General features: G+C 28.9%; 3 protein-coding genes across 7 annotated transcripts; 2 read left to right on the plus strand and 1 right to left on the minus strand.

Moving 5' to 3' along the window:
- Nucleotides 1-428: 428 nt before the first annotated feature.
- LOC103573984 (protein bric-a-brac 1) lies at nt 429-212,669 on the plus strand. 4 transcript variants are annotated; one of them, XM_014442315.2, is made up of 9 exons: nt 429-555; nt 970-1,007; nt 50,746-50,855; nt 66,387-67,571; nt 201,595-201,652; nt 206,838-207,018; nt 209,215-209,300; nt 210,275-210,502; nt 211,701-212,669. In XM_014442315.2, the coding sequence occupies exons 4-9, from the start codon at nt 66,537-66,539 to the stop codon at nt 212,198-212,200; spliced, it is 2,088 nt and encodes a 695-aa protein (XP_014297801.1). In that variant the 5' UTR covers nt 429-555; nt 970-1,007; nt 50,746-50,855; nt 66,387-66,536; the 3' UTR covers nt 212,201-212,669. The 4 variants fall into 4 exon arrangements, with proteins under 4 accessions (XP_014297801.1, XP_014297798.1, XP_053595792.1 ...); XM_014442312.2 differs by having other exon boundaries at nt 66,404-67,571; XM_053739817.1 differs by having other exon boundaries at nt 66,404-67,571; nt 206,841-207,018.
- A 9,388-nt stretch (nt 212,670-222,057) lies between these two features.
- LOC103573993 (nucleobindin-2) lies at nt 222,058-228,266 on the minus strand. 2 transcript variants are annotated; one of them, XM_053739819.1, is made up of 10 exons: nt 228,034-228,266; nt 227,284-227,445; nt 225,336-225,440; nt 225,028-225,237; nt 224,808-224,904; nt 224,635-224,711; nt 224,272-224,555; nt 223,772-223,922; nt 223,439-223,474; nt 222,058-222,722 (listed from the first exon to the last, which is right to left on the minus strand). In XM_053739819.1, exons 2-10 carry the CDS (start codon nt 227,437-227,439, stop codon nt 222,204-222,206), a joined length of 1,635 nt encoding a protein of 544 aa, XP_053595794.1. In that variant the 5' UTR covers nt 227,440-227,445; nt 228,034-228,266; the 3' UTR covers nt 222,058-222,203. The 2 variants fall into 2 exon arrangements, with proteins under 2 accessions (XP_053595794.1, XP_053595793.1); XM_053739818.1 differs by having other exon boundaries at nt 224,805-224,904.
- A 1,617-nt stretch (nt 228,267-229,883) lies between these two features.
- LOC103574187 (UDP-glycosyltransferase UGT5-like) lies at nt 229,884-232,911 on the plus strand. Its single transcript, XM_008553589.3, has 6 exons — nt 229,884-230,347; nt 230,711-231,133; nt 231,426-231,657; nt 232,009-232,234; nt 232,324-232,601; nt 232,775-232,911. Exons 1-6 carry the CDS (start codon nt 229,943-229,945, stop codon nt 232,909-232,911), a joined length of 1,701 nt encoding a protein of 566 aa, XP_008551811.3. The 5' UTR covers nt 229,884-229,942.
- The last annotated feature ends 55,447 nt before the right edge of the window (nt 232,912-288,358 follow it).

A 288,358-nucleotide genomic window follows, 5' to 3' on the forward strand; every position in this document is an offset into this window, starting at 1 on the left:
TTTGATAGCTAGACTTTCATGTCAGAAAGTTGACAGCAACATACTGCCGCCACCTGTCACCAACTTTTCGAAAAATTTAAAAACAGCTCCGCCAACTTATGGATGTCAATTTGACAGAGAATGTTTCCATCAACTTTTTACTCGCCAACAATTGCTTTCAACTTGTCATCAATTGTTTCGCACGCCAATAAATTGCAGCAAAGTTGACCTCAAGAAGTTTCTCCTGCAAATTAACATCAAGTTGCGGACAAAATCGATATTCCGACCCTAGGATATTTGATCGACTTTTGCTTACCGTAAGTACCAACTATTATGATAAGAACCGACTTTACTGACAGTAAGTCACATAAATTTTCTACTTTCAAACCAATTGTCATTTTAGTACAAAAATTTAGCGCTGCTGTCGTTCCAATGTGTACATGCCGTTGTCTAAACGAAACAATTTCCTAAAGAAACGTCGAGTATTTATTTTCAATCTCAAATAACTCAATAATATCTGTGATAAAAATATATAAGTAGTGATTAATTATCATCTGACTTTCTTCGTCTCTACTCGTAAGTCACTCAGGTCAATTAATTCAAATAATTTTAAAAATAAAATAAATTGTCATGGCGTTAACAATAACTCCTTTAATAACCCAAATATTTTTTTGCAAAAAATAATAACATCTATCACAACTCAATAACAATCATCAAGCAATTCCACATATAATAAAAAATTGATCAGTAATTACTAAAAATTTTTAATTAATTATTATTTGTACGTCTATTATAAATATCGCTGATAACTTTTGAAATTATAGATGTTTTGAACTGACAATCCACAAGTGGTTGTTCCTCCTACATGACTAGACGTCCGACGCGTCGCGACGCCTACATAAATTAATCAGTTTAATTTTATTGGCATCTATTTGTAACCATAAGCTTAAATTCGTTTCATGTAAAAAAACTTTTTTTTATTTATTACAGATTTTATCAAAAAATATTTGAAGAGGAAAATTTTCTTGGTGAGTTTTTAATTATTATTAATTTTAAATTGCATGAAAAAATGTTATGATATTTTAATTTATTAACTAAAAGTGTGATGATAATTTTAAAAAAAATTGAATGATCATTATTTATTAGGATACGGAAAAAAAAAAAGAAAACATGAAAATAAATGATCGCTTATTAGGAAGTGAGTTTTTGGCTCCAATTCATTAGTTCGTTGCTTCGACGCTAGATGTCAGTGTGCATTACATTTTTGATCGCTTGTACATCTGCCATACCGACAGTTTTTAATTAGTAAAAAAAAGTATAAATATGAAAATGTCATATTTTATATTTTATAATTGTGTAATAAAGTATAGGTATGAATTTATATGGAAATAACTTTTTACAAATGAAAGCAGTAATGGGTAAAGTTTAGAAGATTTTATTATAAATGTAAAAAATTACAACAATAAATTTTAAAATAAGAGGGAAATTTTTTTTTTTTAAATATGATTTACGATTTGAAATACTTAATTTTATTGTAGTAATACTTTTTTGGCAGACTTTGTAAAATGTTAAGGAAGCTTTTTACCGATTTTTGCAATAATAATATTTCGCGGTATTTTATAATAGGTAGTGGAGAAATGTAATACAAAATTGCGGTAGATTTGTTTGAGGGTGGACTTGCGAGTCGAGTGTTTTAGTAGATTTCATTATTGGTTCTTACTTCTTTCGTAGCCAATATGTCGCAGTTGTAAATTTTAAACTTTCTGATTTTGTAAATGTTAAGCATGGCAACATTATACTGCGTTAATAATTCCAAAAGGACTAAATATTAATATTATATGCCTTTTTGGCTTTAGTCACTAAGGGGCCGTTCATAAAATACGTTCGCACTTATGGGGTAGGAGGGGGTGTCGCTTACTGTGACAGGGGAAAGGGGGTCCAAAAAAACGTGACATTCACAGCTCATCGAACAATTTTGAAAACTTTTCTCTCGGTTTTCCAAATTTTCCTTTTTTGTTACTATAGAATATCATTCGTTTAATATTTGTATATATTTCCGACATAACAAGGGAGGGGGTCTATCATTTGTGACGCAATATTGATAAGGGAATCGCAGAAAATGTTACATAGGGACAAAGGGAGGGAGGGAGTCTTAAAAAGTGAAATTTTGCGTTACGTATTTGACGAATGACCCCTAAGTTTAAAGTCAAAAGAGCGTATAATTTTTTTTCATTGCTAATCATATGGTAGACTTATTTTGTGGTTAAAAATTAAAAAGAAAATTTCTGAAGCCAAACGCTTTCACTATCGCATTGTGTTTCTAATTATATTTCCTAAATTTAGATGATGTTTTTCCATTCTAAGGTAACTATTTAAGTATTCTATTTTTTCTGAAAATGAAAAACAATTTTCGCAATGAAAATTGACACTTTTTTTTTTTTAGAATATAAACGAAAAGTAAAAGATTTAATATATCAAAATCTGACATGTTTATCCAAAAATGTTTCTTTTAATTGTCAAAACTAGTTAAAATCATATTTAGCTTGGAAATAATTGTGTTGACAATCAAAATGTCATTGATGTCAGTAAAAATCAATCGTTGCAAAAATAAATTTGGATACTTAGATATATATGTAAATATATATACATATAAGAGTTTTATTTTTACATTTTTGAATTAAATATTAATACCGGTAGTATAAAGTAGAAGCATAAATTAAAATTATTTTATGATTAAAGGCAAAGTAGAGTGTATGAAAAAAGATGGTAGGCGCGTCATATACCTTAGCGTATGTACATTATTCATCGACATCAGTGAAAAGGGCGCCGGTGGTTTTACGTATGCTGCGGGTTATTATGTCTTCTAAATGTTTAATGTGTTTGCCTTCCTTCGCCGTCCATCGCAGCTTTATGTTTTACTAAGTAAATTACTGTTTTTTTTTTTATTATTCCTCAACGTTAATGTTAGCACAATCGATTTGTGCTCTCTTGCCCCACCCTACCGCGCTTACCTCGTCTCAATTCTCTCTTCTATTAATAATATATATATATATATATATATATCCTCAACTCCCCTTTCTCTATTCGCTGCGAATTTTTGTACGTCGTCCATCAAATATTTAAACGGTATATCTTGACTACTCCAACAATATAGAACTGCCACTTCGAGTTTCGTGTGTTAAAATTTTTAGATGTAGGATATAAAAAAAAAAACATAATAATAATAATAATAATAATAATAAAAAGAAAAAACAATTATCCTAAAACTGTCTTCTAATTTTGACATATGTGTAAATTTTATCGCTGGAAACTAAAAAAATATAAATTTATATTCACCATCGATCAAATGTTTTTTTTTTTTTTTTTTTTTTTATCGTACACGTCATTTCGTGTAAAATTGAAAAATAATTAAGTTTACACTTGAATTAAAATTTTGTTCAGCTCTGATGGTAATAAATTTTTGTTTTTTTTAATTCATGTAATCAAGAGAGAATTGTCGATTAAACGCAAATATTTAACTGAATATATTTATTGTTATTGAATATTTATAAATGTTAATATGTAGGTGACTCTAGTAATAATAATAATAATTAAAAATATTTATAAATTCTTTAAATAGTTTAATAATGTATTAACTAAATGTTAGTTTTATATTGAAAGCTAATCAGAGACAATGCTCAGAATTCTTTAGTCATGTAAACAAATAATTAATGATTCGTTAATAAAAAAAAGAAAGAAAGAAAATGATTGTGTTACTCGATAAGTTTATTAAATAAAAGAACTTGAGCTTAGTATAATATAATTTTATTACACATACGATAAGAGATATTTTGCTAATACTTTCGTATGTACGTATTATAAATCCGCGGAGAGAGCGTAGTAAATATGTTTCAACAATCGATTGAGTTCTCCCATATTGTAATTACGACTTGGAAGCAAAAACATCCGCAGTAATCGATACTTAAACCTTAATATCATTCAAGATAATGGAAATATTCATAATTAATTCTGTTTAAATATTTGCCTTTTGTAAAAGCAAAAAAAGTTATAGGTCATGATGAAACATCGTTATAATTTTACCAGTTACAGAATAATAAATGTGTTGTTTTTATATATTTGGTATTATGACTTTTAAAATCATTTTAAATAAGCAGAGAGTTGGACTATTGAAGACTTTAGCGAGTAATTAATTCTTGTGGCATTTGAACTATTTTACCATGGAAAATACTCAAAAAACCATGAGGTTCAAAAATATTTTACTCAAAAGCAACGTTTATTTTTATTCTTCATATTTTTCACTATAAATGCCTTGAAAATGTGAATTTCTGCTCTGTTTAGAAGGAAAAAAGTCTGCCTTTTATGAGAAAACGAAAGATCAAAATTAGCATGCACCATTTTTTCCAAAATTAGAGAAAAAATGATACTTTTAGAAACAAGTCTGGTAAAAAATAGTATATACACCCCGAAAAAGGTACATAGAAAAATTATTCTTGTTTGAAATGCTATAGTGTCTTAAAGCCGGACACTTTGGTCAATTTTTGCAAATGGTTATTTCAATTTTGGCAGGTGGCCAACATGGTCCGAATTTACTATAATACTATAGCATTTCAAAGGAGAATAATTTCTTCGTGTAGGAGGTGCCTTTAGTGGCTGGCGCCCTCGCCTTTAGCTTGTGGTCTGGAATGACTTACTTTCCTTCCTTGGTGTGTAATATACTATAATATTATTTTTCCTGCTATCAGTATCGAAACTTCCCGTGTCTGTACAACTATTCGAAATAAGCTAATTTCAGCCCAATGCCGCGAACAAATATTAGCGAATGCCTTAATTGCCTTTACTCTGCTGGCAGAATGGAATTTCTTTCGTTCCTGGAAAGAACCAAATGATTTTTCTGCCCGCTGAAAGACAGTTTCACTCTTGACTCCAGCTCTGATACTTAATATTTATTGAAGACTGACTTCATATTCAAAAATCTTTTGTTAGCAATTTTAGGTGACCCGAATCGTCTTCTAATGTCTGTACTGCCCGTGCGATCAAAAAAAAAATTCTGGGAACCTATTTTACCTCATAATTTTTTTCAACTCAACAATAATCAAAGAAACTAATTCAGTAATTGTTTAAAAATTTTTTTTTTTTTATCAAATAATTCTCATCACATTTTAACCGGTTTTTTACCCCACCTATTTCGATCATAATTTCTATAATTTATATCGAGTAAATTGATGGACTTAAAAATTTTTCGGGCATAAATTTAAAAATTAAAATTGAAAAAATAATAAAAATAAAACGCAAAATAAAACTTGATATTACACATTGGTTTGTGAGAAAAACAGTGTAACTCGTTCGTAAAATTGATGCAACAAAACGAAAGCTATCAGAGGTGACAATCCACAGGCGACAAATCAGCGTGTATATTTAATGCCCACAGAGCGTAGTTGGTCCACCCCCTTTTCGACCACTAGCACACGGTACATCGAGCTTTCATTCCCTCTCGACTCCTCTCACGTCTATACTCTCATCACACCCCTCGATCGTCGACGTGTCATCGCGTTGCTCCGGACATGTCCCGGGTGTTGGAGCATTATTCGCAGCAGTGTTATTGGCCGAGTGCATACCTCGTGTTCGTATATTTGTATACGATCCAGCGCAATCAACGCTATTATATTAATATTTATACGTTAGTCAGGAAAATAAAAGCTCTATATATAGACACCGTATCCCAGTATGCACATTTCGTGCATTTTATTTTTTTCCAATTTTTTTTTAAAATTTTACTTCTCAAATTTGAGTAGATTTTTTTTGTCCGCAATGAAATAAATTTTTTATACAAAATCACCTTTTAAAATTTAAAAACATCGTTACTCTCTACTTTATGTTTTAAAAAATCATTGGGATTAAACATTTTTTTATTACCAATGGTTTTTTTTTTACCCGAACATGAAAATAAAAATTTTTTACTTTAAAAATGATGATAAAAATTACGCAATAAAAATATGAATGCATTACATTTACTTATAGATGATCACATAAATAATTTTATAGGAATTCTACAAAAAAAAAATTTCCCTTGTGAAAAAAAAAAAAAAAAAAAAAAAAAACATAATAAAATTTAAAATAAAAGTCAAAACATAACTTTTAGTCCCAGCACGGGACTATAGTTCTGGCATTGGAACAAATCGTTCCTGTATTGGATGAAATTGATCCGTATTAGTAAAAGTTTTTCCCATATTAAGACAACTTCTTAAAGATAACTTTTAAAGTAAATATACGATATAAAATTCCGAAACTTTTTTAAAAATCTTTTACTCAATTGATGCAAAACTACTCTTGTTTACATTTATACAATCGATGGACGTCAATTTGACTCAAAAAGCTGACAAAGTTGCGTAATTGACTCACGTATTAATAAACGTTTCAAAAATATTTTTTTTTGTTTTGGAAATCAAGTAATCAGATCAACTTACCCCCAGCCCACCCTAGTTTTTTAAATAAATTTTTACAAATACAAAAATTTAAGTCGAGTATTCATCTACTAGATTTTTAAAAATTTCAAAGAGAAGAAATAATTTTTTCATAAAAACGTCTAAATTTTGAAAAAAAAAAAAAAAAAAAAAAAAAAATGTTTCATTTTTATTGTCATTATTAAAACATTAATTTTTGTTCATTTATTTGGCGTTCATATTATGGTGAAAATTACCCTACCTCTGAATGCATGAATTATCTTAAAAAAAAAAATAAAAAAAATTTTATCTTGGGCAAATTAAAAGGTTGACATTTTATTCCCCGTGAATGAATAGTGGTATCTCGAGCCCTAACTCCAAAGTCATTGGTTTACAGCCGATTAGATTTTTTTATAGGGATAATAAATGTGCTAACCGAACTGATAAATCGAAAATACCATCACTAAATGACTGAATAATATATTTCAATTTACCGTTATGTATGATACTTGAACAAGTGACAATCATCACACTAATTGAGTTTCCTCATATAGAAGTGACGTAATTGATGTCATTTCATCATATGAGAATATAAAGAAACAATACGAAATATAATTTTAGTATTATTTCATTATTAATCTCTATCTATACCATGCTGAAAAATTATTTTTACTTTCATATCCATTAATAATTTAAAACGTACACTTTTAAACACGTTTTATTTTACCTCTAGCCGTAATAATTGACTATGATATTTTAACAAGTAATTATATTAACAGTTGTCAATTTCTTTGTCATTTATTACGTTTCAATTCACACTTACCATAAAAAAAGTTAAAAAAAAAATTAACGTTTTATCACATCAAAGAGATTTGCCTTAATTAGTGACTACACAATCCACTAGACATTTCATTATTCTAGTATCCTTTTTTTGACCTAATTCTTTTTTAAACATGAATTTCAATTTTTCTGAAATGGTTAAAAAAAAAAAACAAGGAAAATTAGTTGAAGTTATTAACTGAAGCCCAAGTAAAGGGTCATCTTATGGATGATTAGTTTTAGTTACAAGAGGGTCCTCTAATCATTAATTTGTTCCAGCTCATAACTTGTAACCTAGTTTTATTCCGCTGGTGAACATGAAATGTAACACCTCCCTTTTCTAAATTCAATTTATAGTATACGAATTTAATTAAATAAATATAACATAACATTATTTGAATCAAAGCTCCTCAATCTATATATATGTATATGTATATGTATATATTATACTACACGTTTAAAATTGACAGATGTGAGTACTCAATTCAATTGCCCTGTTAATTCAAGTTGTTTCTTCCTCCCTCTAGTTATACTCTATATTTTTATATTATATTATTTATTTATTATTGTTTTTTTTTCTACGACCACTTCTCTACGCCCTGGTTTATAAAATTGTCGATGGATATTGTAATCATGCTCTTAACTCAGTAACAGCCCTTCGATCCACGGGGGGATTTCGTCACTCAACGGGTGGTATCTAAGCTACCTCCTGCTGAGTGTCACGTGTGATAGTAAAACATCATGTTTTTTATTTTTTATTTTTTATATAAACGTTTTTATTTATTCCGCTGTCATAAGATATCTTTTTTTTTTAAAACTTTAATCCTCAAGAAAATTGAGCACGATTATCGTGACTCATTGTTCTCTTGATTCAGGTTGTGGATATTTTTCCAGTCATGCCTCTCAATAAAAATACATCTCGATTGTACTTGACTAATAATTATTCAAGTATGTTTAGAAGTCATTGACACAATTGGATGACAGCCTACTGAGAGGTACTCGATAATATTCGAAAATAGTCAAGTTTTGGTTTTTTTATCGAATTATGTACATTCTAAAAGTTTATTTATTTAATAAAACTATGAATTTTTTAATTTTGTCAGTTTGAGTGGCATCAGTCCAATTGAGGTAATTTGGGCATTTTTGTCTTAAAATATAATCAGACTATCTTTGGATTACTAAATTGGAAATCTTTGAATTCTAAACCATCTGAAGAGAAATCGTTTAAAATATCAGATGAGAAAATACTAAATGATAAGATTCTACCAAATCCTTACAAAAAATCCTGAGAAACCGTCGATATTTGTCACGGATTTTTGTTTGGGATATTTTCGTCCTAGACTTTTATGTGAAAACGTCTGTGAAAAATTATTTAGGACATACCTTAATATAGTTAACATAAATATTAACGTTTTTTCATTTACGGGTTATTTTTAACTGTCGGTAATAGATAATGTTATTTCAGATAGTCTTTTTGATTAGAGACTTTTTAGGGAAGAATTTGAAGCCGAGGAAGTTGTTCTGGGTAGAGAGATGTTTCGGAGTAAAAGTTCGATAGTTTTATTTTGCGATAGACATTTATTAGGTGAAGAATTGTTATGAAGTCTGTGAAAAGAGAGCTTCTGCGAAATCATAATGTCATGCACGAAAAATCATGTTGCTGCACCAGCACTAGGTACTGTAGCATAATTTTATAGCTTCAACACGAAAGATTTAGCAGCTATAAGACCAATCCTATTACTGTAAGGCTAGCTTTGTAGTATTTAAGGACTCATTCCGTTGCAGCTAAAGGACAGTCCTGTTGTGTATACAGGATCATTTCCTGTTGCAGAATTATTCATATCGAATCGATTTGAATAATTCGAAATTTCGAGTTTTTCTAATAATTTTGAAATTCCGCATTACAATTGAATAAAATCCAATATCAATTAAATAATTGCAATTCCGATTTTTTAATAAAGTTCTCTAAATATGTTTTTCTGTATTGTATTATTATTTTATCATTGAAATTTTAAAAACTATAGAAGCAATAAAAATTTTTATTGGGTATGTTTAATTTGATATACTTTTTTTGTATCTCTCATTTTCATTTACTATTTTACTCCCCTAGTGAGATTTTCCAATAGTTAATTGGTGCCGACTGTGAATTGCAGGTTAGATTTGTCTGTACCGTGACGAGGCTCTCTTGTCAATCAAAATTTCATTTCCGATCGTACGAATTGGGCGCTCCAACTAAACTCCTCTAGATCCCCGCAACCACCTCGATCCCTCTGTCACTGAATTTTCACCCTCTTCCTCTCCCACCACCCTTTTTACCCTCTCCCCCTATTTGATGCTCTATATTCATACGGGACACGACTCTCTAATCCATTACGTGCCAATTATCTTGCCACGTGGTAGCCAATGATTGTTCTTCTCTCTCATCATACACATCCATATAACATATAAATATATACCTACATATATATACCACACGAATTCTAGTTGTACTCATTTCTGATTTCATCCCTCCATCTCATCCCCTCACATTGCCCAGGCTGTTTACGAAATTTATTCGTTCATCCTACATACAGTGATGCATTGCATGTACGGCCGATGTTTATGCGCTCTCTTGCAGCTTGTCTACTATATGTGATATCATATCAGAAAGTTGGACGATTTATTTTTGCACTCTGTGATAATTTAATATTGGAAAATTGTTCGTAGTAACGTTGAATTTAAAAAAAGAAAAATATTTTTTTTTCTCTGCTGTTTTTTATTCCAAAATATATTACTGTTCGCTAATTATTTTATCAATTTTTCATACATGAATTTTAAATAAGTTTGCGTTATGAAATTTTTATTTAATTATGTTCGGAACTTTTTTTTACATTTTATTGAAATTTAAAAAAATGAGTTTTTGGTAAATTATATCATAGTTTTATAAAAAAGTAAACAAAAAAAATCACAGTGAATTGTAAGATCGTGCTTTTTTGAACAAAAAAAATTAAGGTTGTCCATATTGTAATTTTTCAAGGTTTTTTTGGAAATTAGTCTAAACTGAAAATTTTATATTCGTTTGATAAGTTTATTTTTACTATTCACATTGCAACTGTTGAAATTTTCTTTTTCTAAAAGAGTGTTCCATTCTTGTTTCAATTCCTTTGTATTGTGATTTTTCGTTTGTATACATATATTGAAATTTCATTAGCCTGTAATCAAGGTCTGCAATGATCATAGACTAATGTATTGTATTCTCTATTTACAATTAAATTTTGCCGTATTAATTACTGCTTAATATGATTAGATTATTACATCCATATTCTGATAATTTGCGTAGTATTCTCATCAGTGTAATGCAAATAATATAGATTTCAAAATTATATTATTGTGATTACAAATTAGTCATTTATTTAATTATATTGAATAAAACACTTTTGAACAGAATATTGATACGAATGGAGAACAACCATCTGTAAATTTGAGCGCAATATATTTTTTCACGAAATTCTAAGATCATTTAATAGTAAAATTTATAAGGTATTTTAAAAAATCAAAATCATTTGTTCATAAGTTTTCCCAACATACATATATGCATTCATACATATACACAAAAATATCTTTTGAAATCTACTTAAAAATAGTTTGAAATTTTGAACTAAAACCTATTACTTGTTTTTTTTTTTTTTTGAAAATTTAAAATTTTTACAACTGCAAGTTAAAAATATTTTTCTCAAAATTCCAAAATTTAAAAATAACTTTTTTTAAGTCAAAGTCTTATATACTTATAATAATATGAAGCATGCGTACTATTTTTATGATTGTATGTTTATTACCATTTCTCGGTCCTCATATATATGTACATATATATTTCTATTGTGTCTCTGGAGAGCTAATATGGTTTCATAAGCTAAATAATTATAGCTAGTAAATATTGTTGACAGAGATATATTACACGGCTGCGGAAGCTAAACAAAAACATTCTCGCCATGTTATTGCTGACCCATTTCAATTGCTAGCTTATAATTTTACTATTATATATATTAATAATATTTTGACGTATGTACTGTGACATGAAGATAAACACCTTTATTACATAATCTAAATATATATTATTATCTATCGATTAGAAAGATATAAGAAATTTCCCGACATTCATATTTATATGATAATGTAGAGTTTCTTTCTTTTCATGTACAAATTTTGAATTTCTATCACAAGATCGCGCCTTTTTTTTTTACTCACAACGGCCATAGGGGGTCTACAGGACCCCAGAGCCTGATCAGTTGTAAAAATTGAATTAATTAATATTTTCACAAGAAATTTCATAATGATGCTTCTCTAAAAGATAGCATCGGTTTTTAATAAAAATTTTTATTTTGAATTTTAGAAAAAAATTCAAATTATCAAAAAAAAATATAATTTGTTTTTTGCAAATATCTCTGCAAGTATTGAGTTTTTTGAAAAATTGCAGGATACCTTTTTTGTAGCGCTTTAAATTTTCTACAAAAAACATATCTTTCACTTTTTCCAAAAACTCAATAGCTATTGTGATATTCGAGATTGAAAATTCCAAAAATTAAATATCGAAATTTTGAGTTTTAAATTGTCTAGTCCTGACCCCATGTGACTATTAAGTATTAATATATATATCACATCATTCATACGTATCCTCACTAAAAATTCAATGTAGTAAATATACACCAAATATTTTTTTTAAATAAATAAAACTATTCACTAAAAAAAAAGAAAACACAGAAATAAGTAGGATTTTATAAAATATTCATTAAAAACAAAATATAAAAGAAATTATTTAAAAAAGTAATTTTATATATAATTTCTAAAATAAGTATATGTTTTCATGATTTTCACACGAGTTCCTAAGGTCATTATGTATCTACCAGCTATAGAATAACCGTGTGCTAAGCAGCATGATCTCCATCAGTTTGATCCGGTATCTATATAACCCAGCCCGATGATTTCGCGATTACCGATGATTCCGTCAATTGCACACAAATTCCGTTCTTCTCTCTCAATCTATCATCTCTATCATCCACCCTCTTTATTCTCTCAATCATAACAAGCTGATCGTGACTATCTGCTTTGTACGGTAGCTTATTCGCGACTTGTAAACCTGTGTGTTTCATATATATATATATATATAAACCTTTGCCTTACTATTGGCTAGTATCTTTCAACGCTACCACTTCATTTGTCGGCACTTGTACATAACATAACATAGTATATATATATATATCAATATCTAGATATATATATATATATATATATATAGATATTATAGTATTTAATTTTATCTTCTCAAATAGTACGATAGAAACCAACAACTAAAATTACCTAAGCATATTTTACAATTTCAACAGAATAACAATCTCCTTTCACATTTTACATACCGTAATTTAAACTTTTCTTATTATTATTTATTTAGTTTTAGTCCGAGGAGCTATAAAATATAAACTCATGTTTGGTGAAATTCTTTGCGACTTTTGAGTCTGTATAACGCGCTATAGGCAGTCTGGTGTCTTAAAGAACGAAAAAATAATAGAGAAATGGTGAGAATTGAAATAAAAAAAAAAAAAAAAAAAATTAAAATAATAATAATAATAAAATTGATGGCAAACGGTAGCATTTCTCAGGCCTCGATCGACCTGACGATCGATTCGCGAGCTTTCTCGTGAATAATAAATTATTTCTCATAGTGGCGCTCCTGGGTGATGATACGTTATGATAAATCGGGATCGCATGTCTACCACGAATCCTTCCGCCATGTTGCCCCGCGGTTTTTCTTTATCTTACTCTCGTCCACCTTCACTTTATGTTTCTTTTTATTTTCGAATTTTTATTTTTTTGTCGATCCTTTTACTTGTTGGCTTTTACCGTAAAAGATAAAAAGAGAAAGAGATGTAGAGAGAGAAAGAGAGGGAAGCGACGAAAAGTAGCAAGTCTGCGATTACATTCCCTTTATAAATATGCAAATATTTCGATGTAAGAAAGGGAAGAGGGAAAACAAGGGAAGCGAAACCGCAAAAATAGAGAGTATCACGTTAATAATTATTGATTAGATATTCGTGACCAACTCGTCGATTTTCAACAATGGTTATATAGAGTAAGCTATTCTATGAGAATAAATGAAACTATTAAAATTTACGATGGTTTAGAAATAAAATTACTCACTGACAGATTTGGCGAGTCTGAGTTTTCATTGGCGACATTAATTTGTAAAATCTTCATTCTCCAATTCATATTAATATTTAAGAAAGTACCGTCCGGGTTTCAAAGATTCAATGGAGAGAATTGTTTTATTGGATTTAAATTTAACCGTCACATGATATAACTACTGAATTTTTTAAAGAACAATCGTATGCTGCATTAATTTATTACCACCTGAGATTTTAATTTAATTAATAAATTCATTGGTAATGAAATTTGTTTGAGTTAATTGAAAATCAATAGCTTACGTTAAATAATATTTTGTATAGAGACCGGGGCATGATAGTCTAGCTGAGTGAACTATTTGTGGTTTTTGACTAGACGATTCAAATTATTTGTCTATATAGTACAAATTTAACATTATTGCACAGCTGGAACGCGAAGCGGAGTAGTGCTCTACTGTCTTTTTTGATTAAAATAATTTTTCTGAAAAATGAAACGAGATTTCAGGCCAAAGCGAGGTTGGCTGTATCGTCTGTAAGGGAGGACTGAAATTGTGTTTCGTTTTGTGTCACATAGGAAAATTTTTCATGATGACATGCGTTCTCTCTTAAAATGAATCAGTGGAAAAACTTACAAATCAGTGAATATTCACTGCGAATCAGTCCCAAGTATATCACTGATTCAATTAGTGATATTCTTGAGACTTTTTGTGCAGTGAATTTTCACTGATTGTAGTACTTTTCACTGATTCATTTTAAGAGAGTTGGAACTTTAAGTTTCAGTAACAGCATTCAGTCAGAAGAAAAATAATATTTGAGATCAATTGTGTGATCAACTATTGGTGTAAGCGTAAATTGTGATTTCCAATTTAAGATTAAGCAGAAAAAATGAAAATACTATCTGTCATTTACACTAATTTTTATGAAACAATTACAGTCAGAACTAAAAAATAAATGTCAAGTATCAGACCTGAAATAACGAGTGAAACTATCTTTGAACGGGCAGAAACATTGTGTTTTTTTCAGGAGATGAAATAAATTCGTTTCTAACCGCTGATTGAAGACATTCGCAATTTACGCATTCGTTTATATTTTTCCGGAGCATTGGGTCGAAATTAGGTTATTTTGACTGGTTGTATAAACGCTGATACTTGAAGTTTATTCTCTTCAATTTAAGATAGTGAAAATAGTGACTATTCTCTGTTTACTAGTGAACAGTATCCCTGCTTAAAAAATCCGATAGATTCTTATGGCTGCATATATAAGGCCCTATATTTAACTATAGCGCTTCTCATAGAAACCATTCTTACAAATTTTCTACGGCAATTTATGAGAATCTATTGGATTAGTAACTAACTAATTTAAATATGGTACACTTTTTATTGATATAAGTGATTATTCACTGCCAAATAGTGATTGTCACATGATTTTCAATGTTTCGTTTTCAGAGAGTAGATGCTGGTATTCTGTAATGTTATAGACCATTACTATACACAGAAAAAAAATATTCTTGCTACCATCATAATACAGTTTTCCGACTATTGGGACACTCGTTAACTATATTTTCTATTACATGACTTTTTAACTTACAAAATATATTCAGTGAGGTGGTCGACAAAAAAAACAAATAATCACTTATATAATGTTTTACAAAAAAAAAAAAAAAAATAATAAATAGATAAAAAAAAAAGGTCTTGATGAATTTTTGAATCTATAGATCAATTTATTGCATCCAACCGCACTGAGCAAAGAGTCATTTTAATTTATATTGTCGCATGAAATTTTTATGAATTTTTTTATTTTATCGTGTAAATAAACTTTTATACAAAATGAACATTTTTGTTTTTGTTTTTATATTTCATTTACTATACGAAGAAATGTTTATTTTAATCAATTACTTATCGTACCTGCTATATATATAGACATATAAAATTGCAGTTATTGGGAATGTTTGGATTGCCCATTTGCAAATAATTATTTTACTCTTCTTGTATTGTCAATATATTAGCAGTTCTAGTCAATGTCATTAAGCACATGTTTTATTCATACGACAATGTAAAAAAAATTTGCATACTTTCAATTAAATATTTTTTATGATACATTTGAAATGAATAAATTTATTATAAATAAATTATTAATTTTTTTTTATGCCTCTTTTGAATGTGTTTAATTATTTTGTTATTATTTCGCAACGAGCATTACGTTCGACGTGAATGAGTAATAAAAGTAAATTATTATTATTTCTAGTAATGATGTAATCTAAAAAAAGTATTGAGAACAAATCGATTAAAATGGCACTACTAGGCTTCATAAAAAAATATTCAAAATAAATTTTCTGGATTATTTTACTTGATCTCATAAAATTTAAAGAGTTTACGCCTAATTTTGTTTCAATCTCTCCCTTTCTGTTTTTTTTTCTTCGTCATGATAATTGAGCCGAGCAAAATTAGGGTAAAAATATTTCAATAATAAATCCATTGAAAATATTCACAGCATTTCTGTTAAAAAATTCCTTGATAATTTTAATTTTTTGAAATCCTAAAAACGAATGAGAATTTTATTGGGAGAAAAGGAATTATTTAATATAAGAATTACTTAATGGTAGGGATAATAAAAGTTAAACTCAGGAATATCAGTAGAATAATGTGGTGTTTGAGAGACTCGTTGGTAATTCTGATAATTCCGGGTTTTGTCTGAGCCCTCAAGTAAAGGGAAAGAGTAGCAAGTTATCCTGTTCTTTTTCGTCTGTTATACTTATTCGATCGACTACTAGTCTTTACCGATGTTTTATTATTCCTCCCAGCAAGAGATTCCAAGATCAGCCCGATCAATTTTATTATCGACCAATCGATCCATCATTTATAATTTTTACATTCTTTCTATCCTATCAATAAAAATTATTCGACAAAACTCACGTTTTATTTAGCGAAGAGCCTTATTTTTTTACACCCGACTATATTTTACAAAAATATATACACAGAATTCATTTTTAAATTATATCTATACATATATATATCTTTGTAATATGCTACTGTATGTAGATACAGTACTATATATAAATATATAGAATCATATAGTAGTCAGACGATGTATGTATCGATGCACGTGGAGCAGCTACACATTATCATTCACCAAACCCCTGCCCATTATCTTTTCCCCTTTCGACGTCCTGCAGCCCGCTATACCTTCATCCCCAAACCCTTCCCAAGCATCCCCTACATACATTCGACGAGATGGAAATTCAGCGGAATCATTCGCGATTTACGACTTTGGGTAAACTCATGAGAAACTGTATCGTGTAGTTTATTGTTTATGTATTATTGTATTTATATGCATATATATACATATGTATATATATATGTAGCTGGATCGATTTTTTTTATATTAACATTTCACGTCACAAACCTTTAAAACAGAAGAAGAAATACAGCATTTCATACAAGACTATTAATTTTAAAATTTAAATTTAGATGTCGTTTGTTTTTCTAGTTGATTTTTCTTTATATAATCAGAAAAAAGATAACATTTAGAATTATTATAATTTAACAAAATAACTTATTTTTAAAAAAATATTTCAACATAAATTTTTTTATGGCAAATAGAGTTGTTTAGAAAAAACTGTTTTAATATTTGAATTTCTCAGATCAAATAAACTTTTTAAATTTATAGTTGATCGAAGTTAACTTTACATCGAATAACTTTTAAAAACTCATTAAAACACTATTTCATAAAATCTCAACATCTTTTTTGGAGACAAAATTACTAAAATAATTTGTTGATAATTTTTTTCCGTCGCTTTAACAAATCGACGGTACCGATAATTATGTAGTTTCATTTTTAAAATAATATATAACCGTTTTATATTTTTTTATGTTATCTCTTTTACATGATAAAGATTAAAGTTTGTTCTACGCCGTCTTGGATAACAAAAATTTATTATCATATACCCTTATATTGCTGTTATAACTACATAGAAAGTTTATTTTAATATATTTTTTAAACTACTACTATATATTATTGCTAACTTTGTTGAAATATGAGATTATCAATCATATTTATTTAAACTTTGTTTATTATTATTAATATTATTATTATTATTATTATTATTATTATTATTATTATTATTATTATTATTATTATTATTATTATTATTATTATTATTATTATTATTATTATTATTATTATTATTATTTTACGTGACGTGGTTCTCGAGTAGAATAACATATGGAAACTGTTCCCAAAACAATTTATGCATGAATATTATTACTAGGCATTAAATAAACATTTGTATAATAAATTGAAGTTGTTCAAGAATTTATTTTAAATTATATAAATATTTTATTAATAAAATACAATTAAAAAAAACACACAACAATAATAATAATAATAAATATTTTTTTGTTGTTTCATTTCACACAAAATTTTTTATTTATTTTCCAAATAAATTTTCTCGGTTCCGTTCTATCATAACATTAAATTTACTCAAAAAAGTGTATTTATTAATAGAGTTATTATTAATTTGTCTTATAAATATATTGGGTAATTTTCCAATGTAATAAAAATAAGATACTAAAATTTAATGAATAGAAGGTCATTTTTGCTTAAAATATAAACAACAATATAACCATACGCAATGCAAATAATAATAATAATAATAATAATAATAATAATAAACATAAGATAATCATAAGATAAACAAGGTTCGAATAATAACAAAAAAAAAAATATAATGTTTGTAATTTAAGTAATTTTATTACTTCCAAGTCATACCTAAAGCTAACACAAACACGACAGTAAATCATCCAGTATCACCGTCGTCTCAGTGAATTTAATTTACGCCTGTATTTGTATGTGACTTTATATTTCCCATTAGCTGGATAAACTGACCTAATTTTCAGTACATCAACCAGGATGTTGATTCACCTCGCGTTTTGCCATGCTTTTTTTTAAGTTCATTTTTCTTTAAAATTAATAACAAATATACTATTATATATCTCCGTAATTTCAAAGTTTATGGATTATTTATTAATCCTTTTTAGTGAAAATTCTAAAACTTTTTATGCGAATGCACATTAGTAATAAAATTGTAATTATTAAAAATGGCTGTTTAATTAAAAAAATTGAAATATTAAATTCTCATAGGTGGTGGCTTTGCTATTGATGCAAATACATGTATTTCAACTTTCAATCAGGCTTAGTACTTCTTGGAATATATATCTGCCTATCAATCAGGAAGGTTATAAATTTCTCAATGAATTATGCAGAGCCCAACACATTTATATATACATTCATCGTATATTTACTGCAATGCACTTTTCCTATTGCATTTTTTATTATTATCATATTCGAAAAGCTTTCAATGCCATTTATATATTTATAGTACTGTCTATATATTTTAAACCATAACAAATTTTTTGTTTTTTTCAATATCAATTCTTTATATGCAATACCATAAATATAATACTCTTCTCATTTTTTAAATTTATCACTTCCATCCTAAATTATCTTTACTATGATCGAAATGAAGCATCGGATAATTTTTAGAAGTCGTTTAGAATTTTCGGTATTTCAAAAACTATAAAAATAACAATTTTCATTCCTACATATATATCATTACTACTTATATTATACAAAACGTGAATAATTAAGTAGTAATTTTTGAGTTTTCAAAATTGAGTTAAAAAAAATTTCTTCTTTAGAGCGAAAAACCAGTGTATATTTTCCGGCGAAGGTAACTATAAATTTTCAAGGGTAAGAGCAAAAAAGTCGGAATTTTTCTTATCATCCGCAGAAAAAATATCAAATGATAATTCAAATGATCAACACGTGATTAAATTATTATTTACAATTTTCATTGATCAAAAAGTCATTATTAATGAACTCAAAGAAAAATTTATGAGACGGAATATAGAAATTTACTTGAACAAAAAAAATTTAAGCTTTAAATTACATTATTTTTATTGTTTCAAATAAAATTTTTTATAGTTGAAGTTAAGTCAAATTTTGAATTTGATATAAAGTTCAATTTTCTAGATAGTGTATTTATTACTATAAAAGTTTTAATAATTGTAGTATAGGCTATAGCTTTTCCACATTCAGGTTCAAAATGATATATTTACTAATAAAATTGTAATTTTTTAAGTTTTCTTTTTGCGAGTAGCTACTTCATGATTTCTGAACATTCAAAGATTTAAAGTGACGTTTAAAAAAATTTTGATTGCGGTAAACTTTTTGAAGGCTCTACATTTTCATGGAATTTGAGCCATTGATAAAAAACCAATAAATAAAATAATAATCAGGGTAATCTTTATATGAACAATTAATGTTTATTTATTTTATTTGAAAATAATAAATTAAAGCATGGAATAATGAAAAAAAAAAAAAAAAAAAACGGAAAAATAGATCTGGCCTCAAGGAGAGTATACTTCTCTTTCTCTTGACGACTTTCCCATGGCATAAACAAAACGCAACCGCCAATTCCGAAGATGAAATATTATAAGTAATAACATATATCTATAGATGGGTAGAAGGTTGCTCCGGTTCGAGCGTCGAGCGGGATAATAACATAGTACTAAACTACGTCCGATACACCACGTACCAATATATAATTGTATAATTATTATTAATGATATCGAAGCCCTTACGTTTAAGCGTGTAAGCCGACATTTTTACTTTATTCTAACGTCATCTTTTGCGTACTGATATGTACCAATATCTTCTAATTGATGTATGTCTCACAGCATGTCTCGTTGACTACATGGTTGAATTTTTCATGATATTTTAAATAAATAATTTTTCTCTGCTATTGAGTCAAACATTCTCATCACTATAAATAATTTAAATTATATACACTGCAAAAAAAGACCGCGCAAGTCCATCGTATCTCAGTGTTAAATCTAACCCTGAAAACGGTGTTAAAATTTTTCCCGATGTTAAAAAAAAGGTAGTTTTCTTTTTCAAGTATCAGAAGTCAAATTGTATTTCAAATACAATGAAAAATTTTTACTGTTTCAAAAATTAATGATATGACAGATTTACCAATTTATGAAAAAATTCAAAGATTCATTTTTTAATCAGTTATTATCTCATGAAAACCATCAGAGTTCTGATAAAAAAAAATCAGTATATTGTTCCTAAATATTTAATTTGACAAGTAATAAAAAATTAATGCAATTTGTTCAGTTTAAGAAAAGTGACATTTTTTATCATAAGTAATAAAAGTGTTTTTACCTCAATTAATGATAATTTCGTAATTTTAACGAAACATTATTATTATTTTTTTTTCTGTTTCGTAGATCTTAAAACACTCATACATGGATTGGAGTTAATTTACTCCTTATGTACACCGTTTTAACACCGGGTGGATAACATTACTATAAGTAGCATCGCTACACCGGTGTGTTTATTTTAACACAACTTTTTTTACAGTGTATAGAAATATATAAGTATACTAACAATACTAAAACGGATGTACCTGAAGATCGTAACGTTTTTCGTGCAACGAAAATGGGAAAATTTATGTAATTTGACAGCTAAAGGATGACAAAGGGTAACTGGGGGTGGTCTGCAATTTTCGGCTGACATACTAGCACTTATACGAAACATTTCAGAAATCTAGATCCAGTAGATTTTTTATTTTTCATTTTGATTTTTTTATTTTCGTTCTGCAAAAAAATATTCCGATCTTGAGGTACGTTAAAACGGAGGATTAACAATCTCAAATTAAAAAACTGACCTTCAAAAAATGGTTTAACTCTAGTAAAAATGAACAAGGGTCGCCCTTGGTTTAAACTAAGAGCGAGCTAGCGAAAGGGCAGTACTGAAAATTTTCGAAAAATCTAGCTTCCATTCTGGCTGGCAGATGGCATTTTTTTACAGTGTAATATAGTAATTTATAATATTACATTGTAATAAATATATTAAAGTACATATATACATATTAGGATTAAAAATAAAAATAATTTATTGGTGAATTAATTGACTGCTATTAATACACAATTAATTTAATTGTTCTCTCATTATCGAATTGTCAATGAAAAATGAGAGAAAAAGATTCACGGGTGCGTAATGTCGCGGGTTGATGTGCCAGGCGCTTGTCACCGAACTGTTTAGGAATATTAATAGCTTATTATCATAAGAGGACAGTGGCAAAACGTGTCCGCGTAGTTCGTGACGATGTTATTGATTGCGTGTCTCAACAATATGTATAAATAGTATAAAAGTATTTATGGTGTATATGAAAAATTAACAATGAGAATAGAAAATGAATAAAGAGAACAAGATAAAGAAGACAAATAATAAAAAAAATAATGACAATAACAAACAACAACAACAACATTATCAACAAGAAGCATAAGAAAGTGTTGTACATTAAGACTGAAAAATATAATGCAAAAGAAAGGATGCCAGAATGAAGAGAAGGAAAGAATGTAGAAAGACACGACTCCATTGTGAAACTTCTTTTGTGTATTAACTGTACCTACATTCCGATCTGATGAATAATAAAACGATTTATGCTTCGTGATTTGCATTGCGCAAAAAAAAATGATGAATATAAATATCAAATAATGAAGAATAACTAAAATAAAGTGACTGATTAAAGATTGAGGTGAACATTATTATCATTGATAGCCACCTTTACTACAGAAAAAAGGATTTCTTGGCGCAAGAAATATTTTGCACTATGAATTGAAGACAAATTTTCTTATCCGGATCGGAAAATTTGATCTGTTTTAAATCAATTAAAAATTTTAAGTTACTTCTACTCTCTAAACATGAATTAGTAAATATAAGCGAATACTCACATTCTCAAAACGACTTAGTGAAAATCAAGTGACAATCACTATTTGGCAGTGAATAGTCACTTATTACTAGTGAAAAATATACCACTATTTGAATTAGTGACATATTTTTCACTAGTTAACAGTGAATAGTCACTATTTTCACTATTTCGATTTTTTATTTTTAATTTCTGACGCAAAAAATTTCATGAAACCAATAAAAATTTTCTTGAAGCGAGTAAAAATATTTTGCGTCAAGATATCTTTTTTTTCTGAATAGCAAATAAAATATTAATTGTCATAAAATTGTTGAAGATTGACACACAATGGGCGTGTATAATAAAAGCCAGGTAATATCAATGAGTACGTTGAAGGGTGTAAAATTTTCCGGCGGTGATTGCCTCACGTCTGGCATTATATAAAGATCGACCACGCGCGAAATAATTGAGGATGATTCCTTGTAAGACAGAAGGAGAAGAGAAGAACGTCTGTGTCTGCGCTTGCGTCTTTGATTATTCTGACTCTGTTTCATATATGTATATCTACATATATTACTTATATAGAGATATATATACTGTTGGCTGTCGAGCGCCATCATATGATCGTTCGCAATTACATGCTGAATCTTTAATAACGCTTGAAACCTGGAATTAGTTGAATGCCATTCAGTACAGAGCTATCACTCTCTGAATGTAATGCCAAATCGCGTTTAAAGTGTACATATATGTATGTTTATATACTCGCTCAATGCAGGAAAACATTTGCCTTTCATTTCCTCTCTCGTATGTGATATTTTTCTTCCAGTTTTTTTTTTTCCGTCGATCGTCATATGACGTATGAGTCAATAAGAATATAAACCTGAAGAAAAATCTTTGACCTTTATTGAACATTTAAATTTCTATTTTGACGTCGTTCCTCAACGTGTATTCGATTCAATGAAATATTCTTTTAAAAATTTTTATACAGAACCGATTTACTGTTTTATTGAGATTTTTTTTTTTCGTCGGCGGTAAAGATCAGAATTGAGTTTAAAGTTTAAAAGATTTTTATTTATTTAAATTGTAAGGGTTTATATATTTATGACGATGCAGTATTTTTAGCATTTGGGTATAATTCTTAATCTATAAATCACGATATTTAAGTGGGCGCCCCGCGAAATGGCATAAACATACGTTTGAGAATTATTCTTAGTAAGGGTATAAGCAATAAGCTTTATTTTTCCATGCGAGCATTATAAGTGAGACTTGCTCAGACGCGATTATGATTAACGATATTGTATATAAAGCTCCTCTTGTAACAAGTACAATGAACCTTTTAATTTATTTTGCTTCACAAGATGAGAAAATAAAAATTTCAAACAAATTTTTAATGCATGAAAAAGATTCTGACGAATGTTGATTTTTTTATGGGCTCGAGAACTGAAAATAGTTTATTTTATGACTCTAAAGCTAAAATTACAGTGAATTTTGAGAATAGTACTCGGGAATTGACTTTAAATTGATAATTAGACGACATGTTGATCATTATAGCTTGGGGTAAACTCGTAAAGTTGATTATAGCTTTAAAATCAACTTGGTGACTGACTTTTTTTAAATTCGAAACTTTTTAAGTATAGTTTTCATTTTGTTTGATATATATTTCAAGGTTAATCGCGGTTTCAAATTTGTCCACGTTAAGTTATAAATCGACCATATTTTTACGATCAAGTCTTAAAAGTCGGGAAAAATTTTTGCATGAAATTCTAAGCTGTCTCAAATTTCGAATTTCTATACGTCAAACTTTTTCGGGATCTGACAAATATATTTTTTTAATTCAATGTTCTGTAAACATGAATAAGTGAAATAGGTGAATATTCACTAATTTTGTGCCAATCCAACTACTTTTTAAAATAAGTGGTTCGGTTTGCACTTAAAATTAGTTAATATTCATCGATTTCACTTATTCATGTTTACAGAGTGAATTGTCCAAAATGTAAATAATTTACTTGTATTCGAGAATACTCTTCCGTAGAATAGACTTTTACTTGTTTCGATTCGACAAATAACCATTTGATATCAATATGACCCATTCATTAGAAAAACAAATTTTTTTTTAATGTAAAATAAAATGGGCATCTTGTGAAAGTAGTAAAATTTGAAAGAAAATCTTGTTATTCAATGCTTTCAATTCATATTCAGCTAAAAGCTGAAAATGAATTTATTCGGTTTTAAAATTGAATTATCTACACTCTAAAACTGGATCAGTGAAATTAACTGCGAATTAGCGAATATGAACTAAGAAAAAGGTATAAGTACTCCACTGAAAAAAATTAGTGGTATACTTATAGTTGTAGAAATAATGACTATCCATTGATTCGCAGTAGATTTCACTAGTTCATTTTCCGAGCACAAAAAAAAGATTTCTCGGTGCTAGAAATATTTTGCATTATGAAATAAAATAAAAAATTTTCTTAGGACTAAAAAAAATTTTCCTAGCACTAGTAGCCTCAAGAGATCCTTTTTTCTGTGTATGGTTAATTACAATGTTGTTTCTTTATACAAGAGTTACACTCTATAGCTGATAGTTTTGCCTATGGCAGATGTACGCTATTTTCTTATTTTCTCCGTGTAAAACTCCTATTACTTTAATTAAATTTCATACTTTAATTAACAATTTTTAATCCGGATTTACACAGTAAGAGATGTAATGTTATAATTAAATAGAAAAATATTGCAATGGAAAGTTGGTTCTCTTACTTTCAATTTTTTAATATCCATTGATTATTTTTAGTAAACAATATAATATGAGCAGTTGAGTGTACACTTAGGGATTTCCTATACTTTTTTTATATATATTTTATCTATAAGAGCATGCTATAGTTATAATAAAAAAGTGTTTCTCAAAAGTTTTCCAACCCTCCATTAAGAATTTCAATCTATCATGCGAAATGAAAAACTGAGTCACTGACTCATGTGTGACAGCTACGATCAGCTTTATACTTTACAGCAAAAATAACTGACCTATTTTTTGGGCAGAATACATGTATTCCAAATCCCTGATTACTATTATCCAAAAAAAGTTTACTTCAGAATTCCCATCTAAATATTCCTTCTCTATAATTTCAAATAAATTTTAAATGAGAGAATCAAACTATTGGCATCAATTATTCATAAAAAAAAAAGTACCTTCATACAATGTTGTCGTATCCTATACTTATAGTGAAAAGCATAATTGTTAGTTTCACTAAAAAGTTGCGCAGGAAATTTTTTCATAATAAATAACGATATTGGATCCTTGGGATATTGGAAATATGACAAAGTCTTAAATTTTGTAATATTTATAATGCAGTTTTGTATTCATATATATATAAATATGTTACTATTGGCCGCAGGTGAGAGACCGATGATTATATCGATCGAGTTTTTAAGCCTGTGAAAAAGGGGTAATTTTTGATATTGGACGTTATTTTGGGTACACGGTAGCATGATCGCTTACGCTTTAACCCTCACTTTCGTTTGAGTAGAATATATAAAGAGAGTAAAAATTAGTAAGAAAAGAAGTAGGTATATATTCATCATATATTGCCTGCAGGCACTAGTATTACCTTACCACCTTGATCACAGCCATCGAAAAATCCACGGGCCACATTTTCATTCGACATTTTTTGCGTCTAGCCGGTAGTAAATGCCGGGTGTGTCCATAATAAAAAAAAACCGTCAGATAATAAAAAACACTGCATTCTCATCTAAAATTTTTACTTACAAAGTCACAAGAGGAGCTGCATTATAAAACAAAAGCCTCAAAAACAAAAAAAATAAAAAAAAAAAATTTTTTTGATGAACAAAAAAAAAGGAATCGTGGAAATTGCAAGGCATCCATGCAAATGAGTGAATTCGATCGATCTTTCGTGCCGATTAGAATCATACAATTAAGTTTTTTTTTATTCATTTTTATTATTATTATTTTTCTTTGTTTTATTTTTATATCGCGTGAGAATTTTTAAGTTAATTCAGGTAAAGGTAGCAAACTACTGAATTTTTTTAAAGCATTTAATAATAAGCAAATCCAGCATTTTGATTATCACTAATTTGTCCGTAGTAAAATAATACCTTTGAAAGTTATACCCTTAGTCAGTGAGTGCAAAATCCAGTTGAAAGTCACGTGCTAACCGACGTGAATATAATATCCCCCAGGTGTGTGTTGCCGAGTTTCAATGTACTACAAAATATCTATATGCAAACACACACACACCCAATGACAACACATATATTTATATAAATATAAATATATATGTATACTACATATTCAACAAATCGAAAAGAGAAGAGTATGAGAATGCTGTAGGGTAAACGCAACAAGTGGTGGTTTTCACAGGTTTTCCCAGAGATGAAACGTGTGCCGAGGTCGGTGATGGTTCATCCCATCCCACCCCTTCTCTCCCTCTCCCTCTCTTTCTCTCATAGCTGTGTGTTATAGATATATATTACTGTTGAAACGTTGGCACGCTGGTGAAGCCGTTCCTCGTGGTTTTACCTCTACTCTCTTTACTTGTGATAGTGTTGGCACCCCCAGTTCACTCTCTCGATTCACTCTTATTTTCCCCGTCGTAACAAGATGACTATAAAAAAAAACTAAGGGATAATAGTCATAGTTTGAATTTAAGGGTATAAAGAAGCTTAAGAAGTACATCGTGTTTTTTCCTCCCTTTATCATCCGCCAGGACGACTATTTTTATATACTTATTACATCATATAATATTGTGCCTTCTATACAAAAAAAATAAAGCTTAGAATTTTTTTTGAAATTTTTTAAATAATGAACTGATTGAAAATTTTGTCTTACGAAAAAAATAAATGATTTAGAAGCAAAAATTTCTGATAATGAAAAAATTAAAACAAACTTTAAAAAAAAATTATAAATTATTTTAGAATTTTTTGTATGCAAAAAATTCAAATATTTTATAAAATATCTGTTCTGGAAAATGAGACTAAAATTATCATGAAAAATAAATGTTTCATAGAAATGGAAATACTCATATTTATGGACATTCTCAGACAGTATTCCCTACATTTTAAAAGTATATTAAAAATATGATTATTTTTATAAGTATAATTGATTAAAAAAAAAATGAAGCATTCATGGAAAAAAGGATAATGTAGGAGTAATTTCGCCAAGATATTGAATTTGAAAAAATTACTTACAGTTGTCATCAATTAAGAATTAAACGAAATTTGTTGAATAAATTTCAGCCTACAAAATTTTCAAATTCGAATTATAAAGTGGACATGATTTTACTGAAATTTATTTTTCAAATTTCGTTTAACTCCAAACTGATGTTAATTGTAAATAATTTTTAAAAATTCTATATCTCGGCGAAATTACTTCTACGTTGTCCTTTTTTCAATTATCGCTTTAATTTTTTTTTTTAATTAATTAATAAAATTTTGATACGCTTACAATTAAAAGTCATTGAAAATTCAAAAAAGCGGGGGGCACTGTCTGAGATTGGCCTTAAAATTGATAAGCTCGATTGACGAATTATAAATATTATTGATTAATTTTTACTATCGCCAATAAAACGTAACGTCAAGAAAAAAAAATTAAAAAAATTCAGATAAAATAAAGGAGGACGATTATTGTAAAAGCGGGCGGCGATTGGCGGAGGCGTGGGCAAGTCGAACGGTCTGCATGATTAAGATCATCCAATGATTCCTTCTCTATAATGATAGGCTGCGGCTTAACGTTTCTGTGGAGATTGTAGTGTGGTTAAGAAAGTACCAGAGTGGGAGTACACGGTGATCTGATACATTTTATGTGTATGCAGAATACTCACTCTAATACACCCGAAAGAAAAAATTTAAAAAAAAACAACAATATTATGCTAATGAAAATATTTCCCCCCTCTGTCGCGAGTGTCCAGTTTTGTTTCTTTACTTTTTAATTCGCCGTGATGAAGTTTAGTCCAGTGTGATTATAAGGAAAAAGAAGGAATAAACAAAATGAAATTTCAATTGAAGAAACATTAACTGTTCATATATATATAATACATATATATATATTTGAAGATAAGGTAGACATTAGACGATGCGCATGTGCGGTCGCTGAGACCGCACTCACTGCTCGGATAAATTCCTTCTTATTATTCTCATTACGGTGGTTGTAATGAAATATTAGCGGTGGGATGTGTATACTCTTCTACTCTACTCTACTCTTTCTTATATATATATATATATATAAATACATATATATAGATATATATATGTAGTGATGCTGTGTGGACTCGCATGGGACCTCCGGCCAATCAGCCACTCTCGGGCGACCTGGACGGATTGAAAAAACCATTTAGCAACTGGCCATTATAATAATACGTGATTCGTTTATCTTCGTACAGTCACTATAAAAATTACATAAATAAATGAAACTATTATTTGATAATTAATATTTTTTTTATTATTTAATTTTATTATTTTACATTTTTTTTATTTTTTATAATAAATATATTAACATGTGGGATTTAATAAAATATTGTGGTAATGCTATTTATATAATAGTTACAATGTTTATCTAGAGGTAGTTATATTTGCGACTGTACTCGATGTGAATATATATACTGAGATATTACAATATGAACTTGGTCCGCGTCGGTCACGTTCGCTCGATGTGTGTGTGGTCCACCTCTGGTCTTTTCTTTTGCTTCTTATATACTCTGAGACTTTATTTCATATGCGTGTATATATGTATATATATATACAATAGGATCTTGCCATTTATTTTATTATATTATTATTTTATGTCATTTAAATGTTCACATTTATCTGGCAGACGGAAACTCATTATTTGGATAATAATTATTGGTGGTAATGTTGGATGGAAAATTGATAATTAAATTTAAATTAAATAATTACTGTAGGAAATTTTTTAATTCGATGTACATAGGGGGAAAGGGGGAGGAGACACATTTTTTGAGTGTAGTAATTATTTTTAATTAAAGTAATACTTATTTTAAAAATTAATTATTAATTAAAAAATATGGAATTATTAAAATTGACGTTTAAATTTTTTTACGAAAATATGATAATTTTTAATTTTTGATGAAGTTTTAATTTTAAAAAATGTGACATCTAGTTAAGAAGTCCGCGGTCACTTGTCTGTCGGGGTAATTTTATTTCTCGCATGTTGATGATTTATTGATCTCAAACTATTATCATATCAAAAGCTCGATTTACACTTTAGAGCACGGCTGAGTTGATCGTAATTGTTCAGGAGATAGGGAAACATTTTCTCATACATTTATATTTATATACATGTATACCGATGCAAGTATAAGATAAAACGGGACATGAGCTACTGAAACAAGTAATTAATTTTTTTTTTATTTTTTGACTTCACGTAATTTTTTATAAATTATTTTAAACAAATCTATCATCATTTTTTGAAGATTTTATTTTAAAAAATTTTTTTCAAAACATGACTAAGTACTCAAAAAAATTTCCAGAGCAAGGGACGATTACAAAAAAATTTTATACCCGCCCATTTTATCCCGAAAATTTTGTTTTGCTACAAAATTAATAATAAACTCAAAATATGCACCGAGATTAATAATATAAGAAATTTTGTAACTTCAAATATTCTGAGCCTCACTATTTCCTAAAAAAAAAAAAACTTTGGATGTAACTCAAAAAATTCTAAATATACAACATCCTATAAATTATAATTATAATAAATTTTTTGAAAATTTTCCCGCCAAATAAGTTTGATTAAATAAACGAGACGACTCCAATAAGAAAAATTTTTATTTGTGCTTCAAAAATTTTTTTCATTTGAAAAATTTTTATGTTTTAATTTACCTCAATCTCAATTTTCAACATTAAAAAGTTTTTTTTTATATAAATTAGTGTAATTAGTAAATGGAATTATAATAAATGTCACGATGCGATAATTATGAAAAAAAAAAAAAATTGAAAATTATATGAATTGAGAATAAACAGTTTTAAAGATTACGATAGTATTTATAATATATTTGAAACAGTGTATGTTATTGTAAATAATTGTGCAGGAAGAGGAAACAAAGTTAAACAAAATAAAGTTGTGTTAGTTCGTACATTAGACAGGCATAAATTTTTCTACAATCCTGCCTTGAAATTTACATAAGCCAAAGCTTGAGTTTATGTACTGTATTATTTGTGTCTGTGACGTTATTTAATGCATTGCTATCACACTTAATTACCGTATAATTTAATGATATTTGCGTTAGTATTATTAAATTAATATCAAAGACATATATAAATATTAATATATATATACCAAGAATAATTCAAATTTTTGAAAATTTAAAATTATTTACTATTATTTATTTTTATTTTATTTTCAATGCTCATTTAAAATTTATTTTAAAATAACGTATTGCGGGCATATTTTACTTTCACTCGTTACATTTTATTCCATGAATCGTAAACGGTATTTATAGTAAGAAAGTGACACGCGAGACAAGGGCGGATCCTTAATACAAAATCACTGGTTCGTTACCTCCATTCAAAGACATAAATCAACCCTCAATTTTTTGTAACAGAAAAAAAGTGTTTAAGTAAAAGATGACTTATAAATTTACTGGATGAATCACTGAAAATTATATCGGGCAGTCAAAATGCAAGAGGCAAATGTTGAAAAATTAATTGGATAATTGAGAAATTAAAACTTTTCAAAAAAGTAGTTTTGATTGATCGAAGTTGGGAAAATTTGAATTTTTGAAATTTTCGATAGCTATGGAGTGAATAACGAATTTGTTTTCCAGCGGAGTCATTTCGAATGTAGATTTTATTTCAATCTGCATTTACGCTGATTTGAAATTGTAAAGTAATTACTTTTGTAATATAACAGAAATTTTCATAGTTAAAATTACCAACAAAGGGAGATTAACGGATTTCCGGTCATAGTATTGTACGACATGAAAATCCAGGACGAAAATATCCCAAACAAAATAGTCCGTGACAAATATTGATGTTTTTAAGGAATTTTTGGATTCTCCACAAAAATCTGTGACAATTATCGCCAATTTATTGTTTTACAATTTTTTCGGGGTATTTTTCAAGGGGTTAAACTGGCAGGATTTTATTGCTTAGTGTTTTCGTGTTTCAGACATTATGACTTTAATTGGGTATATGATTTTCCGTTGGAAAAAGTTATTTAAGAAAGATTATGAAAATTACTTCTCACTAGTAAATAGTAAATAGTCACTATTCCAAATTTAAGAGAGTACTATTTCTGAACCACTCGATCGATGTCGCTCATTTTCGAACGAACACAATGCGTAGTATCAGATAAATACATGTATATATGAATATATATATATAATTTGGAACAATATTTTTTGAACTTGATCACTTGGAATACATTATGGCGAAATTTTGACAATGTTGGACTATGACTTTTTGAAAGCTACCTCTACCCTATTGCTCAAAAAATTTTTCTAAGACGAGAATATATATTCTTGTCTAAAGAATTTATAAACATGTAGAAACAATATTTATTTTATTTGAATTGAAACATTTTTGAATTTATCTAAAGATGTGGAATTAATTAATTTTCTTTTTCAAAATTCCTTCTTATGTAAAATAGATAATTCATTTAAAAAATTATCTAAATAAAAATTTTGGATCAAATAAATTTTTTCTAATAATAGAACTTATTTCCCTCAGTGTTGATTTATATGAAATCTACATAAAAGTGTTTCAATATTTATATAGTTATAAATTTGTTGATGATAACGCAAATGTTATATTTACACAAAAAAGTGAGTGTTAAGGTTCAACTATATTAATTATTAAATAATTAATTTATGAATACAAATATTATAATCAATAGCATATTAAATATTAAATAGATTAGTTAATATAAAATGTCAAATAGATTATGTGCGTATAATAAGGCCATGAACTCGTGAGAAAGTTCAACTATTATTTAAAAAAAATATCCATTACATTAAAATTGCTGAGCAATTTCCTATCATAAATAATATCATTATTTTAGTTTTTGAATTTACCTATCGAGAATTATAAACAGTTTGTTTATTTATTTAACAATCCATATTCAATAATTTGGTTTTTTAAAATTTTAATTACAAAAAAATAGAAGAAATTCATGCTAAATAATCATACGATATATACACAGAGCAAGGGTGGGTGAAATGGTAACGGATGGGCAAAATGGATCACCCAAAAAATTTGGTAAATAATTTTTTTATCTAAAGATGTTTTTAACCAGCATTTACGACTTATTATAATTTTCGAACAATTTTTAGTAACCCAAATTTTTTTTTTAGAAATTTTTCAGTGGATTGTTGGCCAAAAAAAAAAACTTCATACAGTGTCTTCTTCGCTATATTTAAATATAGAAATTATTTTTGTATTTTAGGCATATTTATTTATTTCTTTTATTCATAACATGAAAGACAAAAATTTTTTTTTGAGTAGGTCCATTTTGCCCGCACAGAGAGAGAAATTTTTTTCAATGGCAACTAGAAATTTGGTTTAATTCAAATGGAAGTCAAAAAAATGATTCACTATATTCAAATGTTCAAAAATCTATTATTTCCTTCTCGTTCTCATTTTGCAGGGATTAATATATATATATATATATATATATATATATATATATATATATATATACATTAAGCATTTAATAATAATATTATAACTCAATAATTTTGACAGCGATTTCCGTGCGTCATTTCTTATAGTACTAACGGACGGACATATTACAGACGTGACAAGTGCGATGAGGACTTGACGTGCGAAACGAGTTATCGATCACCCTGGTGACAGTCGAAAAGCGAGGGATGTCACGAAGATTCATGATGTAAACGTGATCGATATATGCGGCCACGAAAATCTAATCGACTAATGACTGCCAATCCTACTGCCGCGAAATTGGAATTGGTCATGCACTTTCCGCGTTCACCAAAACCTTCACCCTTATATTACTGTGTGTACGTCTCGTGTTGTTAACTCTTTCAAACATTTCTCATATATATGATGATATGTTTTTTTTAGTCATTTTTCTATCTACTAAAATTAAAAGTCAAGTTGAAAAATATTTTTACGATACTTTTGATTTATAGCGAATCTTTTTGTTTTATGTTGTTCAACAATTTAAGATATCAATTTCGTGTTATTAATTTATTTTCTTCGCTATAATTATATAATTTATAATAAAATACATGGGCAGAATTATATGCACATTAATGTATATAAATTATTAATGAGGATAATGATTGTACTACATATGGATCATTAAAGTTAATTTATAAATATAAAGTGAATGAAAGTATGCGAAATATTGAATACGAAATTTGATTATCTGTTTGTCATAAAATTATTTCATTATATTTTTTTCCTATATCACGGACTTTTTTAATTAATGAGCCAGTTAAGATTTTAAATTACATTTACGGTCAACCCGGATAGTTTTCGCTTGTCACGGTAATTTTACGAAACGTCACAAAATGAAAAAAAATTATATGAAACAAAAAACAAAAAAATTACGGTTTCAAATAAAAATTTCAGGATTTTCGTAAAAGTTTTGTTAAAAATAAATCTTAAACAGCAAAACACTACTCTCTGCTTTGTAGTCTAAGTGTGCGAAATCTTACGGACTACTCTATCGGCTTATTTTGGAATTAAAACCCATATTATACATTGACACTTTTAACTTATAAATGAAATAGCTATTTTGAATTTTGACTTTTATCTGTTGTATACTTTGTATACGCAAGATTTTTAACGAATCACTTCTTTGCGATACTGAGATATATACATATATATATAAATATATATATATATATATCACGTTACTAATACCAAAAGGACATATTTTTTTGTGCTCTTTTAACTTTAGGGAGCTTCCTATAGCCAAAAAAGCGTACGATTATTTGGCAGACTTATTTTAGCGCTGAAAATTTAAAAAAAAAATTTGAAAGCTTAAAAGGCGTATGTCTTGAATTATATCCCCTGCCTTTTAAAAATTTTTTTTTTAATTTTCAGCTTCAAAATAAATTTCCAAAAACAATTCGTAATAAAAATAAAATTATACGCCATTTTGGTTCTAGAAAGCCCCATAAAGTCAAGAAAGCGAATAAAAATGTCATTTTGAAATTAGTAATGCTATATATATATATATATATATATATATATATATATATATATATATATATATATATTGATTTATAAATAATTAATAAAATATTGAGAAAATAAAATATACTTAGCATATACTGTGTTTTATGTCATGTATACTATTACAATAAGAAATACATATAATTTTTTTAATGTCTCAATAGCATTCATGACATTAGACAATAGTGAGCATTCATGTTGTGCATTCTATTTACTATTAACCCCAACTTGATAAATTTTATATGATATGATGCACATGCGCTTTTGCTCGTAAATGAACAGTATATACAAAACTATTATGTAAATATTTTACACACATGTCCTTTAGTAATAATGATTTAATTTCATATATCTAAAAGCGATATATAAATATTGATTCCTATCATTATTTATTTTTTAAAATTTAATTAATATAATACTCTAGCAATCATTAAAAAACAATGTCATGAGTTTATTCTAATAGTTGTATATATATTGTGGCAATTATTGCACGCTAGTTTATTATGATTATAATAATATATAATATATTGTATTTCCTATGTATAAATGAAATCAATATTAATGAAAATAATTAAATTTCGGAGAGAACAATGAAACCTGCTTTAAATAGTATTATTATTATACAGTATAATTATAATAATTATTTGAATTTGTCGTTGTGATAATTGATACCACGAAATAACGGCAAATAGTATCAGGTACCCTATTCTCCCTCTCCTTTATCCTCTTCGATCGCTAATCACTCCGCATAGCAAATACATGCAGATATGTATCTATGGATAAACTGAGCGCCGACTGCGATGTTCAATGCCGATGTTTGTTTAGTCCGAGGTTCAATATTATCTACGATAGTAATTAATATCGATCCATTGGCATCGTATACTTATAATGCAATATAATTATATGTATTTATATAACTTCATTTATTCATGTAGGGGAGGGTGGGGCAAAGTGGGCCCTCTAAAATTTTGAATTCCCCGAATGATTTGGGAGTAAAATGGATCCCCAAACGCTTAGGGGCTCATTTTGCCCCACCCTCTCCTGTATTAAAAAAACAATTTAATATTTCGAATAAGTGCAATACTGTAGAATATAGATGTATATACAAAATCATTTTTTGTTTTAAAATTTTGTATCTGTTATTGTTTGTAAAAAACGCGGGGCAAATTGATCGGTCTAAAAATTACGGGAAATTTAAAATTTTTATGAAAAATAATTTTTTCCAGTGTTTTTCATTTGAATTATTTAATTAATAATTGGAAAAGCTGTCTGAGTTAAAATGGACCACCAGTAAATTTCCTGTTTCAGTAATGTCATTAAGAAAATTACTTTTGTCAAATATGAAACAAAAAATTTGAATGTTTTTTATTTTTGACAGTGGTTCGTTTTACCCCAGATCTGGTTTTTTAAAATTCTTAATTAAATAATTTAAATTACAATCGCTTGAAAAAAAATGTGTATTTCACTGAAAAAAAAACACTAATTCATAGAAAAAGAAGATTAGGACATCTTGATCTGAATTTAGATTTTTTCGATTGAGAAATTGATTTTGAATGAAATCTTCAAAATTTTACACTAAAAATATACTAGTTTGAAAATTTTCAATAGCATAATTTCTAGTAAGAAGAAAATACAATAGTTTTAAAGGTTATATTTTCCTCAAAGTGTTCGCCCGAAAAATGGTATTTTTCCCCCCAATCTCTCTCTATCTCCTTCGTTGTATGTATATATATATATATATATATATACTATTTACAAGGTATAGCAAGTTTTTAAATTCTTAAGATAAAACTTAACAAATTTATTATTAAATATTAATATTTCCATTTTCATAAGTAAAGTATCAAAACTATGAGAATAATTCTCAGACACGGATAAAAAAAATACCTTTACTAGCGTATGCAGTAGTGACTCAGGTGTAGAATATGCGAGAGTATACCGAGAATTTCCTACTAAATAATTTGTGATATAATACGGTTAAAAATTACCAAGTTTAATATTAAATAATTCATTTTAATACTAGCGTCGGTAGCGGCGGTGGTGGTGATGGTGGCGGTAGCGGGAATGTAGACGAAGCTTGGGCGCAATGCGAGAGGGTGGTAGCAGTGGGTAGAGAGAGGTACCCAGAAGCAGGTGCCTATAAATTTGTAAACTTAATAAATACATAATGGCCGCCGTTGCTTTCTAGCTAGAATTTCTATGCTTCGCGTAGGTTTTCAACGAGATTCTACCGGCTCGTTTTCACGCGCTCCATACTTCTTTTATATTGTCTTATAAATTTATTGTATAAATTATTTTATAATTTTTAAAATAAATTTTTTCCTCACCCTGAGCTATACTTATTATTTTTTATATTTTATTACTATTCTTATTATTAATAGTTTTTATTCATTTTATTATTTTAATTTTTACTTTTTTTCATCCAATCAAATTGAGAAAATGCCTCAGGTGCTGTCGATAATTCATAATAAAACTCAATTGCGTAATAAATAAATAATATTTTCATGAGTTAGTAGTAGTCGTTGCTGTAGAAAAAAGAATAATATTCAGGGTGTATCTGACTCACCTGCGCTAAAAGCATATATGTCTGGCAATATATAACACAAATATAAATATATGTCTCAACCACGTGGGAGGTTGAGAATTATATACATATATATATGTAGTAACTTTAAAAACGAAAAAAAAAAAAAAAACATTTTATTTATATGTCAGTATATATATTTAAATATGTATAAATATATAGTAATATATGTAAGCCCCCACGCGTGGCTGAAAGTCATGGGAGCGTAAACCAAACGAAGAGTGTAACCAAGAGTGCAGCAGTCATATATATATATGTTCACATATAAATATATATATGACTAAAAAATGAAATAAATAAAATAGGATAAAAATAATATTTAAATTACCATATCAAACGGTATGTTCGAATTCCTGGAAAGAGTGCATACAGAGATGCATAGAGCAAGTTGTGGTATTATATATTATTTTAGCTTACCTCGGCCAGCTAGTGTATGTGATAGTACTTCGACCCAGGATCTCCATTGTTATTGTCTCACTGATGGTAATATAAACAATTGGCCTTGTCCATCTCCACTGCTTCCGCCCGTCACTCAGTACTCTCGACATTTTTATGGATCGTAGCGCACTTACTGCAACAATATTATATATATATAGATATAGATACATATATATAATTAGTAAATTTAATTTAATTAATAAAAAAAACATTTTTTTCTTCAACTGGTTCATTCATAAAATCTTTTTGCCTCGGACGTTGGTCTGAAGGCAAAAAATGTTTGTTAAATTTAATCAAAAAATTTTATACTGTAGAAACAATTAGCCGGCATCAATTTTGAAAATTCAACTGTTTTTAATTTTTTTTTCTTTTTTTTTTTTTTTGAAATATCATTAGTCACTTGTTAGACATTTTTTAATAATACTGAAATTAGCCGAGATCTGATAATTTTTGGATTTTTGTATGAATGATAAATTTGAAAATAAAAATATTTAGAAAAATTGCACCAATAGCTTTTGAAATTTTCTACATGTGCATATTTTTAGTTTTTAAATTCGATTGTTGAAAAACAATTCGAAAATTGTTAATTGTCTCATGACCTTAAGATCATCATTTTTTAAGGGTTTAATTTTTCAATGAGTTGATATGGAGGTTTTGGAATGTGTAAAGACGTATAAAGGACTATCAATCGAGGTCCGATGAATGATTCAAGACCTCGAGGATATCAGTCAAGTCTCATGGGAAAACGCTAGTACATAGAAGCGAATGAAAAAAATTTCTTCTCTTCTAGCTCAAAAATCTGTTAGACATGACAGAACATACATTTTACTGGAAAAAATCATTTTTTCCAACGATATCTTTGAATTCAATTGATATCAAGAATGCTCGAATCAATTGATTCGTTTCAAAGATTTCGTCGGACAAAAAAAGGTTTACACACTCGCACACAGCCGGATGTTCATCCGGAAATAGTCGGAATAGCTTCCTAGGACCTCAAAACGTCGAGATCTGATGAAAAGTCGATTTTCTAAAATCAAACCGAAATCAATGACTTTCCTTTTTTCGAAAATTTTCAATTTTCATAGCGGGCAGTTAGAAATTTATTTGTCTGAAATGCAAAATATTTTCATACCATACTCAAAATAGGCAAAAAATTTTTTATCATAACTTTAAAAAATATTTCATGTTAGCCCATTTATATCTAATTAAAAATTAATGACAAATCGATTATCTCTTGTGTAGTAATTTAATAAACTTTAGTACATACCTAAAGACTAATGTTAGGTTTTTACTCGATAAAATATTTAATAAGATATTAAGTCAAATTCATCGAGTATTCTCTCGATCGAATATATAATATAATACATGTGTACATACTCCATATATCAAAATGAAGTAACTTCCGCAATTGGTCGATGATATTTGCTCTGCAAAGCCACGGTTATATATTCGTTATGCTTTATACTCTTAATATTCTAGTGGAACGATGAGTATCATATTTATATATATATACATTTTTTTCACTTTTTTCTATTAAATAAATTCACTTATTTTAATTATTTTGAGTAGATCCTGATATGCTATACCGTTATTTATATTTGTACAGTTTTATGTAACTCTTTCATTGCACATTGTCCTATTTATATATAACATGAATTTTAATACAGATTAAATTTTTGGCTAGTTTATTATTTTCGTATATAACTAAACAGTTATTTTAAAAAACGACATTCTAATTAGCAAATAGTCTAACTTAATTTATTTTATAAGGTGATTCTGTGCAATTTTCAGATACTACACTGTGAAAAATTTCCATTAAATTTTACTACGGGTGCATTGTAATCTCAGACCATAAGAAAACTGGTACAAAATTTACAAGTGTCCCATATATGGGACTATACTATAGTAAACGAATGCGCATAGGTCCCAATCGTGTCGTCTGCGCATACCGTTTACTATGGGACACTTGTAAGTTTTGTACCAGTTTTCTTATGGTCTGGTGTTACAATGCACCCATAGTAAAATTTGTTGGAAATTTTTCACAGTGTAATAGTCAGAAAAAATATTATTTGAGTAGCTTAGATAAAAATATTAGACATATACTAGATATGGAATAGATTTTAAGATGAAAAAAAATTTTTTTAATTACTTTTTTTTTCGCATAAATGGAAGATTTTCTGAAATGGGGTTTGACAATTTGCTAATTAAAATGTTAAAATATTAAAATTTTGAATTCCCCGCTGAAAAAAAAAAAATGAAAATTTTCACTATTCAATCAACTAGAAAAGTTATAGTTTTCAGTCTGACTTTCAAAAATCGAGTTTTCATCAGATATCAGTTTTAAGGTCTTAGGACAATATTCTGAGGATATTCCAAATAGACTTAGAATATTACATGTATGTACATATACGTGAATATAACATAACTTTTGAATGGATATAAGCTGATTGAAATCGGATTTGCATATAGGGTTTATTGAATTCAAATTTCATGAAACTTTGATTCGAATTGATTCAATAGATTTTGAAATGATAAGAAATAAAGTTTTTGAAAAAAATTCCTATAGAACCTTCGAATCCGATAAAAATCATCACAATCGGTTGATTGGGTTAAAAAGTACTTTGTTATGGTCTGTAGGAATAGATCGCGCGAGCTGATTAGCACGGAAAAAGCAGACATTATATTCTTCTATATAAATCGTGATATAAGACAGCGAAATTGTCAAACAATTAACGTCCATTAACCATCAGAAAGTTAACAACCAGTTCATCTTTTAAATTCGATGACCGTTGCCGCGATATCTTGAAATTGACCAGGAAGTTATTTTACACAAATAAACCAAAAAATTGATCAAAAAAATGTTATTCGAAAAGTTCAAAAACGTTCACACAATAATACTGTTATTCTAATATTTACCAATTAAATTAAATTAATAATTTAATTTAGTAGATGATAAATTAAATACTCAATAAAATTTAAAGTCATTTTAATTATCACACAATAATAATTAACTATTAAATTAATTATAAATATTTTTACAAATAATAAATATATAATTATCAGTTTCATTATCGAGAATTATTAATTTTAGTCATTGATGATCCTAATAATCACAATAATAATAATAATAATAGTAATAATTTTATCAGCATAGAATGCAATTAAATAATATTAATAATTCAATTAATAGTTTTTAAAAATTAAACTCAATCAGCTAAATGAATGATAAATATTAATATCTATGAATAGAGATAATAATAGATGAATAATATATTAGTGATAACAAAATTAAAATATTAAAATAATTTTTAGTTTAAAATTGAACGATCGGCAGTCAATCATGCTGTGTATTATACAAATAAGAGAACCTCAGTGAAGCACCATCAAATATATTGGAGACTACTAGCATAAAGCACCAGCTACCAGCAGCATACATTAATCACCAATGCTAATGGTATCATAGCTAGCGTAGTTATAGTTTCTCCTCTTCCCCCTCTTTCTATAACACCATCTCTATCTCGCGAGCTATATACATTAAAGTTATGTAGAGAGGGATGAATAAAGATAAAGCAAGACTGAGAAATCGAGAGATTGATATATATGTATGCAGAATATATGTAATGTAAACGTTATTGTGTCCCTTGGGAGAGAGAAAGAGAGGGAGAGACAGTGTTTAATGCAAATGAACGATGATATGACTGGTTTAAAGAAGCAACTCTTTACAGAACCCATGTACTTTTGCACCATGGAAAACAATGAGAATCCTTGAACGGTTGAGTTATTTTTATTGACTACATGAGCTGCCATTTTAAACCTGCTAATTATCCGGCTTTTATTAATGCCGTTATATCTACAAAGAACTTTTCATATGCATTCATGCATTTTATTTAAAAATTTGAATAAAAAAATATTTAAATATATATGACTATAAATATACGGCAATCGATAATAAAAATGATTATACTTTGCACCGGTTTTTAAAATCAAGTATGTAAAAAATTTCTGAATAAGAAGAAGAAGAAGAAGTAAAGGCTGAAGCCAAAGAAAGGTCATTATGGAATCGAGGAGGTGAACTGAGAGAAATAGAGAATCACGAGGGCGCAATAGATATACATTTATGGGGTGGAACAGTTTCTCTGTATGCAGGTTCGCGGAGAGACGAGAATTACCTGGATGCATTATCTGCGGGTTAGTGTGGAGACTGAGAGAGAAAGAGTTATAGGCATATATATGGGTACTTATATATAGATATATTGGTAGAGATGAAGGTGAAAGAGGAAGAGAAAGAGGACAGAATATTTGGACGGCAGAGGGAACAAGTGGAGGGTCGCGGAGGTTCGTCCTATCAATCACGGTATTATTATCGAGTCCGTGATTAGCAAGGCATGCTAACGATATCTCTGGCCGGAGGCAGAAGCCGGCGTTAGCTTTGTGTGAGTAGAAATCCATGTTGTATGACCGAGTGCACCTACGCAAGTTTATTGCGCACATGTTGGGCATCCTACGATATATAGATATAATATATATGTCTACTGATGTCTTTATCCATTGATTTGGTCTCTCTTGTTCTTGTGGTTGGCTTGAATTCAGACTATTTACTGATATGCTGTATGTGCAAATGTGTGTATGTATGTGTGTGTGTGTGTGTGTCGTATGCTAAAGAGTATAGAATAGAATAGAGGAATAGTTGTTAAGAAGGGGCGGCTTTTGAAGGAGTATATGGGTATCGGAAGTGGACGGGTATAGATGAATGTCTAAATTGGTATTAGTAATCAGTGAGTTGTCCAATGTCTTGATACTTGATTCTGGGTTTGAATTACATACTGTTGTTGAAGATGTATTAGCCATTCTGAATTGAGTTGCCATGATCATGATGACGATGATGCTTCTATACTCCTCTGGGTTTATTGAGTGTGAGCTCGTGTCAATGATGTGATGGTAATTTTGGTATGCACAAAGAGAGTGAGAGTTGGTGAGAGATGGTGATTCTAGAGAGAAAATGACGATCACGATGACGACGATGATGATGATGATGGAAATGGAGATGCAATGCTGATGATAGTGGTAGTGATGATGTGATGCTGGTAGTACTAGCTTGGATGCAGGAGAACTTTATTGGGATATATATAGTTGTATATGTATATATATATGGATGGTGGGGTTACCGTTTACTATAGTTCGATGCGCATGCATTGATTTAAGCCGAGCCTTACCGCAGACTGTGGTGCAGGACTGGTCGGCGGTATTAACGCCCGCGGGTATCCGAAAACTGCGATTAGGAAATTTGCTGGAGAAATATACCTTGTAAAGTTTGTCAAAGCGGAACCTGTTGAGGAAATTTATTCATTAATGGGGAATACTTGACCAATCAACATCGAATTCCTGAAATTTTTTTACCAAATTTATTTTTGAAAAATTAACTTTTTCGAAATTTTGTACTGCAAATTATTTTTCTAAAGTAAGTTAATACGTCAATCATCATGTTTGTCAAATTTGGTAAAAGTACGTCATTTTTCGATTCACAGACATATCTCTGTTGTCTTCTGAAAATCGAGTTTGTTGAAATTGGATCGAATGTAAAATTTTTTTTTTAAATCTGATCAGAACGAAACTTTTTCTGGGCACAAATTTTTTAATACATAGAAAACAAGAATTTTTAGGCGCAAAAAATTTTTACTCGCCTCAAGAAAATTTTTCTAGTTCGAAGAAAATTCTTGTCTTCAATTTGTAGTGAAAAATATTTCTGGCGCCAAGAAATTCTTTTTCTATGAATCAGATATTACTTTAATGAAATGTATCTTATTCTTATTGGAAAACTTAAAAATTACCAATTTTCTGAATAAGTATGAAAATATATTCTTGTACATAAGCGATCAAAATTGTAAAATTGAGTATATCAGTTGCACAATACAACAGATCGTGTGATAATTGTTTTATAAAATTAATGAATAAAAGTCTAACTTGATAAAAATGATAATCCCAATGAGACACGAAAAAAATATAAATAAAATAACATTGAATGTTTGTTTTACGTTTTGAATGTGGACTGAAGTGAATTCCCGATGTGCATATCCATAGTATTGATGAATCCTCAGCAATCGTACAAAATTATTGATACATTTTATTGGAGTTATACGGATCGTTCGCAACGCGATTCCAAAGCTAAACTCGTTATCTCCAACGTAATTCAGCATCCAGTCCGTCTCTGTATCATCCAGTCCCGGTTTAGTCATATTCCACCGACCAAATAAATATATATACACATAAACCTTCCCCACTACTTTCGTTTGTGCGTCGATGCGTCGTGACATGCATCTACTCATCCTCTGTTTCTATATATGGCATATCCCCGACTACCCCTTGGGGCTTTCATGCCCGCCTAGCCACCAGATATAATGATATTTTCCGCTCATTATGAAATATTCGAAATAATTTGCTGGGATTGTGCATTTTGATTTGACGTTTATTATCAACTCGATTTTGCATTGGCTCACTATTCCCAACGAACCAATTCCAAATTTAGCTTCTCTAATTACATAAATATAAATATCTATTTATGTATACACTATATATCAAGTTTTCCTTTAATTCATTTATATATATATATATATATATATATACATATATACTCATTATACAAATACATATATATATTTTCTCATATTCGTTTCTACAACGGCCTCATGCCAATTTACCCGAATTCTCTGCAACCCAAATATTCCTCAATGCTGCATATACGTTCTGCTAGAATTCGTTCATTCAAACCAGAGAATTCAATATATACTGCCACTATTAATAAATATATATATATATATATATGTACTTTGACATATATATATATATATTAGTGTATAATCGAGCATTAAATTGGAATTCGAATCATTACACGCATTCCGATGATGTAATGATATATATGATAAAACTATAAAAGATTAAATATAGCGGGAAATAATTTAAACATTGAAAATATATGTATATATATGTATGCATCTATAAGAGTAGATGGAAACGATAAAATGTATATAGGATGGGATAGGTTGGTTTAAATTCTCTTCTGTCACCACAAACATGCATAATGCAGCCACGCAGCTCGTGTAAACGTGTAAACATCGGCCGAGTGAGTGCACACATTGAAACAGTAGGGGTTGGATTGGTATAGTTCTGACTGTGCCAACCGCTAAATACAAAAATCCCCAACCACCTGTGCCACACCATCTACCCACGGTGGCCCACGAATATATACCTCACAACTCTCTACTCGAGCTTACTCTCTGTCTCTCTCTTACTCATCTGTTTTAAAGTTAATTACAACATAATTGCGGTCGACATTTTGTTGTTCATTCTACTACTCTCTTTTACCATACCATTTTTACATATCCACTTTTGCTCTGTAGCTATACCACGACATCACGTTTTCGTTGCTCGGTAATTACATTTTTGTAATTTTATATTATCGTTTATAATGTTCATACACACTTTACATCAAAAATTTTATTCATTTAATTATCACCACGTATATGGATTTATATGGGGATATTGAAATTTTAATTTACGAAAACAAACGATTATTAAATTTTCAAGATTTTTCATTTTAATTGGTTACAATGTACATGCTTTATATTTATATATATATATATATATATATATATATATATATATATAATAATGAATGTGTTTAACTATAATATTATTTTTTAGCCAGTAGTATTTATTACTTAATAATTCAAATATTTTTTAATTAGGGGAAGAAGGCCTAAAAATTGAACCCGGGTAAAAAAGTTTTAAATCAAAATAATGATAAAAATTTTTCTCGGTCAAAAAGTGACCGAAAAATGATTGATTAGGCCTAAAAAAACCGATAGTAGGCAGACTTGATTTTTGGCCAAATGTAGGCCTCTTTTCATAAAATTCTATAGTTTCGGCCAAATATTTTTAACCGAAAAAGTAAGAAAAATTAAAAAATAAAAATCTTTTCATTCCAAAAACATTGATTACAGTACGCTAAATTTATTGCAGTTTAATAGTGCATTCAAAAAATTTCCGTACGTCTTCAAAATATAAAACAAATTACGAACTTGTTACGAATGCTCGCTTTGCCCAAAGGGGTGGCTTGAGGCGAGCACAGCTTCTTGATCAAACGGGAATGTGGAGGTTCAAGTAATATAAATATGTATATAAGCAAATTGAAATAGACACAGAACAATAATGTCATTTTGAATCATCACATTACACACTCACAAATGAATAAAACTCAATGCGCAGATTTTGAGCTTCTTGTAAAAAAATCGGATTCAGTTTTTTTCTCACACGAGTCGTGGGGTCAATCACGGAAATTCAGAACAAGAGCCTGATAAATTTATATATAATATATTTGAATAAGAATATCCTCAACATTCTATAGTCATATATTGGAAGTAAATCTTGAATTTGAAACTGAATATACTGCATAATCAAGACTTTGGGATACATCATGAGTGAGTAGTATAGAATAAGAGAAGAGAAACTATAACACAGGATAGGTTTAAAACGGGGGTTGGTTCGAATATACTCATGCACCAACACTTGGTGGCTCTCTACGCTTCATATTGAACACAATTAAGTAAATGAGCACGCGGGTTGCCGTTAGCTATAGATATGCTCTATTATGTGTATTGATCTTTAGTATGGACTTTAATACTTATACGCAAAATATATATATATATATATATATATATATATATATATATATATATATATATATATATATATTTATAAATATGCAGAATAATTATAATAATTAATCCTCAATTATTATTATTGTTTTTCGTAATATTTGAATACATAAATATGTGAACAATAGTTTTTTTTTATCATATTTGCAATCTAGCTTATATTGTAATTATATTTTAAATTTATGAAAATAAGGTCATGAACTCTTGTTATTGTATATATTTTACAAGATTCACTCGGATTATGCCTCAGTATTAAAATATCAGAATTATTGGTCGTATGTCAAACGATACGTAACTTCTTTTAATTCCAAAGTCTATATGTTATTTAAATTATAGAAAACAATTCATCATTTTTTTTTTTAGTTAAGTAAGAACAAAAAAACAGATTTGAATAATATACATTTGAATCTATTACGTTACGAGAGCTAAATGTTACTTGCGTAATATTTTTAAATAATACTTAGTAGATAACAGAACGTAAAATTTATATATATATATTGAATAATGAGTTATATTTAAATCAACGTGACGGATAAAGATAAAAAAATTAACTGAAGAAACAGAATATAAAGAATAGATTATTATCTTATACTCGTTTCCTGCTACATAACTATTTAGTTTTAAGTCAAGTATATTCACATGAGATATTTTATACTTGTATGTAACAATATTATAATGAATCAATCTGATTTTTTATCCTTAATTGATGATATTTTTGCCTAATTTGGTCTTTTGTCAGCATTATTAATTTATAGTTATACACTCCATGTGTAAATTATGTTTGAAGAGGGCCTATAGTCATTTTTGTCAAAGTTTTTTCTTATACATAACCTCTAATCCTTCTACTTATCTACTTATCCTCTATCTTTTTATTTTTAAAAAACGTTTATTTGTTTAAAAGAAAAAAGTGGACAAAGTTTCCATTTCCTGGAAAAGTGAAACAAGGATAGTACCGTTCGTCGACTTGAGTGTCATAAAGAAAAAAGTTCAGATCCCTCTTAAGGTAGTTGTATCATAGGTCTCATCGGTAGAATTTCATGAAAATGAAGATAAATGCTCTGAATATAATTTTGAAAAATCAGAATTTTTGACCGATTGTGAAGTGAGATATAGATAATCAAATTGCGAGTAATGCACATGTAGAAGGTCGAATTAAACTAAAAAAAGTCGTATTTTCTGATATATTTCAAACAGCTATTGGTATTAAAATTTTTTAAAAAACTAATAGATAATAGAATAAAATAGTGAGAAAAACATTACTTTCTATAAATAAATAAATTAGTTAAATTCACTGCGAATTAGTGAATATGCTCCGGGAACCAGTAATAAGTAAACGACTGGTTAAATTAGTCATTTCGAATTACTAAATTTATAACCATTAGATTCAAAGCTTCTTTTTTAGACAACGCTGGTAAATGAGCTTTTAGAACAATTTAAAGTGACAGATCTGAACTCTTGGTCTTTTACAGTTCGACTTTTTCTTTAAATTCTTCAATTTATTCAATTAATTAATCAGTTGTTAGCTTTGTGCAGCTATCATTTAAAGCTGGCGCATCAGCCACTTTGTAAGAGTTTAAAATTTTCCTAATGTAGCTATTATTCTTTCATTAGACTGTAATTAACCTTTTTATAAATTTTCTTTTTTCCAACAAATCTTAATCGGAATTGAAATAAATCAAGTTAATTTTTGATGTATATTGAATTCATTTTTCCCAGGTGCGAAATTTGACCAGTGAACCCAAGACTTTATCGAAATAAATAGTAAATTTTATTTTATTTCTTTACTTACAAACAAAAGATTTTTTTCTCAGGAGTTGTGAACTTTGAGTTAAAATCGGGTCATTGCCACAATTGTCACGATAACTTTCAACGAAACATTCTCTCTATGTTGTGAAATAAAGTTTCAAACAATAAAGATAATCTTTTCATTATTTTCCAAGACAATACATAAGTTCGATTCTATATAATTGAGAAAATTATCGGGATTATTTGAATGTTCAATTTTTGAATTGAAAAAACAAAAATAAAAAATAAGAATACCCGTAATATATTTGCAGTTATTTGGAATTTAGTAAAAAATCAGAAAAATTAATTTTTATCCAACGATTTTTAATTAAATATTTTAATTATTTTAGAAAAAAAAATTCATAGTAAAATCTTTTTAATTTTTCAAATTTTCGATACATTTTTTTTCAAATTCATAAATTAATTTCGTTAAAAAAAATTTATCTCGAAATAAAAAACAATTAGCCAACGCATTAAGAGCCGTCGACACTTTTATAATCTTTGATTATTGATAAAAATTGAGGAGCTATTGTTTACAAACAATGGAATTAGTATTTGATAAAATTTATTGATTTGACACTGAGCTTTTAAAGGAAGAAAATAATGAATAAAAATTAATTTAAAAAAAAAAATGAAAATTAATGATGTGTATCGATGAGTTCGCGTTTAATTGAAGGAAGAACATCAATAGTGTAGTATAGAGTAAAGGGGTTTCCATAGGTGGAAAAAATGTTAAAAATGTTAGACCGGAAGCCGCACCGAGGCATCGGCGTAACGTTATATTTCGATCTTCCATTCACGGGGCCGCTCCGTTTAGTTTCGATTTGCCGCTTCGTTACGAGCTAGAGATTTACACGATGAGATAGGATTGTTACGCGAACGTCCAGACGTTTTCTCTCTCCTTTCCCTCCCTACTGCCTTCTTCCCATCCTTTACTATCTTCATCTCTTTGTCTCTTGCTTTCTCCCCTCATGCTTTCCTAACTTGTATCCTTTTCCTATCATTTTTTTTATCTTTATAACTTATTCTTACATACCACATTACACTGTACAGTAGCGTTAAGTCTGCAGTCGACACTTCTTCCCTTACACTGATATTTAAAACGTCTTTCGTCACACAAATAAAACTCCGTTTTTCAGAAAAAGTATTTTATGAATGTCTCTTATTTTCAACTTCTCGTTAAGAAAACAGAAAATTTTCCAAAAATAGAAAAATCATTATCTTCCATCGAATTTCGAAAATAGAGTTTTTGTCAATTCTCATTTTTTTAAGACCCTAGGAAGTTATTTTGAATATTTTCCAGTCTAAAAATGATCAGAATTCATGAAAATTCAAGCGCAATAAGACTAGCAAATTTTGAAGTATTCAATAAATGAAATTTTTGGTAAAAATCTTTTTTTCGAATAACTGAAATTTTTCTACAGGTCGATTCCAAGTTCTTAATCACTTGAAAACCCTTTCAAATTCAATACGATTCAAATCGAGAGGTTCCATTGTCAAACAGTACGAAACTTAACAATTTTCTTCACTTCTCTAGAATAACTTGCAGTATACACATTTTGATTTTCCAAAAATCATAATGTTATCTTTGTATCCTCTTTTGACCACCGCGAAATTTATTTTAAGTGATTCGCTAGTTTAAGACGTCATCAATAAAACATTTTGAAAACTGCTCTTTTTTAAGTTTCAGCGGCAAATTTGAAAATTCTATAGTTAGATCTGGCTCAAAACCCATTTAACTCTTCATCTTCCGGATTTTTTTTATATAAAATAATTCAATACTTGATAATTTCCTCTTGAAAATCGTAACAAGTGTTTATAAGAAAAAAGTCGAATGGTAAATTTTCAATAAATGAAATTTATTTTTATTGTTCGTACTCTCTTGCTTTTATACTTTAGCTCGAGTAATAAGTTAGCAATAATATTTTCACAATATCTCTCTTCCATGAATTGGATGTTATTTCATTATATTTTATTGCTTCTTATATCAGTAGAGCTACGCTTTACTCATGAATCTACGGTTAAAGTGGTCTATAAGGATGAGAGTCGCAACCCTCGTTTTATCATCTTGCGACTTCCGTCGAGGAAATTTACTTGAAGAACTCATTATTGAATGGTTTATTCTACTTTAACCGCTTGTTAATTTAACTCACCTGTTACTAACTTAAACCGTGAGTTTTTTTTTTTTTTTTTCAAACTTAGGATTTAATAAATATAAGAAAAATTAATTGCAATAATAATTCATTATGATTTCTAATTATACTTTTTTTTTTTATTAGAAAAACTTGAAAATAATTATTGAAAATTTTTCAAAATATTAAATTTCATTTGCGACCATGCCCATTATAAAAAAAAAAATTTTTTTAATTTTATTCTTTAAAAGAGACCTAATTTTTCTCTAAAAATTTAATATTAAATATTTATATGAATTATGTATAGAAATTGAAATAAAAAAAAAATTTAATTTAAAACAAATAAAAGTGAAAAAACTTTTCATTTTATAAAGTAATCACAGATTTACTGTGGGGTGATATGGATAAAAAAGTAATATTACAATAAAAAATACTTTTCCGTATATATTTCTTGAAATAGTAGGCAGTTAATTCGAGTCAATAGTTGACGCTTTGGAGTCGTTGTTATACGAGCTAAAATGAAAGATTCATTTGGTCGGAAATGTATCCTCAGTAAAGGATTACGAGCCACTTATTTTTCCACTCGTTTTCCGGCGAGCGTTTAGAGTCGCGCAAATGAGACGGTTGTAAAGGATATTTTTTTATTCGATTTTCAGCTCGCTTGTGATCTTTATTCACTGATATTTTTTTTTATTTTATACTACCGGATATATATAAAAAAATAACTACATTTTTTATGATTATTTATTTTTAGTTTGTTCTTTTTTATTTTTTTGCAGAAGCTTAAGTACCAATGGATATTCTTCGAGTGTTTGGGGTATTCAAGGTGAAAGTTAAGACCGAGTTAACATTATAAAGCAGAGATTAAACAATGGATTATAATGAATAAGTGAGTATTTAGTATTGAAAAATTGAAAAAATTAATCTATAAAACTTTTATTGAAGTAGTAGCTTATAAAAGTTTATTTATTGATTCAATAAATAATTTATCTTTTAATTATTAACTTTACAGGGGAGGCCGGGGTCCGACGGACCTCCCAAAAAATTAAAAAAAAATTTCTTCTATTTCATTTATGAGTTTGATGTAATTTTCAAATTTCCTATTCAGTAAAAAGGAAATTTTTCAAAAATTTTTTGTAACCGATTATAAACACAATAGAGTATTTTGGGTAAACTTTTAAAAAATATTTTTTTTATTTAACTCATCAATAAAATGTATTATCTAGATTGGGTTCATGTATCGTGCCTTGACCTCCCCTACGTGTGTGTGCACTGTAAAAATTTTGCGGAGTAAATCTGAATGAAATGCGGAGTGAATGCGATGATTTTTTATTTGTTTATAATTTCCTCAGAGTAAAATTCACTCCAGAGGAATTTATTTCAACATGAAAACTTTGAACTTGAATGAATACTCATAGGGCGCGCAGCACGAAATTTAAAAATACCCAAAATCAGGAAGACATTACTATATATTCTATATATATATATTACAAAACTCCATACGTAATTTCATAATTTTTTTTATGCTTTCGCACACAATAAACTATTGATCTTTTATAAAGTAAACTTTCGTAAAATGATTAAATTACAAACTATAGTTGATCCCTAAGTTTGTTAAGAGGGTGCAAAAAAGTTTCGCATAATCACAAGGAAAAAACTTATATTAAAAAAAAACAGCAAAGAGAAGGAAAAATAAAAATTGTAATTTATAAAATCGTAAAAATTTTCTACGTTTAAAAACTATTTATTATTTACTGAACTTAGTCAAACACGCATGATCAATTTTAGTTTTCTCCAAGATGTAGTTGCATTTACGACAAAACTTTATCATACGAATAAAATTATTATATATGTTGTATTTTTATATTACTTTGAGGGGAATATAATTCTTTATTCTCAAAATAAATTAATATATATTTCTTTTCATAAATAATAATGTACAAGAATTTATGTTAATAAAAAAATCAAATAAAAAAGTCATATATATATATATATATATATATATATATATATATATATATATATATATATATATATACATAAGATGTTTATGACTATCTCGCGACAATTTAAATGGTTATGACCTACTCGAGCACGACAAGAACGACGAAATGATTTCGTCACGCGTTAAGTCGCGCGAATTAAATTTGCCTCGGTCGCTTTCGCGAATTAACTTCAGTCGCCCACGAAATGCGCGCGTCCATATAGGCTTTATAGTTAACTCTCGAACATTTTACTCTTCCGCGATGCAATGAGGGGAAACTAAGACATACATATGTATACATACATTTATGCAGACATATACATACCCATTGGAATAAAGCTTCACTTAATTGTTATATGTACAAGCACGATGAGGGTGGAATGAACCACTCTATCCTCATACAAATCGATAACCGTGTAGAACTCAAGTATTTTACTTCCGTTTTTCATCCATAATTCTTTTCAAATTCTCTAATTTACATACCGAAATAATTGTCGAAAAAATTATAAAAATGAAATGAAAAGTAGTGTAATATTACACGGATAAAAATGGGGCTAAAAAGTTAACGTTTGTAATAGTAGACTATCTGAAATATAAAATTGTTACTAGAAAAATTCGTATGTTTAGTACAATATTGTTTTTCCGTAATCACCCATACGAAAAAATATATTTCGAAGAACATATGCCGGCGAAATAGCATACATACAATAGTAAAGATCTAAGTCAGATATATACTATTTTGCGGAGATATATATTTTTTCGTGCGGGCAATTATTTCAATTGCAAATTTCCTAGGCAAGAATTTCTACTTGGGTAGAGTCGGCCCATCTTGGGCGGTTGGTCATTTCTTAGACCTTGACAGCTGAGCATTAGCCCACGTCCGGCTTTTTTTTTATTTTATCACCGATTTTCTTTCACTCGAACGTCCAATAATTTTCGTTAATTTTTTTTTACAAATAAATAAAAAATATAATAATCGGTCAATTTTTTCCTCTAAAAATTCCTCTATCTAGTAAAAGATAAGAGTAAAAATAAAGATACCAGAAAATTTTGAATTGACCGTTCTGGATATTTTGCCCAGAAATATTTTATTCCAGGATATTTTCGTTAGAATATTTTTATTCGCGAAGTTTTCACCCTAATAAATTGGCCTAAAACGAAAAAATCATTCACTGATAGTAAACATTATTATTTTTATTAAAAATAAAAAATAATGTGAATATATTTAATAGAGTTAATTAAAATCTACGGCGAATCCTGTTAAATCTTTTAGTACATGACTAATACAATATACATATATCCACGAAGTAGCGTACTATACGCATTATAGGGTTTCAGATCAGCAGACTGCACTAACTATAATCAGTGCTGGGCGTTGTAGCGTGTTTCTCGGATATAGGTTTGCTTCAGGTTCCCCTGGAGGCTTGGGGCTGGTCGTGGAAGGGTACTTGAGTCTTCAATATACACATACACACGCACATATATTTATCTATATATATATATACGTAGACATTTGAGTGTATATTTATTCGAGAGAGTGAGAAAGATAGTTTGAGGGCGACAAACCATGAGAGAGTTCGTCCGTTAGCCATATATGTGGTTCTCGAGAATTTCCTAGCGGTCTCTGGATCGTTCCAACAACTAGGTACTACGTGTGTGGTCGTTGTTTCGCCCTCTCGGTGTCTCCTCGTGTGCTACCACAACCCTCATCGTCGTACTCGTCCAGTGCGGACGTTAATCCTCTTAAGCGTTAAGTGGCGCGCCTAAATATCAATCACGGCACACGTATCGAATCTCTGGTTGAGTAGAATTCAAATGAGACGAAAAAATATTAAGCTAAACAAAAATTGTAAAAAAAAAAATAGCCATTTGGTATTCGGTATGGAAGTAGATCTCTAATTATTTATTAATTTTGAAGTATTAAGATAACATTAAATTTCAAAATCTACTTTTTTTGTCGACGTATTTCATGAATTTTCAGTTTGAAAACTTGAAAAAAATGGAATTATTAAATTTTGGACATAGCAGTTGACCGATTTGGCTAATCTCCGAACTTAACCGAGTTAATCATTAATAGAATAAGTGTGCGAACTTCTATTAAGATTTTCTTATCGTTATAGTCGCTGTCGTCGCACCAAGGCGCGTTATATTACATATATACACTGAGAAAAAAGGATTTCTTGAGTCAATGAAATATTTTAGAAGACAAACGTCTTCGGGAACCAAGTCAAGATTTTCTTGAGCTAAAAGAACTCTTCTTGGTTAAAGAAAATTTATTTTGGTCAGAGGAGATTTATACTTTATCAGAAAAAATTGAGATTTTCAGAAAAAATTTCTTGAATCGAGAATATTTATTTTCAATCGACAATTTTTTTTGCGGTCTAAAAATTTTTTTTATCAAGAAATCCTTTTTTTCTGTGTATATCCATAAACTTTTGAACCAATGGTACTTTTGAAACCTACTCGACGAATTATGATCGACTATGGTGAAATTCTTTGAAAATTCCATCATAAGAACAAATGCAATAGATAAATTTATATTAAATCTATTAAAAAATATATTTATATGAATATATATATATATATATATATATATATATATATATATATATATATATATATATATATATATATATAGAAAATAGTTTATATATATTTAAATAAAACTGCCCTAAATTCATAGCTACCACAAAATTAATTTTCCCAGAGCATCAAAAAGTAATATGATCATGATAAAATGATATTATTATTTTGATTACTATGACTCACGATATATAGAACTCGCGTTAATTGTTTATGATAGTTAGTTATGATAGCGTATGTTTCCAGATGTAAAACAAAGGTCTCTCCCTCTGCAGTGGGGTGAAGATATAGTAGAAACCAGCGTATATATAATAGTTAAGGATGATGGTATTGGTATTGCATTGAAACTAAACTGTCGTTTAGTATTACAGTGTATAAGTGGGAGGTTGTGAGTTTGTCGAGGTGACATAGAGTAAGGAGTCAAGAGACTAGGTGAGGTTGTCTCCGTTTCTACGTTGCATTAGCTGATATCGACAAGGGCACCCTTTCGGCATCACTAGAATGGTACACAGAACCGACTAGACTCTCTCTCTCGCTTGCTCTCGTGTTTAGTTGGTTGGTAGGTTGGTTATAGAGCAGTCGTAGAACAAGAGTACAGTACAAGCGCGGGAGAGCTGGCTACGAACCGGGTACGTATTGTCGTCGGTTACAAATCAAATACCCGATATCATTGTTCACTATGGCCTGCCAGTAGTTCACCCTTACTCCTACCGCACTCCTCCTACTCACCCTTATTCACCACCAATACTACCAACACGAGTTACGTTAACCCGACCTCCACCCGAGGGCTTCAACTCGAGCTAATAACTACTACCACATACCGCAAAACCTTCTCTATTCATATGTTTCTATGTTTCTTCCTCACTATATTCATCTATTAATATGTATCTATCTATACAATTGGAAATTTTGTGTTAAATTTAACACAAATCGTCTCTTTCGAATGGCTTACACTAATTTTTGTGTTAATTCTACATATTTCGTTTGGGTTGATCGCGGACACAAATCTTATGTTGGATAATTGAACGCATAGAATCTGTTGACTTGACATTTTTTTGTGTAAATTTATGAGATTTTTAATGTTAAAAACAACTAATAAATATAAGCATATACGGTAAGAAAAAATAGTGCAAGTCCACGTTATTGCGGTGTTAAAATTTTTCCCGGTGTTAAAAAAAAAGTAGTGTTATTATTGAAGTATCAGAAGTCGAATTGTATTTCAAATAAAAAAAAAAAAAAATTGTTGTTTCAAAAATTGATGATACGACAGTTTGTAGTACTGTAAGGACATCTAACCAGTAACTAAATTTTTACAATGTTGTTAGTAGAAATTGCACTTCATTTACATGCTACCGAGTAATATATTTTATAATGTGCATGGGAGAAATTTAGATATTTACTACGTTTCCTCACAGTATTAAACTTTTTGGGTAATCTTTACTAAAAATTTATCTGCGCGAAGTCACTTTGCAAACTAAATCAGCGAAATGAATAAAATAAAATTATCAATGATCTTTAAATCAGTTAGTGTCTTATGAAAAACATCAACGTTATAATAAAAATAATTATAATACTGTTCCTAAATATTTAATTTGACAAGTGATCAAAAATTAATGCAATTTATACAGTTTACTAAAAGTGACATTTTTTATTCTATAGATAATAAAATTGTTTTTATTTCAATTGACGATAATTTTTTAATTTTAACGAAATATATTATTATTTTTCTGTTTTGTAGATCTTAAACACATACTCGCACCTTCATACTCGGATCGGAATGAATTAACTCGTTATGTACACCATTTTAACACCGGTTGCATAACACCATTACACTTTTGTGAGTTCATTTTAAACGCATGGTGTTAAAATAACTCAATTTTAACACCTCTTTTTTTACGGCACAAATACACGAACTTTCTAACTGCTTATGGACGGATGGACATTTTAATGAATCAGAAAAAATTTTGTCGTTCGTTATTTATTTAATTTTAATAAATGAAAAAAAAATTGATGTCACAATTTATCATTACAACTTCAGTTGTATAGAAGAAGATAATTGATGATAAGGAATACGTATGGACACATTGTGCTGATATGAGGACGATGATAGAAAAGAATGAATGTATTATATATAGGGGTTTGTATTTGTTTTTAGAAATATTAAACAGTCAAGGACATAAATGTTTAAATACAAAAAATCGATGAACTAAATTGACAAACTTATGTGTGTGAATATGAGTATAGAATTCAACGAGAAGAGTGTACCAGTCATTAGATGTAGTGTGAGAAGGACAGATAGATTGAGAAAGAGAGAGGGAGAAAATGTGGTGGGTATATAATAAAAGTAGTAGAGAGAAGAAGAATAAGCAAAGAGTGAGGGAGAAGGGGGTAGTTGATGTGGAAAGAGAAAGAAGGGAGAGATGAGAGAATGAGTATAGAGAATGGATAGAAATGGTAAGAGAGAGTAAAGTGAGAGAGTGAAATAGAGTGAGGGTTTTAGGTAGAGCTGGGGTGGGTTATACGCTTAATATTTCAACATCGCGAAATTCTGCTTCTGAATCATTAACCGTCTCGTCCTCGTTCTCTTCTACGGCCTCTTCATTCTCTTCAACTACCCCCTCGTGTTTGCCGTCGTTACTATATAGTCTAGACATGATATTTTTAAATAGATTTTTTTGTTATTGTTATTCTAAAGTTATTTATTATCTTCTATTATTTACAAACAGTTCATGTTTTTTATCATGTCGTTTTTTTAAAATTAATTTCATTTCTTATTTTTTCGAAAGAGGGTGGAACCTATTGGGTACCCAGGGCACGGCGGATTGTCTTAAAAAATTTGGTGGGAAAAATTTAATTTTTAAACTTTTGAAATTTTTATTTTATACCCAGGACATAATGAGACATCTAGAAAATTTTGTAAAAAAAAAAAAAATTTATCAATTTCCGTTTATTTTGAGTTTTCAGAGGAATCGCGTTATCAGTTTACGGGAGGAGCTTGAGAGAAATTTTTTAGTGTCTCTACTCTTAATATAGTTTTTGTGTGTCTATCAATCATGTGCATGTTTATTCATTGCCGTCAAGTGTACGTTACATGTTTTGAAAATATACTAAAAAAAATCGGGAGTAAATTTGAATTTTATTTCAATCCGCATCCACTTTAGTCCAGAGTTTTTAATGTCAAAATTAATATTTTTCTTGTAGTGAATTTTTCTCTAAGAGGATCAAATAAATAGAAAATCATCAGCTCCGCATTAACTTCGGATTTAATCCGCGTTCACTCTGCAAATGTTTTACAGGGTAACGTGACAATTAGATACAAAACTAAATATATTATACGAAAGTAAGGGAACTTGTAATCCGAATTAAATCGTAATTAGGGAAATTTTACCTTTAAAGCAACTCTAAAAAAAAAAAAATTCATGTTTATAGAAAATTTACTTGCTTCAAGTATTAATACAGTATTATGATTTTGGACTGAAACAAAATATTTGTGGTCAAATACGATCACTTTCAAAAGAACATTGAAAAAAAAAAAGCTTATGATATTTCATCTTAATTTTGAAAAAAAAATTTTTTTTAAATATGAGATTAATTATAAATCAGTTCACTAGCATAAGTGAAGTTATTTCGTACTTAAAATTAACCAAAAAAGTTTTTGTGCAGTATCCGGAAAAAAGGAATTTTCGAAATTGAAATAATTAAAAAGTAGTAACGGATTTATCAAAAATAAATTTTAAATGATACTTAAAATCCACGAAAAATAATTACTTGCCTAAGTACCCAGTCATGTCATTTTTTTTATTTTAATAAAGGCAATATTGAAACAAAAAAAAATGAAAAGTCAAATGTAGATTTATACTATAAAAAATAAGCTAAAAATGACTTCTAAATATAATTTTATTGTAGAGCTGAGTAGTTAAACTTTACATAAATTTCCAAATCTATATTTGGCATTTATCAAATTTAATACTTTCATTAAAGTAATATTCTTGAATGTAAATGTGTTGAATAATAAGTTTGATTCAATAGCAATGTAATTGAATAATTAATTAATATAAAGTGATATATATATATATATATATATATATATATATATATATATATATATATATATATATATATATATATATATATATGTAAGTAAAATATATAATGAAAATATAATTTTTTAATTTTCACTAATTAACCGTCGCGACAAGTTAATAAATTCATATATGACTAGACTTTTTAAAAATATTCAAATTATCTTTATCATATTTTATTACTCTTCAATTTGTCATAGGACTCAAATAGTTATTTAAAATTAATCCTGTTAAATAAATTAATTGTCTAGGATGTCAGTTTTGTGAAAAAGACAAATAAATTGTAAAATTTACTTGAGAATTGTAAGAAATAATACAAGAATGTATAGAATATCTTGACGCGAATCATTAAAATTTAACTCATCACACGTACAAGCATAAGAATAGAATGTCTCTTATTTAAATTTAGAATTTTCTTACTGAGATTTTGCGACAATAATATCTTATCAATTCAATTACCTTTACAATTTCTCATTCTAAAATGTCTAGAGCGATAATTAATAATACATATTCTTATTTATTTCTGATGTCATTTAAATCTAGAGCGCTCTGAAGTTGAATCGAATCAAAGTTTTATAGTTTTGATGATATCAAGTATTAGTGGAAGTCAAAGTTGTCCATTGACATATTCGTAGATAACACAAAAATAGATTAACGCGGGTTAATATTCTAGTGAAATTGACTATAGATTTTGTAGAAAACTAAATTTTAATAAAGTCGATAGTTGATATTTTTCTTTTATTATTTATCTCTGACTTATATTTCATTCATAAGTAAATGAAAGGTGATTAATTTTTGAAAAAAGAAAAATATATACATATTTAATTATTAGTTTACTAAATTAATACACAGGAAAAAAAGATACCATGGGTTCAAAATTATTTTCTTGGCCCAAGAATATTTTTTGCGATCGAACTTCCGTTCAAAAAATTTTTTTCACACAAGAAATTTCTTTCTTGAGAATTTGAGGCATGCACTGTTGGACTTTCCAAACATTTATTAAAAGTTCACTCACCGGTTGCTGTTTTTTTCTGGTAAATCTGCAGCGGTGATGACATCGAAATTCCCTCAGGTGATCAATTAAGGGTCTTGGGACACGTCAACTTTTTTGAATATTTTTTAAAACATATTTTCACGTTTTTTGAGCTTAAGTCCGCTTGATATTTTTAAATTTAATAAACAATGGATTTTTTTTATTTGTATTTAAAATGAGTTTTATTTTTACTATTGATTGATTTATACCATTAATATATATTAAAAATATAAAAAATAAAAAAAACCATTTGTTTATAAATTTGAAAATACCGACTAGACTCGACAACTTCCCGCGTTTTTTTACGCGTAAAGAATAAGTCCTACATTTTTATCAATTTTATAAGAATTTAATTTAAAAAGTCATTCACTACACTCACTCACGCTTTTTTATTTTTATTGATAATACTGAGAAATAAAAAACTAAAATAATAAAACGAACTGAGAATTTACACTGACACCAACACTCATTTCACCACTTTTTTTATGCTACTGAAGTTGGCTGACGTCTAACAATTTTTTAATTTTCTTAAAAACGATAAATTTAAAAAAAAATATTTCAAAAAAATGCACCCATAATTTTTTTAAATTTTTTTCATGTGCATATTTTTTTTTTTTTTTTAATCAAATTGTTGAAAAAAAAATTCAAAAATTATCAATTGTCTGCTAACTTCAGAATCATTTTTTTTTTAACTTTTCATGTTCACTTACTTTACTGATTCACAAAAAAAAATTAACTCACTTCACTATTGTCAGATAAACTGTTTACACTTGATAATTTAATTTATATAAACGTTTTATTTTATTTATAGTGAATTTTTAAAATTATCACTAACCGAACTTGAAACGATGTCACTGAGCTTGATCTCCGACTACAATTAACTTCTCCTTAATTTCAGCTTCACCCAGAAGACACTAGAGTCCGTTTAAAATTTTTGTCCAATCAGCTGACACTATTTAATTCAAATTTGCAATAAAAATCATAACTCTAGCCAACTTCATATTATTGTCCATTAGTGCTAAATCATCGCCATTTTTTTTTGTCTTTCAAATTTTAAAAAAATATTTGTTTTAATCACTTCAATTATTAAATTTACTACTTATTGTCACCTATCGATTTATTTACGATCCACTAAAGAATAAAACACGACATAACTAAAACGAAGAACAAACCGTGACTTAATACCGACAAAGACGCTCACTACCATTGTTAAAAAATTTTTCACTTCTCAAATTCACTTACTTACTCGCGCACTAAAAATAATTCACTTACTTTACGATTATCACTAACACATTTTTTACTGAATAATTAAATTAAATATCTTAATTATTGTGATGACAATGAATTTAAATAAATTGACAATGACTGATCTCCAAATGTTTACGCTAGATAGTGAAGTGTGCGACTAACTCCCCCTTGATTTCAAGGTACCCACAAGACACTAGGGTCCGTTCAAAATTAAATAAATTTTATTGGCTTACAGAACATCAGTCGATTTAGTTATTAATTATTTGATTTGCTAATTTTTTTAAATTTCGACCAATCAGAGGCCGTGTTTAAAATGAAATTTATAACAATAGTATTAGTTGTGATGCTGTCTTTATACTTCCTATCAGTGCTACTGTTCATATTTCTAGAATTTTCCTCAGTCTATATTAAATAATAATTTTGATATTTAAAGTAAATTAGATATTTTTATAGACTCTACTGATTTTTTCACAATTAAAATTTATCTCTAACACTCAACTCAAAGGGAAATAAAATAAACCAAGAATTTTTACACTGACGCCAACTCTCACGATTTTCTGTTTTTTTTTTTTTTTTTTTTTTTTTTTTTTTTTTTTTTTTTTCATTTTTCATAATCACACACTTCACTTATGTACTAAAAATAATTAATTCACTTCACTATTATCACAAATAAATACTTTTCACTTGATAATTTAATTTATTTTAATTAAAAAAAATTAACAATAACCGCATTCGAGACTTTGACACCGAACACCAAGTCTGAGTCCTCACCAGAAAGTTAACTGCGTCCTCATTGAAAATTCACCCAAAAAACACTAGCCTGTTTAAAATTTTTGAAATTTCATTGGCTTACAGAAGATCATCTGATTTAGTTATAAATTATTTGATTTGGTAATTTTGAAAAATTTAAACCAATGGGAGGTCGTGAAAATTTTGAAGCTCTAGCCAAGTTCATACCGATGCTCATTAGTGCTTCGTCATTGCCACTGTCCACTTCTCCGGTAGTTTTGCGCGATCTAATATTTAATAAATAATTAATTAAATTAGTTTATTAATTAATTTGTTGGCAGTGATTTAAAAATAATGACAGTGATATAATTTATTAGTTAGTTGTAGTGAAAAAAAGTGCGGGCAACAACAATAACTCGGTCATTGTGTAGAAAAAAAAAAAAACGGAATAAAAAGATGAGTGTGAATGTAACTGATAAGTGACAATTTTTTTAAATTTTTGAATAAATAAATAAATAAAATATAAGTAAATTAGAAAAATAAAAATGCGTATTTAAATCAATAAAAATTTAATACGCGTATTTTTTTTAATTTCATTATTTTCATTTATTTATTTATTTAAAATTTTTGAAATGTCTGTCTGATAAATTCACACTCATATAAAAAAAGATACGGGACTAAATAAATGTGTTAGTGATTTAGTGTTTAGTGAAAGTGAATAAAAGTGAAAGATTTTTTTTTTCTTTTACGCGTAAATAAAGTCAAAATTCGATCGATAGTTTCGTGGAAAAATGACGGGCGCGAGATCGTGAAAATGATGAAGCTGCAGCCAACTTCATACCGATGCTCATTAGTACTTCATCATTCCCACTGTTCACTTCTCCGGTAGTTTTGCGCGATCTTATTTTAAATAAATAAATAAATAATTAAATTAGTTTATTAATTAATATATTGAAATTGATTTAAAAACAAAGACAGATATATAATTTATTAATTAGTTGTAGTGAAGTTTGAGTGTTTGATTAAAAGTGCGGGTAACAATGACTCGGTCATTGTATAAAAAAAAAAAAAAAAAAAAAAAAGAAAGATAAAAAAAGATATGTGAGTAAATAAGTGTGTTAGTGATTTAGTGTTTAGTGAAAGTGAAAGATGCGTTTGATTTTATTGTACCGACCAAATGAAGTCAAGAGTAGATCGATAATTTCGTGGAAAAATGACGGGCTGGAGCTCATGGAATTTCTTTGTCTCAAGGTTTCTATTGTATTTTTATTTACTTTACTATTATATTTAAATATGTTTTAGCCTTAACTCAATTTATTTTGGGTTATTTTAAAGATCTATTTAAATAATTAATTAATTTTTTTTCAATTAAAAATTATATATATTTTTTTTTGCTGTTTTAAATTTGTCGTCATTATAGAATATTCTGCCATTTTTTTGCTTTACGTTCTATAAAAAAAATCAGATAATTTTTATTTTATTTTTATTCGAATTTAAATAAAAAATTTTTAGTTAAAGTGAGCAAATAATTTGAATCTAAAAATAGTTTATAAAAAAAATTTTTATAATTTATTACAAATTGCATATAAATTTTATGTTAAAACATCGGAACAAATAAAAAAAACAAAATTTGTGAATAATTTGAAAACTGATGAATTTTTAGAAATTTTACAAATAATTTTAATTTTTTTTAATTTTATAAGAATTTTGAAATTCTGATAAATTAATTAAACTACCAGTAGAAATAAATAAATTTGTTGCCATTTTACTTTATAAAAATAATAATCAAAAGATTTTTCCAAAATTCAAATTTACAAAATTAAAATTTTTTTCCAGAGTTCAATAACAATAAAATTCATTTAGCAATGAAATTTTTTTACTGACACAAACGCATATTCAATGTTACTCATATTTTTTTTATTACTTCGCCGTTGCGGAAAATCTAATATCTTTTTTAATTTTTTTTACCCAACTATAAACTATAAATATAAAATTTATATTAATATACCTGCGTATTACTTAACATAAAAAACTAATATATATCCGCCACAATAAAAAATGACCTAATTACTTTAATATCACAAAACATCTTATATTTTATTTAAAAAATAAATATATAATAATTTTAAAAATATTAATTTTTCCTCAGCATAAAAATCCACCCCGACATCTAAATTTTTCCCTTCACGTGCTCTCTCAGTGAGGGTGTTAGTATACTGTTTGCAGTTAAACAATATTACGTAGTAAAATTTATGACCACCACCTTGCTCTACCCCGTACATATATACACCATACATATATTTATATATTCTATATCTATACTCCGGTATATCCCCTATTGCAAAGAAGGATGCAGGGGTAAATACGGGGAAAAAAAATATTAACGAACGTTTCCGCGAGATATGAAAAATATGCCCGTTATAGCTGGGTCTTGTGCGAAACTGCCTCTGTTGATTTTACTTTTTTTTATTATTATTATTATTTGTATTTTTTTAATACATTTATAGTCACAGATGGATCCCACGACTCTGTACTCGGGTGAAACTTTTTACGTTGGCTTGAATTCAGTTTCAATATTGGCGCGAACGTATCACTTTAACTTGACTTTATTTTTATATCCGTTAAAAACTTTAGACATGTTATATTTTTGACTATCAAAAAGATATAAATATAGTATATTACTGTGATAAGACAAAATTTTAGTGGGTTTGTTTTATATTAAAATTTATTAGCTGTTTTGTAAAATTATATTTATTAAAATATTTATTTAAGCAGCGATGAATTAAATTTGTTGTTGTTGAGAAACTTGACGTTTGATCTTGTGTACCACATTTAGAACTTATATTTACCTTGATCGAATCACTATGTAGAAATTTGCTATTACCAAGTCGTAGACTGATAGCCAGTTTAAAGCGAGGGGGTGGCCATCCGCCAGCCAAGGGTCGCTAGAAAACGATCGAGTCGCTGTGACTTGGACGAGAGGGACCTACAGTCTCTCTTTGTACCTTAAATTTAATTACACCAACTATCTTCATTCTACGACCGGAACTTAACATTGTTATCGTCAAGCATGCCTCACTAAATAACGTCACTACATAACATTGTTTTTTTTTTTTTTTTCTAGAAATATTTTATTGATTTTTAAAAATAGAAAATATCAAAATTAAATTTTTTACAAAAAATAAAAAAAAAATTTTATAAACTTTTTTTTTAAATTAAAAAATTTCTTCAAATAAGAATAAATGAGATTTTACTTTAAAATATTTATCTAAGCAATAATACGATCCTAAAGTTAGCAGATTATTAAAAATATTCAGATTTATTTCTTAACAAATAAATTACATAAAAAAAAAAGAAAAACTAAAAATATGCACGTGCAGAAAATTCAAAAAACTACAGGTGCAATTTTTTTAAATATTTTTTTTTTCATAATTTACCGCTAAAAAAAAATCCAAAAATGATTAGACGGTTGACTTCATTACCATAAAATAATCAGTCTGAATGTAGCAGACATCAGATAAATTTAAAATTATAAATAAATAGAGTAAATTATTAAAAAAATATAATTTAAAAAAATGCACTTATTAATTTTTTAATTTTTTAAATGCCCATTTTTTTTAAATTTTATTTTTTTAATTATTTACTCAATTTATTTATAATTTTAAATTTGTTTGATGTCTGCTACATTCACACTCATAAAAAATAAATTAAATTTTTTACAAAAATTCATTAGAAAAAAAAAAAAAAACTAAATTTTTTTTAAATTTAAAAAATATTTTTTTTTTTTTAATTAAATTTTTAATTAATTTTTTTATTTTTTTTTTAAATGAATAAACAAATTGAGAAGCGATCCGCGAATTTTGAGCAACCGAGAGGCGTCTGGGGGCGGTCGTTTTAGGGCGGAGTCTCCTCCCCGCGTCGGTGCACTCGTGAATAAAGAAGGAAGGGAATGCATTGGCGTGGGGTTGTATAGTAGCCGGTTGTTCACGTATACCCGGTTGGCGGTCTTCTGCCGTCAAGTAGTCAACGTTGCACTCTCTCATTCTCTCACATTATTTATCTCACTCTTACCCACATATCAACGTACGCTTGCGCGCTCTCTTTTTCTGTCCCGCGTTTATCATAACCCCTCCATTCCATATATTGTACATATAGCACTAGCGGCGCAACGCTATCGCGGATAACCACGCGCGCGGGCCGCTCTTAGTTGCGACGCGCTCGTCACGCGGTTTACATCGTCCACGTCGCCCCCGCGCGGATCATTTTATAATATCTACGATCGTAATGCATTTTTTAAATTAAAAGCTTTTTAAATGCCGGCTAAAGTTCATTATCCGGCTCGATATGGATAATAATTTAAAATTTTTTTCCTTTTATTTATTCGGTAAACGAGGGTGTGAAATTAAAAAATCTTTCGTCGTGATTTTTTATTTATAAACTGTAATCTTTTAATTACTAATAATAATTAATAATAACAATAATTAAAATAACGGAGCACAAAGTGTTTAATTAATAAATTATTACTTTAATTAAATATGAAAGTGTCATCGAGGTGGTTTATTATTTTGGGGTAATAATTTTAAAAACCCGCGTGTTATAAATATACATATATATGTGTATATATTTATTAGTGATATGTGTATTTATGTCAATGCAGTTGACAAAACTGTTAACACAAATATTTATCATTTAATAGTGTAATAATAAATAATAACTATCAGCATGAACCAAATATATGTAAATTTAAAAAAAAAAAATAAGTGTGTTGTGTGTTACAGATGATCCTTCCAAGTCTGTGATCCGTTTGACAGAATAACCAGCGATTGCAACAAAGACACTAGTGTTGTACTGATATATATATATATATTAATAATAATAATAATAATAATAATAATAATAATAAAATTCATAATGACGCAACAAAGTGGTGCTGGTTCGCCTCAGCAGTTTTGCCTGCGATGGAATAATTATCAAACAAATTTGACAAATGTCTTTGATCAATTGCTGCAAAGTGAGAGCTTCGTTGACGTGACACTAGCATGTGATGGACATTCCGTAAAAGCTCACAAAATGGTATTATCTGCTTGCAGTCCATATTTCCAAGCATTATTTTTTGAAAATCCATGTCATCATCCAATTGTTATTATGAAAGACATTAAGTGGCCGGAATTAAAAGCAGCTGTTGAATTTATGTATAAAGGAGAGATAAATGTATCGCAAGAACAAATAGGACCTTTGCTTAAAGTTGCCGAGTGTTTGAAAATACGTGGATTAGCGGATGTCAATAATGAACATGAATTGGTGTCCAAACCGATGCACAGTAGTCTTCAACAGCAACAACAGCAGCAACAGCAACAGCAGCAGCAGCAGCAACAGCAAGCGCTGCAACAGCAATTGCAATCGGAGCCGGCATTGTCACCGGCCAGTTCAATTCACAATCATAATCATAACAACCGTAAAAAACGACGCAGAGTATCAAGTGAACGATCACCAGCGAGTGTTAATGACAGTCCTGATCATCATAGTTTGTGTATGACTGAAGACAATGACCACTCGTCAGTAATGTCGGAAGTGCAAAATCTGGTGGCGTCATCGACACCTCGGTCATTGAGTTCGCCTAGTATGCCAAGTATTTCAGTGACACCGCAGATAAATTTACAAGATCTTCCAGTGTCACTGGCATTGCCACCGCCAGTATCGGTCAGCCAAAGCCCTCACCCTACAATATCCCACCACGTGCCAGTCCACGTGACACCCACTGGCCACCCGTCCGTCAACCACCTCGGTGCTCACCACGTGGCTCAGCTGTCGGTACACCAGCAACAGGCACAACAGGCCCATCAGCAAGCACATCAGCATCAACAGACACTTAGTAGTCAGTCTAATCTTATTGATGACCTCGAGATCAAACCTGGCATTGCTGAGATGATTCGCGAGGAGGAAAGGGTGAGTCATATATTTTTATTTCGTCTCATTTTTTATATACGTATTTTTTCATACATCACAATTTATTTTTTATTTTGATATCGTGGATTTTAAAAAATCAAGTCGGATATTTTTTTTAGCAGACAAATTTTTTAATTGGAGTAAAAAAAAAAATTAAAATTAGAAAATAAAATAATGACTCGGTTTTATATTAATTTCTATATATAAATTGTTGAATAGACTGAAAAAAAAAAAATTGAATTTTTATGATCCTGAAATTAGCAGATAATTTTCGGATTTTTTTTCAAGGATTTAATTAAGAAAAAAAAAAAAAAAATATGCACATGTAGAAAATTTTAAAAACTACAAGTGCAATTTTCTGAAATATTTTTTGTTTTATAATTTATCGGTTTTAAAAAAAATCCAAAAATTATTAGGCAGCAAATTTCAGTATCATTGAATTTTTTAAAATAAAAATTTTAAATCTCCAATTTAAATTTGTCTTAAGACGATATATATATATATATATATATATATATATATATATATATTTAATTATAGACAATTTATATATAATTGTAGAGACCGATCATTTAGATTCGTAAAAATTTTTTACTGAGCCATCGTAAGAAATTTCGTACATAAAAAAAATTTACGATCATATATATTTATATATATTATATTAGAGGTTCGAATGCCGCTAAAATTTGAAAATAAAAAATTAATATATGAAATAATTAAAAATTTTTTATTATTATTTTTATATTCAATTATCGTGACGGTCGCAAAACGCGTATATAAATTTTCAATAATAATAAATAATATATATGTCACTTGACATATTTATATTTTTTATCAATAATTTAAACTGTCATATAATAACTTAAAAATCATAATAATAATATAGCCTTTGTTAAAAATATTAGATTAAAAATAATTAAAATAAAAGAATACCGATAAAAATTATATAGTTTATTAATTACTAAGTACTTAATGTGCTTTAATATCTTCAATTTAAAATATTTCATGACACAGCAGTTATTGACATAAAATAATTTTATAAATTTTTTTTTTATATTTAATAATCTTATTTTGTCTGTAAATTAACACAGTCATCGTATCAATTGGCCGTCCATGCGCATAAATATTTTTAATTTGAAATTTAAAATTTAAAAAAATTTTTATTAAAATAAATTGCAAGTCATAAATTTATATTTATTAATTTATTAACATTTTCATTTAAAAACTATATTATTTTTTCCGCAGTTATTTCTTTTATTATTTTTATTACTAAATTTTTTTTTTTTTTTTTACTTAAAAAATGGTAATTTAGAAAATTATAAAACTCGAAATTAAACCTCCAAAATAACTGACCGTCCTGTCGTGATCTTTCTCAAGGACGCCGAGGACAAAATTAATACCTTAGTCTATATATTTTTTTAGTCCTTATGATTAGGTCCATTTCAGTCTTTTATATATATAAATATATATATAGTAGACCTTTGTCTACTGTTTATACCAAATATAAGTAGTGGAGTCTAAAAAATAAATGTGTGCCGTCTATTTTATTTTAACAAAGGTGATATAGCTTGAGACGATGTAATTGTATGTATTTTAAATATTTCAAAAATTGCTTTTACCAGGAACAATCTCAATATAATACATTACGTGGAATATAATCCTATATTTATAAATATTACACATTTATTTCACTATTCTTCCGAATAAAAACGTAATTATTTAACGATTCTAAAGTTACCAGACAATTAAAAATATTCGGATTTATTTATTAACAAATCAATTGCAAAAAAAAAAAAATCTAAAAATATGCACATGTAGAAAATTCAAAAAACTATAAGTGCAATTTTTTCAAATATTTTATTTTTCTATAATTTACTGTTAAAAAAATAATCCAAAAATAATTAGACGTCCGCTGACCAGTATCACAATTATTTTTTATTATTTTTTTTTTTTATAATTACTAATTTAAAGATTTAATTATGATGAAAAAAATTAATTACAACTTATTTAATTGTAAAAAAATACATTAACGATTATCATCAGCGCGTGCAGGCTTTCACGTTAAATATTTTTAATTACAACTCAAGGCTAAAACATCGATATACATTTAATCATTAATGAATTTTATATCTCAATCATTAGTTTATACAATTAGTATGATATAGAACAATTATATATCATAGATGTATATGTTTTTTTTTTTTAGTCATTTTTATAATCATAATCCACATATGTCTTGACGTAATGAAACCTTGATAATTTTATAACTTATTTTTCTATTATTGCTTCATTTTCGTCGAGTTTATTCAATAAAATAATGTTTTTTAGTTAAGGTCTATACGAACTGTTGATTTAACTGATATTAAATTAAATACACTAGATAACAGTTATTTTAATAAATCATTAATATATATCCAAGTGTTACACTTTTTTAAATTCGTGTAAATATAAAATTAACAAATAAAATATATATACATATATATATATATATGTATATATATATATATATATATTTATCATATATAACCTTGTTAGAAATCATAAATAATACAGAAGAATTATTTTAAAAAAGTATAAAATATCTAACATAATATATAGATATATGTAGAGTCTATCTATAGTACGGTTAAAAAAAAACTTGAAAGACTAGAAAACGACAAAGAGCTTGATGGGAAGTATAGTTTAAATATAAGATGTGTAGTTGCATATGAGAATAGAATGAAATAAAAAAACAAACAAATTTAGAAAAGTTGAAGGGAGTATTCGAAAACTATTATCCACAAACGTGCGCCTCACGCAATAAGTCGCGTTGGGATATCCGAGGTCAGTATTCACTTGACCACGCAAGGTTTTACTACTACGTGTCTTTACATAGCGTAGGGGATAAAATGGTTGGGTATATGTGTATTACAATAAAACTGTCATAATATAGTAAGATAGTAATTCAATACGCTGATAAATGATAGCTGTAGAAATAATCTTAATTTAAAAAATTGCGGGAATTTATTTTTTTCAAAAATTTTCAGATAGTTGATGATATGAAAAGGGGAATTTTAGTTTTATAAGATGAATAAAAAAATAATAAGATATTTTTTAATGGTCACATGAAGTTTTGAAGGCAGTTTTAAACTCCAATTTTCTACATTTAAGTCTTGGAATTTTAAACTCAAATTATCTCTATAACTATTCAGTTTTTGAAAAAATTATATGATATCTTTTTTGTAGAGAATTTGAAGAGCTACAAGAAAGGTTTCTTATAATTTTTTGAATAATTTAGTATTGACAGAGATATTGGCCAAAAACCATTTACACTTTTTTTTCGATACTTTTGAAATTTTCAATGGATAATTTTCACTTGATTCACTAAACTAAGGATATTTTTCGTAAGATTAAACTTTTTGATCAATTTCTTATCAAAGTAAATTCATCCCCAGTAATTTGTCACAAAATTTTCTCCAAAATACCTACAAATAACAAAACTATACTCATTTTTATATAAAAAGTCATTTTTTTCAACACTAAAAATCTATGATGAAAATGAATCATAACTCATAAAAATCTTTAACTTATCGATAAAATTTCTTAAAAAATTAGTAATTATTTCAATTTCCATAACCGATCAGACACTCAGGTCCCATAGATTCCATGTTCGTTACGATTCGTAACGAAAGTGTTCTAGTATTAAGATAAAAATTTAATTTATAAAACAGCCATAAAGAATCAGTGAACTTCAGTAAATCAAAAATTATCTCGTCTGAGTAGTGTTTTACTTTTGTTACTCATCAGTTTAAAAATCTATCATAAATATCCAAATAGTAAACAACACGACATCAGTCTAGGTCTTTTGGGTTTACATACATTACCAGTATACTATATACATATGTATGCAAATGTATATAGGATAAATTTTTGTTAGTGGAATCAGTACTGTTGCATGTTGTTCGTCTGCAACGACACCAGAATGTCCTACAGATATAACAACGATTTGGAGCGAGAGCTACACGTACGTCCCGTACGTGACACTCGGACTTGATGGACGGATAACCGGACCATTCCGCAGATTGCTTCGCTCCCGATTCAACCGGAAGGAGATTTATACCTCCCGTCGTTATCTGTCGGTTGCGTGGACATTCGGCGACTAGGTCTAGCTCACGCTCAAGTAACATCTCTCTCACTATGACTACGACTGGTAGCACGTTGGTGAGCATGCTCATACATCTAACCTCTTTCATCCCTAAAAAACTCTCTTGCAATCTCTCCGTGCCCTCTTTCACGATAAACGATCAACAAACGTCCAACTGTAAGCTTAAATTTAAAACTGCATATTTTATTTTTGGATATTCCATTTTTTTATTTATTTTTTAATAAAAATAAAATTGCTAGAGTTATTTTTTTAAGCACTCGGCATTTATATCCTATCGAATTCGCACAAGAGCAGGGTCAGAGGCTTGGGGGGAAAGTTACTGGGGGTCTGTGTTCAGAGAGAGATAGAGAGGAAAAGAGAGAGAGTGAGAGAGAGGAGAAGGACAGGGGGCTCAATATCCCATCGAGCGTAGCGTCCGAACAAATTAGATTCGGTGACTGTCACAAAAACGCTCGGATGATATGAAAGTCGAACCTATACCCCGGGTGCATCGATAGAAATTAAATTCGAGAATATTCGATTATGATCCCCCCTGGGCCTTCTCTCTACTACCTGATGTCACTCTGTCTTTCTCTTGCTCATTCATTTTATCATTTATTTTATATATATATCTCTCCCCTTCCAACATATACTACTGCTATAAATATATACTATACACTCACTCGCTTCCCTTCTCTCTTCACTATTCATTCGCCTTTACTCCCCGCCAATAAAATCTCCAACTCGGTGGACTGCACGATAGTGATGATTTTTTTTTTTTTTTTACCATTCGAAATCACGTCGCTACGAAATTTTATTATAAATTCTCTGTAGATTATAATGAAGGTACAAATTGCCATGATAATTTTTTTAATCGAGAAAAAAGCTTAAAATGCCTCTGGTATTTTACGTGTCAAAAAAAAAAAAAAGACAATAAATATCGAGGGTAAAATTTATAAAATTATTAGCGATATATTTAAATAGGATTTTTAAAAATTAAAAGTTGTTATTAATATTCCGACACTCGATGAAGGATTCTTGCAGGTTAAATTATCTTGATATTTCCTGAATTAGAAGTTTGTTAAAACGCAACCTGGTACCTGGCACCGACATACGCGAAATATTTAACTTTTTACTTATTCGTCTATTTAAAAACAAGAGTACGTTATTCTTAAGGTATAACATGTCATAAAGTATATTAATGTTAAGACATAAACATAGGGGTGGTTATTATAAATTTTGACTGAAGAATTCGCGGGAAAAATTTAAAACCAAATTTTTTTTAAAATTCTCCAATAGTCTATTGATTTTTTTTTCTTCAGAAAAAAATTACTAGTCAATAAAAATAGAAAAAAATTTGTAACCATAGGTGACATTTTATTAAAATTTTTTGTCATTAATTAGAAGAAATATTACTTTACTCCATTGATTGAATATTTATTCAAACTTTCGTAGTTATTTTAATTAAAATAGGGAAGGGGGTTAATAGACTCCTTAATTTTTTTTTGTAAAAATTGTACTAGTGGACAACGAAGATATGGGGGGGGGGGGTAAAATTTTTTGTGTAATTTAAATAAATTTTATGTCACGATTAAAAAAAAATTATATCGATAAGATTGAGCTAAATAATAAATAAGAGATCGGGAAAATTAATTTTTTACAACTAATTTTATATGACGATATTCTATGTCAGATTATTTTTATTGTGAGGAAAAAAAATTGAATTCAATCTTAAAAAAAATTGTAAAACTTTTTTTTTTAATAAGCGAGGCTCATTGTCCTTAGGGACTGGAGTAAAGTAAAAACAATTAGAGTTTGAAATTTTTAGGATAGTCTATTTTGCGCGACATTACAATTTTTTTATGAAAAAAATTCAAATTATCGAGAATTATTCTAGAGTCCCTATTTTTTTTTCTTCACTTAATAACTTTTTAATATTTTTATTTAATATTTCAATTGGATAATTACTTTACTATACTGACTGTAATCAAATATATTATTGTAATCATCACGATCGAATAAGTGACTTTTATTAAATGACGTCTTACATTTAAATTATCAATATCAACAGACCAATTTTTTTTTTTTTGTCACTAGTAATTTAAAATTTAAATACAAATAGTAGTGTTTCTTATATATATTTTTCATATTTCTTATTTTTACTACAATGATTTTAAATTTGAATCGTAATTTTTTCCATAAAAGAAAAAAAAAAGATATAGTATAAATATGTAGTAGTAAAATTAAAACTAAAATATTAATTTAAAAAATATAAATATAAATTTACAAAAATAAAATAATGCAACATTACGTCCAGCGGCGTATCTACGGAGACAGTAGATGGCGGCCCATTGTCTGGACTACAAATTAATTTTGGGATCGATACGCCGCGACTACGTTATATTCCCTCTTACTCGACTCTTTTTCACAACAATAAGTTAAATAATAATAAATTTATATATTTATATATTTCTACATACATAAATATATATGTATAAATTTGTCGGATAAAATATACTAAATTTTTTTTTAATTAAAATTATTATGTTTAAAAAACTTTTAATTACAATAAACAAAAAAAAAAATTTCATTAAATTTATGCAATAAATTTTAGTAATATTAAAAAAAAATAATAAAAAACATATTAAAAGTAAAATGAGACACGTGATTGCATTATCCAAGATTGCTGGTGATAAAATAGAAATAATGCGAAACGACAGGAGGGTAGAAGGAATTTTATAGGGGTTGGAATTAGTGGAGAAAACGTACAAGGTATAAAATATATATTAAAAAAAATAAAATAAAAATATTTTAATAATAATAATAATAATAATATTAGTAATAAAGTAGGGATAGATAAGAGTAAGGAAAGGAAAGAGGAGCACGAGATAAAATTAGGAAAAGATATATAAAGTAGTTGTGAAAAAAAAAAAAGAAAAAAAAAATTAGAAAGACAGATACAAAGATAAAGTGCGAGGCAAAGCAGTTTTTGTTTTACAAGCGACGATGACGGATACAAGGGGGTAAAAGTCGACTGAGGTTGAGGTGTAAACGCCAACGGGGCTTTGTAGATGAGTAAAAGAGAGAATTAAAACGCAAGAGATGGTGGATAGGCGCCAGGAGTCCTTGGTAATTGCATTAAAACTTGTTCCGGGCAAAAACGAGCCCTCGAACGTGTTTCCGCTTTCATGTAGTCAAATAGGATGTGTTTCAGTCTGTGTAGAATTCATTTTATACTTTACTTAATACATCCAACTAAATTTATCGAGGTATGTATACACGGGAAAAAATCGGGAGTGAATTTCAGGTGATTACGGATTTTATTTAAAACCAAATTCACTTGAGTTTCGGAGTTTTTACAAATAATTAGCATAGGGAGTAAATAGGGAAGTTGCCTTTTTATTTGAATGATTTCGGAGTAGTTTTTATTTTATTCAAATCCGCGTTCACGCCGCAAATTTTTTTACAGTGTACATTATTTACAAGTCTATAATTTATATAAAAAAAAATTATATTTCATTCGCCATAATCTTATGTGCAAATTCATATCTTTTTTACAATTATTCAGTGAATAAAAAAATTTTTACAAGGTATTAAAAAAAATTACTATTCGATATCTAGTTCGACGTTAAAGATTGTGGTATTAATAGTAATTACTTTTTACTACCTCGTTACTATATTTTGCATATTTTCTCTCTATCGTGACTAATAATATTTTTTTTTTTTTAATTTTTTTTAAGCTTCAATTGCATATATTATTGAATGAAAAGCAATTATAATTTTTTTTTTATCTTAAAATATATTCTTCTATATCTAATATTTTCATCTACATACATTCTGCTTAAAAACTTTCACTATATAACTCCGCAGTGTATTATTATTTTTATTCGATTAAACAAGTCTTTTATTATCAACAAGTATATGATATTAAGATAAAAAAAAGAAATTTTCAACGCTAAGCTTCGTGATTTTTAAAGGATAAGTTATAGATAAATAAGAAATTGCGCGGCAAAATGAAACACTATTATAAAAAAAATTTTATTTACTATATTTCGGAGTGGGGTAAATTGGTCATCTTGACAACGCGACGAAAATTTTTAGTAAAAAATTTTTTCACTTTCTTTAATTAGAAAAAATGAAAAATTGCTCAGGGTGTTCATTTTACCCCATTTCGTTAAATGCTAACTAAATATTTTTTAACAAAATTTTTTTTTGAATTCAAAACTGACTATTATTGTACTTAAATAAATAAGTAATCGGGTTTGATCTCTGAATAAATAAAAAAAAAAATAAATATATAATTAAAAAAGTTATTTGATGATTAACAAGACATGTAGGATCGATTGTTAAAATATTAGCATTAGTGCCCGAAGCTAGACGAAAAATTATAAAAAGCAAAGAAAGTGGGAATGAAGAAGAGATATAGATAGTGGGAACGAAGAAATAATGAAGAGAGAAAGAGAATGTAATGCAAGAGACAAAAATGATGGGTCGAGGGAAATAAGGGGCATTGCCAGAGTAGAGAAGAGTAAAAAAGAGTATGGGGAGTAAGTTGACTTTGCATTATTTAAACGGCGTCCTAGTACTGTAACACGTGTTCTTTTGAAGTCTCGTACCCTTTAAATATTCAAGTTGACGTCACCGCCGTCATATTCCTTCTTTATTTTATATTTTTTTTTTCTTCTTGTACAAAACTCTTAACTCTCACTACACTACTGTACTATATACTTATTTTATATTCTTAAACATTGGGCCTCTAGCCACCGAGAAAACCCTCGGCATCGTGAAAAGCATCCGACGAAAAGATCTTCAACTCGACTATACTACTCTATCTTTTATATTTGTCTCACTCGCGACCAGACGCGGGCACTGAACTATCCACCTGCGGTGATTGCTAAAATTCTCAAAAAGCCCAAGACCCCTTTTTTATACGTCAATTTATCATGTCTTTTGTCCATTCAACTTTTGGATTTATAATTCAAAATGTTAACGTATTCTACTCTTGGTATTTTATATTTTTACTTTACCCGCCCAGCAAATGAAAAATATTACATCCGGTCATTTATGATACAATTGATTTGGTCATTATTGAGTCAAAATAATTATTTGAACTTGATATTTTTTTTTTTAACTTCAACTGTCGACATCAGCAATTTTGAAAGTTTATAAAAAACATTTATAAGTTATTGGTTTCGGTCCGATTTTCGAAAATCGAGCTTTCAGAAGCTATTCCGAATATTTCCAGATGGACGTCCGGTTAGTGATCTTCCAGAAGAATTGCTTGATACCCCTGAGGCCTTCAAGCATTCCATGGTCGCCTTAATTTTGATCGAGATCGTCGTCTAAGAAATCCTATAGAAAATTGATCGAAAATCTAGACTCAGGGCTCGTTGTTACAAAAAAATTTTTTCCTTCACTTCTATGTGCTAGTATTCTTCCAGAAGACTTGTCTGATACCCCAATGCCTTCAAGGGTCGCTGTCTATAAAAATTCTGCAAATAATTTAGACTCAGCTCCCTGAGCTCGAGAACAGTGGGAAATTTTTTTGTTTGGGTTTTTTTCGCAGTCAACCGTTTTTTAGATTTTTTTTTATTTTTCTCGCTGATTTAGTTTGCAAAGTGAAAAATCGTAAAAATCTGTTTCCCATTTTTTATGCAGTAGCATTAACATTTAACTGTAGAAAAGTATACCTTGGATTTCTCCATTATTTGGTAAATCCGTTATTAATAATTTGTGAAACAATAAATCATTTTTTTTTTTTTTAATTTAAAATAGAATTCGATTTCTGATACTTGAAATATAAAACTACTTTTTTTTTAACACCGGGAAAATTTTAATACCGCTACCGCAATTATTTTACACTCTTTTCGAGGTAAAATTCAACACCGATTAATTTAACACCAGCATAGTGTAGACTTACACCGTTTTTTTTTACAATGTAAAATTTTCAATATTCAAAATTAAAATTTTTCGTATGATTACTTTGTCAATAATGACTTTCTAAAAAATTAAAAAAATATTAGCATAAAGATTTAAAAAATATATATACATTGAGTTGAAATAATAATTAAAAATTTATGTAATATTGTCATAATAAAATTATTATATTGACTTTATAATTCGTAATCTAAACGATTGCATGATTAAGTCAATATAATGCTTTTTCACTTGAGTACACATATAGCAAGTAAAAATTAAATGAAAAATTAATTATTTTAGAAATTTTAATTGATGCAGTATCATTTTTTTATAGACTACATACATGTGCATTAGAATACATAAATACACGATTTAACTTACGTCATAGTAGTAAAGAACTCGGTCTTTATTATTTAACACTCGAGTCTCAAACGAATGTCGCAATAGGCCATTCAGAAGCAGAAGATCTTTCTAAGGGACTCCGTTAAGTTATTCTGTGTATATAAATGACGTTGTGATACACTGCACATATAAAACTCTATAAGAATAATATAAGACCATGTATAGTTTGATATTATAATTTTTTTTTCTTTTCTTTTTTATATTCATACATATTATATTAACTTCTAACAACAATCGATAAAACAAAGCGACATTGCCAAGACATTTCTTTATCATGTATAATATAAAAGTTTTTCGACTTTTATATACTCGCGTACTTAATAATTCTGAATAAATCAAAGGGGAAATGCATTACATAATTTATAGATGAATTTTTACTCCATAGAAATTATATATTATACGCAGACTATTTTTTACATTTATAAATTTTTTCAAAAATTATTTCCTATAAAAAAAAAAATAGAGATCTAACGAAATATGAAAAATTCTAGTCTAGTCTGGTATTAAATTTAAACATTACTTTTTTCTTAATAATTGTCAAAATCTTTTCATATACGTTCATATGTCATATTTTCTGCAAATATGGTGATATGATCCAAATTTGCTGAGATACATGGCCATATTTTTTTAAAATCTGGACAAATATAAAAAAAAGATATAGTCATGTCTTAATCCAGTATCTGATCATATATATAATTTTATCTGACCAGATTATTTAAAAATGTTTTATATACATTCAACAGAATTTACTTTTCTTGATTAGAACTTAATACGCGTTCCGATTTCAATTGAATCCGATAGACTTTCTATTGAAATCAATCGGTTTCTATCGAAATTTTATATCAGTAATGTGCATGGTAATTTTACCAAACCCCCATTTTAAATTTTGTATTAGGAATTTTTATTAGTTGCATAGTAAAATTAATGATTAATTAGAATGTGTAGTAAAATATTTCAAAAATTAAAATAAAAACAGTAGATTTTTTTAATGAGAGTATTGAGATGCTCGCTTACGCATTAATACGTTAACGTCACTTGAGTGCATCATTCACCTATAAGAGCTCGGCTCAACGAAAAGAGCCGAATATTTACGAAGAAACATTAGAGAGATTTTTCATATAATTATCATGCAGTGTAGTATAAAATTACAGAATTTGAATTGTTTCAAGTTGACAATTTTACTATTGTATGTAATTTTTTTTTTTTAAGTATAATTTATTAGAATATTGATCGCAGTCATGTAAAATTATTTAGTAATTAGCAGCATAGAATTATCAGCGTATTATATTTTATTTAATATATACAAGATATTAAGCAGATTAAAAGTTAAGAAGTTGACCCAAGAGTTTTGATATAAAATAAAAAATTCAATGAAATAATAACAATTATTAAAGGTTTTGACGATGGATAGATGGAGTTTTTAAATGTAAAAAGTCTTACCGGCCTCGAGCATCTTGAGCTTTGTCTCTCTCTTTTTTTTTTTTTTTTTTTTTTTTTTAAACTTTTCATTCTTTATATTTTTCTTTATTGCACCTCGGCACTCTTAAGCATTTCTTCGCGCTCTTTTTATTTCTTTAAAGAATAAGTGGAGTGGTCCACTAGAAAAACGCCTGTCCCTTGAAAAATGCAGAGATATACCTACTCATTTGCTTAGCATGCTACAAACGGCTGTGATGTTGACGCCGACGCCCCCCCACCCGCTCGCTACACGTGTGTAAATGTCAAATGTTTGACACAGCCGTACGTATATATATAAATATAAGTTTTTTTAGCATCGTGTGGGGTGACGTTTAAAAACAGCTGTTTAATAAATACGGCGTGATTAAAAAATTTCAAAATATTAATTTATTTGAATACTTAAAATGTTACTAATTACTAATTACATAAAATATTTTTAATAAAATTATTCATTTAATTTATTATTTGCGAAATAAATTTATTCAAAGTAAATATCCAATATATTTTTTTTACTTAATACACTTGCGTCATATTTTTATATTAATAATTATTTTTTGTTTAATTGCCCCGGAATATTTACATATGTATATCCAAATTATATTTATTATATTCATAAAAATAATCAGACGATACATACCATTGTTGTTATATACACCCATATATAAATACACATATATGCATATGCATTGTTATTTATTTATTTATCAAGAGGGATGAGGTACTTAAGGCAATATTAAATTTTTAAGGACTCAAATACGCTGAATTTTTATTTTAAACTGATATTCAAACAGAAAAAATTTCAGCCGCTAAAAAAACAAATTTTATTTTTGCGGGAAAAATGGGGTACTCTTTAAAAAAGGTAAAAAAAAAACAATTCTGGATATTAATAAATTTTTTAAAAAGTAATTTACATGAAGAAAAATTACATTTTACAAAATTATTGGATACAAAAAAAAAAAAACAATTCATAATAGTTTTTATTGTAAAAGTCATTAATATTTTAAATGACCCGCGATTTTTAAAAAAAAATTCAAAATAATGTTCAATTATATTTACAAAAGTATATTTACCCCGTTTTGTCCCCCCCCCACTTCCCTGTCTCTACACACACATATATATATATATTTGTATATAAATATATATGCTCAGTTTCTATCTTATATTCGCTACTACTAACTCATAAATCACAACATGCTGATTCGTAATAAATAATATCCACGATCAACCTACCGGTCGTATAGTAAGCGCCCGATACTTTAGCCTGTTTATATACAGAACCAAAAAAAAATATATATATATAATAACAATATTCCCTCTTGCATACATTTATCTATCTATACATTTCTTTACTCCCTCGAGGCAATATTTTTTCTTCCTAATTTCCATAAAAGACAAAACAAAAGTAACGAAACAATTTCCCTCGTCTGCTGAACGTAGAATTGGATTGTTTATTCGGGCTTATGTCATCACTAAAAACAAAAAAAAAATAAAATCTTTTTATCAACCGAATATGTTGGAACGGGGAAAAAAATTTTTTAAAGACAATAAAAATGTATATTTTTTTGCCATTATTACTATTATTGTTATTATTATTATATTTGTATATTGGTCTTTCTCTTATAATGATAAAAAAATATATGGTGGTAGCGCACAGAGCTTTGTCGCTGGTACGGATGACGCTTAGTCCGTCGCGGTGGTGTCCTTAAATATTAACGACTTAATTATCCGGCGTTCATTAATAATCCAGCATTGGCGGGGACGAGGCGCGCTCGGCTACGGGCATCACCAGTATCACTAAGAGCTAAGGGGGGTAGCTTCGTAAATTATGTCCTAGAACACCCGGTATATAATGCATCACATATAACCATGAGCCATACGACTTCTTAAAAATGATTCAATGCTGCTGCACCTGTAGTTAAATATTAAATACATATCTTCTACGGTATTAAACTAACTCATTAAAATACAGACTCAAGTTATTTCATAATTATAAAATACATTATGTAATACTCTATATATACACAGATAATTTCATCGTCCAAATTACCTCGAGGTTTCAGGTAATGCTGGAAAATTTCAAAATTCCTAAAAATTATATTTATAAAAAATAAAATTAAATTTTTCACTGTTATATATTAATATTTATGACTTAGCGAAAAAATTTCTTACTTTATAAAAAAAAAATTACGTGCAATTGAAAAATTGTTAACTTGAACTTAATTAAAATTCTGGAATTTTGTACTACAGAACATGGTAATTTTATAAAAAATTTCTAATTCGATATTTTTCGTAGATATTCGGGTCTTTTCGTTGAGTCGAGTTCTTATAGGGTAGATAAGTTTATAAAAATTTCTAAAATAAAATTTCATATGATGATTCGTTACAATGAATATGCACATTCAATAAGATTGATGGAACGCTTCCAATGAACTATAGGAATCACTCTCATAACCTCGAGAAACTACCCTATGGATGTGTAGGAAGTTTTCTTCTGCATTATAGAAAATATTCCTATACTTATCAGAAAATTTTCTATGTTTAGACTCTTTCAAATTTTTGAAACTGTAATAGAATCGAATTCAAAGTTGACCTTCCCTATTGTGGAAATATTTCTTATACGTATAGAAATTTTTCTTAATTTTTTATAATTTATCACAATTTCATGTAAATTTTTATTCTCAAAATGGGAACCGAACGTTCGATCTAAAATTGACTAATGCCAAAATTTACGAATAATTCAAAAATTTATAAATAACTTATTAGACAATTCAAATTATTCGATTATAATCGAGTTTTGCGATTCGATTCGAACACTTCACACATCCGCAATGGGAATATGTTAAATGTATATGAGATTCTTCATAATTCCATACTCTTATCTGCATAGTAATTTTTCAATAAATTTTTACCCACAAAGATACCGAAAAATTATTTCCAATATATATAAAGTAATGTAACATAATGATGATAAATTACTTATGGATAATACAATATAAATTTAAAATCATAAAATCTATTGGACAGACAGTGTGTCTGCAGCTGCAACAAGATTGGGACTTATTAAGTAGGTTAAAGTTGCAAATGCGATAACGATAGTAATTAAAATCGTATGAAAGCAAGAGCATCTGCCAGTTGTTACTTGATGTGCGTTCATTGCGGCATGACACTGCGACGATTCAGTCCCTTGTGATTTTACATATAGTTAACTTTTAATTGTTATTATTTTATTTCAATTTTTTACTATCGATTCTTCATACACTTATTTTATTATCACCTTTTTTTTTCATGTGTCACTTTAAAATTTGAACTGTGAAAAAAAAATTATCTATATTAGAAAAAAAATGTGAGTCAATTAATAAAAACAAAAATTTAATCTTAATTACAATCAAATTAAATATCTATTAAAAATATACATATATATATATATATATATATATATATATATATATATATATATCTATTAAACTCATTGCTACATATAATAATAATGACATTGTATGATCTTGACACGTGTGTATTTGTTTTATACCGATGGCGATTATTATTATCGTTTACTTAAATTATGAAATTACATTTTTTCTTCCATTAAATTTATTACATTTATAATATATATCTTTATATATGTTTAGTAATACTCAAATTATATAAAAAACACTTATATCAATATACTATTAATTGAGTTTTATATTTGTTAATATATAAAAACATTTATCCCATTATATTATTTCGTAATTTAATAAAGTTTTTATTTATTCAACATAGGAACAGACTTATTTCAATTGTATATTGATATTATTTTAATTGATTCAAAATAATTTACATATTTTCTAAGAGTTACGTTTCTCATATATTTAATTATATAAATGACATCTGGCATCGTGGAAAAATTTATTCTTTTTATGATTACTTTTATTACATAAGTTTAATAATTGTAGGTCTTGAGAATTTTATTAAAATAACGACCAAGAAAATTTTTGTGTTGATCTTGATCTTCATAAAATTATAGGGTTCAGTGACATTGAAAAATTACACGGGGATCAATTTGCCAAAATCATTATTTTTTTTATTATTGAAAATTTTTAAGTAATTTCCTTACATTGAAAAAAAAATCTTAAGAATTAATTTTAAAAAATAATAATAATAATTCAATACATGGATGAAAAAAAATTAGAGCAGATACCGATTCTGTTGATTGTAATTTTTTATCAACTCGATTATTCTGATTAATTTTCTCACTAATTGATAGTTTTTGAAAAAAATTAATTAGAAGGGAAAAAATAATTAAGATCTAATGAGATCTGATTACATCAATGTAGATTTATTTTTTTCAAATTTTAGATCAAAATAAATCTGATGAGATGTAATTAGAGTTATGTATATCTTAAATCAAAAATTTTTCAAATTTTTTTTTTTAGCTCCCCGAAATCTATTTTAAAATAAAAATTTTGAATTCTTACAAATAGTTCTCATACTTGTGGCTTTGATCTAGTAGATCACAAGTCTACAGAGATCACAGATCTGCATATATAAATCTACACAATAAACAAATTAATGCAGTATTCTACTTTGAGCGTTCAAAAAAACGGCTATTTTTTATGAATTTTTAATGAAATTATGAATAAAGATAAACATGTAGGGTTTGTTAGGCTTGATAAATATACTATTGAAATATATTTAAAAAATTTTTATTATATATTTTATACAGTTTTAATATACAAAAACATAATTCGAATACAGCGCACAATGTGAAACCGAAATTTTTTTTTTGAAAACTAAAATCTAAGAATAATGGCAGATTAAGATCTTTATATATGAGAAATATATTGTTTTTACCAAACATTCGCTACCGATCACCTATATATTGGAAGCACTAACTTCAGGATCTTGCCGATCATCATTCGATATTCACTAAAAATTTTTTCCTTCTGCTATAATATCCATTCCTTACAAAATTTCCATAATTTTTCATTTAAAAATAATGCAAAAATTTTTTTACCATACGTTCAATGTCCCGCAATAGAAGTATGTAAAAAATTTTCAGAATTCAATTTTCTCGAGATTTTTAACCCACTGTCAAATGGCAACACTGTCTCTCAATCCTTCAAACGTAGAAAATCATCATAACTATGCTCGCTGAACATATATACACATATATTTACATTTGAATTAATGCTATTTGTAAAAGCCTTCTCAATTAATTAAGACAAATAATTTTTTTTTTAAATTGCGTCATAAGATCCACTATACTAATTTTCTACAAAAACTTCAGCATAAAAAATTAACTTCTTATACTATAAAATTAATATGACTAATTCTAACACTAAATAAAAATACATAAATTTAATTAGTGTAGGTGTAAAAGAGCTGTTATAATAATAGAATAATTAAATGAATGGTACGATAAGCTCATCATTTGAAATGACAAATACAGTAGACAATAATAAATATGATATTTTAATTGAACTCGTTAAATTGTTAATTTTTTATCTCTATCTTTACGAATTTAATACTCAATGAATTTATGGTGGAATCCAACAAGGGGTTAATCGTTCATGGATCAATCCCTTGTGTGAGTACATACCGTTTACACGGAGTTATCCTACGCATGCCATCAGAGCAAATATATGTGTTCGTATATGTGTATATTAGAGATTGAAATCCAAATAATCATACGCGTCGCACGTAGAAGTAACCTATGTGCATATATGTATAGTTATATATATATATATATTCGGTCTTTCATTCGTGCCGGTCTCTAAATCTAGTGAATGTTGCATTCTGTGGTTACGGCTTAATGTATTTAATAAAAATTTACAAATGGTATTTGCATTATGGAAAATTATGATGAGTTTTGGGCAACAAATAGGGTAGAGGTACCGTTTTTGGTCACATTAGAGCCAGTTTTGGAAATGGAAAATTTTAATAAAATAATTTGTAAAAGACGTGATACAATTAATTAAAATAAAGTATTGGTCCAATAATGGAGAGTGGCTACGAATGACACTTTAACCCTGTGTCTTTATTATTCTTCTGAACTTTAATACTTGCATGGAAAAAAAATTAATTTAATAGTGAAATTTTTTGAAATGCGATTCTTGGTTCAAATAATTGCTTTGTTAATTCAATAAATTATTCTTTAATCAATGATCAGAACTTTGAAATGAAAAATAGAAAAATTATTCAATAGAGTATTTTACTTTTAATTTAAAATATTTATTGTTTGATAAAATATTTTAGTATTTTTAAGCAAGACATATTATTCTTGAACGAAGACGTAAAAGTAATTGGCTCAAAAAAATAATTATCTTGGTTTATGAATAAATTGAGAAAAATAATTGAAAGTCTGAACTGGGAATCGAACCCAGACTGATTTGGTTCGCGCCGAGTCCTTTTGTAGTTGAGCCACGCGCCCATCTTACGGCAGGATTTTTTAACGACTTTCGAATTTGATTTTTAAAAATAATATATTTTAATATATTTACAATAATTTTAATTGCAAAATAAAATTATGCGATAGTAAAATAAAAGACTTTTAAAATACATTCGGCAATTACTAAAATCCGGAAACTCGTTTTCTTTAATTGAGTTTTTATTACTCTTGACTCAAGCCAGTCACACTCTTTGATCCGAAAAACTACTATTCAAATAAAAAATTTAATGTTCTCCGAAAAAAAATTTCTTGAATCAAGACTCAATTGCAGAAGATTAATTTTCTATAACTAAAATTTTTTTCTTCATAATATTTTTTTCTTAGCTTAAGTCAATTTTTTTTTTTTTTTCATATGCAATAATTAGTATAATAATTATACTAAAAATATCTACATCACTTATTTTTAAATACAGCTGTACCTATAACTCTAATTATGAGTAATTGATAACACAAAATATTTAAATAAAAGTCTGTTAGATTGATAATTATATTAAGTAAGATTTTTAAAAATTAATTTTTTTAAATAATCTTGAAATTATTTAATTTTCGAGTTGAATGAATTCAAGGAGTCTCTAAAATATCGAAAATAATATGATCAAAGAAAAAACTGATAACGTGGTATATATTTGATACATTGTGTTGTGCAAAATAAAACATATTCAGTGTAAGCTCTAAGTAGCGTTAAGTGGGTCAAATTTACTCCGCGGCTTATTATTACTACTTTATATTCTGCTCATCTACATTGTCAATGTCTTGGTGTATATATATGGAGTTTATGGATAGAAAGACATGTGCGGGTGCGTAACGTGACACGCCCGATGTTTTACATGCTCTTTACAAGTCGATAAAATATACGCACACGCATCCTACAATTGTTCGGGATAGGATGTAGCTTATTGGCACAAATCTGTTAAATATATTATTAAATCCTGTATTCATTTTTAAATTATGAGTTTGAGCATTAGCTAATTATCTAACTCATACATTTTATTTTATCATCACTTTTTTTTTATACTGAACAAAAAAAATTAGATAATAATTAATAGATGCACTGTAAAAAAAAGCGGTGTTAAAATTAACTCACACTCGTGTGAAGGTGTTAGTGGTGTTATTCAACCGGTGTAGATAAGGAGTAAATTAACTTCAATCGGAGTATTAGGATGTGGGTACAATAATATTTTGCAAAAATTACGAAATTATCGTTAATTGACACAGAAACAATTTAATTATCTACTCTATAGAAAATTTGTCGAGTGAACCCGTGTATAAAAAATCGTTGAAAAAGTACTGACTATTATAAACGTTAAAACGTGACACAACGACGAACGTTTTTTAAACTTTTGAAAATTCAAGAGAAACATCAATAAATATCTTTATATTATTAAGATATGTTAAAAAAAAAAAAGTTTAGAAATAGTTCAAAATCAGTTTTTTTTAACGTACTTTGCACTGAAAAATATTAATTTGTAGTAATTAGTCAAATGTTTTTTTTCTGTGTATTTTCCGGTTTCAAAATTGTTTGAAAAAAGTTCGTCATTGTGTCACATTTTGAAATTTGGAATAGTCAATACTTTTCAACAACTTTTATTTACACAGGAATGCGGAATGAATGTAGAGCGGGTGACTGTGTATTTATTTGATCACAGAGTGGGATTCACTCCGAAGAGAATTTTATTTTAATATCAATACTCCGCTTTTGAGTAAAATTTACTCCAAACATAAGTTTATTTTAATATTAAAACCCGAATTCGAGTAAATGCGGATTTAAATAAAATCCAATTTACTCCGAAATTTTCGCTGGATCAACAAACTCCCTTTTGACTCAATATTGAGTGATTTTTTCTCAAACTTCGTAACTCCGAGTGACGGAGTTAATTCGGATGTAATTCAAATTTATAATCACTCCGAATTTTTACAGTTGAATAAAATACGTCACTTTTATTAAACCGAACAAATTACATTAATTTTTGATCTGTTGTCATATAAAATTAAAGGAAGTATACTATAATTTTTCTACTGCAACTTTGATGCTTTACTACAAAAATTAAGTTTTCTATTCTTCACCGTAAAACATCAACTTTTTTCATAAATTTTTATTCGAATCAAAGAAAAATAATTATTGACATTTTTAAACGAATTGTCATGTACTGCTGATAAACTCATATATTTTTAGTATACATTTTTATTACTATTTCATATTATTTCACCATTTTTTGCTCTTTATTTCGGTTATTAATTTTTTTAGCTCGTCGCGGTAGAATAATATTCAGTCGAATCCGTCAATTCACCATCGACATGGTGACGAGTTTTTTTTTAAAATGACACTCATTTCTCTTTTGATACATAAATATTTTAAAAATATATACATATAAGTCTGATTGACAGTAAGCGGAGCCATTTGACTAAAAAAAAAATATTGTCAATAAAAAAAAAATATAATTTACAAATATATAAATATATCAACTAAGCAATATACTTTGAAATTAAAGAAAAAAAAGAAAGAAGTATAGTGATTTACAAATAAGTTATTTTTATTTTTTTTTTTATTTTATTTACAAGAGATAAAAATAATAATTATTAATTGTAGTTAAATAGTGAGTAAAATTTATCAATTATTCATGTAGTATATCATGATAGTGGCGCGTTACGAGTGATTCAACCGACTAGAAGAGTGAATATAGAAAGATAGAAGAGGAAAAGAGAAATAGAGTATAGTCGGCATGCCGCCACACGTTGCAGTTAATGAATCAGCCGACAATTATTAAATTGACCAACGAACCGCGTCAAACGTATGTGCGTGGGGGAATGAATTAACAAATAAACACGGGACATCGGTTGACGATGGTTTGGTGTAGAAATCGACGCACATAATTCAACAATTTCAACACTTCCGAAACTTTATGTCCATATAAATATATGATAGATATTTAAAACACATGATTTTATTATTAAAGAATTTAATTACTGCAGTTTCATCAAAATTCTTTAGTTATTTTTTTTTTTCACTGCAAATAATAATAATAAATAATTTGAAAATTATTATTTTTATACATTATTACATGGAAATGAAAATAATTTAAAGGTAATTTATTTATTTATTTTTTTTTTTTTTTTCATTTAAACAAATAAAAATTTTCTCTGTCTTTTATTAAATTCTTCCTGTATTGAGACGATATTTTTTCCTTGATATAATTATTTTTCCTGTATGGTTTCAAAGAAAAAATTAATATGTATCATAAAAAAAACTCGTATGTCAATACAAGAATAATTTTTACACTAAAAAAAATTTTGGGGTGCAGTAACTAAATTATTTTAACAAAAGCAAATACGTAATTACAAAGCATTTGAATTGTATAGTTACTGTGACTTACATTTTGTCTGAGTACGTAACGCGTGATAAAAAAAATAACTATGTAGTGTAGTAGAGCTTAATACTTTCTTTTTTTCTTGGTTTCAAGTACGCCAGAAGATTCATCGGTAAAATGATCTGACGCACCCCAACTCGGACTGTCTATATATTTATATACATAATATATATGCGACAAATATCAAAACTCAGTAATTGTTTTCCCTTCTTATTTCTACCGTTCTTGTAACCGTGAAACAAAATTTATTTATTGATATCTTAATTATTAACTCACGTAACTCCGAAATTAGTGAAACTCGGTTACTATATACAATTCTATATATTTATTTGACAAAAATTATAAAATTATTATTATTAGCAATTTTTTATTCCATAAATAAAAATAAAAAATTTTGAATTTTTTAAATGAACTATAAAATTCACTACAAAAACGGGAGTGAATTCGAATCATGGATTTTACAAAAATCCAAATTCACTCCATTATTCGGTTAATATTAAAACAAACTTCCTTTGGAGTGAATTTTACGCCAAGGGGATTAAATAAATACACAGCCATCCCTTACACATTTACTCCGAATCGAATCCGCGCGTACTTTGCGAATCTTTTACAGTGAATTCAAAAATGATTAATCAATACATTACACAGAAAAAAATGATTTTTTGGCGCGAAAAATTTTTACTTACCCAAGAAATTTTTAGTATCATGAATTGAAAATAAAAACATTCTTGGAAGGAGAAGAAATGTCTTGCGCCAAGAAATCTTTTTTTTCTGTGTACCAAATTTAAATAAATATTTTTTATTTACTGACAATAAATTAAAAAACGTAGACTACAGTTTATTGCAATGTTATACACAAATAACTAATTAATATCCTATGGTTTTCTAAGCATTACAATTTATAAATTGATTTGCTTGCTGTTGTAAATCTACTTTAAACAATTTAATACGACATAATTTAACGATTACTATTTATTATTATTATTAATATATATACATTTTTTTTTGTTTTTTTTTTTTTTTGTTTTTTGCTGATATAAGTCTAGCATTATAATTAATAAACTTACAGAGTATTTATCTGTTGACGTTAAAATAAAAAAAAAAATTAAAATAAAATTATATAAAAATAATATATAGTATAGTAGTTTATAAAATACATGACTTGCATTTATACCAGATGTTTTATAAATTATATAGGCGTATTATCTAAGTATATTAATAGCAGTGAGTTAGATAACAGATTTTATTTCCGGTAAAAATATATATATTTATACATACATATATATTTATATATATCTTAAATATCTGATAAGATTTTGCACACTTGACTTTCAGATTTGTTTGCAATCACAGCTGTTTTATCGCTCAAACTTATATTAAATACTTTCATTATTTGCGCAATACATATATTCATATAAATATATATATAACCGCGTGTTTTGCCTTGTACAGTGTCAAAGTAAGCTTCATGACATTATTTTTTTTTCTTTTTCGCGTATCTTGATGTACCTTTTGAAGATTAAAACCACAAAGATTACTTAATTCACATGTGTAGTATATTATATTTATTTTTTTATTTATTTATTTTAATATATACCGATCTGGTATGAACATAAGCCCGCGTTCAGCTGCGTTCATTATGATTCGTGTATTTATATAAGGTCTAAAAATATGCCGCTATGCCGACAAACTTCACCCGGTATTTCATCTGAGAATAATATTTTAATGTACATACGTGGCTAACCCCCCCCCCTCCTAACGTTCCTTATATTCTTCACCCTCTTTACTCTTTGCCCTCTATCTATCTCATTCTCACCAGTTGCTGTATCCTCGTTGTACTTTTTTTGTTCATTTCTTTCTTCCCCCCACCCCCTTACTTCTTATTCTTCATATAAATATTTTTCGTCAATTTTTTTTACACCCTTGCTTTACACCCTGAAATTGTTTTCCATCGACACATGAAACTTCGGATAATTTTCTACACCGACGTCAAATCGATTCTTATAATCGATTTTTTTTTTTGTGCAATAAAATATATATATATATATATATATATATATATATATATATATATATATATATATAATTTTAATGGATATTTTATTGTTAAAATAAAAAATTTAACTGATAGATCCTCCCATAAATTTATAGTAATTGTCATGATTATATTGATGACTACCAATGAAACTGAAGTGATAAATTTTTATGGTGCATATTTCATTTTAAAATGCGGGACATTCTGGATATAAAAGCCCCGCATTTTATAATGCGTACCATAGTAATCGTACATATTATTATTAGTAAAAAAAAAAAAAAAAAAAAAAAAAAACCTCTAAATAGAGAGTGAATTAAAATAAATATAGTTAATAAAAAATAAAAAAAATTATTTGAGACAAAACAAAAGAAGAAAGAAACTCGAGTTAAGAACAATAAAATTATAATGGCGCGCTTTCACGCGGCGCATGCGTGTGTAAAATATCGTCTGGGTTGGGTATTAATGCTTAGGCTTTTAATAAATCTTATTCCCCTGGGTATGAAATACGATAATAATAATTTATAACATAAACTATAAACCCAACACACAGCAAGACTCAGTTGGCGGGCAACGCACACCGGCATTTGATCGACGCACGCGCAAATAAATTTACAATTTCTTCCACTTGTTTATATATATACATATATATATCCATAAATAAAAAAAATACATACATATATATATATATATATATATATACATGTCTGTCACATATAATAACATTGGTGTTATACTCTTTACATGCGTTTTAATATATATATATATATATATATATATATATATATATATATATATATATATATGTATATATCTTGTACATACAAGCTTTACTTTACTTTGCTTATAACATACTACTTATGCCTACGCTTAAGTCGGGCCCAACGTTCGTTCAAACGTCTTTAAATAAACTTTTATTTATATACATTGACTTGAGATGGATATGCTCCGGTCGATCCAAGAGGCAGATGCTTGATGAATACGAATTGCTCAGTGAGGGTATAATCATATTATATTTATATATATGTGTTACAAGAAAAAACGGAGAAAAAATTAATAAATAAATTCTCAAGTATAATGATGAGTATTTAAAGTAAGAATAAATTGTAAGAGTAAAAGATAAAAAATTAATTTCTTTATCAGGATCGGGAGAAGTTATACGGGGGATAAATTAGAGGTGAAAGAAAATAAGAAGGAGAGAGAGTTTCTGAGAGATAGATAGAGAGTGAAAGAAAATGAGCGAAGAAAATTACTGATGGTCGTCGTCGCTTGGGGTCCCCTCGGGCCCCACTCGTCGGCCTCGCTTCCATTCGACACACCCCGTCAACCGTTCATATATATATATATATATATATATATATATATATATATATATTTATATATTTATATATATATCTTTCTCTTATTCTCTTATATTTTTGTTCTTCGTTGCATATACGACCCGGCAACGACGCCATTGTGCCACGTCGCAGAATAAATAACGTGGAAGGTAAAGAATGCCGCGAGAGATATTATACCGCGACGGACTATGCGCGCTGTGTAGTGTGCCCGTAGAAGTAGGCCACCATTACAATATTTTATTACAAGGCACTAACGTACAATCTAACCTGCTCATATGCATTCATAATAAACATATATGAATCGTATCGAACGAATAAATACCCCTACTCTTTCGATCCACCCCCCCCTCCCCCTTTGTACCTCAAAATCCTTTCGATAATCGGTAGACAAACATGTTCATTTTTAATCGCAAATCGCAATTATTCTTCTCAATCTGAATCACATTTTCCATATTTTTTATTTACTTTCTTTCCTCCGAACCCTTACTGCATACCAACTTTACCCGCTTCCACGGAGGGATAAAATGTACGTTAATTCAAACTCATTAACTCATTGATTATTTAATTAATTATTTAGAGTAGTATGGCGGAAGTAAATACAAAAGCTGTATAACTTAGTACCCCCTACTTTATTTGTCTTTTTTTTATTTTAGTTGGTACCTTTTTTTTTTTTTTTTTTTTTATTTTATTTCTATATCATTTCTAGTACTTTAATCGATGTCGCGTGTGCGTGGCGGAAGTCTTCGTTGACGTGAGAAGGATGAGTAGGTAAAGAGAATGAAGGGAAAAGAAGATGAGGATAGAAGTCACGCGACGTGGCGCACGCTCAAATCGTATTCTCACTTTGTATACATTTATATATATATATGTACACGTAGATACCAATATCTAAGGATACAATGTACTGCCCATATGTTCTTGATATCGTCGTCTATAGACTTTGATGCAATTTCATACATATGTATATCTATCTATAAGTTAATACTCAAATCTAATTTGAAAAAAAAAAAAAAAAAAAAAAAAAAAAAAAAAAAAAAAAAAAAAAAAAAAAATCTACACTATCATAAAATTTTGTATACATTATAAAATTCGGGGTTAAAATAGACACACAGGTGTACTGATGATACTTAGCGGTGTTAAAATGGTGTAGGGTAGAGATACCGTTTTTGGTCACTTTAGAGCAAATTTGGACACTTGAAAAATTTAGATAACATAACTTGTAAGAGATGCAATGACATAATTTTTAAATTGCGTTCAAAGATACTTTTATCTCACATTAAAATGGAAATTTAATTTTATACTTTTTTATTAATTTGAATAAAGTATTAAATGTCCAAAAATGGAGCAGTGGCTATAAATGGTACTTTTGCTCTACATAAGGAGTATATTAACTTGAATCTGTATGGGGGTGTGCATATGTGTTTTAGGATCTACATATCAGAAAAAGAAATATTTTGTGAAAATTACGAAATTATCGTTAATTGAGATGAAGAAATTTTATTACCCATAGAATAACAAATGTCACTTTTGTTAAACTGAACAGATTGCATTTATTTTTGATCACTTGTCAAATTAAATATTTAGGAAAAATATTGGAATTATTTTTATTGTAACTCTGATGGTTTTTACAAAATAATTACTGATTTAAAGGTGATAAATTAATTATTGATAATTTTATTTTACTTCTCTCGCTGATTTAGTTTGCAAAGTAACGAGTCATAAAAATCTGTTTCCCATTTTTTATGCAATAACATTAACATTTAATCGTGGACTCGTGAATTTCTTCGGATTTTTCCATCATTTGTAAGATCCATCGTATAATTAATTTTTGAAATAGAATTTTTTTTTGTATTTGAAATACAGTTCGACTTTTGATACTTGAAAATTAAAACTACTTTTTTTTTAACACCGCTATGGTGTTATTTTACACCTTCAGGGTGAAATTTGACACCGATAACCTTAACACCAGGGTAGCATGGACTTATACCGTTTTTTTTTTACCGGGTAAAATTTTCAAAATTTAAAATTCAAAATTTAAATTTTTTCAATGATTACTTGGTCAACAATGACTTTCTCCAAAATTTATACCGGAATAGTGTAGACTTACACCATTTTTTTCTAGAATAGAATTTATTATTATTTTGCATCGCCCAAAATTATATCTTAATCAATCTAAGAAAAATTGGCCCCTAGGCTATTGGTAGTGTCGGTACAAGACAATAATAAGAAAGTCAAAGTAATTGTTGGATACCCGTGGGTGAGTCGGTGCATACAGAGATAACTTTTCGATGGACATACATTACACATCAGGACCCCGTTTGTGTACAGAGAATACTTATATCCATAGTTTTGTCGGACATGCCGGCTGGTTGTACTCAAGCCACTGAGTAGTATTTGCGAGGCCAATGCACCCTGGAATGCAACGCGCCAGCCAGTCGCAATACGTTGTAATATTATATTTTATCGCTTTATTTATTCTAAACCTCCCGCACACCGCGTCGCCTCCTGTCCCTTATAAACCCTCCTTTCCTTCTCTTCCTCTTTCCTTTTCTCCGCTTATTCTTCTCCTTCATTCCTCCTCTTTTGCCTCCTCATGAGTATATCGTCTCTTGCCTCCCCTATTTCTTCATTCACTACTCCCGGCCGCCCACGTCGGAAGTCTTGTGTGTGCCATGTTTTTATTGCACGATAAAATTTCCAAGATTCGACAAATGTAAATAATCATGTCGTATATATATGAATATATATATATATATATATATATATATATATATATATTTTAAACTCCTGTATAATTTATATCTCTGTTTATTTATATATATATATATATATTTTTTATATTTTTTAATTTAAATATATTCCATTAATTTATAGTCAAATATATACACGTTTAGTATTCATAAATAATTATACATTGCCGGGAATTATTCAGCAATAAATTAAAATAAATAATTAATTTTCAAACAATAATAATAGTAATAATATATATGAACATATATATATATATATAATATTTTTTAAATGTATTGTTATTGTCTAGACTAGAGTGAATAAGGTATATAGTATAATAATTATTGTCGTAATAACGATAAATATTTTTATACACTTCCATATCGAGTTTCAATAATTCAATGTATGATCGTAGTAGATAATATTGTATACATAACCAACATTTACATCACTGTTGCATGATTAAATAATAAATTGTGGTGGGAGATAAGCATAATAGCCTGTACAATTGCTATTAAATTGTAAATAATACATATAACAAAGACAATGAAATAAAAATATATATGATGTATGTTTTATTTTTCATTATTACTTATAAAAAAAATATATGTATATAGATAGGTTCGCAATAATTATTTATTTTTTCATTTAACATTAAGTCATATTCTTTTTTTATATTTATATTGTATGTATTGTTTGTATTTAAATACTGGAATGTGTGCATGTGTGTATGTGTAGTGGGTGTTAAGTACTCGGGGTTCCAATATGAGATACTCAAAAACGTCAACATTTATAAAAAATTCGTTCATCTACTGGATTCGATCTCGCGTTTTTTATCCGCGCTTTTATTATTCTAGATTTTTTTTTATTTTTATTATTATTATTTTAATTTTTTTTTTTTTTTTTTTTTTTTTTTATTTAACACAAACAATTTTTATGGAATGACTTTTTCCAGCCATTGAATGTGCTGTCGCTTGTCGAAATAATCTAAGGGAATTCACATACATACCGATATATTATTTTTATATAAATTTTTTTAATCATTTTTTTATTCCATGTGTTTTTGTTGTCTTTTATTTTTCATTAAAGACGCAATTTATTGGACAATAAAACAACAGAGAAAGAGAGAGAAGTAAAGAGGGGGGAAATAAAATAAAAAAGAAACAGGAATATAAATAAAAATTTTTTAATTGTAACCCATCGTACCGGGCTTAAAAATAATAATTATATATAATTGGATTCTGAGAATATATATATATATATATATATATATATATATATATATTTTTTTTTTTTTATTTAACCAATTTAATTCCCGTATAATTTAATATTTATATAATTAAAATTTTATTTATTATTTTTTTGTGCAACAATAATTAATATTTATATTTAAAAAAAATTGATTAAAAAATTTTAATTCTTTTATTATATCGTTGTTATGATTATAATTATTATCGTGTACCTGTGAACGTACCGCGGATAAAATTAAAAAAAAGAGGCAACCACTCAGCGCTCACTATTATGAGATACAAGAGATAAGTGAGCTAAAGATAAGACAGGTGAATACGCCGGTCATATTTTGTGACCAAAGAAAACTAAGAAAATTATTAAAAATTAATTTTACTTATAAAAAACAATTATTATTATTTCGAAATAAATTTATTGCTTTAAGGAATAAAACTTTAATAAATATTTGAGTTTTATGTAATGAAAATAATTATAAATAAATTCCGGTATGACGTTTATGAGTTAAATAAAAATAAATAATATTTCTTTTATAAATAAACATAAGATACACTAAATAATTTAATTATATTTTTTTTATTTTATGTTGTCTTAACAAAAAAATTTATCAACTCATCAACGTCATTGTAAAAATTTTTTATTATTACACCGAACATAATATTTTAATAATTTATTATTTAACTAAAAATTTATTTTCTCAATTGAAACTAAATTGACATATTTTTACTTAGGGAAAGAAATAGCGGTAAGAAGGGGGCGAAACGGGCCTCCTGAGATGAAAGTAAAAATAATTTTTTTTTTAAACTCTAACTAAAAACTTGGGATTGTGACTAAGTCAAAAAAATCTGGGGCAAAATGGGCTCCCTTATAAAATTACAAATGAATGGTTTTTATTGCATTCAATGTTTTTTGCCCCGTATATATTCGGTAGAATGATCTAGTCATGAAAAAAATTCAAAATTTTGAGAAAAATGGGCGGCTGTAAAAAATTTATCTAAATAGTTTAAACCTAATTTTCTTTTTTTCCCCGAAAAAAACGAGTCCCCCTCAAAAAAATAATACTTTTTTCCATTTATAACAATAATCCCACTTAGAATTTTTAATAATAAATTTTGTCAAACACAAATGTCTAATTTAGTTCAATCTCTGCAAAAATTTTCTTCATACGAATTCTAAAAATTTGAATTCAAATATTCTAGAATTTTTTTTTGTATCCTTCAGTGGCGCAAACTACCCCATAACATCTATCTTAATTTAGAGTAATTTTTCAAAAAAATTTCTGATGTTCCATTTTGCCTCTTAAAATTTAAACTCATAAAATCTTACAGATATCCCCTCCCTCTTTTTCTACCTGATGAAAAAATAATTCTCGAATGCTGAAAGATTTAATTTTCTCATATATATACTTATATAAAATAATATATAATTAGTAAAAAATTATTGATTAAAATTTAAAACTACTACTCCGTTGTTATAAAAAATTTGAACATTATGTTATAGAACAAATTATGTAAAATACAGGGTGTTTTTTTTTTCTTGCTCTACTTTTATTTCTTTGTATAATCATTACATTCCAAGAAGTTGTATATCGTTTGCATGTTTCATTTATATATATCATATAATTTAACATATATATTAATTTTTTATATTATTTTAATATTATTATTATTATTATTATTATTATTATTATTATTGCTTTAGTATTTATTTAAATTCACAATCGCACTGAACATATTATAAAATATTTTTTTATTTACAACCGGAAGTAAATGTGCCAAGTTAGCACACCTGCTCTGTCATTATTTTCATGATATAGATTTTGCAGTTGTGATATAACGGAGGGTTAATTAAAAAAAAATTATAATTATTATTATTATCGAGTATAAAAAATTTTTTGTCTGGTAATTTATTATTTTAAGTAATGACGTATAGATATACAGGGGTTGGAAAATTAGTATATTTGTATGTATACATATATATTTATATGTATATACCATCTGGCTGTGACATGAGATAACGAAAAATTCATCTGAATGTAGAATGAGTAAACGAGTTAGTAAGAGGAGTGGGGATTTAAACGGATGTCATGCAAACGAGAAGAAACATATATTTCTTTATTATTATATTTATTTTTTTTCTCTTTCTCTTTTACTCTCTTGCTTATTTTTCTTTCATACAAACTTCGATTCCGCGTATTTTCATCCGTTCAATAAAAAAAATTATCTTTTAAATAATAACTATATTTACACTCCATAACAACTTATATATATATATATATATATATGTATATACATATATATATATACCAGCAATACCACCTCCTGATTCACTGGGCGGCAATGGAATTTTTAGCACTATAACTTTTTTTATGATGAAGTTAATGATTTATATTTAAAATTTATTTTTAAAAAAATTCTAAAAAAAAAAGTATAAATTTTTTTGAAATTCTTGTTCCTATAATAGCTTATAATTTTGCTAAAAATAAGGTGGTAAATTTACTAAAAATTCATCATAAAGTATCGAAAATCTCAGATTTAAATCCAACATATTTCTCTGACCATTTCGGAAAAAATTCAATTTTTGACCCCATATTTCTAAAAAATTTTCTAAAAACATGGTTCTTATTTCATTAGTATACATTTGGGTATTATAAATACATATAACAATTTTTTTTTTTTTTTGAATTTAAATGATTGCGGTTAGCGGGTTAATTCTGCATTATCAGATAATGAGCATCCTTACGTTTAATAAAAATAAGTAAAATGATTTACATATATATCGTGAAAAACAAAAAAATTTTGAATAATTTTCAAAGAATTCTTATTGAAGATTTTAACAATAAAATATATACTTAAATTTTCGTAGTATAAAGACATATATATAATTCCCTGGAGTAATAATAAATAATTACATTTAAAAAAATTTTTATTTCCTCTTTTACCACGACAATAAAAAATAATAAAAAAAATAAAAAAGTCGAGGCTGATACGAAAAATAAATAAATCCAGCAAGCAAATAAAATAAAAATAAAAAATAATTGTATAATTAAAATTAAAAAATAAAATAATAAATTTATAAATTAAATAATAATAATAATAATGAATATGTATATACAATAATATGAAGTAATGTAAAAAAAACTGTTGGCATTGACTGTACAACTGGCGTCGGTCTGCCGTTCTGACTGTTATTATTTGTATATTATAATGTAGATACAATTATATTGTTGTCTTTGTCTGTCGAACAGTTTCCTTTCCCTCTCATCTGCGTTGTCGGGCGCAGTACGCGAGTTGTTCCACTACACTCTCATCTGGGTATATCCCAGTAGTGTGCGATGTTGCTATCGCGGTATATATGTAAGTCGCGTCTCTCACTTTATACCGCGATTCGTAATATTGTGGTCCGAGTGAGAAAGTTTTAGGTGAAATCTCGGGATGAATAAGGACAGAGATCTATAATAAAGTATCTCGTCGAGCGTGGCGTACTGTTCTCGATGCGGGGGTTGAGATAATTTTTAAACCCGAGTGGGGGTTACCAAAAATAAATAAAAACAACATTTGAGATTAAAAGTTTTAAATTGTATGGCGCTACTACTCGAGTAGTAGTGATAGTAAATGGCGCTAGTCTTAACTGTTAAGATTAGTTTCATTGCTTTTACTTTTATTTTTTTATTATTATTGCTATTGCTATTGCTATTGCTTTAGCTATTGCTGGAACAGAAATAGAGATCGCAATTAAATTTATTGATAAAATAAAAATTATCCTGAATGACAAGAAAGTTAAAGACGTTAAATTTTTATTAATTTTTTTTCTGCATTTTCATCCCCTATAAAAAAATAGATAAATATATGTAAAATATGTATAAGAAATATATTTTTAGTAAGTAACTTTTGGTCGATTTTCGTATGTATTGTAAATATACAAAAATATATGAATGAATATATAAAGAAATATATGATTTCATTATATTTTTTTCTTATGTCATTGATTAAACTTAAAAATATATTTGTTATATTTTTATAATTATATTTCTTATACATTTGACATATTTTTTTATGTTTTCATATATGTATTTTTTATATATCCTAAAATATATAAAATATATACGAAAATCGGCCAAAAGTCAGCTATTAAAAATATATTTTATATATATATATATATATTTATAAATTTTTGTCATGGGGAATGATATTAAAACATGAAAATTTATTACTATATATTATATTTATAATTAAAGTACCAGTTGATATATTTTTGAATAATTTAGTTATTTATATATTTCATTAAGTTGTGAATAATTTTCCCGTAATATTTAAAAATGAATTAAACCTCAGCGTGATATTACTTTTTAAGTTAAAGGAGTTGTGCAAGAGTAAAAAAAAAATCAACGTTTTTTTTTTTAATGAAATGTAAAAGAAAAAATATAAATGAATAAAAAAAACCAAATAAAAAAAAAATAAAGACGCATTTTCCCTGGCGTATTTTATAATTTCTATAATTTAAAGTCCGCGGCAGCTGGTGCGGTGCGTAATTACTTTAACCAGAAGACTTCTCCTCGCGGCTATTTCCTCACCCTTATGTGCCCCCCTTTACCCTATTTCTTTCTCTTTCTCTCATTTATCCAACTACTTCTTACTCTTTTCTATACTCTCAGCTCTCTTTCTCTGTACCAACCACGGTGTTTACTTTAAATTCTTCCTTCGTCGTACTGGGGGCAACCTTTCTTCGATTCTCACGATATCAAACGTCTCAGACAATTTTGCCGAATATTAAATATACATTTATAGCGATATATATACAACTAAAAATCTGTAAAAGTAGAGAACAAGTTAAACAAATTTTAAATTTAAAAAAAAGTTCATTTTCATTTCAATTCTTATGTTTTCTCTTTACAATTTTACGAAATTAATTTTTTTTCCCCGTCTTTATTCGTTAAGGACTTAAGTAAGCACTTGTGTGACACTCGGTTTTATTTTTTTCTTTTGCGCTTTTCTTTGGCACGAGATCTAACAAACACGTGTAAATTCTCGTATACAAAAAAAAAAAAAAAAAAAAAAAAAAAAAATTACTATTCGGCTTGAAAAATACTTCTGGTAAATGTTAAAATATATTAGGACCTAATCAGGCCAAAAAAAAGTGTCTTTTAAAAAAAAATATCAAATAAGGGGTAGATCAGGTTCAGACTAAAATACCGTGGATTGAAAAAGTTGTATATATATAGGTATATATGTTCAAATTGAGCAGACTAGTAACGGACTAATTTATTTAGTGATTCCCTTTCCGTTCATTAACTGTGATGGTAAAAATAACTTAATCACAGGAGAAATTTTTACCATTTTTTGAATTAAACAAGATTTGTCACTTTTATGCTAACAATTTTTATTTATTTTACTCGACTCAAAAATTTTTGTTTTCAATTTTTTGTGCAAAAAATTTATGGCAGTAAGAAATAATTTTTTTTTTTTTGTGTAAAAAGTTTTCTGTTTGTGGCTTACTGTGATTATTAATTTTGATTTTTTATGAATTTTTTTCTGGATAATCGTAAAATTTGTAAAATAATTATTTTTTTAAAATTGAAAGTTGAAAAATAATTAAAACAAATAATAATGTACAGAGGTGAAATGAATAATATTTGTAACTTGTGTATGTCATAAGGTGTGTAAACATAAAATTGAATAAATAATTATAATGTAGGGTTTTTAATTACAGTAGGTAGTTTAAAGTTTTAGATGATATTGTAAATTTTTCAATAGACATCTGTTTAATTTTTTTTCTATTTTATACTTTGCGACACTTGGACGATGCATCGAGGTCACAGGGAAAAGTAAAAGAGCGACGAGACAGACGAGGGAAGCAAGGGAGGCAAGGGAGCGAACGATAAAGTTTAATGTATTCTGAAATATTAAAATATATTCGTCGGTTGTAGAATGGCTGATATTTTAACGAGGGCTTCGCTATTTTCTCCGTCGTCTTTGCTTTTTTTCTTTTTATTTTATTTTATTTTTTTCCTGTTATTTCGTAGCCGCCCAATGACGCGCGGGATAATTATTTAAATCAAATTTAAACCATTTTATTTTATTATAAATATAAGATAAGAAATTGATAAATAATTAATATATATCTAATTTATTATTCATATATTTTTTTTTTCCACTCTTCCTTCTTCATTTAATAATTCATTAACGTTATTAATAAACGTCAAAAATAATTCTCAATCATCATAAATATGGATTGAGGCGTAATATAGAAAAAAAAAATAAGAATAATAAAAAGAAACTATTGCTTATTTCCGTTTATTATTTTATAAATGTTTAATGATAATAATGATAAAAAATCAATTGTTTCAATTAAATAACAATAAATACCTTTATTAATTACAAGGTCGATGATTCAACTATTTAATCAATTATAACGTATTAAATACGTGGGTAGGATGTCAAAGAAATAGAATGAAATATTATTTTTATCATCATCATCGTCATAACAACAACAACAACAACAATAATGATAATAATAATAACAACAACAACAATAATAATAATAATAATAATAATAATAATAATAATAATAATAATAATGATAATAATAATAATAATAACAATGATAATAATAATAATAATAATAATAATAATAATAATAATAATAATAATAATAATAATAATAATAATAATAATAATAATAGTTTATTTATTATGACCATTAATTCTTCTTATAATTGCAATCGTGAAAAATAAATTAATTAATTTATATAAGCTAATTGCAGAAAAAAAAAAAAAATATATATATATATATATATATATATATATATATATATATATATACATATATATCAATAAAAATTTATTATTTAACCTTCGCATTACATAAGAATATTAAATTAAATTAATGTATTATTCGTCATAAAATTTTAATTAACGTTACTTCGTATTTTTTTTTTTTAAATTAAATTTTATTTTATTATTATACATTTTTTTATATTTTTTGATAAATTAACTGTAATTAAAATAATTATACGTTTCATTAGATAATACCGGTTTAATCGAGATGATTAATCAAATAATATAATTCTTAGTATATATGTGTATACATATATTTGTGTTTTACCTTCCATTTAAAGTAGCGTAATGGTTTGTCGATTTTCGTTTATACATATAATATATAGTTTGGTGAGGCGTAACCCCGATAAAACAATAATTCTATAATTTATTTGGTATACAGTATCGGGCGCACAGTTGGCGTTAATATATCATCAGACGCATCTGCCTCTGCCGGACCAATTCTCTGTTTCAATATGTTTCATATGGTTAACAATTTTAGTATAAATGCTATAAAAATACATACATCTATTTTAATTTATTAATTCCATATATCTGTTTATAGTTTTTAATTAAAAAATATAAATATCAATTAAGTATTTTTCTTTACCAGAAATATGAGTCAATATTTTATCACTTATTAAAATATATCGGCAAAAGTTGATAACTAAATTTCATACAATTTACTCAGATAATATTTTATTATACGATATAGTAATTTTTGTATTGTTCAGATCTTTTGATACTTAAAAAAAAAATTGGCAATTTTAATATCAATTTTGAAAATTCGACTTGATTTTAAAGTTTTCATCACAAGCCAATTACTACACATATATTAACATATATCACTTACGATCCCAACAGTTTTTTCTCTTAAAAAAAAAAAGACTAATTTATAAATTAGAGGCGCAAGGGGGGCGGGGTGTTACTTGAGAATTTTTTTAAAATTATCAAAAAATCTTCCGACTTTTTTGAGTTTGTCTGAACCCTCAGTTGTTTATACAGCACAAATTGTATAGAAGTTAAATTTAAAAAAAATTTTTTCTTGGGTCCAACTTGCCCCAGTCAGGAAATTTTCACGTTCACGATATGGTTTTTACAAATATGAAAACGTCAACCAAAATTTTTATCAATCATTTGTTGAAGGGAACACTTCCCAATGAGTGCCCATTTTGCCCCATCCATATTAATCTGAATATTGAATTCTTAAAAATTTTCTAGTATTTTTCAATATTACTTTTAAAATAAATAATCATAACCCAATTAAAGTAAAAGAGTACTTGAATTTTTTACTCCATGTTCATATCAATGGAATAAATTTTATAGTTTTAATATTTGAATATATTAAGTCATCTATAGTACAAATATTGTGTTAATGCAAGCAAATGTGTTGTTTTAACACACTTTTTATAATATGTTTTACAACTGACAATGCAATTATTGTACCAACGTCATATGCAGCGTAAATTAGAACAAGATGGGAGAACAAGACTAATAATGCTTTGTATCTTACATATATATTTATTATTATTATGTTTTTTTTTTTTTATTATTTTATTTTATTTTTTTTACACACTCGCAATTTCATATTTATCATTAGTATGTCTACGTCCGTGGCCTAATGTAAATTTATGACTCTCACTTGATTGGATTCAACGCTGTTTATTTCATCGTCATTCTTTTTTTCATTATATTACATTAAATGCATTCGAACTATTCTCATTAAAAAATACATAAACAAATTAAACGTTAATTTTTTTTTTTTTTTTATTACTCGTGTTTTCTTTATAAATTTTATTTTGCTCTTCCATTATTTATATATACATTTTTTCTGCTTATTAATTTTTTATCGCGTAGTTTAACAAAAAAATATATATATATTTGATTTATTTATTGTTTTTTATTTTGCGCGCGTGAATAAATTTATTCAACTATATATATTTTATGTGTGAAACATTAAAATGATAGAAATTCAATGTCACTCGTAAAATGAATGATCTTTGAACTTTAAAAATTTTAATTAATATCATTTATTTTAGTTAAATAAATATATCGTTAAAAAATTTTATAAGATATAAATTATCAGTACAGAAAGGAGAGGTTGGGGTAAAATGGGTCCCGTTAAATTTTTTGTGAATTAAAATTCTAGGGGCAAAATGGACCTCAGAATTTTTTTTTCAACTTTTTATAGAAACGATATAAAAGGGGTAACTTGGGCCATGGGAAATTGCCTGTAGAAATTTTTTTAATTTGACGTTTTAAAAATTTTAATCAAAAATAATTTAGTCAAAATTTCGACAATATTTTAAAAAAATATTCAAATTAATTAATTTTCATACTTACTAGGCACAATTATTTTTACCATGGAAAAAAATTGATTTAATTTTCAGATCAAATTTAAAAAATTTAATTTTTGAGATTTATTTTACTCCGCGACTAAAAGAAATTAAATTCAGATAAAAATAATAAAATTTTTTCAATTTATGACGGAGATCCATATTACCCCAAATTTTAATTTTTTTATGACTGAGTCATATTGATACCGAATAGTCACTTAGAAATTTAAAAAATTAGATTTAGTGAAAACAACTCAGCCTTTTGAAATTTTTTTTAAAAAGCTCATTTTGCCCCTTCTCCCTCTCCCTGAAAAAATAAACGCGTTCCATCGTTCAAAAGTAAATAAAATAAAAACTAAATTCTGACATATTTATATGTCTCCACATCATCATTTAGTTAAACAATACGGAGAAGTTAGAAATAAAAAAAAAAAATAAAACAGAATAATTTTTTTATTCATCTTGAATAAAATGATGTAAATCATGACGGCGTAAAATTGGTACCAGTGAGCAAAAGAGACGGAAGAGTCATTACAAGAGAATAAAGAGATGCGGAAAAAAAATAGTAAAGAGTATGAAAAAAGAAAAAAAGTTGCGTGAATAAGGCCTGAGGCCGTGCCGCGAGTGAAAAACCGGAAAAATATGTCATCGTTTCATCGACAGTCATCAACAAAAGGGTTCGAAGTGAACGAGCGTTAGAACACAGAAACGGAATACGAAACGAAGAAAGGATTTCGAACGGCCCTCTCTTCTCTTTTCTCTGTGCTTTTTTTCTGTTGACGAACACAAGCCCTCTCAGTAGAAATATCCTCGTGGTCGCAGACATGCCAATGTCTTTCTTTCTCTCTCCCTCTCTCTTTTTTATATTTTTTTTCCCCCCATTTCTTTATTTCTTTCTCTGTTACCCGCCGTCATCTACAACTACCAACGACTACCGATCCAGTCATTGTGAGCACCTCATCCCGGTTCATTGTCATACGAAACAATGATTTCATAAAAAATACATATGAGAAACGTTGAGGAAAATAAAGCACGAATAATCCACACCGGATGACAGATACATTCGTGTCGAGCAATGCGTGTCATTCACACTGCAAATGAGATTTAAAATGCTTAAATTAATTTATATATATCTATATATACATATGCATATATACATGTATAGGGCACGGGTGGGTAAAACGGGTTCGCTAAGGAAATAATTGATTTTCGTGGATTTGAATCCACGTATTGAACCAAATTTCCAAATACCATAAAAAAAATTTTTTTCCCGGGCGAGCAAAATGAACCACCCTCTAAAAAAAGTAAAAAAACTTTCCTATTTTTATTTCAAAAAATGACTGATCGAAATTTTTTATATTTTATTTCAGTAAAAAAAAAAATTTCGCAATACTGCTATTAAATGAAGATACAGAAAAAAATTTTTTTTTAAGATAAGGTAAGAGATCTAGTATCTGATCACTAGTATTTGTATAGCTATATTTACTAAATTTTACTAATTATATATATACAAATATATGAGTGATCAAGTACTGGCACCCTGATCGGGTACTGGGTCTTTTACATTAAATAACTTTTATAAAATCAGTCCCAAAGTTGTAATGAGTGGGCTGATGTTTACGATGGCTCTATTGAACTTATCTGTCATTACTATATTATATTTTTATTTTTATTTACAAAGCTTAACATTTCTCTAAGCTTATTTTCCAAATAATAAGTCTTGATAAGAAAATTTTTTTTAAAAAAATTGGATTCAAACGTAAAAAATGATTTTATAAACTGAAATTTTTAAAAAGTCAGGCCCTCAATGCGGGCAGAAATAATGATAAAAGTCATTAATTACCATTGAGATCAATTTAAAAAAAAAAATTTGTTTTTAGGGTGATCTGTTTTGTTCACCCGGTCTTCTTTATATATCCTTATATATACATATTTATATGGAATCTAGTCAGTCGAACAACTAAATTTTTCCCCAAGTGAATTCTGTTAAAGAACTTGTAGCAGTAGTAGCAGTAACAGTAGTAGTAGAGATAGCAGTAGTAGTAGTAGTAGTAGTAGTAGTAGTAGTAGAAAAAAAAAGACATTGAGTAAGACGGTCATTCACCTATTACGTCGGGCTAAACTCTGGCTCTATCACTTAAGCTGTTCTATAGTCAATTAAATACAAGTGGTTCAGTTTATCAACAGACTTACATTTACAAAACTATTTTAAACATAGTAAATGTAACATTTATTTTTATGTGTGAAATAAAAGGTATAAAATAAATCGATATTACGGTCTTGGATGTCTATATACCCATGTAGTATATTTTTTATTTTTATTTTTAAAATATACTTTTTTCACAATTTTCCGAGCAATATTCGTAGAATCGCAGTATGACACGCTCAATAGTATACGATCTACTGGTTTGGGGTGGCGTGAAAAGTGAGATAGAGTGAGTGAGTGTGAGGGAACGGGACGAAGCTAGGGGCGTTTTTCGGGATTCGTGCCGGCGTATATGCAACAGGTTATAGTTTTTGGCATACACCTCTGGCACGCCAGGCTACTCATGTTCTTTTTACCTTTGTCCTTTTCTCATACATTTATTTTATCTTACTTTCTTTCACTTTTTTTTTCTCACATTACGTTTTATCTCAATTGCCAACACTTTCTCAAGTATCGAAAAATTTCTAAACCTTTTTATATCTACAAGCTTCTTTTTTTTTTTTTTTTTTTTTTTTTTAACTTCTATTGACAAAATTTTCGTGATATTTAAACTGTTACAAAATTTTTTTAGTTGATAATAAATTTACGATGCAATAAAAATTTATTGACGTCATATGTTTGAAATTTCCCTAAAATTCTCTTGTTTCTGAGACAAAAAATAAAAAGAACCAACAAACAAATTTTATTTTTGGCAAAATATCAGAACACACCGACGAATTGTCTGATCCATTGAATCACGTATAAAAAAAAAAAAAATTTTCTTTTATTTTTCGTATCGTTTGCAATTTGATGAGTACAGTAGAGTAGAGAGAATAAATGTTGAAAATTCTGAAAATAAAGCGAAAAATTTCATGTAACAAAAAAAATATAAAGTGTACATACATATATATACCGGCACTGCGTTAACTTGTCAATGTGGTGCAAAAAAATGAAATTGTTGAAAAAAAATAAAAAAAAATTGAATTGTATGTAAAAAAGTTAAAAATAAAATAAAATAATAATAGATTGGCGTTTTAAAAAAATGGTACCTACCTGTGCCTGTGCACACACGAAATGACGACAACGACGACGACGACGTAGCCGAATATTTTTTTTCTCGTTACACTTGTGTGTTATTTGCTTTATGGAACGCCTGTTACAGATAAATAAAATAGGCATTCATCGTCGCGTATTGTCTCTGATGAAAGCGCCGCACGCTTCAGCCGAGGCTTTTACATTTTTTTATACCTCTTCCCCCCTACCCCCGTCTGCCCATCCTTTTTATGCTCGCATGCGTGTCCCCTACTCGTACCCTCTTTCCCTCCCCCTCCCCCTTCTCTACCTTGGAGATATTTATTTTACATTCGCCACTAGCAATGTCGCATGTAGTAGTTTCCACTTTTTATTATTCCCATTTTTTCGGAATTTTTCCAGTGGTACCCAGTATTGTTTCACGGTTTGTCATTGTTGTAAGTCCACGTGGATACTGAATGTATCCACAAGGAGTAAGAGGTAAACTCACATCGTCCTGTTGCGGAAAATCATTCACTCTTATGGGGGAAAAAAATGTAAAAAAAATATATATATATATGAACATGGACGATACATTTTGTTTTGTATTTTGTATTTTTTTGTATGATCTCCATCAAGTATTTTGCCATCTGCAGTAAAACTAAAAATAAAGGATAAAAGTGTATGCGTGTGTACTGCCTCGATGACTCTCGAAATGACTGCAGGCGTTATTGATTCTACTGTCATTTAAAAAAAAATATGAGATCCTCAATATCTTCAATATCTCTTCCTCTCTTTTTGAATAAAACATTTTTTTTTTTTTTTTCATTTGTTATTCTATTGTTTCTATTTCAATCGTCATTAATCGAAAAATTCTCTTCATTTTTTATTTTTTTTTTTCAAAGCGAATTGAAATATTTCAAGCGAAAGAATAATAAAAATTACATGTTTATAATTTTTTTAACTGTGGTAAAGTTTTAAAAAAATTCGGTTATGGAGTATTTATTTGATTTATGATTAATTTTATACTATAATGAATCCTATTGTATTATTAATTGATACAATCGTATTATATATAATAATCTCGTGGGAATATTGAAATGATGAGTACTCGATAAAACCAAATCCTCAATTTCAAAAGTAATTGAAACAATACAATGAATTTAAAACAATTGTTATCGTCATGACCATCATCATGCTCATATATATACATATATATAACTTTATAAATTTTAATTTATATATACATACATAAACCTCCATGAAATGAGATCATATATTTAGTAGGTGACAAAAGAAAAATTTTTTTTTTAAATTGCTCACTAATAATTTTTAGAAAAAGTGAGGTAAATTGATCAGCCCAAAATTTGCGGCTAATTTAAAATTTTAATCAATTTTTTTTTCTTCAAATTTTGAATCATTTTCATAAGATTTGAAAAATTTGAATCTCAGGTAAAATGGGCCACAATTTAAAAAAAATTTTTGATTTTCAAAATTTGAAAATTCTCCTCTAGCCCCGACTTACCCCATATTTTTTTACTTTCAATAATAATATCTTATCTTGCCCTAGGTTCTCATACCTACACATATTTATATATACATAAACATACATTTTAAATTTATTCAGTTTTATTGCAGGTCGATACCATAAAAAAAAAATAAATAAATAAATAATCATAATAAAAACAGTAATAAAATAAAGGTAGAGAATTACATTGAAAGCATATAAAAGAAAAAAAATTAAATACATTAGATTTAGCAGTTATGCTTGCGTCCACGCAGTAGCCATAAACATAAACATAAACTCGACATGATAAACGCAATAGGGATATTTAATGGCAGGGCCATTTCGTGTGTGGTCAATATATCTGTGCATATGTATGGACCTATTTTCGATAGGGATGCGGAAGGAATAATGGGGTAGAAAGAGAATCAGGATCCGCATGATATCACTCAGATACTACATCGATTGTTCTATCTCATTTATTATCCATAACTTTGCCATATATAAATGCCATTATAAATGTAAATAAAATATACTATCATTTTACATCGTATATTTTAGTTTGCTCATTAATCGTCATGCGAAAAAATTTTTTTGGATTATTACAGTGCAATTTTAAATTCACATTAGAATTTTTACATTTTTTCTACTCAAATTATCATTCAATAAAATTTACATTCATGATTATTATTTTTTTTACGAATATTTCTTATTACGGGAGTACAAATTTTTATATGTATTTTTTTTAACTATTTATTATATGGGAGTTGATATCTACAAAGTATTTTTAATTAAAAAAATTAATCCCATTTTAAATTTCATGTACTCTAGTTTATTAAAAAGATTTAACATAATACTCGCAATTAAATTTTTTTCTATTTTTTTTTTTTTTTTTTATATTCATTAGAGTAAATTTATTAATAGTGCGAAAAAATTTTTGAGTTTTTTCACACCAGTTTGTTATAATGGTGATAGAAAATAAATTTTAACACTAGGCGGTGGGGGTAGGGGTGTGACGGCTTCCTTAAAAATTTTATCGGCTTACATTTTATCACAACCGACTGAAAATAGATTTCTTAAATTTATTTAATAGCTTCTACAATGAAATACAAAAATATTTTTTTTAAATTCAGTAAGTAAGAAACTTACCCCCGCCAATGCAATTTTTAAATTTAACTAAAAAATTTTTCAAAAAAAAAAAAAAAAAAAAAAAAAAAAAAAAAAAAATCAGTTCTTATGTATAGTCCACAAAAGAAAAGATTTCTTGAGCTAAAATATTTTGACCCACCCCAAGAAATTTCTTGAAATTTAAATTGAAAAAAAAAATATTTTTTGAGGCTAAAAGAAATTTAATGCGCTCAGAAATTTTTTCCAGTCCTAAGAATTTTTTTTTTTTTTTTTTTTTTTTTCATAATTCAAAACTTTTCTTACGCTAAGAAATATTTTTTGCTGTGTAGCAATAAATGAAATTTTTTAATGGTAATCGATGATGAGAGGCTAAGTATCACTATGTCTACGGCATAGATACACAGCAGACTCGCGCCATGACACTTCACACATAGGCATGTGTTGAACGTGTACTTGGCGCGAGACACTACCGTGTTTCCTGATTAGGGTACACTATAAGATAAACATACATCGGAAAAAAGTTATCTTGAGTCAAGAAAATATTTTCAAAAACAAACGTTTTTGGAATCAACTCAAGATTTTTTTGAATCAAAGATATTTACCCAGTAGAGAATTTTATTTTTCTATGTAAACAAGATATCGAATATTTAAGTTTATAATTGATGTTTACGAATGCGAAAACAAATTATTTGAATTCCATACATTAAAAATTTAATATTTTTTTCCTTAAAAAATGTCTATTTTACAACACAATATTTAATGAAATGTTTAATTAAAATATTTGTAATTTAGGAATGGATAGTTAGATGAAAATGGATCGATAATTTCTTGATTGAACATAAGGGGGAATGAAAAGCAAGTGAAGAGGACAAGAGTAGTACAGAGTATGCATATAAGAGAGAGTACCGGGATAAAAGAGAGAGAGAGAGAGAGAGAGAGAGAGAGAGAGAGGAAGAGTAGAGAATTGATTACCTCGCATTACCAAGTGATATTTGCATTCCACTCCTACTACCAGCGTTGTTGGTAGTCATACTACACACATCGTGTACATACACACGCTTCACATATTCACCCTCTTCCCTCTTTCTCTATATCAAATATATAGTATTGTACATATATAGCCCATCTATACGGACGTAACTTGCTACCATTTTACCCGTTATGCGTTTTACCCTCTCTCATTAGCTCTTACATCGGTATCCTCGACTTGCACATAGTAATCCCGTTAAGCTTCCGAATAAGTACGCCGCGAATGCTCGGTTGCTTCACGCATTACAACCCCTATACGTATATTACCTTTATTTATCCCTTATGAAAACCAGCCCTTGACAGTCAGTATTATGTGAAATTTTTTTATCTCGATTCGTTGTCTTCAATGGAGAATTAAAAATTACGCAAATTCATCATTTTTATTTATTCCATTTTCGTTTAGTTGCATTTTATTTCTTTTTTTTAATTAATAATATATGACTTGATGAGGTAGAAATAACGTCAAAGGGATCAGTGCCACAGGAAAGAGATTAGAGAAAAATGAACGTAAATGAGTAGCAAAAGGACTTTTAAATAATATATATATATATATAGAGCTAGAAGATTTTTATATTAAAAATATAAAGAGTGTGGATATCATGATATATAGGGAGTGTAGGTGAATGAGGGCACATATCCAGTCATGTATCTCGCGGGTTATTCAAATCAACAGCGAAAATCATTTATAATATGAAAGGGTAAAAAATGAGCTTATAGAAATATATGATGGATATATATTGGTTATATTTAAATAAAGGAACCAAAGTATTGTATATATCAATATATGTATTTTCTTTTCTTCTATATAAATATATATATATGTATATATATATTTTTTTTTTCTTTTATATTTATTTAATTACTTAAAAAAAAATTCTGTTCTCTTCCTTGGCAACAGGGTAAAAAAAATTAAAAAAAAAAAAAAAAAAAAAAAATTAATCTTTCAGGAAATTAAAATATTTTGAGAGGAACCGAAAACTAGTTTTAATATTTCTAATGTTAAAAATAAAGAAATGACTCCTTTTGATTGAGATTTTCTGTTTTACAAGTGGGTAAAAAATAATCATTTTGTGTATCAGAGGTATAGAATTAGCAAATGAGATTTCAGACCCAACACGAAGAGAGTAGTTGGGACTATGAATTAGTAACCAGTATTGACTACTGACTGAAAATTAGTTGTAATTATTAATGTAATCAGCCGTTGTAATTACAGTCAATTAGTAATCATATTCGGCTTATACAGTAGTTACGTTTTTTTATTTTTTTTCTTAATGGCTACCATCCCCAGGACCATGTGCTAGGAATGTAGAGTCAGTAGTCACCTGATTCCGATTCAGTACATACCGATCTCTGATATCAGTCTCTACAATTTTTTTTTTTCGTAAAGAAAAATTTTATACATAATTGAAATTTTTTAATGAAAGCTAAAGATCTTTTTGAAAAATATTTTTATGTGAAATTTTGTTTCATTACAAATTTTGAAGTAATTAACGTAAGTGAAATCATTCATTACAAGGAATTTAAAAAGTATCAAAAACTTTGAAAAATTGAACTACAAATTTTGGACTTCAGGAGAATAATTTTTTTATCAAATTTAAATAGTTATTTTTTTTTGCCTACTGCTACAAAATAAGTCCGTTCTTTGAATCACCCTAATACATATATGTATAATACTATAATTATACAAATACGCATATATATATATATATATATATATATATATATATATATATATATATATATATATATATTTGATTGTATAAGTAAATAAGGAAGAGAAATATAACTTACGTATAAATAGCTTATATTATAGACACGTGTAAAAAAAATATTACTCTACACATTTTATAGCCACGTGTTATAACTTAGTTGAAATTAAACAAATATTTTTTCCTTATGTTTACTTAAGTTAATACATCAACTACAATTTTTTTTAAATTTAATACTCGCTGTTTTTTAAATATTTAAACTTGATATCTTATATTGTACCCATAAAAATATAGTATAAAATTATTTCATTCAATAATTAACAAAATATTTTTTTCTTCTGTTTCAGGTGAGTCTTCAAATTTCATATTTAAATATAAGCGACCAAAAAAAAACATCATCAACAATCTGTGAGTTAAAATTTACACAAATTACCGATTAGGAAAAAATAATTTTCGTTATAAATTTTTATCATTCATTAAAAAAATGAAGTTAAGAAAAAAATACACGGTATCAAAATATATACATGTATCGATATTTAATATAAACTCGGAACAGGAAAACAGCGTAGAAGTAAAAGTTTAAATATAAGACATTACATCTCTGAAAAAAATATATGAGAGCTAAAGGTAAAAAACGCAAGGATATGAGTTAGGATATACGTTAGCATATTTAAATATAGGATAATAAAATACAGCAGATGAGAATGAGAAACTAAAACATAACCGGAATAAAAAAAACCATGAAATAAAAATATAAAATACAAAGGTATCATTTATGATTTTTTACTTCGTAAAATATATGTGTCTATATACACATATATATATATATATATATATATATATATATATATATATGTAGGTGATGTATTAGTTGGTATGTACCCCCTCTGTTATAGCATTTATGAATAAACATCAAATTCCACTTTATTACTTTTAATAACTTTTTAGAATTCATATTTTATTAATGCCCTCGGGGCACTCGAATCGTTCGTCTATTGCGCAACGTGATTTGCGTTTTATTATTGTACGTTTCTCTACGTTTTATTTCTATACTATACATTGATCCCTATTCTCAATTTTATCCATCTCTCTATAACAGTATTTTATTACTATATCTATATACATATATATCTACATATATGTACAGAAATTTTGATTCATATTTACTTTAGTTTCTATTCCTCTTTATTTATTATTTTTAATTTGAACATTTCCTCATATCTTCATATTTTTCATACATTACATATAATATGTACCGTCACATCCGGTTATTTTTCAACATTATAATTTTTTTTTATATGCACTTGACACATATATTAATCCCCCCCCCCCCTTCTGCTGTATCGGGCATCTCCGACGCAATAAAAATTTTTATATATTTATTATTAGAAGATAACAAATGACATTATAGTCTTTATACATAAGATTGCGTCATGCATTAACTTGCAATGAGATGTTATATTCTCTGAACGTTACGACGAATTGCTGCTAATTTTAAAAGGGATATAATATACATATGTTAGGAAATAATTTTAAATGGGGGAAGAAGGTGGGTGTCGATTGCGTTTAAATTGCGAGCGTCTTCCGAGTTAAGATATGTGAAATCTCGTTCTTTATGATTGGACTGAAATATTATTAAATTACTCGGTATTTTATTTATTTAATCAACTCACTACATATATATTTGTATATATGTAAATTTATAGCAGTTTAAATTATTCAATTATCGCGTGTTTTAAATTAAATAATAATATTAAACTAGTTTTTTTTTTTAATGATCAAGGTTTCGATCAAAAATTTATTTATTTTATTTTGAAAATTCCGAGTCTAGTTATGGAGGTTTGAAAAAAAAAATAAAAAAAAAAAAAAAATACCTTGGTACAGTTGAATTTTAATCGAGACGAATATAAAGTTGTTGAAAATTAGATTATTTACCCTTCATTCATAACGCACCCTTTTAGTGAGATTCTTCAACTCTATTTCCCTCGAGCGTTTTAACAGCTGCATCTTTTTTATTATTATTTTTTTTTTATTTATTATTGCTATTATTATTTTTATTCCTCTTCACTACCTATCGATTATTTGCTTAAATGTTCGATTGGCTTATATACATGTATATATGTATTTATATGTATATATAGATATATATAATTACATGTGTAACTTTTATTTTTATTAATCCATGAAACTTTTTATTATTTCTCAGTATCGATTTAATATATTGAAAAATATATATATATATATATATATATATATATATATATATATATTATTGGATAAATTTTCTAAAAATTGAACTATTGTTTTTGTTCTCATGGTATAATTTACGTAAATATTTTATAAAATATATATTTTAATTAGTCGAGTAAGTTCCAAAAATACCTCCAGTTCAAAAGTTTATATACATGCATATATACATATATATAACTTGATTTTTTTATTAGACAACACTCAAAATTCTTAAGACTGTAATAGAACTTTGTCTACTTTTTCTATGATCAATTACTTTGATAGTTCAAAAATAGGCAAATTAACTTAATAAGATCAAAAATAGTGACCATTTAAAATTTTTAAAATAATAGTTTTTAGTTCCATGAGCTTTATCCCTTAAAATTTTTTAATAAAGAGCATCAGCTAGATTCTGTACCAAAAAAATAGAAGCTGATTTATGAAGCTTCATTTAAGCAAAAGCCGTACTGATAAGACAAATATTAATGATTCAAAAATTCTTGATTGATGATCATCAATAAAAAATATATTTCTGCCAAAAATACATCATTACTATTATGAAATTTTTACATTGAAAAACTTCAAATTATAATTGGAAAATTTATTTCTTTATGTACGTGAATTTGGACAGTATCAAAATTCTTCTAACAAAAAAATTAATTTCTTTAATTAAAATGTCTAATTAATCAAACTAATTTTTGAGTCCAAAAATTATATACTTTTCTTTAGTCAGTACTCAAATTCATTTCATAATAATATTTACCAACTTCGCAGGGATCAAAAATTTCAAAATTTTTTTCCAAAAAATCGACTTTTCATGCCCCTTATCAAATATTTGTTATTATTGTTATAATCTAAATAATTATTATTGTCTGGATAACTGATAAAAAATTCGTATAATCTATGGATGAATGATGAGCTAAAATGAATCTTGAATGAAAACCCTAGGGGTTGAACTCTACAACGGGGGGGTAAAACGAGACGACGGCTTATAAATAATTCTCGATTTAATAAATAACTCGATGCCTTGTGAAATCAAGTACATTGACCTGCGCCGTCTTTCCGGTTGGCCGGGACATTTAATCAAAAATTTTATGAATTATTGAATATAATAAATATATAAAAGCCAGAAAAAAAATAAAAAAAAAAAATTACCCACAACGTTATATTTATTTTTTTATTTAAAGTTAATTTAATATTATTATATATGTTTGTTGTTTATTATAGGATCGGTAAAAAAAAAAATTATTAATAATTAATATTTTAAAAAGTAAGGGGGGACAGATGTAGGAGTAAAACATCGCAATATTATTATTTTATTATTATTATTTTTCATTTTTTTTTTAATAATGCCCCACGCGTTGCAGTAGCAGAGGCCTGTCTGCCGTTACATTACGCGGTAAATAATAAACGTTTGCAAGGCCTTGGAAGTTATTATACAATATATACGTTGGTATACGCCCGATGCCATTACGAGTATCGTATATTATTAATGCAGTGACGCTCAACCGCTGGTTTATTATTTCTCATTTATTTGATTTCTTTTTTGTCATTTATTAGTCTGTAAATATGTGTATATATATACCCAGCATTGAGTTTATCGAATTAGTTATTCATCTAACCTTCATTTGCAACTTTATATTTTTTAATTTATCTAATTTATTTATTTATGTTTTTTTTTTTTTTTTTTTTTATTTTAAATTATAAATATATATGTTTATTTATTATTGCTAAAGTCTTATTGTCAACGTTACTATTTAGCTGCACGTGTGTCAACATTATTATTATGCACTTATATATTATAAGATAACGTAACAAATAAATATATACATTGTAATACAAAATAATTATTTTAATTATTAGTTACATTGGTAATTTATCAGAAAATAATTATAAAATTTTAGATAACAAAATATGACAGTTTAGATTTAGAAAAATTTTTTCAAAAGTTTGCCAGAATGTAAGACAATTTTTTAAATTATTTGAGTAAAAAATTTTAATTTTTTAAATTTTTGATATTCATCTCAAAATTTGGGGAAATGAAAAATTTTGAGCATATGGTACCTCGTTGCCTAATTGATATATATTTATTATTTTTTGACAAAAATTTATTTGAGAATAAAATCAAGATTTTGATTTTGTCAAAAAAAAAATTTTGGTGTTTTTGTAAAATAAGAAAAATAATCGAAAAAAATTAAAGTTTATTTTTAGAACTAATATAGATTTCATGAAATAGGTGATAACTTTTCCCGAAAAGTTATTTGAGATTGAAACTGAAAATTGAATTTCTTTTAATTTTTTAAAAATTTTTACCGAAATTTTGAAATTGACCGGTTCGCTCATCTTTGAACTTGATCGAGTCATCGCTCAGAGAGAAAGTGAACAAAATTTAATTACGATCTGATAAGCCGCGTGAGCGCTATCGTGATGACGGCGCGTCGTATCAGATAAATATACATATACATAAATATATAAACTTTTAAACCGATAGTATTTTTCAAATCTACACCGACAAAATTTTTCGGAAAAATTTACTCTATAATTTACATTAACCCTGGACCAAAAATAGAAGAAATCCAAAAAGAGTTAAAGATTACCCGGGTCAAAAAATAAATTAAATATGACTTTTTTGACTTAAATAGAAACGGAGTAGGTAAAGTCAGCCAAAAACAATTCAAAAATGGATCCATTCAAGTCAAATTTTTTTATTTTTTGACCTGCGTATTCCTTTTCGTTTAAATTTTTGCCCTTCTTTATTTAAAAGTCACTCAAAAAATTGACTCTTTATTTTTTAACCGTACAAAATTTCAAAATTAAACAGTAACTATTCATCCTGGTACCAATTTACTTGCAATGATCGAACAAAATGAATTTTAAAATCATCTCCCTCTACTAGCTCAATTCATACGATCCCAAAATTTTGTCAAAATTTTTTTTGAGCCCATTTAAAAAATTAAATTTAAAAAAAGTCTCGAAAAATTTATCACTATTTTTCAGACAAAAATAAAAAATGTTAATGAGCATTAAAAATTTTTTTATTTGCCCAAATTAAGTAATAATTAACTTGTCAAAAAAAAAAATTGATTTCCAAGTGATTTACGATATTTGTTAATCAATAATATTTTTTTAACTCTCGTTTAACTAATTAGTTTATTAAATTTGATGATTCATATAAACGTACTGATAAAGTCTATTAATTACTTTTCTTAAACAATAATTCAGTTTACCTTTGATGATATAATTTAAACGCATAATTTAAAAATATAAATATTTATAATAAACGATAAGATTAAATAAAATAAAATTTTTTTAATGCCTCCTTTAGGTACAATAGGTAGGGGGTAAAGGGAAAAAGACATAATTGTATTTATATTATTACGTAATTTCTTTTACCAACACAAGAAACATTGAATGACTGAGACGACAGATTGTATGGAATAAAACAACGTGGTTCTCATTCGATCAAGTTAGATAACAAATATGAAAAAAATATATATGTAAAAAAGTAAATACAATTATTTTCTCATTATTTAAAAAAAAAAAAAAAAATTTTTTTTTTTTTTTAAATATTCATACTACATTTGCTTAATAAACATCATCAATAATGCATAAATAAATTATCAATAGATAATTAATATAAATGAGAACCTGCGACGACACAATTTTTTCGCCGTCTCTTTATTATGAACATTAAATTATTGCGTAAGAAAATGACTTGGTACTCGTGATAGCAACGTGAGGCGTCGTGTCATATAGCATTATTATTAATAAACTATACATCAGTTTATTACAATAACTATATTCAGTTAAATTTATTGTCTGTTCTATTTTTATTATTTTGTTATTAAAATATATATATATATGTATATATGTATGTAGGTAATGATAATTCATTTGTTATCATCAATTACTGTAATTACGATTACAATCCGTTAATCCGAGTTTATTTGTCGTATTGACATCACTTGGTAATGGTGATATCAAGTCAAGTGTGTCTTCTATTGCCCCACGCTCGAGTCATTCTGCTCAGACTACTGGCGCTCGCGGTAACCGTGACCGTGAATCAATATCGCTTTCCACGGAGAGTCGATTGACCCCGTAAAGTTGTTGGTTTTACGCTCAGATATTCTTATATTTGTTTCATTTTTTTTATAATAATTTTTTTTTTTTTTTATTGAAGGCATTTTTAAATTTTGTGTTTTATTGAAATGGTGGGAAGGGGGTTAATAAGATTTAAAAAGTTTTTTGTTAAGTAAAATTACAACGGAAAAAATGGATCCAGAATTTTTTTTTTTTTTTTTTTTTTTTTTTTTTTTTTTTTTTTTTTGAATGCCTGTACACATTATGGGGTAATTTGAGTCACTCAAAATTAGTTAGAAATTTAAGTTCTGAAGTTAGGTATGGAAATTTTTTTAGAAATCATTTGATCGAAATTTTGATAGAAAATTATTAAAAATAAATTTTTTAGTGATCGGTTGAGTTCGATAATAGATTGAGGGTCGATGACAAAATTTTATAGCAGGATAATGTCAAACTTATTTCCCTTGGCAATTAAAATAAAATAAAATTCGATAGAATTTTTTAAATTTATCCAAAGGGTGACTATTTTACCCCACATTAAATTTTTTTTACGGCTGGATAATTTCGTAAAATATTTTATTGGTAATTAAAACAAAATTAGTGTAAATTAATTGACTTTGTTAAATTTTCTAGTAGTTTTCATTTTGCCCCCCATGTGACCTATGCTATAAATTAAAAAAAATTTCGTAATTACAATAAATTCAGCACTTGCAGTTCTTAAATTTTCCACGATCGGTATATATATTATTTCAATTAAAATCGATATCGCAGGCCTTCGATTGATTATAATAACAATATTTGAAAAAATTTTTCTTCCATTATTTAAATATTGTAACGGTGAAATTCTTTATTTACTTTTATGATGACGGTGAATATTAAATTCATATCGATAGGATCTTGCTAAAAAAATATGCCATCTCATTCTGTTTCGTAAGGGAGAAAGATGGGCCGGCGAACGGATTGAAATAAAGAAATGGAATGGAAGGATAAGGGAATATATGAGTGTTTGAGTATGTAAGTATGGGTATATAGTGGAACGGAGAGAATAAGAGAAAAGAAATAAGTTAAAATAAAGGACCACATACATTGACATGGTAACCATACGTGTGCACTTATATATAGAATTAAATATACGATACATTATTCATTTTAAGTTCTTTCTCTTTTGCTTTTCTACTCGTAAAAAGAAATAAATGTATTGTATCTAACCATATAAATATATATATATATATAAATTTTTTTTATGTATAATCACCCTTTCCAGTCTCTGTAGACACAACATATTATATCCTTTGCAAGACAGACGAAATAAAACATCCCAAGTATATTTTCTATTTAATTTCTTTTTTTCTTATATGCATATATATTTATATGTAGCAAATATATATATGCATACAAAAATTTAAGCTTTAATATTTTTTATTTATTTTAATCTACTTTTCTTTATGTTTTATTTTAAAACTACATATCGAATGGCTCATTTGCAATTTTATATATCGAGTATCGATACTTTTGATTTATTGTATGTTCATATTAATTTATTACCTGTGCAGAGAAAATTTTTTTTACAGTTTAAAATTTATTTTAAAACGAGACCTAAACATTGTGTGTACATTATTTTTTTTTTTTTGTCGATAAATCATTTATTTAAGTCAAAGTTATTACTTCTTGTTAAATAAGATATTTTTTAAATTAAAAGATACAATATCTTTGATTATATATAATTTCAATGTAAGCATTCAGAACTTGGTAAATGTGCACAGTTTTTCTTGTTCATGACCAATAAATTTTGTTACTCCATTTTACTGTAGAATAAATAAATTTTTGTATGCAAAATATTTATACTTGAAAATGAAAAAAATTTCTATAATTTAACTGCTTAAGGAATAATTAGGGGTGGCCTGCAATTTTCGGCTGACTTACTAGCACTTTTGCGAAACATTTCAGAAATCGAGCTCCCGTATCTTTTATTTTTTTTTTTCGATCTGCGAAAAACGTTTCGATTTTCAGGTATATTAAATCCTCGTCGTGTATAATTTAAAATAAATAATATATCGTAATGTGGAGTATAAATTATGAATTTTCATTAGATTGAAATGGTATATGTACAGCAGCAAGTGATATTAATGATATATAAATTAATTTAAACAGACAAATTTTGGTTAGCGAAAAGGGAATGGAATGGAAATAAAGTGTACAACCACACAAACCAATCAGCTCAGCTTCGGTTTCATTGTTTAACTTATCGGCCGTTGCCACGTGCTTTACATAATGGCAATGTTGAAAATGTAGTTTAACGATATCTAAACACGAGCGAGGTCGTAGTAAAGAGGTATGGTATACTATAACGATATACAGGGACAGTGGGAGGGAAAAGAGGTGATGTTGTATAGTAGTATCAAATTGCTACACATTTTCGTTCCCTCTTGTAGTATATTTATATATATATACATATATGTATGCACTGTCTTTCTCACTTTTGCCAGCTATGAATCCCGAATGATATGAATGCAACGTCGAACAACTGGTATGATATACAAACGCATTGCAGCGCATAACATACCAATTTCTCTTTTTCCTCTCTTTACCCCTTCCATCTACGAGCTTACTAACAAAATACGCGGACTCACTGCAAGCGCCAGATATGCCGGGTTACACTACAATTAATTATATCCTCTTATACATCTCTAATGTAACGATCCGTCTATTTAATTCACTAAATATTACTCACTTTTATTATTTATTTTGCGACACTGCTCATTTATTTATCTACTGTTCTCATATTATTCGCGTGTTCCATTCAATTTTACATCAGTTCAAAAAAATATTTTTTGTTTGAGTAACAATTTTTGTAGGGAGAAAGTTTTTTATTAAAAATTTTAAATTAAATTTTTAGTTGGCACGAGGACTTTTTGAGCGAAAAAAATTATTTTAGCAACGGAATTGCGCAGATGTAAGTGCAAGTTAATTTTATTTATTGTTATATTTTTTGGGGTAATGATATCTCGAGTCAAAAAACAAATTTTGATTTAAGTATGAAAGTTTTTAATGAGGTTTTTGAGGATCAATTTATAATTTTAAGATTGATGACAGTATTGTTTAGCCCTCAAAGTAGTAGTTACGACCCATATTACCACTTTAAGGTCAAAACTGGAAGAACATAATCTAGATTGAAGCCTGAAAATACTTAAAACATACAGGAATACTTTTATTTACATTTGAATCTCAAGACTCATTCGACGTATTCTCTCCCCTCCATTTTCTATCTAAAATTTTTCAAATTCTGAAGCATAACTTTGCATTCGTTGAAGATTTTGAGGTCTTACTTATGATTTAAAATCGATAAATTACTCGCATTTAGACCTCATTGCGGATTTTTAGCACTAAAGTAGAGTTACTTTCTGGGCGGCAAATGAAAATTTTTTTTTGAATCGGGATTTTTTTTTATTGAAATAATTCGCGGTCAAAAAAATTATTTATTTTAATTCGCCATTTTTTTCTGTGTAATTTTACAAGTAATTTTTATTACAGTAAAAAAATTTATCAATAATTGAAATTTTTTACATCAAATTTAATTTTTTCATCTAAGAACCAAATAATTTTTTTTCCTTTTCACTGAAACCCTTTATCCAAATAAATATTAAAGTCTAATTAAAAAAAAGTCTATCCTATAAAACAAAATAAAATTTCCAATTGAAAAATTTATTAATCAGCTTAGTCGCCAACAGTATTAAAAATATCTTTTAAATTAACCAGTTTTCCATTTCAATATTTGTATATTTTTTTAAAAATTTACAGTATAAAAAAACAAATACACAAAGCAATTAAATTAATAATAAAAGCTTACATAAAATATTTACAAATAAAATTTTTATTGCGGATATACATCTGCATTAACGATAAATTTTCATTATGCCATATACAATGCTATTAATAATGTATAACAAAAAATTTTTAAACTCAACATTATTTTTTTCCTTTAAAAAAAAAAAAAAAAAAAAAAAAATAAGAGACCATAATAATACTAAAATAATTTCATGTGTCATCAAATAATTATTATTAATTACATTTGTCTTGAAAAACAAAATAGCATATATATATTTATATATGATATATAATATATATTATTCTACACATCCGACCTCTGCTGCTCGAGCAAGTCGAGTTATTACCACTAATCTCGTAATTACCCGGACGAATGAGGGTACCCTGAACTCAGTCTCTCTCGTCTATTTCATTCTCATCATGCCTTCCTTCCCAATAAATTCCCATTAGAAACACAACTAACGGTTATCCATTTTGCCATCTACCCTATTTCTTTGTTTTTTTGTTAAAATTTCATTTTTTTAAATTTTAAACAATTTTTTTTATATCCCACACTTGTTTATTTAACTTCTATTTAATTTTATCCACCAAAATAATAGTAGAGAATTTTAGTTATATATTTTTTTTAATAAAATATACAGGGCACATACAATTTAATGATAAAAAAATAAAAATAACTAAAGTAATAATAAAAATAAATATAAATAAATAAAAAAAATTTATAAGAACTCTTTGGGTTATTACCAAACTCCATCCCCTGAATGAAAATACTTGCTGTATAACTATCATGAGATATAATAATAACAATAATAATAATGATAATAATGATAATAGTTATAGAGGTGGAATGTTATTACGAGTAATAATTTTCAGGGGCGTAATCGTTGAGAAAGAACGCCCCTGGGGTAACTGCATCCATAATCGTTATCGTTACGGTTTACGTCAGTGTCTGTACCACCATCAGTTCTCTCTTCTTTCTTTTCCACGTCGTTGCCAAGACTTACTTTTTATTAACTTTTATTTTTTTTTTTTTTTATATATTTTCTTAACAAATATCTGGTCATATTAACAGAAAAACATTAAATAATAAAGGGAACAGTGGGACAATATGAGTCACCTCTTTTTAACATAAAATTTTTTTTGTCAATTTTTTTTAGTTTCTAGTAAAATATGGGGGTGAGTTGGCCACTCTTAATTGTACGACTGAAAAAAAATTTGTGTTTTTTATTTAAATTATTTTATTACAAGTCAGCAAAGAAATAATCCTGTTAGGAGACAATTGAAAATTTTTGATTTTTTTTTTTTTCAACAAATCAGTTGAGAAAAAAAAAAAATAAAAAAATGCACATGTAGAAAATTAAAAAAAAAACATATGTATATTTTTTTTAAATCCTACTTTTTTTAGTTTTTTTGTAGTATTATGCAAAAAAATTGACTTGAGGATAAATCAAATTTACAAAAAAATATTTTTTTATCATGTTATCTTTCAACGAAAAATTAGAAATCTATAAGCTATCACTTGAATATTGATATATAGATATTTTTTTTTTACTTTTTCGAGCATTACTATAATTTTATTTTCAATTTTAATAAACACGAAAAAATTTTTTTTACCAAAATTTAAAAATGGCCACATTAGTCAGTGACCAACTGCCCTCATATTTTTTTCTTGAGACTGTAGACAAACATTGAAAAAAAATTTTTTTTGTTGAAAAAAGGTGTCCCGTTTGCCCCAATCTCTTCTAATTAAAAAAAAAAAAAAAAAAAAAAAAAAAGCGGCAATAAAATTTTTTTATTAAATAAAACTGAGAGTTAAAAAAAATGTTGATATAACATTAATATTCAGTGGTTTTTAAAATTCAGTAGCACTTTAAGTAATTAAATATTATTATTTAACATAAAAATCTCGTTGTTTAAAATTTTATAATTTTCAAGTAAATGTTTTTTTATTTTTTTGTATTTTTTCCTTTACACCCGAAATGAGAACGGTCGAAGAGGTTGGTTACATCATTCAGGAAACGGTCAAGTGGAACATTAGTTTCAACGATTATTAGAGTTAGTTTTAGGCGAATGAGTTTCATAAATGCTGAGAAATAAAAAATAAAAAATATAAAAAAAATCTAAAGTCTTGTATTTACACAGAGACGCTTTCGCGAGGATGTAGAAAAAAATAAAGATAGAAATTGCGAGTATTCGTTGTCGTTGGAGTCGCCTCCACAGCCTCTAGGGAGTTTCATGCTTGCCGCGCTTATTATTATTTTTTATCACAATATTTGCTTTTCCCACATTCTGTTTTATGTTAATAGCTACGCATACTCATTTCTCGGCCACGGCAATTATTATAATATTTTATTTTTTATGGAAAAAAAAAATTTTTAAATCCTGTTGCTTTTTTTTAGTTTTTAATCATAATTAAATTTTTTTTCTATTTTTGATATTCATTTTATTTAGAAGTTCACTGGTGATAGTCGTTGTTTATTATTGCATTCTTGTTATTTTTTATTGGGGTATTGAAATATTTATAATTTAAGAACTTCGTAAAATAAGAAACTTTTTGATGACATACTGGAAAAGTGAGACTGCCAGTGGATGTATATATATATGTATATATTAGGGAAATGAAAAGTTTTATAATTCATTGCACTGTTTTTTTCTTTCTATTCCTTGGACCGTATGGCATATGAAAAAATAAATGATAGTGTTTGAAACAAATTGGAATTTTTATTTTTCATATACTATGTAGTATATGTTGTTGTTTTTAATTTTATGAAAAATATTAGAATGCTTTTTTTATTAAAAACTTATTGGAAACTCATAAGAAAATAAAAATTACAGTATGTATGCATACATATATGTATATATATATATATATATTTATACATATATATATATATATATATATATATATATATATATATATATATATATTCATTTATACAAAATTTTTTATTAATAAATTGTAGAAATTGGGAGGAGACCAAACGCCCGACTTGAGACTCATTGATTTATTATCTGACTGATACATTTTATTACGATTGACTAAAAAAATTTTTTTTTCTTTTTTTTTCATTTTTTTGATAGACGGAAACAAAAGATACCTGAGCCCACAAGTATTTTTTGCAATCAATAAGGAAAACCAAAAATTTGTAGGTTCGAAAAAAATCTCCTTGAACAAAGAAAATTTTTTTCATGAACTAACGAAATTTTGACTTTTTTCTAGATTGCAATAAATATAGTTGGGGTAAGAAAATAATTTTTTAAGCTAAAGTATCCTTTTTTTCTGTATCAATCTAGAAAATTTTATAAAATCGAGGCATGATGGATTAAAAAAATTGAAAAGAAAATTTTTTTGTGATTCTTGTATTTTGACAAGTCGAAAGATTTATTGATGCAATCTAACGAGCTAAGATAAGTTGGACCTACTCTTAACTAATTATTTTTTTTATAAATAAAAATAAAAATAAGAAAAAAAGTGAATGGAAAAATTCCTTTTACTTTTTGGAGTTTTTTCAAATAGTCTGTTATTTACAAGGCTTAAAACAATTATTTTGCTTCTGATGACCAATGAATTTTGACCAATTAATCATTGAGCTTCAATTAAACATGAAAATGACAAAAAAAAATTTCTTAAGATTTTTTGGAGCGAAGCATCCATGGAATATGGACCGTCTTCCCCTTTTTCCCATCCCTAAAAATTTCGTATTACTTCAACTCCAATAATTTTCATTAAATTCTATTTATGACCGCAAAGAATTTTTATAAAAAAAAATGACAAATGAAAAAAATTAACCGTTTGATTTATATATATTTTTAATTAAAAAATTAAAAGTTTGATCGTTTATTAAATGTTAACATTTTATTCGGTTGTTAAAAAGAGTAAAAAAAAGGCAGTGAAAATACTCGTTTTTCCTTGGTCAAACGAAAAATATTGGCGTGTACAGTCACCCCCTCTATTCACTCCCTCCCTCTCATAACTTTTGACGAGTTTCAACGGCTCGAAACCCATGGCGAGATGTGGATATAATTTTATCCAGTTTTTTATTGCGGACATGTTGAACTGGTAAGGGTTTCGATAGCGGCAGCTGAATCGGAAATATTGCCCATAAATATTGGAGATATACCATTCCAAGTATTCACATGTATTTCATACTATATATATATATGTATATAGATATATATGCTGTCGTGCGTTGTAACGTTGAAATTGTTCAAATGTATATATATATATATATATATATATATATATATATATATATATATATATATATATATATATATATATATCAAAATGCAGATTTCTATCGAAATTCGTGCGGGCACGTCATGGCCCTTGCTATCGTAGTCCCATTGCCATTCTCTTTTTCATCCAACAATCAGAAATAAAATTCCCAAGTGCGGGTACATGAGCAACTTACTCTTCAATATCACAAAATAATAAAAAGAAAAAAATAATAATAATTTCCCACTTTACTATAAAATCAAACGTTACTTTATAATTAAAAAAAATATTTTATCTCGTTATTTTAATTTTACTCAGACAATTCAAATTTTTTATTTAAAAAAAAAATTTTTTTGAACACGTACTCAGATTTTGAGTTCCATGATAAATTAGTATTTTTTTGAAACGGTATTTTAGTGGATTTTGTAATTAATAATTTGATTGATTTAAATTTGGCGGGACAATCAATTTATTGAAAGTGATGACTAGACTTCTAGATAAATGGATCGGATATTTTTTAATTCGTATATTGAAAAAGTTAAATTTTGAAAAAATATTCACGCTAATAATTTTCGAATATTAGTTAATTTTTGTAAAATATCTTAGGGGTGAATCGGTCGATTTTAATGAACGTGAGGAGTTTATCGCAATTTACCTGTCCTCGAATCTCGAGCAGTAAAATTGGATCTCATTAAACACAAACATAAATTCTTAAAACTTAACACTGACTACTGCATAAAAAGTAAATAATGATTACTTGAGAGATTGAGAACATGGTATTGATAAAAATAATTATCATTTCAGTGAATTAAAAAGTATCTGTAAAATCTGGGGGTAGCTCGCAGGGTCAACCGGTCTTGGCATTTTATTTCCGAGCAATAAAAAATTATTTTAATATTAATTAGTATTCATTAGCTAATGGTCTTAAAAAAAAAAAATTTTTAAAATATATGAATGTTATGTAAAAAGTTAGGCTTCATCTAAATTATTCATTACTCGAAACTGACTCGTCCGGAGTCTTGCACCTATTTTTTGTTCTTTCTTTCCACTCATTCTCATTCTGTAGTATTCGTGTCTCCGTATAAGCTTCAACTGTTATTTCTTCTTTTTTATTTTTTTTCACAGGCTTGAGAGGTAAACGAGAATAGGCGCGCGAGAGATATATATTTAAAAAAGAGAAAAGTAAAGATATGTAAAAAATAAAACAAAGAATAAATATATATTCATACACACATATCTATATCTATATATATATATATATATATGGGAGAAAGAGAGAGAGAGAAAAAAAAATACAGTTGAATGCTCGACAAAAGGCGAAGTGGCTCTTTCATTGGCCGTAGCGTAAAGCGTGAAATAAAAATAAAGGGCTACCCCGTTTTCTCTTCACTCCTTTTTTTCCCCATTCCCCCTGGTATTATTTCAAATGTTCAGAATCCTTGTGGCTTCGCTTACTTTCTCCTGTCTTTCGTATATCAACCCATCGCACTGCTACTTTCTCACTCTCTTGTGCTCTTCGATCCTCTCAACGCGACCTCCAACCCACGGATTTTCGACCGGGAATGATATGGTCTACGCGAATTCGCGGCTAGCCAACCATCCTTTTATATCTTTCTCTTTTTATTATCTTTTTTTTTTCTCTCTCTCTCTCTCTCTCTCTCTCTCTTTCCCTTTTGCCTCTATACTACTGCTCTGGGGACAAACTGTTGAATACTAGTCGAGTGAACGCCGGTACGGCACGTTCAGAGAGAAAAAAGTGTTTGCCACTTTTCAGCATCGCCTCTAGCAATCTCTATTTATTTAAAACATTCCTTTTACTATTTTTTTAGATTTTTCATTACAAACTAATTAACTCCCACACTTGTCTTTTTTTTTTTTTTTTTTTTCTTAATATACTTAACACACACTACGCGTGTTTTTTAAATTTAATTATCTTAATTAATTTTTTACAAGGATTTTATTTAAAATTTAACTTTTTTTAAATATTAAAATATATAAACAAAAGTAATGGCTTTCTCTTGTGGTTATTAATACGCTAAGCAAGCCGGCGTTTGTGATTAATTACCGGCAAATAGGAACGGACGTGGATTGATACATCGCACAAGTGTTCTTGCATTATCCTTCTCTTTCCTACGGTATCCTTCTCATCTATATTCTCATCCTTTCCTCGATTTACGAGCTTCGCTGTGATTCAGTGACAATGCGAAATACGCGACTAATCGGAAAGTCAACACGCTGCAAAATGTATAATCCATTTAATATCAAATTTTTTTTATTTTCATAAAGTCGAAAAGTGGAAGAATAGTAACTTTGATCAAAAACATGGAATTTTTTATTCTGAGATGTTGAATTTTTCATTTTTCTATCTTCGAGTAATACCCCCCCCCCTCCCCGTTAAAAATAACATGCATCTATATGTTAGGTCGACTGTTGTACCCAAGTTAATGAGGAAGTAACAGAAGTATGTTACTTTTCGCATACTCCAAATTCCAAATTTTATTGAAACTCTTAGATTTGCCTTCAAACTTCCATCGCCCATTTAACGGCTTTCATTACAAGTATTGTTATATATTTTAAAAATTTTTAAATTTAGAATGCAATGTTCAGTCGGGTATCTTGTGTTGTAGACAAAATTATGGTGGAAATATTTCATACGTGTAAATGAACACGCGGAAAAGTTTAATTATAGATATTTTTAATGTAAGCACTTGGAACTTTGAAAAATGTGTGAAGCCCCTTTTATGCATAATAAAAAAATTTTTTTGACACTCAATTTTTCTCTCAGTAGCTCACGGCACTAAATTGATAAAAAAAAAGAATTATTAAAAATTATTCGCCATTAATTTTAGTACTTAGAGCCTTAAATTTACTAAAATTATGAAACAAAAGGAGCAAAAAAAATGTACCGTTCACTTGGTCATTAAATTCTCGAATAATGATTTCCTCGATGGATGTCGAAGCATCTAGAACACTACCCTTGACATTTTATTTTCTCTTTATATATTTTTTCTCCTTTTCTCTACCATTAATCGCGCTAGTAATTAGTCAATTAATTAAAGTACACAATTATTAGTGAAGACTTAGTAGAGAGAAAACTCCTCTTGAGTTTTGCCTCCAATTGGGAATTATTGAGAAAATTAATTGTGCGTAAACGTCTCCATATTTTTTTTTCTTTCGTTTTATTAAGAATTTATATATTTTTTTTATTTTCTCATTAATAAAATTCTTATGTACAAGAAATAAAATTAATTAGTTAATTAAATTCCTCTAATAATTATTTTTGTAAAAAATTGGGAGTGAATTCGGAGTGATTACGGATTTTATTTTACTTCGAAGAGAAGTTTAAAAAAATAGATGGTCCTGAAGTTAACATATTAACAATTTTCGGGTTTTTTTTAACAAATCAATCATAAAAAAAATATGCACATGTAAAAAATTTAAAAAACTACAGGTGCAATTTTTTCAAATTTTTTTTTTTTATAATTTATCGTTAAAAAAAAAATCCAAATATTTTTAAAAGTCGGCTAACTTCAGTGTCATAAAAATACGAAGTCATCTGCTCTGCATTTACTCCGTTAATTTTTTAGTATATAAATCTAGTCTTTAAGAAAAGTTTCATCTTAAAAAAAAATTAATTAAATTTAAAATAGACTAATTTTCGTCTACGGTATCTATCACTAGACTTTATAAACGTTCGATCATCATTCTCGACGGTGTTTTATCGTGAATTATAATTAGCCATATAAATATGCATTCGTGCGTAGCATAATTCCACCAATAACAGTAAATAACTCATGATGCTGAGAGGGTTAAAGAGAGAGCAAGAGATGAGAGGAGAGAATAATAAAGAGGCAAGTATATTCTCTTCGTCTCTCACCCTTTCTCTATCACGTTACTCCACGATAATACGATTAATTGGTATTGCTAATCGCCGATAATTAATATAAATAGATGACCGCCATTGGTTGCGACTTCCCATCTCGACGTCTCTCTCTTGCTCTTTCTCTTTCACTCCTCTATTAAATGTCTATCATATTATTGTCTATAATATATATTTATATTGTAAAAATTCTAAATTAATCATTTGTTCAAATAAAATCCATCAATAAGTAATTGATATTAATTGAACAAAAAAAAAATTGTCTCGGTTCAAAAAATATTTTTTTTAGAGAACATTAAATTTTTTATTTGAGTAGTAGTTTCTCGGATTAAATAGTATGATTGACTTGAACCAAGAGTAATAAAAACTCAATTAAAGAAAACGAGTTTTATTTTGCAATTAAAATTATTGTAAATATATAAAAATATAGTAAATAAAATAAATATTAAAATATATAAATAAAATTCGAAAGTCGTTAAAAAATCCTGCCGTAAGATGAGCGCGTGGCTCAACTACAAGAGGACTCGGCGCGAACCAAATCGGTCTGGGTTCGATTCCCAGTTCAGACTTTCAATTATTTTTCTCAATTTATTCATAAACCAAGATAATTATTTTTTTGAGCCTAATTACTTTTACGTCTTGGTTCAAAAATAATATGTCTTGCTTCAAAATACTAAAATATTTTATCAAACAATAAATATTTTAAATTAAAAGTAAAATACTCTATTGAATAATTTTTTTATTTTTCATTCCAAAGTTCTGATAATTGATTAAAGAATAATATATTGAATTAAGAAAGCAATTATTTGAACCAAGAGTCGCATTTCAAAAACTTTCATGATTAAATTAATTTTTTTTTTTTTTTATATTGTATACAGAATCAGTGGCAATTTTGAATATGAGTAATCCTGTCTTTAGTAAAGTAATAAATTTAAAATTCAATTCATACTCAATGTCATAATTATCGTTATTTCCAATTATAAAATGAATATATTGAACAAAAGTATAAAAGTTTTTAATAAAAAAATCAGCTTTATATTATTATTAAAGCGTCAATTAACGCACTTGTCTTGTTTATTGAACAAGATTTTTTTTGCATCGTTAAACCTTCACATGACTTTCGATATGTGATGTTTTCCATTTGAAAAACTTACTAATCGTCTGTATAACCACATATACCTATGGGAAGAATAATAAATAAAAAAAAAATGATGCTCATACTAAAGATACGGGGGGATGGACTTTCCAGATGAAAAATTGCTTTCAATAAAAAAAAAATGAGCCTCGGATTTATACATGTGTATAATTATCACAAAAGCATTTTATATTGTAGGAATTAAAAAGAGTAAGAGAAAGAGAGAGAGAGAGAAATTCACTGAAGAATGGATCATTCAACTTTTAGTCTCGTAATTTGCATTCGTATATATATTTGACTTATAATTTCTCGTTGCAGCGGATATTAATAAATTGACGTTCACCGTCACAGTCATAAATAGACAGTCGAATAAATTCTCTGTAATAAATGAACGCCCTTGCTCTCTTCTATCTTTATAACTTCTATTTAAATCTTTCTATCGTTTGTTCGTTAATGTATGCAATTTCTCATTCTTTTAATGGCAAACACTGAGAAAAAGATTTAATATTTATGTTATGTATATTTTATAATTTAATAAAAATTTCAATTATAATTAGACTATTTACTGTCACATTATGAATTCTGTTTTAATTATATTAAGTTGAAAAAAATACTTTTTATCATAATTTATTTATTCGCTTTTTGTATATATTTATTTTAAAAATATCTTTACTTTATTCAAAAATAGAATAAACTAATTTCATTATTTACTTCATTTTATTCGATATTATCTATTTTATTATTTCAAATACGTCGATTTTGTCATCCTCATTGACATAGAAATTAAATATACATATATGAAATAATCAATTTCAATTTTTAATCTTTATATAAAGCCCAGTAATTAGGAAACTATGTCAGAAATATGAACTCTTTATTGACAGATAAATTCATATTTTTAGTTTCGTTCATTCAAAAAAATTTTACAATTTGTATTCTTGAAATCATTCATAAATATCGAGAAAAAAATTGGGACACGCCATTAAAAAAAAAAAAATTTTTTTTGGTATTTAGGAGACTATGGGGTAAATTGGTTAGTGTCATAAAATTTCTAGTTTAATTTTCTTTAATATTCGTAAAAAAAAACTTCGGGTAAATTGAACTGTAAAAAAAAAGGAAAAAATTTTTTCTGAAATTTTGAATTGATCACTATGTATGGGCTGGTCAACTTACCCCATTTTTCTGTAAATGTATTGAATATTTATGAAAGAAAAAAAAAATATATTTCTTGAAAATAATGTCCCATTTTGTAAAAACTGAACTTTTTCGGCAGGAAATTAAATTTGATTTTTTTTACAATAAATCGGAAATATTGAAATGAATTTTTTCAAAATGTCTCAGAAAAATTTCAAAAATCGCTTCCACAAAGTACTAAATTTTTGAGTTTTTAATTATCAAGATTTCAAAAAAATTTAACACATTCCAATTTATAACTTCTTCATGCAGAATATTTTTCAAAAATTTTCGAAACTTTTTTTTACACAAACGTGATCTTCTATTTATTAAGAAAAACTCTGAAATTTGTTTAAATAAAAAATGAATGAAATAAATAATTTATGAAAATATAAATTGAGTCACAAATAAAAGGTATAGTTTATACACACGCGATATGAATATATAAAATCATCCTCATATATCTAACTAATACGACTGAATATGGTAACAAGACAAGGGAATAGTTATTTCCGTTTAAGTTTGAGTAGTAAGGAGTTACCGAAAGGGTTGACGAGTCATACGGCCATAGTTTCTTATAAACCAGCCATAGCTTATCATAAATATTCATAAATAAGATACTCGCTTTTACCTTTTCTACTATATAATATATTTATATATAAATTTTTAAATATTCCATCCAGCAAGTGGCCATTATTAATCGAGCACAAAAAACTTAAAAAAAAAAAAAAAATTACGAGCCTATTTGAAAAACTCAACTGTCTCATAGTACAAAGTTAGCTTGGAATCTAGGGGAAATTTAGCATAAAACGTCCTCACGTAATTAAGACACTATTTAATGCATCCAACATTCTCATACCGAATGTGCGTGTTTGATTCTTTCATTTCAATTTTTTTTTTTTTTTTTTTTTTTTTTTTTTTTTTTTTCGTACACTCAGTATTCAATTCCGTCTAATTAATTACTCTTTTAAATGTCTTTTGATAAAACGTAATTTTTTTTTTCTATCTACTTGTGTTTGATAATAATTCAAAATAACTTGCCACAATAACGTCTAATATGAATTTACGACGGTATAAATAATACGCGATACTAAAACTGACACTTTGAATTTAAATATTTCCATAGTTACAATAATTAATCTCTACATCTGATGTATGACAATTAAAAAATAATGACGATTGTAAATTGAAATGAATTTTTTATATTTTTTTTAGGTATTTTTAAAATTAAATATTAAACAGTCGGTAACTATGATTATAGATTGTTAGAGGGTTGAATGGCGATGGTATGCAAGTGTATTGAGAGTTGGTTGCTGTGGTAGGAAATATTACGATGCGAATCGTCCATATCGTTGGCGTCTTTGTTATGCTAACGACGCGTGTCGCCAGTAAATATGCATATGTGTATAATTTTTTTCTCTTTCACTTTAACATGTATATGTCTCTTTTACTCTCTACGTTTCCGTCCACCCGCAGTTCCTTCATCGCTCGGCTTCCACGTCACACTAGAATTGCATATTTTCTCTTTAATTGCATTTTCGTATTCCATGTTGTTTTATACGGTTACTATATACTTTTTATACGTTTTTTTTTTTATTATTTTGTTACCTCGGATACTCGTAACCAGGAGATTAATATACACGTGAATTCGTCTGATTGTCAACAAGCGAAAACAAGTGTCGCATTCACACGTTGAGTGTGATCTGACTTGCAGGACATTTAAAATTCAAACTCCGTTCAGTTATAGTCTAACGATCCCATACAATTACTGATTTTTTTTTAGGATTTAAAAATTTCTTATTTTTTTTTTCATTCTTTTTAAATTTGAACAAATATATAGATGGTATACTGTCAAAATTTGTTTTCTATTTATTTGTAAAATTACTCTGTTTAGGCGGGTAATTATTTTTTGAGCATCGGATACAAATTTTTGAAAATTTTTATTACTTTTTCATTAAAAAAAAACCAAATTTTTTCTGAAGTACGACGGTCATTTTATTCCGAATCCTCTTTATACTTTTGAATTTGTAATAAACTAAATTTCCACAAAAAAAATTTTTTAATTCCCGCCAAAAAATTTGAAAATTTGAAAAAATTCAGGGTTTTTTTTTTGTATGAAATTTTGAGAGTGGGCCCTGTGCTGGTTCCCTTTATATTGTTTATTTATTCTTTTTTGTATGTCAATTAAATATTTTTCAATGTTTAATATTGTGACTAAAAGAAAATTGATTTCCGGTAGAAGAAATCGTTAAATACTTTTAATGTTCGCTTCCTGTCGTCGCCATCACAACTCTCGACGCTACCATCCAACCCTCAGTTAATTGACTTAAAAAAGAGGCGCAGGAGGGTATTATCAAGATGGCGGGCCTATTACACTTTCAATCATGGTCCATCCCCTTTGGCTCTACTACCCGTCAAACATCCCGCTGTAATATATTCTCTCCACTATATTTATTTATAGATATCTACATATCCTATAAATAAATATTTAATAAATTATTTATCAAATAAAATATTTATTTAGTTTTTCCATAATTTTATTTCTTGCTAAATTAAAATCGACATCGAATTTATGGACGGTAAAAGTAAATTTATTGAACATGCCCTGACTGAGTTAATTCGATTTCTTATAATGTCTTCTGTCAATAATTTAGTTGCTTTAGTTGGGAAAAACTATCGAATGTTTGTGGAGGAAATGAGATGAGAGAAAAAATAAGATAAAATTACAAAATGCCTGTACACAAAATCGGGAGTGAATTTGTAGTGAATACGGATTTTATTTCAATCCGAACTCGAAGTTCTGAAGTCTTAAAAAAAATCTCTCCGCATACAGAGTAAATAGGAATTTTTTCACTAATAAAAGAGATTTCGGAATGACGCGGATTTTATTTCAATGAATATTTTTCAAAACTCCCCTTCGGAGTGAAGTTTGATCAGGGGAAATAAACCGGAGTAAAAAAATTTCAAGCCTGAATAATAATTATTCTCAACTGAAAAGTGGCCGAAAAAAAGCCCAGGTAGTGAATACAAGACTTAAAACTTAGACCGAAAAATGGCCGATAATTATGCCTAAAAAAAACCGGAAATAGGCCGACTCAATTTATCGGTCTATTTTCGGTTTGTCTATTGCTTATAATAAAATTTCGGTGTATTTTCGGCTAACTTCCGACCTCTTGTAATAAAATTCTATGGCATCAGCGAGATTTCCTTCAAATTTATGTCTTTTCGAGTAAATTTTGATTTTAGGCAAATACTTTTACCCCGGACCCTTTCGGAGTGAATAAATAAAAAGTTTTCCATACGCGTTCACTCCGGATTCACTCCGTATTTTTTTTACAGTAAAAAATATATACATTTATATATATAGAAGTAAAAAAAATATTAAAATGCTTAGTGCGAAGGGTTGCGTACAAGTCTAACATCCATTATTGACTGCCGAGTTGTAGACACGAGTAGCTATTATGAAAATCGTTGAAAAGTCGCTGCCCGTATACTTTTTTCGCTCTTTTACCCTCTCTTACTCTTATAATATACTTTTTTTCTTTTCTTTATACATCATATGCATATATTTAAATATAAGTTATATACGATGCGTATTATTATTTTCTTTTTTTTTTTCTTCATATTCTCTCACTTTTTATTTCCCATTTCATCTTTATACTTCAACTGACGCCTCATCATATCCTCATTCCAGTTGGTGTGCATATACGTGTCACAGTATCAATCCCCGTTTACCCCCGACGGTGCATATTCATCCCTAACGGCACGACATATCCACGTTATTCAAAGTAGTCACTGTCACTGTTATGGAGAAGTCCATGCGTCCCAACTTGCTGGCGAATATACACTTTCTCTATTTACATGTAAAAAAAAACCTTTGAAATGATAATGAACAAAATATCTTATAATACCTTTTATGTCAACGGATCAGCATAAAAATAATTATGTCAATAAATGAGTATGGTAAAATAAATATAGTATTTATTTTATTATAAACAAAAATTCATTTATGGGGAGAATTTTTTTTTAATAAATAAATTTTTAGTCGAGTGAATTTAGGGGTGAAAAATTAATGCGAAAATTTGGTGCCAAGTTATGTAAAATTTTTTAAGTTACCATGAGGTAACTCGGTTTTTTCTTATAAGGGGGGCGCGAATGGTGAACGAGTCTTGTACGATTTGACAATTTCTCGCCAATGACGAGACGTAGACGAGAAATTGCTTGTAAAATCCGTTGTCGGAGCCCTCCGGCAGTTACTTATTTCCTATTTATCACCCTAGGTATCTTTCTACCCCTTATCAATCGCCATGAACCCCTTTTTCACTTGTTATCCACCCTCCGGAACTACGGAAATCGTCTCTTGACTTCTGATCTTTGTCGTTCAAGACAAAATGGTGGTTAGAAAATGGCGATTCTTATCGATGGTTTCTTAACACTGTTGTTGATATTTGTACTATAGTTCATTACACGTGTAATTATTAGCTAATAATTACTGGGAAAATTGTGGTGACAGGGTACAAAAAAAATTATTCTGCGTAGGGAATGAATAGGGAGTTTTTTGGGTGGAGTGATTTTGAATTTCATTTCAATCCGGAATTTTGAGCTTAAAGTAAACTCTTTTTTGAAGTGAATTTTACACCGAGGGGACCAAAAAACTTCGGATTTAATCCGTGTTCATTTTTCAAATTTTTGATCGTGGATTAAAATAAATATGAAAAGATTTTTTGATTTTCATCATTTAAAAAAAAAAAAAATTAACATCCTTTTTATTCTTAAATGTATTGAAAATTATTTTTCAAGGCTGTTTCATTCTTTTTTTTTTTTTATAATTTCCGGAAAGAAAAGGGGGGTTGAATCATCCGAAAATTTAACAAAACTTAATTATATTTGTTTTAGTCTCCAGATAAAATCAAACTTGACTAAACATATTCAAACTTTTAAATTTCTTCTTAAAATCAACTTCACTTTATTTATCTCTTGATAAAAATAATTTCGACTCAATCTTATCAATGCAAAATTTATTTTTAATCACTAATTATAAAATTTAAGTCTAATTACTGAAATAAAAATTTTCAAAGTTGATAATTATTCAAAAATTTTGAGAAAAATTTCGCGTAACCTAATTACCCCATATCGTCCGAATTTTCCCTGCACAAAATTTTCAATAAATTTCTTACTGGAAATTTTTCCTCTTGCAATTTTTATTTTCAAAAATTTTCCGTTTTCAAATTTCAATTTCAAAAATTTTAACCCCGTTTCTTCTTCCCCTCGATTTCCAACTGAAAAATGAAAATTTTTCTTTAAATTTTTAATTAAAAAACTAACTTCATTTGAAAAGTCTAAAGTTACTTTTTATTTTTAGTCAATTTTATTATTTTTACCCCAAAAATTATATTTCTTTTTTAACCGTAAAAATAAGATATTCATTTAATAAATATTTTATAAATTAATTACAATAAGTAAATTACTAAAATATAACATACAAGTGAATTAAATTTTTTATGATTCTAAATTTTATAGTATCTTATTATAAATTAATTTCATTAGAGAAAATGGATTTTAATTATTAAAAACTAAGAAATTTCATCACATTTTATTTCTTTTAGTTTTTAGACTCAGTTCAAAAATATAACTCTGCTTATTTATAAATAATTTTTAATTAAATCTCAATCTTTAAAAAGTATCTTTTTTTAAATTATTATAAAAATTAAAATAATAAATTAACTGATGTTTTATTAATAATCTAATCTATATTAACTGTAATTACACATTCATGAATATATTAACGTCATTAATTACTTTTATTCCGTAACTGAAAACGATAATAAGTTAAAAAAATGACGAAACATATTTAATTGTACTCTTCAACACAATAGAGCAGACGTTTTGGAAAAATACATACAATGCGCAATCGGAATTAATAAATATTTAATATTTAATATTCATTTTAAATTTTAACTCATCAGTTAAAGTAAATTTAAAATTGTAATAAAATCTATATGTCGAATTAAAAAAAAACATGTTTCAACTGTTTCGTAATAAGGCTAAAACCCCCATACCCGCTTACTTTTCATTATAGTGATATTAAACCACTCAATATAAATTGATAAATATAACGAAAAATCTTTTTTTTTTTTTTTTAAGTTATTTTTAGCAATTTTAAATTTTAGTCTGAAAAATAATGTTGATTTGCTTGCTTAAAGGTGATTTAAGGGGTACTTAGGGGCAGCTGCGATTTTCGACGGACATACATATGACATACTGTAAAAAATTTTTGGACCCGGTGTAGTGTAAGTGACTCGGTGTAAAAATTCGGTGTGAAAATTACACTAAATATCGTGTTAAATTTAGGAGGTATGAATTTAAAATTTTGACGCCGTCAACGGCTTAAATGTGTAATTTATTATAATTTTGCGTTAAGGAAAAATATTTAAATGTTATAAATACTATTTAATATCTAAATAATATTAATATGGTTATTGATAAATAGTTTAAAATGTTCAATATCATTTGTTGCTCGTTAATCGAAATTATAATCAGTGACACGAAATGGTGTAAAAAAAAATAGATTACACCGTGTTAAAATTATACGGATGGAAAATTTACACCGTTATTTCACACTACATGACCGTGTGAAATTCTCCATTTTTACACCAGGTATAGGGGCTTTTATTTTAAATGCAGCTAAAAAAAAAAATTCAATATTAAATTACAATAAAGTTATTTTATTTTTATTTAGTGGTTCCGTTATTTGAAAAGTCGGTTAATTTTTCTTATTTTGTTTTATCTTTTCTTCGCTTCTCTACTCAATACTCATTGTGGTCTTAACTATTTTACCGGTTGTCCGCGTCACAGCTAATATTATATTACCTCGTTTGCATCCTCGTTTCTAAATTTTTTTTTTTTTATACTTTTTATCTTTTCCACCTCTTGTTTTCTCCCAGTCTTCTTTTTCACTCTTTTTACTCACTTACTCACCCTATAAATTTTTTCTTTTTAAAATTTTTTTTTTCTCTTTATTCTTCTCTACCAGTCGGCAATCTCGTCCATTGCAGTCGGGAGTTTTCTCAATCAGACTTTTAACCGCGTGGTAACTCGCGCCGCTAAACTCGTTAAACGTTAGCAAGGGTAGTTCATCTTTTTTATATATTTTTTTATTTTTATTTTTATCTTTTAAACTCTTTTTGACTTAACGTATTATTCTCAACTCTATGAAATAATGAAATTTTCCAGAGATTGCTTTATAAAAATATTTATTAAAATTACAATAAAAATTACTAAATATACATACAATAACTTAGATATTTAACAAAAAACCTTTTATTCAATTAATTCCGGTTTCTTTTTTTCGTTTTACTGCAATTAAGTTCTCATTAACAAAAAATTCTATAACTATTTTCAACTTTTCGTTCGAAACATTTCCGCATGGAAATAACAAACTTCCGTCAACTCGCTTTATGCATATATATATTCGTGTATCATCGAGCCATGAAAACTTGAACAGGTATACATATATATACATTTATTATATATATGTTATAGTGAATGAGAAATAGAATAAGAGTGAATATATATGAGAGACATTTAATTTATATGATGAAAAGATAGAAATTGAAAGTATCGAAAATGTTTTCCGGTCCTACTATATATATATATATATATGTACATATATTTATATAGTTGGCTTTAAATATTCTTCTTGGAATGAATCACTTGTCGATTGAATTGTCCGTTAATTGAAATGATTAATTGTCTCACCTATGTTCTCATCGCATCGTTCGCCGGATACCGAAAACGCGCCACATCGTCCCAGTCTTGTTGATTGCTTATTTACAAATAGGAAATTTGAAAATGCTCGCGATTTGCACTAACTGACCGACAACATATACTACCTGTTCTGTGTATTCCCTTCCCCTCTTTTCTATATAAATATATATATATATCGTATAGTATAGTATAGTATATTCATAAAAGAGGTGGGGGTAGAGGGTGGTATGTCGACGAAAACGAAACAGTTTGATAGAAACTATAGGGGGTAGGCAGGTTGCTCGCTGACAGAATTCAACAACCGGAGAGATTCCAATATTGTAGGATATTACAAATTTGCTATTTTCCGCGTCGTCGAAAATTGAAACTGAATTGTTAATTATCAGATCATTAATTTTCGTCACCTTTCTCAGTAATGGAAAATAAAAAAATAAGTAATAATAACAATAATAATCATAATAATAATAATAATGTATGGATGAAAAAAAAACATATATATATGTAAAACATATGTTAAGATTATCGTTGATCACAGAATTATAGCAAAGACACACTTGTCTAGTAGGATCCCGTAAATTCATCTAGTAACCCCTGAAGTGGTTTGGTATAATCCGAGGTCGGATGTGGGAGTCATAGAGGACCGAAGACCAGAAACCGGAATCATCCTCAACCGAATTGAATTCGAACACTAGTGAGAGTAAGTGAGAGAGAGTAAATGAGAGAAGTAGATAGAGATAGTGGTACTGGTAAACAAGAGAGATCGTGAGGGATGAAAAGGGGTTGCTTGACGGTCCGACGATGTCTAGTTGGGGGGTCGGGCGCCACCCGCTAGGTCCCGGCCAATTGGAATGCACAATCATACCGGAAATACCGAGTAATGCACCAATCAGAGTCTGGGAATAGTTAGGGGCCTCGGATGATTAGGAATGCACGCAATAACCTCTGATTAATGTGATCGGTGTGTGCTATACACGTTGGCTAGGCTATACAGAGTTGTTATATCCTAGTCTTGTTGGTCTCACTCGATCATACGGCTTCCAGCGTTCGCTCCTTTACCAAATCTATGTTACACGACTGCTACTAGAATAGCCCTCGTCCTTCCTCTCTGAACCCTCCTCCCCCCAGCGACCAATATCACCATCGTCCACCCTCAATTTATCTTCACTGGCAAGACCTACACATGGTCTTTTGCTGTATCTATATTCACTATATGCCTCACAGATTTATTTGTGACTTTAGAGGTCAGTATGGGACGCCACCGTGAGGGGACGCTACTATAAGTCTCATTCTCTCTCTCTCTCTCTCTCTCTATATATCTACATGCTCACAACTTTAGTCTCTGTGTTCTACGAGTCTGTATGCTGAGTAACGAGCGTCGTTGGTGGCGTTCCGATCGAAACGGACGTCCCCAGATCCGGAGTACAGTAGGATGCATTTACATAAATACATAACGCGAATGCATACAATGTTAGTGCTGTGCTGTCAATTCTGTCCTTGCTGCATAGGCAATTCTGAGTTATGTCAGAATACTGTTCTGCATATACTGTTTATATATCTATATTTCATATCTTTGCTTGTCTAATAATTCAACTTATCATTTATGCATACATACGCAAAATCCCTTTTTCCAAAAGTTTCGTTCTTTTTTTTTAAATAAAAATTTGACTAATAAAAATAATGCATTATGATAAATTTCATTTCAAAATTTACCTTCAAAGAAAGTTCATATCTACAAATTTTAAAATTTGAGACAATTCTGAACTTTGAGTTGATCATTTTGGAACTTTGAAAAAAACATACATGAAAAATTTTTCAATCAGACCTCGTTATTTGGCAAATGAAGATTATTTTTACTCTTTAATTTTTTTTAGCTCCTAAAATTGTCAAAAAATTCAACATTCAAAATTGTCCAATTTAATTTATAAGTTAACATATCTGAATTTTTTTTGAACAAATTTCTTACCATGGGTATATAAAACTAATAAATAAATAAAAATTACCTCCAAAAAAATTTATATCAGTAAGCTTTGAAATTTGAGACAGTTTTGAACTTTAAGTTGATCATTTTTGAAACTGAAAAAAATCATGCATAAAAAAATTTTAAATCAGACCTTGTTGCTCGACAATTGAAAATCATTTTCACTCTTCAATTTTTTTTTCTATTTCCAAAAATCATCAAAAAATTCAAGTTTGAAAATTATCCGATTTAATTTAGAAGTCCACGGACATAACTTTTTTTTTTTGACAGAACTTTTCTATCGCGGGTACATGCAACTAACAAATAAATAAAAATCTAGTAGAAAAAAAAAAAAAAGAACAGTTTAAATAATAAAATGTATTATTCAAAATAGTTGAATTATTTTCAATTTCAAACTATCAATTTATTTCAGTAAACTTAGTTTAGTTTTTGTTTCTTGTTTTTTTTTCTCGTTCTATTTGTTAGTGCCATATTCTACAATATAGTTTGTTCTTTTCATTTTTTTGTAAAATCGATATCGTGAAAATAGCTTGAAAAATAAAATCATTTGTCAATGGAGTTTCTCGGGAGAGCGTCATTGGCACACGTTTTGCATTATTAATGGACAATTGAGAGTATATCCTAGACGTTCAGGGGAGCACATAAGTATGCCTTTGAAAATCTATTAAAAATTTATTTGTCAACTAGAACTGTTCTCAATATCAACTGCTTTTTTTTTTCTCAATCATTAAATATTAAATTCAATTTTTATTTATTCATTTCTCAAATCAATACTTTCTTTTTTACTCCCTATTTTATTTAGTTTAAATTCAAACTTTAAAAAAAACTTTGCAGCAAAGTATATATTTATATATGCAATAAATAATAATGCAATTTGTTCTTCTCTTAATGTTTGTATCAACATGAAATGCTTTTGTAATTGTAATATTAAACGACAAATCTCACGAGTATCCTTCTCACACCATTGGATAACTTCTCAACAATTTACCATTTTCTGTACGAGTGTCGGATCCGCTGGGAAATCTTAAAATATATCGAGATATTTTATTTGTAGTCTTATATATTTTCTGTACTCAGCCAAGAAATAACTTTCCTAACCAATTATATTAAATGCATTGTCTTTAAATTATTTATATACAATAGATAATAAATTTAAGAAAGGGGGGGGGGGGGATAAGACGTTCCGCTTAAGAATTTTATGAGTTTATAATGAAACTTACTGGGACATTTTATCACGATTGAATTAACAAATTTCGTTATTTATTTGATGGGTCTCAGAAGTTACAAAGGGATATGATGGTCCTTGAAATGAAAAAAAAAAGAAATTAATTTCAGGAATTTTTTTTTCGGAACTAAATAGATTTTTAAGGTAATATAGCCCATTGGGATAAGTTTGGCTTACTCTAGAATAAAAAACGGATAATTTGGAGATGACTCGGATGAAAATATCTGGCCGCAAAAACTTACTCTGGCGAAAATTACATCAAAGTTATAGAATTTTATCGAAAATTGGCCGAAATTTTTTTAATAAAATTATAGAAAGAGAAATTTCAAGCATTTTGATGAAGAACGGGAAATTTTCAAATTTTCGAGCATTTGTAGGTTTCGTTGTCGACTAAACTTCGATTTCGTGATCACGGCCTGGGCCTTTCTACGGTGGAGAAAAAATTTTATAATTTATTAGGCTTGAAATTTTTTTACCCGGGGCAGCCTTATAGAATATGACCATCTTGTCCCCTTGGTACAAAATACACAATTTATATATTTATAAAAATTCATTATTTATAAATTGAATTTTTTGTGATTCTCATATCAGTATATAAATTCTTATCTATATATTATTATGTAGATCTATTATTTCTCAACTACTTTATGTAAAAATTACATTTTTCTTCAACAAAATATTCGAGAAAATACTGTGCATGAATCATTTATCAGTCTACGTCGTGTCTAGATATTTTTCAACGTATTTTCCTGGCTTCGTGTGCCAAAAGTAAAACAAAGAAATAGAATAAAAAAAAAAAACTTAATATTTTATATACATATATAAATTTATTATATTTTAACATTATACAGTTACAAAAATAAAAATATCAATTTAAATTAAATTGAAATTTTTTACATAAATTATTTTTAATTCTTAATATTATATATAAGTATACACACATATTTCTTATCTCACTCAAGCATACACGCCTCAAGGGGTCACAACGGGTAGACGCGAATCAAAACTTTCAAACGACGTGCGCGGAACGTCACTTTATTGCGATTTTCATATTTTATTTCTTCGAGGGTGTAACAGAGGTCGCCGATCAAAAGCACTTTGCATGATATAGAAAATACACATTTATACATTACTATATATATATATATATACACTGACGCGATACATCTTTCTATTAGTATTCAAGTTCTCCGCTGCGTTAGGTCTCTAAAAAAAAAAAAATAAATAATAAAATAGAAAATAAAAATAATAATAAAAAAAAAGGCGAGCAGAAACACAGAAACGAATGAAAGAAGAAAAAATTCCAATTTTTCACCCACAAATAAAATTATTATTGACGAATGAGTAAGTGGGATAGCTGCCGTAGGGTGGTCGTATTCACCCTCTTTCATTTTTCTCTCTCACTCTTTTTCTCTCTCATTCACTCACTCCTCTTACTCTTCCCTCGACATTGGGGGCTACTAGTGCAAGAGAGTGGCCGGTTTTTTTAATATTTAAAATTTAATTTACAAAATGCCATCGCCTGACTCTCGTCTGAATATATATACATACATATAGTTAGAGCCAAGCTTTCATCCGACGCGTCAGCCTCTATACTAATGCTACCCTTACCCCGTACCCTTCAATACTTTTTTTCTTTATTCGCGTTCCTTTGACTATTGATCATCGATTTTTTTTATTTATCAATTATCCAAAAATAAAGTATTTAATGTAATTATTTTTGGCCCTTTTAGAAATGTATATACATACCAGGTGACCGGGCTATAAAGGAATATTTACTTATTCAAATTAAATGGACAATAAATAAAAATTATATTAAAGTATATAAATAACAAACAAATATGTATATTACAAAAAAGTTTTTTTCTAGGCATTAAACTTTAACGACATAATTAAGACCGGTAATTTTTATGACTAGCTTATGAAGTAAATTGGTAGAGGGTAGTTTTCATTGGAAAAGTTTGTGCTTCTCTTGATACTTGTACTTTCATAGGCACTTCGCGTGTGTACCTACATAATATGCCATAAGAGTTACGACGTGCCATGTAACTTTGGCACTTTGGACAATGCCTGCTAACTTTCACTGTCTGCATCATTTTCTAACCCCTTTTTCTCTTTACTATTATATATAATATATATACATATATAAGCCACCAGTAGCTAGCACAATCACGCACTAAATACTCGAGGTGTCATTCAAATGCCTCAGTAACTGCTCATTATTATTATTATTATTGTTCTTTCCTGTTCATTAAAAATAATTCAATGACTAATTTTTGAACTCTCATTAAATCCCGCAATTATCATTATCATTATTTATTTTTTTTACTTCATTAAATAAATTAATTGAGGGTAAATGACTTGAATAGACGGCAACAAAAAAAAAAAAAAAAAGAAAAAAAGAATAAAAATAAATTAAAAGAGGAGTATCAGTATAATGTGAGATGCGAAATCGATTGATCCATCATGTCCTTGTCATGTGGGATGATAGCAGTATAAAGGTAGTGTTTCAAGCGATCAGGGTAGAAAGGTGGCTTTTCTGGACAGGTAATTCGAGTGAGTTGAGCTAACAGAGCATTTGTAATAGAGGGTTAGCAAAAGCGCATTTTCGAGTGAGTGCAAGAGGAATGAGAAGCATGAGAGTATAGTAGTCGATTGGAGACTCAAACGACCGACGTATCTCTAATCCAACACCATAGGGTCCACCAGTGTGCTATTTAGCTGGTATTGTATTGGATAAAGGGACGTAGGCCCGTAACACCACCACCATTCTGATACTGTCCTCTCTTATCCAAGGCCTCGCTGATCTTCTCTTTCATCCCCTCAGTATTCCAACACGCTTTTCATACTACTCTACTCTACTCTAAATACATATATATATACATATATATTTCTCTCTCAGTCTCGTTCTTCTCGCTCTTTAGTTTCCCTCTACCCTTCCTATGTTTCCTTCATGTCTCTCATCCCCATGGAATCAATTGCGGTCGCCATGACTACCGTAATGGAGATCCTGAAGCCAAGGGGTGCTTTTTCCACGGAAGGTTGACCAAAGCGACGCCAATGTCACGTCGTTACGTTGTGCTTTCGACAACCGAATCAAAGACCACCAAAGTGCCAACAAAGCTGTCGACTAACCGCTACAAGTACTACAGTCATTATTTAAAATATTTTATGTACCTGTTCTTCGCGATATCGCCTCATGGGCGACACCTCAAACTAACCCGCAATAAAGTAATCAAGTAACCAACGTAGACAAATATTTCATTTGTTGAATTATTTTGCTACGGTGACTTTCGACAAATTACTCAGATTTTACTCGGCAATTAGATACTAATTTTGGGGTTAATTATTATTGACCTCTGATGCATATTTTTGAAGCTTTGAGAAAATGTCATTAGTAAATAAAACTGTCTTGGATTCTAACTTACTTTGGTATTCATTCATGGAAATTTCAGTTGCTGATCTAACGTTACAGAGAGTTGAGTCAATTTATCAGTATTTGAATTAATGGAGACATTTAATTATTTGAACGTCATATAAATTTTAATGAAAAAAAAAAAGTTATATATAGAAGTAATCATTTGAAAAAATTATAAACATGAACTGAATCGATAAAAATTTGAAGTAATGATTATTTGAGTAGAGTTCATTGATCGAGTCGATATTTTTAAAATTGAGTCAAATAAATGCAGGGAACGCGGGAAAAAATTAGACACCTTTTCTGAAATAAAGGAATTCTTAGCTACGATTTTTAGAAAATAATGGAAAAGTTGATGAGGCTGGACACTGGTCAATTTAAAATTTTCAAAAATGTTTTTTATATAAATTGCTTTTGTTGAAAACTGGAAAAAGTTTACTCTGAGGTGAAATGAGCCACGATTGTTAGAAAAATTTTTTTCTGACTTAAGTTTTAAATTGACTGCTTTTATAAGCTGACCATCTTACCCCATAACTTACTACGAATCATAATTCAGCATTTGTTTATGACAAATAAATTTTTTATCACTTGAACTTCCGCTCACAGAGTTAGATCTTTAAGCGGGAAAATTCAATTTTTTTTTGAATCGATGAATTGAAATTTTTTTTTAAACAAATTTTTTACTCTTTAAAACGACACTGGGCGCAAATTTGATTCCAGGTCATTGTCAAATTTTTAATAAAAATAACTCATGATCCAAGTTGAGACTTCTTTGTAAAAGTATATAAGAAATATATTACAGGATTTGTTCGAAAAAAGATTTTGAAATAAAACTCGGTCATTTTTTCACGCTAGGGTAAAAAAATTTGTCACCGTATGGCAAATAGGACCCTCAGACGCGCGTCATTTGAGGGTCAACTAAATTCATTTCTCAACTAGATCGCGTTATTTGCAACTTTTTTTTTAAATCGTGTTAAAGGTCTAAGTTTCAGCCTTGTAGCTCATATATATTTTGATACAGTTTATTTTGATCACGCAATTAAAAGTTACACCTTAGCCCTAAAAAAAAGTATTTAAATAAAATAAAATAATTAAACTTTTTCTTTGAAAACTTTTATTTAGAATTTAATTCAAATGGGATATTTTATATTACAAGTAACATTTTAAAAATAAATATATATGCCTCCAAATGAAAGTTAAATTTTTTTCACATAAAAAATTGACAGTGACAGCCTTAAAACACAAAAAAAAATTATTTAGTAAGAAGTTGAATTATTAATATTTTTTTTTGTGTCGATAAAAAATAAAAAAGTTTGTTGGAAATTAAACTGGAATAATAAATTTTTCATGTTAAAAATTTTTTCCTCTGATTATAAATTTATTAAGGGTACAAGTAAAGTCTTTTAATATTTAATTTATATAAATTATTAAAAATAAAATAAAAATTACCACATACATATGTATACTAGACGTCAAGTGAATTATTCAGAACAAGAGAGTGAGAATCATCCGCTAGTTGGGTATAGTTGGATATCTATGTGACTCTTTCTATGTACATATATAGTTAACTCTTTTTTTTCCTTTATCCTCGTAGTGTGTGTAGCAAAAGGATTAAAATATCCATAAGAGTGTAGAAGAGAAAAGTATATATATATATATGTATAGATAGATATATATGGAGAAAGTCGGGACAGGGACATGTAGAAGGTGAAACAGGGGCTACAACTGATACTAGCTAGTATAGGCCAGAGGGGTGTAAATAAAAAATTCAAGGCAGGATTTGCAGCCGCTCAGAACATTGTTTGGTCCAGTAGCATGCTCTGCGTACTCGACTCATATATTATTCTCGCGACATGGCTGGGATATAGACTCTCATTTCCAACCCTACTGTAAAATACACTACGATGGATCAAACATCTTTTTAAATTTTATTTATTTATTTATTTATTCAGTCCAATTGTCAATTTTGTATTATTAATAATAGCGATAAATAATTATTATTATTATTATTTTTGTTATTTAAGAAACTCCTGACCTCCGTAACCCTCTACTTAGTCCCCTACTTCTTTCATTTTTACTAAATTAATCTAAGTAATTTATATAGAGTTCATGCATGAGTCAGTTCTGACCCCACGTCACTTCATTATTACATACATTTTTTAATATATTTGAATATGCTGCGCTATTTATTATATATGTTATATAGTGATGAAGAGGAAGGGGTAACACGGGTCTAGTAAAAGTTTTTATACATATAAGTATGAGGGACAAAATGAGCCCGCAGTTTTTCTTAGCTGTGGTGTAGGGCGAAATTGTCATGGGGCACTTTGGGGCATTTTGAAAAATTTTTTACAGGAGTCCATTTTGCCCCAAATTTGAATTTTTTTTAAGCTGGGTCATATCAAATGCTCCGTGACTAAAATAAAGTGAAATTCGTTGAACAAAATTCCTTTTATAAATTTTCAGATGGTCCATTTTACCCCCTTTTCATACTTACGACATTATAATGTAAAGAATTAATTTGGAGACTGAAATAAAATAGGACTAGTAAAAAAATTTTTTTTATAAATTTTTTTTAGACGGTCCGATTTCCCCCTCTTTCTTTACTTGTATCTTTACATTTAATTATTCAGCAATTAACTAAAGTATTAAATAATAAATTTATTCATCAGTCCATCTCCCATCTTTTTTTGAAAATTAATATTAAAATCCTTCATTATACGACATTAAATATTTAGTACATTATAAATTTAAAACTAACTTACACTTAAAGTTTGACAAAAAGTTATAATGCAAGTGTTCTTTGATACAAGGGTTAAATAAAAGTTTCCTTTGAAAAGAAGTAAAGTATCGTAGACGGTGATCAAAGTTTTTGTAAAATAGTCGAAATAGTTTCTTAACACTCGATATCTATGAAAATATCTGACAAGAATACAATCTTTTATTGATTTTAACTTAATCAATTTCAAATTATATAAAATATTTTTGAACTTCCCGCTATAAATATTGAAAATTTTCAAAAAGAAGAGAGTTTGCGGTTTCGGTTCGATTTTCGAAAATCGAGTTTTCATCAGATTTCGACGTTTTGAGATTCTAGACTAATTTTTGTCTTACGATAACTTTGGAACAAATCAACCGATTTAAGCGTTCTTGGTGGCAATCGAAAGGGCTTATCAAGACTTAGATCTGGATAGATTTTGAAGTCGATCAGTTAAGTAATTTACAAGTTATACAAAAAATAAAAATTTAAAAAATTTTATTTTTTAGGTTTTTTTCATATAACTCATAAACTACTTGTCCGAATTGTCTCAAAGTGTATCCAGTTCTAAGTCTTGATGAGCTCTTTCACTTGCCACCAATAACATCCAAATTGGTTGATTCGTTTCAAAGATACCATAAGACAAAAATTAATTTTTTTTTAGCTACATGTATTTTTTTAAATTGAACAAAAAAATAAACATTTTTGGACTTCGAAAAGCTCAAAAATTTGCAAATAATAACATTTTCGAGCTTTCTGAGCTCGAAAACAGTAGGAAGTTTTGAAGTTGACCCACAGGGTCAATCGTTTTTCAGAATTTTCTCAGTATTTCAATTTATTAATATATTTATATCGTTAAGGAAAGAAATTACTAAGTTTTGCAATATAATAATTTAAAAATAACAATTAAGTATATTTAATTAGACAAAAGGTTTTATTAATTAAAATATAAATCATATTTATAAAATCAATTTAATTATACAGTAATAAAATTGAGTATATTTGATTTTCACTTCCTCTTTCTTTGCGTGCTAGTTACTTGACCTTTTTCTTTTATATATATATGTATATAATATATATATAGATATAAAAAGTTTTAATTTTTGCTCAAGACTAAAAATGATAAAATATTAACGTTAGACATAAACTTTGCGTGTCAAGTCTATTATTAATTTTATCCTTGGCGTTAACGATAATCGCCAAATTACTTTCGAGTTCAAGAATATATTATCCTTAAAAGCAAAAAAAAAAATCTGATTTATCACAAAAAAAAAAAATTAATAAAATAATAAATGATAAATTATGAAATTAAAAATAAAAAAAAAAAAATTGATTTATTATAAATTATCGAATCTTATCACGAAAGTTTGCGAGACTTAAATTATTTTATTGAATCATCGTATGCGTTATCTTTATTACGTCCTATTGCGTGTTAATAATTATTATCACATTCATTAATTACGATTAGCCTTTTAGTTTTTTGTCTGATTTACATACAAATGTTTTTGATTAACATCTTTATATCCAATTATCTAATATCACTAGAAAAAAAAAAAAAAAAAAAAAAAAAAATTACTATAAAATTACAAACTTTCTTTCTTTGTATTAATTACAATATTAAAAAAAAATACCTATTAAAATAATTAAAAAATAATTTATCATAATTACTGTATCAACCAACATTACATATAAATTCTTATTTCATAGAAATGAATTTTTTTTTTATATTAATTAGTAATTGTATGCGTGTAACCGCACCTTTATTCCAACTCGTTTTATTTTAACAAATCAAATAAAAAGATAAAAAAAAAAAAACATTGTCTGAGGAAATAGATATTACTTAACGATCCTAACTACCCCTATAGTAATTATTAAATAGATAGGCAGCTTTTATAAACCAGCTTTCCCCTACTCCAATAAGAATTTTTTTTTTTTTTTTCAAAAGCTTCCAATAGGTGCGGCGATATCGACGTGGTCTAAAACTGTAAAATTTACCAAATGCTCGTAGTCGAAACAAACTCTCTCAGAGTCTCTATTTTTTATATATATATGTATATGTATACATATTTATATATAGTCCCTATGGTAGTATGCACAGTAGTAGATATAGAGTACTTGTGCCTTGGCCCCTTTTTTTTCCCGATGGGCTCAACAACCCTTCATCGTGCCGCACCCTCGATTCTTCCCAATTGGACTACACCCTCTTCAAAACTATTATTCACAATCGGGCATATTTCATTATTAATCAACGTAAAAAAAAAATATAGAATTATATATGTATATATTTTGCAGAAAAAAAAATTATGACGTATCTGCGTTCTTAATTAAGTGAGGGTAGAAAACAATCCCTGTTCTCTTGGTATTTATATTTGTTTATTTATGTGGTTTTATAAAATAAATGTATATATATGTGGTTTGGAAAGTATGAGGTTGACAAGGACGAGTAGGAAACGTTGTCGAAAGATTATAACATAAACCCAACGAACTATGTGTCCAAGTAATGCCAGTCGAGTAATATCTCACCATTAAGTATAATCATCCCTTACACACTTTGCGGTGAACATCCGGCGTTAGTGAACGCCTGACCACCTTAATGCCTTATAATTTACAAGCTATGCCCCTCCCGACTTACACTCTCTCTTCATATATATATATATAGATAATGAAAATATTCATCAACATTAAAGTCGGACCAAGAAAACAACCCGCTCTTAATTTATAAATATGGCATCTAATGTTATAAACATTAAAAATTATTATTTTAAAATTTTAACGTCATTAAATTATTTTTAGTCACATGGAAATAATTACTTTTATTTTTATTTTATTATTATTCTTATTGTTACTTTTGTAATTAAAAAAATAGATATTATGAGTATAAATGGGGCATAATGGACCACTAAAGTGATTTATTATTTCTATGGCTTTCAAGTACCAGATGAAGCTGAAGCTAGCGGCTATAATAAGTAGCGGCCAGAAATTTTTTACGTGGCCGCTACTTATTATGGCTGCTAGCTTCAGCTTAATCAAGTACTAGATACAAATTTAAAAATTTTATTTTATTTCAGAATAATTTGAAATAAAAATTTTTTTTCAGATTTTTTCATAAAAAATTTCTGTCCCATTATACCCCAATTTTTTGCACTAAAGTTTCTAGTAAAATCTAAACTACAGTTTTTTTTTTACCAAATTTCGAGATCGGGCCATTATGCCCCAGCATTTTCTATATATATTTTAAAATTTTTTTCTCATAAATTTAAATGAAAATTTTTTATAAATAATTTTTCGACGTTAATTTCTCAGTCTTCTATAGCTCGCTTTCTCTTAAAAATATATAACGACATATTCATCAAAGTATTTATATCGAAAAAAGTATTTATTCATATTGTGTTACATAATCTTAATAACAAACATAACATTAATATACACGAAAAAATATCAGCATTTTTTTCTTATAAATATAGACCACAATTTTTAATTAACTAGTCTTGCTGCTGTTTTTAATCGTTTCATCAGCCTCAGTCCATCATTCAAAATATATATACATATATATACACATATAACAACATACGTTGTGTTGAGCGATATATTAAAAATCTGCGGATCGACGAAAGGGTGAGGAGAGGGGGTCCAAGTAGACAAGTATAGCGCGAGTTTTAGAGTAGGATAGATGGGGACATCACTCTTCAGCACAAGATCTTTTTAGCAAACACGAGGAATTATATGTAAGCTACAAGACATAGACAAAGGGGTTTTGCTCATGTATATATGAGTAAGGGAAAGGACGACAAGAAAATCTAGTGAGCGAAAGAGATAAATAAAGAGAGAGAATTACCAGTAAAGTACAGACATGTCCTACACCACAGACTCGACAAGCTCGACATAGGCCTTAAGCTGCATCGACGCCCTCTACTACCCTGTACTCTGTTTCTCAACCCCTTTTACTTCTCTGTACCTCATTCTACAATTCTCTACGCCGCTTCTCCACCTCCTTCGCTATTCTTACCGTCTAATGCATTCAGCAAACATCACGTCGCTCTTGCAAACCAACCTTTATTTAAACTACGGATTTTTCTTGTCTTTTTACTACCGTGTAACGATACAGATTTTTTTTTATACTATGATTTAAACCGATAAGGATAAAAAAAAAGTACAAAGATTTCAAGTACTCATTATTATTATTATTATTATTATTATTATTATTATTATTATTTTGCATTGCGCATGGTCATATTGTTATTATTATATTTTTGGCATAGATGACCTATTATTATTAAATTTTTTGTGTCTTATTTTTATTATATTGAAAATCTCAAGTATCTTTGAGAATAATATATATAAATATACATTTGGTTTTCGATGTACCTGAAGATCGGAACGTTCTTCGCGCAACGAAAAAAAAAAAAAAAAAAAAAAAAACTACTGAATAACTAGATTTTTGAAATTTTTCGCATAAAGATATTGGTACCAGCTAAAAAAAAATGCTAACTATTACCATCTTGCAAAAGGGGATGATTACCTTCTGTATGTGTTGATCAGTATCATATTTTCATGCTAACTTTTCGTTTCTAGTATAGTAATATTTCTTATGTCTGAAAAATTTTTAAATTTCGCCTTCTGAGATAGAAATGATTATCATCTCGGATAAAAATGCTTACGATCTTCGATAGGAAAAGTTAATATAAAGTATAGAGAATCATTAAAATGTAAGAAGAAAACAGTTACTTTGTTAAGATGGAAAATATTACCACTCTTTTTTCAACGTGTATGTCAGCCAAAAATCTTGTCACCCCCAATCTCCGGAATTACCCCTTAAGCTGTCAAATTACATAAATTTCTTTCATTTTCATTCCGCGAAAAATGTTTCGATCTTCAGGTATATGGTTCTCGCGCGATATAAAAAAAAACTGTGGAAAATATTTCACTCTGGTTCCGAATTTTAACACTCGAATAAATTATTAAATTTTAATGAAAACTTTTTAAATTAATTAAAAAAATTAATTTTTCCTGTTTATTCACATAATTTTATTTTGAACAAATATTTAATTACAATCAGTAATGTAAACATATAAATATTTTATATCAACTCCCTATTTAATTATTTAGTATAAATATATTAAAAAAAAAAAAAAAGGTAGATTAACTAATAAATAATGCAGATCCGAAGTATGTTTATACTTTGATTAATATTGTAGTTGTTCAATGAATGTGATTCCCGTGAGATTTGAATAAGGGAAGGGAGATAGAGGACGCGTGCCATGAGAAATGAATTTATGAAGTTGGATAGAGTACAGCGAGTGTTTGTATCATATATGAGTGTATGCATTGTACAGGAGAGAGTAAGAGATTGAGAGAGAGAGAGAGAGAGAGAGAGAGAAAATTTATATGGTATATAGATTGTAGAGAGGATGATGGTTAAACAGTACACAGGGAAGTATACAGTATACACAAGTAGTACTGACCGTGATGCACTCGTGGTTGTTACCGTTATGTGCACATTCAGGAAGGAAGAGGGTATAACGGGGCTGCAGGGGTAAAGAGAGCAAAGCGATCGGAGGTTCCAGTGATGCAATGCAAATCAAGCAAACCCCTTACTAGAGTATTGGTATATATACACACTTACTCTCTCGACCAATGGAAACCATTATCTTGATATGCTGGTCTGAGAGTATCCAACCTATTTCACTGGGTTATCTCTGTCTCTCTCTCTCTCTCTTTTGCTAATTGAGAACAGGAGCTTAACGTGTAATTAAAATTCAACGGAATACGAAAAACCATAAAACTGTAAAGGGTCATCAAATCTATGCAGCAAATATAACTTGTTTACTTTTTACTCTTAATGATGATTTTTTTTTTTTTATACTTATTTATGATACTGAAGTCAGCTGACGTTTAATAATTTTTGGATTTATTTCAAAGCATTAAATAATGAAAAAAAAAATATTTAAAAAATTGCACTTGTAGCTTTTTTAATTTTCTACATGTGTATATATTTAGATTTTTTTTTTGTAATTGATTTGTTAAAAAATAAATCTAAAAATTTTTAAACTCCTGTTAATTTCTGGATCATATTTATTTTTTATTTTTTCATCGATATCAAAAAAAATTTAAGATTACTTTGTAATGATTTTGATAAACTTTTTTTTGGGGCAAGATGGTCCTCTAAGTTTTATTTTTCGCGTATGTATGAACAATATAAATACTTTTGATAAAAAAAAATTTTATAACACGACGATCTCTCCTCTAAAAAAATCGTGAAATGAAAAGTTTTGAAAAAATTCCAGAAGTGGGCACTCATGTCCCAGATAACCTGTATCCCTCTAAAATTCGGAAAATGATTCAAATTTATTAAAATTTCTACACAAAATTTTTTTTAACAAAATTTGGGGCCAGTCCATTGTACCCCGGTCCCCTTACTTGTATAATTAAAAAGAATCCCAAATATCGAACTAATTTTTTAATAGAAAAATCTAAGACTCCGAAAATGACAGATTTAAGTGAAGACAACGGCTGTCCCAACATTTTCTTTATTTTCTCTAATATATAAGAAAATACGTGTTATATTTATAGCAAGTAAATGCGCTTGTTGAAGATAGTGTTGAAAAAAAGCCATATGAGGGTGAAGAATAGTAAGAGTTGAAGAAGAAGAAAAAGATAGGGAGTGTAATGCTTAATAGCTATAAATTACTCTCCTTTACATTTCATAAATTTTTTTTATTTTCCCTCTCGTTCTCTTCTTTTGTCTATTCTCCCGCGAATCTGATGCAGCTTTATTTTTTTTTTGACTTTTTAGCTTTATACTTTCCCTAATTTTTTTTCTTTCTCCCCCACTCTCTTTACCCATGTTTTAAGCATTTTTCCATAAGAAAAACAGCCATTAGCGTGAAGCGAGTTTTAATTTTTTTTTTTTTTCTTAAACTTTTATCCTTTATTTTCCCGGTAAATTTTACTTGTACTCACTTTCACCGTAAGTTTTCTGAGTAACTGAGATATATTATTTGTAGGCAAAAATAAAAAGAATCAAGAGAGAGGTGGAAAAGTTAAGAATGAAAATGAAAATGTAGAGAGGGAAGATATAAAAGAGTTGATTTTACTCAGCTCGTGAGATCGTAGCAGAAAATTTTCGGTAGGCCGTATAAAGATGAAAATGAAGACTCGTAAACTTTTTAAAGAAAACTTAAAACTTTTAGTCCTCGGCACATTTTTCATTGGCTATAAATTCTTATTTATATGCGACTTGGTGTTTCTTTTCGATTAGGGGCACTAACGTACGTTATGTTTTTTTTCTGATGTGTGCCACAAGTAAATAGTAGTAGTAGCAGTATATATATATATATATATATATATATACAAGTATAGTGACAAGTAGTTGGTAGGTACTTTGCTCGATCTCCAAGATGGAACATAAACTAAAATAATATTTTTCAAAGTCCTAACTTTTTCTTTACTATCGTGGGAAAAAGCGGCACAAGAAAAAGAGATTGTGGTACATACATAAAATTTATATGAATATATATATATGTATATTTATGAAATATAAGGAAAGAATGTATGTGTGTATGGATAAAAGGGTGAGAAGAAAAAGAAAGAAACGAAAGAGAATAAGTTCTTCTTGGCAGTCAAGCCACGCTAATGATCCAAGATATGAAATATTGCGATGCATCACGAAACATCGTAGCGTTTCATCGAGGCTATGAATCATGCGAATTCGAGCGCTGAAACGATGCCCATTCGTTAGATGTAATAACAAATAATGCTAACCTCGTTACAGCTACATAGAAAATTCACCCTCTTTTCTTTTTTTTTCTTCTCTTCTACTCCCGCCATTTGTATTTTTTTTTTATTCTTATCTTTTTTTTTATTTTATATTTATATATTTATTTTCCCTCGTAATCTCGTGTTTCTTCATGCAAGAATCATATTATTTAAATTCGATCATAGTCCACGATCACGGAAGATTTTTAAATTAAATTTTTTTTTTCTTTGTTTTTTGTTATTCTATAACTCAACTTCATGATGTAATTTTTTTTTTTAAATATAAAATTTATTAAATTATGATTACATTAGAAAAAAAAATATGGATTATTTTTGAGTAAAAAAAATAATTAATTGTCTATTAATTTCATGTTTAGCAAAAATTCCATCATTAACTTTTTTTTTTATGGAAATCGGTTTTTTTTTTAAACACTCGAGTTATGTAAATTTGGCATACGTTTTTTTTACTTCTTTTTTTTTTTGGTATATAGGAAAGTGGTTTTCAAGGGGTCGCATTCTCACTCGTTCTCGGTTGGTACATTCGAGTGTTGTATAAAGGGTTTGAGGCATCAGACATCACACACACGATGTGGTGAATAAGGAGGGTTCGAAATGCCATCCACTATATCGTTACATAGAAACTGTTGAATTTAGCGTGATGCAACATCGATCTTTATTTTTTTATAAATTTTTAAATTATTACGTCGTAAATAACTTTTTGTAAAATTAATTTTTTAAACATTTGTATCGATTTTAATTTATCAGCTAAGTCTGTAAAAATTATTCGCGCGTAAAATTTAAATATTTTACTAAAATTAATTTTTTTATTCAGGGAAAATATTTTGTAAGAACTAAAAATCACATTACTGCAGAGAAAGTTACAATTTCCTTAAAAAAAAATTTTAAGAGAATTTCATGAGTGTGAATGTAGCAGACATCAGACAAATTTAAAATTATTAATTAATAGAGTAAATAATTTAAAAAATAAAATTAAAAAAAAATGCGCATTTAAAAAATTTCAAAATTAATAAGTGTATTTTTTTTAAATATTAATTTTTTAATTATTTGATCTATTTATAATTACAAATTTGTCTGATGTCTGTTACATTCACACTTGTATTAATTTCTTAGATAAAAAAGTAATTTTTTTTAAAAAAAGTAATTTTTTCAGTGCAAAGATAAAGTAATAGAACTTGGTATGGTTAAAATATATATGACGATATTAAAATGGCTTGTTAATGAAACAAACTTAAAAAGTAACGTAAGTTTGATAAATTAGTAAGACTTGAAAATATATAAGTTTCTTAAAATATACAAGAGGTGTGAAAGGGTTGAAATACCTCAGCAAGAAAGTTGTAAGTCATGAGAATTAGCGGCTTTGAAAGTTGGCTATACACCCACACTCGATGGTACTTCACAGTTGCCAAGTGACGTATTATAATATTTCACCCCTCTGCCTCCGTACTCTCTTGGTTATAACCTCCAGAGACTACCCCTTTTCCAACCCACATTTATATATCTGCCCCATACGCACATCCAAATATACATACACATAAATTACATGTAGTCGTACTGTAAGGGAACGGGAGTAGTTGCCAAGTAGAGAGTAATATTGTTAATTTGCGTGTGTTTGAATTTAAAGGGAGACCCGAACCACCCTAATATATTCCCCGCTGCAGATATACCATGTACAGTCTTCACAAAAAAATATTGTTACTTTCAAATCCATATCATAAATATTTTAAACTATAAAAATCCCAAAAAGAAATTATTTATTTATTTAAATACTTAAGAAAGTAATTGAACAATTAGTAGTGTCAGACGTGTAATCCGAGTTAGTAGTTTGAATCAAGTTTTCGTCAGTACACACAATAAAGTATATATATATATACATATATATCTATATATAATACTAGTACAAGAAACTCTTAACCTTAACAACAACACAGCATTTACTCTCTTTCTCTATTAATATATACTTGTATTGTCTTAAGTAAAACTTTATGCAAAATCACGTACACATATATGTATAATATATACATATATATATATTTACTGATATTTATACATCAACATCAAGTATCGTATGGTTGTATAAGTAAATGTATTGTTAAAGAGAGAACACTTGGACTGGTCACGGTGGGTGGGTGGGGGGGGGGTTGTATGTTTATATGATGCAACATCGTTTTTGGATATTGCAATGACGACATTGGGGGTGGAATGAGAAGTAAATTTGCTAGTGAATATATATATAGAGTAAGGGAAAATGGGCTGAGGTGGGGGTGAGGGTGGGTGGTGAGATGAGAAGGAGAGCAAAGGGGTAGTGGTACCAAACACTGCTCACTAGCTCACATACTATTGTGTATACTATTGTTCTGGTTGGCTAATATCCAAGATGGCTGACTAGTTATATTCGCCCCCTCTTTCATCTTGTTCTCTTACCCGTTCTCTCTCTTACTCTTTCTCATATACACTTGCTCTATTGCTTTCTATTCTAGTGCTACTGCTACTGCTATTGCTGCTGCTTCGTTATATTAGTATGCGTGCGTCCGTATCGCGAGGAGAGTACAAGCAACCCCGCTCGCGTCATACCACCCTCAGGCGTAACTCTCTGCCTCTCTCGTCACCCATGCAGGCTTATATTTGTGTATATACCATATAGTACATATACTAGTTGAGAGTTGAGCACAGAGTGCTCATACTGCACTAATATATGATGAATTTCATATATATATATATATATTATGCGAAATAATAGCCAGCATTGCTCGAAATCTTTAGTGCTCGGCTCAAGCTGCGTTATCAAAGATTTATGCTCTGATTTATAATTACCATACTGTGTATTGCAAGAGTTTATTTTTTTTTATTTCATTTTAGTTTGAATAATTTATTTTTATAATTATTAAAATTCGTTAATATTTCATAGGATTTTATTTTTAATTTATTTATTATTTATATAAAAATCAGGTTCAGTAATTACTGGAATGAGACAAATAATATTTAATATTTTATAAATTATTAAATATAAAAGAGTTGAACGTAGGTAACTTGTAATTAATTTTGGTTGTTTTTAATTACTGTACATAATTCGGTTTAATTTATTTCCAACAAATTTCTCATTATTTTTTATAGGAAATTTTTTTTTTAACAAAATCGAATCTCCAAATAATTATTTTTGTTAAATTTTCTGCCCAACTTACCCCCAACTCTCTGTCCCATTGTAAATTTCCCCAAAAAAAACTGCGAATACACAGAATTAAAAAAAAATTATTTTTTGTCTTACGATATCTTTGGAAGAAATCAACCAATTTGAACGTTCTTGGCGGCAATCGAAAGAGCTCATCAAGACTTAGAACTGGATACACTTTGAGATAATTTGGGCAAGTAGTTTATGAGTTACATGAAAAAGACATAAAATAAAAATTATTTTTAATTTTTATTTTTTATTTTTTATTTTTTATTTTTTATTTAACTCGTAAACTACTCAACTGATCGACTTCAAATTCTATCCAGATCTAAGTCTTGACAAGCCCTTTCGATTGCCACCAAGAACGTTCAAATCGGTTAATTTATTCCAAAGTTATCGTAAGACAAAAATTAGTCTAGGATCTCAAAACCTCGAAATCTGTTGAAAACTCAATTTTAAAAAATCGAACCGAAACCGCTAAGTTCCCTTCTTTTGAAAATTTTAAATTTTCTCAGCGGGAAGTTTAAAATATTAACTATTTTTAGCGTAATAATTAAAAAATAAGAATCCCTCACAATTTATGATTATCTTATTTTTTTTTTTCTTTTTTTTATTGAAAATGTCTCGTGGACATAAAATATTGCTACGACGAATAAACCACCTACGGGTTACTGTCATCAACATCGTTGATCCTCAAGATACGATGTAAAATGTAGATTAATATAAATATTCATAAACACAATAAAGTTTACGTTACGAGCGACACAAGTTGAGACATGAAAGAGAGAGATATAAAACCACCGAGTAGTATACGAGGAATGAAGGACAGAAAAGTGTCAAGATACATTTTCTCCCTCGTAAAACCAATCCTCCTTATCTCCTTACACTTTTTTTTTGTCATCTTGCTTTTTATTTCTATATCGCCCAGTGATGATGCGATACTAAAGTAACTTTTTTTTTTCTTTTTTTTTTTTATAACAACTACATGATATTTATCTTTTCATCGTTTATCTCTATCTAACTAAATAGTATACAAACATATTAACTGAGCTTTACATTAACGAGTATGTCAAGTGTAAATTTTACACCAAGTTTACGTTTGTATTTTTTTTTTTTTTGTGACATAACTTGTTTATATATATATGTATATATATATATGTATATATATATATATATATATATATATTTTTTTTTTTTTATTTATTATTATTTGAGTTAACGCAGTAAATATCGATCAGTGATCGTGGGAGCACGCTTGAAGGGTCTCGCATTATTTGTAATTTTACGAGCGACGCGTCGGTAGCTGGCGTGCCAGGTGATTTTTATCGGGCGATTAACAGGACGGTTACACGTGTCGCGCCGACGTTTACGCCTCGTTGCACGTATGGCCCGTGGCCGTTTAAAACAACGGAAGAAAGAGAAAAAAATAATAATATTATAATGAAAAATAAAATGAATATATTATGTTCGTGACAGTTTCGACGACGAGCCACGCGACTCTTTGTCGTCACTGTATTTATTAATCATTGTTGTTTTATCAATCTTTGTAAATTAAGATTAGATAAGTGTACAAAGAACAATTTGTTTTTAAATACCGTAACATTACTGAAAAATTATTTCAGTCGTTGATTTTTTTGGTATTATTATTATGGTTCATTCTTGAAAATTTAAATTTGGCGGCAAAAATAGGAAGTAGGTTTTTCAAAGTTAATTGAGGGAATGTAAAATTTATATGGTGCAAATATCATTAAAATAGGGCAAGAATTCGGTAAAAAATTTTTTGGAAATTTTTTGTGGTCATCGTGAAATTTGAAAATACAGGTGACCAAAATTTTAAACAATTTCTTTAAAAATTTTTGAAATGATCAACTTGAAATTCACTATTATGAGTTTTTTTGAATAATTTTTTTTTTTTACGAGATATTTTTGAAATCGAAAAAGGATGCTGTGGAATAGGCGTATGTAGAAAATGTACAGTATACTGGAATTGTTTAAATAAGGTTGATATTGATAATAAATTGATACATAAACTACCCTAGTCGAAAAATAGAACCTCGTATTGACCTCTGTAGCGCAAAAACGGAAATAAGCGCAGCATAGAGGTTCAAATAAGATTCTAGGATACGTTTATTTGTAGCTGCAATTCGAGGTTGAGATTGAAGTTCACTTTTTCGACCCGGGTAATAAATTAATACACTTTAATAGCAAAATAAACTTGAATAATGACAAAATAATGTCTTTATGTCCATATGTTTACGGTATACTGTAAGCATGACCCGAACTGACCGATACGAGGCTTAGACTGTTTATTCACAAAAAAGGTACAGAGAGTACCTAAAGGCTGTACAGTTTCCCTTCTCTAAGTACACACTTTTTTGAAAACTCTATATATGTAACTGTGTGTTATAGTGTAAGAGTATATATAAGTATTGTTGTAATACACCAACAGATATTTTGTTTCAGAATATAATGAAATTCGGTGTTAATAGATGGTCTTAAAAAAGAATATCCACTTAAAATTTCTACAGAAAATTAAAATTTGTAATTTCATACTTTTAGCTTTGAGTTTTCAAAGAAAAAAATCAGAATTTTACTGATTTTCTGATCTTATAAATTTAAATTAAATATTTTTCTTATCATACTTCACTAACATGCCGAATTTAATTAAACTCTACACGATAATTCTAAAACCGCAGTACTACTTTAAGGAAAAAAAAAACTGACATTAAAAATGCATATATACTTTAATTTAGGTCACTGATTATTAAATTATTTAAAAATTATATTTTAATTAATCAATTCTACTATAAAAAATCGGGAGTGAATTCGGAGTGAATTAGATTTTTATTTAAATCCAACTTCACTCCGCATTCACCAAAAATTTTTTACAGTTGAAATTAATAAATAAAATTTTCACTTAATTTTTTTTCCGTAACTCAATTAAAGAAAAATTTATTCAATTATTTTTGCGCGTATTTTATTAAAAAATTTTTCATTACAATTGTGGAATTTAATTTGCAAAATAAAAAAAAATGATAATTAATACCGAGTTTATTTAAATATATAATTACCACACAATAATTTATGATTGTTGAAGAAAGATGTCAAAAAGTGAGGACAAATAGTCAATATAATAAAACCACAAAATCCGAAAGCATTTAACATAATTAGGTATCGGGTGTCGAAGCGGCAGTGGCTTGCGGAAAATGTCCAGAGCAGGCGTGTGAACTGCCTGGGGGTGACTACACTAGTACACTACTACTGACATTGCTACTGCTACGGCTATACTACTCCTACTACTACAATAGTTGCCTGGATATACACACGAGGGATTTCACATATAAACCCGTCCGTCCATCCGCAGCCATATGTTAAACCAACGTGTGTATGTTGTGTCGGGGGTGTTTATAATGCGCGGAATGAGATTGAGAGAGAAAGTTTTATACAAATGAGTGAGTGAATGAGTGAGAGATAAACGTGGAAAATGTAAACGCTCTCTCGTTTCATTCGTATTTTAGTGGATCAGTCGGTTCCCGCGTGTGGTAAAACATTCAGTTTCCTACCAGTTTATCTCTCAAAACTTTTTGACACTTTTTATCGTTAATTTATCAACTGTTTAACATATGTAATATGACTATTAATTTTTTTTTTTTTATCAAATAAAAAAAAAATCAAATATTGTGCATGGGATAAAAGAGATATAAAAATAAAAAAAATATATAAATATAACGATACTCATTCTAATTTTGCACGTGCGTCACTTGATATTTTTTTTTTTATTGTCAATTTTTTTATTATTTCTCATCCCCCCTCTCTTCCTCTCTCAATATGAAACAGAAATAAAATAAAAAGTTTATTGTCCAGGGACTTTAATCCAGGCGTTTTAGTCTGAACGCATATCGTTCGAAACGATGAAATACGACAAAGTATATATACACATATATGCATACAAATAATATACCGAAAAATGCTACCGAATGTTTTTTGTTTAGTTTTTTTTTTTTTTTTTTTTTTTTTTTCATAAGTAAAATAAAAAGTTATTACTTTTATATTTTAATTTTTATTGGTAGTCATATATTTATTCGTTGAATAAATAACAATTTTTATTTTTATTGATAAATAACAATATAAATTTTATAAATTTTTTTTATTTTTTCTGTTCTAGGTAAGTTGGAAAAATTTTTCACTCGCAAAAAAGTACCACCAAAAAAAAAAGAAAGTCCCTTCATCAGTATAAAAAATTTATGCCTGGCAGCTAATTTGAGACGTCTGTCTACATTAGTGTAGTAAGAGCCCGGTGACGAGAGTAGAGACTGAGTATGTGAATAAGTGTAAAAATTACGTGTGCGGTAAGCCAACTCAAGTCTATACTATATAATATACATATATATATATATATACATACATACATACTACAGACGGAAGTGCATCGACGTTCGGCGTTCCAACGGATTCTGAGGCACTTCCTGAGTCCCGGCTATTACCCACCGATATTATTATCCCCAGGGACAATGACGGGTACTACCGAGTGAGCTCTTGTTAACAATACACCCACTGTCCTCACTGTTAATACGTACAGAGTATAACAGTCATGGAATAGTACTGTAGAGTAGTAGAGTAGTAGTCAACGATTCAGTGCACTCGATAACATATTAGCGATGTTAAAGTCACGAAACATGACATTCACACAACAGATCTGACTCATTAACAACTTATAATGGTGAAACGATGTATCTATTGTTAAATATCAACCAACCCAATATCATCCGACCCGAGTAAAACTCTTTCTCTTTATGTTTATCCCATTGCGAGCTGTCTTTCCTTCAGCTCTTCTTTACCCTTTACTTTTTTTAACCATAACAACGAGACTATCTTTATATTTTTCCGCTGACATATGTCCGTACTTTTTTCTCTCGTGTACTCTTCTCAACAGATCTCACACGAGCTTTTCTGGTTCATGATACACGTATCTATAGCTATAGACTATAGACTTTTTCAGATGGCACCGCAAGCTAATGCAGAATGTATGGGGTTAACAAATATACTATAGTAGTCTTTGTATGTATGTATATATATATTTAGGTCCGATGTAACTTTTATATCAGATCTGTCTCCAGTTTGTATTGTGTCCGAGCTATTGAATTTATATAGACAATATACTGCTATGTTTTGTCTCGTTCGTGACTTCTCACCCCAGGCGATACTCTTCCAATCAAGTGCAATAGCAAATATTTTTTCTTTGTTTTAGAATTTTTTTATACGTTGGGGAAGATCGGTACAAAATATGGAATCATTTTTTAAACAAAAATTTATTTTTAGTTTTTTTTTTGTAGAAAATTAGGGGAAGAATTTACTAGTCCGGCAGGAAAAAAATGTAAAATTTTTAGTAGAAGTACTTAGTAGAAAACCGGAAAAATTTTCAGAAAATATGGATAATTTTCTTAATTTTTGGACTTCTGTGAAAATTGAAGCTCATTAAGATAGTTATCAATTTTTAAGTCGTAGCTCATATATTATTTTCAAAATTTCAAACAGTCAATAGTCGATTTTTCAAAAATACAATCGTGTGATTATAGATTTTTTTTCTTACCCGGAAAAAAAAATTGAAAAGTCTCTTTGAGTGCAACAGTGTAATTTTTACACAAGAAAGGGGTTGGAACTAAAAAAGAATAAATGACAAAAATTTTTTTTTTGGACAATGATTTTTAGAGCTCAAAGTTTTACTTATTCAAAAAAAAAAAAAAATTATCGTCATTTTTACCCTTCGCTTCTTACCCCTTTAATATCTTCTAAAAATTATTTTCACTATTTACACTGTAATTTTTTTCACTATTTTTCAAAAATATTTACTGCAAAAAAAAATTTCTTTCCAGTGGCCCGTTTTACCTTAGAATCGGCTTTTTTTTTTAACAATAAAAAAAATCAGATAAAATTTTTAAATTACTCAGTGACTAGGCTGGTCAACTTGCCCCATTTAAAAAAAAATTTCTTGTTAAAATGCTGTATCGTTTTGCCCCGGTTTTGCATATGCTGAATATATACACAGATATTATAGTGTTTCTTTGATATTCAGTGTAAAGAAAACGTTCAAGGGTTGTCTATTGAAGGAATAAAAATAAAACATTTTAATAGAATGTATAATAGTTAGCAGAGTATGTAGAGTCTACTACAGTATGAGTGACAAACGTCTTTCAAGTTTAAGTTAGCCAACCCGAGATGTTGGAGTTAATTTATATAAACCTCTAGAGACTTAGAAACGTGTACATGTTAACCGGACGCGATTCACCTCCCAGTCTTTCCCTTCCTCTAGTCTATCTTTCTCTTTCTTTATCATTCTTTAGTAGGTAACTTATTCTTGTAAACTAACATAGCACGGAATCGCTTTGCATAACATTTCGTCCAATCTCGAGATCTTAATATCGACTGTAATTTAGTCGGTGGTCAGTTTATTTCTCTTCTATAAAACCCCTATACTTTATTTCCATTGTCAGGTATATATGTCAACAATTATTTCTCAACAAGTTCATCAATCTCTTCACATTTTTATTTATTTTTTAATTTATACATTTCTTATACTTTGCGATTATACAATTTTTTTTTTTAACATCTCAATTAAATTGCACCCCTGAAACGCGAACCGATAAATTGGGTTCTATTTTTTTAATTTGCATTAATTTTTTTTGGGCAAAAATATATTTTTTAATTTTTAATTAAATGATTAAAATTTTTAATTTATCATAAAAAAAATTTTTAAATTAAATTTTTATCAAATAATTAAAAAAATAATTTTGGCGCCATTTATTTTTGAATTTGAAATTAGCGGCTAAAGTATTGAAATACGATAAAAATTATAAGAAATGAATTTGTAGATAATTTTATTTTCTACAAAATAGATTCTTATGACTTTTTACGTATACTTGATTTTTTAATAAAAATTTTCAATTGAAAGAATTAATTTTCGTAATTTGAATTTTTTAATAATGAGAAAAAATGGAGCCACTTTCTACATTTATAAAAAATTTAAAAAAATAAAAAAGATTTAAAATATATATATATATATATATATATATATATATATATATATATATATATATATATATATATATATATATACTTGAATTTATATATATAAAATTCGACCTTTTACTTAAACTTGAATTTTTTTTCTTTCTTTCCGTATCTTTATCTCTCTTGCTCTCATCCTCTTAACCCGTTTCGTGGCATGTCAGAGGGCACAAGTCTCTCGACCACTCGAAGTATAATGAAGTAGGAACTTTAGACGTTCAAGTCAAACCTTTAGTTAGTTTGCCTGTCGTAAAAAGTGAAAAATAAATCTATATATATTTGTATTATAAAAATTATTAATTTAAAATTTGAAATATTTTAAGTCTCTTCTACACACTTACGTTATTTCCAAGAGCCTATTCAACGATTTTTATCAAAAGAAAGAGAGAAAGCGTTTGATGACGGTAATTAGTACATAAGAGCTTTAGGGGATCGAAATTGCGTGTACAGACTTTTGAAGTTATATAGATTTTATTAAACGACAGACATGTTATTGTATAAAAAATAAACCTATATATTTTTTTTTTTAATTTTTTGAAACTTACAAAATGGAATTCCTTATTTGTTTGAAAATGGATTGAACTAATTAAAAAAAAATAATAATTACCGATGTAAAATTAAAATTAAAAGGGACTAAGTCGAATTTTTGACAAATATTTTATTTATGAAATTGATAAAACCCCTCTATCTCGCGAACAAAGAACTTGAGCCACTTAACTAAAAAACCTTTTTTGTAGAGAATTAAATTTCCTACAAAATTGTTATTTGCGTTTTTACTGTGAATTTCGTTGTTTAGTCAGTATCAGCTGAAAATCCAAATTATCATTTTCACAAAATTTATTTTTTTCACCCTTTTAGGGGCTGCTCATATTGCCCGCAAAAATGAAAATTTTTTTTTAACGGCAGCTAAAAATATTTTCGATTCACTTTGAATGTTATTTAAAAAAAAAAGGATTTAACATATTTGAGTCCCCGAAAAGTTTGCATTTCTTTAAGTACCCCGCCCCCTACCCTTCTACATATATATCTACAATTTATCACAATAAAATAAAATTATAAAAAAATAATTACTCCGTCGCTTTTAATACAATACTCTTCTAATTATTTTAAAATCTATTTAAAAATTTTTTTATCTCAATTTTTTTTGTTATATTCTTCATAAAAAAAAAAAAATATTCTGCTTATTATACAGCTATTATTGAATTTTAATTTTATTTTTTTTCTTCATCTTATTTTTCTGGAAAGCCTAACACGAAAATAATACCAGGTTGATTGGCAATTTAGCCTTAAGATTACAGCAATAAGGTTGTCTTATGATAGTGAGAGAAAGAGAAGGACCTTAAGAAGATGACGGAAAGGCGAGTGAAAAGTGTAATATAAATAAGAGGGTAGATTTAAAGTATAAAAGAATAAAAAAATTTTTTGTTTCTTTAATGAATAATAAAGTTTTACAAATATATAATAATAATAAAAATATGTATTTAGCTTCAAGTGTAATTAAAAATAATAACAATAACAATAGTAATAATGTAGGATAAAATAAATCATGAAATATTTTTTTTAATTACGCAAAGCGTCCAAAGTGTTGGAGCTAATTCACGCGCTTTAATCGCCGGCTCATTTGATGGAGGGGGACACCGATGAAAAACGGTCGCCGATAAATTTTGACAGTATTCTGTCCATTGCATTGCAATAATACTGGACCATATATTAGAGGTATACGAGTAGAGAGAGTGAGAAAAATAGAATCAGAGAGAGTGAGAGAATGTAAAGAGAGGGGGTGCGTTTTAGTATACGTCCAGTTATACTCGGCGCTTTCGTATAGTTTGCATGGTAACATATTACGAATTAATACCAACTGCTACGGTGAAATATTACTGCAAAATACTGACCGTTATTTCGTTTTCACTCTCCTCTTACTCTTTTACCCTCTGTTGTACGTCCTATGAACTCATCCCTTTTATTCTCTTTTTAGTCTCACCCTCATCCTCCCACCCATTTTAACTTGCTGCAAATTGTTATATTCACGTTTCTTTCGAATTTATTCGACACGACCGATACTCTACCAGCAACTGTATGTAGAATCGAGGGCGAAAAATCGCCGCGCTCTTCTAGTTGTTGATCGAACGCGTTTTATTTTTTATTTCTTTTCGTTATTTTTTTAAAAATTTGTTTTGTTTTAATTTGAACCTTGAAAATAAAAAAAATGTAATAAATAATGAAGAAAAAAAAATGAATGAATGGTGGTAAATTCAAGGCACTTGACGGGCAGCTTTTTGGTTCGTTGGATCCAATGACGCCTGAGGGCCGCATGAGATTAATTGGCGAGTTAAAAAAAAAAAAAAAAAATTAAAATAAAAAAAAAAAAAAAGTAAATGAAAATGATGAAAGTTGGCGAGTATAAAAGATCTGAATTACGCTCGATCAATCTCCTCATTACCAAGTTTTTTTCTTAATAATGTATAATTAAAACGTATTCGTCTAAATAATTTTTTAACAATATTTTTATTTTTTTTTTATGCTCGTTTTTTTTTCTTTGATATTTTTCATTGACATTTTTTTTTTAAATTCATTTTTCTTGTAGAAGCAGAAAATTTTATAGTAAAAATTACCCAATACTTTTATGTAACGATGTGACTACTCGGTTTCAGTAATTTTTCATAAAATTTTATTAAAATATTCTCTAGAAGTTGACTATACTACATCGTAATATTCGACTTATCAAAAAATCTATTACTTTATTTTAATATCCACAATGAAAAAAAACATAGAAAAAATAATATTTTGATTCAAAAAATTTTTAATTGTTCTAAGAAAATTTTTTGCATTATAAATTGAAAATAGAAATTTTCTGTAAACGGAAAAAAAATTCTTGCATCTAGAAATTTTTTTCTAGTCCAAAGAAAAATTTTATCTTCAATTCATAGGGCAAAATATTTCTTTCGCCAAGAAGACTTTTTTTTGTTCAGGCGCAATAGTAAATTTATCAATTTAAATTTAAAATTTCCAACTTTTTTGAAACTGTATTATACAGCATGCACAGGAAAAAAAGATTTTTTGCCTCTAGACAATTTTTTGCGCTGAGAAATCCTTTCCTTTGTGTGGTAATTTTATCAAAGCTTCTAAATTCAAGTTTGTTCGGAAGTAGTCGGCTCTTTTCGTCCATTCTAATACTAAGAAATTAGAATGAGTATTTTACAAAATTGACATGCTTATATTTTGATGTTACTAAGTGACTGCATGTATGTTGAGCTAATTAATGCACCTAACCTATTTTCCAGCTTTCTTTCAATCATATTTTTTTATCATCAAAATTATTTCAAATATTCTAATTACGCATAATCAATTACGATGTAGCTGGTAAAAATTTCTAAAAAAAAATCTGATATGCTACCTTGTGAAAATTACAACCCACATAAATTCTGTTCGATGTATTTGGAAAATTTCTTCATTATCGGTAATTTTTAGTATAATTCCATACCACCCCCATCCTGCTATTACTATAGTAATTTTTCTATAAATTTTTAATGAAAAAAATACGGTTAAATTCTCTGGGTGTAATTATTGTTGCTATTGGTATTTTCTGATTAAAACTGCGTAATAATTATTAACATTAATTCCACAGAGCATTTATTATTAAATATATAGGGAATGAAAATTCATACGAACGTAAATATTCTCACAATGCCCCTACCGCAGAGATAATTAAAAAAAAAGAGTGAGGAAGAATGTCAAGTGTGAATTTTGTCACGATTATCAACTGGTTCGATTATTATCGTTATCTGACTAATTATTCACGTTATTGTGATTATATCCACGAAATAAATTACGTTAATAATGTGAAAAATTTATCCATTTTTTTTTTTAAATTAAAATTGATCTGCTCTATTTTATATTTATAAGAATTTATTAATATAATCAAGTATTTCATTGAATTTTACTTTCGATATAATTCATATTTTAATAATTAATGCAGAAGTATGAGATAAATTGTATTTATTGTTCAGGTCTTTAAATAAATTTATATATTAAATTGAGGTAAATTTATATAATAATTATTTAAGCTGACATAATTATATCAGAGTTATATAATATTTATTTAATATATTTTAGACATGCACTACATTAATACAAGACTAATAATAATCTTTTCAGTATTGATTGCAATTAAATTTTAAACCCATTTATAGCTTAAACTTTAACTTGACATCTAAAATATAAATCCTTCCTATAAGCGATTTTCCCCCTATCGGTCAATTTATTGTGAAATTTAATTTTCATTATATTGAAATGTCCAATTTTCCACGAGTCGAAATTCAGAGTAGTAGATAATTATCAGAAATTACCAAATTTTTGGAAATTATATTACATAAAAAAAATTTTATCACCAGGCCTAATCGAATTCTTATTGATTTTTATAATCGTACGCAGGATAAAAAGTAGACTTTGATTTGAGAATTATTTGCTTGACCCAAGAATTTTATTTGCAATCCACAGGGAAAACTAAAATTTTGTTAGTTCAGGGAAAAAAATTTTCTGTTCTCTTATCAGTGAAGAAAACTCACATGGATTAGGACGTCCTACTTTTTTCCCTTAGTGTATATACGATTTTTGATTAGATCTGTACCTGAAAGTTTGAATTTTTGCTTCTTTTTGAGGGAAAAATGGCGCATGTGCTGATTTTTATCTTTCTTCCCTCTAATCAGGGCAGGAATTCAAATTTTTGGTGCAAGTATGCAGAAAAATAGTGTAGATACTACCGAGAAAGGGAAGACGTTCCAATTCCGGCTCGGGTAGTCAATGTCTTGATAAGCCACTTTGAAAGCTGCATCAAAAGGTCGAGACCTATTCAAAACTTGATTTTCGAAAATCGACCCAAAACCTATAACTATCCTTTTTTTGAAAATTTTTGATTTCCTTAGCGAGAAGTTGATAAAAAAAATTTATTTAAAAAATGGTAATTTTAAATGGCCTATAAAGATGTCTAAGTATTTTTTTCATATGTAATATAAAATCTTTTTAAAGCGTTTTTTTTTTTTAGTCAAGTATTAATTTTAAAAATGAAATAAGAGATTTGTAAAGTTTAAAGAAAAAAAATAAGTAAAAAATTTAGAGGAAGTAATATGAAGCTTTTGGATGGTAGAATACTCATGAGTACTTTGTAAATAAAAATTGATGGTTGCATGCAGTTCACATGCATTCGTAATCGGTACGCACTTTTGGGAGTTCCCGAGGCTAAACAGGACCCAAGCCACTTTTGTGGCGGACGATCCTCTCCATACTACTTTTTTCGTTCGCTTCCAGTCCTCCGGTCTACGAACCGTAGAATTGTATGTTGACAATGAAAATTGTTGCCGAATAAAAAATCATCCGTTAAATTTATACTTCTCTATATACATGTATATACAGATTATTTATTTATTTATTTTTTTTATCTCACAAAAATCAAACCGTCCCTCTGACATTTTATTTTTTCATTAACACCCTCATCAAACCACCGTATGAATTTGCATTGTTAATTTTTCACATGAACAAAAAAAAAAAATGGTAACTACACTAAAAATGCATTATCCAATTTTTTTTTTTTTTTTTTCATTTTTCAATTACTGCTTTTTTTATCGTCATTAAATTATTATGACTGTGGCTGTAGGTATTTGTAATTACGGTAATTAAAATTTTCGGTGACATTCTTTTTAATTTTTTGTCAACATAACTTTGGTTGAATATTTTTTTTAATTACATGGTTATAATAAAAAAAAATTACGTTGATTTATTCGCTTTAATTACGTTGCAAAATTATCGAGTATTGCTTTAATAGACATAATTAAAAAAAAAAAAAAAGTACACATTGAATAAAATTTTATTAAAACCGTAAAAATGGGTATAAATAAAAAGTTATGAACAAAAAAAAAAAAAGGAGAAAATAAGAATAAAATACAGATACGCATGAACAATTGTACGAAACAATTGTATATTGAGTATTTATATCTGATGCAGACGAGAGAACCCGATGAGTACGATGCAATTTGTCGAGCGAATAAAAAGTAAATTAAGCGCAAGATAAACGTTCGTCTGGTGTATAGACCGCGTACAGTCCCATGCATATTAATTTTAAGCCGTAAAAAAGCAAGGGCCCACGTACGCTATGATTATTTTTCGATCAACGGCAATCGGATATAAAAACAACAAAACAATTACAAATTAATGCAAAAATGTTTTTTTATATTTTTTAAAATATCGCTAAAAGCGCTAATAAAAAATACATGACCCACTCGATTCGTACTCAGCGTTATGTTTAATTTTTTATAAAATTTATAATTTATTGAATATAATTTTTATTCAAACTATTGAAACAATGCTGCAGTTAAAATAAATGAATTTTATTTAATAAAAATTAATTTAATTATTGATTTTATTAATTGTCGCAACTTTTTAATTTAATAATATATAAAATATATGCTAGTAGAGATTTATAGGAATTTATATAATGCACTTAATAATTATCGAATTTTATTATTCACCTTTTAAATAAAATAATTTTTTAATTAAACATATATATATATATATATATATATATATATATATATATATATTTAGTATATGTCAGCGTATATATATTGACATGTACATGAACATATTTACCAAGATAATAAAACAATTTTTTTTTCGCGCATATACGTCATACAATTTTCACATATATATTTTTCCACACAAGTAAATTTAAAAAAGCAAGTAGATGGTTAAAAAACTTTCTCTAAGTTTAAGCTTAAAAACTTAATTGAGAGAGATCACTCAAAAATTTTGAAAACCTTCAAAATATACAAAAATTAAATATATATATATATATATATATATATATATATAGAAGCATGGGGAGGGGAGCAAAACGGGGTAATGACAGAAATACTAACATTGACACTTTTTGACTGACACTCGATTTTCGAAAAAGTTTAACAAAAAAATTTTTTTTTTTATTAAATTTTGGGGGTAACCTGTCTTACTTGTCCTACCCCATTTAGCCCTCCTCCCTCACGTCTTCTATATATGGTAATTAAAAAAAATTTATAATTTTTATCAAACTTAAATTACAGTCTTAACTCGTTATAAGCAACCGTCAGATTTAAGGAGAAAAATTTTTGAAAAATTCCAAATTTCGGATGCCGCTCAATTTAAATTTTCGGCGCAGGTTCTATATATGTGCGTTACTTATGTGAATCGTTTCAAATTGCTCATTATAAGCATCGATTGAAATCGCGTTAAAAAGACCAACAATCAATGAAATTTCTGTACAAATCAAAGTTAATGACATGTAAATATCATTAAACTAAACTACTATGAATTACAAAAATTCGTCTTAAACAAAAAGTGGTTGATGCTCATAACGACCATTAAGACACGAAATTCGAGCATCCGAAAAATTGAGATAGCTTTCACGAAATAACAAGTAGCACGATGGGTAAAATTTTTTCACAACGAGATTGCTTATAACATACGTCGACTGTAATATAATTCAGACAATATATAAATATTATAAAATAAAAATTTCACAACTTTATGTGTGGATTATAATAAAAAATTTATTGAGTGCTTAAAAAACGGTAAAACATTTTTAAAATCAGGTCACAGCTTATTTATAGTTTTATTCATTATTTTTCAACTCATTTAAATTTTTTGTCTGTGGAGAAAAAAAATCATTTAATATGAGACCGTTAAAAACTTGAGAAAAAAAAACTATTATTATTATTGAATTTTTTGAACCTTTACTAAAATAATAACAATTATTGTGTTTTATATTTGACACAGTTAAATAAACTGAATATTCATAAAATTCTAAGAAAAAAAAAAAATTCGTTTACTTATTAGTTTAAAAAATTCTTGAATACTCTACTAAGTTGAGAGTCATGAAGAGGTGACATGCGGTCGACCAGAATGAAAAAGTGTGAGATAATTTTACCGTTCGTAGGAGAAAAAAAAAAAAAATAAAAATAAAAATGAGGCTCATTTTAGTGGAGGGTAGACAATAGAGCGGAGGTCATCGGTAGACGCAAAAGAGTAACTGAGTAAGAAAAGTGAAATATGTAGGGGTGAAGTGACGTCAAGAGAAGCTGAATCTCACAGAGTTTCAAGTATTACACCCTTTGATGTGCGACCTGTCCTAAACTCACCGCTCACCCCGGCATTTCCCAAGTGGTGTTGTCGGCATCAAAGAAAGTGGCTCTCTGTGAGGACGATGCGCGAGTCTTATACTTGGATCGCGCTAACTTTCTCTCAAGAAACCAAAAAGCCAAGTAAAAAAAATCTATAAATACTTATATGTATATTTATATGCATATATATATATTGTTTTTTAATATACTTTTGACGATAGAATTGCTGTCAATTTTTAAAGGGATGAAGAGAATAGAGGAAAAAAGGATTGAATAGATAATACATAGACGGAAATGATGCGTGAAAAATCCAGATAGAAAATGAAAAATAAAAAAAAAAGTCAATAATAAAAAAAAATAAAAATCTCTCAATGTAATTGGCCACGTTACGATTCGCAGTGGAACTAGAAATCAAAGTCAGACATTGACGATATAGAGGTAAAGAGAAGGGTGTAGAGAGAGCACAGTAGGCTTTGGTAGAACATTCAATGCGCAATTTCGTGTTTAATATTCCAAATAACTCGACTTCCTCTCAACAGCCACCTGCGTGCATCAGAATTAAAAAAAAAATATATGTATATATATCTAGTATATATTGGTCGATGCTCCCATTGCAATTCATTGAATGAGATTCGTGACCCCAGGCGAATTCTCCGGATGAACAGACTCTCCGATACTTTACTCTCAGACTATTTAAAACAGATTCATCAATTTTTTACGACATAATACAAATATCAATATAATAAAATTCACAACACATCACATCCTTTATATTTATTTATACACATATAGTACTCATTTATTTTTTATATCTGAAATTTATATGTTTCAATTATTTTTGTTTATTTTTTTATACGTTTACGGAATAAAAATGACAAATTTTTTTTTATAGTTCATAAACAGTAATTAGAATTATTTATTCACATAAATTTATATATATTCATTGATTTTATAAAAAATTACATATTTCCTATTCATTTTTATTTTCAACAAAGAAAGCAGGTCAATTCTTCGTATAATAATAATTATCATTTTCAAGTAAATACAGACGTATGTTATTATTAATGTACAGATGATTATTTATTTATTTGTTTCCCTTCGGAATGAAATTAACTCCAGAAAGGAATTAAATTTAATATTAAAACTTTAGATTTGAGTAGATGAGGATTAAAATTACTCTACTTAAAAAAAAAAATCTGGAAAACGGTTGACCCTAAGAGCCAACCCCAAACTTCCCGTTGTTTTCGATCTCGATTTTTTTTTGAACTCTGGAATTCCGAGTGACAGCAAATTTGGATTTAAATAAAATCCATAGTCACTCCCAATTTTTTACAGTATATATATATGTATATGTATATGTATATATTAAATAAATATAAATATTATATATTTGTCTAATACATGAAACTACTTAAATGAAGATATCACGGTTGTAGACAGACGACATTGTAGAAGTACCAACTAGCAGTTGCTTAAGCATGTGTGCAAGTCAAGAGGAAAGTGAGAAGGGCATCTGGTACGATCAATGTGTCGGGGTGTCTGAGAATGCCACTTAGTTATTGTCTGAGTTCGTGCGCCACTCTCAAATCTACCCTTGCACCCTCTCTAAGTATATAGTTATATATATAACTATAGTCTTATATATTCATATATATAAGACTACAAGTCTTCCGAAAATTTGCAAGCTTCAAGTCATACTTCACCTCGCTGCGAGTTTACGATCTTAGAAAATACTACAGCTAGAAATTTGTTTAAAAAACTTATTTGGGTAAATTTTTTTGTGTTGATTTTGAAAACTAAAATCTGTTAATTCAACACAAGCCATGTTATTTTACTTTGACAGATTTTTCATGTTAAATGAACAAAAACTCCTCAATTTAACACATTTACTGTGTTATTCTAAAATTAAAACTCCAAAATAATTACACTAATGTTAAATTAAACACTAAATTTCTAACTGACTACACAATATCTAAACTCGTCTTAATATTACATATTTTACTTGATCCAAATTTTTCACTACTTTATTTTGAAGATCCGAAACAAGAGTCCAAGTTAATTTAAAAAAAAAAAAACAATTATAAATATTTTTAGGCTTTCTTTCATAATGAAAAATAATAATTTCTGCTGTAAGAAAATATGACTATATAAGTTTTAAAAAATTATTTGTTTTGGATTCTGTCATAACCAATGTCTTGATTAAATGCTAAAAAAAGAAGATAATAATTCCAAGCAAAGTAAAAAGTTGACAAATACTAATTTTAACGAGCAATTTTTTTTTTCTAAATACCGTTCTCGCGAAGTGAATGAAAAAGCTTTTAAAAAACTAATAACTTAAATTAAAAAAGAAAAGGTCCATTGATTAACAAAATATACGAAAGCAGTATTTAAAAAAAATGTCTTAATAACAATCTTTCTTGCTTGCTCTCTTTGTCTCTTTGTCTCTCTGCATAGCTAGTGCACGCTAATGCGCCGGAATAGATTAATTCTGACCAATAGAAACGGCGATCGAACGGCCCGAAGCACATTACTCAATTATTTACGGTTCATTAAGTATATATCCAATGCCACCGAGTGTACCACGGGTGTTCGGGGAAGAAGGGGCTGCCCGTCAGCCAGTTTCAAGAGGAGTAAAGGGGTTAGGATGAAAGAGGGAGAGAGGAACGACACAGCAGCTTGCAAAGGGTGAGGATAGATACTGTAGCGCGTGGGTTTGCTAGTCCGGTAATGTGTACACTGTCCGCTGCCGCGTATACTAGAAATACACACATGTGTGTGTATATACTTGGGAATTCAGTACATAATGTATGCCCGCGTGTTGATAGGTAACCACTATCCTCTCTAAAACCTAGCTACCTGACTACTACACACTCCCTACCCCTTTTCCCTCTACATCTTCCCGCACTTCCGAGGTCTAACTTAATTATTCGAGAAATTCAACCTTCCATTCCAACACACCCTATGCTGTTTCCTCTCTAACATCATCTACCCTCTTGGTCATCCAAGCATTGTTCATGGACCTCTACTATCTATTAATGTATATGATCAATCATTCGAATTATCTCATGCATTTTAATTTCACTGCATTTTATTTAAATCATTTTCTAGGGTACAGGAAGAAACAAAGGGGGGGGGGGGGGTAAAATCGTAGAACCAAATTTATATTGGTCATTTTTATATTTCTTCGAGGTTAAATGTGGGTCAATAGAAATTTTAAAAAGCGGAGCAAGTCGGACCTAGAAAAATTTTTTAAATTTAATTTTGGCGCTTGCTAAAAATAAATTAATAAAAATTCATTATTTTTAAAGAGGGTATTTTTTTGTTTGTCAAAAGCAAAATAATTTTTTATGTGTTCTATAAATGACCGGGGTTATTTGGACGAAATAACAAAAATTGAGAATTTTTTATTAGAAATTTTTACTTTCTAAAATTAAAGAATTGAATCCATTTTTGTAACCAAATATAGTATCAAATAAATTTAGTATTTACTCGTAATAAATACTAAGGTTAGTTTAAGTATAGACTTATAAAATCTGTAAGGGACCGTCTTGCCCCCTCCTCTCTTGTTAATAAAAAAAATTCAGGAGTAGTATAACTTAAACTCGCAAAGTGTTGATAGGATAATTTAAATAAAAAGTACAAAGACGATAAATATAAATATGATGACAGGAAGCAGATGGCAGTGATATAGATATAAAACTTTAATTATTATCGTGTACACCTTTAGGTATTTATATGCCAGGAAGCACTTAAATAATATTTCTCTCAGTTAAAAATACTATTGCCACGGAAAGAGATGGTAAATATATTTGGTGAGGAATATTCTAACAAAGAGTCAGAGAAGGAGAAAGAAAGAACAAGAAGAAAAAGCAGTAGAAGAAGAAGAAACGAGATGGGAAATGGGATATTATAAGAGATAGCCCTTCGTCCCTGTCTCTTTCATACCCTCACGTAAAATGATTGCCAGGACAGATAAACGGACCCCACTGTGGGCGGAATCCATTTATATTAACCGGAAGACAAAAACAATATGCGCGAAAACAAGAGAAAATTGTAGTGTGTTATATTACACGATTTATGACTCATAGATATTATATTATTCAAGAATTAATTAATAAAAATTATATATACACATTGAAAAATATTGTGGTACATTCAATAATTTTTTTTTTTTTTTTTTCAACACAGACTATTCGTGTTTAATTTTACTACTAAACTTATGTTCTAATTTTGACACAAAATCTGTTCAATATTAGAAGTAAATTTAATTTTTTTATGTCAGTAGTGACACAAAAAATTCAATTCCTTTAAAAAACACATTTTTATTTGGCAAAAAAAATTTTACATAACATCAAATTATTTTTCATGGGTATCATAAATATTCCATTTTCGATGAATTCTTTATTAATCCTGAATTATAACAAAAAAAATTTTTTCAAGTAGTTTACAGTCTTTTTTTCTCCTTAATGTAAACTCTTGTCACTAGATACATAGCAAAGCTCGATGCATGACTTTATAATCTATCGATCCTCGATTGATATATCGTAAGCTTACATTTGGTTGCGAGAAAAATTTTGCCTTAATGCCACTTAATATTAATATAAGTAATACGGCACCTACCAAAATATAACTGATGATGATCTTGGCACTTTTTGTGACTGTCAATAGACTTGTCACCATAAATTTTATGATAATTTAAAAGTGACACTTATTAAATGTGACAGTTCTACTTTTATCTTCGGTAAAATTTTTGAAACATCGATTAGAATATCGATTTAAAAATTTTAAGTGACAGTAAAATTTATCGATTCATTACAAAAAAATTTAACAGACCTTTTTTCATGCAGATACAAATTTTTTTTTTCGCAGTAACATTTTTTTTTTATTGAAATTTAAATTTGGTAATTCTATAGAAGTGGACATCCTATTTTTGGTCATATAATTATTACTATAATTGTAACAGAAAATTAAAAAAAAAAAACTTTTGTTCACGCGCCAAAAACTTATACATCAATTTTTCGAATTTTGACATCCAAAAATAGACCCCCCTTTTTATATAATTATCTTTTAATTGAGATAATTTTTGTAATATAATTAGTGTTTTGGTTATAAATCAATTCTCATAAGATTTCACGTCAATTCACTCGGGTAATTATCAATTTCCTTTTGGGACGTAAAGTCACACTTTGGTCGGAACTCACATGACAGAGAAACTACTCGACACCCATTAAAACCTAGAGACGACTAGGATAATAGCCACAATGCCATTAGCTGTTACTGAAGTGTGTAGATTCGTAGAGCTTAATGAAAGGAATCTCAGTATCCTCTCTGGTATGGAATCCCTTGTGATATTTGTTGTCAAACTGATAAATTCCCCAGTGTAAAAGAAAGATACTGAATTATCAAATGTGTTAATTAATTAATTACTTATAAATTTACATATATTGATGCATTGATTTTAAAACTAGAATCAAATTTTTTAATTTTTTAAATAAATCCGGCAATAAATTATTTGTTTATTGAGTTTGTTTTTACTATACGGAATTCCGGTTGTTAGATATGTAGAAATAAAACATCTCAGGAAGACGAAACGATAGACAAGCAGGAAGTTAACGATTATAGAACGATCAAGGAGTTTCTGTCGGCAGACGCAATAATTAATCCTATCTTTTGACGATCACAATCCCGCATCAACTCGTATATGCTAATCATTTTGGTGCATTGTGTTTCACGGGTAATAGCGATGAAAATTATTTATCAAGCTATATCTTATTGTTATAATAATTATAATAAACTGGCCACTTTTAGAAACGTTTATAAAGATACATACTGATAACTATTTATTTATTTTATAACTTAATATTTTTTTTGTGCTTTAATTATTATGCTAAAATATTTTTACTTTGTGCAAATATTTAGGGGGGGGGGGAAATATATAAACAGTTTGTCTTTGATTATTAGTGGAATTGAAATTTTTAATACTTATTACCTTAGACATTTATCTTTCGGTAAATAGGAGAAGGGGAAAATGAGACTTTTGAAAAAAAAAATCAATTTTTTTTTTTTTTTTTGATAACAAATAGTTCGTGGAGGCCGCAAATTGATCACTAGACAGTGCGGCCAATTTAAAATTTAAAAAGCTGTAGCTGAGGTAAAATGGGGCACTAATAAAAAAAAAATTTTCTATAAATTGTAAAATTATTTTTTCAACTTTTTTCAGATCTCGACAGCAAAACAAAAACAATCATTTTTTTTTTGTATCAAAAATGATGTCTCATTTTGCCCCACTTTCCCTTACTTTAATAATTAAAAAATTTGAATAGATAAAATTATATCACTGTTAAAAAAAAAATCTTTTGTGCCCCAGTACTTCCTTTAAAACAGTTTTGAAAATTTTGAAAAAGACTATAGTAGAAATTCGGACAAAATGAGACACCATTTTTGAGAAAAAAAATTTTTTTTCTTTTAAAACTCTAGCTGGTTGCAAAAAAAAATGGGACCAGTAGATTGGCCTATAAAGTGCAGCTACTTTTTAATTTTTCTTTTAAATTTAAATCATAATTATTTTGAAAATCGAAAAACGTTTATTGCAAATTTGCTTTTGAAAAAAATTTTCATTAATATATAATATAAAATTTCTAGAATACTCTCTCCCCTGTTCTATAATTAATTTAAATAAATTGCATGGCAATGATCAATTTCATCTCATTTACCAGACATTTATTTCTGCGCAATTTGTAATTCGGTAAATAAACGGCTTTAAACAAAATATTTTTCAAACCCTCAATGTTTCTCAACAGATATCTCTTTTATTCAGTAGAATAGTACATTGGCTTAAGTTTTTAAAAATATTTTTTGCTGATTGTCTACATGCTTTTGTACAGCCACAAATACTATCATTTTTCTATACCATCACATTTTTTTTCTACTTTCATTCACTTTTGTTAAGTTGTTATTTTTCATACTTCTTTTTTTTATTTTCTATTATTATTTTTTTTCTACCCCGAGTATGCGAAAAGTTTCGAGTACGACGATCCCTGATATTAATACGTATCGAGAGGGTTTATTGACTTGTCGAAGGCTGCATGCTCGATTTATTGGAACTTTCACGGGTTCAATAAACCCTTTAACGTACTTTTGGTTAATGTCAGGCCAATAATATGAGAGACTAACATATGTGTGAAGAAGTCAAACAAGATAATTAAAAAAAAAAAAAAAAAAAAAAAAAAAAAAAAAAAAATTAATAAATAAATGGAATAACAAATAAGAATCTATTTAAAGACAATTTATTAACACGACGCATCTTTATTATATTTAATAATTCTCAATTAACTCATGCACATTTTATTTTATTTATTTATTTTTTTTTTGCGGTAATTTATATTGTTTGATAATTTGAATTCAATTTATCGCAAATATTCCAGATGCAATTTAAAAATCATTTTTTTAGATGAATTCAAAAAATTTGAATTTTTATTTTATAGTCATACATATATAATATATATAAAGTGATAATTTTTTTAAATATTTCTAAATGAATGTAATGAAAAAATATGTAAATTTTAATCAATCAATAATATAAATTTTTTTTTTTAACAATATAACTCCGGAAACGGTTCACTAAATATTTCCAATAATTCATTCAAATGAACATCTGCAATATTTTTTTTTTCATCGCCTATAGACGAAGTTCATCAATTATTTTTAATATTCAATCACTGCTGGAATTTATAATTACCTTTTTTTTTTTGTTCATATAATTACATTTATTTTTTTATTGAAAAATAATTCATCGGCCTGATTTATTCCTTATAATTCATCATAATGGAATTCTAGATTTTAATTGTTAATAATTTTTGTTTTTTTTTTTTTAGATATTATTAATCTTTATAAATTTCCATAGTAATTTGTGATGTATATATATTTTTTTTTGAAAATATAATTTTTTTTTTTTCATTTCGTAAGGAGGTTAATTTTAAATTTGCGGTATAAATAGAGTGTGTAAAATGTCATATATATTTTTTTTTTGATTAATATAAGGAAAGAAGGGGCAAAGTGGGCCCCTGACAAAAACGATAGTGTGAAGTTTTTTTCGCTACTTCTACATTAATTTTTTGAATAAGTTTTCAATATCTATCAAAATTTTAACATCGAATTAAATTCAAAATTTCGGAGAAAATAAGTTTTGTATAAAATTCAAAAAAAATTTCACCTAAGGTAAAGGAACTAATACCCTAACGTTTTTTGACTCTATCTAAGAACTTTTTAAGAACAAGGTCTGAAATTTGAACTTTTTTTCCCTTGAATTTTTCCGAATTTCTAAAAATAATCAACTCAAAATTCAGAACTGTCAAATTTTGTTCACTATTATGAACTTTTTTTTCTATTGGTATGCGTCAGATAAATTTTTCTTTCTTATCGTGTTATAAGTTGAGTTTTCAATTGATTTTGTCTAGAAAATCGAACGAATTTTTATGAAATTTCAAAAGATCAAAAATCGAACTATAAAAAACTAGTCCTGAAAATTTCAAAGACGTAAATAATTTTACTCAATCGGTTAATCAAACTCGTAGAAAAATCTCAAAAAAAAATTAATTGTCATAAATAATTAAATACTAAAAAAAATTCTTATTTGCCAATAAATTAAAAGGCAAAAAAGTTAATGACTAATTTCTATGAACAAAATGAAATGATATAAAAAAAAAATTTGTCTATTTAACATACAATAGAAAATTACAATTTAAATTCGATAATATTATTATTGATTATTATTATTATTGATTATTAATGATTAATATAATATAATAATTAAAACTCGCGTAATGTTTTCTTTATTGTCATTGTGTTTAGTTATTGCACCGGCATTATAAATCGCAATTGTGTGGCCCCTGGGGCGCGTCCCGGTCATGTGTCGGCCAGAAATAATCCGTGAGTAATTTCTCCCGAGCTGCAAATAATAGCCCAGAGGAAAATCATCGTTTACAATTAAAATTCACTATTTTAAATAATATTAATTATCATATTATTATTTAATTATTTATATTTACAAATATAAATGGATCTGCGGGCATAGAAAAAAATAAACAAATAAATAAAATAAAAATAGTGTATACTCTATAATGAAAACAAAATGATTTTTAAAAAAATATTATATTTTCTGTATTGAAGTGAAAAGAAAAATAATAATGGAAAGATGGACAATATTTCATTGGATATTGCACACAGATATTATTTCTCTATTTCTACAATCTGTGCACCACTATACCATTCTTCTCTTGTCCCATCGTTTTCTCGCTCGCTTGTTCGACCCGAGGAAAATAAATTGTTTAATTTATATTAAAAATAAATAGAGAACCCGCCAGCTCGACGCCTGTGCGCCGACGGCTCGAGAAATATTACTTTTAATATTAGCATTCGCCGCTTTAACTTTTTATCCTTTTTTTTTCTTCCCTTTTTTTATTAATTTTTTATTTTTTTTGTAAACTACCAACCCTTTTTACTTTATTTACATTGCATTGAAAAATTCCAGATACATAATTTCAGTGTGTCTGATAATAAAATATTTAATTTAATAATACAATTATTTTTTATTTAATGAAACGAAAGAATGCTGGGAAATTAATTAAATTAATCTGTGATGATTCATCAAAATTTTAAATAAAAACCATTTTATCTGAAAGGTAGACATTGCAAAATTAATTAAGTGGATCAAAAATTTACATTAGTCAAAAGTACATGAGTGATAGGAAAAATTTAATCCAAAATAATGTCTTGAAAATTTATAATTTTTTAGTTTGTGAAATTTTCCATTCATGGTAAAGTTCAAAGAAATAGTTTTAGAAAACGACTGATACAAAATAATTGAATCTCGTTATGAAATTTTTACATATCGCGTTATCAATTCCTTTTGTTATTAAGCCTCCTTTTCGTACTTTGCATCAGTCCAAAATTTTTACTAATTACAAAATATATGAATTCTTAAATGAAGCTGAAGCTACAGGCCGTAATAAGTAGCGACCACGCGAAAAATTGCTGGCCGCTACTTATTACGGCCGCTAGCTTCAGCTTCATAAATTCTTAATGAAAATTGCTTGATAGTTTTTACAAAATTTTGGAAACATCTCATCGCGCTCCAGTTTCTTTTTATAAAAGTCACAAAAGAATTCTTTTTAAAACTGCCCTTAATTTCAGTCTCTCGGAAAACATAATACTTAAAATAACAGCACTCGTTAAAAATTTAGTATCAGTGCTTGTTATAAATAGATTGATACTAAATTAGTATCACATACTGATACAAATTTTATATTGTATGCTTTTTCTATAGTTTAGTACACATCAATAGAATGTTTGCGTAACCCATAGTTATAACCTCCAAATTAGCCTGTAATCCTACTATAGTTGTTTACAATAAATGATTAATTTGAGCATGCGCAATAACTGATACTGAAGTTGTATTAAATACTTGGTATTATTTTAATGCCATTAATAATAATATTTTAGCATCACAATTTTCCTCGTACGGAAGATTTATTAAAATCTTAAAGCTCTTTGAAAAATAAAAAGATACAAAACGTACTATTTTAAATGTTGATATTGTATGGCATGAAAAAATCTGAGTATAAAATAAATAGTAATAGACATTGAGTATGTAGCGTAAAATGTAGGTTAACACCCTGTTGGATGAAGCACTCAGAATCAGTAGCATAGGCAACCACCCGCTATAGAGGCCTGGTCCAGCCACCCTTCTTGTGTATAATGTAGAATCCGCGGAAGCTTGATGGGCAAGAGAACGGGGGACGGAATACGAGCCAGATGAATGGCAAGACGACAACGAATATTTCATGAGAGGTATTAATATTATAGTATCTCATCTCATGGATGTATCGAGGTAACATAATGCAGAGGACTATAGATAGCTTCTTATTAAACCAACGTAATGCTACTGCTACTGCTGTACATTGAGCAACGCATCCCATCTACTTCCCTGTATGTTATATACATAAATGTTGTATTTAATATTAAAAAATAAACGGGAAAAAAAACCGGGTAAGTCTAGGTGGTGTAAATGTTAAAATTTTCCGTAATAATCCGGTGTTATTTCATTTTAATATCGCGCGGTGTTAAATTGAGTCCATTTTTAACACCACTCTTTTCACAGTGTATTACATACACTGTAAAAAATCGTGACTGGATTTGAATTTGAATAATTACAAATTTTATTTGAATTCGCAATCCCCTCGGTAATTTTTTACAATGTAATACATTTTTAAACATATTTATTATTTTTACCACGTAATATTTCATGTCAATATTTTATTCCATTGTTAAGATTCAATATAAAAATTATTGGAGTTGAATTTATAAAAATAAAGTTTTATTTTGAAGCGAGACCTTGATTGAAATACTTAATATTGATAAAGTTTAATTTTCCTCACGGTCACACTATAAATTTATGTATATATATATATATATATATATATATATATATATATATATATATATATATATATAACAATTTATATATTTTATATGGCCTACTTCTCATACGAAATATCGGTGACATTCTTTCGTACAATTCCTTTCTCAGTATAAAGTTGACTAAAATAAATCGTTAAATTTTATATTATCTATAAATGTATACGTAGTTCGACAAAATGTCAAATTTAATATTTTATTATTTCAATATATATATATATATATATATATATATATATATTCAGGTGACATACAAAATTATTTATACATTTAACGTCACCAAGTTCATTTTAAAAAATAACGAACTTGATTTAAAAAAAAGAAAAAAATAATATATAGGGCAGAATTATTGAATTAATGTCATGAATAAATTTTTATATTTAAATTTAAAAGTTAGGATGTGATGTGAAAAATTTTTAGAGTTCAGTTATGTGAACCTTTGCAATAGATATTGTCCTATAATTAATTTTTTGTGACATACGAAAAAAAATTTTTAGTTGCATGCACTATAGCTAGCGTGTAAAAAATATCGAAGTAACTCATTGCGTCATCTGGTGACAAAATTCTCATATATTTGTAGGCGCCTTCGCCTCAATAGTCAATCGTCTGAATCTGAATTCAAGTCTTATAAAATGCTCTCTTAAATTTGAAATAGTGAAAATAGTGACTATTAACTGTTACTAGTAAAAAGTATGATACTAATTCAAATAGTGATATACTATTTATTGTCATATAGAAATTTTCACTAATTTGTTTTTAGAGAGTGCGCGAAGTATTTTTTTTCGAATACCAAAACTTTGAATGATGGAGAAAATTTAGATTGGAATAAAATTCATATTCACTGGGAAATCACTTCTGATTTTTATAGTATAAGAAGACAAAGATATAAATGTGAGATATTAAAAATGATATTTCGAACAGTGCTGTTATTTATAATCAATTAATCGGCACTTGTCGAGAACACTGTTTCCTAAATTGTTGTCATTTATTTGAAAGATATAACAGGAAATTTCCATTTCCTTGCAATTATTTTCAAAATATTTACAAACTACCGACAAATTCTAATATGTTATAAAACAACTTATATATTTTGGACAGTTCATAATTTTTTGAAAATTCCATTTCCGCATAAATTACCGCAATATTTTTAAACATAAGTTTTTGAACAAAAAATGCTTTCCACTCACCGTAAATTTTCAATGAAATTTTTTAAAAACAAACAAATTTTATAATTTAACTTTCTATTAAGTGTAACAATAAAAAAGCTTCTAGTAACATTTTATTTAAATTTAATTAGGCTTTATTCTATATAGAAGTATAGTTAGTAAAAGACTAATATATAAAGTAGCAAAACGTTTACTATGGGTGGTACAACATTCGCCCTTTCATTAAAGTCATCGATCATACATGTATTGAATAATAGAGGATGTATGAAAACATGAAGGTTTATCTATAGGGAAAGGGTAAATGATAAAACATATGAGGAATACACGCTCATATATATTTCTATATTGATATATATTTATATATACAGTTGAATAAATAATTCATCGCCTACAAGTATCTTTATTCTCGTCAGAATTTTCAATACTACCCCTTTTACGTAAACAACAATGTCTTTACTTTACATTCATTATTCTTATATATATATATATATATATATATATATATATATATATATATATATATATATATATATATATATGTATACAAATACATATATAACACACACGTTGTATACTTTTATACTTAGATAATATATATATTTATATATGTACGTATATATAAAGGGTGGGTAAAATGGGACCTCTAAAAAAATAGTGGATTTTTGTGCATTCGAATAGGGAGATTTAGATCTTTAACTTTCATTGGAAATAATTAAACCAAATTTCTAGTTGCCATACAAAAAAAAAACATTTTTCCCTGCGCGGGTAAAACGGACCACCCCCCAAAAAAGAGTAAAATTTTTTTTTCTTTTATTTAAATAATGACTGTAATAAAATTGCTTATATCAAATTTAGGTAAAAATTGAGATTTGCAATACTGTTAGTAAATAACTCAGAAAAATTTTGTAGTTTATTGTGTCTAATAATTGAGTCTACTGAAAAAATTTTGGACACTCAAAATTGTACAAAAAAATTATAAGAGTTGTAGATGACGTTTTCAAACAATTTTGTAGTAAAAAAATTCTTGAAAATTTTTCGGGGTGGTTTTGCCATCCGGTTCCATTTTGCCCGCCCTCTCTATCTATGTAAAAACTTGCTTGCTTTCAAAAGAAAGAAAAAAAATTAAATTTTTTTTAATGAAAATAAAATCAATAGATACTAGAGAATGGATAACTATTTTGCAGCAATTTAAAACCTCTTGACGTTACAAGATGCAATTAAAATAAATTAAATATCGTGTAATTAAATGATTTATTTTGGCAATTGTTAATAGTTTTATTGGTTGTCTTTGTCTTGAATTAAATTTTATTATCCGTCTTCTGACGAGAAACAATAATAATTATTATTGGATATTGGTACAAGTATATAAATGTCAGTTAGATTAATAAAATAGGTGACGTCAATCAAAATTATTTTTATATATTAATTTACAGTCATTGTTTTAATTAAATGTCAAATAAAAATAAAAAAAAATACATGTATACACACATATATATTTTTTTTTACTATTCATTGTCACAACAGCATATGTTAAATATGTAGCAGTATATATAGGTTTTATATTATTAAATTTATATGCATGTAAAGACATAAGATATGAAGAAAGTCATATAGAGTCAATAAATAATTTAATATCTTATAATTTAACATCGATCCTTGAGTAATATTAAATATATGTGAATATAAAAAAAAAAAAAATTTAGTAGGTTACTTCGGCAACAGTGGCCTGGAATTATATAAATAAAATATACGTCGATTGTAGTTAATATATAAATATTTTGTTATACCCGAGGATAAAATTATAAATAGTAAAATTTAATAATAATTATTTAAATACAATATATATGTAAATTATAATCAAAGATATTGATTCTTAATATATAAAATTGTTTAATCAATATTCCGCCAATAAGTGGAAAAGTATAACCCTTTATATATGTATAGTATTTCTTATATATTCAATTATCAATGTGACATGATAAAAAAATTTATACTGATTTCAATATTTATAAGATGTTTTGCATAGAAAATGTTAATGTATAGCCTCAATTAGTTAGAAAAATAAATTTTTTATTTTTTTTTTTAATAATGTAGAAATATTTTGATATTACATTGCACTGTATACATTAGAGGAACATGTGGGTGAAAATGGCCATCTTTAAATTTTTAGGAAAAATATGAGGGTTGTAAAAATATTCAGAAACTGGCCAATTACAATGTTATTGAAATTTTCAGACTTCTATCTCATTGCACGTCGAAAAAAAAAATAAATGTACAATAATTTGTATGAAGATCGAATGTTTTTTTTTTCATCAAAGCATATTTTAATGGCGAGCTTAGCAATAGTATTGCAATTGTGTGACAAGTGATGAAAGACAGAAGTTTTAAAAGAAATCACACAGAGAATTTCTTTATAAAATTTGAAGTTAAACTATAGACAAAAATTACAGTACAGCTTATAAAGCTGGACAACTAGCGCCAGTGGGATTTTTTGAGTGTTTTCTATACAATATATCATTATAAAATTCTTTGAGAACTTCATGTTCTATACAGAGTACTGAAAAAAGTTTCATTGACACTACTCGCTTCTAGCTTTACTGAACGAGAAGTAAATTTACTCCATGTATTTGCAAATGATAAAAAACTTAGAAAACATTTTTTTTTCAAGTTACATATAATTAATAGTGAAAATTCCTATGGATTTTATAAAATTTCTCTGCTGTCTGCGAGCTTGGAGATCTTCTTAATATTGTTGATCCATGGAATTTTAATTTTTGGAAAAAAATGTTAAGAAATGATCGATTGTTTTACAAGGGATAAACGAGATGATTTCAAACCAGGGTGATGTTTACTGTCCATAGGCGAGTGTTGACATCATCTGTGGTCTGATATCGTGTTTTATCCTGTGTCACATTCTGCATCTTTTCCTGCATTGAAACGAAGTTTCAGTGTCAGCAGCCAGTCAAAAAGACACTGAAACTTAAAATTTCGATACTGGAATCTTGAAAACATATTTATTGCTCAGAAATCTAGAAGGCCTTTAAAAAATTATTCTTGTGAATAAACCCAAGTTGTATTACAGTAAAAAAATAGCAAACCCGATTTGCATAAAAAAATTAATATTTTTTTTCGGAGTGGTTCGTTTTGCCCGTGGGGATAAAATTTTTTTTCTCTGATAACTGAAAATTTGGTTTAATTACTTAAAATAGATGTCAAAATAGAAAATCCATTACTTCCGCTCTTCCACCACATGTATAACAATAAAAAATATAAAACAAAAGGTGAGAAAAAATATAAATACGAGTTGATAAATATCAAAAGTTTACTTGCTACTAAAAATAATTGACATTTTAAATAATTTATCATCCATTATTGAAATAATTTGACCCGTTTTTTTAAACTTTAGATTTTTTATTCAATATATCAATCTTAAATACTTATTCATCAGACAGTTAAGAGTTTTTTAAAGAAATTGACTTAATCGATTTGCACACGATTGGAAATTTATTTTTAGTAGTTCATGTATATACACAAATCGGCCTGTTGACTCATAAAATATTCATTGAATTCTTGACAATGTCAATTTCTAGATTGAAATAAAAATTTTAACTTTATATTTAGAATATTTATATATATGCGACTGGTATTTTATAAGAATTTAAAATAAAAATTACGTCAAAAATTATCTAACATTTCTATTATTTTTATAAATATTCATTTCATAAGTATCTATACATATATTTATATATATAATATATATACACTAATGTCCCGCAATATTCAAAAAATTTTTATTACATAATTAATAAGAAAAATTTGTTGAAAATGCATAAAATATTAACAAAGTTGCAAATAAACTCAATGAGAATTCATTTTTCAAGCCAAGAGTAATTTTAATAATTTTTTTTGCTTTAAATTTATGGTTCGCTTATATATCTATTATAATATTTAAATCAATGATATATTTTTAGAAAATAAAATTAACATTTAAATGACTATACTCTTTTGAATAAACTTTTTTTCTTACTATAGCTTCATTTCTATATATACATATATATATGAAAAACATAACTATTTATTACCGATGTCATAAAAAATGGATATTTACTTAATACGTTGGAAATTTTACATTTTAGACGTAGTCTATAGTATTATTACGATGCATTATTAATGAGCGATATCTCCGTCTAATTTATAGAAAAGTATATTTATAGTAGAACTGAAAAGTTTGTTTCTATCCATTTTTATTTTTTTATACACCGATTATGAAGTAGTAAGCAGAGGAAGGTGGGTAATGACGAGACGGAATTCAAATTCCTACTTATTGATAACAGGGAAATTTCAGAGTAACTCTTCTTTTTAAGTGTTTGTGAAATAAATCATAGTTCACCCCTAAATAAAAATTTTAAAATTCCCATTTAAATATTACAGGAAAATTTTTTTTCAAGCTTTGAACTTTTCCTACTTATTAACAGAGCAGTAGATCGAATAGAGTACAAAAAGGGCTTATAATTTTTTGATAAATCGACCCCTTCATAAGTTTTTTTTCAAGTTAAAGTTCAAAGTACAATAAATTTCAGAATTATTTGAATTTTTTAACGAAACTATCAGTTTTGTAACAAAATGTCATAGGACCTTTTTTGTAGACCATTCCATTTCCTACAAATTATCTCTTAAAGATTTTTCGAAATTCCGATACGCTTTCCAGTTATTTGCATTTAAACATCAATTTTTAAAAAAGTCCGTTTTGCCCGCCCGGAAAAAATTTTTCTCATGACAACTGATAATTTGGTTTAAAACCTCCGAATAGAAGCCGAAAAAAGATTTTGCGTATTTGAAGGTACGAAAATCTATTATTTCTTTAGCGGTCTCGTTTTACCCGCGTTTTATACTATTTTATATATAATTAAAATTTATCGTTACGTGCCTAGGAAATTTTATTTAAAAAATAACAATAATCTTTAATGCAATTTTTTTTTAACTATATATATAGATATATATATATATATATATATATATATATATATATATATATATATATATATATATACATATATATAGTATAAACATACAATCGTGCTAGCTTCCACGTGGATTGGATTAGAATAATTTTGCAGCAAAGTCGACGGATCGAATTAATTTTCATCGAATTAATTCGCACGGAGGAATTAATCCAATCGTGCTTACTGCTACTGGGAGTGCGGCAGCTCAATCGATTCCGATTAAATCGACTCAGCATTCCCGCGATTTAAATTAAATCGTTCCCCCAACCAAATTACCGGCTTGCTACTCGGTCTTCTATTTTATATTATGTATATATACCGCCCTCTTATACCCCCTTCCTTTGCTTACTTATATATTTTTTAATTTTATCAAAAATAAACCTTTAATGTCTCAACCAACGAAACTTCACATCTTCATTTTTACCCTTTTACAAATACACCCCCTCATAGTTATTATTCAGCACATGAATATTTTTTCCACAGTTGCCAATATCCTTCAAAACTTTTTTTTTTTTATATTAATTTTTAATATTTCCTATAATCTGTTTTCCCTTCTGATTTATTGACTTGATTTGTTTATTTAATTATCTTTAATTTATTTATTTATCGAATTTCTTTAAATAGAAAATGTTTTGAATTTTATTACGAACATTAAGAGATTATATTTTATATTTAAATCCTCACCGGATGTTTATATATATATATATATATATATATATATATATATATATATAATTTTGTAAATTTACATTATAAGTTCTGTTTGTTTATAAAATTTTTATTTTACCCATTAATTAATAATTACAACACTCATGTGTGTAAATTAGACAAAATAATTATAATAGTATTATTATTAATTGAATGCTGCACATTAAATTATGATCAAATAGAATGAAGAATAAATAAATTAGTGTCTTTAATATGGATCAATGACTGTGAAATTTTGTGTACTAATCGTGAAATCTCAAATGTTTAAACGCATGGTATCTATATGTAATGGTAGCATACATTCATCATATATAAATACATATGTATGTAACGATAAAGTACATGTTTCTAATACATAGTTGAGTACTGTACTGAACGTATACATAAACGTGAGCTAACATCGCACTAAAACCACACTGACTAACTTAACCCAACCCTCATGATTAGTCTCTTGGTATTCACCGTACCCTCAATCCTCGGATCAACATCCCGCATGTTCTATCTTCTCTATCCTGATGCTAAAATGTACATCAGCAAACTAGATGTCACGTAAAGCTATTATTTATATTGTATATACATATTTGTTTATTGAAAAAACAAAAAAGATTTTTTAAATAAATGATTTTAGTAAAAAAAAAAAAAAAAAAAAAAAAAAGTTGAATCTGAGATTAAATTTCTGGGTGATGCTTAAAATAATAAACAGAGAAGAGTACATTTATAAAAAGTTTTATTCTCTTATTTTGTTTGAAGAAAACTCAAGGGATGCACTTCTCAGCTGTGAATACAAATAAATGCTTCCTGCTTGGATTGGTGGAAAAAAAGTGATAAACTTCGTTTTAGTATCTTTTGTTCGGTTTTTGTTATAATTAACACATCCAGTTGGTTAATATCTCTTTTAATTTGACGATTGTTGAAAATTAATACTTGAGAAAATCCAAGGCAATATTTAAAAAAAAATTTTTTTTAGATCCTAGAAAAAAGTGAGGCAAGTTGAACATTCGGTGCAATTTGGTCAGTTTTTTTTTTAACTGATAAGCTAATTGATTAATTAACAAATATTTATTTAAATCAAATTAATCAAATAGTTATAATTTAAAAATATATAATAGCACATTTTCGTAAAAAAAAAAAACTTGTTACTAAGGCCGTGGAGTAAGTAGACTTATCACTCGACTTGTAACTGGCCGGACGTGGGTTCGAATCCCAGTGTCAGCCAAAAAAATCAGTTCTTTGAGATTTGGCCTAATATCGATTTTACAAAAACCCCTAAGTCTTAACTTACCAATAGTTTATAATCGCTAATGACCCCTGCAGTTAAAAACGACTTTAGATAAAAAAAAAATGTAATTTTTATTGTTCGTCAATTTACTTACTGATGCAAATCTTGACATTGTATTCAGTTGTTATCAGACTTGATATATTTTTTTTTTCAACTGACTCATTTTACCTCAGTCTCTTTTTGGTTCGATTACCTCTGATTAAAAAAAAAAATCAATCGACAAATTTTTTTACAAACGGACTTTCGAAGAAGGATTTCTTATCTTGAGCTTATCTAGATTTTTAAATAGGTACCTTCATATATATGTATAAATATAAAAGGAATTATATATTGGGAAATCCGCAAATGAGATGCATGTTCTTCTTAGCTTAGTCTCAATTCATCTCATGTCGTTTTCTATTTGCTCCAGTGGATTCATTAAATAATTAATTCCAATCGCGTAATAACGTTTAATGGTATATATATATATATCTAATAAAATTCTGTACAGTCGATCAACTCGATTCTAAGTACAGAGAGAAAAGCGGTTAAAGGGAATCACGAATAATATATTAACGAAATAAACAGGGGTAAAAAAAGTATAAAATCAACTTCTTCCTTTAAATTGAATTTTTTTTTTATTCATTTTTATTTATTTACTTCCTATTTTTTTTATTTACTCTTTGACAATTTTTTTTCTCTAAAAGATTTACCTTAGTAAGCTTTCATACTGAAGATCTCTACGGTGTGATAAACTTAAATCAAATTGTATTCTTATTTTTATATTTTAACAAAATATCATATTTGTAAAAAAACGATTTAAAAAAGTAGGCAAGACCAGAGGAAAACGAGGGACCATTTTTTGAATTAGAAAAACTCGTAGTAAAAAATAGGACAATTTGAACAGTTTAGACAGTGCGACCTATTCAAAATTTTAAATGAATTTTAGTAAAAAAAAATTGATTTATTGAAGACTGGACAAAATGACAATTAAAACTCATTTTGATTAATACATTATTAATTAACAAAATTTCAATAGTGCCCCATTTTACCACATATTCTACTTTTTCAGTTCTCAATAAATTAATTTACATAAAAAAAAAAAAAGAAAAAATGGTCCCACTTTTAGACTAATTAACTCACCCCTTTCTTTTCCTTAAAAATTTTTTTTTGTCTCCAAAAATGGTGTTTCATTTTGCCCCGGCCTCCCTTATTTTAATTGAAATACAAATACTAAAAAAAAAAAAAAAAAACAATTCTTCAAACAAAAATATAAATTCTCTATTTTTATTGCCAGTAATTTCGCACTGATGAAATAAAAAAAGAAACTCTAAAAATTCTTAGCAATTTATCTAATTAAAATTCCCTATATCTTTAGATGTATCTCATATAAAAGTACATACTATATACTTATCACTGTAAGATAGAAGTAATTTAAAAAGTATTGAAAATAGAATATGTGAAAAAAATATATAAAATTTTATTTATTCAGCCGAATAATTTTTAAAAATAATTATTCATTTTTCTTTTTTTTTTTAAATCATAAAAATATATGATTGTGTATCTTTGTTATCGTTCCACCTATCTTTACTTCCTTTACCATCAATTGGAATGGCAATTAACAACGCGGTTGTGGATGCGTTCAATACACATTTATTTGGCTAATCAAACGGAACCTGTCGCCACACAGTGCTATCACCATTCCCGTTATCAAATGATTTATTACTCTCATGATTATTTTTATTTTCCACTATTTTCTTTTATTTCTCATCTCAAATCTATACTTTAAAATTTATTTATTAATAAATAATACACAAGCATTGTTTATTATATCCCAGATAAAAAAAACAATATATTTATTAAATATATAAATATTTTCTAACAAAAAAAAAAATAATAATTTTTATAGAGAAAAACATGAGTTTCCCCTTTTGCTGACTCTCGCACAGTCGAACGTTAATTTCAACGAATTTCATTAGAACAAACGAACTTTATTAATCCGCAGTAATCCGATTAGAAATTTGTCCCGGAGGTACATTGCTGCGAATACGATATATATCTATATATATAACTCTTTCTTTCTCTAACTCTTCCTTTACCTATCTATATTTAATACCTTCTATCTTTTGCTATTTCTCTTCTTCATTTCCCCTTTCGTACTGTCCACCTTCGACGTTTACCTCCAACATTCCCTGTTGACTGAAATTCTCGATCCAACAGCCTATGTCTCTCTTTGCTGACAAATATTTGTTGGAATTAACTCAATAGACAACTTTGCAAATTCATTTCTATATTCCCTTTTAGTTTAAACACTAAAAATATTTTTTTTTCACCTTCATCTTCATCTTCATCAATTCGCTCAATTTAAATTTGAAACAAAATATTTTTTATTAATTTAATCAGCAATATTTCCACCGGCTGCGCTGGGTATAAATTCTATTTTTAATAAATCTTTGGAAAATTTATATTTTTTCAAGCTCAGTTATATCGTAATATTTTAATGGAAAAATATTTCGTAACTTTCACGGTTGGCGCTGTCGGAAAAAGAGTCTCCCTGGCCACAGAGTCTTATTTTGAAAATAGTCAATGTCGATTGAAGTGAATCAGAATATAATCGATTTTCTATTGATCTCGATAGGATTAAATTGAAGTCAAGATTTTCTTGAACTTAGAGAATTTGTCTTGGTTAGAAAAGATTTTCCCTTTATCCGAGAAAATTTACGTTTTCAAAAAAATTTCGAGTCAAGAACATTTACTTTTAGTCGAGAATTTTTTTTGTAGTGTAAGCATAGTTAGGTTTATTGAAAACGAATCATACAATTTTTATGATCCTGAGGTTAACAGACAATTAGCAATTTTTTGATTTTTTTTTCAATAAGTCAGTTACATAAAAAAAAAAAAAAAAAAAAAAAAAAAACTACAGGTGCATTTTTTTTAAATACTTTTTTTTTATAATTTGTCGTTTTGTAGAAATCAAAATTATTAGACGTCGGTCAACTTCAGTGTCATAAATTTTTGTAGGTGGCGCGAAAATTGAATAAAAATTTGAATTATTTTGAAAATTTAAAAAAAAAACTGATCTAATTGTGGCAATAAAATATATACTAGAATAATCTGAAAAACTCGATGAATTTTATGTCAACATAGTAATTTTCACGGTTTATGAGACCATAAAAAATGTCTCCTTATTTATTATTACAGAGAACAATAATTTATAAAGGAAAATATAAAACGAAACTTTAATTACTGTTTTAATTTTTTTTCCTTTTTCGTTAAGTGAAAGAGTTTCGATACGGCTCAAATGAGAAAATAAATAAGTGCAGATGATTAGTGAATGTAGATATATAAGACCCTTGAAAATTCATTTCGGAAAGTCTGCTATGAGGATGTAGAAGGCAAGTGGCCCGAGTATATATCAGACGGTCGTAATATGCTCAGAAAGTGCAGGGAAATAAACTTCCAAAATGAGTTAACTTTGCGTGTGTCTTTCTAAGGATTTTAGTTCCATCGAAAGCAATGCACTTTTTTTTGAATTTTTTTTATTTCATTTTTTACTCGTGGAAACCATCTCTAGGATAAAAAGCCTCACATATTACTAAAGTTGTTTCCGTGAGCACTTTCGCGCGAAACTCATTATTCATAGAGTTATAATTATTACAGAGAGTTTGTCTTGAAGGTGGAAAAAATATTACTTTGCTCTACAAACAATTATTATACAAACAATTATTATTATACTTCTTTAACTATTATAATAATTAAACATTTTTTTAAACTTTAAAATAATTATTTTATTTTTTTTTTTTTGTTTCAGGCCAAGTTGTTGGAATCATCCCACGCTTGGCTCGGTGCCTCCACCTCCAATATATCAGGTGAGTTTTTATTACTAAATTAACCGAAAAAATATAAACCATTTAATGAGAACTTTTAATTAATCATTTATGATCGACATAAAATATAGAAATTTTTTTATTTTGCGGATTGACCTTTTGATATTTTTTGATAAATCAGCAGTTTTATTTCGGGTATAAGAGAGAGGAAATTTAATAATTAATAGAATGTTGACAATCATGATAACCTATACAACTGTAGAATATTTTTAAAAAATTCTTCATTATTTTTCTACTTTATTCATTAATTAAAATTTGTCACTTCGTGAAGTTAAAAATAAATAATTAGAAATAAAGTGATAAATTATTATGAGTAAAAAAATTAAAGGAAGAGTGAGGTCAAATAAATAAAATTATTTTCATAGTATAAATTTATCTATTTAATGATGATTGTAATTTTAATTTTTTAAAAATTTTATTATGGAAATTTTGACTTTAAAAATTATAATAATTACCTTTAATTTTTTACTGAATTGAACGAGGGAAATTAGCCAATTTCATATTTTTGAAATTATTGATATAAATTTATTTTTAATTTCAATAATAATAAAATTTATATGAGAAAAGAGTGGGGAAAATGGACTGCCAAGAAAGTAATGAAGAGTTTACTGGAATACGATGAATTCTTTTTTTGAGTTTTTGAAAAATCCTGAAAAAATTTTTTTAAAAATTTTGGGACATTTAAAATTATATAAAAATGATCATATGAGCCATAAATGACAATTGGAAAAAATATTGGACATAAAAAAAAAAATTTTGACTAAATATTTGAAGTAGTCCATTTTGCCCACACTGTCCCGAAATTTTAAATAAAAATATTAAAATTATTTGAACTATTAAACTTTTTTTATAATTTAAATAATTAAACTAAATTGAAATTTCCAAAATTAAATTTTTCAAAAATAAAAATTCCCGTTTACTGACACATTTAAAAAACAAAATTTGATCAGTTAGTCAATAAATTATATAAGAATTTAATTACAGATATTAATAATTATCTAGTAAAAATAAATTTGAATAAAAAGAATATTTAAAAAAAAAAAAAAACAAAAAAGCAAATGAATGTATTTTAATTAAATACTTAGTGACGTTGATAAAACAATAAATATTTTTCACACTAAAGATTAGAGTACTTGAGTATATTATGCCAATCGTCCGTCGTCCGTCAGTGCACGTAGATTGAGTGTCTAGTCTATTACAACATAAAATCAATACCGCGGATATGTAACTGACTGCATAAATGTCAGTACATCTGTTTATGCATGCATTAAATGTCTCAGTAAAGTATCCCTACTTCATATATTTGATAATATATATTTCCCATAAATTTTTAATTAATTTAAATTTAAAAAAAAAAATGAGGTAAAGTTTTTTTGTTAAAATTAATGTATGAGTAAAAGGTAAAAATAAAAGTGAGTTGTATATTTACCTATTGTATGATATTTATTTCGGGGCATAGTAAAGTTTGATAGTGTGATGGTGAGTGGATGAAAACGCGGTTCACAAACCCACGGATTTTCCGGTATGCCAACAGGTGGCAACTCGTGGATTTTCCATCCCTCATTTATAAAACTTCACAAGCGCTAAAATTTTACACCTAAGCACTCTCAATTCGTCTCATTTTACACCACTCAGTCAGTCAGTTTTTTTTTTTTTTTTTTTTTTTTCATGAAACTTTTATTTATAAATTTATTATTTTAAATTATAATTGGACAGAGTAACAAAAGATTTATCGATAATACTGAAGGATAAACTGTAATTAAAAATTAAAATTTACAACTTTTAATATTGGTAATTACGGAATATAAATCATTAGATATAATTATCACGTCACGAGTAAAAAAAAAATAAAAATAACAAAGTACTCATCTGATCTCACTCTTCGCTTTATTTTTTATTCGTCTTAAAAAAAATAAAATAATTGCAGACAATAATTTTTTTTTTTCTAAAGAGACGATACGTTTTTTTTTTACCCACCTTAGAAAAAGTCCCCACTGTTCCCTGTATTCTAGCTGACTATTCGAGCCTGCTGAAGCTGAAAGCGCCAACATGGACCCGACAAGATCTGCAAGATGCGATAGAGGCCGTTGTCACCCAGAAAATGAGATTTACCCAGGCTTCAACAAAATATGGAATTCCCAAAGGGACACTTTATGACAACATACTAGGAAAATCAAAGAGAATGATGGTACTTGAAGAAGCTGGACTTGATTCAAATGAAGAAAATGCAGTCCTTGAATTTTGCTGTGACATAACTGTCAGTCCTTACAATAGACGAACTAAAAAATCACTGAATGCTATTTTGAATTTTGTTGAAAAATTACGCAGACGACGTGATCCGGGTTTTATTTTTACTGGGTTGTCGGGATTTAGATGGTGGTGGGCATTTTGTAAAAAACATTCCATTGTTTCACTTTATTTCAATGACGAAAATGATAACGAATGACGAATAAATCCAAATATTTATCGTTTATTATTATTATTATATTTTTTAATTTTGTAAATTTAAAATAGAGTTCAATTTGTTTATTTAAAGTTAGTGCCTTATATTGTCTTCCAATATACAAATAAATATAATTGATAATTAAATTTGAATAAACGTTAAATGAATTCTGGCAGACAAGAAATTTTGAGCTGTAAATTTTCAAAATTAATTTAATTGAAATTACATATATGTAATTGATTAGCTCACTCGTGTATGAAATTCGAGCTTGATATTTGCGTGGAAAATATATTTAATTAATTTATAAAGTCGGGTGGTTACGATAACACGTGAATTGTCCAAAAAAACATAAAAAAAAATTTGAATCGGTTTTTGACGTTTTCAAAAAATTATTATTATTAATAATAATGATTAATTAAATTTATAACATTGGATAATATTTGGTTGATTTTTAAATTACTTTTGCAGTAGAAAAATTTTTGATTTTTCAATTTCATAATTTTGATAATTATGCATACTTTAGACTAAGGCTTTGAAAATTGAGTGTGTTGGAGACGGAGTATTCAAAACAATTTCTTTTTACAATTATTGCAATTTAATTAAGTTTTTTCCAAGTGTTTAATTTTGAAAATACTAATTTTGAATTTTTTCTTAATTATAATTACTAATTTATCAAAATAATTTTTACTTGATTATAATATCAAATACCGATTTTTTTATTGATAAAAAATCAAAATTACGATGAAGTAAAAATTATTTTTGATAAATTAATAATTAAAAAATATATAAAAATTAGTGATTGATTTTTTGAACCCTGGGTAGAGAATCAAAAATTTTTTCCGTTTATAATGAAGTATCTCAAAAATCTATTTTTGATATTTTTAACTAGCGCAGAAAATTCTGTAATACTCGAACATATCACATTCAAAATTCTCTAATAATTTACTCTATCAATTAAAAAACCAAACGTCAAAATTTCAAATTTAATTAAAGTTCCAAAATAAAATAAAAAATTTGATACTAACGAAATTTAGTTCACACTTTTAATGCATCTCGTTTTACCCCAGGTGCCCATTGTACCCCAGTCTTCCGTACTTCCATTATTACGTAAATATCAAGCTTAGTCTTCTAATTTCAGTAAAAAAATGAACCTCACTACACTTTAACAACCGATTTCTAAGACTTGATTCTAATTTTTTTAATCACTGCCGAAAAAAAATAAAACTTTAACAATAATCTCTAAAAAAATAAATTTTATATTTATATTTTCAAATATCATTAAGCTAAAAATAAGTATATTTATATGTTATAGTTATATTTATATACAAAGAGCTGGAGAACAAAAAAATCATGCTATTAAAAAAGAAAAAATATAAATGTTTATTTCGGTGGCTATCAATCATAATAAATTGTACCTTTTTCATTACAAAAAAAAAAAAAAAAAAAAAAAAGAATAATAATAATAATTAAATATCGATATGTTATAAATATATCGCTCGCTGATATTGAGTACAAGATTCTCATAATACTATTTGATATTTTTGTTGATATCTACATGACCTTTGCTCAAAATAGAACACAAACATTTTTAGACTTACTAATTAATCATAAAAAAAAAAAAAATAACATAATATAATACACTTGTAAACCATGCAATTAATGAGTATTTATAAAAAAATAAAAAATAAATAAATAAAAATAAACTATTTTGTAAAAAATATATTAAAAATAATTTGTAAATAATTACAAGACGGTGCTGATAATTTCATATATTAATTAAACTCAATCTAAAAATAGTAAATGAGAAAAATAAAAGTTAATGAACAATTAAATAATTAATTAATAAAAATAAAAGAAAAATAAAAAACTCTATTGGTTAGTCCATCACTCATTTGGTCCAAAGATAGACTCAATGGCGTATATTTGTGATTTCCAATTAAATGTATTAATCATTAAATTGACGGAGGCTTAATTAAACTCAATAACTAAACTATTAAATAATCGTTGTGAATTGAGGCCATCCTCAGAGACGAAGAACGGGTGCTCAAGTATTTTCAGAATACGTTGCTTACATCACTACAAACTAACTTTGTATTTTATATACATATATATATATATATATTATTTCATATTTTTTAAATTATTAATTATTCGACAAAAGTAAAAATACATTCCAGCATAATTATTTTTTTTTATAATCTTTATAATTATTAATTATTGTAGTTGACAATAAAAAAAAACATTCCGATAATTAAATGTTTCATTGTTTATCAAAATATAGCAATAAATGAATGCCAGCATGATATGTTTGCATTTAAAAACATAAATGTTTGTTATTAGAAAAAAAAAATAATTTTTTTTTTCCATTGTAAACTATTGTATTGAATTTAAAATATACAATTCGTTGTTCTCAATTTATTTATTTAATTACCTCAATTACTTACTGCCTACTTGTGTTTTTTTTTCTTTTGTTACAGATAATCGTGTTATAAATTATTAAGGTATTATAAAATTTGATTGTTACAATAAGTCATTAAAAAAGTATGTAGATAATTTGAAAGGAAGAGAAAGGGAAGAAAATAATTATTTTTACTTTTCATTATTTCGCCATTGATAATTATGTTAACAAATAAATAAAAAAATTGATTTTTTTTTGTTGAGTACCTGGGAATTATGAACTAATTGAAAAATATCTCCGCGATTTTTGCGGGGAAATTGTTACAGCAGATAGCTATCAGTATCAACTGCAGTCACTGTGGCAAAAATGTTGGAACACAAATTCTGGATTGGTGCATAACTTGCGCTTTCGTGAACGTGGACCACTAAAATCATGGAGGCCGGAAACTATGGCTGAGGCGATTTTCAGTGTTTTGAAAGAAGGATTATCGTTAAGTCAAGCTGCTAGGTAAATTTATTATTTACTTCAATAATTATTAATTAGTAATTGATGTAAAAGACCCAGATCCGATCAGGGAACTACTCGATCACTCCATATATTTGTATATTTATATTTAGCAAATGAGAATGATAGGGTACTAGTTCTCTGGTCGTGTACTGGATCTCTTACTTTAGGCAAAAAAAAAATTTTGAGTTTGATAATAAGATGCGAGGCACCTGGAATAGAAAATTACAGAAAATTGATGAAATCCAGCGTAAAAATATTTTTAATAAATTTTACAATTTAAAAGTTTACTTTTAGCTCAGTAATTTCGTAAATTTTTTTTTTTGAAATACTATTAGTGCGTATTTTTAGAAAACTATTATTTTTTTTTATATAAAAAATGAATGACTATTTATTTAAAAAAAAAAATATGAATATTAAACTAAAAGCCGAATATTTTCATCTGTTTAAAATATATAAGAGTATAAGTCTTGACTATAAAATTAAGTTTTTGAGATTAAATGAAAATTCATGTTCGACTAGAACTGAAAATTGGATGACAACATGATTAATATTTAATAATATCCAGGATAGCTAAATAAAGTTATTAAAATCGATATCATCGGATATAGAATATTTAAATATAAAATTTCATAAAATATTTATGTCTCAACCGGATACCAAACTGTAGAATTAGATGTTGACCATTTATTTCGATAACATAACACTTTAAGCTTTTAATTAGTCCACCTAATCTAATTATTTGTTAAATAAGAAAATTTTATTAAAAATATTTTTAAGCTTATAAATATATTATTATACTGATTCGAATGAGCTATCGGTATGACAGAATTATCTTCGGAGTTTGATTTCATTTATAATTACTTATTCGTAATGAAATATCAAATATTTTATTATTTCTGAGTGTATATTTCAGACGATTTAACTATTAATCATTGGAGGGATTTTATTCATTTAATTATTAACTGTTCATTGTATTACTTCCGTTACAAGATGACATTTATATTGATCTTTTATTTATTTTACAAAAATATTAAATATTCTATTAATTAAATTTTTCAAGTATGCCAACGTAGAAAACAATTTATTTTGGTCTGTAGTAAAAAATACCGTTATGGTAATAATTACTTAGGGTTATGGGATATAATTCCATAATTTTTAGGAAGAGTTTTTATAACTATGGAAACAGTTCCAATTATTATGGTAAAAGTTCTTACAATAGTAAGGTAATAATTACTCTAATAGTATGGTAATGATTACAATAGTGGATGATAAAAATCAGTTTAACACAGTAATGAATATCATAATGGTATAGTAATAATTACCATGAGAGTATAGTAATAATTACTACAATAATATGGTAATGATTACCATAATAGTGTAGTAATAATTATTATAGTAGTATGTCAGTGATTACAATAGTCTATGATAAAAATTACTGCAAGAGTATAGTAATCATTACCATAATCGTATAGTAATAATTACTATTTTAGTATGTCAGTGATTACTATAGTGTATGGTAAAAATTACTACAAGAGTACAGTAATAATTACCATAACAGTAAAGTAATAATTACTACAATAGTATGGTAATAATTACTATAATAGTATGGTAATGATTACAATAGTGAATGGTAAAAATCAGTTTAACAATACAGTAATGATTACCATAATAGTATAGTAGTAATTACTATAGCAATATAGTTATGATGGCCATAATTATACGGTAATAATTACTATAATAATATGGTAGCGATTAGCATATAATTATGGCCATCATAACTATATTGCTATAGTAATTATTACCATAATATCATGGTAATAATTACTTTAATAATATGGTAATAATTATCATACACTATGACAAAAATTACTATAACTGTATAGTAATAATTACCATAATAGTATTGCCATAATAATAATGAATACCATTCCTATAATCGATACTTCAAAAATACTGTTCCTATACAATATAAAAACTATTTTCATGAAATATTGTAATTATTACCATAAATTTTTCTCTCTCTAAAAAAGTATTATTTCTTGTTTCGTGATGACTATCAAATTACAAAATTCGCAATAAAATAATTTACCAGCGAACAGTATCATCTCAATAATTTAAATTTTACCCGTTAACTATTAGTATTATTATAATTAATAAAATAATAAATTTATGTAAATAAAATTTTTATATTTTCAGAAAATACGATATTCCATATCCAACATTCGTTCTTTATGCAAATCGAGTGCATAATATGCTTGGGCCAAGTTCCGATGGTAGTGCTGGTGAGTATTTTCCCTTAAATAAATTTATATTATATAATTAAATAATTAACTTTTTATAAGTTGCTTATTTTATTCTGTCACACATAACATCAACAACATAAATAATAATAATAAATACCATAACTAATTACAGATTATAAATAGTAAATAGTAAATAAATAAATAATAAGAAAAAGATAAAAAAAGATATTGTATTTCGCAAAATGTGGGTGTAGCATTGGAGAGTAACTTGGCGCGCGTTTAGATTTAGTTGCGCTCATAAAAGATGCAATTACAACAAGCTGAACCTCGTTTGCCGGATGCATTAGGGACCGCCATTTCTCGTAGTTACACTATTTGACGGCCATTGTATTTACGTATGCTTCTATAATTTGATATTTTATTGTTTGAGCACATGGAGAAACGTACGATAACAATAACAATCCCACTATTACTACATAATGTTTAACTAAACCTCATCAATACATTTTTTTATCATTCATATTTTATATACTTTGTACTGCACAAGTAGAAAAGTTGTCGCTAACCTAAACCTAAAATTATTCTTTGTCTAAAATTTAATTAAATACTAATGATTTATTTCGCGTTACTAATTCCAAAAGGACTCATTTTTTCATACGGCTTTTTGACTTTAGGAAGCTCTGACGCTAAGAAGACGCATAATTTTTTTCTCATTGCCAATTGTAGGCTTAGGTTATAGCTAAAATTTTTTTTCCAATTTTCAGCTTAAAAATGAGTCTACAATATAATTAGCAATAGAAAATAGATCCTTTTAGTTTTAGACTTAATGACTAAAAGTCATAATTTTAAATGTAAAATTATAAATAAAAATTTATTAAAGTCATCACAGTGATTTACTGTATAAAATTCCACTTTTACTTAAACTACATAAATAATAATGTTATTAAAAAAAAAAAAAAAAAAAATATATAAATTATTTTATTTTTATTTTTGTTTTTGTTTAAAATTACCAGATCTCCGACCGAAAGGAAGGGGACGACCTCAGAGGATTCTTTTGGGTGTATGGCCGGACGAGCATATCCGGGGTGTGATTAGAGCGGTGGTATTTCGCGACGGAAATATCGTGAAAGAGGAACCGACCCCGTTATATCCAAGTCTAGCGAATTATGCGTGCAATGGACCAGAGGGCGCGGTAAGCCCTAGTGCTGCTGCGGCCGCTGCGGTTGCCGCGGTCGCCCAAGGTAATTCCCAACGATATTTTATACATCATCCTCATCATTTTTGACACCATAGGTGTTCAATAAACCCCTTTACCAACAAACTGATAACAATTTTTAAATTAAGAAGGTTTTATTGTCAATTATATTATTTAAATACAAATATTAAAATATTTTTTTTAAAAGTGGGACAGGATAAAATGTCAAGCCAAATTATCAAATATTTAAATTATAAATTTAAAAAATTAACAAAGAGATAAAAATAAATTTAACTTCAATTATTTGTACTGTATGATTAAAAAAACAATATCATCATTGATTGGCCTTATTTTTTTTTCTTTACAAACAAAAATACCCGCATATAAATAATTTATGTTTACTCTTAAAGATTCATTTTTTTTTTTTTAATTATCAGTAAATTTATAAAATTAATTTTTTTTTAATAAATATAGGGGAGGGGGAAAAAGGGAACTCAAATACGTCAAATATTTTTTTTTATATTCAAAGTAAATATAAAAAATTTTTTGCGGGTAAAATGGGTATCCCCTGAAAAAAGTCAAAAAAAAATTTTGAAAATGAAATTAAATTTTCTTGTAAAAAACGGAAAAAAGAGCAGTTGAGAAATTGATTTCATATCTGTATTTATTACAGTTTCGTATAGTAGTAGAACGCTGCGGCTCCGAAACTGTAAAAATTACATTTTTATCCAGTCAAACAAATATGACAGTTCCAAACTCGACATTGTCCAGTTCTATATAATAAACAGACTTTATAATTTCAAATTTTATTCTAAAACTAGTTAAAATTAAATTTTCGATCGTTAATATTACTATTTTGCATAGTAGTGTTCTTCTGAAGATAGAATTTAAAAATTACTGTGTAAGCTGTGATTTTTCTCATATCATTCATCATTCTCGACAATTGATAACTCATAGTTTAATTTTTGTTATGAATAAATAAGAGGCATTATTTCAGAAAGCAAAAAATACATAACCAACAAATCTTATTTTTTACAGTTTTCACCTATCAACTATTGATTTTTAATAAAGCAAGAATTCAAAATAAAAAGTAAATAATGCAGTAAAAAAAAATGATAATAATACTCAATTCGCTCAAATTTGGGAGTATCTCTCTCTACCCCCACCCCTATGACAATAAAACCTTCTTATTAGAACCAAAAAAAGTATAAAATTAATAAAAAAAAAAAAAACATTATGTTTAGGTCTCCGACACCAAATGTGCAGTATGGTAGCGGCGGCCCAATCCCACCCCCACGATATGGTAGCAACAAATCTCTCGGCAAACTTCCAAGCGGCTGTGCAAGTCAGTCAGCATCATATGAATAATAACAGCGGATCAAGTAACAATAACAGAAATTCCCCATTGATGCTCGGACTGCCAAGCCCTGGCTCGGGTGGACCACCAGAGAGTCCGATGGAAGGCAGCCCACTGGCGAGTCCCCTCGCGCCGCTAATGGACCCCGCACACATACCGAGTAGTGTTGAAGTCGGAATCGGTATCGGTGGACTAGGAGGTCTAAGTGGACTAGGTGCAATAAGTGGAATGCATTATAAGCCACAACGTAGTTACATAAGCCCACGACCTGATAATATCTTCCAAGAAGACATCGCCGACTTGGTTAAAAGTCAGCATGGACACAAAGACAAAGACAAAGTACCGGTAAAACTAGAACCGCTAACTGACTCTCGTAGTGAACAGTAATCTTAATTAAATGATTATTATTATTATTATTAATTAATTAATTAATTAATTAATCAGGCAATAAAACTTTTATGGTTTTTTGCTCTTAATGATTCCATCAATCTCGACGACTCAATGATTAATATAAGAGTGAGACTGCTTGGTTTTAAAATTAACATGTAATTTTTAATTAAAAAAAAAAATGTTAATGCTGTGAGTGAAGTTACACAAGAAGACAAATGGTGATAAACTCATTATTTAAAACGGGCCTTGATTAAGAAAATTTTAAAAATAAAAATAATAATAACAATAAAGAAAGTGTATAATCAAAAAAGCGAGCGAGCCTTGCAAAGAGTTATTGTCACGTCCGAGTGTTGAAAACTTTTTACGTATCTCGAAAAAAAAGAAATTTTTTTTCTGATTAAGAGATGGTGTAAAATATAAACAATTATTATTATAATTATATATAGATATTAATTAATTAATTGAAAAAAAAAAAAAAAAAAAAAAAAAAAAACATAATTTATTTATTATTATTTTAGTCAATATATTGTGGACTTCAATGTGCGCCAAAATTATCGTGATCGTGGATTTAGAAAATGGATGAAAATTTGAAAAATTAAAAATAAATTAGTTTGTCGTGATAGCAAAATTGCGAATTAAAAAAAAAAAGTAAATAAATAATAGCTAACACGTAATTGATGTATGCATATTATATATGTTAATGCCAAATGTATAATAGTTTAATAAGAATCGATTGCATGTTATAGCGGGAATTTCGAAAAAATAATTAAATTAAATTAATAACAAGATTAGTAATAAATAATAATGATAATATTTATAATAATAAAATTATCACAGCCTTTTGCAAGATAAGAATGAGAGAAAGAGAGAGAGAGAGAGAGAGAAAGGGAAATGAAAGGATTTAAATATAATATAATGTGAAGCAAAATATGAGATAATTGACGTACAAGTTTATCCTTGGAGTGACGTGTGTCGAAATTACTCATATATTAAATTTAATTAATGGACGGAGTTGGTAAACTTTTGCATACAATGATGGTGAATTAAACGCAATGGCATTGCCTGCGATTTTCTAGTCATAAAATGTTAATTAATTATATATACATTGGAATTCGACACGCGCAACTCGAGATAAAAATCATAAATTTTAAACAATTAGTTTTTTTTTTTAAATTGAAATAAAATTTAATTTATCGACCCTTTGTCCGTCGCGCTTTGACCGCAGCGCCGTAATTTTTATTAAGAAATTATTTAAAAAGAAAATAAATTTCCTAGTCTTTTGAAATTTAATGAGTTCTTCTACTATGCTTTTTAGTATCGAAAGAATGAATGATAATTATTTTTCCGATACTTTAAATATTAAAAAATATTTTTTTTTTTTGTTGGAAAACCTAAGAAATAAGGCGATTTGCCGCTGACGCAAGTGAACTCGCTCTACCGGATCCGAATTACGGTAAGTTACCACAAAATACTGTATTTTACTGAAAATTTGCCGTTGCTGCGGTAATTTATGGTAGAATGCGATAAATTACCGAAGGTTACCGCAACCTCCGGCATTTTTACCGTAAGACAGTGAAATACTTTACTTTACGGTAAAACAACGAAATGTTACTTCATATTTTGAGTAAAATACCGGACTTTTCGCAAAAGATACCGCACTTCTATCATACAATACTGCAGACATGCCGTAAATTTGCGGTAAATCCGCCGTATTTCACCGTAAAAATGCCGCAATTTAACGCAACTTACGGCAAAATATCGTAAATTACTGTAGAATACCGCATACTAATGAAATCTACCGTAATTTATGAAATTTTTACCGTAACCCAGTGAAATATTTCATGTTACCGTAATGTGTACTTTTACCGCAAAATACCATAAATGTCCATAATTCTATCGAATACAGTAAATTACAGTAATTTGGATCCGCCAGGACAGGCATTGAATTTGTTTGGATTTTTAGTACAGTGTTGCCAGTTACCACTAGTGACTCATTTCCAGTTCATTTAACTCATCTCTTTCCTGAATATTTTTATCTAATAAAAAAGTTTCATTTTAGCAACAAATTCATAAAAAAAAATTACCATTGTCTAGTCGTACAAACTTGTGTGGTTTCAATTTTGAAAAATCATAGTTATGATACTCAGCAGCACCGCAGTATTAAAAACCCGGTGACGGAACGCTGCTGCGCGACGACGAAGGGTTAAATTGAATTTAAGTTTCTTATGTATGTATAAATTTATTTGTTGACTTTTGTAAAGTATAATGTTATTTTAAAAATGCCAGTATCTCACTTGCTACTTGTATTAAAACTTTAAAAAATGTACAAAATTTGTCACTGACTTGTAAAAAGAAGTTTAAAAAAAAAAATGGTGAATAATAAAATTTAAAAAAATTTAATAAATTTATTATTAAAAATGTGGTGCGAAAAGTTGATGTAAATGAAAATAAAATTATTTAAGTGTAATAAATTGCCTTCCTGCCATATTTGGGGTATGCCAAGTATAAAAATTATAAGGTTTAGGAAATAAATAATTAAAAAAAAACTTAAATGAAATAATCATTAAATTAAAAATTTTTAAACAAATTTAGACTGGATCTTTGATGAACTTTGAGGTAAAACTTTAAGATTGTAGGCGTGAATCTAGATGGAAAATTGTGATGTGAATGTTTTTAATTTTTTTTTGGATTATAAAAATTATTTTTTAAATAAACTAGATCGTGGTATTTTTCAAAATTTATAAGGACTTTTTTTTAGGATTCTCGATCACTCGGATCTGATAAACTCTTTTAAATTTCGTGCTATCGAACGGTCTAATAATTATTAAAAAATTAAAAATAAATTTCTAGTGGGTGTAAGTAAACACTATTCGAAGTGGCCTTTCAAAAAAAAATTATAAATTAAAAAATAAAAAAAAAACAAATCTCACAGAGAATCTTGTTTTTGGCTTTCCCATTTGTGTCTAGGAATTGAAAAGAAAGTTCTCGCGCGCTTCGGTCATTTAAATATTTTCTTAAATCATAACTTATTTTATATTACTCCAGTATTTATGTAAAAATATAAATTTTTTTATACTGGACTAATGTTTAATAATAAAAATAAAAATTTTGGGATAAAAAAAAATTCGTTCCAATTAGCACAGTTGGTAATTGATATTTAAAAATAAATATTCTTGATACAAACGTTTTTGTGCGAAAAAAAAATTCAAAAAATAATAAAAAAATTTTTAATAATAATAATAATAATTGTAACATTACCAAAAGTGCGAAGGAGACGTTCTTTATTACATAGAAATTAAAAAAAAAAAAAATAATAATTCACTGGCTACCGATCTCCTTCATGTAAAAATATACAAAATTGTATACGTACTATTTCTTACTTCCGGTTTGTAAAAAAATAAACGGAAAAGAAATTCATAATTAAAATTTATACAATTTAAGCTTAAATGTGTTCATATATAAGCAACTTCAAATAAATATGAAATAAAATTTCATGTTTCGAGAGATAAATAAATAAAATAATTAAAATTTTTAGAGAGAGAGAATAAATGAAATAATTAAAATTGCGAGACCGAGCGAGCGAGTGTACGAGAGACGTGAGTTTGAATGTATGATTGAAAAAAAAAATAAGTAATCAAGTAAATAATTTATTAAAAAAGTAAAAAAAAAAAAGTAGTAAGTGCCTTCCAAAAAAAAAAAAATTAAGAGTCCCGTAGATCGTGACCAGTAAGCGAATTTGAAAATTTCGTGTTAATAAAATCTTGAGGTAAATCTTGTATTATTAAAATTCATTAAAAAAACCTGAAATTTTAAATGAAAATAAAAAAAAATCCAAATCACAATATGCCGTTTAAGGGGGTAAGGGGTCTGAGATACAAAGAGAAGAGCAAATTTTTGTGATTTTTTTTTTAGAGTGCCTTCTTTATTAAAATTCTTAAAATTTGTGACATTATTAAGCATCATTCAAAGAATATTCAGCTAAATTTTCATAAAAAAATATTGAAAAATAAGCCAGTGGTAGTGGGGAGAGACGAGTCACTTGAAAGAGTCTCCATGCCGTAGGCAGGATAACTCATGACTGCCTCATCTGAAGTTAAAAAACCAAAAAAATTTCTTGAGTACCAAAGTTTGATGGATTTGAACAAAGGAATAAACAAAATATTCATTTTTTAATTTTTGGTAAAGGTGCAATTAAAAAACTCTGATTTTTGCCAAAAATGATTCCTTTTGTTTAATTAAAAAATAAGTAGTTATTAAAAAAAAAACCGTTCAAATCTAAGATAAACTTATGTATTAAAGAAATCTTTTTAGTTTTTTGATTTCAGATCGGTACTCATGAGTTATCCTGCCTACGGCATGAAGACTTTTTTTCAAGTGACTCGTCTCTCCCCACTACCACTGACTTATTTTTCAATATTTTTTTATGAAAATTTAACAGAATATTCTTTGAATGATGCTTAATAATCTCACAAATTTTCAAAATTTTAATAAAGAAAGCACTCTAAAAAAAATCACAAAAATATCCTCTTTTTTTTGTATCTTAGATCTTTTCTCCCCTTAAATAAAAAAAAATGTATGGGTGGGTTAAGAATGAATGCAGAGTAATTAAAAAAAATTAACGCAGCTGTATACGTCGTTGAATTTAAAAAAATTATTTTCTACGTTTCTTGATGGTTTACTTTAAAAATAAAAAATAAAAGACACAATAAATAAAATTCTGTTTGGATCAATCCATAACCGGTAATACCCTGAATGGCATGTCTGTAGGAAGTTCAATTTTAATTTAACAAAAAAGTTTTAGGGGATGATAATTAAATGAAAATAAATTAAGCGAGAATTGTGAACAAAAATAATAATATTTATAATAATAATGATAATGATAAACTTATTTAATAATTAATTACTGAAGTAATATAAATAAAAATATAAATTCATTTTCACATTTTGATATAATTGTGAACGGAATTTAAAAGACAAAAGATACCTATATTACATACATAAATTTTAAGTGACAAAAATAAATATCTAGTAATGCTGATGATAATGATATAGTACGTGGAATTATAAATATATAAAGGATATATATTATATATAAATTGGTACGTGTTTTATTGATACTATGGTTATTGATGAGTAAAATATTAAAATAATTATTTTGATGGAAAAAATATCAGATGATTTTATTTTATTATTTTTGGTAATTTTTTAAAATTTCATTTTTATTACGGGGGTACGTATCGTGTTTGAATCGAATCGAGTAATTTGAAAATTTTCGAATTATTCATAACTTTTCGAATTTACAAGTCAATTTTCGGATTATTTGCAACTTTTCAATGGAAATCGAGAAAATTCTGATCAGCTGATAAGTGTTCGAATTTTATTTAACCCGTCAGCACTCCCCCGTTATAAGAATTTTGCTCACAGGACACTATTCAAATTATAGGATGTCGCTGTAGTGAAAAACACGAGAGTGCTGATGGGTTAATAAAGAGTTTAGTTTTTAAAGGAAGCAAAAATGATTGTTTTTGTAGATTTGAGGCCTAGTTTTGTTTCTGACCTCTGACAAAAATTTGAATTATTAAAAAAAATATTACTTTTAAAACAATTTTTTTCGGAGACGAAGTGAAATTTTTGAATATACGAAATTTCTAGTCCTTTGTTAAGGTTTTAAAAAACGCTAAAGACTCTATTTTAAGTTTCCAGCCTTTATCCGTGAATTAAATTGAATTAAAAATCGGTTACCGTTACCCCTTAAGTCATTAAAAAAAAAAATTTCGAATTATTCAAAAATTTACAAACAAATCAGAAAGTTTCTAAGTATTCGAAAATTTACATATTATTTAAATATTTACGAATAATTCGAATTATTTTAAAAGTTTTCAAATTATTCGAAAAATTCGAATTCATAAATTCGAACCTCCCCCATTTGCACACCCCTAATTTGCATACATCACAATAAATAATTTTATATTTATTAACAATAATTCCAAAATGTTAAGCGATTCAAATAATAAAAAAAAAGACTCAACATCAAAGCCAAGTAATTAAAAAAACTACGATATAATAAAATGCTACAATTAGCCTTTTAATTAAATGATGGATTAATTTTTCTGGCTGCCGAAAAATAAATAATAAAATAAATAATGATAGTAACAAGTGAGAAATGCACAATAATAATAATAATACTAATAATAGTATTAATAATAATAATAATAATAATAATAATAATAATAATAATAATAATAATAATAATAATAATAATAATAATAATCAGAAAAATAAATAAACACAATAGTGTGTGAGAATGAGAGAGAAAATGATAATAATTAAAAATTACTCGCTTACTTTTTTCCCCCTCGCTACAATAAACTACAACTGATAGTAAAATGTAGAGGAAAATAAAAATAAAAAACAAAATTATAACAAAAATAAACATCCTAGTTTTATCTTAAAACACTGTAGTAATATTTCATTAGTAGGATTCACATATGTTCTGATATATTCAATAATTTTTAGAGCTCAGATTTAAAAAAATTAAAGACCAACAATAAATTATCCGTAGCACAAAATTTTTTTAAAAATTAAAGTTGAATAGTTTTTTTTAAAAGTTAAAAAAAAAATGTATCACTTGTAAATAAATGAAAAAAGACGCAGCATTGTAAGGCAGGTTTAAAAAATGTATTATTAATTGTATTTATTATTATTATTATTTAAATAATAAGAAAAAAAAATATTCCAATGCTTAACTATTAATATTAAAGCTATTATTTAAGCATTGAATCTCTTGTTTACTTTTGTAATTATTAAGATTTATTTCCATACATATATTTGTATGTATGTATATATTTATTTATTAAAAAAAAAAATAAAATAAAAAAAATGTCCTCGTCGAGAGCTCTGTTGCGTGATCATATTTTTTTTTATAATACAAAACGATAAAAAAAAAATTTTAATAATAGATACCCCTATAAAGAAAAATTCATATGGGAATCCAGCCTTGATTTCTATGCGCGTTCCCACATGGCGTTTTCGGATAAATTCCCATATGGTTTTCTATAGAAATATTAATCTGTTCTTAATTTCATAGGCGCGTATCAATAGACGATAGATATAGAAATTCAGATACCTTGGATTCTATAGAAATTACTAATATTCTATAGAAACCGGGATTCCATATGAATTTCCCATAAAGAAATCCATGTATACAAATTCTTATGTCAAGTTCCTATATAAAAATCTGAGTACCTACAGTTTTGTATGTGGGTTTCTTACATAAGATTCTAGATACCTACAATTTTCTATGGAGGTTTTCTATATGGAAATCCGAGTACCAACAGTTTCCTATGAGGATTTTCTACATGGAAATCTAGGTACAGTTTTCTAGGGGGTTTCCTGCATAGAAATCCAGGTACAGTTTTCTATGGGGGTTTCCTATATAGAAATATGAGTACCACCAGTTTTCTATGTGGGTTTTCTTTATGGGAATCCAGGTACTCAGTTTTCTATGAGAGTTTCCTGCATAGCATTCCAGGTACTTACAATTTATTATGTGGTTTTACATGGGAATTCAGGAACTTACAATTTTCTATGGGGATTTTCAACATGGAAATCATGGTACTCATACTTTCCTATGTAGATTTCCCATAAAATACCCATGGATTCTTATATAAATCCATATACTCTAATATTAATTCCTATAGATTCTCATATAAATTCATACTTTTCTATATGAATTCCCATGGGTTCCCATACAATCCTCCATGGATTTTTTTTCAGAAATCCGTATATAAATAAAGGAATATATTAATATTCCTACAGGAAACCATACAATAATCCATCCAAAAACGTCACATGCAAACCCCCATAGGAATCTAGGCTGAATTCCCATATGGATTTTTTTTCAAGAACTTGTGCTAAAAAATTCAAATGAATTTCGATCTCACAAAGAAGCTCTCAGTATTATTAAAAAATAGTATAGTTTTAAATAATTTTATTTAATATTAATATTATTTTTTTTTTTTGTTAAAACTCGATCTTTTTATTAATTAAGTAATTAATTTTATAATACATTATTATTAAATCTCGTTTCTTATTATTACAATTATAATAATAATTTTATTTTTTAATAAATATAATTAATTAATAAATCAAAACGATAATTACGTTTCAGTAGATAGATAAATTTGTTATTTAAATTGTTAGCGTGTAATTTCTGACTGGATAAAATGTGACTTCGGAAACTTGTCGTAAAAAATTTTTACATTAAAAAATAAAAATAAAAAAAAATAATAATAAATATTTAATATTTTTTTTTATTTATTTTCTTAATAAAAAAAAAAAAAATTACGGTTGATAATTATAATTAAGTTAAAAATACGCACATGCGGATGATTGGATCCGCTGGTTTCCCTGCTGTTAATTATTTTATTTTAATTTTTTAAAATTAATTTTATTTATCATTGAAGATAAAATTTAAGAATTACATTCTACCGAAATATGCTAATTACTTATAAATACAGCTCTATATATAATTGACGTAAGCATTAAATTACAAACCTTTACCCGTTATTTGTATGAATAAATAATAAATAATAATAAATTTAAAAAAAAAAAATTAATTATGAAAAATACAAAACAGAATCACGCAATCATACATTTAAGTTGCTACTTGGCACGTATATCTAAGTAATATACTAACATAAACATTATGCAATAATAATAAATATGAGAAAGAAATGACATTTTTTTATTATTTCATTTATTTCCTATATATATAAATATATATATGTAAAAAAACAAACAATACCTTTTACCGTATCCTAAATAAAATGTAATAAAAAATTAAAAGAAATCAAAATAATTTTCTAATTTAAATTAATTTATCCACAACATATTTAGTTACTTAATTATTATTTATATATTTACATATTTTTATTTATAAATATTTTTATTAAATGAATAAAAAAATTTTTATATCTAATTTTTTTTTTATTTTATTATTACAGTTTTTTTTTTCAATTCCGGCGCGAAAAAAATTATTAACATTTTTAATTAAACAAATTATAATTATTAACTAATATTTAAACGTTTTTTTTAAATAAATAAATTACGTAAACAACCAAGAGTTTGTCTTAAAATAGAGTTTTTTTTTTTATTATAAAGGAAAATAATAAAAAAAAATGCTACGTATAATTTTCCTATTTGATTAATTAAATTTATTTATTTAATTTTCATATTCTATTATTCTAATTAATTTAAAAATAATTTTATTTTTGATTGGAACAATCGGATTGATAAGAAAATTTTTTAAGCAATTGGGAATAAATATTTTTTGTATACAATATTTATGTAGAAAAAAGAAAAATATAATAAGAAATTTTCAGACTGTAGAAAATGCAGAATAGTTTAGTCTGTAAGATGCAAATTATTCAAACTTACGAATTATTTGTATCGAATTGAATATTTATTTATTTTCTAAATTATTTATTTATCAAAAAAACTTTTTACTTGATTGCAATTTTATGTTTCGACGGTTTTGTCGGTCAAAACTCAAAATTATAAATATTTTTGATAAATCAATAATTACAATAAATATAAACAATTAGTATTGAATTTTTTAAATACAAGATAGAAAATGGGCCAATATTTCATTTAAATTCTTATAATTCGAAAATTCAAAGCATTCGAATAATTGAAAAAGTTCAAATTGTCGATAAATTAAAAAAAAAATTCTAATTTATCACATGTAAGTTAAAAATTCAATGTATGAAATCCTAATCGAATTTTCGAAATTTAAATAATTCAAAAATCTTAAAATAATTTGAAATCCAACAAATATTAAACATTTTAAAAAATTCGATTCGAATAGTAATATATTTAATTCAAATACTTTTCACAGACGTCTATTAGTTTATCAATTAATTTAACAGTTTAAAAATTTAAAATAAATGTCATTAATTTGTAAAATTAATATTGTAACAAAGAAAATTTAAACAATAATTTAAACATTATTTGTTTGGGGGATAGCATTTTGTTGCGGTTGGTTCAAATTATTTTGTTGATTTTGATTTAATTGTACATTTGGTTGTTGTTGCTGTTGGTTAACATTAGGTTGGATATTTTGTTGTTGATTGACATTGGGTTGGACATTTTGTTGTACATATTGTTGATTTTGCTGTTGAGGAACTTGACCTTGATATTGCTGTTGGACGGGTATTTGATTAGTTTGAACATATTGTTGTTGTTGTTGTGGAGGTTGTTGGTATTGTTGTTGCGGTGGTTGTTGATACTGTTGTTGTTGTGGAGGTTGTTGGTACTGTTGTTGTTGCGGTGGTTGTTGATACTGTTGTTGTTGTGGCGGTTGATACTGTTGTTGTTGTGGCGGTTGTTGATACTGTTGTTGTGGCGGTTGTTGATACTGTTGTTGTTGTGGCGGTTGCTGATACTGTTGTTGCTGCTGAGGTGGCTGTTGATATTGCGGAACTTGATTAGGGTCTTGTTGAACTGGTTGCGATGGGAACTATTCAATGAACATTAAAACAATATATATTAATGCAACTCATTAATAGTAGATATTATCAAAAAATTTAAAAATCCAAAAGTGCACACCTCAATCGCTCATTTTATTTTTAACCATTACTTTTATTTTATAACATTTTTTCAAAATTTTTTTTTAAATATCCCGCTTTTTTGTCTTCGATGCCGCTCTTTTTCAATCCTATTACGCTAGTGCTGCTGCCAGTAGTTAACGAAGAAAAAAGAAAATAAATAATATAAATAAAAATGGCAGCTAAATTTTTCGTGAATTACAAGGTTTTAAGTTTTTATTAATCAAAATTAAATCAAAAAGAGTTGGATTGTGATTTGCGATAGGATTTTTGTACTCGCCAAACTAACGCTAATAAAAAAAAATTATTTCCGAAAGTCATTTTATTAGAGAGTTATCGTGATAACAAAAAATCAGTTAATTGATTGACATCATGGTTCCCCCCACCTAAATTATTTATTTGGAAATTAACATATTGAGGAATCAATTTTACGTTGTATTATAATTATTCCTTAGTAAATTCTCTATATGATGATAAGTTTCATTATGTTTTAATATACTTTAAAAAAATTGAGCGTCAATACATCAAACTCAGCAGTTTCGCGCTCGAGGTGTGCAATAATTTACAAAAAAGTTTATTATTATTTCAACATTCAAACTCAACGAATTAAAAAAAAACCTATACTTACTTGCTGATTATGTGCAGCATCGGGCTGTGGTGGTGACTATTAATAATAATAAAACAAAAAAAAGTGCACAAGCTTATTAAGTATTCTAATTACTACGTAATATATTTTATAAAAAGATTAATTCATAAACAAAAAATCTATTACTTTTAAAGGTATGGGTTATTCGTTTTCAATGCAAAATAATTACACTTACAAGTGCTTTGGAAGTGTATAAAAAAACCAAAACAAAAAATAATAAATACTCTACTAAAAAAAATTTACACACTCTAGTGATGTCTTTGTCTATTTGTAAACTAAAAACTGAAGTAAGAGTTATTTGAAATATCAACTCACCAAACCCTCTACGACTTGGTTTTTGATCTCGTGTTTTTTTTTATATGTTTCGTATTCATCAGGTGTATAAATTTCTTGTTCGTCAAGTGGTTTCCAGCCAGGATCATTTTCAAACTCGTCACGTCTTGTTTGTTTCAAGAATTCTTGATAACTAATCAACAAAAAATAAATTAATTTATTAAGTAAATAAGTATTTGTATTTGCTTATAGGCAGACGCGATACAGATGTCTGACATCATCTAAAATATAATCAAGTGACCAAGGATAGACATAACCTAGACGCATTCAAAGAACGTGCCCAGAATTTTTTCGATTTAAATCGAGTAATTTGAATAGTTATTAATAATTAGAAAATTGATGAATAATTCGGAAATTTAAATTATTCGGTTCGAGTTAATGGAGTTCAACTGTAGTATAATTTATATATAAGGCTCATGTCTAGATTTGGCTTTTAGTTCGGACGACAATCTAAAGACTAAAAAATTTAAATAGTAAATTACTCAATAAGTCTATTGCCGTCTTCGTCAGTTTCAGAGAACACATGTTCCCTCATTCTTTCCATCTCTTCGGCTCTCTCAATTAAATCGTCCTCAGGTGCTCCTTGTTGATACATTTTATCTAACTCTTTTAAAAATAGCGCCTTTACTTCGTCTTCGTCCCAAAATCCATTGCCATCAAGATCGTGCATGAAGAAAAATGTCTTTGGATCGAATTCGTTAGGATCCATGTGATCTTCCTTTTCCCATACTTCTTCTAATTGTTTTTTACTTCCTGGATGATTGAGCTTAAATAAATAAATTTATTTATTAAATAACTCATATTTATTATGTTTTATAAATAAAATTATTTAGAAAATATATTACTGGCTTATGATCCTTGTGTTTTTTTTTCATGTTTTCAAGTTCTTCGGCATATTTCTTTCTCTCTTCTTCAGATAATCCTAGGATATATAAAATAATAAAAATTTATAAAAAAAAAAACAATTTCCTTGTAATTATTTAAAATTTCAGTTATTAAATATAATTTTCATTACCACCTTGCAGTTTTCTTTCTTCTTCTAATTTCTTATTCATTTCATACTGTTTGAATTCTTCTCGCCGTCTCCTATCTTGTTCTTTCATATCTTTAGTTGCCTTTAAAAAAAATATTTATTTAGTTCAATAGTTAAAAGAAACCAATAAACTATTCTTTTTTTTCTTAATTTTGAACTTTTTTGGCGGGATATCAAGAAAAAATAAACAATTATTAGTACTTACTCTTAAAATTAAATTTTTCAAGTCTTCAACTTCAAATGTATGCTGATTGTGCATATCCATATGATCAGCGGTAATCGTAATATTATTTGTCAGTTCATATTCTTTCATTGCGTAATGCCTGATTCTTTCTAATTCACGTCTTTTTAGTTCATCTAATTTAGTTCTTATATTGTAATCAATGAATTTCAATTCATGGGCTACTTTAGCTGTCTGTATAATATTTAATAAAAATAAAAAAATGTTGATATTTTTTTTTATTATTAAAATTTAAAATCGATTTTAATTAATTTAGTTCTAATAAATTTTACCTGAAGGTCTTCTTCAGTAGAGTTCCGCAATTTAGCTTTGAAATCTTTATCTGACTCCAACAATTCAACAACTTCTTGTAAATATTGTTGATAGTGAAGATCAAACTGTAAATTAATAATAATTAACCTTTAATTACTTGCACGAAGAAAATTACATGTTGCTTGCACGCGTTTTGACCCTGTACAAATATAATTAAGGGTTAAATTCAATGTTTTGATGTTCCCCCTATACAATTTTTCTAAATAACCTGAAAATATTATTTTTCCAAAGATAGGGAGTTAAGTCTTATTCCAATAAATATTTAATATTGACGCATAAATATAATCGATAATTGTATCTAGTATTCTAAAATTTTATAATCAAGATCTGACTTGTTATATAGTAATAAGAATAATACCCTGGCAGATCCAAATTACGGTAATTACCTAATTTGTGGTGTTTAGACGAATCACGATATTTTGCGGAAGAAGTGCAGAATTACCGTAAATTTGCAGGGAGAATGGTAATATATTGTAAAACTGCGGCAAGCGTACGGTATTTCACCGTAAAGTGTAGTATTGCACTGTAAAAACTGTAGTAATAAAAAAACATATGGCCCACATGATAAAAATGCCGCAAATTAAGATAACTTGCCGTAATAAGATGGCGCTTAAAAGTGGCCTTCAGTTAGAGCCGGACGAACGGAAATAAAAATTTTTGTTATTTAAAAAATTATACTAAGAAATGCCTGAAATGGGAAACAAAGAAGTTAAAAAAACAATAAACAAAAGCAGTAAGCATAAGGTTCAGAACGAACGGATCGATGCGCATATTATCTTGTTTTAATTCCCGATTATGTAAATAACATATTGTTTAGACTATCAACAGTGATAATATATTAAAAATTTTTTTTTTCATTTTTATTATTACAATTAATCATAACAAGTATTTAAATGCGGATAATAAATATTTTCTAACAGCTACTTTTAATACTGAGTTAATTTAATTATCTTATAAACATTTGAACGCAGTATTTAAAAGACCATTAATTAACATATTTCACAAGATTTTCTATTATCAATCCCAACTATTACGATAATAACTTAAATATTTCCAATATTAACATGTCAACAACTATTAGTTTTTTAAAACTATTAACGCTACTTTCAAATTTTTTTGACAAGTATACTTATAAAATCCATCTTTTTGAAATCTTGTTTAAATCCACCGTAAAAAACTTGATGACAAGCATTCGTCAATTAATTCACTTAAAGCAATGTTACCAAGATTGAGCTTGGAATGATTCAGAGAAAAAGAAACCCGATATCTTAAGCAATTCTGCAGCAACTTTGACTTACAATTGATATATAGTAGACATATTGACATACAGATTTTCGTGAGTCTTTAAGAAGAGTCTTAATCTCCTCGATCCTGACACCCCATGTAGGGATACCCCATTTCCTTAAGACAATACTACTATAGTTCTAAATCTACTAAATCTTTTTTTAAAAATTTGTTTTTACACGGATATAAAATATTTTAAGTTTTGAAATATAAATTACTTTATAATTAAAAACTCAGTGAATGATTTTGATTAATTTAATAAATATTAACGAAATCAACCAAAAGCTAGATAACCTTATTAAAAGAAACTGAATATTTTGAATATGGACATTTAACATTGCAGATCGTTTCGAATTGTTTTTTTAAAATTAGTGTAATGAATGCACCACATGATAGAATAACGAATCTTGTAAATACTCTAAATGGTGATGTTGAATTTTTTGGTGACGCGTTTAACGCATTCATAACAAATATTAGAAGACATTTGCTTAGTTATATCTAAGTTTATAAAGTTTTCTCATTTTTGTAATTAAATTTTAATTAATGTTATTTAATTTTATATATTCTTTTTGATGTATATTGTCGATAGGCATAAGTTGATAAATAAATAAATAAATTACATACTTTTGGAGGTGGTCCTCTAGGATCAGCCTCCCAATCATGCTCCTCAAAGTCTTTGAATGTTTCATCATCTTTTTTCTCCTCATCATTCGTCACAGGTGGAGCAACTGAATTTTGCACGATTATTAAAACAATCGTTAAAATAATTGTAGACCTCATTATATTCTGAAAAAAATAGTAAAGTATTTTTCCATAATTACAATAAATATGATTTATTTTATAAATTGTATTTTTTATTGTCAATAAAATATAACTGATCTCTACAAAATAAAAAATTTATATCGCGATTACGAAATTATTGTTATTTATATTTTTTATCATTTACTTTTTTTTATTCATTACAAATAAGCTGACGGTTTTAAAGTCATTGACGTGGCACTAATGTCTCTCAATACGTGTCATTTCTACGTTAATTTGTTAATAAAAAAAATTACTAATATTAATATGAAAAAAAAAATCTTTTTAATTTCTTTAGATATTAATTACACGTGTGGAAAGTAAACAAAACTCTGGTGAAAGGTTTGTTCAGATTTCAATATCTCGAATTTGGAGAAAGTAAAAAAAACGTGTATACGTTTTATTATTAAATAAATAATTTGAAAATTTGAATAGATAAATATTGAACAAAAAAAAAAAAATGATAAGATGCAATGTAAAATATTCTAAAACCGACATAAAATTTTTTATTGTGAAATAAAGTTAATTTTATTTATTTAAGAATAACACATATACGTAATTGTAATTGACGCTTACCTTTTTTGAGTATGGTTAGTTTCAGAAGACTGGTTAAGTAAGTGATTATATGCAGATAAAATATATATTTATTCAATTGGCATCAAATGTATCATTTATATAAGCTAAAGCTCCTAAGGTCATTTGTTATTTTTGTTTAAGATTTTTATATATCTTGAGAAGTTCTGACGTGTGTTTTCCCCATACGACAATTTTGATTATGAACATTTATACATTTACTGAAAACGTCGTATTGATTAGAAAACTTGGATTAAAAAAATAAGGTGCGTTGTAGTTGATAATTATGACTACAGAGGACGCAGTGTGGGATTGTAGGTGGTGCATGATGTGAGTTTTTACATTATCATCAACCGGTAATTAAATTTTCTTCATTTTTTGGTTTAAAATTCCTGCTATTTTCTTTTTTCCCATGAGCCGACGAGTACTATCTTTTTTGAAGAACAATCAAGTAGTTTACAAGTTATCCGAAAAATAAAAATAAAAAAATGTTTGTTTTTGTGGTTGTTGTTGTATATATAACTCGTAAATCACTCGACTGATTTATTTCTACTTTAGTCCAGCTGTTTTTTGAACTCGAAAGGCTCATAGAATATGCAGTTTTTACGCAACAAATATTTAATAATTCCAGAAACCACCGCTAAGATACATATGGGCGCGCAAATTGTTCCTCCGCAGAGACATATGATCAACCTTTTATGTCCCAATCGAATGCACCATAAGGTAACTTGCCCTATGGGTTTTTATATTTTGTATTTTCCCATATTTAACAAAGATTGATTATTTCTTTTAAAAGCTCTATTATGTAAAATATAATATGAAATTTAAAGAAAATTAACAAACATAATTTGAGACTTGAACTTGAAACATTCAAGACAATTTGCCCATAAACATTTTTTCGTCTGGCATTGCTGATAGGGGACGATAGCTAAAAAAAAAAATATTAAACAATTTTAAATATAAAATTTATAATAATTATTGAGTTTGTATATGACAAAATACTTAAGAGTTTTTTAATTAACCACTTGCCGTAAATCGAGGGTAGCCGGATAATGTTGTCCGGAACCAGTGCTACCAGAACGTGCGATATTTTTACCCTCTCTTGAGGTGAAATAGTATTGGCTGTAATAGCCTTGGATCTTCGGAAACAAGGTCGGAGAACACCAGGAATCATTACCCGTAGTGCATCATCGATATACCAATGTCTAGTGAGACTTAGAAATCCAAATTTGATGTAGTACTCATTGTTATCTACACGTTCATCTGCGTGATAAATTCCGAATTCTATCAGATCATGTCCGGCATTCTTTAAAAAATTAAGAAATTTGGAAAATCCAAAAGTGCACACCTCGAACACTCATGTAATATTATGAATATGTAATCATTTTGCTTTTATTAATTTTTTATTAGAATATTGTTTTTAGATTAGTTGAAAAAAAATGTATCTGATTAATCGAAACGACATATTTTTTAACGGTACGTTATTGGTGATTTGTCTTTACTTATTTAATAAATAATAGTTAACTTATGTAACATCATATACTAAATAAAATTTTATCTATAGCGCGATAAGAAAATCATGATTATGCAACTTCACTTTATCTTTAAGAGATATTGAACGACTAATTAATATCAATTATTTTTTCCTGTCACTTCAGTTTTATCTTGACAAGATAGCTGCTCAAAACTAATCATCAATAATCTTAGCCGCAAATAAACATAAATTGATTAAAGTTATACATTCGAATTTTTTAAGCTTTGATATATCCAATGCTAGAAGCTAACAAAGAGCTGATGTATCATTCTACCATTTGATTTAGTATCACTCGTCGCCTTGCGATGATAATATTTGAAATACTGAGTGAACTAAGAAGTGACTTGGAAGACTAACTAATCGAAATTGTAGAAAAAAATGAAACTATCAGGGGTGAATTTTTTATTATTCGTAGCAACAATTATTCCGTCGGAATCCTATAGAATACTAGGGATATTTCCATTTCAATCGAGGAGTCATCAGATGATGTTTGACACTATCATAAAAGGATTGTTGCGGAAAGGCCATCAGGTTGATGTGATGACTCTGTATCCTCTCAAAAATCCACCGAAAAATTACAGTGTCGTAGTTAACTTAGAAGGAGTTACAGAAAGTTATGTTAATAAATGGGATGTTGAAAAGGCCATGAATCATGGTCCAGGATTGCCAATTATTGCTGACGTATGCGGAAATAAAGTCTGCGAGTTTTTAGGTCTTCCCGATATGCAAAAGATTATAAAAAATCCGCCTAATGACCCACCTTATGATCTTATTGTTATGGAAGTAAGTTGTTTTTACTTCCTTATCATAAAATTGAAAATTTTAAAAGATATATTAGTTATTGTTTTCTGTTTGATTTAAAAAAATTGAGTTTTCATTGAATCGTCTTCGGCTCGAATCTCCGATTTTCCTTCAACTAAAAAGTCAAGATGTGGAGAAAAGGCTTTTACCTATGCATAACTAATATTCGAAAATAGTCAAAATAGCGTTCTAGGATCTCAAAATGTCAACATCTGATGAAAACTTGATTTTCGAAAATCGGACCGAAACCATTAACTTCCCCCAAAGTAGTTTAAAATTGCTAAGGTTTACTGAGCTAATTTACGATTGTATATATTATAGCGTTTATTGATAAATTGTTTTTAGTCATTTGGAGCGAATTGTTATCTTGGTCTGAGTTATATTTTAAAAGTACCAGTTGTGATGGCAAGTTCAACAATTGATTTGCCATGGTTGGACCAAACATTAGGTCAGCCAGAATATACAGCCTTTCGTCCAACGTGGTTCAGTGATTACTTTTATCCAATGACACTTGCTCAGCGTTTCTACAATACAATCCAAAGCCATGTTGACAATGCACGTTTCCGCTATTATACTGATGAAGTACAAAATTCACTAATGAGAAAATACATAAGCCCAGATATTCCACCGTTACACGAATTGGAAAAAAATGTCGTGTTAGCACTAGTGAATTCTTTTCACAGTTTAACTGGAGTTAGACCACTAACACCTGGTTTAATAGAAGTTGGTGGGTTGCATGTACAAGAACATTATAAGGCTATGTCACAGGTGAATCTGAGTAATTTTAATTATATATTTTTATTTACTTACTTAGTGTATGCGAACATGCGTGAGGGTGCATCTGTCCATCTGTGTATACCCTCGTGAATCTGAATTGCGTTAACTTACCGAAATCTACCGGGATTGAATGATATTGTGGTAAATTTCGGTAAGTTACCGTAATTCGGATTTGCTAGGGTAATTCAAATGAACTGAGCAAAATAAGGTATAGATTGGTTTTGTATAAATATGATAGTGGATATGTTTAAAAACTAAAGTAGGTTTTCCGGTTATTTTCAAGGATCTTGAAAAATGGATGAATGAAAGTACTGCAGGAGTCATTTATTTTACACTGGGTTCAATGGTTAATATTGAAACGTTTCCTGAAAAGACAATGCGGGCATTTTATTCAGTATTTAGTAAATTTTCACCAGTCAGAGTCCTCATGAAAGTAGGGAACAAAGATAAATTACTTCCTGGGTTACCTGATAATGTTAGAATATCGTCTTGGATCCCTCAAGTTGCTGTATTAGGTAATTGACAATCAATTAATTTTGTACGCACCTATACGTAGATCGAAGTCAAGTCTGACTATCTTATTATCGATTTATCAGTTGATTTGTAGAAATAAAAGTTTATTTTTACGATAAAAGTCGTAATTTTCAATAAATCCAGTTGATTTTTTCGCACTTTATTTATTAGACTTTAAACAATACCAGATGAGAGCATATATTTCTTAGCTCATATCTTAAGCTACTTGCTCTTTATTTTAATTACCAGAACTCAAACTTAAGTTCAACAGAAATAATAAATTTGACTGCTCTAGGGATTCGCAGAGTTTTATTTATGTATTCATTTTTTTTACGCATACATTTTTTTTTCAGCTCATAAAAATACTGTAACATTTATTACACACAGTGGTCTAATGGGTTCTTTAGAAGCACTTACTTATGGAGTCCCAATGATAGGAATACCTCTATTCGGTGATCAAACTGCTAACATTGATTTCTTTGTAAAACGAAATATGGCTGTAGTCTTAGATTTCAAAAATCTTACTGAACAATCTATTTATGTTGCCCTTGATCAAATACTCAACAATCCAAAGTTCAAGTAAATTACTAACTATACTTTATATTTGAGTAATCTAATAATAAAACTAATAAATTTTACTGATTAATAATTTTTTATTTTTTTTACAGAAAAGCTGCTAAATACGAGTCAGCTCGATTTCTCGATCGTCCTATGAATGCAGTGGATACAGCAGTTTATTGGGTTGAGTATGCAGTGAGAAATGGTGTTGGCGCCTTGAGATCACCGATCGTAGATATGTCATGGTGGCAAGTCGCTTTGCTTGATGTCTATTTTCTAATACTTATCTCTTTAATCGTTATCACGTGTTTAATTATTTCAATTTTATATATTTTGCTGTCTTATTTATTTTCTAAACTAAATATGAATTTACGTAAAAAAAAATTACATAAACATTAATAATATATTAGTATATTATTTTAATCAGGTATAGTAATAAAAAAATTCAAAGAATAAATATATTTATTTTATTTATCGATAAATAAATAAAAAATTCCCATTATATAAAGGGAAAATAAAACTGTTATGAAGTCATTTATTTATTGTTATTTTTAATTTTAGAAATTACGTTTTTACAATCAAGTACTCAAGGTTTTCGTAAAAAAATAAAAACTGTCTTAAATGCATGTTCGAAAAGTTGTGAATGGATAATTATTGCACCTTTTAGAACAGCAATCAAAATCAGAAAAACACTGTAACAAATAATCAAGTAGTTACTAATCATAATCACAATGTAATTCATGTTGGATATCAATAATTAAAATCTATACGCGCATTTATTGAATCCTCTTAAATTTACTCACACTAGTTCCACTAAGGGCGCATCCAATAATATTTTTTTTCTGTGTCACAGCAGTAGGCTTTTTCCGATCCTCAATGATTTTCGTTTTTACTTCAGCACAAAACTGATTCCAAGTAACGCTTAGTGAAATCTTCATACACTGTTTAGAACAACAGTCGTCGTCAATCATACACTAAAAAATAAGAAATAGATTTATAATTAATTGATTAAAAATCTAATTTATTCATTAACTCAGGCTATTAAAATATGACTAATATTGTATTTAAGGTAAATTTGAAAGATCACCTTTCATCCCGTAATAAGTAAACTGAATTTGTATGATAACTTTAGCCGTTTTACTTACTGGTTCTAGAAATAATTTACAAATTTGTGGATTGGTGACAAAGGTCTTCATTGTTCCTAAATTAGTAAATCACTTTTCTTTGGGACTACAAGTACGCCATTGATTACCTTCACCACGACAGTCATTATTATTTCTAGATCACTAATCATATAAATTAATAATAACTGATTTAAAGATGATAATCATTGATAATTTTATTTTATTTTCATCCCATAGGGTATTCACGCGCTGAAGCTTTAATTCCTGTTCTGTTTAGAGGAAAGAAAGTCGTTCTCTTTTCTTATCAGAAAAGAAATGACAAAAATTAACGCATACGCCATTCTTACAACAAACAGAGGCAAAAATTTAAATTGCCAGGTACAGATCTGGCAAAAATTGTATACATACTACGGAGGAAAGTAAGATGTACTAATCTACTAAATTTTACAGAATATAAATATACAAACGCAGGTAGTGATCGAGTACTATAGTAGTTCCCTGACTGGATACTACACGTCTTTTACCATATATTTAAAATAAAAATAAATTATCATATTAGTATTATTAATTTTCAAAATACTTACAGTATTTCCATCGCTCAAACAAGAATCTGTTATCAATTCTCCTTTTATATAAATCATAAGTACAAATAATTGAATTATAACAAATATTGACATGGCTATAAGGAAATAGTATTATAACAACGTTACGTTTTCAAATGATTTTAAATGTATACAAATTTTTTTATTAAAGATAATTAAAAAGTTGAGAACTAAAGGAAACAATTAATTCGTCGATACAGATTTTATTGGTTTTTTTAAGTTAAAAATACACTTAAGGTCGTTTGAAATTAATGCTTTTTTATGATTATGACAAATCTAGTATATAAAATCTATATTTGTATACTCTTTAAATTAGAATTTTGATAAATATTTTATGACAATTAATCAAAACTAATAAACACTTGTAATAATAATAAAAACTAGTAAAATAAAATATAAAATGATAAAAACCATCATATTTCGTGACAACAAGCTAAAAAAAATTTTAAAAAACGACTTTTCACAAAAGACCTCCAGTAGATTGTTTTGAAGTGCTTCTCATATAGAACACATACTATATATTAAGTTTTGAATTCTTTGGCGATGAGATGCTTCCTGTCGTCAAAAAAATATACCTGTCCCTACAATCTTTTGTAGACTTGCTACTTGTAGACAATACCATCAAATCCAAATGAACAAGAGTTTTCATATCTGATTGACCCATCTCTTAATCATCTTCTCTTTTTCTTTCTTATAATAAGAGAACAAACATCTATAGTTTTTTTTTGTCGTTTCTTTACTAACGACTATGTTAGACCTGACATTCATGACCCACCTACTAACTAAATTATTTTTTTTTACTACTCCATTCGATTACTAAAAGAAAAAAAAATCAATTAACTGTATCATGGCATCAATATTGTTTTTTTTTTTCAATTCTCATCATTCGGAATTTTTTAATATGCACTTCAATAATTTACTAAATCAAATTTAAAATGAAAAAATGAATAATAACTTTTCTGAAAAGTTGCACACAAGGAGGGAAGATTTCTTGGCGCGAAAAATTCAATAACGCTGGCACATAAAAGTAAAGAAAAACCATTTCTTTAAGTTTTCTTTAAGATATCTCTAGGATTTCTCTAGGATATCTACAGGATTTCTCTAGGATATCTCTATGATTTCTCTAGAATATCTACAGGATTTCTCTAGGATATCTCTATGATTTCTCTAGGATATCTACAGGATTTCTCTAGGATATCTCTATGATTTCTCTAGGATATCTCTAGGATTTCTCTAGGATATCTACAGGATTTCTCTAGGATATCTCTATGATTTCTCTAGGATATCTCTAGGATTTCTCTAGGATATCTCTATGATTTCTCTAGGATATCTCTATGATTTCTCTAGGATATCTCTATGATTTCTCTAGGATATCTCTAGGATTTCTCTAGGATATCTACAGGATTTCTCTAGGATATCTCTATGATTTCTCTAGGATATCTCTAGGATTTCTCTAGGATATCTCTATGATTTCTCTAGGATATCTCTATGATTTCTCTAGGATATCTCTAGGATTTCTCTAGGATATCTCTAGGATTTCTCTAGGATATCTCTATGATTTCTCTAGGATATCTCTATGATTTCTCTAGGATATCTCTAGGATTTCTCTAGGATATCTCTATGATTTCTCTAAAATATCTCTATGATTTCTCTAGGATATCTACAGGATTTCTCTAGGATATCTCTATGATTTCTCTAGGATATCTCTATGATTTCTCTAGGATATCTCTATGATTTCTCTAGGATATCTACAGGATTTCTCTAGGATATCTCTATGATTTCTCTAGGATATCTACAGGATTTCTCTAGAATATCTCTATGATTTCTCTAGGATATCTCTAGGGTTTCTCTAGGATATCTCTATGATTTCTCTAGGATATCTCTATGATTTCTCTAGTATATCTACAGGATTTCTCTAGGATATCTCTAGGATTTCTCTAGGATATCTCTATGATTTCTCTAGGATATCTCTATGATTTCTCTAGGATATCTCTATGATTTCTCTAGGATATCTCTATGATTTCTCTAGGATATCTCTATGATTTCTCTAGGATATCTACAGGATTTCTCTAGGATATCTCTATGATTTCTCTAGGATATCTACAGGATTTCTCTAGGATATCTCTATGATTTCTCTAGGATATCTCTATGATTTCTCTAGGATATCTCTATGATTTCTCTAGGATATCTACAGGATTTCTCTGGGATATCTCTATGATTTCTCTAGGATATCTCTTTGATTTCTCTAGGATATCTCTATGATTTCTCTAGGATATCTCTATGATTTCTCTAGGATATCTCTATGATTTCTCTAGGATATCTCTATGATTTCTCTAGGATATCTACAGGATTTCTCTAGGATATCTCTATGATTTCTCTAGGATATCTACAGGATTTCTCTAGGATATCTCTATGATTTCTCTAGGATATCTCTAGGGTTTCTCTAGGATATCTCTATGATTTCTCTAGGATATCTCTATGATTTCTCTAGTATATCTACAGGATTTCTCTAGGATATCTCTATGATTTCTCTAGGATATCTACAGGATTTCTCTAGGATATCTCTATGATTTCTCTAGGATATCTCTATGATTTCTCTAGGATATCTCTATGATTTCTCTAGGATATCTACAGGATTTCTCTGGGATATCTCTATGATTTCTCTAGGATATCTCTTTGATTTCTCTAGGATATCTACAGGATTTCTCTAGGATATCTCTATGATTTCTCTAGGATATCTCTATGATTTCTCTAGGATATCTCTATGATTTCTCTAGGATATCTACAGGATTTCTCTAGGATATCTCTATGATTTCTCTAGGATATCTCTATGATTTCTCTAGGATATCTCTATGATTTCTCTAGGATATCTACAGGATTTCTCTGGGATATCTCTATGATTTCTCTAGGATATCTCTATGATTTCTCTAGGATATCTACAGGATTTCTCTAGGATATCTCTATGATTTCTCTAGGATATCTCTATGATTTCTCTAGTATATCTACAGGATTTCTCTAGGATATCTCTATGATTTCTCTAGGATATCTACAGGATTTCTCTAGGATATCTCTATGATTTCTCTAGGATATCTCTATGATTTCTCTAGGATATCTCTATGATTTCTCTAGGATATCTACAGGATTTCTCTGGGATATCTCTATGATTTCTCTAGGATATCTCTTTGATTTCTCTAGGATATCTACAGGATTTCTCTAGGATATCTCTATGATTTCTCTAGGATATCTCTATGATTTCTCTAGGATATCTCTATGATTTCTCTAGGATATCTACAGGATTTCTCTAGGATATCTCTATGATTTCTCTAGGATATCTCTATGATTTCTCTAGGATATCTCTATGATTTCTCTAGGATATCTACAGGATTTCTCTGGGATATCTCTATGATTTCTCTAGGATATCTCTATGATTTCTCTAGGATATCTACAGGATTTCTCTAGGATATCTCTATGATTTCTCTAGGATATCTCTATGATTTCTCTAGGATATCTCTATGATTTCTTTAGGATATCTACAGGATTTCTCTAGGATATCTCTATGATTTCTCTAGGATATCTACAGGATTTCTCTAGGATATCTCTATGATTTCTCTAGGATATCTCTAGGGTTTCTCTAGGATATCTCTATGATTTCTCTAGTATATCTACAGGATTTCTCTAGGATATCTCTATGATTTCTCTAGGATATCTACAGGATTTCTCTAGGATATCTCTATGATTTCTCTAGGATATCTCTATGATTTCTCTAGGATATCTCTATGATTTCTCTAGGATATCTACAGGATTTCTCTGGGATATCTCTATGATTTCTCTAGGATATCTCTTTGATTTCTCTAGGATATCTACAGGATTTCTCTAGGATATCTCTATGATTTCTCTAGGATATCTCTATGATTTCTCTAGGATATCTCTATGATTTCTCTAGGATATCTACAGGATTTCTCTAGGATATCTCTATGATTTCTCTAGGATATCTCTATGATTTCTCTAGGATATCTCTATGATTTCTCTAGGATATCTACAGGATTTCTCTAGGATATCTCTATGATTTCTCTAGGATATCTACAGGATTTCTCTAGGATATCTCTATGATTTCTCTAGGATATCTCTATGATTTCTCTAGGATATCTCTATGATTTCTCTAGGATATCTACAGGATTTCTCTGGGATATCTCTATGATTTCTCTAGGATATCTCTTTGATTTCTCTAGGATATCTACAGGATTTCTCTAGGATATCTCTATGATTTCTCTAGGATATCTCTAGGATTTCTCTAGGATATCTCTAGGGTTTCTCTAGGATATCTCTATGATTTCTCTAGGATATCTCTATGATTTCTCTAGTATATCTACAGGATTTCTCTAGGATATCTCTAGGATTTCTCTAGGATATCTCTATGATTTCTCTAGGATATCTCTATGATTTCTCTAGGATATCTCTATGATTTCTCTAGGATATCTCTATGATTTCTCTAGGATATCTCTATGATTTCTCTAGGATATCTACAGGATTTCTCTAGGATATCTCTATGATTTCTCTAGGATATCTACAGGATTTCTCTAGGATATCTCTATGATTTCTCTAGGATATCTCTATGATTTCTCTAGGATATCTCTATGATTTCTCTAGGATATCTACAGGATTTCTCTGGGATATCTCTATGATTTCTCTAGGATATCTCTTTGATTTCTCTAGGATATCTACAGGATTTCTCTAGGATATCTCTATGATTTCTCTAGGATATCTCTAGGATTTCTCTAGGATATCTCTATGATTTCTCTAGGATATCTACAGGATTTCTCTAGGATATCTCTATGATTTCTCTAGGATATCTACAGGATTTCTCTAGGATATCTCTATGATTTCTCTAGGATATCTCTAGGGTTTCTCTAGGATATCTCTATGATTTCTCTAGGATATCTCTATGATTTCTCTAGTATATCTACAGGATTTCTCTAGGATATCTCTAGGATTTCTCTAGGATATCTCTATGATTTCTCTAGGATATCTCTATGATTTCTCTAGGATATCTCTATGATTTCTCTAGGATATCTCTATGATTTCTCTAGGATATCTCTATGATTTCTCTAGGATATCTACAGGATTTCTCTAGGATATCTCTATGATTTTTCTAGGATATCTACAGGATTTCTCTAGGATATCTCTATGATTTCTCTAGGATATCTCTATGATTTCTCTAGGATATCTCTATGATTTCTCTAGGATATCTACAGGATTTCTATGGGATATCTCTATGATTTCTCTAGGATATCTCTTTGATTTCTCTAGGATATCTACAGGATTTCTCTAGGATATCTCTATGATTTCTCTAGGATATCTCTAGGATTTCTCTAGGATATCTCTATGATTTCTCTAGGATATCTACAGGATTTCTCTAGGATATCTCTAGGATTTCTCTAGGATATCTCTAGGATTTCTCTAGGATATCTCTATGATTTCTTTAGGATATCTCTATGATTTCTCTAGGATATCTACAGGATTTCTCTAGGATATCTCTATGATTTTTCTAGGATATCTACAGGATTTCTCTAGGATATCTACAGGATTTCTCTAGGATATCTCTATGATTTCTCTAGGATATCTCTATGATTTCTCTAGGATATCTACAGGATTTCTCTAGGATATCTCTATGATTTCTCTAGGATATCTCTATGATTTCTCTAGGATATCTACAGGATTTCTCTAGGATATCTCTATGATTTCTCTAGGATATCTCTAGGATTTCTATAGTATGTCTCTAAGATATCTCTATGATTTCTCTGGGGTATCTCTAGGATTTCTCTAGTATGTCTCTAGGATATCTCTAGGATATCTCTAGGATTTTTCTAGGATATCTCTAGGATTTCTCTAGTATGTCTCCAAGATATCTCTATGATTTCTCTGGGGTATCTCTAGAATTTCTCTAGTATGTCTCTTGGATATCTCTAGGATATCTCTAGGATTTCTCTAGGATATCTCTAGGATTTCACTAGTATGTCTCTAAGATATCTTTATGATTTCTCTGGGGTATCTCTAGGATTTCTCTAGTATGTCTCTTGGATATCTCTAGGATATCTCTAGGATATCTCTAGGATTTCTCTAGGATATCTCTAGGATTTCTCTAGTATGTCTCTAAGATATCTTTATGATTTCTCTGGGGTATCTCTAGGATTTCTCTAGTATGTCTCTTGGATATCTCTAGGATATCTCTAGGATATCTCTAGGATTTCTCTAGGATATCTCTAGGATTTCTATAGTATGTCTCTAAGATATCTTTATGATTTCTCTGGGGTATCTCTAGGATTTCTCTAGTATGTCTCTTGGATATCTCTAGGATATCTCTAGGATTTCTCTAGGATATCTCTAGGATTTCTATAGTATGTCTCTAAGATATCTCTATGATTTCTCTAGGGTATCTCTAGTATGTCTCTAGGATATCTCTAGGACATCTCTAGGATTTCTCTAGGATATCTCTAGGATTTCTATAGTATGTCTCTAAGATATCTTTATGATTTCTCTGGGGTATCTCTAGGATTTCTCTAGTATGTCTCTTGGATATCTCTAGGATATCTCTAGGATATCTCTAGGATTTCTATAGTATGTCTCTAAGATATCTCTATGATTTCTCTGGGGTATCTCTAGGATTTCTCTAGTATGTCTCTAGGATATCTCTAGGATATCTCTAGGATTTCTCTAGGATATCTCTAGGATTTCTATAGTATGTCTCTAAGATATCTCTAGGATTTCTCTAGGATATCTCTAGGATTTCTATAGTATGTCTCTAAGATATCTTTATGATTTCTCTGGAGTATCTCTAGGATTTTTCTAGTATGTCTCTTGGATATCTCTAGGATTTCTCTAGGATATCTCTAGGATATCTCTAGGATTTCCATAGTATGTCTCTAAGATATCTCTAGGATTTCTCTGGGGTATCTCTAGGATTTCTCTAGTATGTCTCTAGGATATCTCTAGGATATCTCTAGGATTTCTCTAGGATATCTCTAGGATTTCTATAGTATGTCTCTAAGATATCTCTAGGATTTCTCTAGGATATCTCTAGGATTTCTATAGTATGTCTCTAAGATATCTTTATGATTTCTCTGGAGTATCTCTAGGATTTTTCTAGTATGTCTCTTGGATATCTCTAGGATTTCTCTAGGATTTCTCTAGGATATCTCTATGATTTCTCTAGGATATCTACAGGATTTCTCTAGGATATCTCTAGGATTTCTCTAGGATATCTCTAGGATTTCTCTAGGATATCTCTATGATTTCTTTAGGATATCTCTATGATTTCTCTAGGATATCTACAGGATTTCTCTAGGATATCTCTATGATTTTTCTAGGATATCTACAGGATTTCTCTAGGATATCTACAGGATTTCTCTAGGATATCTCTATGATTTCTCTAGGATATCTCTATGATTTCTCTAGGATATCTACAGGATTTCTCTAGGATATCTCTATGATTTCTCTAGGATATCTCTATGATTTCTCTAGGATATCTACAGGATTTCTCTAGGATATCTCTATGATTTCTCTAGGATATCTCTAGGATTTCTATAGTATGTCTCTAAGATATCTCTATGATTTCTCTGGGGTATCTCTAGGATTTCTCTAGTATGTCTCTAGGATATCTCTAGGATATCTCTAGGATTTTTCTAGGATATCTCTAGGATTTCTCTAGTATGTCTCCAAGATATCTCTATGATTTCTCTGGGGTATCTCTAGAATTTCTCTAGTATGTCTCTTGGATATCTCTAGGATATCTCTAGGATTTCTCTAGGATATCTCTAGGATTTCACTAGTATGTCTCTAAGATATCTTTATGATTTCTCTGGGGTATCTCTAGGATTTCTCTAGTATGTCTCTTGGATATCTCTAGGATATCTCTAGGATATCTCTAGGATTTCTCTAGGATATCTCTAGGATTTCTCTAGTATGTCTCTAAGATATCTTTATGATTTCTCTGGGGTATCTCTAGGATTTCTCTAGTATGTCTCTTGGATATCTCTAGGATATCTCTAGGATATCTCTAGGATTTCTCTAGGATATCTCTAGGATTTCTATAGTATGTCTCTAAGATATCTTTATGATTTCTCTGGGGTATCTCTAGGATTTCTCTAGTATGTCTCTTGGATATCTCTAGGATATCTCTAGGATTTCTCTAGGATATCTCTAGGATTTCTATAGTATGTCTCTAAGATATCTCTATGATTTCTCTAGGGTATCTCTAGTATGTCTCTAGGATATCTCTAGGACATCTCTAGGATTTCTCTAGGATATCTCTAGGATTTCTATAGTATGTCTCTAAGATATCTTTATGATTTCTCTGGGGTATCTCTAGGATTTCTCTAGTATGTCTCTTGGATATCTCTAGGATATCTCTAGGATATCTCTAGGATTTCTATAGTATGTCTCTAAGATATCTCTATGATTTCTCTGGGGTATCTCTAGGATTTCTCTAGTATGTCTCTAGGATATCTCTAGGATATCTCTAGGATTTCTCTAGGATATCTCTAGGATTTCTCTAGTATGTCTCTTGGATATCTCTAGGATTTCTCTAGGATATCTCTAGGATTTCTATAGTATGTCTCTAAGATATCTTTATGATTTCTCTGGAGTATCTCTAGGATTTTTCTAGTATGTCTCTTGGATATCTCTAGGATTTCTCTAGGATATCTCTAGGATATCTCTAGGATTTCCATAGTATGTCTCTAAGATATCTCTATGATTTCTGAGGGGTATCTCTAGGATTTTTCTAGTATGTCTCTTGGATATCTCTAGGATTTCTCTAGGATATCTCTAGGATTTCTATAGTATGTCTCTAAGATATCTTTATGATTTCTCTGGGGTATCTCTAGGATTTCTCTAGGATATATCTAGGATTTCTCTAGAATATCTCTAGGATTTCTCTAGGATATCTCTAGGATTTCTCTAGGGTATCTCTAGGATTTCTCTAGTATGTCTCTTGGATATCTCTAGGATTTCTCTAGGATATATCTAGGATTTCTCTAGGATATCTCTAGGATTTCTCTAGTATGTCTCTTGGATATCTCTAGGATATCTCTAGGATTTCTCTAGGATATCTCTAGGATTTCTCTGGGGTATCTCTAGGATTTCTCTAGTATGTCTCTAGGATATCTCTAGGATATCTCTAGGATTTCTCTAGGATATCTCTAGGATTTCTATAGTATGTCTCTAAGATATGTCTATGATTTCTGAGGGGTATCTCTAGGATTTTTCTAGTATGTCTCTTGGATATCTCTAGGATTTCTCTAGGATATCTCTAGGATATCTCTAGGATTTCCATAGTATGTCTCTAAGATATCTTTATGATTTCTCTGGGGTATCTCTAGGATTTCTCTAGTATGTCTCTTGGATATCTCTAGGATTTCTCTAGGATATCTCTAGGATTTCTATAGTATGTCTCTAAGATATCTTTATGATTTCTCTGGGGTATCTCTAGGATTTCTCTAGTATGTCTCTTGGATATCTCTAGGATATCTCTAGGATTTTTCTAGGATATCTCTAGGATTTCTCTAGTATGTCTCCAAGATATCTCTATGATTTCTCTGGGGTATCTCTAGAATTTCTCTAGTATGTCTCTTGGGTATCTCTAGGATATCTCTAGGATTTCTCTAGGATATCTCTAGGATTTCTCTAGTATGTCTCTAAGATATCTTTATGATTTCTCTGGGGTATCTCTAGGATTTCTCTAGTATGTCTCTTGGATATCTCTAGGATATCTCTAGGATATCTCTAGGATTTCTCTAGGATATCTCTAGGATTTCTATAGTATGTCTCTAAGATATCTTTATGATTTCTCTGGGGTATCTCTAGGATTTCTCTAGTATGTCTCTTGGATATCTCTAGGATATCTCTAGGATTTCTCTAGGATATCTCTAGGATTTCTATAGTATGTCTCTAAGATATCTCTATGATTCCTCTAGGGTATCTCTAGGATTTCTCTAGTATGTCTCTTGGATTTCTCTAGGATATCTCTAGGATTTCTCTAGTATGTCTCTAAGATATCTCTATGATTTCTCTGGGGTATCTCTAGGATTTCTCTAGTATGTCTCTAGGATATCTCTAGGATATCTCTAGGATTTCTCTAGGATATCTCTAGGATTTCCATAGTATGTCTCTAAGATATCTCTATGGTTTCTCAGGGGTATCTCTAGGATTTCTCTAGTATGTCTCTAGAATATCTCTAGGATATCTCTAGGATTTCTCTAGGATATCCCTAGGATTTCTATAGGATATCTCTAGGATTTCCATAGTATGTCTCTAAGATATCTTTATGATTTCTCTGGGGTATCTCTAGGATTTCTCTAGTATGTCTCTTGGATATCTCTAGGATATCTCTAGGATATCTCTAGGATTTCTCTAGGATATCTCTAGGATATCTCTAGGATTTCTCTAGGATATCTCTAGGATTTCTATAGTATGTCTCTGAGATATCTTTATGATTTCTCTGGGGTATCTCTAGGATTTCTCTAGTATGTCTTTTGGATATCTCTAGGATTTCTCTAGGATATATCTAGGATTTCTCTAGGATATCTCTAGGATTTCTCTAGGATATCTCTAGGATTTCTCTAGGGTATCTCTAGGATTTCTCTAGTATGTCTCTTGGATATCTATAGGATTTCCCTAAGATATCTCTAGGATTTCTCTAGGATATCTCTAGGATATCTCTATGATTTCTCTAGGGTATCTCTAGGATTTCTCTAGTATGTATCTTGGATATCTCTAGGATTTCTCTAGGATATATCTAGGATTTCTCTAGGATATCTCTAGGATTTCTCTAGGATATCTCTAGGATTTCTCTAGGGTATCTCTAGGATTTCTCTAGTATGTCTCTTGGATATCTCTAGGATTTCTCTAGGATATCTCTAGGATTTCTCTAGGGTATCTCTAGGATTTCTCTAGTATGTCTCTTGGATATCTCTAGGATTTCTCTAGGATATATCTAGGATATCTCTAGGATTTCTCTAGTATGTCTCTTGGATATCTCTAGGATATCTCTAGGATTTCTCTAAGATATCTCTAGGATTTCTCTAGGATATCTCTAGGATATCTCTATGATTTCTCTAGGATATCTCTAGGATTTCTATAGTATGTCTCTAAGATATCTTTATGATTTTTCTAGGGTATCTCTAGGATTTCTCTAGTATGTCTCTTGGATATCTCTAGGATATCTCTAGGATTTCTCTAGGATATCTCTAGGATTTCTCTAGTATGTCTCTAAGATATCTTTATGATTTCTCTGGGGTATCTCTAGGATTTCTCTAGTATGTCTCTTGGATATCTCTAGGATATCTCTAGGATATCTCTAGGATTTCTATAGTATGTCTCTAAGATATCTCTATGATTTCTCTGGGGTATCTCTAGGATTTCTCTAGTATGTCTCTAGGATATCTCTAGGATATCTCTAGGATTTCTCTAGAATATCTCTAGGATTTCTATAGTATGTCTCTAAAATATCTCTATGATTTCTCAGGGGTATCTCCAGGATTTTTCTAGTATGTCTCTTGGATATCTCTAGTATATGTCTAGGATATCTCTAGGATATCTCTATGATTTCTCAGGGGTATCTCCAGGATTTTTCTAGTATGTCTCTTGGATATCTCTAGTATATCTCTAGGATTTCTCTAGGATATCTCTAGGATTTCTCTAGGGTATCTCTAGGATTTCTCTAGTATGTCTCTAGGATTTCTATAGTATGTCTCTAAGATATCTCTATGATTTCTCTAGGATATCTACAGGATTTCTCTAGGATATCTCTATGATTTCTCTAGGATATCTCTATGATTTCTCTAGGATATCTACAGGATTTCTCTAGGATATCTCTATGATTTCTCTAGGATATCTCTATGATTTCTCTAGGATATCTACAGGATTTCTCTAGGATATCTCTATGATTTCTCTAGGATATCTCTAGGATTTCTATAGTATGTCTCTAAGATATCTCTATGATTTCTCTGGGGTATCTCTAGGATTTCTCTAGTATGTCTCTAGGATATCTCTAGGATATCTCTAGGATTTTTCTAGGATATCTCTAGGATTTCTCTAGTATGTCTCCAAGATATCTCTATGATTTCTCTGGGGTATCTCTAGAATTTCTCTAGTATGTCTCTTGGATATCTCTAGGATATCTCTAGGATTTCTCTAGGATATCTCTAGGATTTCACTAGTATGTCTCTAAGATATCTTTATGATTTCTCTGGGGTATCTCTAGGATTTCTCTAGTATGTCTCTTGGATATCTCTAGGATATCTCTAGGATATCTCTAGGATTTCTCTAGGATATCTCTAGGATTTCTCTAGTATGTCTCTAAGATATCTTTATGATTTCTCTGGGGTATCTCTAGGATTTCTCTAGTATGTCTCTTGGATATCTCTAGGATATCTCTAGGATATCTCTAGGATTTCTCTAGGATATCTCTAGGATTTCTATAGTATGTCTCTAAGATATCTTTATGATTTCTCTGGGGTATCTCTAGGATTTCTCTAGTATGTCTCTTGGATATCTCTAGGATATCTCTAGGATTTCTCTAGGATATCTCTAGGATTTCTATAGTATGTCTCTAAGATATCTCTATGATTTCTCTAGGGTATCTCTAGTATGTCTCTAGGATATCTCTAGGACATCTCTAGGATTTCTCTAGGATATCTCTAGGATTTCTATAGTATGTCTCTAAGATATCTTTATGATTTCTCTGGGGTATCTCTAGGATTTCTCTAGTATGTCTCTTGGATATCTCTAGGATATCTCTAGGATATCTCTAGGATTTCTATAGTATGTCTCTAAGATATCTCTATGATTTCTCTGGGGTATCTCTAGGATTTCTCTAGTATGTCTCTAGGATATCTCTAGGATATCTCTAGGATTTCTCTAGGATATCTCTAGGATTTCTATAGTATGTCTCTAAGATATCTCTAGGATTTCTCTAGGATATCTCTAGGATTTCTATAGTATGTCTCTAAGATATCTTTATGATTTCTCTGGAGTATCTCTAGGATTTTTCTAGTATGTCTCTTGGATATCTCTAGGATTTCTCTAGGATATCTCTAGGATATCTCTAGGATTTCCATAGTATGTCTCTAAGATATCTCTAGGATTTCTCTGGGGTATCTCTAGGATTTCTCTAGTATGTCTCTAGGATATCTCTAGGATATCTCTAGGATTTCTCTAGGATATCTCTAGGATTTCTATAGTATGTCTCTAAGATATCTCTAGGATTTCTCTAGGATATCTCTAGGATTTCTATAGTATGTCTCTAAGATATCTTTATGATTTCTCTGGAGTATCTCTAGGATTTTTCTAGTATGTCTCTTGGATATCTCTAGGATTTCTCTAGGATTTCTCTAGGATATCTCTATGATTTCTCTAGGATATCTACAGGATTTCTCTAGGATATCTCTAGGATTTCTCTAGGATATCTCTAGGATTTCTCTAGGATATCTCTATGATTTCTTTAGGATATCTCTATGATTTCTCTAGGATATCTACAGGATTTCTCTAGGATATCTCTATGATTTTTCTAGGATATCTACAGGATTTCTCTAGGATATCTACAGGATTTCTCTAGGATATCTCTATGATTTCTCTAGGATATCTCTATGATTTCTCTAGGATATCTACAGGATTTCTCTAGGATATCTCTATGATTTCTCTAGGATATCTCTATGATTTCTCTAGGATATCTACAGGATTTCTCTAGGATATCTCTATGATTTCTCTAGGATATCTCTAGGATTTCTATAGTATGTCTCTAAGATATCTCTATGATTTCTCTGGGGTATCTCTAGGATTTCTCTAGTATGTCTCTAGGATATCTCTAGGATATCTCTAGGATTTTTCTAGGATATCTCTAGGATTTCTCTAGTATGTCTCCAAGATATCTCTATGATTTCTCTGGGGTATCTCTAGAATTTCTCTAGTATGTCTCTTGGATATCTCTAGGATATCTCTAGGATTTCTCTAGGATATCTCTAGGATTTCACTAGTATGTCTCTAAGATATCTTTATGATTTCTCTGGGGTATCTCTAGGATTTCTCTAGTATGTCTCTTGGATATCTCTAGGATATCTCTAGGATATCTCTAGGATTTCTCTAGGATATCTCTAGGATTTCTCTAGTATGTCTCTAAGATATCTTTATGATTTCTCTGGGGTATCTCTAGGATTTCTCTAGTATGTCTCTAAGATATCTTTATGATTTCTCTGGAGTATCTCTAGGATTTTTCTAGTATGTCTCTTGGATATCTCTAGGATTTCTCTAGGATATCTCTAGGATATCTCTAGGATTTCCATAGTATGTCTCTAAGATATCTCTATGATTTCTGAGGGGTATCTCTAGGATTTTTCTAGTATGTCTCTTGGATATCTCTAGGATTTCTCTAGGATATCTCTAGGATTTCTATAGTATGTCTCTAAGATATCTTTATGATTTCTCTGGGGTATCTCTAGGATTTCTCTAGGATATATCTAGGATTTCTCTAGAATATCTCTAGGATTTCTCTAGGATATCTCTAGGATTTCTCTAGGGTATCTCTAGGATTTCTCTAGTATGTCTCTTGGATATCTCTAGGATTTCTCTAGGATATATCTAGGATTTCTCTAGGATATCTCTAGGATTTCTCTAGTATGTCTCTTGGATATCTCTAGGATATCTCTAGGATTTCTCTAGGATATCTCTAGGATTTCTCTGGGGTATCTCTAGGATTTCTCTAGTATGTCTCTAGGATATCTCTAGGATATCTCTAGGATTTCTCTAGGATATCTCTAGGATTTCTATAGTATGTCTCTAAGATATGTCTATGATTTCTGAGGGGTATCTCTAGGATTTTTCTAGTATGTCTCTTGGATATCTCTAGGATTTCTCTAGGATATCTCTAGGATATCTCTAGGATTTCCATAGTATGTCTCTAAGATATCTTTATGATTTCTCTGGGGTATCTCTAGGATTTCTCTAGTATGTCTCTTGGATATCTCTAGGATTTCTCTAGGATATCTCTAGGATTTCTATAGTATGTCTCTAAGATATCTTTATGATTTCTCTGGGGTATCTCTAGGATTTCTCTAGTATGTCTCTTGGATATCTCTAGGATATCTCTAGGATTTTTCTAGGATATCTCTAGGATTTCTCTAGTATGTCTCCAAGATATCTCTATGATTTCTCTGGGGTATCTCTAGAATTTCTCTAGTATGTCTCTTGGGTATCTCTAGGATATCTCTAGGATTTCTCTAGGATATCTCTAGGATTTCTCTAGTATGTCTCTAAGATATCTTTATGATTTCTCTGGGGTATCTCTAGGATTTCTCTAGTATGTCTCTTGGATATCTCTAGGATATCTCTAGGATATCTCTAGGATTTCTCTAGGATATCTCTAGGATTTCTATAGTATGTCTCTAAGATATCTTTATGATTTCTCTGGGGTATCTCTAGGATTTCTCTAGTATGTCTCTTGGATATCTCTAGGATATCTCTAGGATTTCTCTAGGATATCTCTAGGATTTCTATAGTATGTCTCTAAGATATCTCTATGATTCCTCTAGGGTATCTCTAGGATTTCTCTAGTATGTCTCTTGGATTTCTCTAGGATATCTCTAGGATTTCTCTAGTATGTCTCTAAGATATCTCTATGATTTCTCTGGGGTATCTCTAGGATTTCTCTAGTATGTCTCTAGGATATCTCTAGGATATCTCTAGGATTTCTCTAGGATATCTCTAGGATTTCCATAGTATGTCTCTAAGATATCTCTATGGTTTCTCAGGGGTATCTCTAGGATTTCTCTAGTATGTCTCTAGAATATCTCTAGGATATCTCTAGGATTTCTCTAGGATATCCCTAGGATTTCTATAGGATATCTCTAGGATTTCCATAGTATGTCTCTAAGATATCTTTATGATTTCTCTGGGGTATCTCTAGGATTTCTCTAGTATGTCTCTTGGATATCTCTAGGATATCTCTAGGATATCTCTAGGATTTCTCTAGGATATCTCTAGGATATCTCTAGGATTTCTCTAGGATATCTCTAGGATTTCTATAGTATGTCTCTGAGATATCTTTATGATTTCTCTGGGGTATCTCTAGGATTTCTCTAGTATGTCTTTTGGATATCTCTAGGATTTCTCTAGGATATATCTAGGATTTCTCTAGGATATCTCTAGGATTTCTCTAGGATATCTCTAGGATTTCTCTAGGGTATCTCTAGGATTTCTCTAGTATGTCTCTTGGATATCTATAGGATTTCCCTAAGATATCTCTAGGATTTCTCTAGGATATCTCTAGGATATCTCTATGATTTCTCTAGGGTATCTCTAGGATTTCTCTAGTATGTATCTTGGATATCTCTAGGATTTCTCTAGGATATATCTAGGATTTCTCTAGGATATCTCTAGGATTTCTCTAGGATATCTCTAGGATTTCTCTAGGGTATCTCTAGGATTTCTCTAGTATGTCTCTTGGATATCTCTAGGATTTCTCTAGGATATCTCTAGGATTTCTCTAGGGTATCTCTAGGATTTCTCTAGTATGTCTCTTGGATATCTCTAGGATTTCTCTAGGATATATCTAGGATATCTCTAGGATTTCTCTAGTATGTCTCTTGGATATCTCTAGGATATCTCTAGGATTTCTCTAAGATATCTCTAGGATTTCTCTAGGATATCTCTAGGATATCTCTATGATTTCTCTAGGATATCTCTAGGATTTCTATAGTATGTCTCTAAGATATCTTTATGATTTTTCTAGGGTATCTCTAGGATTTCTCTAGTATGTCTCTTGGATATCTCTAGGATATCTCTAGGATTTCTCTAGGATATCTCTAGGATTTCTCTAGTATGTCTCTAAGATATCTTTATGATTTCTCTGGGGTATCTCTAGGATTTCTCTAGTATGTCTCTTGGATATCTCTAGGATATCTCTAGGATATCTCTAGGATTTCTATAGTATGTCTCTAAGATATCTCTATGATTTCTCTGGGGTATCTCTAGGATTTCTCTAGTATGTCTCTAGGATATCTCTAGGATATCTCTAGGATTTCTCTAGAATATCTCTAGGATTTCTATAGTATGTCTCTAAAATATCTCTATGATTTCTCAGGGGTATCTCCAGGATTTTTCTAGTATGTCTCTTGGATATCTCTAGTATATGTCTAGGATATCTCTAGGATATCTCTATGATTTCTCAGGGGTATCTCCAGGATTTTTCTAGTATGTCTCTTGGATATCTCTAGTATATCTCTAGGATTTCTCTAGGATATCTCTAGGATTTCTCTAGGGTATCTCTAGGATTTCTCTAGTATGTCTCTTGGATATCTCTAGGATTTCTCTAGGATATATCTAGGATTTCTCTAGGATATCTCTAGGATTTCACTAGTATGTCTCTTGGATATCTCTAGGATATCTATAGGATTTCTTTAAGATATCTCTAGGATTTCTCTAGGATATCTCTAGGATATCTCTATGATTTCTCTAGGGTATCTATAGAATTTCTCTAGTATGTCTCTTGGATATCTCTAGGATTTCTCTAGGATATATCTAGGATTTCTCTAGGATATCTCTAGGATTCCTCTAAGATATCTCTAGGATTTCTCTAGGATATCTCTAGGATATCTCTATGATTTCTCTAGGATATCTCTAGGATTTCTATAGTATGTCTCTAAGATATCTTTATGATTTCTCTAGGGTATCTCTAGGATTTCTCTAGTATGTCTCTTGGATATCTCTAGGATATCTCTAGGATTTCTCTAAGATATCTCTAGGATTTCTCTAGGATATCTCTAGGATATCTCTATGATTTCTCTAGGATATCTCTAGGATTTCTATAGTATGTCTCTAAGATATCTTTATGATTTCTCTAGGGTATCTCTAGGATTTCTCTAGGATATCTCTAGGATTTCTATAGTATGTCTCTAAGATATCTCTATGATTTCTCAGGGGTATTTCTAGGATTTCTGTAGTATGTCTCTTGGATATCTCTAGGATATCTCTAGGATTTCTCTAAGATATCTCTAGGATTTCTCTAGGATATCTCTAGGATATCTTTATGATTTCTCTAGGATATCTCTAGGATTTCTATAGTATGTCTCTAAGATATCTTTATGATTTCTCTAGGGTATCTCTAGGATTTCTCTAGTATGTCTCTTGGATATCTCTAGGATTTCCATAGTATGTCTCAAAGATATCTTTATGATTTCTCTGGGGTATCACTAGGATTTCTCTAGTATGTCTCTTGGATATCTCTAGGATATCTCTAGGATTTCTCTAAGATATCTCTAGGATTTCTATAGTATGTCTCTAAGATATCTTTATGATTTCTCTAGGGTATCTCTAGGATTTCTCTAGTATGTCTCTTGGATATCTCTAGGATATCTCTAGGATATCTCTAGGATTTCTCTAGGATATCTCTAGGATTTCTATAGTATGTCTCTAAGATATCTTTATGATTTCTCTGGGGTATCTCTAGGATTTCTCTAGTATGTCTCTTGGATATCTCTAGGATATCTCTAGGATTTCTCTAGGATATCTCTAGGATTTCTATAGTATGTCTCTAAGATATCTCTATGATTCCTCTAGGGTATCTCTAGTATGTCTCTAGGATATCTCTAGGATATCTCTAGGATATATCTAGGATTTCTCTAGGATATCTCTAGGATTTCTCTAGGATATCTTTATGATTTCTCTGGGGTATCTCTAGGATTTCTCTAGTATGTCTCTTGGATATCTCTAGGATATCTCTAGGATATCTCTAGGATTTCTATAGTATGTCTCTAAGATATCTCTATGATTTCTCTGGGGTATCTCTAGGATTTCTCTAGTATGTCTCTAGGATATCTCTAGGATATCTCTATGATTTCTCTAGGATATCTCTAGGATTTCTATAGTATGTCTCTAGGATATCTCTAGGATTTCTCTAGGGTATCTCTAGGATTTTTCTAGTATGTCTCTTGGATATCTCTAGGATTTCTCTAGGATATCTCTAGGATTTCTATAGTATGTCTCTAAGATATCTTTATGATTTCTCTGGGGTATCTCTAGGATTTCTATAGTATGTCTCTAAGATATCTTTATGATTTCTCTAGGGTATCTCTAGGATTTCTCTAGTATGTCTCTTGGATATCTCTAGGATATCTCTAGGATTTCCATAGTATGTCTCAAAGATATCTTTATGATTTCTCTGGGGTATCTCTAGGATTTCTTTAGTATGTCTCTTGGATATCTCTAGGATATCTCTAGGATTTCTCTAGGATATCTCTAGGATTTCTATAGTATGTCTCTAAGATATCTCTATGATTTCTCAGGGGTATTTCTAGGATTTCTGTAGTATGTCTCTTGGATATCTCTAGGATATCTCTAGGATTTCTCTAAGATATCTCTAGGATTTCTCTAGGATATCTCTAGGATATCTTTATGATTTCTCTAGGATATCTCTAGGATTTCTATAGTATGTCTCTAAGATATCTTTATGATTTCTCTAGGGTATCTCTAGGATTTCTCTAGTATGTCTCTTGGATATCTCTAGGATTTCCATAGTATGTCTCAAAGATATCTTTATGATTTCTCTGGGGTATCACTAGGATTTCTCTAGTATGTCTCTTGGATATCTCTAGGATATCTCTAGGATTTCTCTAGGGTATCTCTAGGATTTTTCTAGTATGTCTCTTGGATATCTCTAGGATTTCTCTAGGATATCTCTAGGATTTCTATAGTATGTCTCTAAGATATCTTTATGATTTCTCTGGGGTATCTCTAGGATTTCTATAGTATGTCTCTAAGATATCTTTATGATTTCTCTAGGGTATCTCTAGGATTTCTCTAGTATGTCTCTTGGATATCTCTAGGATATCTCTAGGATTTCCATAGTATGTCTCAAAGATATCTTTATGATTTCTCTGGGGTATCTCTAGGATTTCTCTAGTATGTCTCTTGGATATCTCTAGGATATCTCTAGGATTTCTCTAGGATATCTCTAGGATTTCTATAGTATGTCTCTAAGATATCTCTATGATTTCTCAGGGGTATTTCTAGGATTTCTGTAGTATGTCTCTTGGATATCTCTAGGATATCTCTAGGATATCTCTAGGATTTCTCTAAGATATCTCTAGGATTTCTCTAGGATATCTCTAGGATATCTTTATGATTTCTCTAGGATATCTCTAGGATTTCTATAGTATGTCTCTAAGATATCTTTATGATTTCTCTAGGGTATCTCTAGGATTTCTCTAGTATGTCTCTTGGATATCTCTAGGATATCTCTAGGATATCTCTAGGATTTCTATAGTATGTCTCTAAGATATCTTTATGATTTCTCTAGGGTATCTCTAGGATTTCTCTAGTATGTCTCTTGGATATCTCTAGGATTTCTATAGTATGTCTCTAAGATATCTTTATGATTTCTCTAGGGTATCTCTAGGATTTCTCTAGTATGTCTCTTGGATATCTCTAGGATATCTCTAGGATTTCTCTAGTATATCTCTAGGATTTCCATAGTATGTCTCAAAGATATCTTTATGATTTCTCTGGGGTCTCTCTAGGATTTCTCTAGTATGTCTCTTGGATTTCTCTAGGATATCTCTAGGATTTCTCTAGGGTATCTCTAGGATTTCTCTAGTATGTCTCTTGGATATCTCTAGGATTTCTCTAGGATATATCTAGGATTTCTCTAGGATATCTCTAGGATTTCTCTAGGATATCTCTAGGATTTCTCTAGAGTATCTCTAGGATTTCTCTAGTATGTCTCTTGGATATCTCTAGGATTTCTCTAGGATATCTCTAGGATTTCTCTAGTATGACTCTTGGATATCTCTAGGATATCTCTAGGATTTCTATAGTATGTCTCTAAGATATCTCTATGATTTCTCTGGGGTATCTCTAGGATTTCTCTAGTATGTCTCTAGGATATCTCTAGGATATCTCTATGATTTCTCTAGGATATCTCTAGGATTTCTATAGTATGTCTCTAGGATATCTCTAGGATTTCTCTAGGGTATCTCTAGGATTTTTCTAGTATGTCTCTTGGATATCTCTAGGATTTCTCTAGGATATCTCTAGGATTTCTATAGTATGTCTCTAAGATATCTTTATGATTTCTCTGGGGTATCTCTAGGATTTCTATAGTATGTCTCTAAGATATCTTTATGATTTCTCTAGGGTATCTCTAGGATTTCTCTAGTATGTCTCTTGGATATCTCTAGGATATCTCTAGGATTTCCATAGTATGTCTCAAAGATATCTTTATGATTTCTCTGGGGTATCTCTAGGATTTCTTTAGTATGTCTCTTGGATATCTCTAGGATATCTCTAGGATTTCTCTAGGATATCTCTAGGATTTCTATAGTATGTCTCTAAGATATCTCTATGATTTCTCAGGGGTATTTCTAGGATTTCTGTAGTATGTCTCTTGGATATCTCTAGGATATCTCTAGGATTTCTCTAAGATATCTCTAGGATTTCTCTAGGATATCTCTAGGATATCTTTATGATTTCTCTAGGATATCTCTAGGATTTCTATAGTATGTCTCTAAGATATCTTTATGATTTCTCTAGGGTATCTCTAGGATTTCTCTAGTATGTCTCTTGGATATCTCTAGGATTTCCATAGTATGTCTCAAAGATATCTTTATGATTTCTCTGGGGTATCACTAGGATTTCTCTAGTATGTCTCTTGGATATCTCTAGGATATCTCTAGGATTTCTCTAGGGTATCTCTAGGATTTTTCTAGTATGTCTCTTGGATATCTCTAGGATTTCTCTAGGATATCTCTAGGATTTCTATAGTATGTCTCTAAGATATCTTTATGATTTCTCTGGGGTATCTCTAGGATTTCTATAGTATGTCTCTAAGATATCTTTATGATTTCTCTAGGGTATCTCTAGGATTTCTCTAGTATGTCTCTTGGATATCTCTAGGATATCTCTAGGATTTCCATAGTATGTCTCAAAGATATCTTTATGATTTCTCTGGGGTATCTCTAGGATTTCTCTAGTATGTCTCTTGGATATCTCTAGGATATCTCTAGGATTTCTCTAGGATATCTCTAGGATTTCTATAGTATGTCTCTAAGATATCTCTATGATTTCTCAGGGGTATTTCTAGGATTTCTGTAGTATGTCTCTTGGATATCTCTAGGATATCTCTAGGATATCTCTAGGATTTCTCTAAGATATCTCTAGGATTTCTCTAGGATATCTCTAGGATATCTTTATGATTTCTCTAGGATATCTCTAGGATTTCTATAGTATGTCTCTAAGATATCTTTATGATTTCTCTAGGGTATCTCTAGGATTTCTCTAGTATGTCTCTTGGATATCTCTAGGATATCTCTAGGATATCTCTAGGATTTCTATAGTATGTCTCTAAGATATCTTTATGATTTCTCTAGGGTATCTCTAGGATTTCTCTAGTATGTCTCTTGGATATCTCTAGGATTTCTATAGTATGTCTCTAAGATATCTTTATGATTTCTCTAGGGTATCTCTAGGATTTCTCTAGTATGTCTCTTGGATATCTCTAGGATATCTCTAGGATTTCTCTAGTATATCTCTAGGATTTCCATAGTATGTCTCAAAGATATCTTTATGATTTCTCTGGGGTCTCTCTAGGATTTCTCTAGTATGTCTCTTGGATTTCTCTAGGATATCTCTAGGATTTCTCTAGGGTATCTCTAGGATTTCTCTAGTATGTCTCTTGGATATCTCTAGGATTTCTCTAGGATATATCTAGGATTTCTCTAGGATATCTCTAGGATTTCTCTAGGATATCTCTAGGATTTCTCTAGAGTATCTCTAGGATTTCTCTAGTATGTCTCTTGGATATCTCTAGGATTTCTCTAGGATATCTCTAGGATTTCTCTAGTATGACTCTTGGATATCTCTAGGATATCTCTAGGATTTCTATAGTATGTCTCTAAGAAATCTCTATGATTTCTCTGGGGTATCTCTAGGATTTCTCTAATATGTCTCTAGGATATCTCTAGGATATCTCTAGGATTTCTCTAGGATATCTCTAGGATTTCTCTAGTATGTCTCTAAGATATCTCTATGATTTCTCTGGGGTATCTCTAGGATTTCTCTAGTATGTCTCTTGGATATCTCTAGGATATCTCTAGGATTTCTCTAGGATATCTCTAGGATTTCTATAGTATGTCTCTAAGAAATCTCTATGATTTCTCTGGGGTATCTCTAGGATTTCTCTAGTATGTCTCTTGGATATCTCTAGGATATCTCTAGGATTTCTCTAGGATATCTCTAGGATTTCTATAGTATGTCTCTAAGAAATCTCTATGATTTCTCTGGGGTATCTCTAGGATTTCTCTAGTATGTCTCTAGGATATCTCTAGGATATCTCTAGGATTTCTCTAGGATATCTCTAGGATTTCTCTAGTATGTCTCGAAGATATCTCTATGATTTCTCTGGGGTATCTCTAGGATTTCTCTAGTATGTCTCTTGGATATCTCTAGGATATCTCTAGGATTTCTCTAGGATATCTCTAGGATTTCTATAGTATGTCTCTTGGATATCTCTAGGATATCTCTAGGATTTCTCTAGGATATTTCTAGGATTTCTCTAGTATGTCTCTTGGATATCTCTAGGATATCTCTAGGATTTCTCTAGGATATCTCTAGGATTTCTCTAGTATGTCTTTTGGATATCTCTGCGATATCTCTAGAATTTCTCTAGGATATCTCTAGGATTTCTCTAGTATGTCTCTAAGATATCTCTATGATTTCTCTGGGGTATCTCTAGGATTTCTCTAGTATGTCTCTAGGATATCTCTAGGATATCTCTAGGATTTCTCTAGGATATCTCTAGGATTTCCATAGTATGTCTCTAAGATATCTTTATGATTTCTCTAGGGTATCTCTAGGATTTCTCTAGTATGTCTCTTGGATATCTCTAGGATATCTCTAGGATTTCCATAGTATGTCTCAGAGATATCTTTATGATTTCTCTGGGGTATCTCTAGGATTTCTCTAGTATGTCTCTTGGATATCTCTAGGATATCTCTAGGATTTCTCTAGGATATCTCTAGGATTTCTATAGTATGTCTCTAAGATATCTCTATGATTTCTCAGGGGTATTTCTAGGATTTCTGTAGTATGTCTCTTGGATATCTCTAGGATATCTCTAGGATTTCTCTAAGATATCTCTAGGATTTCTCTAGGATATCTCTAGGATATCTTTATGATTTCTCTAGGATATCTCTAGGATTTCTATAGTATGTCTCTAAGATATCTTTATGATTTCTCTAGGGTATCTCTAGGATTTCTCTAGTATGTCTCTTGGATATCTCTAGGATTTCCATAGTATGTCTCAAAGATATCTTTATGATTTCTCTGGGATATCACTAGGATTTCTCTAGTATGTCTCTTGGATATCTCTAGGATTTCCATAGTATGTCTCAAAGATATCTTTATGATTTCTCTGGGGTATCACTAGGATTTCTCTAGTATGTCTCTTGGATATCTCTAGGATATCTCTAGGATTTCTCTAGGATATCTCTAGGATTTCTATAGTATGTCTCTAAGATATCTTTATGATTTCTCTAGGGTATCTCTAGGATTTCTCTAGTATGTCTCTTGGATATCTCTAGGATATCTCTAGGATATCTCTAGGATTTCTCTAGGATATCTCTAGGATTTCTATAGTATGTCTCTAAGATATCTTTATGATTTCTCTGGGGTATCTCTAGGATTTCTCTAGTATGTCTCTTGGATATCTCTAGGATATCTCTAGGATTTCTCTAGGATATCTCTAGGATTTCTATAGTATGTCTCTAAGATATCTCTATGATTCCTCTAGGGTATCTCTAGTATGTCTCTAGGATATCTCTAGGATATCTCTAGGATATATCTAGGATTTCTCTAGGATATCTCTAGGATTTCTCTAGGATATCTTTATGATTTCTCTGGGGTATCTCTAGGATTTCTCTAGTATGTCTCTTGGATATCTCTAGGATATCTCTAGGATATCTCTAGGATTTCTATAGTATGTCTCTAAGATATCTCTATGATTTCTCTGGGGTATCTCTAGGATTTCTCTAGTATGTCTCTAGGATATCTCTAGGATATCTCTATGATTTCTCTAGGATATCTCTAGGATTTCTATAGTATGTCTCTAGGATATCTCTAGGATTTCTCTAGGGTATCTCTAGGATTTTTCTAGTATGTCTCTTGGATATCTCTAGGATTTCTCTAGGATATCTCTAGGATTTCTATAGTATGTCTCTAAGATATCTTTATGATTTCTCTGGGGTATCTCTAGGATTTCTATAGTATGTCTCAAAGATATCTTTATGATTTCTCTGGGGTATCTCTAGGATTTCTCTAGTATGTCTCTTGGATATCTCTAGGATATCTCTAGGATTTCTCTAGGATATCTCTAGGATTTCTATAGTATGTCTCTAAGATATCTCTATGATTTCTCAGGGGTATTTCTAGGATTTCTGTAGTATGTCTCTTGGATATCTCTAGGATATCTCTAGGATTTCTCTAAGATATCTCTAGGATTTCTCTAGGATATCTCTAGGATATCTTTATGATTTCTCTAGGATATCTCTAGGATTTCCATAGTATGTCTCAAAGATATCTTTATGATTTCTCTGGGGTATCACTAGGATTTCTCTAGTATGTCTCTTGGATATCTCTAGGATATCTCTAGGATTTCTCTAGGATATCTCTAGGATTTCTATAGTATGTCTCTAAGATATCTCTATGATTTCTCAGGGGTATTTCTAGGATTTCTGTAGTATGTCTCTTGGATATCTCTAGGATATCTCTAGGATTTCTCTAGGATATCTCTAGGATTTCTATAGTATGTCTCTAAGATATCTTTATGATTTCTCTAGGGTATCTCTAGGATTTCTCTAGTATGTCTCTTGGATATCTCTAGGATATCTCTAGGATTTCTCTAGTATATCTCTAGGATTTCCATAGTATGTCTCAAAGATATCTTTATGATTTCTCTGGGGTCTCTCTAGGATTTCTCTAGTATGTCTCTTGGATTTCTCTAGGATATCTCTAGGATTTCTCTAGGGTATCTCTAGGATTTCTCTAGTATGTCTCTTGGATATCTCTAGGATTTCTCTAGGATATATCTAGGATTTCTCTAGGATATCTCTAGGATCTCTCTAGGATATCTCTAGGATTTCTCTAGAGTATCTCTAGGATTTCTCTAGTATGTCTCTTGGATATATCTAGGATTTCTCTAGGATATCTCTAGGATCTCTCTAGGATATCTCTAGGATTTCTCTAGAGTATCTCTAGGATTTCTCTAGTATGTCTCTTGGATATCTCTAGGATTTCTCTAGGATATCTCTAGGATTTCTCTAGAGTATCTCTAGGATTTCTTTAGTATGTCTCTTGGATATCTCTAGGATATCTCTAGGATTTCTCTAGGATATCTCTAGGATTTCTATAGTATGTCTCTAAGATATCTCTATGATTTCTCAGGGGTATTTCTAGGATTTCTGTAGTATGTCTCTTGGATATCTCTAGGATATCTCTAGGATTTCTCTAAGATATCTCTATGATTTCTCTGGGGTATCTCTAGGATTTCTCTAGTATGTCTCTAGGATATCTCTAGGATATCTCTAGGATTTCTCTAGGATATCTCTAGGATTTCTCTAGTATGTCTCTAAGATATCTCTATGATTTCTCTGGGGTATCTCTAGGATTTCTCTAGTATGTCTCAAAGATATCTTTATGATTTCTCTGGGGTATCACTAGGATTTCTCTAGTATGTCTCTTGGATATCTCTAGGATATCTCTAGGATTTCTCTAGGGTATCTCTAGGATTTTTCTAGTATGTCTCTTGGATATCTCTAGGATTTCTCTAGGATATCTCTAGGATTTCTATAGTATGTCTCTAAGATATCTTTATGATTTCTCTGGGGTATCTCTAGGATTTCTATAGTATGTCTCTAAGATATCTTTATGATTTCTCTAGGGTATCTCTAGGATTTCTCTAGTATGTCTCTTGGATATCTCCAGGATATCTCTAGGATTTCCATAGTATGTCTCAAAGATATCTTTATGATTTTTCTGGGGTATCTCTAGGATTTCTCTAGTATGTCTCTTGGATATCTCTAGGATATCTCTAGGATTTCTCTAGGATATCTCTAGGATTTCTATAGTATGTCTCTAAGATATCTCTATGATTTCTCAGGGGTATTTCTAGGATTTCTGTAGTATGTCTCTTGGATATCTCTAGGATATCTCTAGGATATCTCTAGGATTTCTCTAGGATATCTTTATGATTTCTCTAGGATATCTCTAGGATTTCTATAGTATGTCTCTAAGATATCTTTATGATTTCTCTAGGGTATCTCTAGGATTTCTCTAGTATGTCTCTTGGATATCTCTAGGATATCTCTAGGATATCTCTAGGATTTCTATAGTATGTCTCTAAGATATCTTTATGATTTCTCTAGGGTATCTCTAGGATTTCTCTAGTATGTCTCTTGGATATCTCTAGGATTTCTATAGTATGTCTCTAAGATATCTTTATGATTTCTCTAGGGTATCTCTAGGATTTCTCTAGTATGTCTCTTGGATATCTCTAGGATATCTCTAGGATTTCTCTAGTATATCTCTAGGATTTCCATAGTATGTCTTAAAGATATCTTTATGATTTCTCTGGGGTCTCTCTAGGATTTCTCTAGTATGTCTCTTGGATTTCTCTAGGATATCTCTAGGATTTCTCTAGGGTATCTCTAGGATTTCTCTAGTATGTCTCTTGGATATCTCTAGGATTTCTCTAGGATATATCTAGGATTTCTCTAGGATATCTCTAGGATTTCTCTAGGATATCTCTAGGATTTCTCTAGTATGTCTCTTGGATATCTCTAGGATTTCTCTAGGATATCTCTAGGATTTCTCTAGTATGACTCTTGGATATCTCTAGGATATCTCTAGGATTTCTCTAGGATATCTCTAGGATTTCTATAGTATGTCTCTAAGAAATCTCTATGATTTCTCTGGGGTATCTCTAGGATTTCTCTAGTATGTCTCTAGGATATCTCTAGGATATCTCTAGGATTTCTCTAGGATATCTCTAGGATTTCTCTAGTATGTCTCTAAGATATCTCTATGATTTCTCTGGGGTATCGCTAGGATTTCTCTAGTATGTCTCTTGGATATCTCTAGGATATCTCTAGGATTTCTCTAGGATATCTCTAGGATTTCTATAGTATGTCTCTAAGAAATCTCTATGATTTCTCTGGGGTATCTCTAGGATTTCTCTAGTATGTCTCTTGGATATCTCTAGGATATCTCTAGGATTTCTCTAGGATATCTCTAGGATTTCTATAGTATGTCTCTAAGAAATCTCTATGATTTCTCTGGGGTATCTCTAGGATTTCTCTAGTATGTCTCTAGGATATCTCTAGGATATCTCTAGGATTTCTCTAGGATATCTCTAGGATTTCTCTAGTATGTCTCTAAGATATCTCTATGATTTCTCTGGGGTATCTCTAGGATTTCTCTAGTATGTCTCTTGGATATCTCTAGGATATCTCTAGGATTTCTCTAGGATATCTCTAGGATTTCTATAGTATGTCTCTTGGATATCTCTAGGATATCTCTAGGATTTCTCTAGGATATTTCTAGGATTTCTCTAGTATGTCTCTTGGATATCTCTAGGATATCTCTAGGATTTCTCTAGGATATCTCTAGGATTTCTCTAGTATGTCTTTTGGATATCTCTGCGATATCTCTAGAATTTCTCTAGGATATCTCTAGGATTTCTCTAGTATGTCTCTAAGATATCTCTATGATTTCTCTGGGGTATCTCTAGGATTTCTCTAGTATGTCTCTAGGATATCTCTAGGATATCTCTAGGATTTCTCTAGGATATCTCTAGGATTTCCATAGTATGTCTCTAAGATATCTTTATGATTTCTCTAGGATATCTCTAGGATTTCCATAGTATGTCTCAAAGATATCTTTATGATTTCTCTGGGGTATCACTAGGATTTCTCTAGTATGTCTCTTGGATATCTCTAGGATATCTCTAGGATTTCTCTAGGATATCTCTAGGATTTCTATAGTATGTCTCTAAGATATCTTTATGATTTCTCTAGCGTATCTCTAGGATTTCTCTAGTATGTCTCTTGGATATCTCTAGGATATCTCTAGGATTTCTCTAGTATATCTCTAGGATTTCCATAGTATGTCTCAAAGATATCTTTATGATTTCTCTGGGGTCTCTCTAGGATTTCTCTAGTATGTCTCTTGGATTTCTCTAGGATATCTCTAGGATTTCTCTAGGGTATCTCTAGGATTTCTCTAGTATGTCTCTTGGATATCTCTAGGATTTCTCTAGGATATATCTAGGATTTCTCTAGGATATCTCTAGGATCTCTCTAGGATATCTCTAGGATTTCTCTAGAGTATCTCTAGGATTTCTCTAGTATGTCTCTTGGATATCTCTAGGATTTCTCTAGGATATCTCTAGGATTTCTCTAGTATGACTCTTGGATATCTCTAGGATATCTCTAGGATATCTCTAGGATTTCTATAGTATGTCTCTAAGATATCTTTATGATTTCTCTAGGGTATCTCTAGGATTTCTCTAGTATGTCTCTTGGATATCTCTAGGATTTCTATAGTATGTCTCTAAGATATCTTTATGATTTCTCTAGGGTATCTCTAGGATTTCTCTAGTATGTCTCTTGGATATCTCTAGGATATCTCTAGGATTTCTCTAGTATATCTCTAGGATTTCCATAGTATGTCTCAAAGATATCTTTATGATTTCTCTGGGGTCTCTCTAGGATTTCTCTAGTATGTCTCTTGGATTTCTCTAGGATATCTCTAGGATTTCTCTAGGGTATCTCTAGGATTTCTCTAGTATGTCTCTTGGATATCTCTAGGATTTCTCTAGGATATATCTAGGATTTCTCTAGGATATCTCTAGGATTTCTCTAGGATATCTGTAGGATTTCTCTAGAGTATCTCTAGGATTTCTCTAGTATGTCTCTTGGATATCTCTAGGATTTCTCTAGGATATCTCTAGGATTTCTCTAGTATGACTCTTGGATATCTCTAGGATATCTCTAGGATTTCTCTAGGATATCTCTAGGATTTCTATAGTATGTCTCTAAGAAATCTCTATGATTTCTCTGGGGTATCTCTAGGATTTCTCTAGTATGTCTCTAGGATATCTCTAGGATATCTCTAGGATTTCTCTAGGATATCTCTAGGATTTCTCTAGTATGTCTCTAAGATATCTCTATGATTTCTCTGGGGTATCGCTAGGATTTCTCTAGTATGTCTCTTGGATATCTCTAGGATATCTCTAGGATTTCTCTAGGATATCTCTAGGATTTCTATAGTATGTCTCTAAGAAATCTCTATGATTTCTCTGGGGTATCTCTAGGATTTCTCTAGTATGTCTCTTGGATATCTCTAGGATATCTCTAGGATTTCTCTAGGATATCTCTAGGATTTCTATAGTATGTCTCTAAGAAATCTCTATGATTTCTCTGGGGTATCTCTAGGATTTCTCTAGTATGTCTCTAGGATATCTCTAGGATATCTCTAGGATTTCTCTAGGATATCTCTAGGATTTCTATAGTATGTCTCTAAGATATCTCTATGATTTCTCAGGGGTATTTCTAGGATTTCTGTAGTATGTCTCTTGGATATCTCTAGGATATCTCTAGGATATCTCTAGGATTTCTCTAAGATATCTCTAGGATTTCTCTAGGATATCTCTAGGATATCTCTAGGATTTCTCTAGGATATCTCTAGGATTTCTATAGTATGTCTCTAAGATATCTCTATGATTTCTCAGGGGTATTTCTAGGATTTCTGTAGTATGTCTCTTGGATATCTCTAGGATATCTCTAGGATATCTCTAGGATTTCTCTAAGATATCTCTAGGATTTCTCTAGGATATCTCTAGGATATCTTTATGATTTCTCTAGGATATCTCTAGGATTTCTATAGTATGTCTCTAAGATATCTTTATGATTTCTCTAGGGTATCTCTAGGATTTCTCTAGTATGTCTCTTGGATATCTCTAGGATATCTCTAGGATATCTCTAGGATTTCTATAGTATGTCTCTAAGATATCTTTATGATTTCTCTAGGGTATCTCTAGGATTTCTCTAGTATGTCTCTTGGATATCTCTAGGATTTCTATAGTATGTCTCTAAGATATCTTTATGATTTCTCTAGGGTATCTCTAGGATTTCTCTAGTATGTCTCTTGGATATCTCTAGGATATCTCTAGGATTTCTCTAGTATATCTCTAGGATTTCCATAGTATGTCTCAAAGATATCTTTATGATTTCTCTGGGGTCTCTCTAGGATTTCTCTAGTATGTCTCTTGGATTTCTCTAGGATATCTCTAGGATTTCTCTAGGGTATCTCTAGGATTTCTCTAGTATGTCTCTTGGATATCTCTAGGATTTCTCTAGGATATATCTAGGATTTCTCTAGGATATCTCTAGGATTTCTCTAGGATATCTCTAGGATTTCTCTAGAGTATCTCTAGGATTTCTCTAGTATGTCTCTTGGATATCTCTAGGATTTCTCTAGGATATCTCTAGGATTTCTCTAGTATGACTCTTGGATATCTCTAGGATATCTCTAGGATTTCTCTAGGATATCTCTAGGATTTCTATAGTATGTCTCTAAGAAATCTCTATGATTTCTCTGGGGTATCTCTAGGATTTCTCTAGTATGTCTCTAGGATATCTCTAGGATATCTCTAGGATTTCTCTAGGATATCTCTAGGATTTCTCTAGTATGTCTCTAAGATATCTCTATGATTTCTCTGGGGTATCGCTAAGATTTCTCTAGTATGTCTCTTGGATATCTCTAGGATATCTCTAGGATTTCTCTAGGATATCTCTAGGATTTCTATAGTATGTCTCTAAGAAATCTCTATGATTTCTCTGGGGTATCTCTAGGATTTCTCTAGTATGTCTCTTGGATATCTCTAGGATATCTCTAGGATTTCTCTAGGATATCTCTAGGATTTCTATAGTATGTCTCTAAGAAATCTCTATGATTTCTCTGGGGTATCTCTAGGATTTCTCTAGTATGTCTCTAGGATATCTCTAGGATATCTCTAGGATTTCTCTAGGATATCTCTAGGATTTCTCTAGTATGTCTCTAAGATATCTCTATGATTTCTCTGGGGTATCTCTAGGATTTCTCTAGTATGTCTCTTGGATATCTCTAGGATATCTCTAGGATTTCTCTAGGATATCTCTAGGATTTCTATAGTATGTCTCTAAGATATCTCTATGATTTCTCAGGGGTATTTCTAGGATTTCTGTAGTATGTCTCTTGGATATCTCTAGGATATCTCTAGGATTTCTCTAAGATATCTCTAGGATTTCTCTAGGATATCTCTAGGATATCTTTATGATTTCTCTAGGATATCTCTAGGATTTCTATAGTATGTCTCTAAGATATCTTTATGATTTCTCTAGGGTATCTCTAGGATTTCTCTAGTATGTCTCTTGGATATCTCTAGGATTTCCATAGTATGTCTCAAAGATATCTTTATGATTTCTCTGGGGTATCACTAGGATTTCTCTAGTATGTCTCTTGGATATCTCTAGGATATCTCTAGGATTTCTCTAGGATATCTCTAGGATTTCTATAGTATGTCTCTAAGATATCTTTATGATTTCTCTAGGGTATCTCTAGGATTTCTCTAGTATGTCTCTTGGATATCTCAAGGATATCTCTAGGATATCTCTAGGATTTCTCTAGGATATCTCTAGGATTTCTATAGTATGTCTCTAAGATATCTTTATGATTTCTCTGGGGTATCTCTAGGATTTCTCTAGTATGTCTCTTGGATATCTCTAGGATATCTCTAGGATTTCTCTAGGATATCTCTAGGATTTCTATAGTATGTCTCTAAGATATCTCTATGATTCCTCTAGGGTATCTCTAGTATGTCTCTAGGATATCTCTAGGATATCTCTAGGATATATCTAGGATTTCTCTAGGATATCTCTAGGATTTCTCTAGGATATCTTTATGATTTCTCTGGGGTATCTCTAGGATTTCTCTAGTATGTCTCTTGGATATCTCTAGGATATCTCTAGGATATCTCTAGGATTTCTATAGTATGTCTCTAAGATATCTCTATGATTTCTCTGGGGTATCTCTAGGATTTCTCTAGTATGTCTCTAGGATATCTCTAGGATATCTCTATGATTTCTCTAGGATATCTCTAGGATTTCTATAGTATGTCTCTTGGATATCTCTAGGATTTCTCTAGGATATCTCTAGGATTTCTATAGTATGTCTCTAAGATATCTTTATGATTTCTCTGGGGTATCTCTAGGATTTCTATAGTATGTCTCAAAGATATCTTTATGATTTCTCTGGGGTATCTCTAGGATTTCTCTAGTATGTCTCTTGGATATCTCTAGGATATCTCTAGGATTTCTCTAGGATATCTCTAGGATTTCTATAGTATGTCTCTAAGATATCTCTATGATTTCTCAGGGGTATTTCTAGGATTTCTGTAGTATGTCTCTTGGATATCTCTAGGATATCTCTAGGATTTCTCTAAGATATCTCTAGGATTTCTCTAGGATATCTCTAGGATATCTTTATGATTTCTCTAGGATATCTCTAGGATTTCCATAGTATGTCTCAAAGATATCTTTATGATTTCTCTGGGGTATCACTAGGATTTCTCTAGTATGTCTCTTGGATATCTCTAGGATATCTCTAGGATTTCTCTAGGATATCTCTAGGATTTCTATAGTATGTCTCTAAGATATCTTTATGATTTCTCTAGCGTATCTCTAGGATTTCTCTAGTATGTCTCTTGGATATCTCTAGGATATCTCTAGGATTTCTCTAGTATATCTCTAGGATTTCCATAGTATGTCTCAAAGATATCTTTATGATTTCTCTGGGGTCTCTCTAGGATTTCTCTAGTATGTCTCTTGGATTTCTCTAGGATATCTCTAGGATTTCTCTAGGGTATCTCTAGGATTTCTCTAGTATGTCTCTTGGATATCTCTAGGATTTCTCTAGGATATCTCTAGGATTTCTCTAGTATGTCTCTTGGATATCTCTAGGATTTCTCTAGGATATCTCTAGGATTTCTCTAGTATGACTCTTGGATATCTCTAGGATATCTCTAGGATTTCTTAAAGATATCTCTAGGATTTCTCTAGGATATCTCTAGGATATCTCTATTATTTCTCTAGGGTATCTCTAGGATTTCTCTAGTATGTCTCTTGGATATCTCTAGGATATCTCTAGGATTTCTCTAGGATATCTCTAGGATTTCTATAGTATGTCTCTTGGATATCTCTAGGATATCTCTAGGATTTCTCTAGGATATTTCTAGGATTTCTCTAGTATGTCTCTTGGATATCTCTAGGATATCTCTAGGATTTCTCTAGGATATCTCTAGGATTTCTCTAGTATGTCTCTTGGATATCTCTGCGATATCTCTAGAATTTCTCTAGGATATCTCTAGGATTTCTCTAGTATGTCTCTAAGATATCTCTATGATTTCTCTGGGGTATCTCTAGGATTTCTCTAGTATGTCTCTAGGATATCTCTAGGATATCTCTAGGATTTCTCTAGGATATCTCTAGGATTTCCATAGTATGTCTCTAAGATATCTTTATGATTTCTCTGGGGTATCTCTAGGATTTCTCTAGTATGTCTCTTGGATATCTCTAGGATATCTCTAGGATTTCTCTAGGATATCTCTAGGATTTCTCTAGTATGTCTCTAAGATATCTCTATGATTTCTCTGGGGTATCTCTAGGATTTCTCTAGTATGTCTCTAGGATATCTCTAGGATATCTCTAGGATTTCTCTAGGATATCTCTAGGATTTCTCTAGTATGTCTCTAAGATATCTCTATGATTTCTCTGGGGTATCTCTAGGATTTCTCTAGTATGTCTCTAGGATATCTCTAGGATATCTCTAGGATTTCTCTAGGATATCTCTAGGATTTCTATAGTATGTCTCTAAGATATCTTTATGATTTCTCTGGGGTATCTCTAGGATTTCTCTAGTATGTCTCTTGGATATCTCTAGGATATCTCTAGGATTTCTCTAGGATATCTCTAGGATTTCTCTAGTATGTCTCTAAGATATCTCTATGATTTCTCTGGGGTATCTCTAGGATTTCTCTAGTATGTCTCTAGGATATCTCTAGGATATCTCTAGGATTTCTCTAGGATATCTCTAGGATTTCTATAGTATGTCTCTAAGATATCTCTATGATTTCTCTGGGGTATCTCTAGAATTTCTCTAGTATGTCTCTTGGATATCTCTAGGATATCTCTAGGATTTCTCTAGGATATCTCTAGGATTTCTATAGTATGTCTCTAAGATATCTCTATGATTTCTCTGGGGTATCTCTAGGATTTCTCTAGTATGTCTCTAGGATATCTCTGGGATATCTCTAGGATTTCTCTAGGATATCTCTAGGATTTCTATAGTATGTCTCTAAGATATCTTTATGATTTCTCTGGGGTATCTCTAGGATTTCTCTAGTATGTCTCTTGGATATCTCTAGGATATCTCTAGGATTTCTCTAGGATATCTCTAGGATTTCCCTAGTATGTCTCTAAGATATCTCTATGATTTCTCTGGGGTATCTCTAGGATTTCTCTAGTATGTCTCTAGGATATCTCTAGGATATCTCTAGGATTTCTCTAGGATATCTCTAGGATTTCTATAGTATGTCTCTAAGATATCTTTATGATTTCTCTGGGGTATCTCTAGGATTTCTCTAGTATGTCTCTTGGATATCTCTAGGATATCTCTAGGATTTTTCTAGGATATCTCTAGGATTTTTCTAGGATATCTCTAGGATTTCTCTAGTATGTCTCCAAGATATCTCTATGATTTCTCTGGGGTATCTCTAGAATTTCTCTAGTATGTCTCTTGGATATCTCTAGGATATCTCTAGGATTTCTCTAGGATATCTCTAGGATTTCTCTAGTATGTCTCTAAGATATCTTTATGATTTCTCTGGGGTATCTCTAGGATTTCTCTAGTATGTCTCTTGGATATCTCTAGGATATCTCTAGGATATCTCTAGGATTTCTCTAGGATATCTCTAGGATTTCTCTAGTATGTCTCTAAGATATCTTTATGATTTCTCTGGGGTATCTCTAGGATTTCTCTAGTATGTCTCTTGGATATCTCTAGGATTTCTCTAGGATATCTCTAGGATATCTCTAGGATTTCCATAGTATGTCTCTAAGATATCTTTATGATTTCTCTGGGGTATCTCTAGGATTTCTCTAGTATGTCTCTTGGATATTTCTAGGATTTCTCTAGGATATCTCTAGGATTTCTATAGTATGTCTCTAAGATATCTTTATGATTTCTCTGGGGTATCTCTAGGATTTCTCTAGTATGTCTCTTGGATATCTCTAGGATTTCTCTAGGATATATCTAGGATTTCTCTAGGATATCTCTAGGATTTCTCTAGGATATCTCTAGGATTTCTCTAGTATGTCTCTTGGATATCTCTAGGATTTCTCTAGGATATCTCTAGGATTTCTATAGTATGTCTCTAAGATATCTTTATGATTTCTCTGGGGTATCTCTAGGATTTTTCTAGTATGTCTCTTGGATATCTCTAGGATTTCTCTAGGATATCTCTAGGATATCTCTAGGATTTCCATAGTATGTCTCTAAGATATCTCTATGATTTCTGAGGGGTATCTCTAGGATTTTTCTAGTATGTCTCTTGGATATCTCTAGGATTTCTCTAGGATATCTCTAGGATTTCTATAGTATGTCTCTAAGATATCTTTATGATTTCTCTGGGGTATCTCTAGGATTTCTCTAGTATGTCTCTTGGATATCTCTAGGATTTCTCTAGGATATATCTAGGATTTCTCTAGGATATCTCTAGGATTTCTCTAGGATATCTCTAGGATTTCTCTAGGGTATCTCTAGGATTTCTCTAGTATGTCTCTTGGATATCTCTAGGATTTCTCTAGGATATATCTAGGATTTCTCTAGGATATCTCTAGGATTTCTCTAGTATGTCTCTTGGATATCTCTAGGATATCTCTAGGATTTCTCTAGGATATCTCTAGGATTTCTCTGGGGTATCTCTAGGATTTCTCTAGTATGTCTCTAGGATATCTCTAGGATATCTCTAGGATTTCTCTAGGATATCTCTAGGATTTCTATAGTATGTCTCTAAGATATGTCTATGATTTCTGAGGGGTATCTCTAGGATTTTTCTAGTATGTCTCTTGGATATCTCTAGGATTTCTCTAGGATATCTCTAGGATATCTCTAGGATTTCCATAGTATGTCTCTAAGATATCTTTATGATTTCTCTGGGGTATCTCTAGGATTTCTCTAGTATGTCTCTTGGATATCTCTAGGATTTCTCTAGGATATCTCTAGGATTTCTATAGTATGTCTCTAAGATATCTTTATGATTTCTCTGGGGTATCTCTAGGATTTCTCTAGTATGTCTCTTGGATATCTCTAGGATTTCTCTAGGATATCTCTAGGATTTCTCTAGTATATCTCTAGGATTTCTATAGTATGTCTCTAAGATATGTCTATGATTTCTGAGGGGTATCTCTAGGATTTTTCTAGTATGTGTCTTGGATATCTCTAGGATTTCTCTAGGATATCTCTAGGTTATCTCTAGGATTTCTATAGTATGTCTCTAAGATATCTTTATGATTTCTCTGGGGTATCTCTAGGATTTCTCTAGTATGTCTCTTGGATATCTCTAGGATATCTCTAGGATTTTTCTAGGATATCTCTAGGATTTCTCTAGTATGTCTCCAAGATATCTCTATGATTTCTCTGGGGTATCTCTAGAATTTCTCTAGTATGTCTCTTGGATATCTCTAGGATATCTCTAGGATTTCTCTAGGATATCTCTAGGATTTCTCTAGTATGTCTCTAAGATATCTTTATGATTTCTCTGGGGTATCTCTAGGATTTCTCTAGTATGTCTCTTGGATATCTCTAGGATATCTCTAGGATATCTCTAGGATTTCTCTAGGATATCTCTAGGATTTCTATAGTATGTCTCTAAGATATCTTTATGATTTCTCTGGGGTATCTCTAGGATTTCTCTAGTATGTCTCTTGGATATCTCTAGGATATCTCTAGGATTTCTCTAGGATATCTCTAGGATTTCTATAGTATGTCTCTAAGATATCTCTATGATTCCTCTAGGGTATCTCTAGTATGTCTCTAGGATATCTCTAGGATATCTCTAGGATTTCTCTAGGATTTCTATAGTACGTCTCTAAGATATCTTTATGATTTCTCTGGGGTATCGCTAGGATTTCTCTAGTATGTCTCTTGGATATCTCTAGGATATCTCTAGGATATCTCTAGGATTTCTATAGTATGTCTCTAAGATATCTCTATGATTTCTCTGGGGTATCTCTAGGATTTCTCTAGTATGTCTCTAGGATATCTCTAGGATATCTCTAGGATTTCTCTAGGATATCTCTAGGATTTCTATAGTATGTCTCTAAGATATCTCTATGATTTCTGAGGGGTATCTCTAGGATTTTTCTAGTATGTCTCTTGGATATCTCTAGGATTTCTCTAGGATATCTCTAGGATATCTCTAGGATTTCCATAGTATGTCTCTAAGATATCTTTATGATTTCTCTGGGGTATCTCTAGGATTTCTCTAGTATGTCTCTTCGATATCTCTAGGATATCTCTAGGATATCTCTAGGATTTCTATAGTATGTCTCTAAGATATCTCTATGATTTCTGAGGGGTATCTCTAGGATTTTTCTAGTATGTCTCTTGGATATCTCTAGGATTTCTCTAGGATATCTCTAGGATTTCTATAGTATGTCTCTAAGATATCTCTATGATTTCTGAGGGGTATCTCTAGGATTTCTCTAGTATGTCTCTTGGATATCTCTAGGATATCTCTAGGATTTCTCTAGGATATCTCTAGGATTTCTCTAGTATGTCTCTAAGATATCTCTATGATTTCTCTGGGGTATCTCTAGGATTTCTCTAGTATGTCTCTAGGATATCTCTAGGATATCTCTAGGATTTCTCTAGGATATCTCTAGGATTTCTATAGTATGTCTCTAAGATATCTCTATGATTTCTCTGGGGTATCTCTAGAATTTCTCTAGTATGTCTCTTGGATATCTCTAGGATATCTCTAGGATTTCTCTAGGATATCTCTAGGATTTCTATAGTATGTCTCTAAGATATCTCTATGATTTCTCTGGGGTATCTCTAGGATTTCTCTAGTATGTCTCTAGGATATCTCTGGGATATCTCTAGGATTTCTCTAGGATATCTCTAGGATTTCTATAGTATGTCTCTAAGATATCTTTATGATTTCTCTGGGGTATCTCTAGGATTTCTCTAGTATGTCTCTTGGATATCTCTAGGATATCTCTAGGATTTCTCTAGGATATCTCTAGGATTTCCCTAGTATGTCTCTAAGATATCTCTATGATTTCTCTGGGGTATCTCTAGGATTTCTCTAGTATGTCTCTAGGATATCTCTAGGATATCTCTAGGATTTCTCTAGGATATCTCTAGGATTTCTATAGTATGTCTCTAAGATATCTTTATGATTTCTCTGGGGTATCTCTAGGATTTCTCTAGTATGTCTCTTGGATATCTCTAGGATATCTCTAGGATTTTTCTAGGATATCTCTAGGATTTTTCTAGGATATCTCTAGGATTTCTCTAGTATGTCTCCAAGATATCTCTATGATTTCTCTGGGGTATCTCTAGAATTTCTCTAGTATGTCTCTTGGATATCTCTAGGATATCTCTAGGATTTCTCTAGGATATCTCTAGGATTTCTCTAGTATGTCTCTAAGATATCTTTATGATTTCTCTGGGGTATCTCTAGGATTTCTCTAGTATGTCTCTTGGATATCTCTAGGATATCTCTAGGATATCTCTAGGATTTCTCTAGGATATCTCTAGGATTTCTCTAGTATGTCTCTAAGATATCTTTATGATTTCTCTGGGGTATCTCTAGGATTTCTCTAGTATGTCTCTTGGATATCTCTAGGATTTCTCTAGGATATCTCTAGGATATCTCTAGGATTTCCATAGTATGTCTCTAAGATATCTTTATGATTTCTCTGGGGTATCTCTAGGATTTCTCTAGTATGTCTCTTGGATATTTCTAGGATTTCTCTAGGATATCTCTAGGATTTCTATAGTATGTCTCTAAGATATCTTTATGATTTCTCTGGGGTATCTCTAGGATTTCTCTAGTATGTCTCTTGGATATCTCTAGGATTTCTCTAGGATATATCTAGGATTTCTCTAGGATATCTCTAGGATTTCTCTAGGATATCTCTAGGATTTCTCTAGTATGTCTCTTGGATATCTCTAGGATTTCTCTAGGATATCTCTAGGATTTCTATAGTATGTCTCTAAGATATCTTTATGATTTCTCTGGGGTATCTCTAGGATTTTTCTAGTATGTCTCTTGGATATCTCTAGGATTTCTCTAGGATATCTCTAGGATATCTCTAGGATTTCCATAGTATGTCTCTAAGATATCTCTATGATTTCTGAGGGGTATCTCTAGGATTTTTCTAGTATGTCTCTTGGATATCTCTAGGATTTCTCTAGGATATCTCTAGGATTTCTATAGTATGTCTCTAAGATATCTTTATGATTTCTCTGGGGTATCTCTAGGATTTCTCTAGTATGTCTCTTGGATATCTCTAGGATTTCTCTAGGATATATCTAGGATTTCTCTAGGATATCTCTAGGATTTCTCTAGGATATCTCTAGGATTTCTCTAGGGTATCTCTAGGATTTCTCTAGTATGTCTCTTGGATATCTCTAGGATTTCTCTAGGATATATCTAGGATTTCTCTAGGATATCTCTAGGATTTCTCTAGTATGTCTCTTGGATATCTCTAGGATATCTCTAGGATTTCTCTTGGATATCTCTAGGATTTCTCTGGGGTATCTCTAGGATTTCTCTAGTATGTCTCTAGGATATCTCTAGGATATCTCTAGGATTTCTCTAGGATATCTCTAGGATTTCTATAGTATGTCTCTAAGATATGTCTATGATTTCTGAGGGGTATCTCTAGGATTTTTCTAGTATGTCTCTTGGATATCTCTAGGATTTCTCTAGGATATCTCTAGGATATCTCTAGGATTTCCATAGTATGTCTCTAAGATATCTTTATGATTTCTCTGGGGTATCTCTAGGATTTCTCTAGTATGTCTCTTGGATATCTCTAGGATTTCTCTAGGATATCTCTAGGATTTCTATAGTATGTCTCTAAGATATCTTTATGATTTCTCTGGGGTATCTCTAGGATTTCTCTAGTATGTCTCTTGGATATCTCTAGGATTTCTCTAGGATATCTCTAGGATTTCTCTAGTATGTCTCTAGGATTTCTATAGTATGTCTCTAAGATATGTCTATGATTTCTGAGGGGTATCTCTAGGATTTTTCTAGTATGTGTCTTGGATATCTCTAGGATTTCTCTAGGATATCTCTAGGATATCTCTAGGATTTCTATAGTATGTCTCTAAGATATCTCTATGATTTCTCTGGGGTATCTCTAGGATTTCTCTAGTATGTCTCTAGGATATCTCTAGGATATCTCTAGGATTTCTCTAGGATATCTCTAGGATTTCTATAGTATGTCTCTAAGATATCTCTATGATTTCTGAGGGGTATCTCTAGGATTTTTCTAGTATGTGTCTTGGATATCTCTAGGATTTCTCTAGGATATCTCTAGGATATCTCTAGGATTTCTATAGTATGTCTCTAAGATATCTTTATGATTTCTCTGGGGTATCTCTAGGATTTCTCTAGTATGTCTCTTGGATATCTCTAGGATATCTCTAGGATTTCTCTAGGATATCTCTAGGATTTCTATAGTATGTCTCTAAGATATCTTTATGATTTCTCTGGGGTATCTCTAGGATTTCTCTAGTATGTCTCTTGGATATCTCTAGGATATCTCTAGGATTTCTCTAGGATATCTCTAGGATTTCTATAGTATGTCTCTAAGATATCTCTATGATTCCTCTAGGGTATCTCTAGTATGTCTCTAGGATATCTCTAGGATATCTCTAGGATTTCTCTAGGATTTCTATAGTACGTCTCTAAGATATCTTTATGATTTCTCTGGGGTATCGCTAGGATTTCTCTAGTATGTCTCTTGGATATCTCTAGGATATCTCTAGGATATCTCTAGGATTTCTATAGTATGTCTCTAAGATATCTCTATGATTTCTCTGGGGTATCTCTAGGATTTCTCTAGTATGTCTCTAGGATATCTCTAGGATATCTCTAGGATTTCTCTAGGATATCTCTAGGATTTCTATAGTATGTCTCTAAGATATCTCTATGATTTCTGAGGGGTATCTCTAGGATTTTTCTAGTATGTCTCTTGGATATCTCTAGGATTTCTCTAGGATATCTCTAGGATATCTCTAGGATTTCCATAGTATGTCTCTAAGATATCTTTATGATTTCTCTGGGGTATCTCTAGGATTTCTCTAGTATGTCTCTTCGATATCTCTAGGATATCTCTAGGATATCTCTAGGATTTCTATAGTATGTCTCTAAGATATCTCTATGATTTCTGAGGGGTATCTCTAGGATTTTTCTAGTATGTCTCTTGGATATCTCTAGGATTTCTCTAGGATATCTCTAGGATTTCTATAGTATGTCTCTAAGATATCTTTATGATTTCTCTGGGGTATCTCTAGGATTTCTCTAGTATGTCTCTTGGATATCTCTAGGATTTCTCTAGGATATATCTAGGATTTCTCTAGGATATCTCTAGGATTTCTCTAGTATGTCTCTAGGATATCTCTAGGATATCTCTAGGATTTCTCTAGGATATCTCTAGGATTTCTATAGTATGTCTCTAAGATATGTCTATGATTTCTGAGGGGTATCTCTAGGATTTTTCTAGTATGTCTCTTGGATATCTCTAGGATTTCTCTAGGATATCTCTAGGATATCTCTAGGATTTCCATAGTATGTCTCTAAGATATCTTTATGATTTCTCTGTGGTATCTCTAGGATTTCTCTAGTATGTCTCTTGAATATCTCTAGGATATCTCTAGGATATCTCTAGGATTTCTATAGTATGTCTCTAAGATATCTCTATGATTTCTCTGGGGTATCTCTAGGATTTCTCTAGTATGTCTCTAGGATATCTCTAGGATATCTCTAGGATTTCTCTAGGATATCTCTAGGATTTCTATAGTATGTCTCTAAGATATCTCTATGATTTCTGAGGGGTATCTCTAGGATTTTTCTAGTATGTCTCTTGGATATCTCTAGGATTTCTCTAGGATATCTCTAGGATTTCTCTAGGATATCTCTAGGATTTCTCTAGGGTATCTCTAGGATTTCTCTAGTATGTCTCTTGGATATCTCTAGGATTTCTCTAGGATATATCTAGGATTTCTCTAGTATGTCTCTTGGATATCTCTAGGATTTCTCTAGGATATATCTAGGATTTCTCTAGTATGTCTCTTGGATATCTCTAGGATATCTCTAGGATATCTCTAGGATATCTCTAGGATTTCTCTAGGATATCTCTAGGATTTCTATAGTATGTCTCTAAGATATCTTTATGATTTCTCTGGGGTATCTCTAGGATTTCTCTAGTATGTCTCTTGGATATCTCTAGGATTTCTCTAGGATATATCTAGGATTTCTCTAGGATATCTCTAGGATTTCTCTAGGATATCTCTAGGATTTCTCTAGGGTATCTCTAGGATTTCTCTAGTATGTCTCTTGGATATCTCTAGGATTTCTCTAGGATATATCTAGGATTTCTCTAGGATATCTCTAGGATTTCTCTAGTATGTCTCTTGGATATCTCTAGTATATCTCTAGGATATCTCTAGGATTTCTCTAGGATATCTCTAGGATTTCTATAGTATGTCTCTAAGATATCTCTATGATTTCTCAGGGGTATCTCTAGGATTTTTCTAGTATGTCTCTTGGATATCTCTAGGATATCTCTAGGATATCTCTAGGATATCTCTAGGATTTCTCTAGGATATCTCTAGGATTTCTCTAGTATGTCTCTTGGATATCTCTAGGATTTCTCTAGGATATCTCTTGGATTTCTATAGTATGTCTCTAAGATATCTTTATGATTTCTCTGGGGTATCTCTAGGATTTTTCAAGTATGTCTCTTGGATATCTCTAGGATTTCTCTAGGATATCTCTAGGATGTCTCTAGGATTTCCATAGTATGTCTCTAAGATATCTCTATAATTTCTGAGGGGTATCTCTAGGATTTTTCTAGTATGTCTCTTGGATATCTCTAGGATTTCTCTAGGATATCTCTAGGATTTCTATAGTATGTCTCTAAGATATCTTTATGATTTCTCTGGGGTATCTCTAGGATTTCTCTAGTATGTCTCTTGGATATCTCTAGGATTTCTCTAGGATATATCTAGGATTTCTCTAGGATATCTCTAGGATTTCTCTAGGATATCTCTAGGATTTCTCTAGGGTATCTCTAGGATTTCTCTAGTATGTCTCTTGGATATCTCTAGGATTTCTCTAGGATATATCTAGGATTTCTCTAGGATATCTCTAGGATTTCTCTAGTATGTCTCTTGGATATCTCTAGGATATCTCTAGGATTTCTCTAGGATATCTCTAGGATTTCTCTGGGGTATCTCTAGGATTTCTCTAGTATGTCTCTAGGATATCTCTAGGATATCTCTAGGATTTCTCTAGGATATCTCTAGGATTTCTATAGTATGTCTCTAAGATATGTCTATGATTTCTGAGGGGTATCTCTAGGATTTTTCTAGTATGTCTCTTGGATATCTCTAGGATTTCTCTAGGATATCTCTAGGATATCTCTAGGATTTCCATAGTATGTCTCTAAGATATCTTTATGATTTCTCTGGGGTATCTCTAGGATTTCTCTAGTATGTCTCTTGGATATCTCTAGGATTTCTCTAGGATATCTCTAGGATTTCTATAGTATGTCTCTAAGATATCTTTATGATTTCTCTGGGGTATCTCTAGGATTTCTCTAGTATGTCTCTTGGATATCTCCAGGATTTCTCTAGGATATCTCTAGGATTTCTCTAGGATATCTCTAGGATTTCTATAGTATGTCTCTAAGATATGTTTATGATTTCTGAGGGGTATCTCTAGGATTTTTCTAGTATGTCTCTTGGATATCTCTAGGATTTCTCTAGGATATCTCTAGGATATCTCTAGGATTTCTATAGTATGTCTCTAAGATATCTTTATGATTTCTCTGGGGTATCTCTAGGATTTCTCTAGTATGTCTCTTGGATATCTCTAGGATATCTCAAGGATTTTTCTAGGATATCTCTAGGATTTCTCTAGTATGTCTCCAAGATATCTCTAGGATTTCTCTAGGATATCTCTAGGATTTCTCTAGTATGTCTCTAAGATATCTTTATGATTTCTCTGGGGTATCTCTAGGATTTCTCTAGTATGTCTCTTGGATATCTCTAGGATATCTCTAGGATATCTCTAGGATTTCTCTAGGATATCTCTAGGATTTCTATAGTATGTCTCTAAGATATCTTTATGATTTCTCTGGGGTATCTCTAGGATTTCTCTAGTATGTCTCTTGAATATCTCTAGGATATCTCTAGGATTTCTCTAGGATATCTCTAGGATTTCTATTGTATGTCTCTAAGATATCTCTATGATTCCTCTAGGGTATCTCTAGTATGTCTCTAGGATATCTCTAGGATATCTCTAGGATATATCTAGGATTTCTCTAGGATTTCTATAGTATGTCTCTAAGATATCTTTATGATTTCTCTGGGGTATCTCTAGGATTTCTCTAGTATGTCTCTTGGATATCTCTAGGATATCTCTAGGATTTTTCTAGGATATCTCTAGGATTTCTCTAGTATGTCTCCAAGATATCTCTATGATTTCTCTGGGGTATCTCTAGAATTTCTCTAGTATGTCTCTTGGATATCTCTAGGATATCTCTAGGATTTCTCTAGGATATCTCTAGGATTTCTCTAGTATGTCTCTAAGATATCTTTATGATTTCTCTGGGGTATCTCTAGGATTTCTCTAGTATGTCTCTTGGATATCTCTAGGATATCTCTAGGATATCTCTAGGATTTCTCTAGGATATCTCTAGGATTTCTATAGTATGTCTCTAAGATATCTTTATGATTTCTCTAGCGTATCTCTAGGATTTCTCTAGTATGTCTCTTGGATATCTCTAGGATATCTCTAGGATTTCTCTAGTATATCTCTAGGATTTCCATAGTATGTCTCAAAGATATCTTTATGATTTCTCTGGGGTCTCTCTAGGATTTCTCTAGTATGTCTCTTGGATTTCTCTAGGATATCTCTAGGATTTCTCTAGGGTATCTCTAGGATTTCTCTAGTATGTCTCTTGGATATCTCTAGGATTTCTCTAGGATATATCTAGGATTTCTCTAGGATATCTCTAGGATCTCTCTAGGATATCTCTAGGATTTCTCTAGAGTATCTCTAGGATTTCTCTAGTATGTCTCTTGGATATCTCTAGGATTTCTCTAGGATATCTCTAGGATTTCTCTAGTATGACTCTTGGATATCTCTAGGATATCTCTAGGATTTCTTAAAGATATCTCTAGGATTTCTCTAGGATATCTCTAGGATATCTCTATTATTTCTCTAGGGTATCTCTAGGATTTCTCTAGTATGTCTCTTGGATATCTCTAGGATATCTCTAGGATTTCTCTAGGATATCTCTAGGATTTCTATAGTATGTCTCTTGGATATCTCTAGGATATCTCTAGGATTTCTCTAGGATATTTCTAGGATTTCTCTAGTATGTCTCTTGGATATCTCTAGGATATCTCTAGGATTTCTCTAGGATATCTCTAGGATTTCTCTAGTATGTCTCTTGGATATCTCTGCGATATCTCTAGAATTTCTCTAGGATATCTCTAGGATTTCTCTAGTATGTCTCTAAGATATCTCTATGATTTCTCTGGGGTATCTCTAGGATTTCTCTAGTATGTCTCTAGGATATCTCTAGGATATCTCTAGGATTTCTCTAGGATATCTCTAGGATTTCCATAGTATGTCTCTAAGATATCTTTATGATTTCTCTGGGGTATCTCTAGGATTTCTCTAGTATGTCTCTTGGATATCTTTAGGATATCTCTAGGATTTCTCTAGGATATCTCTAGGATTTCTCTAGTATGTCTCTAAGATATCTCTATGATTTCTCTGGGGTATCTCTAGGATTTCTCTAGTATGTCTCTAGGATATCTCTAGGATATCTCTAGGATTTCTCTAGGATATCTCTAGGATTTCTCTAGTATGTCTCTAAGATATCTCTATGATTTCTCTGGGGTATCTCTAGGATTTCTCTAGTATGTCTCTAGGATATCTCTAGGATATCTCTAGGATTTCTCTAGGATATCTCTAGGATTTCTATAGTATGTCTCTAAGATATCTTTATGATTTCTCTGGGGTATCTCTAGGATTTCTCTAGTATGTCTCTTAGATATCTCTAGGATATCTCTAGGATTTCTCTAGGATATCTCTAGGATTTCTCTAGTATGTCTCTAAGATATCTCTATGATTTCTCTGGGGTATCTCTAGGATTTCTCTAGTATGTCTCTAGGATATCTCTAGGATATCTCTAGGATTTCTCTAGGATATCTCTAGGATTTCTATAGTATGTCTCTAAGATATCTCTATGATTTCTCTGGGGTATCTCTAGGATTTCTCTAGTATGTCTCTAGGATATCTCTGGGATATCTCTAGGATTTCTCTAGGATATCTCTAGGATTTCTATAGTATGTCTCTAAGATATCTTTATGATTTCTCTGGGGTATCTCTAGGATTTCTCTAGTATGTCTCTTGGATATCTCTAGGATATCTCTAGGATTTCTCTAGGATATCTCTAGGATTTCCCTAGTATGTCTCTAAGATATCTCTATGATTTCTCTGGGGTATCTCTAGGATTTCTCTAGTATGTCTCTAGGATATCTCTAGGATATCTCTAGGATTTCTCTAGGATATCTCTAGGATTTCTATAGTATGTCTCTAAGATATCTTTATGATTTCTCTGGGGTATCTCTAGGATTTCTCTAGTATGTCTCTTGGATATCTCTAGGATATCTCTAGGATTTTTCTAGGATATCTCTAGGATTTTTCTAGGATATCTCTAGGATTTCTCTAGTATGTCTCCAAGATATCTCTATGATTTCTCTGGGGTATCTCTAGAATTTCTCTAGTATGTCTCTTGGATATCTCTAGGATATCTCTAGGATTTCTCTAGGATATCTCTAGGATTTCTCTAGTATGTCTCTAAGATATCTTTATGATTTCTCTGGGGTATCTCTAGGATTTCTCTAGTATGTCTCTTGGATATCTCTAGGATATCTCTAGGATATCTCTAGGATTTCTCTAGGATATCTCTAGGATTTCTCTAGTATGTCTCTAAGATATCTTTATGATTTCTCTGGGGTATCTCTAGGATTTCTCTAGTATGTCTCTTGGATATCTCTAGGATATCTCTAGGATATCTCTAGGATTTTTCTAGGATATCTCTAGGATTTCTCTAGTATGTCTCTAAGATATCTCTATGATTTCTGAGGGGTATCTCTAGGATTTTTCTAGTATGTCTCTTGGATATCTCTAGGATTTCTCTAGGATATCTCTAGGATATCTCTAGGATTTCCATAGTATGTCTCTAAGATATCTTTATGATTTCTCTGGGGTATCTCTAGGATTTCTCTAGTATGTCTCTTGGATATTTCTAGGATTTCTCTAGGATATCTCTAGGATTTCTATAGTATGTCTCTAAGATATCTTTATGATTTCTCTGGGGTATCTCTAGGATTTCTCTAGTATGTCTCTTGGATATCTCTAGGATTTCTCTAGGATATATCTAGGATTTCTCTAGGATATCTCTAGGATTTCTCTAGGATATCTCTAGGATTTCTCTAGTATGTCTCTTGGATATCTCTAGGATTTCTCTAGGATATCTCTAGGATTTCTATAGTATGTCTCTAAGATATCTTTATGATTTCTCTGGGGTATCTCTAGGATTTTTCTAGTATGTCTCTTGGATATCTCTAGGATTTCTCTAGGATATCTCTAGGATATCTCTAGGATTTCCATAGTATGTCTCTAAGATATCTCTATGATTTCTGAGGGGTATCTCTAGGATTTTTCTAGTATGTCTCTTGGATATCTCTAGGATTTCTCTAGGATATCTCTAGGATTTCTATAGTATGTCTCTAAGATATCTTTATGATTTCTCTGGGGTATCTCTAGGATTTCTCTAGTATGTCTCTTGGATATCTCTAGGATTTCTCTAGGATATATCTAGGATTTCTCTAGGATATCTCTAGGATTTCTCTAGGATATCTCTAGGATTTCTCTAGGGTATCTCTAGGATTTCTCTAGTATGTCTCTTGGATATCTCTAGGATTTCTCTAGGATATATCTAGGATTTCTCTAGGATATCTCTAGGATTTCTCTAGTATGTCTCTTGGATATCTCTAGGATATCTCTAGGATTTCTCTAGGATATCTCTAGGATTTCTCTGGGGTATCTCTAGGATTTCTCTAGTATGTCTCTAGGATATCTCTAGGATATCTCTAGGATTTCTCTAGGATATCTCTAGGATTTCTATAGTATGTCTCTAAGATATGTCTATGATTTCTGAGGGGTATCTCTAGGATTTTTCTAGTATGTCTCTTGGATATCTCTAGGATTTCTCTAGGATATCTCTAGGATTTCTATAGTATGTCTCTAAGATATCTTTATGATTTCTCTGGGGTATCTCTAGGATTTCTCTAGTATGTCTCTTGGATATCTCTAGGATTTCTCTAGGATATCTCTAGGATTTCTCTAGTATATCTCTAGGATTTCTATAGTATGTCTCTAAGATATGTCTATGATTTCTGAGGGGTATCTCTAGGATTTTTCTAGTATGTGTCTTGGATATCTCTAGGATTTCTCTAGGATATCTCTAGGATATCTCTAGGATTTCTATAGTATGTCTCTAAGATATCTTTATGATTTCTCTGGGGTATCTCTAGGATTTCTCTAGTATGTCTCTTGGATATCTCTAGGATATCTCTAGGATTTTTCTAGGATATCTCTAGGATTTCTCTAGTATGTCTCCAAGATATCTCTATGATTTCTCTGGGGTATCTCTAGAATTTCTCTAGTATGTCTCTTGGATATCTCTAGGATATCTCTAGGATTTCTCTAGGATATCTCTAGGATTTCTCTAGTATGTCTCTAAGATATCTTTATGATTTCTCTGGGGTATCTCTAGGATTTCTCTAGTATGTCTCTTGGATATCTCTAGGATATCTCTAGGATATCTCTAGGATTTCTCTAGGATATCTCTAGAATTTCTATAGTATGTCTCTAAGATATCTTTATGATTTCTCTGGGGTATCTCTAGGATTTCTCTAGTATGTCTCTTGGATATCTCTAGGATATCTCTAGGATTTCTCTAGGATATCTCTAGGATTTCTATAGTATGTCTCTAAGATATCTCTATGATTCCTCTAGGGTATCTCTAGTATGTCTCTAGGATATCTCTAGGATATCTCTAGGATTTCTCTAGGATTTCTATAGTACGTCTCTAAGATATCTTTATGATTTCTCTGGGGTATCGCTAGGATTTCTCTAGTATGTCTCTTGGATATCTCTAGGATATCTCTAGGATATCTCTAGGATTTCTATAGTATGTCTCTAAGATATCTCTATGATTTCTCTGGGGTATCTCTAGGATTTCTCTAGTATGTCTCTAGGATATCTCTAGGATATCTCTAGGATTTCTCTAGGATATCTCTAGGATTTCTATAGTATGTCTCTAAGATATCTCTATGATTTCTGAGGGGTATCTCTAGGATTTTTCTAGTATGTCTCTTGGATATCTCTAGGATTTCTCTAGGATATCTCTAGGATATCTCTAGGATTTCCATAGTATGTCTCTAAGATATCTTTATGATTTCTCTGGGGTATCTCTAGGATTTCTTTAGTATGTCTCTTCGATATCTCTAGGATATCTCTAGGATATCTCTAGGATTTCTATAGTATGTCTCTAAGATATCTCTATGATTTCTGAGGGGTATCTCTAGGATTTTTCTAGTATGTCTCTTGGATATCTCTAGGATTTCTCTAGGATATCTCTAGGATTTCTATAGTATGTCTCTAAGATATCTTTATGATTTCTCTGGGGTATCTCTAGGATTTCTCTAGTATGTCTCTTGGATATCTCTAGGATTTCTCTAGGATATCTCTAGGATATCTCTAGGATTTCCATAGTATGTCTCTAAGATATCTTTATGATTTCTCTGTGGTATCTCTAGGATTTCTCTAGTATGTCTCTTGAATATCTCTAGGATATCTCTAGGATATCTCTAGGATTTCTCTAGGATATCTCTAGGATTTCTATAGTATGTCTCTAAGATATCTTTATGATTTCTCTGGGGTATCTCTAGGATTTCTCTAGTATGTCTCTTGGATATCTCTAGGATTTCTCTAGTATGTCTCTAGGATATCTCTAGGATATCTCTAGGATTTCTCTAGGATATCTCTAGGATTTCTATAGTATGTCTCTAAGATATGTCTATGATTTCTGAGGGGTATCTCTAGGATTTTTCTAGTATGTCTCTTGGATATCTCTAGGATTTCTCTAGGATATCTCTAGGATATCTCTAGGATTTCCATAGTATGTCTCTAAGATATCTTTATGATTTCTCTGTGGTATCTCTAGGATTTCTCTAGTATGTCTCTTGAATATCTCTAGGATATCTCTAGGATATCTCTAGGATTTCTATAGTATGTCTCTAAGATATCTCTATGATTTCTCTGGGGTATCTCTAGGATTTCTCTAGTATGTCTCTGGGATATCTCTAGGATATCTCTAGGATTTCTCTAGGATATCTCTAGGATTTCTATAGTATGTCTCTAAGATATCTCTATGATTTCTGAGGGGTATCTCTAGGATTTTTCTAGTATGTCTCTTGGATATCTCTAGGATTTCTCTAGGATATCTCTAGGATTTCTCTAGGATATCTCTAGGATTTCTCTAGGGTATCTCTAGGATTTCTCTAGTATGTCTCTTGGATATCTCTAGGATTTCTCTAGGATATATCTAGGATTTCTCTAGTATGTCTCTTGGATATCTCTAGGATTTCTCTAGGATATATCTAGGATTTCTCTAGTATGTCTCTTGGATATCTCTAGGATATCTCTAGGATATCTCTAGGATATCTCTAGGATTTCTCTAGGATATCTCTAGGATTTCTATAGTATGTCTCTAAGATATCTTTATGATTTCTCTGGGGTATCTCTAGGATTTCTCTAGTATGTCTCTTGGATATCTCTAGGATTTCTCTAGGATATATCTAGGATTTCTCTAGGATATCTCTAGGATTTCTCTAGGATATCTCTAGGATTTCTCTAGGGTATCTCTAGGATTTCTCTAGTATGTCTCTTGGATATCTCTAGGATTTCTCTAGGATATATCTAGGATTTCTCTAGGATATCTCTAGGATTTCTCTAGTATGTCTCTTGGATATCTCTAGTATATCTCTAGGATATCTCTAGGATTTCTCTAGGATATCTCTAGGATTTCTATAGTATGTCTCTAAGATATCTCTATGATTTCTCAGGGGTATCTCTAGGATTTTTCTAGTATGTCTCTTGGATATCTCTAGGATATCTCTAGGATATCTCTAGGATATCTCTAGGATTTCTCTAGGATATCTCTAGGATTTCTCTAGTATGTCTCTTGGATATCTCTAGGATTTCTCTAGGATATCTCTTGGATTTCTATAGTATGTCTCTAAGATATCTTTATGATTTCTCTGGGGTATCTCTAGGATTTTTCAAGTATGTCTCTTGGATATCTCTAGGATTTCTCTAGGATATCTCTAGGATGTCTCTAGGATTTCCATAGTATGTCTCTAAGATATCTCTATAATTTCTGAGGGGTATCTCTAGGATTTTTCTAGTATGTCTCTTGGATATCTCTAGGATTTCTCTAGGATATCTCTAGGATTTCTATAGTATGTCTCTAAGATATCTTTATGATTTCTCTGGGGTATCTCTAGGATTTCTCTAGTATGTCTCTTGGATATCTCTAGGATTTCTCTAGGATATATCTAGGATTTCTCTAGGATATCTCTAGGATTTCTCTAGGATATCTCTAGGATTTCTCTAGGGTATCTCTAGGATTTCTCTAGTATGTCTCTTGGATATCTCTAGGATTTCTCTAGGATATATCTAGGATTTCTCTAGGATATCTCTAGGATTTCTCTAGTATGTCTCTTGGATATCTCTAGGATATCTCTAGGATTTCTCTAGGATATCTCTAGGATTTCTCTGGGGTATCTCTAGGATTTCTCTAGTATGTCTCTAGGATATCTCTAGGATATCTCTAGGATTTCTCTAGGATATCTCTAGGATTTCTATAGTATGTCTCTAAGATATGTCTATGATTTCTGAGGGGTATCTCTAGGATTTTTCTAGTATGTCTCTTGGATATCTCTAGGATTTCTCTAGGATATCTCTAGGATATCTCTAGGATTTCCATAGTATGTCTCTAAGATATCTTTATGATTTCTCTGGGGTATCTCTAGGATTTCTCTAGTATGTCTCTTGGATATCTCTAGGATATCTCTAGGATATCTCTAGGATTTTTCTAGGATATCTCTAGGATTTCTCTTGGATATCTCTAGGATATCTCTAGGATATCTCTAGGATTTTTCTAGGATATCTCTAGGATTTCTCTAGTATGTCTCTAAGATATCTCTATGATTTCTGAGGGGTATCTCTAGGATTTTTCTAGTATGTCTCTTGGATATCTCTAGGATTTCTCTAGGATATCTCTAGGATATCTCTAGGATTTCCATAGTATGTCTCTAAGATATCTTTATGATTTCTCTGGGGTATCTCTAGGATTTCTCTAGTATGTCTCTTGGATATTTCTAGGATTTCTCTAGGATATCTCTAGGATTTCTATAGTATGTCTCTAAGATATCTTTATGATTTCTCTGGGGTATCTCTAGGATTTCTCTAGTATGTCTCTTGGATATCTCTAGGATTTCTCTAGGATATATCTAGGATTTCTCTAGGATATCTCTAGGATTTCTCTAGGATATCTCTAGGATTTCTCTAGTATGTCTCTTGGATATCTCTAGGATTTCTCTAGGATATCTCTAGGATTTCTATAGTATGTCTCTAAGATATCTTTATGATTTCTCTGGGGTATCTCTAGGATTTTTCTAGTATGTCTCTTGGATATCTCTAGGATTTCTCTAGGATATCTCTAGGATATCTCTAGGATTTCCATAGTATGTCTCTAAGATATCTCTATGATTTCTGAGGGGTATCTCTAGGATTTTTCTAGTATGTCTCTTGGATATCTCTAGGATTTCTC

This window comes from Microplitis demolitor, chromosome 6, assembly GCF_026212275.2.
Source record: "Microplitis demolitor isolate Queensland-Clemson2020A chromosome 6, iyMicDemo2.1a, whole genome shotgun sequence".
Lineage (NCBI taxonomy): Eukaryota > Metazoa > Arthropoda > Insecta > Hymenoptera > Braconidae > Microplitis > Microplitis demolitor.

Excerpts from the sequence above, each read along its gene's own strand:
- LOC103573993 (XM_053739818.1), bottom strand. The coding sequence starts at position 227,439 with ATGAGGTCTACAATTATTTTAACGATTGTTTTAATAATCGTGCAAAAT. Across the intron at positions 223,923-224,271 it reads GACGGCAATAGACTTATTGA|TTATCAAGAATTCTTGAAAC; the intron begins GTAATTTACTAT and ends TTTGTTGATTAG. Across the intron at positions 222,723-223,438 it reads ATGCTGCACATAATCAGCAA|TTCCCATCGCAACCAGTTCA; the intron begins GTAAGTATAGGT and ends TTCATTGAATAG.
- LOC103574187 (XM_008553589.3), top strand. The coding sequence starts at position 229,943 with ATGAAACTATCAGGGGTGAATTTTTTATTATTCGTAGCAACAATTATT. Across the intron at positions 230,348-230,710 it reads ATGATCTTATTGTTATGGAA|TCATTTGGAGCGAATTGTTA; the intron begins GTAAGTTGTTTT and ends AATTGTTTTTAG. Across the intron at positions 232,602-232,774 it reads TTTACGTAAAAAAAAATTAC|AAATTACGTTTTTACAATCA; the intron begins ATAAACATTAAT and ends TTTTAATTTTAG.
- LOC103573984 (XM_014442315.2), top strand. The coding sequence starts at position 66,537 with ATGACGCAACAAAGTGGTGCTGGTTCGCCTCAGCAGTTTTGCCTGCGA. Across the intron at positions 201,653-206,837 it reads CTCCACCTCCAATATATCAG|CAGATAGCTATCAGTATCAA; the intron begins GTGAGTTTTTAT and ends AAATTGTTACAG. Across the intron at positions 209,301-210,274 it reads AAGTTCCGATGGTAGTGCTG|ATCTCCGACCGAAAGGAAGG; the intron begins GTGAGTATTTTC and ends TAAAATTACCAG.